Source organism: Thamnophis sirtalis, unplaced genomic scaffold (genome assembly GCF_051295495.1).
Source record: "Thamnophis sirtalis isolate CommonGarterSnake01/CBP01778 unplaced genomic scaffold, rThaSir2_p1.2 scaffold_2, whole genome shotgun sequence".
NCBI classification, from domain to species: Eukaryota; Metazoa; Chordata; class Lepidosauria; order Squamata; family Natricidae; genus Thamnophis; species Thamnophis sirtalis.
In genome coordinates, this window is record NW_028261382.1 from 149,636,059 (window position 1) to 149,845,954 (window position 209,896).

Sequence of the window (209,896 nt, forward strand, 5' to 3'; positions counted from 1 at the left end):
TCAAGTCAGGCAGGTTGGGATGGAGGGCAGTAGACATAATAGGGGACATAGAGATTACACATTATAGCATCACCTGAAAATTGAACAATCCATGTTTATTAGTTGACTAATAGCAGAAACTACTACAACGTTTATGGTAGGAATAAATATGGGGAGAGTCCATTTATTTCACCTTGAGCTTCCAGAGAAATAATTCAAAGGGTCGTGGGTTTTACTATAGCATCCTTAACAGATAGTCATATAGCCTCTGTTTAAATATCTCCAGTGAAGAGTCTACCACTCTGCCAAAGAAATCTCTTCCATTACTGAATGGCTGTTACTATTAGAACATATTTCTTGATCCAACCAAATTTTATCTCCTTGTAATTTAATTTAGACACATTTTTTTTGCTCTGTCTTCTGTACAGGAATTCTACATCCAATTTGGATGCAGAAAAGAGAGAAGGCCGTTCAGTGTATGTATTCTATATGTATTCACCATACTCCTCACTCTACACTTAAGAGACAATCACATACTCACACAATCCAAAGAATTCCAACAGGAAGAATTAGCCAATCTTAGTCAAAAGAGGTTGCTTGTTGATGCCTTATATGATAGTGATATTCAGACTGCAGCAGAAATGTGAAAAAAGTTTCATAGAAATGTTACATTCTTGAACCAACTCATATTTTGATTGTCCAGAATCTCTCTCTCTATAAAAATAGCTGTGTGCGTGCGCGTGTGTGTGTGCGCGTGCCACTATAACTCTGGAACGCCTCTAGCAGTTTCATCCAAACTTGGCACACAGATGACTTATTCTGGATAAAAATTCTGTGGAGGTAAGACCACCCAAACACCCCTCAGGGTGCGTGTTCTGTTAAGATACAGTCTGTTGTGCCATACTACGTACTGCCTTCTACTGTACAGCACAGTGGAGTGGTAAAGGCTTCACAGTACTCCACAAGGGGGCTCCCTCTGGTAAGGGGGAAAATCCAACATTGGAAATTGTGTTTGATCCAGATATTTCTCCTCTATAAATAAATACCCAGGCAACGCCAGGTTATCATCTTGTAGTTTATAAGCTGGGGAAATAATAATAGGGCTGCAACAGCCTTTCAGAGATAGAATTTTATTTATTTCTCAGAGGAACTAAAACATAGATGGACAATTTTTCCAATGATCACATTGTTATTTTGGAAACTTATAGGAATAGGGCAGGATTTTTCATCCATTTTTCCTCCTTTTGATTTGTTCTGATAACCTTGATATTTATGAATGGTATGAAACCCTGGAATCTGGTATTGTTCATCTTTGCAAGAAATTGTGGTTTATCCTGTTGTACAGTGGCCCACGAGCAGAAGGATGGCATGTAAATAATAAGTTAAAATTAATATTTAGAACATATAAATCTATCATGATATGCAAATAAATGAAATATACCTTTTTTAACAGAGATGCTGGAGGAAGGCTACTTTGTCTCCTCTAACCACAATAGAATCAATAAAGAACATGTCACGGATAGTATGTCTAAAATCAATGAATTCAACAACACATCAATCTTTGTGTTTGTTATCTGTATCACAAGTTATGAAAACCTTTCTCTGAGAGCTTCAAAGATTTTAGAAAAGCAATGGGGGCTATTTGAAATGGATGGTTAGTTTAACTTGATGTGATAAGTTCAACACGATGATCCTCAATTTTGTAGGCTTTAAGAGTTTCATAACTTCAGTATTCATGTAGACTAGAGTTGAAATTTACCAAATTATTACCAATCTATAGTAACTAGGATACTATCTGTAATTTTCTAAAATGACAATGTTCCACTTACTACAGAAGAGTATTTTATATTCAAGCATGTATTCATAAACATGCGTTGCACTGCAGCTTGTAGGTAATCCATATCACTTGATATTTCAGCTCTTTACAATTTACCAGTCAGGCTTGAAATAAGGAATTTTAATACTTGCTATGTTTTAAGTGTACATAAAGAGCCTTGAGTAAATGTATGTGAGGGTCAGCGAAGACTAACTTTGCTTTCTTAATTCCTTGCTGTCCTTGTTACTCTTCTCATGTACAGTGAATCTGTCTATGTGTGGTGTGCATGAGTGAACACAGATGCTCTCAATTGCAGTTTATAATGAACATGAGAAGGTATATGTTGAAAAGTTGATAGTTAATGTCATGCAATTTGATTTAACATGTCTTTTTTTTTTAAGCCCTAAATAGGTCCTTTCTATAGTTGCCATTTAATACATGCAAAAGCTGAAAAGAGAAAACTCTGAAAGAGGTCTGATAGTAAAAGTATTTCTTGGTCTATAGTCTTCTAGGGTTTTAAATGGGTTTTAAATGTGGACACTTTGAATACATTCCCCTCACCTCCAAATTAAACTTCCATATTTTTTGGAGTATAAGATGCACCTTTTTCCCTCCTAAAAGAGCGTGGAATTGTTGGTGCGCCTTATACACCAAATACAGCCATTTTTGGCCTCCCAAAGCCCCGTCCCCGCATCCAATTTTTGTGAAAAATGGGTGAAAAATGGCTGTTTTTCACAAATACGGAGGTGTTTTTGCCTTCCTCCACTCCCAGAAGCACTCTGCAGGCTTCAGCAGGGCTGGGGGAAGGGAAAATGCCCTCGTTTCGGTGAAAAACGGGGACATTTTTGCCTTACCCCAGCCTGCTGAAGCCTGCAGAGTACTCCTGGGGGCCGGGGAGGACAAAAACATTTTTTTCTTACTTATCTCTTCGAAATCTTGGTGTGTCTTATGCACTGGTGCATCTTATAGTCCGAAAAATACAGTAATTGCAGTAACCTCATGGATAGGAAATATGCTGTCCCTGAGCTATCTCTCTGAGCAATTCTCACCATTGGCCATTCTTCTGCTGAGAATAATAATTCAACACCATGTAAAGGACCCCTTGGACCTCATCCTTGAACAAAATATCCTTTGTACATTACCAGTTTTAAGACCACAGGATGATACCTCTATGAATCTACTTTAATCAGTGAAAACAATGTTTGTGCTGCAAGTCACACATTTGCAAATTTAACATGGTAGCCCTATGGTACAAATGTATAACGTATTAATTGATATCCTGTCTTTGATGTGATTGTTTAGCCTTTGACATTTGAATGGAATGTAAACTTACCCTGCTGTACTGTAAGTGACATACATTTTGTGGGCAAAGTGTTTCTTCAAGGTTGGTTCCACCAACACTGATGCTGAATTTATTTTTACTCTTAGCCTTTCACTAACCACACTGATTGTTGTTGATACTATCATTAGAGGCTGTGAACATCAGTTGTGGTACATCCAAAAATAAATAAGTAGGTGTCCTTTGGGGAAAGCTGGAAGGTATTGTTAAAACTCTTACAATAAATACAAAATCTCCGTGTCAAAAAATCTCTGTAATCAGAATCCTATTCTTTTTTAAAGTTTATGGAATTATTTCATCTATTTGATCCATTGTCAAAGATCAAAAGAAATACAGCAATAGAATATAAGCTAATAAAACAAGATGAGAAATGAACATATTGAAACAGCAGAAGTTAATGACAAACATTATATTCTTCTACATGAAGCATAAAATCAATAGCAATTTAAATGGGAGAAAAATACATCAACTTTTGGTATTTTGTGAGGTGCTTAGCTAGCTTGACGCAGTGGCTGAGCTTGTCGATCAGAAAGGTCGGCAGTTCAAATCCCTAGCGCCGCATAACGGAGTGAGCTCCAATTACTTGTCCCAGCTTCTGCCAACCTAGCAGTTCAAACGCATATAAAAATGCAAGTAGAAAAATAGGAACCATCTTTGGTGGGAAGGTAACAGCGTTCCGTGCGCCTTCGGCATTATGCCAGCCACATGACTACAGAGGCATCTCCAGACAGCATTGGCTGTTTGGCTTTGGAAAGGAGATGAGCACTGCCTTCTAGAGTCAGGAATGACTAGCACATATGTGTGAGAGGAACCCTTACATAGCTATCTAGCACATGGTTACTTCCATAAATATATTTTAATTATCTCTCCATAAATTAAGACAAGAGAAGAAAATATGAGAGGGGGGGAATAGGTCCATGTTCTTTCAAGTGAGCAATTGCTTTTGACAAAAGAGTTAAATGCTTCTTCTCCCAACATGTCAAAAGTGGTCACATGTGGCCACTTGAAGTAAAAAAGAAATCAGACATTTTCCATAAGCCACCAAAAATGTTATCTAAAGATTATCTTCTTCTAGACAATAATAAATGGTACCCACATTTGCTTGACTACGGAAAGAATTTTCTAAATTATTTTAATTTATAAATTTTCTTTTTTAATTTTTAAAGATTAAAGAAGTTGGCAAATATGTTTCTTTCTGATGTCTCATATATAATTTGAGGGTACTACCATTCTGCAGATTTTGCTGCATGTACTTGAAATAATAATAAAGCTTAGTCTATAATTTAGGGATGAAACTGATACAAGTGTTCGTTTTATTCAGTAACTTCCCAAAGTGGAAGAATTTTCCTCAGCTAAACACATTAAATGTGCATGTTCAAACATAATAATTTTCATGAACACTTCAACAACAGCATTTTCTGTAGGCAGCAGAGTGTTGATGCTTAGAACAATCCGCTCAAGGCTTCTTGCTTTCATTCTGAAACTCTAAGCTACATCTGACTATATTCTCCTGTTCTGGTATTGAAGGAAAAGCAGGTATAGAAGGCCAAAAGCAGGTGTAAAGCTCAGAAGCAGAGGACGCTGCTTGCAATTTCTCCTCTCCAAATGGATTCACTAGTCAAAATAGGTAAGGTGGCACTCTGTCTTTCATTCTTGGGGAAAATGGACTGAAGTGGGAAAAAGAGGGCATAATGAGAAATTGTTAAGCACTGCATTCTGCTGGTTTTCTATTCCAGCACTGAGTTTTCCTCTCTGAAATGTATATGTAAACATTTCATAATCTCTGTGAGTAGGTGAAAATCCAAGTATTAGCATGATGGATAACAAACTGTAGCAGGAGAACCGGCTAAAGGCACTGGCACAAAAGCGTATTTTCTTCTCCGTTTGAAACTTTTAAGCATCACAAACTGATGGAAAATGTAATTACACTTCTTTCAAATCTTGTATAGTTTGACCTGTAAATTAACAGTGCAGTTGCCATGTTAATTAACTTATTTCTAGAGCACAGGTTTCAAATAAAACTTTCCCCATGTTCTGTTGAAACTGACAGTTTCAGTAGATAAATAGAATCATTAGGATCATTAGGATGGCGGGTAGAGAAAAGCAGTGAGATTTCATCAACAATTTTATGTCACATGGCCTGACTTATGCTTCCTAAACTTTGGATAGACTGGTGCTCTCTAGGTCAGTTTCAACCTTGACAAACTTAAGATGTGTGGACTTCAAATCCCAGATTTCCTGTTATATGTTATTGAACAAGGAGGGGAGGAAGCAGGATTTTATCCTTTTCCCGAAACAACAAAATATGTTGGGCTTATCCTTACTGTCATTCCAAATCAGAAGAAACTGGATGCTGAACTTAATCTGAGGCTACGGCTGACAAATGCTGTAACCCGCTTGAGAGAACATTGCTTCCAAAAAAGACATATCTAGTGTTCAGCAGAAAAAAATAAAGATTGAGAAATACTATACTGTTATACTAAAGCATGATTGAATTCAAATATTTTTAAAGATTATACTTAAACAAGGTATTTTAATACATGAGTATTATAGTCATAATCAAGCCCTAAAGACAATGTTTTGTTCACCAGATTACTGAATGCATGGTTCTTTTCTAGAGTTAATAACTCTAAATAGAAAGACAAATGTACATATTGTATGCAAATGTTGCCAAACCTCTCAGGTTTTTTTCACCTGCTCCAGGTTTTTCACTCAACACCATATTAATTTTGTTACTGTAGAAAGGCACAAATAAATGATAAAAATTTAAGAAAGCAATGAATTGAAGGAAACAGCATTTGTAAATGGAATTATGTCTTTTAATTCTGTTGCAGTGTTTTTAGAAAAGGAAGGTACTTGTTTTAACAATACCACTAATTAACTTCCATCAAGGAGTTTGAACTGTCAGCCTACTATTCTTTAACAGAGTCTAACTGTGATATTCTAGTAAGTGCATTAACAGTTTATGATCTGTATATTGTAACCCATTTTTCAGATTCATAGGTTGCCAATACGTCAGAAGTACATGACGGATATAGTATTCAAGGATTATTATGTTCAGGATTCAATGAATCATTCAGCGGGGCATATGTGTGTAGAAAGAGATTAAGCAAAGATTCCTGCTATGTACGTAATCCCAATAAAAGAGAATATATGTATTTCAGGGTTGAAGCTGTATGAATATAATTGTAACTATATGCATGTCATTATTAGAAAAAAATGTATTTTAAAGAGATCTGTCCATTTCAGCTATTTAAAAGGGAAATCTCGTTCTTTCTTTCTTGTTTCTTCCTTGATAGTTTTTGTTTTCTCAAATTCAGAAATCAAGAAAGCTAAAGCAGGGCCCACATCTTTGTAAGAATTCCAGTAAACCTTCTGCAAAAATGTTTTGAACTGTCTTGGAGAAAATACAGACAGCCAAAACAGAGCCAGTTTTTCAAGTACTCCATTAGAGTATTTACAAGAACAAAATACCCTTTTTTGGTGAACTTTCATTTTTCTCATTTTTAATTACAGGTTTCCTTATAAATGAAGAAACTATGCTTACAGAGTTGATAAAATTGTCACAAAACCTTAGAAAAAGTTGTGATGGCTAGATTTCATTTGCTGAAACAAAAGAATGAGCAATCACAGCAAAAGGGATTTGTTGCAAGATTCTGTTGACTTTCCTTAGCGTGACTTAGCTATTGTAATTTTTCTATGCACATTTGAAGCTTTTCTTGTACAAGAGAAGAACGTTTCAGCAGACTTTCGGAAGCAGGAAACTAGAGAAAAGGAAACATGGGAAAATAGTAGGACAAATAATTGCTAGTTGCAGCTGCAAATAGACACTTGCTTTAATGATACATTAGATGCATATGAATGTGCTTGTCCCCTTTTTTAGGCACCAGATGTTTGCATATTATACAAAGTGGAACAAGAGAAGAGGGCAGGGATGATTAGAAAGCAAAAGAAACTGGTAGGGGCAGCATCAGCATGCCTCTTTTGTCCTGTGGTAACATATAATGTTGAATTTCACTGCTATGGAGTGTATCACTTGAACACATAGATGGTTTACAAAACAGTATGATGAATGATATGAGTAAGCCAAAGCACACACCTAAGATACGTGCTAATTTATCTTGGGTGGTTTCTCCATTTTAATATGTGAAGAGGTTGCCTGCCCTAAATGTGCTTGCAGTTCTGCAGGTAAGATAGTTTAGGGGTGATCTTGGTGTTACATCTCTGACCAAGAATAGAATAGGAATAGGAATTAAAGGAAAAGGAAAAGGAAGAAAAGAGAAGATAATTCTTTATTGGCCAAGTGTGATTGGACACACAAGGAATTTGTCTCTGATGCATAAGCTCTCATATATATAAACAACAAAGTAATATAAGATACTAATAAGAGAAGGTAGTAGAAAAGATGAGAAGGATAATGCTTAGGAGTGCTTTTTGTCACTTTTCATGCCCTTTCCTATATTGCAACAATCCATCTGAATGCTTCGTGCTATATTAACCTATCTTTAGACTATTTTAATGTGGATCCGTCTTTGCATTTGTCTGAAAGTTGCAGTAGGTGCAATGTATGATCTTTTGTTTATTATTCAATGGTGTGACACCACACCCATTTTAGAATTATTCTAATTTAGGACTGGAGACATGCAAAGTAACATTCCAAATGAGCTTCATTTTTAAAATTGAGTTTTCCTGCAAGAATTGCAACAAATGTGGCATAACAGGTCTGCTTTTCAACTTTTATTTAGCATTAGGATGCCAAATATACTTTGCTGATGAAGCAATGGCATAAACGGGCTTTCAAGAATGGAAGCACCACAGGATTACACAGTTATAAACAATCTTAAAAGTAGAATTGGCTGTATGGTGATGGCATGTTTCAGTTGGTTATTCCTAACTAGTATTTCTTAATTTCTTAAGTGGTCAGTGTAATGTATAAGTTAAAGAAAATTTGCAAGAAACCTGCATACAATCATAATTTAGGATATTTATAAATCATTCAGCCAAATCATAAAATTATATCACAGATCTTCCAACTTCAGATTGAGCTTCCCAAAGAATTAAACCACCTTCATTTTCTTAACACAAGCAAAATATGTTCTGTTATTGCTAAAATTTACTCTATACACTCATTGTCTTTATTCAGTCAAACTTTTTGATTAAAGTCAATGGAAGTATGTAAGTGCAATAAGCATACTGATATTTTCCAAAATGAAAATTGCATTTATTTGGTAATAAAACTCTTAAGACTATCACCTCCAGTATGCCATTTTTTTAAAGTGCTTCATACTCAATTTATATTATTTTTTATCAATTATTAAATGCACATTTCAGCATACAAAAAAATAATTCAGCAATTCAACAATGTATTTTATTTTTCCACATTTTATCTGTGAAGTCCGGTTCTATTTGTGTCCAAGGACCTTCTAATTCTTATTTTGGGAGTTCTTTTCATTTCAGGAGCCTTAGGAGTCCGGATTTTTGTCAATGCAATTGCTCTAAGTATACTCAGCTGTTGTTGAAAGCAAAATACCACCATATTACATTAGAAGGTCATTTTATATTTCAAGTGGCTTTATCATAGACAGTTTGCACACAGGACAACAAAAGCTTCAAGAAACCTCAAAGAAAGGCAACACAGACCACAATTATACTGAACATACTGAACTGTGATGGAAACAAGGGCAAAAGACCATAGAAAGAGATCAAACCATATTGTGGCTATCCATACAGCACATTAGATGGTTTTATACTCAGAAGATATATATGGAACAGTTAATAGACAGGACATCCTTCCAGGCTGACAACACCATTAATGTTTGACATTTTGTTCAGTAAGATAGATTTGTAATTAATTTTCATATTCTTTAAACAGCCATGGAACACATCCTGAATTGAAAGCCATGGTGTTTCCAAATTAACTGTAAAGACAAAGCACAAAAATTGATTAAATATACAATGTACGAACAACTGGATATTGTTGAAAATAACATTCTCTGAGAAATTTTAATATTTTTATCAATATACATTTGAATGAAATAGCCTGTTCTTATTTCCATTTAAAGCAAACTAATAGTGATGCATAGCAGTGCTTTTACCATTTTTTCAAATTTGCAATAATATGTATTAGAAATAGTCTGCTATAATATACATATAGGAGCCATTTCTTTGAGCTATTTAGGATAACTTTGTGAAGAATTAAGGAACAGTGATGATGATGATGATAACAGTGAAGTAGCTAGCTGATTTGCTTTCTCCCTCTCTATTAACACATATATTCACAATAGATAAGGTACAATAGTAAACGTTGTATAAAGAATGTGTGATACCAAATGTTTGAACATTTTTTTGCTAAATGGGTGAGAAATTCAGAATAGACCTCACTTTTTGTCATCTATTAGTCAGTTGTAAGGTGACATTCAGGAGCTTCTGGAAAGCCATAAACTCTTCATTTGTTCTTTACCATGCATAGCCACATTATTCATTCTAATAACTAAAATATACTACTTTAGTTGATCTGAATGGGGTTAATACATATTTATGCAGATAAGCAAATGGATGGGTTTCCTATGGGGAAGACAAGCATGATATGCATTTTGCTTCTTCTTTTTGCAAAGAGGACTCCATTAAGCTACATGTTGCACTCAAAGCTGATTTGTGAGTATTTTCCAAATCTTGGCATGCATAATTTCCAGTCTCCTCTGATAACTAATATAGGAAAAAGATCCTCAACAGCAAAATGGTGACTAAAATGAGTTCTACTACAGTATGAACAATTTGGGTGATAATATGGAAAGTCAGAATAAGGGAATAACAGAATACCAGAGTTGGAAGGGACCTTGGAGGTCTTCCTGTCCAACTCTGCTCAAGCAGGATATCCTATTCCATTCCGAACAAATGGCTGTCCAATCTCTTCTTGAAAACATCTAGTGATAGAGCACCCACAATTTCTGGAGGCAATATGTTCCACTGATCGTTATCACTGTCAGCAAATTTCACCTTATCAGGTTCTTCTAGTATTTATTCTCCCAAATAATTGTAAGTCTCATTCAAAAGTAATCAAATATCCTAAGATTCACAGTATAATTTTGAACTAGCACTTTAGGAAATTTATGGTACCTCTGTACATCGTTCTTTTCCCTATGAGTGCATACATGACAATAGTATCATAATTATATACAGTAGTTCTAATTAATATGTCTCATTTAAAAATGTTTGGGAGAGTGACAAGAAATCCTGATCAATATTTAGAATGTATGGTTAGAGGGACTGTAACCATTCTTTTGTTACATCTGTGCCCAAAATATATTGTTCCCTCTGACAAACATCACTACCAGTTGAATCAAATAAAGGAAAATAGAATCAATAAAATCTTCCTTCCTGATGTAAAATAGTTAGTTGAGAACAAAGCCATTTCTCAAAATGACAATAAATCCCCTGCTCTTGAATGATCTGATTATTTTTGACCTCCAACTCCTGCATGTTTATTTAAAAAATGATAATAATATACATTCAGGCAATTAACAATGGAGTTTGTTTTGATCATCAGAGAGAGGAAAGTTCATAATGGATGACACAAAAATATAGCTGTTTTTAAATGAGGATTATTATAGTTACTTAATTCTCTTCCAAAACAAAGAAATCTCATACCTGGAATTCTTCCAAAATAGAGTGGTTGAGTATGACTGGTAGAAAGCTTAGGTGATAGTGCAGCAGTATAATTTCTATTTGTGTCTACATATAAGTTGATAATATTCTGCTTCTGAGCCACTATAAAAATCAGATCAATAAATCAGTTCCATATCCCCCACGAAACAATAGCTGACTAACAAATTAACTAATTAACTAACTAACTAACTAACTAACTAACTAACTAACTAACTATAAATAAATAAATAAATAAATAAATAAATAAATAAATAAATAAATGTTTTTCATTCAATTCTGTTTGTCAATGTATCTGAAAATAATTTGCTTTATAATCTTCTAAGTCAATCCCTTCAGTGATGGGCAGATGCAGTAATCATGAAATATGTCTCATATTTAAATGTTCTGTTATATCTACATCCAAGTTGCTCTTCTACATTTATTTATTTTAAAAATGTATACTGTGAGCCTGCCAGCCTGCCTATCCAACTCTACAACTACTCTTATGGAGTTGGTTATATTTTTATCTTGCAAAACCTGAGTCTTTTGCTGAAAGAAATTAATTAAGAAGAAATAAATCTCAAGGAAATCAGGCTAAAACAGAAAAAAATTGACACTCCCTTCTTTCTCTCTCTTCCCTTCTATATTGCAAAATATTCCTTCTCCAAAAGGTAATTTTCAAAGGAGAAAATAGATTTTAAGCCAATATTATTTTTAGATGACATACAATGTCATTTGGTCTTCAATCAGATACATTTTGTCATAGGAATTTGTTACAACATTCATTTATTTCTCTATTATTCAAAACATCAGAAAATTATCAAGGATACATTATAAGGAAAGAAAAAATAATGGTACCAACTTTCATAAATCTTTGTTATGCATAAATAGTTTTAGGCAAACCTCTAGTTGTCTATAAGGATTCCTTTGAAAGAGTTAAATTTGTCTCTTGGAAAAGAACATATACCTTTATGAAGTTCTTTCATATTGACTTAAACTCCGTAAACTCTCCGTAAACAATTAATGAATAAAACTCCACCATACCTGCTACAGAGTGCCACTGTCCATCGCACAGAGATTGCTGAGGTGTGACAGAGAGAGAAAATTCGCCAGCACCATTATTTCCAGAGGCAGTGAGCTGTGAAAAGGAGAAACATTTTCAATTACTACCAACAATAGGAATACATTTAAATATAAAAATACACACAAGGAACACATCTTTGTCAGATTTTCTGAGCTTTACTACCTAATATTATCAGCATCTTTAGAACAGACTGCCATTCTTCAGATTGCTATGCTTCAAGAAGGTTACCATCTGCTGAGAATCCCCAGAGAAAACTTTTTTAAATGCTGTATTTCACTAACCTAAGGTTTTTCAACTGATTTTCCCTGGGTTGGATTGCTAATTTTACTGGTCTCTGGCAATTACAATAACACACATAGAGGAGAGTAAGCCAACTAGTACTGCCATTGACAGGAAAGGGATAGATTTTATCAATCTCAGAAGCATCCACTCTTACACCATAGAACTCAACAATAAACTTTCAATATAATTGCATCCATAGAGCCGAGGTAGCTGCAGTTTGGCAGTTCAAATCTCACCAGCTCAAAGTTGACTCAGCCTTCCATCTTTCCGAGGTGGGTAAAATGAGGATCAGATTGCTGGGGGCAATATGCTGACTCTGTAAACTGAGTCTAAGTGCTATTGCTATTGATATCCAAATATTGTTTATAGTCTTCCTTTTTGGGGGTCATGCCAGACTTAACACTATTCTATGATTTGTTTTCTGTGGTCTAATATCTCAGTTTGTAAAAGTAAAGAATATGAAAACCACACCTCCATAAAATGTCTATCTTTGAGGATGATGGCTTTATCTGGAATGATGACTGCATGTTGTAGGTATTCAAATAAAGGGACTGCTATGGAAGGCAAAGCTAATTACAAAATACTTGCTTCTCGAGGAGGCAAACTTTGAAATTTTTCTATGTTGTTTTGTCAAAATCCTATGATAGTTTTTAACATTTTTCTCTATTGTTTTCCAATTTCACCCTCTAATAAGGCCTAGGTTGTACCATTCCATTCTTTAAGTATTCTTAAGGCCTATGTAAAGCCAGAGGCATTCTAGTAAATAAAGTGATGGTCGGACTTCCTTTGATGCTAGCTTCCCACTTCAAATCCTTTTAAATAATCAGATGAAGCAAAAGACATAACAGGCAATACATTGGGCAATCACAGCTATAAAAGATCTCCCAAAAGGAGACTCAATAACAAATGGTAGCGCGTTTCAGGAATTCACGGCCAGAATCATTCCCACTCTCCCAGTCTACACCACAACATAACATTTGAGATAAGGAAGAGGAAACAAGACAAAAATCATTCCTACCGTGCCTCCTTCCATGTAAAGAGTGAAATAGTTTTCTTGACTGCTGCCAGCATGGATTAAAATGCCAGTGGAACTTCTTGGACGGATGCTAAATGCAATCCTATAGTCTATGTTTATTAAAAAGGTGTTTTCTGGAATTTAAAAAAGGAAAAGTTCCATTCAAAAGAAAATTAAAAGTATTAATTCAATTTCATACTGCTTCTTACAAGAATTCTTTGAGTAGCTATTTAATAAAAGGGAGAAGCTCTATGGATTTCTTTCTATGTGTCCATGGTGCTGTGCTTCATGTGGTAGGATGACAACATGCATACAGAATTTTAGATCAGCATAAATAACTCATTCTATTACACTCACCAATCACAATATATCCTCCTTCGTTGAAAAATGAAACACCATTCTCCAAAATATTGTCCAAGCAAGGCAGGACACCATTGTTTTGCTGGTAAGTATACATGTGTTTTCTCCCAACTTGAAAGTTTCTCAAGCAGCCCACAAAACTCTTCTCTGGAATATTCTGAAGATACATACACCCAACATAGATTGGAATAATAATATTATTATATATGTTATATTACTATCTTCACCCCATGGAGTAGATGTCTGGCAAAATGAAGGCAGTCCAGTGGCAGTCAAGTGGAAAGATGACATGAGTATTATACTTTAGCTTTCCATTAATAACAAGGAATTGAAAGAGAAAAAGAGACATTTGCTGCCTTGGCAATTATAGATGATCTGGGGTAAAAAAAAACCCCAATTTTAAATTCATATTGAACAACTTCTCCATTATTACCTTAATGTTTAATGATGGAACAGCTCCTAGATATATTGATGCATTTATCTGGGAATAAGAATAAGAAGATGGCAGGTTTCCTTCGTGAGTCTTCAAACCATCGATTACTAGGCGTATTTTGTTTTCACTAATGCTGAATGTCACCTTTTCAGGAGAGAAACATAATCTTAAACCAACGTATCAAATGGTGATTAAGCAATACTTAATTGACCTTAGATTTAAAAAAGCACATTTTAAAAATAAATACAACAAACAAATAAAAAGATACTATACAGCATGCTGTGGAATATTCACAGTATATTGAAAGCAGAAGCTATTTATACATTTAACTATGTATTGAGTTTTGAGACTATCTGAATCCAAAAAAGCTCTGGGAAATTTACAAATTTAAAATACATAATCCCAGAAATATGCCTGCCCACACTGAACCATATCAGGAATATTTAAGAAATACTTTCAGGATACTCCAAATCCTTGAACATCAGGCCTAGAAATCAAGCCAGGTCTTAAGAGACTTCCAGAATCCTTGTAGAGAGGGAGGGCCGGGACTGCAATAGTGAAGCCATGTTTCTTTAGTGCCACATGGTTGCAACATTTAATAAAGGAAGGGGCCAGAGGTGGGTTGCCAATTTCTTTACTACTGGTTCAGGCACGCTCCCGTGTGCGTGATGCTTCTGCACATGCGCAGAAGTGTCCGGCCGGGTGGGTGGAGCGTCCCACCACTGCTACTACCGGTTCGGCTGATCCAGGCCAAACCGTCAGCAAACCACCTCTGCAAGGGGCCTAGAGCATACTGGACAGACAGAAGGAACTGGAGGTAGAATAATGGTTGGCAGCATGGTTCTCACAGACCCGTAAAAGACACTTTTAGAAGAACTTTTGCACCTCAATGAAAGACAATCTCAAAACTTGCAACATAAGCAAATTTCAATTAATCTGCTTTTTAGGAAAAATCCTAATTTTAATCAAACCTTTTTTAAATAAAAAGATACTCACAACTTTACAAGAAGGTATGCAGTTGTGCCCAATAGTGAAATCATTGACTTGAGTGTCTAGACATTGTGATACATTGCTATACTCTAATAAGCAACAAACAGCTGTTTAGAAAAAAAACATAAGTAACCCATCCTCACCATATGCCACTGTCCATCACTGTATTTAGCTTTGCTCTTGATTTTTATCTTTTTTCCATCATAGGCAACTGCAAGGACATACTGTCCTTTTGAAAGGTAAAGAGCAACATATCTGTTCCCCATCTGATCTCCCATGAAGAAGACCATTCCCCTAGACGATGATGTACGAACATCAACAGCAAAATGGGATCTTGAATAAACAAACGTATAAAAAATAAGAATCAGAGAAGGTAGAAAAAGAGAAAGCTAGGTAGAAATAGAATGTGTTTTACTTCTCATTGTGTTACTATTGATGCTCTGCTATAGTTCTTAGCTGGTTTGCGTTCTGATTTTTTCTTTGTAAAAGAGGGTTAGGGTTTGCTAAAAATTATCTACTAAGTTTCTTAGTTAAACAGAGATTTTTAGCTGGCTGCAATCATAAAGTTGAAGGCATATTATAATAGAAATGATTAAATGTCATATCTTTTTATATTACTTCTATTAAATACTGTATATATTTTTCTTTAGGACCTTGTCTATAAAAATTACTTAAGGTAATGAGGAACACAACATATAAGCTTGTATATAGACACATTGTGTATCACAATAAGACTAAACATAGGATGAGAGAGAGGGGGAGGGGGAGCGGGGGAGGGAGGGCTAGGGAGGGAGGGAGGGCGGGGGGGGAGAGAGCGGGGGGAGGATCATACACGTACGATCATGTATACATATATGCATATATTCCAATGGATCAAAAGTTTGGACTTTATCTGAGGCTTAAATTTCAGGTACTGGTTTTCTATTTAGAACAAAATAACAATTAAACACATTACCTGTCTGTTGATGTTTGGGATATTGAAAACAACAAATAAGTTCCTAGATTATTGCCAAAGTGGTAGGCTTCAGAGACAAATTTTAACTCAGGATGCAAAGGACAGCCATTCTTGTTCTGCTGTCTATTTGAATCTGTCAGATGGGCAATATTTTTCCTCTTCTGAAAATGAAAATAAAATATATATCTATATTTAGAATTGATGATTCCAGAAATATGAGATAGTGTTTATTAAGAGGAAAATCATTCAGGGTTATGTTTTTCTTACATTAATCATGAATCTATTTCTCCTTTAGACAGGATGTACAACAAATATTATTATTATTTGGATTATTAAAAATTTCACTTCTTAGTTCCTATCACATATCTTTTTAGAGATATCCTTCAAAATCAATTCATCAGTGCCAGAAATTTGATCCTATTATATTCTAAATTTTCAATTTGAAATTTTTATCTCATTTTATGTCTCATCCAGCTTCTGTTCTGTTCTTTAAAATGCAATATATATATATATTGTAAGACAGCAGTCTATGGGTTTATGAAAATTACTTAGTTTTTAGTTTAAAAAAGAGAGGTCTATGAAGATCATAAACCATTTGCTTCTAATTAAATACTATGAACATGTATTCATATATCTTTCATATGTGGTTATCCTCCACTATCTCCCAGAGTTTGCCCAAATTAATGATCATTGCATCGAAGACACTATCTAACCATCTCATCATCTCCCATCCCATTCTCCTTTTGCCTTCAATCTTTCCCAACATCGGGGTATTTTCCAATGAGTCGTCTCTTTTTGTTAGATGGCCCCCAAAAATGAGCTTCAGTTTCAATTCTAACTTATGACCAGGCTGCCATTTTTTCTTTTATTAATCAATCTGAATTTTCCTCATAAAAAGGGAACATTTCATAGCAGATTTATTTATGATAGCCATCATCTTCACCTCTGAAAGAAAAAGCTGTTACTCTGTGATACAAGTGGTGGAGAACGTTTCCCATCTCATCTAAAACCAGTGCATAGACATGGAATACCTATTATATTGAATTATCTCTACTTACTCTCCCATGAACAGATGCTGCCTTAATGTTGATAATTTGCTATTCATTATGGGACAATGCTGCAGAGACATTCTGAATATATGTGCCCTAATTGTATCCCTATCAATTACAGTTGATATTTAGGCTTATAAACTTTCAGTATCAAGTGAAAATTTATTCCCTCCAAATTTTGATTGAATGTTACTGCTTTTGTTGTATTTTTTGTTACTTATAATTTTACATGGCCTTTTGTTTATTTTCTTTATTATTTTTCATGATAAAAATAGGTAGCAAATTTTATGTGCAGTTGTACATTGTAACAGAACTCACAAAATTAAATAATTTTCTTTAACAAAATTTCATTTCCAACCTTTGAAAACTTTCGATGGTGTGTATCTGGTAATTCTTTCAACAGCATTGGCTTTTGTCGTTCTGGAATCATACAGAATCCTAGAGACACATCTCTTCTAACAGAATCAGTTAAATTTTGAACCTGAGCAGGTAGCTGTGAACTAGTATGGAGACAAAACAATAATGATACTGATTATTACTTTCATAGATTAGTTAAGAAAAAGAACTTGCTGAAAGCAAAGCATGATATGGATAAAGAAGGATCATAGCAATAACAAAAAAGCTAATTTCAATATATTCAGAATAAAAGGAAAAGAATAAATGAACTAGTTGTTCATCTGAATAATACATTAGCTGCAGATTTGGAAAGGAAAAGACTAAAGCTTGACTTTGAGAGATGCATGGGCAAGAGGTGCCTACTTTGAATTTAAATCTCCAGGACCAGATAGGACAAAGTATTTTACTAAAATTAATTACATATTTTTTAAAAAGAAGAAAAAAAACCTATCTGGTCCTGGAGATTTAAATTAAAAGTAAACAGGAACAGACAAAACACTAAGATATACTAAAATGTAGATGAGGTGATACAGTTCTAATCACATATACACTATATTATATACTTTTTCCTGGATCACCTATCATGGCAACAGGAAAACACTAAGGAAAACAGAAGCAATACAATTGATAAAAAATAAGGATGACTAGCACTTTGCATAATATAGCCTTATCTTCTTCTAATATGGCATGCTGTTTTAAATCTGGTCATTAAAAACATCATAAAAATCTATATTCCACTAAAACTCTTGTGATTGTAACTGTAACCTTTAAATGAATGAAACGGTGCATCCTAGGGCAAACCTTTCCAACCAAGGTACTCAAAAGCATTAAGTTACAGAATGCAGGGACCCATTCAGAGGTGGTATTCAGCAGGTTCTGATCAGTTCTGGAGAACTGGTAGCGGAAATTTTGGGTAGTTCAGAGAACCTGTAAATACCACCTCTGACTGGCCCTGCCCCCATCTATTCTCTGCCTTCCAAGTCACAGCTGATCAGGAGGAAATGGGGATTTTGCAGTAACCTTCCCCTGGAGTGGGATGGGAATGGAAGTTTTACAGTATCCTTCCCCTGCCACGCCCACTAAGCCATGCCCACAGAACCGGTAGTACAATTTTTAAATCCCACCACTGGACCCATTACTCCCATAGAAGTGAAATTTTGGAATTCTTTGCTCTTTCAGTGCTACTGCACTGCTGCTGTACAGCATCACTGCCATAGTCATGTGATCTTCATTTACAACATTCACTAACATCTTCCCACAAGTCAATAGGGAAGCAGAACAGAATAACAGAGTTGTTCTGGCAAGCTTGCAGGGAGAAAGGGATCATGTGACTGTGGCTAATGGAGGCCACAGTCACATGATCTAATGGAGCATGTCAGTGGGTTTGGAGTTGCAACTTCTATCCTGGGAACCTTGCATGGAGAAAGTCAATGGGAAACTTTGCAGGGAAGGTCACAAGTTGCTCCCATACCCGTACAATCTCTATCGGTCCCTCTGCAATTGCAAATACTGTGTTTCCCAAAAGGTCTTATTTTCTTTTGATCCCTGAAATAAGCACTTGGCCTTATTTTCAGGGAGGTCTTATTACTTTTGAGGTGCAGGAGGTGGTGGATGTGATCACCTCATGGCTGCTGCTGTTTTGCAATATTTTCAGGGAGGGCTTATTGTCAGGGAGGGCTTATTTTCAGGAGAGGGCTTATTTTAGCATATGCGCTCAAAAGCCTGATTGGGCTTATTATCCAGGGGATAATTATTTTGGGGAAAACAGGGTATATCTGAAAGGATGATCCAATGGATCATAGGTTGTTTAATATTTTTCAAAATCATGTTGAAAATTTTGTGGTTTTTTTTCTATTAAATAGATTACCATATAAACTATGATTATATAATATATTTACCGTTCTATAAAGACATTGGACATACACCCTTCAAAGTCGTCCCCACCCAGTTTTATTGGTTGATTCATTGATTTCCTTTCAGGAGTTACAACTGTTTCTGACTTAGGTATATCGTCAACTAATAACTTCAGCCTAGAAGGACAAAAGTGTATAGAAGAGTGAAATTATCATGGCAAAACTATTATACCTAAATAATACTTAATTATTTAATTAGATCATCCCCTTCTAGGAACTGTTACCAAAGTTCTCATTATATACCATATCACTATGTAATTTGGCTTAGAAGCTAAGTGCCACCCCCCCCCAACACAATAATTTTGTATTTTGTTATTGACAATTCAAAAATACCTGTTAAAAACAAATCATTCTCAGAATCCAAATCCATTGACGTATTACTTCTAATGCAGTTTAAGCATTCACAACTAAGCATCAAATTAAACAATAAAATTATATTTTGACCAAAAAATTACTCAATATAATAATCATCAAACATACATATCATCTTCTTTTATCACTGTTATGTAATGCATTGAACCAATTTCACATTTTTTGCTAGATTCGATTACTTCATCAGCCAGGCTTACAATTACATAGCCATTTCTTAGGAGAATGGTAAAATCGGCAAGCTAAAAGGAGGAAAAAGAAACAGTCATTAAAAAAAATATTGAGATTTTGGATTTTGTAGGAAACCAATTTGATTGTATTTTAAAAGATAGTAAAAGATAATTCATCTTTCTTACCTGTGTATTATAACTTAGTAGCATTCCGTTAACTGCCAATGTGTGAAAACCAAATCCAACTTGGAAATTATCAGGGAATGGAAAATCTTTATCACTTAAGTCAAGAACTCCATTCTTGAAAAAGTTTGCGGTTCTCACCAGCTAAAAAATACAAGTAAATGATAAATACTTCTTTTTAAAAACAAAGTGAGAAATCTTTATTTTGCTTGCTTCTCTGTTATTTATAACAATATTAACAGTTCTCTCATATGGTGAGATTTATACATTTCTGGACCACATAGGGCCATAAATCCCATCGCAAGTCTTCTTTTAGAAATATTTAGTGATATTATGATTAAATAATTAAAAGGAATTATGATTAAAGAATTGTGAATATTATGCCAAGTAATAAAAGAAGTGGTGATTATTTACCTTCCAGTCATCCGGGCATTTTCTGCTGACACCAAAACTTTCAGAGAAGGTTATGGAACGTTCAAATGAGGTTTTAATATTCATCATGCACCCACGAAATGGTGGTGTGGATATATTAAACCTGCTTTCAAAAATAAGTAAATAAGAACAACCAGCAAACCACAGCTTTAAAGTTGATATTATGCTAATCTCTTGTCTTTTGGGATAGATAAGCTACCCTCCACTATCAGAATGAATTCCATAAACTATATTTGCAGTTTTAATCGCCTCTTTGGTCTTGGCACCATATTGGGAAGCAGGAGACCATGAGTTCTAGTCCTGCCTTAGGCATGAAAGCCGACTGGGTGATTTTGGACCAATCACTATCTCTCAGTCCATTTCACAGGGTTGTTGATATTGTGGGGGAAATAGGAAAAGGAAGAAGTTAACCGCCTTAAGATATTTATAAAAATAATAAAGGTGGGGTAAAAAAAATCTAATAAATACTGTAAATAAACTTTTCAATGATATTGTTTGAATTTTAAGTGTCTGTGGTGACTGGACTGTTGAGAATTCACCATACAAGAGAAAACAAACAATTCTTACTCATCTCTAAATTATGTCTGTGTGTTTCTCTTCAAAATACATGTTTATTCAAAGAATACGGTATTTTTAAAATTATACATAGAAAATAAAGAATTTTCTTCTTATCATTATTTATAATTACATATGTTTATACCAAGTGCATTTTGTACCAGAAAAAAAGTATATTATGGGAAATTCTGGAAATAACATATATAATCTAAAACTGCGATCATCCCCCTGAAAAGTGCTTACTTCTTTTGGGAATTTTTTTTATTGTGTGTTGCCCCCAGATCATTTGAATGGCAACCTCTATTTCCTGAAAGAAAAAACTTTAGTTAAAAGTTCTTCATTCCAGCTTAGAAGAAGGAAAGAGTTATTTAGTCATCCAGCTGGAAGTTCTATTCTTTCTGTTACCTTACATTAAGTATGAAGAACTTGTAACCTATCAAGCCAAATGCACTTCAGTCACTATATACTGTAAAGTTGCTTCTAGATGATTGATAATATCATCATATATTGATACTTGGGTTTGGGATTGATACCATACCAGGTATCAATCCCAAACCCAAGAAAGGGAACAGTCTCCAGCTAAACCGCAATCCAGGGGCAAGAATGTATTCAGCACAGCCAAGGCCTTAATATGCATCCTTACTACTCAGCACCAGTCCTTATCTCCCAGATCGTTGTCACTCACCGTTCTCTTAGATAGGTTGGAATTCCTCCCAAGTAATATGAATCAAAATTAAATGTAGTCACGTTGGCAAATAATCTAAGTGTGTCAACCCCAAAAATAAATCTTTGGGGGGAAATGTGTAAAATAACCTGAAACAAATAAAGCAATCAGATTTAAAGCCTTTTGTGTTATTTTATTATGATTTCAACATTTACATTTACGGGTAAAGGTAAAGGTTCCCCTCGCACATATGTGCTAGTCATTCCCAACTCTAGGGGATGATACCCATTTCCATTTCGAAGAGCCAACACTGTCCGAAGACGTCTCTGTGGTCATGTGGCCGGCATGACTAAACGCTGAAGGCACACAGAAAGCTGTTATCTTCCCACCAAAGTGGTTCTTATTTTTCTACTTGCATTTTTTCATGCTTTTGAACTGCTAGGTTGGCAGAAGCTGGAACAAGTAATGGGAGCTCACTCCATTATGCAGCACTAGGGTTTGAACCGCTGCACTGCCGACCTTTCTGATCGACAAGTTCAGCATCTTAGCCACTGAGCTACCGCATCCCTATACATTTACAGGTATTATCTTTATTATTACTAATATTGTGCCTTTTTATATTTTTGAATTAGTTTTTAATAATTAATTCAAACAATGAACTATGAATATTATAGATAAGAAAGAAAAATTAAGACCATACCAAAGTACAGTTAGTCAACAGGAAACATAAAATCAACAAGAGGGAAGAGGAAACCCGAAGTGCTCTTTTAAAATAGAGGGTTTTTAAAAGGCCATAGCACAAACTTTGCAAAAAAGATATATTAGCTTCCAGTTCTTGTCTAAAAGGTAGAAAATGTTGATATGGCCAACAAGCACAAAGCAGTTTCATTCCCCATTACTTTCAAATAATGATTTAAAATCATTTCCCTTGACTGACAGATGAGCCTCTGCATTATGCCATTTTTTTTGCTATTACTTTTATTTTGATACTTTCAAGTCCTAATAAGTATTTTAAATTGTTTAAATCTCTAAGATCATATAACTGAATGTGGGAAAGATATAAGATAGTGCAGAGTCTTGGTTAATATAGTAATAAAAGAATAAATTGACTTTTGCTAAATAATGGCCACAAAATGGAATTTGAAAAGAGACTTACTAATTTCCAGATTATCTCATAAATGCTGCCCCACCCAAGTTCTAAAATGATTCCTGACAAGTATTCCTAGGCTTGGATTCTGAGACTGTTCTTCAAACTTGCCTTTCCATTCTGTGCAGATGGAACTATGGAGAAATAATTCTCAGCTACTACTGAGTAGTTGAGAAGTCTCCTCCTACTAAGAGGAAGGACTCAGCACTGTATCCTTTGACTGGAAGTTCCAGTCCACAATCATCACAGAGAGATCCATGTTCTGACCTAGGCTTCCCAGGAGCATGAAGCAAACTCCTGGTTCCGACAAAAACCCCTTTTATTAATTTACTGTGAATTCTGCTGATTCCCATACAGCAAAGTCTTTCCAGGGAGGATTTACAGTCACAGACCTCATCTGGCATAGAGAGCTACCAAGCTGATATCTGGAAAACTTGGCAAGGAGTCTCGAAGATTCAAAGGCCAATTAAACGAACTAATTGTCTCCTGCAATTCCACTCCCCTTTCACTCCTCTTTTATTTCCTCTGGGAGGGGCCATTCATCATCCACCTGTGGCCTTACTCCCAAGTCGACTCCTGTTCTTTAGCTATTCCCTTTGTCTGGCGACTCTGTGCATGCGCACACTGGGAACAGGCTCCAACTGTTTGTCTGCTTCACTAATATCTGACTCTGAAGGAAGCTGATAACGGGCATACGGCTCTGTCTCCCTCTCTTCCTCCAACACCGAGCCCTCACCAGAGCCTTTCCCAGACTCCAGGACTGGCCCATGTTTTCCCCAATCTTCTCACTGTCCGAATCTGCTGCCAGCTCCGCTGGCTGCTGGCGTGCCACAACAACCCAGGCATTAGGTTTGAATATTATAGGCAGAGGGTACATAAGCAGTAATATTTGCTGGCAGCAACTTAAATATGATGTCTTTGCTCTCAGATCTGCATGAAAACATTTTGCTACCTGAGGCAAACAATAAGACAGGACACCTCACCTTTTTTATATTAAAAAAGGGCATCTTGGTCAAGATCGGCTTAGAACCTTCTGATATTAAGATTCTGATAATATGGAGGCTCCCAAACATGTTAATCCAACTTCTTCATGGGAACCTTTTGTCAGGAGGGGGGGAGGGGGGCAAAGCCAAAGTATGACAAATTTGGTGGTGGGACTGACACACACAGTCCTAATCTCCTACATAATGTTCCCTTATGCTGGCATATACATTTGGGAGCAATACATGTTTGTTTTAAGAGTAAACTTTAAAAATTTCCATACGTGTAGCTAAGATGAATGAAAAAGCTAGTATATTACAAAGGTGTACGTGTGAGGATTTTCATAATAATAACAACAACTCAGATTGTTTTGTGCCGAGAAACTTACCAGTTTTTCTGGTACATTGCTCATGATTCCATTTGATATTTCAATTGGAGGTTGTGAATCAACTTTGTGTGTGAATATTGGGCGGCCATTTTCAATTCGCAAACTAATAAACTTGTCCTATAATGGTTTATGCAAAATAACACATAAATAGGCATTAATTGAAAGGCATATTTTCTTTTATTCTAAATAACAGCTAATGTTTATATATTTTCCTAATAGCCTGATTGTTTCAGCTTTCATATTTTAAAGGAAAAAATACATTGTTCCTTCTTAGGAAGAGAAAGAGTGCTATCCTTTCACACAGATTTGCTGAATTCCAATTCCAATTGTGCAACAACTGGAGAGTATTGGTGGGAATGATTGATTTCAACCAATAAAGACCAACATTTCCATATCCAACATGTTGAATTTGTAGTTGGATTCCACAAATCCAACTACAAATCAGTGGTGGGTTTCAAAAAAATTTGGAATCTCTTCTGTAGGTGTGGCCTGCTTTCCGGGTCCACTGGTGGAACCTCTTCTAACTCGTTTGGTAGATTTACCGAATAGGTGCGAACTGGTAGGAACCCACCTCTGCTACAAATCCAACTACAAATCCAACATCCTAATATTTTTCATTTTTATTCTAGGAGAAAGCCATAATAAAGAAGTAATGCATCTTTCTGCTTTGTAATTTGGACTATTTGTTTCTAATACCAGACAACTAGAAGATCTGAAACCTGAACTAGGAATTTTATATATGCTCATGAACACAGACAACAGGCCGAGATTAGCAAAATATATAAACTAAAAGGGCAGAGATTCTAATAGTTGACATTGCCTTTTGCTTACTGCCATTCAAGCCCAACCACCCTTCCTATATCTTTCCTTTTCAAGTGTGGCAGTAGCTCATAAAGCATCAGGGATTGGATTTGAGTGCTCAGTCTGATCTTTACATCTACATTCAGACAGTACAATGAACAATTTTCCATTTACTTAGCAAAAAAACCAAAAACAAATGACTTAGCATAAAGTTGCGAGCAGGGGTGGGCTGCTACGGGTTCACCCAGGTTTGGGAGAACCTCCAAATCTAACCCCTGGGTGGCCCTGCCCATCCAGCTCTGTCCCTCCCCTCCCAGTAGTCTCCATGCGGCCCGTTTTGGAGGCAAGGTAAGTGCAGGGCCCACATGAGGCTCGAGGTGGGGTGAAAACAGCCCTCCTGGAAGTTCCCAAAGGCTGGAAATAGGCCCATTTCTGGGGGAAGCAGTTTTCACCCTCCCAGAGGCTTGAGGAAAGCCTCCGGAGCCTGGGGAAGGCAAAAATGCTCCCCCCCGTGGTTCAGGAGGCCGACTAGGCCACGTCCACCATGGCCACACCCACCCAGCAACTGGGCAGAGCCCAGCAACTGGGCAGTTGCTGAAATTTTTGAAGCCCACCCCTGGTTGTGAGAAAGTTAAGGTTATGTTCCAAAAAATTCATTGCAGTTGGCTTCATAAGATCTCAGGAGGTATTACTAAGATGATCTGCTTGACACAACGTTAAGATCTGAAAACTGAGATTCGGAAAATACTATGAAATTTAAGTTACATGCACGTAGCCTAAAGGAAAACATAAATTTTACAGCTCCACAGTTTATGGCTGTATAACTCTCCATGCCATATTTGAATATCCCTAGGTTAGCGAGAAAAACAATGAAGACTGTTTGCACTATTGTAAGTTTTATGGCAATTTATACTTCTACAAAGTAAAATATATATTACTAAGTATATCCCTGAATGGATTAATTAAATTTAATTCAGTTAACAAACATGATGCAGCCTACAGCTGAGAAAGTAAATTCGCAACATTTCAATATATGTACATCTATATTTAAAATATTTTACAAATTATCCCCTTTCTTTTGGGATTATGTTAGTTAATAGAACTCTTTATGAGATGCATTTACTATTGTTTAAATCAAATGTTACTGAAGAGAACCTGGAGATGGGTGCAAAATGCAAAGCGACATCTCCATTTTCCCACTCGGATGGCCCCAATTCAGAAGACAACATCACACCCACCAACAAACTCCACATAAGGGAAGGAATGAGGAATCTGGATAAGTGGGGACCACTCATTTGCTAGACATTTTCTATAAGTTTTGATTAAAAATATTTAAGCAGCTATTCTTGTTTATTTAAGTCATAAACTATGAATAAAATAATTGGGTATTTTAAAGCTTCTTCCAGAGGCATTTGGGACAACATCATCAAGAGAAAAGAGAAAAAGAGAAAGACAACATCAAGAGAAAAGTTTTAAATGGATTAAGAATAATCTTCTTTCTATGGATGAAATTTAGGCTCTGGATTGAAGAGTATAATGTACATACATACATACACACACACAAACACACAAACATACTATACAAATTTATATACATACAGTACCTTCTGTACATAAATACATACGTATATAATAGATCTCTGAGATGCACTTCCACCAATTCTGTTTGCTTATATGACAAAACTATTAATACTGTTGGAATCTGAAACAATCAGTTATTTGAATCTGTATTTCAAATTATTTTCAATGATAGGTTAATGGATAGAAATTTGGGGATAGTATCAACCTATTTACATTGTTTCAGTACAATTTATCTGTATGGATCTTCCTTTCCTTGTGCCTAATTTCCTTCCTTCCTCTTCTCCCCCATTTTACAGTTTGCCTGGAAACATTTACATGAATATTAGTTACCTGGTTTTCTGCAAAGAACACCAACCCGACATCTGAAGTAGTTTGAATGGTTTGTTCATATTTTATGACTCCTCTGCCTGGAGAAGCTTTGATATGTGCATAACCGATGCCTTCAAAGTAAAATTCAGCAGATTGTTCTCTGTATCTGAAATAAAGAAATATGCAGATGAAAATGCTACCATCCTACCAAGCATATTTGATATACCAAGAAATGTTTTAAACAAAGAAAATAGTCAAGCTAAGTGAAAATTGTGTGTTTCCGAAGAGAAGGCGTGGGAGGAGTAACAGATGGGTATTAACCCAGCCCTCTTGCCTATAGGAGACTGAGGTAATCTTTTGAAGCCACACCTACGGTCCTCCTCTGACTTCCCCAGATTAACCTCACTCTGCGGCCTGAAAGGAGTGTTACTCTGACTCTCCCTTCTCTTCGAAGACTTAGGAGTTTTTTTCTTACAGGATCCTTAGCAGCGATTACCTTAGCATCAAAGGAATTAATTCACACCTTAGAAGATTTCTCACCTCTCCTCTACTGTGCTCCATGCCACTGGGGAAAGCCTCGTCGCTGCCCAGTGTGTGCGCGCGTGCCCCGTGCGACCGGCTGGTCGCGTAAGAGGGGGAGGAAGCCTCTGCTCAGCAGGGACAATCGGAGCGGCTGCGAGGTCTCTGGAAAGCAGAAGAAGGACCTGCGAGGCCTGGGAATCCCTGGAGATCTGCCCTACGATCCCCAGCAACAGGAGATCGGACCGCAGGTCGGCGGTCGCCATCTTAGGTCCAGTCGCCATTTTGGAGCACGTGAGCTGAGCGCGTGATCAGCGTTCCCTACGGACGCCGAAAGCGCTCAAAAGGGCACCAGTGAAGCCAAAAGAGGCTTTGTTTAGGCTCTACCCCACTGGTGATCCGGGGGGTATTCCCAGGCTGTGCCTGCCGGCAACTGAGGCCGCAGTCCAGCGGCAGAGGAACAGAAGAGCGGACTCGAGCCTCGGGGGAGAGAATCCGCCCTCACAGCCGGCTGCAAGGAGGAGGAGGTTTGGTGAGCACCTAACTGTAAGTAATGGCGGAGGCGACTAGAAGCAGGGATGCCAGGCCCGGAGCCCCAGGGGGTGCGGACCCGGACAAGGGGACCTCCAGGGGCGCTTCACCGGTTCCCAGGGGGAGATCCCCAGTGAGGAGGCACAAGGCTAGGGCCCCGAAGAAGGCGGCCCCCAGGAAGGAGGCCAGGGCGACCAGGGCCTCGGCCAGGGAGTTCAGGGCGGCCATCAGCCCTTCCCCCTCCAGATCACAATCTCCCCGCAGGACTCCAGCCTGGGTTGAGGCCGGCAGCATCTCCAGCTTCACCAAGGGGCTCCCACAGAGGCACAGCTCCCTATCCCCCCCCTTTTGCCTGCTCCCCCAGTGGAGTCGAGAGCGGACCCCTTTGGGCGCAGGGCCAACAGTCCAGCCAGGCCCCGCTTGGCTCCCCTATCCCCTGATCCCAGGGAATACCCCCAGCCTCCTGAGCTCCAGCCTGCCCTGCCTGATCTCTCCAACAGCTTCCAGGACATGCTAGCCAGGGCTCTAGCCCAGGTTATGGCCTCTAGCTTAGGCCAGCAGCCTCAGAGCTCCAGGAGCAGGACCGCACAGGAACCTCCCAGGGGGCCTCAGGAACGCCCCAGTACTTCAGCGGCCAAGGAAGCCAGGTCTCCCTCCCCATCCACGGCTAGCGAGGCTTCCGACCTGGAGGAGGGAGAATTGAAGGATGTGGGGTTCTCAGAGGATGAGGATCCCCAGGTAGAGGATGATTCCACCATAGCGGGCCTCTTTCCCCCGTCCTTATTCAGTTCCTTGCTTCGCAAGGCAGCTGCCACAGCGGATCTGGATCCCCCTCCAGATCCTAAGCCAGTAGCTGAGTCTTCTGGCAAGGGTAAGAGTAAGAAGAAAAAGGGTCCTTTTCATAGGCCCCCCATGACTAAGGAGGAGATCCCCACGCCAGAGATGTTCATGGAGGTGCTCAAGTCGCAGTGGATAAAGCCAGGATCTTTCCCCAACCCAGGGGGAAATGAGAGAAAATGTTACAATCTTAATCAGGCCTTTGCCCAAGCTCTCCAGGTTCCTGAAGTGGACAATCCGGTGGCCATCCTGGCATCAGTTTCAACGGTTGTCGCAGGTGACACTGCCAACTGCCTCAAGCCTGAGGACAAGAAGGCAGACATTGTCCTGCACAAGACATTCCAGGCTATCACCTGGGCCATCAGGGTGGCCGCCTCTGCTTCCTTCTTTAACAGGTCCACGGTCCTATGGTTGGAGCAGCTGAGGGACAGGACTCCAGCCTCAGAGGTTCGTCTGCTGCAGGACATATCCAAGATGCTGGCGGCAACGCAGTTCTCAGCGGACGCCACTCTGGACGCGGTAAAGTATGCGTCCCATGCTATGTCTTCTTTAGTTGCTTCTAGGCAAGGTGGCGCAGTGGTTAAAAGCAGCACTGCAGGCTACTGCTAGATCAGCAGTTCAGCGGTTCAAATCCCACCGGCTCAGGGTTGACTCAGCCTTCCATCCTTCCGAGGTGGGTAAAATGAGGACCCAGATTGTTGGGGGCAATATGCTGACTCTCTGTAAACCGCTTAGAGAGGCCTGAAAGGCCTATGAAGCGGTATATAAGTCTACTGCTATTGCTATTGCTATAGGCGCCTACTCTGGTTAAGCCACTGGCAGGCGGAATCCCAGATGAAGTGGCACCTAACAGGGGCAGACTACACCGGGGAGAAGCTATTTGGGATGGCGCTGGACCCTATCCTCGTGGAGGATAAAAACAAGCGGAAAGTTCTACCAACAACAACCAGACGATCGGACTTCCGCCACGCGCCATACCCCAGGAGGACCCTGTACAGACCACCCAACGGGGACAACCAGAACCAGAGGTACCAGAACCCCAGGTTCCATAGGCAGGGGGATAGACAATTCCACAGAGACAGATTCAGGGGCCAGCAGCAGGGCAAACGGCCCTTTCGAGGAGGAGGCGGTCGCCCCTTCCACAGATTTAAGTGATCCGGCCCTGGATCACCCCATCGGTGGTCACCTCTCTCTGTTCGCAGATGCCTGGGAACGTATCACCTCGGATGAGTGGGTACTCCAGACTGTAAGGCTCGAGCTACACCTGGAGTTTCGTTCTCTCCTCCCCAGTAGGTTCCGCACCTTTGCCTCCTCCACAGACCCGACCAAGCAGGCCCTTAAGGCCAAGGCCATTAAACATCTACTAGACATCAGGGCCATTGAAAGAGTCAAGAGGAGGGCTCCGGGTTCTACTCGAACCTCTTCTTAGTCCCCAAGAACTCAGGGGGATGGAGAGCCATCCTGGATCTTAAACTCCTGAATTCCAGGGTGGTATACCGCAAATTTAAGATGGCCCCCTGAAATCCATCCTGGAGGGCATCCGGCCGGGCGATTTCCTAGCCTCTATCGACCTCACAGAGGCATACCTACACATCAGGATCACCCCGGAACACCGTAAATTCCTCAGGTTCTCACATGAGGGGAACCACTTCCAATACAGGGCCCTTCCCTTTGGGCTGGCCTCAGCCCCCAGTACATTCACCAAGGTGCTAGCAGCAGCTGCAGGTCACTTACGCTCCCTCCCAGTCCGCTTGTTCTGTTATTTGGACGACATCCTCGTCTTAGCCAGGTTGCCTGACTCGGCTGAAAGGAACCTGGGAATCACCATCGACACCCTTAGGGCCCTGGCCTTCTCCATCAACTTGGAGAAGAGTCACCTGGTACCATCCACCAGGCTCCTTCACCTAGGGTCCATCATCGATTCAGTGGCCGGGGAGGTTTTTCTGTCCCAAGATCGCAAGGACAGCATTGTTAAGATGATCCATGAGGTTCGCAAGTTACGCCTGTCCCTGTAGTTCTTCTTTCCAGGCTCCTGGGGAAGTTCATCTCGTGCATAGGGATCGTGCCGTGGGCTCGACTACACGCCAGGGAGCTTCAGTGGTTCCTACTGTCTCACCAGAGAGCCGGGACGAGCAATGCTACCTTCAGGATCAGAGTGTAACCCCAGGTGCTGCTATCCCTCCGTTGGTGGCTGTCCCCAGCCTTGAGCAGGGGATGCCTCTTCAGAGAACCGACGAGAAGGACCCTCATCACAGACGTAAATCTCTTTGGCTGGGGGGCTCACCTGGAGAACCAGATCACCCAGGGCCGCTGGACTCCAATAGATCTACGAAACAACATCAACTGGTTGGAGCTCAGAGCCAACCATCTGGTTCTTTGCCACTTCAACGACACGGTATCCGGACATCACATCCTAGTCCTGACCGACAAAGTAGCGGCAAGGCCCATGTGAACAGACAGGGCAGCACCCACTCCAAGGCCCTTCGCGACGAGGCCCTGCGACTGGGGAACTGGGCAGAGAGACACCTACAGTCCATCAGAGCCGAGCACATATCCGGAACAGAAAATCATCAGGCAGACTGGCTCAGCAGGGAGATGGCCGACAACGGAGAGTGGCAACTCCACCCCTCAATCTTCCGTTAGATCTGCAAGAGGTTTGGACATCCGACAGTGGACCTCTTCGCGATCCCACAGAATGCCCAGCTGCCAGAGTTCGTATTGAGGTTTCCGACCAAGGGAGTAATGGACACGGATGCCCTTCGATGCAGATGGCCACCAGGTCTTCTCTACGCCTTTCCCCCCTTCCCCTCATCCCTGGGGTCCTGAGGAGGGTGGTGGCGGAGGGAGCAGGGATGATAATGGTGGCTCCCTTCTGGCCTCGCCGCCCCTGGCTGGCAGACATCGTGGATCTGTCCACAGCTCCCCACTCGAGGATCCCAGCGGGGGAGGTGGCTCTACACCAGGGGTCTCTGGAGCATCTGGACCCGGAGTGGCTTCATCTGATCATCTGGCAATTGAGAGGGAACAATTAAGGGAGGCACAATTTTCCGAGAGTGTCATCAGGACAGTAGAGGCATCCAGGAGGCAGTCACCACACACATCTACAACGCCTCCTGGGTGGCCTTTGCGGACTGGTGCCAAGCTAAGAGTCTCTGTCCAGCTGCAGCCTCGGTTCCACAGGTCCTGGACTTCCTCCAGGAAGGGCATGAGAAGGGTCTAGCCACTAGTACCCTTAGGCGACAGGTCTCCGCTCTACCCACAATTCTAGGGGGGGGTGAGCGCTCCTCCTTTGTCCCAGCATCCAGTGTTAAAGTGCTTCCTCAAGGGGGCGGCGAATCTGAAACCCTCAGTGGTCCATCGATTCCCCACCTGGGACCTTCCCAAGGTACTTCAGGCCCTCATGGAAGCACCATTTGAGCCTCTGAGGGAGGTTTCCTTTCAGCTTCTAACCCTCAAGGTCATCTTCCTGGTCGCCATCACCTCGGCCAGGAGGGTTTCTGAGATCAACGCCCTCTCCAGCAGGGCGGACCTCTGTACCTTCTTAGGTCATCCTCAGGCTTGACCCCACCTTCATGCCCAAGGTTAACTCCCCTTTTCACAGGGCTCTAGAAATTATTCTCCCGGACTTCTGTCCCCATCCCTCTGGTGAGAGGGAGAAATCCTGGCACAAGCTGGATGTCAGAAGGGCCTTGCGCATATACCTGAAGCGCATGGCCCCCTTTAGGCGTTCGGAGGCCCTCTTCGTGTCTTATCAACCTTCCTCCCGGGGAGCTAAGGTCTCTCCGGCCACCATCAGCAGATGGATTAGAGCGGCCATCTCTCAGGCCTACAGGGCACGAGGACTCCAGGCCCCAGAGGGCATCACAGCACATTCCACCAGAAGTGCAGCCACCTCACCAGCCAGACCCCCATAGAGGAGATCTGCCGGGCGGCCGCCTGGGCCTCCCCTTCTCCCTTTATTAAGCATTACAGACTTGACGCCTCCGCGGAGGCGGCCTTCGGCAGGAGGGTACTGCAGGGAGTCCTGGACTCTCCAGGGGGCTCAGGCCCATCTAATCCCTCCCAGGACATCTAGCTTTGGTATGTTCCATCTGTTACTCCTCCCACACCTTCTCTTCGGAAATTGGCAGTTGGACTTACCTGAACTGCATGTTTAGAAGAAAGGTGTGGGAGGAGTCACTTCCCTCCTGTTCTGGGCGCCCCGCGCCTAGGGGGCCTGAGCGTGTCCAGGTTCAGCTATAGCGGTTAGGAAGGATATGTGTTGGCTGTTTGTCCTTCCTTTCAGATTCTGCTATGATCCATCGGTTAATCTGGGGAAGTCAGAGGAGGACCGTAGGTGTGGCTTCAAAAGATTACCTCAGTCTCCTATAGGCAAGAGGGCTGGGTTAATACCCATCTGTTACTCCTCCCACGCCTTTCTTCTAAACATGCAGTTCAGGTAAGTCAAACTGCCATTCCCTTCATCAGGAAGAAAACTATATGTTAAAGCTACACCATTTCTTCAGAGATATAGGTTTTCTTCCTGTTTTTAACAGTCCCTTACACATTTATGAAGTAGCTTACAATTGGTTTTATGAATTTTAAAATAAAGCTGTGCCTGAAAAGAAATTGCAAGTTAACCAAACTTTTTTTTTATCTTTCTTCAACCTGGATATGAACAGATTTATTTGAATTTCAAAACTTGCTTCACAGGTTGCACTAAGCTATTTTTGTTTCAAACATATTTATTAAATAGGCCACAATTCAAACATCATACTAAGCACCAGTGCTCGTTTCAAAATCACAATCAGTGGGTTCTCATAAGGAAGTGTTAAGAAGCTTAAACATGACGACCTAGCATGGGATAGTGGCTCAAAGACTAAAGTAGGATAGGGAACTCAGGTTCTTCACTTTCAGCCACTAAAGTTCACTGGGTGTCTTGGGACCACTTACAGTGTTTCAATACTCCAGTGCATTGGGAAGCGGGGTAGATTGAAGGAAAAAGTGCCGTGTAATCTTGAAGAAAGGTGGGATATATATCAGCTAAATAAAATACAATTGCAATTCAACTTTGATTTCAAGTGTATGGACCAAGTTGCTTCAATAAGAAACCTTCAGCACCTGCATAAAAGTTAATCAAAGTCTAAATCTATTTGAAGGCATCTACTTAATCTGTCACTTTGAATCAATTCAGCAATTCAGTTCAAAGTTTTGAAAAGATAACTTGATCCAATTGCTTACACAAAGTCCTACCTAACATACTGTAATGGTATGTATGAATGATCTTGGAGAGACAGGAAGAAGAGCTTAGACTAGGTAAGGATCAGATAAGAGGTAGCTCTGTCAGTAAAGGGGATGTATGTATGGCAAACATCTCAGAAGGAGTGCTCCTTAATTTCTTACATTGTAAAGGTGAGGGGGGGGAGATATATATTTTCAGACTTGAAAGATTCACTTAATATAACTTTATAATAAAGTTGGAACAAGAATTTATGGGTGTGTTTCTCATCTGGACTATCTCCGAAGGCTGACCCCATATGAAACCAAAAGGAAACATACCATTGCTTAATGCAATGTGATAGCTCAACCACAGAATAAGGAAAGTATCTGTTGAATACTAGCGCGGGAAAACTAGCGCGCGAACAAAGGACTCCTTCCTGATTGGTTCCCGGGCGGAGCCGGTTCAATCCTCGCCCTGATTGGCCGAGCTACTCGACGCCCCATTGGCTCCTCGTTCAAACCCGGGGGTATAAATGTAGGGCGCGAAACACGCCACGTTGAATCGCAGTTTACTATGAGCTGAATAAAGTCACTTTCCTCTTAACTCTTGTCGCGTCCTTCCCTTCGCTCCAAGATACAAAACTGGCGACGAGGATGGGATCCCGATTCCCGCGACCACGGAGAAGAACAGCCAGCTGCCACCGCGTCTGAACCAGCTAGCACGCTATCCTCGGACCAAGAACGCCGGCAGCGAACGCGAAATTTTCTCCGTCATTCTCTCCCTCTCTCCGGCTCCACATCACGATGGCGTCATCGCTTCCTCCTTTCGCGCCATTCGGCGGAGCCGCCGGAGAATCATGGGACGGGTTCATGGAGCGGTTCGAGTGCTACCTGATCGCCTCGAAAAACCAGGCTCAGACCGACGAGGAGAAGTGCAGTTTCTTCCTGTCCTGCTGTGAGCCGTCCATGTTCGCCTCTGCGAGAGCCCTGGCCGCCCCGAGGCCAGCCTACAAACTTGGGTGGGCCGAGCTGATGTCCAGGCTGAGGAACCACTACGCTCCCTCACCCTCTCTGTTTGCACGCCGTTTCGCTTTCCGCCGCCGAGTACAAAGGGCCAACGAGTCCATTAGCCATTTCCTGGAGGCTTTGCGCACCGTGGCCGCCCAGTGTGATTTCGCAGACCTGGAGGAGAATCTTGCGGAACAGTTTGTGTGCGGGGTCCGCGACGCACATTTACGCGGCCGATTACTCCGGAATCACAAGATTACCCTGATGCAAGCCGTGGAGATAGCGCGAGCAGCCGAACTCTCCGAACAATCCACGGCCGACATGGAACGCCTCCAGCTAAACCCCCCCGCACAACCCGCCGCGGGGCCGTCCACCCAGACGAACCTCGTCGACGATCTCTCCCCTGCCGAAGACGAGGAGGAGGAGGAGGAAATCGTTGGCCAGATGAGGATGCAGCCGAAGCAGAGGCCACCCCAACAACCGCCGGCGCCCGTTCAGCCAGCACCAAACGCACCTTGCCGCGGATGTGGCGGCCGCCACAGCCGCGCAGCCTGCCCGTACCGCTCTGCCGTTTGCCGCCGCTGCCGAGGAGAAGGGCACCTCGCCAGAGTATGCCGGGCTCCCCTGCCAGCCCCGTCGTTCATGCAACCCAGCAACCAGCGCCCGGCGCCGCAACGCCGCCAGCAACCACGTCCCGCGAAGCGCACTGAGGACTGCTACTCAACCTACCAGCCCTCCAGCGCTGACTGCGTGGTCTACCAGGCATCCCACGTTCCTGCCGGCCACCGGAAAATAAGCACCGCCGTCCGGCTCGAAGGTCAGCTTTGCCAAATGGAGGTGGACTCCGGTTCATCCCGTTCTCTCCTATCTTGGGCTTTGTTCTCCCGCCTTTGCCCCGGGGTTCCCCAGAGAAAACTGCGCCCCGCCCGGGTCTCCCTCCTAGACTACCAGGGAAATGGGATTCCCACAGCCGGGATATACCACATCCGGGTGGAATACGGGAATTTTAAAGGGAAACTCCCAGTTTTAGTCGTTAGAAACAACCTGCCCGCTCTCCTGGGGTTGGAATGGTTCTCCGCTTTGGGCCTCACCATAGAAGGGGTACTCGAGCCCGTAGATCACGCCCGTTGGGAAACCCCCATAGTCCTCCCGGTCAAACCCGACGGATCGGTGAGAATATGTGCCGACTACAAGTCGACCATCAATTTGGCCCTGCAGGCAAACCCGTATCCGGTTCCCGTAGTGCAGCACCTACTCCACTCCTTAGGACAGGGCCGCATTTTCGCCAAGCTAGACATGGCACAGGCCTACCAGCAGCTTCCCGTAGACGACGATGCGGCTACAGCCCAGACCATCGTCACCCACCGTGGGGCCTTCCGTTGCCGCCGCCTACAATTCGGCGTCTCGGTTGCCCCTGGGATTTTCCAGAGCCTCATGGAGCGGTTGCTCCATGGGCTCCCAGGCGTCGTTCCCTACTTCGACGACGTCCTGGTCGCAGCCCCCAGCCACTCGGAACTCCTGAAAACACTGCGGGAGGTCCTCACACGTTTTAGGGAGGCAGGACTGAAATTAAAGCGCAGCAAATGCGAAATTGCTGTTCCCAAAGTTGAGTTCTTGGGGTTCCTCATTGATGCCCAAGGCATCCACCCCACTCCTTCCAAAGTTGCCGCCATCAAAAACGCACCCGCACCCACCTCTAGGGCGGAATTACAGGCGTTCCTGGGGCTTCTAAATTTCTACGCCCCTTTTATCCCCCACAAGGCGTCACTAGCTGAGCCGCTACACCGACTACTTGACCGGTCAGCGGCCTGGAAATGGGGTAGCCGTGAAGCGCACGCGTTCGCGGCTATAAAAGATATTTTAACTTCATCGGCAGTCCTAATCCAGTACAGCGATAGGATGCCTCTAATTCTGACTTGCGACGCCTCCCCTATGGCGTTGGGGCGGTCCTGAGCCACGTCCTCCCGAACGGCTCAGAAGCCCCCATAGCTTTCTATTCCCGGACACTCTCCTCCACGGAGCGGAACTACAGCCAAATCGATAAAGAGGCCCTGGCTGCAGTCTCCGGCATTAAGCGGTTCCATGACTACCTCTACGGTAGGAATTTCACCCTGGTCACGGACCACAAGCCCCTCTTGGGGCTACTGGCGGGCGACAAGCCAACTCCCCCCATTTTGTCCCCCCGCATGACTAGATGGACGGAGTTTCTAACAGCGTATTCATATACGCTGTTATACCGTCCGGGCAAACAGCTAGGGCACGCAGACGCTCTAAGCCGTTGCCCTCTGCCAGAGACGGACACAGCCCACGTGCCCGCGCTCTCTGTTCTGTCCATCGCCGAATCCGACCTCCCTGTTTCGGCCGCGGACGTCGCAGCCTACACAAAGGCTGACCCCGTCCTATCTCAGGTTGCTTCATGGGTTTTGAGGGGGTGGCCCACGGAAAAGGTAGCGGAAGAATTCCGTCCATTCAAAATGCGACAAGCCGAACTCGCCCTTCATGGGGGGTGTCTTGTCTGGGGGGATAGGGTAGTGATCCCCACAGCCCTGCGGGCACGAATCCTGCCTGCACTCCATAAAAACCACCCAGGCATAGCACGAATGAAAGCGTTAGCCCGTAGCTATGTGTGGTGGCCCTTGTTAGATTCCGAAATCGCAGATTATGTAGGCCGATGTAGAATATGCCAAAATTCCAGGCCGAATTCCCCCACAGCCGCCCCTCGCGAGTGGGAAATCCCTAGAGGCCCATGGTCCCGCTTACATATTGATTTCGCCGGTCCCTTCCACGGCCGAAACTTTATGATAGTGGTAGATGCTTATTCTAAGTGGGTGGAGCTGGTGATCATGACCTCCACCACAGCGGAGAGTACAGTGAGGGCCCTCCGCAAGATGTTCGCTACCCATGGGTTACCGGATGTGATAGTTTCCGATAATGGGCCCCAGTTTACCTCCACCACGTTCCAAGAATTCCTGGCCGAGCAAGGAATCAGACACGCGGCCACAGCCCCCTATCACCCAGCTAGCAATGGCCGGGCGGAGCGCGCAGTTCGCTCAGCGAAAGAAGCCTTGGGCCGCATGGGCCAGGGCGACTGGCAAGAAAGAGTGGCGGCTTACCTCTTGAGCCAGCACTCCATACCCTGCCCAACGACGAATAAAAGTCCCGCAGAGCTCTTGATGGGTAGGAGATTGCGAACCTCCCTAGACAGGCTCCATCCACTCTACGCAGGGGATCTGCCGAGCAACCTGGGGGCCCTCCCTTCCCACGCGTTTAAGTTAGGGGATCCGGTATGGGCCCGCTCCTTTTCCGGGGATCCACGGTGGGTTCCCGCAACCATCACAGCTCTGACCGGCCCCTGTTCCTTCAGGGTCGGCCTGGCCGACGGAGCACAATGGAGGCGCCACGTGGACCAATTAAGGCGTCGCCTTCCCGCGGAAACAGACGGCCCGAACCTTGCGCACACCCGCTCACACCAGGAGCCAACATCGTTGATTTTTTCCCCATCGGACCGTTTCCACCCGGGGAACGAGAGGCAAGCCGATGCGAACTTTCCGGACAGGCGCGCCTCAACCGGCTACTCTTTTCCTCGAAGCCCTTATCGAGACTCTGAACCTACACCCCAACCAGACTGCACGGGACCGCAACTGGACACTCCGGTTGCCACGGAAACGCCACCCCAGACAGTTGGACATTGGACAGGGGACCCGGGGCCAGCTCTCTCCCGCGGGCCCGAACCACAGGTTCACCGCCCTACCACGAACACGCCTCCGCCAGCGGGTTTCCCCCCGTCATCGACCGCCGGGGAGCCACGAAGGTCAGGGCGAGAACGCCACCGCCCCGCCTACCTACAAGACTATGTTTGCCCTTCCCAAAAGAACTCTTGACTGGGGGGGGAGGGGTGTTGAATACTAGCGCGGGAAAACTAGCGCGCGAACAAAGGACTCCTTCCTGATTGGTTCCCGGGCGGAGCCGGTTCAATCCTCGCCCTGATTGGCCGAGCTACTCGACGCCCCATTGGCTCCTCGTTCAAACCCGGGGGTATAAATGTAGGGCGCGAAACACGCCACGTTGAATCGCAGTTTACTATGAGCTGAATAAAGTCACTTTCCTCTTAACTCTTGTCGCGTCCTTCCCTTCGCTCCAAGATACAAAAGTATCAGAGAATGCACGTAATATTTTAAAGTGAAGCTCAGTGAGAATTGAAATATAAAATCTATAAATGTGAAAGAAGTTTGCCATACAGAAAAGAAGTTGTTAATAAGCTTAATTGTTGTTTGTCTAATGTCTTTCTGAAATGTAATTTCTTCTGCCCCCACTGACTGCATTCTTCAAGTGGTAATAAAATACCTAGCCAATGCTCGCCCATCTACTGGTCTCCTCAGAAATGAACCTAACTCAGGGGCATCCATTGAATTTACCTCTTTTATAAAAAAAAAAAAGTCAAGAGCAGCACTGTGCCATAAACTCCATCTCTTTAATACATGCACATATTGTGTAGAAAAAGGTTAACTGCATTACTTTGGCCCCATGCATTTTTTGTCATTTCTTCCATGTGACTTTACACTAATGCCATGGCCTCCATCTCCAAGGTATGACCATTGGAGTTAGTATGCTCTGAAAGATATTCTGAAACTGTCATCTCAGGATGCCTCAGTCAAGGACTCTAGTGGGCACTTAATTTACCCAAGCTCAAACCCAATAAGAACCCTTCAATATTAATTCTAATCACTTGTCAGAAAATACTTCTTTGCCCTTTTGGGAGGTTTATATAGTTTCATCATGTAGATCCTCAAAAATCATAATAATAACCACCCACTGAAAGCTTCAGCCACCTGTATTTGACCTTACAGATAACTAATAACACCCTAAATAAATGGAGAGGAATACTTTATTGTAGATCAGATGCCAATAGGTAGAAGAACAAGTAGTAGCATAGCTGTGCGCTTGACTAACTTAAAATCTGAATATGATTTCGAAAGATACATAGAAGTTTTTGAAAGCTGATAATAACTATTCATATTTGAATAGGAGAATGTGCTTGACAAAATTCCACATTGATAATTATCTAAAGCACAACTAGAAAAAAAATTACCTCCTGCATGGTTGCACCGCAGTAGTATTAAGATTAAAAGTCTTCTTGAAATTGTACAGACTGAAAACTCTGTCATTTAAGCTATCTAATTCAATGCAGCCTTCATAATGTGGATAGTCCAGTAGACTCGGAGGCTGTAAGAATAAGAACAGTCTTTAAAAAAATATAGCAGCAAATGATAAAATGGGCGCAGAACTTTGGCTATAATATTGAATTAGAAAAATGGGAAAAATTTGGGGGAATAAACTTTAAAATGACACTATCAGTTGCATATAAGGAAAACCAGTACAAAATATTTTACAGATGGCACCTGGCACCAACAAGGTTAGCTAAAATCTTAACAAATACCTCCCCAAAATGTTGGAAATGCGAATCAATACACGGAACATATTACCATTTATGGTGGACCTGTGAGGAGGCTAAAATTTTTTGGAAAAGGATCAAAAATTGGCTGGAGGCAATAACAGGGGTTAAAATAGAATGGAAACCTGAAGTTTTTTTTATTAGGAATAATGTCTGCGAAATACAAAAAAGAAATCCAATATCTAATACTACAGCGGCAAGGATTGCCTTTACCCAGAAATGGAAAAACAAATTAATTCCAAGTGAAGATGAAATAATAAAAAAGCAAATTTCAATAATGCTCAGTACAATATAAATATAGAAATTGCAATTGTCATGAGATTCTGTGACCTTTGATACATTTTCATTATTGCATTATACAGACCCAACCATTACAATTACATTCAGAATTCCATATCCTTAACATTCTAATTCTTAATTAAAAGAACTTTAAAAGAAAGGTTTTGACTTTTAAGATTGCAAAAATAACTTTGAATATTTGGGATTTACTGATTCACTGAATGTTGGCCCTAATAATTAAAAATCTCACTTTCACATAACATTTCTCAATTTCTCCAGTCTATTTTGAAGTCAACCATGCGGTTATACTCATTCTTCAGAATAAAGAAAACAGGCAGAGAAAATCTTGAGACAAGTGGTGTTTACTCTTCAGCTGATTAATAAATATGCAAAATCAATTATCCCATCAGTGTCCCATCTAAAACTACTGCAACAAAACCCTGTCACTCTGTAATGCAAAAAGAAAAGAAAAATAGATTGTGGGCAGAAAGATCTAGAACCGTGATGGTGAACCTTTTATCCACCAAGTGCCCAAACTGCGCATGTGCATGCCCAAACAAAAAGACGTGCGTGTGCACAAACATGCACAAGCGCAAACATGCGCCTGTGCAAACATGTGCACTGCATGCACATATTTGCATGCATAGCAGAGACCCAAAGATCAGCTGGCCGGCAGGAGGTGGGGCATCCCAACACCAGCAGCATGGCAAGAGATGAGATCTTTTTGCTTTGTGAGCTTTTGTTTCGTTGTTTGCAGGGAAAAAGAAGCTCACGAAAGAAGCGCCACAGAGATCTGACCTGGGGTGATGGCACTCATGCCAGCAGAGAGGGCTCTGCATGCCACCTCTAGCACTTGTGCCATAGGTTTGCCATCACAGAAATAGATAATTTTGATCAGATTAAATTTTCTTTGAAAAGATTGAAGTTAAATATTGGTGGAAAACTGGTAATTTATTAGCACATTATTTAAAACAAGAGAAACACAAAATGTAATCTAATTAATTTACACTTTCTCACTTGTATTTTAATATAAAATAAGTAATTTTATGAATTTTATGATACAGTAGATCAACAGCAAATGAATAATATTTTGAGTGAATTTGATATTCAATTGTTACCACAGGATTGTGCAAGGGTTTTGAAAGCAGCTTTGGAACTTCAAAAATATTTGAGACAATTCAGCTGATGAAAAGCAGAAAGCCTCCAGCCTAGATGGTTTCCTTATTAAATGGTATAAATATTTTATCATTCTTTTGAGCCCAGTATTATAAGAGGTTTATACTAAATAATTTACATATGATTAATTGCCTTTATCTTTTTATGAGGCTTATATAAAGTGAATTTAAAATCAGGTAAAGGTTCTAAATTCTATGGAAAGGTATAAACCCATATCATTAATTAAGGTAGACACTATTAACTGTTTTGTTGGCTAGATCATTGCAGTGAGTGTTATCATACATAATTTATCCATCTCAGTCCAGATTTATTAAAACTAGACATCAGACAATTTACATTTATTAATAGATTTTGGACATAGCTCAAGAAGTATTAAATTCTGTTCTATTAAAATCTTTAGAAGCTGAAAAGCTTTTGAATTGTTTCAGATTACTTTTCTAAAGCAAGTTGCATGTGGATGTGGATTTCCACCTTCTTTAATTATATTGATTGCAATTATATTTGAGAGCCAGTTTGGTGTACTGGTTATAGGCTAGAAACAGGAGACCATGAGTTAAAATCCTATTTTAGGCATGAAGCCAGTTTGAAGCCTATCTCTTAACAACCTAGAACCGTGATGGCGAATCTATGGCATGTGTGCCACAGGTGGCACACAGCGCCCACTCTGTGGGCACGCGAGTCATCTCCCTAGTTCAGCTCCACCATACATGCACATGCACCTCCTGCCGACCAGCTGGTCATCAAGTCTCTGCCATACAGGGGCAGGGTGCATGCGGAGGGGCATGCTCGAATGCACAGGGATGGGGGCATGTGCCTCCGTGGGGCCAGAGCGCATGCAGGGTGTGCATGCGCATGGCATTTTGAGGGTTCAGGTGCACACACACATGCATGCTTTGGGACTCAGTCCAGAAAAGGTTAGCCATCACTGACCTACAAGAAGGCAACGATCCCAAGCCACTTCAAAAATGTGGCCCAGAAAACTCTCTGAATTTTTTATGTTCAATTTTACTCCAAAGTTAGATGGCACTATTTTACTTGAAATTATGCAGGATCTGGAATAGTAACTTTAAATCAAATATTTTATAATTATTATTTTAAGGAATTTCAGTGGTTTCAGATAGACTTTTGTTTTGGCCTAATACACCATATTAGGAAAATAATCAGCTGAAGCATGTCTTAAATAGTTTCTTGAGGTGCTTCAAAGAAACTGAAGTGTTTTTGATGAATTCTGCTTCTGAAACCAAATTGGTTTTATATTTATATTAAAAATATTAAATGTCATAGGTTTGACAAATCTATAAATTCTTTTAACCTTTTTCTATAACTCCAAAAGTCAAATAAATCATGGAAGCTGACTAATTTTTTCCATTTTCAGAATTTTGCTTCTTTGTTTCAAAGCTGGATAATGCTTGACACAGAATTCGACCAAAAATAAACTACAACATAACCTCTCAAGGCATATACTGCAGTGGAGATTTTATTTCCAAGTACTTTTTTGTAAGAATACTATGATAAAATTATGAGAAATGTCATCTATTGGATTATAAAAAATAATGATTTATTTTTTCTAATATTTGCATAAGACATAAAGCTATTACCGTAAATTCTGGTGGATATCCTCCCACATAGAAGACCACTTTGTCAGGATCCAAGTTAAGAAGAGTGTTACTATTCCTACTGAGATCTTTGGCTGACAAATCTGAGGGTGCAGCATGCTTGTATGCTAATTCTGCATACTGGTAAATTCTAGAGAAGAAGAAAAATGCATACAATTGAAAGTCTTCCAATATGAGTGCAAAATAATTGGAAAGGATCTATTTTAAGGGTCCATACCTCTTAAATGTGACCTGATCCAAAGCTATATCCTTAGTGGTTTTCTCATTCAATTTTTCCTTCACTCGTATTTCATTTTCGGAGCCTCCTAAGTTATAGGCACAAATAAGATGACCACCACGAATAGCCATACCAATATAGTTGCTGGAACTCTGAACATGAAAACTTAAGTTAATTCTTCAGACAACTGCTATATATTATATAACCTTTTTTTAAAAAAAAATCATCAAATGTAATGCCTGCAAAGGAGGAGTATGCAAACAAGATCATCAGGGCAGGGACATGTTTTTAATTTTTCTGAGTCTGCTGAGATTCCAAAAATAAAAATAAAAAAATTCCCACATAAGCTTGTGTTCACCCCTGGAAACAAAGTTGCCTTAGAGATAAATCTAAATATTCAAGGAAATTGGATGGTACAAATCCTCCAAGGAACTCTGAATGGATGTTTATAATCCTCTAATTATCTGATAGAATATTCTAGTCCTCAAATTCAGGATTCTATAGGCTAAATCATTTCCACTGATATATAGTATAAGTATACATACATACACAAATGCACATATAGTAAACCCTGATTAACAGACTAATAAGTGAAGTGGTGCCTGTTTCAGCCAATGTCATTTAAAAGGTGAATCAGATTTATGTATGTCTAAAAGTTTTATAATGCCTTGGTAAGGCCACACTTGGAATACTGCATTCAGTTCTGGTCGCCACAATATAGAAAAGATGTGGAGACTCTGGAAAGAGTGCAGAGAAGAGCAACAAAGATGATTAGGGGACTGGAGACTAAAACATATGAAGAACGGTTGCAGGAACTGGGTATGTTTAGTTTAAGAGAAAGAAGGACTAGGGGAGACATGATAGCAGTGTTCCAATATCTCAGGGGTTGCCACAAAGAAGAGGGAGTCAAACTATTCTTCAAGGCACCTGAGGGTATAACAAGAAGCAATGGGTGGAAACTAATCAAGGAGAGAAGCAACTTAGTACTAAGGAGAAATTTCCTGACAGTTAGAACAGTTAATCAGTGAAACAGCTTGCCTCGAGAAGTTATGAATGCCCCAACACTGCAAGTCTTTAAGAGGATGTTGGAGAGCCATCTGTCTGAAATGGTATAGGGTTTCCTGCCTAGGCAGGGCGTTGGACTAGAAGACCTCCAAGGTCCCTTCCAACTCTGCTATTGTATTGTATATAGAAAACAGACAATGTTGAAAGCTTCACATGGAACAACAGGCTTAAAATATCTAAATGCTAAGAATCAATTAGAAGAATTATACTAGGATGGGTAATTAACACAAATAATTCATGACAGTACACATTTGATGCTTTTAGAAAGTAATTATGTGGGTCCTTTGACATAATGACAGGAGCTTGGCTCTATTTTTAGCTATAACTCCATTTATTTACTGCATTAAAGATACATTTGGAAGATAATTTTCACCATTATTCAAATAATAAATCCCAAACTGAAAATATCATGTAAATAATTTGTTGGGGTCGAGGAAGTCACAGAAAAATATGGGTATTAGGTAATATTTTAGATTGGTTTATTGTTTAGTGCCCTAAAACTGGTGAGACATAATAATTGATATACAAGCCGAAGAAAACCCTTACATAAACATGGGACTGATGTCTCAAGGCCTAGAATAAGGTAAATTCAAAAGAGTGGAAGGTTTAGGATTTTAAATCTGAGTTTACCAAATAAACATAGAGATTAATTTCTGCATTTTGCTGTAGACTGACATTTTGCTTACATATGATTTATTTCTTGACAGAGTGACTCCTTTTTTAAATTCTGGAACACCGTTATGTTGTTTTCAGTTTATGAACTTTCTATTGAACTAATCAATATTGATTACTATTTTTCATGTGATCTTCAAGGGTGTATTTAAACATTAAGCTTCATTATTTTCCATATGTAATATAATATTATTTATTGCTATTTTCCCTCTGTTTCTGGTTTTTTTTCTTGTTTTTTGCTGATTTTTTCCTTATCTTTTTTGGCATATTAAGGTTATATAATTTTTAAAATGCTATCTCAAATTAAACAGCAGTGAAGAAGGTACCTAGGGCCATGTTCAAAGATACAAATAAACTGTGCTTCCAGCTCATATATAACAGAACAATCCAAAAGAGGGCACTCTTCTTTATATTTCAAAGGGCTCTTAACTATCTCTTTTTGTGACTAATCCAAATATAGACTAGTACTATATATGATCAAGACTCAATTCAGAGCCTTTTGGGAGAATGAAGAGCTTTTAGAGATAACAGAATCCAATAATTTAAAGGTTCTGGATTGGGACCACTGCTGGTGAAAACATCAATGATAGTATTGTTACAGTCATGACGTTTTCCACAGGTGAAGACTTGGCCTCTGCAATAGACAGAACGCCTCCCTTTACCTCAAATTTATTCAGTTACGTTTTTTTTTTAAAAAAAGGTTTAGACTTGAAATTTTAAAAATAAATAAATTACAGTAAAATAAAATATATTTTGGTGATAGATTTATGATTTTTCAATAATGGCTTGGTAAGAAACAGTCAACACTTACATCTTTGTTACCCAGATACATGACAAACATGTTGCGTGTTTGTGTCATGACTTCCTTTTTATTAGGCCTTTGTAGAAGGAAAGAAAGGGAAGTATAACCCTTCAGATCATCCAGGATATCAGGAAGTCGAACTTCAACTCCCGATTTGCCGTTGAATTTCATAGGGATGGCCACCTAAATAAGGTTTGTAAGTAATTACAAACTTAGTTAGGAAGCAAAGCAAAGCTTCAACTTACACACATTTCAACAAGTATATCATTCTTAAACAATTCAACCAACTTGGACTTAAATAGTTTTTTGAATATTACTCTTATCCCCATTGGCTTGACCTATGTAGACATCCAAAATAAAACACTTTTGAGAAAGGATGCATAAAAATATTTTGATAAGTATGTGAGAATAATTTTTTTAAAGGAAGCAAGGAATTTTTTGCCACGCACCTTATTTGCAGCATCCCTGGCTTGCTGGATGAGCTCCCTGATGCGATTTATATTCTCAGTTAGATTGCTTGTTGATATGACTTGTTGATTGATATTTGTAATCTTGTTAAACAGATCTGGGAGCATGCTTGTTAAATTATTTACTGTTGAAAGCATTTTAAAATGAAGGAGAAATGTAGGACATTACATATCAAATTTCAGATTGCCAATTTATAGACATAATTATTACAATTATGACTAAAGCCTAAAGGAACCGGGAAATTAATTTTTAGTTATTAACAATATACTAGTTTAATTACTTGCTAATTATAAGTCCTGAGTGGGTACAGAAATGGAAAATTATAATTGACCAGCTTGCCATGCCCTATTTTGTTTTCAAGAACACAAACTAGAAGAAATAGCTACAACTGTTAAGCTTAAAAATATGAACAGTCTTTTCCAGTCTTTCACATCCTCCAAATGTCTTGAACTACAAAAATTATTCAGCCATACCCAACATTCAAGGTAAAGAATTCGAGATTTGTCTAAACAACCACTGGGAAATATACTTATAAGTTTGGAGAAAACATGACTAGTATTGTACTATAAGCCCAATAATCACTATAGCTCTCTAACAATGTTCTACAACAGAAAGGGGAACTTTCCCTATATCTAAAATGAGGCTGTTGCAGGAAGTGATAGTCCTGTGTAGATTTGCTTCACCATATAAACTTGCTTCAATTTAACAAGTTAAACCTACTTGTGTTCTGTTAAACCTAAACCTATCACTACAATAAGTTAAACTTGATATCTGAAATCATTACAAGTGGTGTTCCCAACTGCTTCAACCCAATGATTATGCCCGTAAAATGGAGCAAGGGGATTCAAGCATTTTTGCTACTGCTTAGATTTGATCAAAGTCTCTAAAATCAGATATACGAGAGCTGCCTTCCATATATCTATGCTATGTAGGTTTTGACAGGTGTTACTATGCAATTTCTTAGGTCATAGACCTAAATTATCTGGTTTTGACTTTTCCAGAAAATTCTCCACAAAGTTTGGTTCCATATGACTCAAAAGACATATCAACAATTGACCTTTTTCAGAAAATATATCATAAGAAAACTCTGACATTAATTTAAAAATATATTAAGGAATCCATGTAAAAGAAAAAAGCTACCTGAATGGCTTGCTTCTCTCAAAGCCTTGTTGAAATCAGTAATCTGTACATTTTCATAAGTGTTTTTTATGTTCTCAACTCCAGCTTTAATTGGCTCCAGTTCACTGAGTACATTTGTAGTAATATTGTTGGCATTCTTAATCATGGTATTTGCAGTTGTGATTAAACTCTCTGTATTATCTAGTAGGCAAATAAAGTGGCATATACATTCAGGATAACATTTATTTGTCTTTTAAGATACAAAATATGTAAAATGCTCTCTACTGAAATATATGAGACTTATATTCTGCACTATTGTAGGTAAATATATAATTTGTATACAATTTTTTGTTTCTTTTCTTCCACTTAATGCTTTTTAAATAAAAAATATAAGGGTACAATAAATTCAATAAAATGTACATTAGTAAAAAGCCACATCATCTTACTTACCTCTCTCTATTCCCTGGAGGTTATTTTGGAACTCACTAAGATCTCCCCGTATTGCAGTTTTTTTCCGTTCGGCTTCCTGAAGCTTGTTCTTCATATCATCAAGTGCTGGACTGAGATCTATAAAATAATCCACTATAAATCATCCTGACAATTATGGATTGCCCTCACTTTATTACTAACTAGCTGATGACCCGGGCATTGCCCAGATATTTATAGATGTTTGTCTGACAGGGAGCCATTGAGAGGGGCCTTTCTTCCCCCTACTCCCATGCCTATCAAGCCTGCCCTCTCCCTTCCCCCTCCCATGTGCTCCTCTTTCCCACCCTGTCTATGATCCTGGCACATTGCCTCAAATCCATCAGGCACTTCCAATTGATTCAATTGGAGGACAAACGTCACCGTTGGCTTTCCAGAGGAATCAGCGGAGGAACTGACATCACAAACAATTGCTGCTCTAGGCCGTTGCACTTGCTCTGCTTAACAGCCCAGGCTCTCCCTATTCCCTCCCATGACATCACAAACAATTGCCCTTTGCTTGATTTGAAGTGGAGACATCAGAAATAACTAAAATACAGCAACTAGCCCATTGTAGCCCCCACCTCATTGTGGAGGAAGAAGAGGTGAGGAGCATTCTGAGGGCTGTGAACCCTAGAAAGGCTGCTGGTCCTGACGGTATCTTTGGCCAAGTGCCTAAAAGATTGTGCTGATCAGTTAGCTGGAGTCTTTACCAGAATCTTCAATCAGTCTTTTTTCCCAGTCCACTATTCAACCTTGTTTAAAGGATTCCACCATTGTTCCGCTGCCAAAGAAGTTCCCTATCAATAACTTCAACGATTAAAGACTAGTGGCACTCACTCCTATCATCATGAAGTGTTTTGACAAATTGATCTGCTGGCACATCATTTCTGGTCTTCTGCATACATTTGCTAAACACTAGTTTGCATACAGAAGAAATAGATCTACAGAGGACGCTATAGCCATTCTTCACACTACTCTGACTCATCTGGAACAGTGGGGGGGGGGATTATGTGAGGATGCTTTTTGTAGATTTTAGCTCTGCATTTAACACAATACTTCCACATAGACTAGTGTCTAAACTTATGGATCTTGGGCTTTCTTATTCAATCTGCCTTTGGATTATGGATTTCCTGTCTGGCCGCTCTCAGAGGGTCAGATTAGGTAATCATATCTCTTCAGCCTTTATTTTTAACACTAGTACACCCTAGGGTGGTGTGTTGAGTCCCTTACTCTATACTCTTTATGTGCATGACTGCATTTCCACTCACACTGGTGGGACTAATATCTGGGGGGGGGGGGATGAGTCTACCTAACAAGATGAGGTGGACTGGTTGCTTTTGTGGTGTAGAGACAATAACTTGGTTCTTAATACCAATAAGACCAAGGAGCTTATAGTAGACTACAGAAGGAATAGATCAGACATCCAGCCCTTGCTTATCAATGGAGACTGAGTGGAGCAAGTGGCCAGTTTTAAGTTTCTGGGTGTTATCATAAAAGAGGAACTGACCTGGGGCACTCACATTGCAGCATTGGTCAAAAGGGCCCAGCAGAGATTATACTACCTGAGACTTCTCAGGAAACAACAACTGAATGAAAAACTGCTGGTGACCTTCTATCACTGCATCATAGAGAGTATTTTAACTTACTGCATCTGTGGTTTGCCAATTGCACAATGGCAGATAGGACAGCACTCCAGAGGGTTAATGTCATTGCCCAGAGGATTATTGGTTGTCCTCTCCCCTCTTTATACCTCCCACTGCCTTAAGAAAGTTCAAATCATTCTTAAAGATCCATCTCATCCTGGACACCCTTTTTTTTAACTATTACCATCTGGCAGATGGTACAGGATAATAAAAACAAGGACAAATAGGCTAAAAAACAGCTTAAATCCCAGGGCAGTAACTATATTGAATTCTATGGTATAGTGCAATGTTGGGTGTTCAATTTCAATTATATAGAAAGTAAAGGATATATGTTTGTGCTTTTATTTTTATAGTTATAATGTACACTGAAGACAGCATTTAATTTTGTTGTACTATGTGCAATGACAATAAAGTACACTAAATGGTATAGGGTCTGCTGCTTGAGCAGGCAGCTGGACTAGAGGACCTTCCAGCTCTATTCTATTCCAAATATGACTTTGGTTTGAGCATTTTAGAAATATCAGAGCACCTTTCCCAGATAATTTACAATTACTGGTAACCAGGGACGTGCAGTCACTAGAGGCAGGGGAGGCGTGGCCTCACCAGTCATGAGGAAAAGGAAAGAATTTTAAAGAATTTTTAAAAAATAATTAAAGCCAAGGTAGTTGCTACCAGATTCACAGTGACTTGGAACAGTGCTTTGTGTTAACCATAGAGGCCTCCTGTGCATAAAGAATTTTTCGCCTTTTAAGAGTTAACCAAGGGTTAAAATGCGAAGAATTCCTTATGCAAATGAGGCACGTATTCTCTCGCCTGCTGTAGAGGGCATTTTTAGAGGCTTTTTAGAGTTCTCTGGGAGCAACTAGCTCAGTCTGACTCAGAGCTCTGGCCTTTCATGAGGGGAGGGCAGGGCAGGCAGAAGCAGAGTTGAAATCGTCTCTGAAACAGCTGGAAAAGGTGCTTGTGTGGGGAGGGGGGAGGAATTCAAAAAGTTTGATCGGAAGGCAGCAGGGGAAGGGGGGTATGGCAGAGGAGCTGCTTTCAAGCCTTTGGAAAATATATCCAATCCAACCTCTGTGTTTGTGTTTGTGTTTGTGTTTTTTTGAGAGTGAGTGAGGGATTCAATTTCTCTGTGTGCGTGTGTCTGTTTGAGAAAGGGGGGAGGGAGGGAGAGGGGGAGGAAGGAGGGGGAGGGAGAAGAAAAAAAATGGGAAAACTTATTTTGCAAGGGGGGAAAAATGCTGTCACTTTAAATCAGAACTGAGCATGCCTGGCTGTGGAATTCTGGGAGTTGAAGTCCACAAGTCTAAAAAGTGCCTCACCAGCCCTAAAGCTGACCGCATGTCACTGCTGGTAATCAATGGAAGGAATCCAGGTCAAACAATTCTGGAAGTTGAAGTCCATACTTCTTAATGTTGCCAAGACTGTGAAACGCTGATACAAGAGGAAGAAACCACTGGATTATATAGCCTCCCTTCTCTCACACACAGCTTTTACTAGGTTGAGTTTTGTAAGGTCTGTTTCTCTAAAACTCATTCTATTGAAAGGCCATCTTAAAACAAAGAAAAACATTTTATGTTTATCAAAACAAAGAAAAGCACTTTCACTACCAACTGCCATACTCGTTATCAAATGTAGTGACTGTGAACTATGATGTGAAAACTTCCGATTTCCGAAAAGGAGCCAGACAGTGATAAATATGTTATAACATAGCTTTTAACAGGGTCAGGTCTGAAGCAATAGTACAGAGTGAAACCCTAAAGTTTTTTATCATGTTTTGTAACACTTGCAATGTATGATGTGCTGATGATACCTTGCAATGTCTTCTGTGTTTCTCGTGCTTTGTTTAACACTTTTCCACTGTTGGTTTTAAGTCTTTCAGCCATTCCAGGTATATCTTTTTCATCCACTGTCTGAAAATGAAGCATTGCCAGGTAAGAGGTTTGTACAGCAAAAGAAGTGCAATTTCATAATCCAAGCCAGCAGTAGCAGAATTGCTGTAACTGTTTTGTGTGACTTCAGAACTAGAGGTTGGTGCAAAATGAAGCAGGTGGCAAAAGGGGGGGGGGCAAAACAGAGCAATATGCTCCAGAAACAGAGCTCTTACGATAAAAATAAATTTATTTTGAAGTTTATTTATCTCAGTAGGCAAAATCTCTCTCTTATCTATCACATTTGAAAGAACTTCCCTAGGAGAGAACACAATGCTTACGTATCTCTACTTCTATCTGACCAGAACCCTGATAAGTCTTTTCAGGCCTCCTGATGTTGTGCTACCATTTGTTCTATTCATCCTACCTATGACTAAAGAGTGCTATAAATTTTGGTGATTGTCTATCTGACCAGAACCCTGATAAGTCTTTTCTCTCTCTCATATTGCTATTTTGTTTTTTAAAAATGTGCATCTCTCATAAATCACCTGGCAATCAAAGATGTTTCTAGTGTTTCCTATAAAAGCTATCATATAGCAATTATTTTTTCTTAAGAATTTGTTTGTAAGAAGGAAAAAAACATGGGAATTACACCTCGGAATTAGAGCCAGGTGGCACAGTGGTTAGAGTGCAGCACCGCAGGCTACTTCAGCTGACTGCTAGCTGCAGTTCGGCAGTTCAAATCTCACTGGCTCAAGGTTGACTCAGCTTTCCATCCTTCCGAGGTGGGTAAAATGAGAACCCAGATTGTTGGGGCAATATGCTGACTCTGTAAACCGCTTAGAGAGGGATGTAAAAGCACTATAAAGCAGTATATAAGTCTAGGTGGTATTGCTATTGCTAATTACAAATGTAAATTAATGCTATCTTTTCCCCCAATAAATTTCATTTGAAGCAGAGTAATTATCTGGAAATCGAGATGGTACGTAGCTGGTAAAGCCAAGACAAAAATTAATTAAACAGCACTCTGATGAGAACAACTACATAAAGCTCATATTTTTGGTCTCTAATCATTTCTCCCAAGAGTCACATTGAAAATTACAATTTAGTCCAACTTTGAGAGATCTCTAGAAACTGCATTCCAGGTTTCTATAAGCTATGTAAGATCTTAAGGCCCGCCTCAATCTGTTACTGTCCTACAAGTGCAATAGATCACATGTTAAGTTTGTTTATTTTTCTACTGGGAAGGAGGAGGGTGGTCTGAAAGTAGTTCTACATCCATTACCTTGTCAAAATCAGACCAGATCTTCCTTGGAGATTTAGATTTACAGTGACTATTCTTTTCTAGACATAAAAGATCAATTAAAATAGCACATTAAGTTGCATTCAGATGAGTTCTAGGGGTCTTCTTATAGTTTGGTTGGTACTCCTTTACAGAATTAGCTTTTGCTAAGATTGCTCTTTAGCATCTTCTCCTGCAGTGTAGAACATGTTCAGCCTCTTTGCATACATCTTACATTAAGGCAGGGAGGTCATTAAAGACAACTAAAATCTTGTCTTCAGAATTTATACAGACAGGCTACGTTTAGCCTTCCCAAACAATGCTGATATCCCAGATCTACTTCTTTTGTTAAATGTATTTGTATTTAAAAAAATAAAGCAATTCTATATGATGTGCATTTAGAATACTCTTACCGATAAAGCTGAATCTGCTGCACTTGATGCTTTGTTGGCTGCTGCTTCTGCTGCTCGAATAATATCAGAAATATTCTCAAAAGCACTAGCAGCTCCCACAGTACAGGTCACTAGCTCATTCTTGCTGGCATTCCTCTTGAGTCTGTGGAGAGGGGGGAAACATAGTGCAGGTATCAAGAAAATTATAATACTTCATCTGATATTTTGGCTTTCAGAAAGAAAGAAGGAAAGGAAGGAAGGAAGAAAGAGGGGGGAAGGAAGAAAAGGGATGGATGGTCTAGCGTTATACAACTGTATTAAACACAGCATATTTTGTATGATAATTTGAAATATTGCCATTTAAAGAAGAGACCATCACCAATAGAAGTGTATATGAAATAAAAATGAATCTATTCAAGAAATAGATTTTAAAAATGGGAATGTGTATAATTTCATCACCAATTATATTTTTGGAGGTTGGATGGGATTAATTCTGAGAAGGCATAGCCTAAACCAGTATTTTTAAAGAGTAGTTCAAGAACCCCTGGGAGGCCCTCAAAAGCTTAGGGATCTGCAGAATCAATATTATTAGCCAAATATTGAAAATATTTGCAGAAAATTAAAACAATCTTACTCATTTCATTATTAATTTGTTTAAAATATTATTTTCTTCATTAAAATATTTTATTTATGTTAATATGCATTGGGCTTTATATTGTTATTTTTACATGATTCAAAGAATAAATATTCTAAGAAGGTGGCAACATCATCACTGAGTATGCAGCATTTGGCACAACTTAATTGTTCCTTCCAGCATCTTAAATGGCATTCATTTCTGCAATACAGTACAGCACTCTCCCCATTCCTCTTAAATCAGTTTCAGCATAACTACATAGTTTGCCTTTCCACCAGAAGGGAACCATTCATGTCCAATGTATAAAACACTTCAAGCAAGGAATAAACCATTCTAAAACAATTAATTTACAAAAGTGAAGACATACTCATCCAACTTTCTTGCCAGGTCTTGTAAAGAGTTGGCATGCATTTCTGCTTTCACTACCAAAGGTTCCTTACTGGACGATAAGAATTGGCTCTTCAGTTTTTCATCCAGATCTTTCTTTGCTCCATCCAAATTGGCAGCTAGGCTTTCATATTCCTGGAATTAGAAGAGAATTTTATGCATGGTGACTAAGATGCATAACATATCTATAAGAAATAAGTGGCAAGCTTTTGTTTGTTTTAATTTCTTACATAAACCCCAATGGCTGCGCTTTTGAACACAACATGAAGATTACATACAGCAAATGAGCTAGAGATTCCCTTTTCATATGGGAGTAGTAACAGTTCCTATATTTTGCAAATAGTTACTACTATCTACAAAACCAAGTCATTATTGGTAGTATATTCTTATTTTATCATAATATGAATGTTATTTTCCTCTTTTCAGCCTTATAGAAACTTTAATTCTTTCAAATTTACCTCTTTACTCTTCTGGAACAATTCAAATATATTGTTTGTTTGAGACACTGATGCTTTAGCAGAATTCAGAAAATCCCTTATAGCACTCTGTTGGGTAGTCATCTCTTCTGTCTGTTTCTGATAGAAAAATAAAACAGTGATTCCTTTTATTAATGCAAAAGAAAGTTCTATAGCATAGTATAATTACAATTTATATCTTAATTTAAATATGATTTTATATACTGCCACAATCATACACAGACTCTTGGTAGCTCAAAACATAAAAAGAAAAAAACAATAACAATAGAAATTTTATTTTAAAAAAGCCAACAGACAAATCTAAACTCCAAACCAGCGGTCGGCAATCTTAAACACTCAAAGAGCCATTGGACCTGTTTCCCACAGAAAATGAAACACTGGGAGTCACAAAACCCTCCCCATTCCTGATTATTTCCTGAATGGCCACAAAACTAGCATACGTAGTTGAATTAAACATTCTGTTTTCTTCTGACACTTTTCTTTTCTTGGATTTATCCATGGTTGGCCTACCAGGGTCGAAAAGCTCAATAAATCGCATGCCAGCGGGTGCAGTTGTGACACATATTTTGAGCATTAGGGAGCCACAGCAGAGGGATGAAAGAACCATATGTGGCCCCAGAGCTGTGGGTTGCTGATTTTTGCTCCAAACGATTTGGTGTCAACTCCTAAATGCTTTCTATTAAAGCTTTGTTTCAAACAGCTTCTACCAGTACCGAGGCCAAACACATTTCTCATAGGAAGCCATTCCAGAGGACTGGGCCAACAATGGAAAAAGAACTTCCTAAAAATAGTGAAGGGCCACCAGCTACTCTTCCAGTAGTTGGGAATGGTTAGAATCAATATGATTGGGATGAAAGTTGCTGGATAGATTCCAGAAGAGAAAAGCATTCAGAAGTACGAAATTCAGCCAATACCTAACTCATTGAGGATATAATATAACATTTTTTTAAAAGGTGGAAAGATAGATCTGGTATAAAATAACAGTGACCATGGGGTGTGAAAGTGAAGGGTTTTTCTTTTGAGCCATTTCCTAAAAAACCTCTTCAGCAAATGAATCATCAAATTAAACAGAGGCATTATTCTGTGAAATATGGGAATTCTCAGAGCCTGGGAAAGAAGAGAAAGGTTTTCAAAATATGGCAGCTTAATAGAAGACAGATATTTCAGCCTTACTACTTAAGTGAGATGTCAATCCATTTGTTAAAGATTCGGTGAGAAAGAAATTCAAACAGTTCATCAACACTCCACCTTAATGTACTTACTAATAAACTAGGATTGGTCTAATAAACTAGGATTGTTTTCTACTTAACTAAAACTTTGTAACTTTTCTTGACATTAAACCCGGTTAATGAGGATCTCCTTGATTTTTTTTTTCTTCCTTGGTCATATGCTGCTGTTAGGTGCTTGAACTACTGATCATCTGGGTCTATATGGCCCTGAAGGACTTGAAGGAAGTCCCTATTCTCCTCTAATGTCCACCTGATTAGTACAATATTTATTTATGCTTTGTCTTTTTCCATGATGACATGAATATCAGGGGTGAAGCTCTGTACCTAATGTCTCCTGCCCTTCAAGGACAACTTTGTGGTTGAATTCTAATTCTGCCTCTAGATAAGTCCAGTGCCTCACCCTTCCTTGTCTGTTTTTAACAGGAAAGACCTCCCACTTGGTATTCTTCTTCTCTGATTAGCAACCAAGATCAAATGCTATTCTGAATGAAATCTACCTTGTATCCACTGCTGAAGAACTATTTCTTTTAATAAACAGTGATGAATATCTTAGGTATTTGGCATGGAAACAGAACATGAACTAACAATTTTTACATGTCCTGGTATGATTGGGTCAGTCATGGTATTTGCAGGACAAAAAGAATGAGCTGGGGCATGCCAGATGACTAAACTTTTGCTTAACCATTTCTTTTAGATAAACTGTGTTATAACATACTAAAAAAATAAAATAGCAAAAAAAAATATCATAGGAGAAATCTAATTCACTGGGTTTTTTACAAAATTGCCTTGAGACAAGTTACAGATGTATTAATATTTGCAATAGTTTTTGCCAATTTTCCCCCAAATTATGAAGCTTTCCCCATTTAATGCAGCATGCATAAAGATCCACAAGCCTAGATAAGTAAGTAGTTAGACAGTTAGATAGATTTACCTTAATCTCTTCCAAAAGACGTTCATTTTCTCCATTTAAGTTTTCAGCTAGCTTGGTTTGTTCCTTTGCCTCTCGCAAAGATTCACGAAGATCATTGAGCTTGGATTCATATTCATTTAGTGAATCTCTCACACTTTTAATGAGCCCTTGGTTGTTTGTGTTACGCTTTTCTAGTTCATTCCTTATTCGATCTAGCACTATACAGAATGAATAAAGCAAAACAGGAATGAATCAAATAACCTGTAAGCATTAGGTCCTTCAAGTCTTTTTGTCTCACATTCTTTCTATAAATCAATTTCTCATCATGAAATTATTTTTAGTTGGGTAGATCAACTGGCCTAGTAAATGTAAATATAGATAGGAATTAGCCTGTATATTTTTATCTTTATGTTTCCAAACTTTCTGTAAAGATTATTTGACAGCAAAAGCTCAACTTAAGTCCTGAACTAGTTTCAAGCAGCAACAAAGTACAACATTATTAAAGTGACTATTGCCAGTTTTCTTCATTGTTATACTACAGCTTCCTTCACATCCATTACAAACTTGGTGAGCATTTCCAGATAAGGAAACAGTCTTTCTCCATCTAGTCCCACCTTAATAAATCCAACTGAGCCATTCTACCCAAACTATGTATAGTTTATAGCTCTTACAGTGTTGGGCTTTTCCTTTTTCCTTTTCTGCTTCTGTTAGCTGTTGGCCAAAATTGCGGTTTCTCATTTCATTGATCATTTGCTGAGCTTTCACCAGCTCTTTTGCAGAGTATTCTGTAGGAAAAGAGGATCCTTCTGTAGAAGTGCCATCTATCTGTCCCAAGAGAACTAAGACAAGAAAAACAGGATTTGAATAAGTAAGAGACTTTTACCATACCCTATTACAAAGATAAGTGCTATATATTTAAAGTAGGAGTACAAACATGCACTCTTCAGGACAGCTGCAAATCACTCCAGAAGTCACATCAATTTGTAGTGATAGAACTGGGAAATTGTTCAATATATGAGAATTAACTATATTAATTATAATTGGGTTTTGTCTTGCTCTAACCACTTCTTGGACTAGACCCCTAGCAAACCAATCAAAAATCAGATGAAATACAGAACTTGTAAGCAGACGCGCAACCCTCTTTTAAATTTAAAAGGTGCACTTTCCATTCAACGTACTATAAGTAAATTATTAATGACATCCTGATTTATCTCAGTGGATAGAAACTGCCAATGTACATGGGGCTTATCAAAACATTGCAGTCTTATCCACAACTTCTCAGAAGTAAAGTTAATTTAATTCAATGAGACTTATTCCTGAATACATGGCTCTAGAATAATAATATATCATCCTTGATAGATGTCCCAAATGGATATTCCCATCTCCTTTTTTTTCTTCTATGAACAAGGTGTGACCTTTTTGCATATTAAGAGGACAACTGAACAAGTCAAACTCAAAACGTCTATGGATGTTATGGCTATCATGAAGGTGACAAATACATTCTTGGGGAAGGGAAATTGCCTCATGTCTTAAAGCAAATGTTTGGGCTGTTTTAGACTACTATTCTCCAATATCCACATTATAGGGAAGTTTGTAGAGAAGGTGATAAGTTTGCAAGTATCTAGACAATTCTGAATAAAATGGATTGTCTAGATCATAACAGCTAGAATTCAGATCTGGGTATCATGGAAACTGCAATGGTCATCCTAGAGGATAATCTTTTAAAGGCCAGGGATGAGGGAATGAAACCCAACATTGATTGGGGTATCCTTCCAGGCCAAATGGAAGGGCTAAGGCAGTGATTGCTAATCTTTTCTGGAGCAGGTGCCCAAAGTGTGTGCATGCACGCATGAAGGCACGTGTGCGTACACAAACCCCCAAAATACAATGCACACATGGCCCCCATAAGCATCCCACTCCACACATATGCATGTGCCCACTTTCACATGCGCCCCCTGCACAGACCTGGCCCCCACACATATGCATACATGAGCCCTGCATGCGTGCTCGCCTACACATGCGCCCTGCGCTTGTGCAGCAGAGACCTGATGACCAGCTGGCCAGTAGGAGGCACGCATGCATGCACTGTGAAGCTGAACTAGGGCTACGCATATTCATAGAGAGGGTGCTGCGTGCCACCTGTGGCATGCGTGCCATAGGTTAGCCATCACGGGGCTAAGGGGCTCTCCTCCTTCCTGAGCAGCTACTTCCAGTTGGTGAGGGATAGAAATTGAGTGCTTGCAGATTGTATTATAGGACATTGTAGAGCTCAGCTATTTCCCCTTATGATTTAACATTTACTTTAAACTGCTAGAAGATATCATTTGTCAACATAGGGTGACCTATCATCATTGGTAAAAAAATCCAGCTTTTCTGTGTGTCTCTACTTTCTACGGGACAGACAGGAGATGAAGATCCTAACCCAGTGCTTGGAAGTGGTTAGGAAATAGATGAGAGGAACAGACCCAGGTTGAATTCATCTGCAAAGGCATAGTTGTAAGTTCTGAAATCAGATATATTCTACCTATACCCTACCTATTTGGGTGGGGGTCATACATATATGTACTGAGCTGGTTTGCAATCTGGAAGTTGTCCTGGATTTTTAGCTCCTTCTTGAACAGCATGTAAAGGACAAAACCATGAGACATTTTACCCTCTGATGCCCCAATTGCATCTTTTCCTCGATCAGGAGGCATTATGCATAAACGGTGGGTTTTTTTTTTGCCTGCGTGAGATTTTAAATAACTTCAATTGTTGTGAATAGAAGCTGTTTTAAAATCTTATTACTGCAGAAACAATTACTGAGAAGAGCAGTAATAAACCTTTTTTAAAAATTAAGATTGACTTAAATCTGTTGCCACTACTACTGCAATAAGGTTTTTAAACAGCTTCCACTGATATAAACAGAAAATGGTTAAAGCTGAAATGAAGTGTAAAGAAAGAAATGAAAGAAAACAAATTGAAAACAGAGGCTATGGTGCTGGATAAATTAGCCAAAAATTAGTTTGATTCACAGGCTGATATAATTTCCCCATCCTTAACGTAAAAGAAAAGACATTGCTCTTACCATTAATATGGATGAGAATAGATTGGATCTTGGAAATTAAAGTTCTTCCTCTTTGATTAGTTTTACTAAAGTTATTTAAAAGATTCTGTGCTTTCTTGTAATTACCTTCAGCCTAAGAGTTAAAAGTTACATAACATTAGTAAAAGTTTAATTTAAAAGTATTGAATATTATTGATTTATTTGGGTGTTTATGTAACACCCTATTTTATTAACACACATCTTCATAGTATAATTTGCTATTATAATAGGACTAATTTAACCAAAGGTTAAATTAGGCATTTTTTAGCTATTCATAAAAGAGGTTTTTTTTTTAATAAAATGCATTTATTGCATAAACTTTATCAGAATGATTAAACAGATATCACACAAGGATAAAGATACAAAAGCAAAGGAACAGATACTACTAATAAAACATAAATAAACATTATGGAAAAATAAGTATTGATGACTTGTGAGAAATCTGATCACTCAAGATAGAAACCAAAGCTTTGGGGGATAGGTGCAACAATGTATACTTTTTTTGGGAACACTGTGATGATCATCAAGTTTCTCGCTAACCGTGACAGAGAGAATGCCCCAAGTCAAACTCTTTTATAAATTTTATATGTCTCGCTGACATTGACAAGCAGAAATATAAAAGAAATGATACAATTACAGGTAGTCCTTGAGTTATAACAATTTATTCAGTGATTATTTGAAATTAAGACTGCACTGAACAAATCTTGCTTATAGCCGGTCTTTGACTTACAACCAAAATTGAGCCTGGAATCTCAATTGCTGAGTGAAGTGGTCATTAAGGAAGATGTCACATGACTGCCCATGTAATTGCTTTGCTCAACGACTGCAGTCCTGGCACTCCTGGTTGTGGTTATTAAATGATCATGAAGGTCATTAAACTGACAGACTACTAGATACAGAATGTGGGATCCCTCAGGGCAGGGAGAGATGCTGGAAGCTCCGCTTAAGAGCTGAAAATCCTCCCTGTTAAAATCCATGCAGGGTTTTCAGCTCCTGAGTGAGAGATGTCACACAGAGATCTTCCCCAACCACCTGAGGCACCTGCACTGCCTATCCTATTGTGTTGCCTCTCCACTCTCTGCTTGAATTTGGGGTCCTTCTCATCTCTAAGAGCTGGCTAAAAAATGCCTGTTAAAAGATGTCATTTCTTTTCCACACATGGAAGGTAATACCTTCGGCAGGATGCAGTAACAGAACTCAGATCTTCTGGATCTGAGCTGCATTTCTCCACCTTGCACAATATGGACACTAGGGTAACATTTTGCCATTTATTAAAGATACCTTGAGACATGTTCTTCAACATTTATTATTATAATTTTATACAAACTCTTCAAATCTCAAATATGATTAGTAAACAAATTTTTTATTTAAAAAAAAGCTGATAGCAATATGTAAAAGTTTTAAACACTTACCTTTTCTTTCAGAGCATTAATATTTTGATTAATGTGAGACAAACCTGTCTCCAGTTCATCTACCTTTGAGCTCTGAGTTTTAATAACAGAATGAGAGTGATTCAACAGACTCTGAAAATAAAGGCAAAACAAAATGGGAATCAGCAAACTGAATACATTCCAAATACAATTTGGAATTAGGAAAATATGGACAGAAAAGCGCTGGAATGAGACTTCATAAATTAGCTCCTACTGCCATTAATAGGTGAAGAGATGACTAAATCATAAGACAGACTTCAACAGAAAAATGTTACCTGGATGTCCTGAGACTGATAGCAAGGAGTAGCAAGGAGGGAACAAGAAATGTTAGAAATTCCATCTACAATAGGGCCAGAATAATGCATGGAAACTTAAGGATGCTAATTTCAATAGATTTAAAAATCTACCAAATTCTGGGTAGGACAATGAATACATACATACATACATACATACATACATACATACATACATACATACATACATACATACATTCTCCTACCCAGAATTTGGTAGAATATATATATTCTATATATAATTTGTGTGTGTGTGTGTGTGTTTGTGTGTGTGTGTATAATTGTATATATATACAATTTTCTGTGAAATGTTGCCTTGTTTATTTAAATTTATAGTATTTCTATTTCGATGGTAACTCAAAGGTTATGATTAACATTGCAATAAAATAAATGTCATAGCAATGTATTTAAAATTATCAGGAAAAACAGAACAATAAGATCTTAGCAAGAGCAGAGCCAAACATTTCTAACTTTCTTATTTAGCTTCAATTATTTAGAAAGGTCCTGCTTTGCTAAATCAAAAGAATAGATCCCTTTACCTGAGGATATTCTAAAAGTGAAGGGCTGCAATCAAAAAGATCCTCTCCTTGTTTCCCCACCCTATCTTCAGAATACATGGCTAACATAAAAGTCCTTTCAAAGATGAAATAATTCAGAAGATGTTCGTATAGGAGAAGAGAGAGAAGATCAAAGACTTGACTCCCAATCATGCAGGGTCATTGGGAATTGTGCATGGAAATGAATTTGCAGCTGGTATGACTATTCCCACAAGATATCACAAATGGTCATTTTAGCAGATGCGTTTCCCCACAACACTTTATTAAACTTGAAAAAAATATAAAATAAGAAGGCAAAAAACAAAAAAAGTTGAAGAGAGAAAAGGCGGACAGGAAAAAAGCAAAACTTCAGCCAAGAAGGGACAAAAACCTGTAGAAAAGAGTAACTTCCAAGTTTCTTTGGTATAGATAAAAGCATGGACTATAATGCTCCTTTGAACTATAGTAAAACATAGCACACAGTACAGTACTTCTATAGACATAAGAACTTCTAGTCATCAAATCCAAGGCTAAAAGTTCATTTATTTCCATTTCAAGCAAAATATTAGCACTATGCTTTTGGCAAACTAACCAGAAGAAGGCAATACTGCTCTACTGCTGCCAAGAATACATATCTGTGGAGTCATCAGAAGTTGTGCAGGAATTGGGCTGAGTTAAATTTTAAAGAAGGCTTCTAAGACAGATCCATGAATAATACATTCAAACAGTCTAATTCGAATTGGCTGCTAGGGTCTTTCTTATGAAGTAGTCTAAGAAAGAGTAATGGAATGGGTTTCATCAAAATTCAGAACCATATTCCAGCCCCAAAAGAACTCTGAATATGACATTTCTCTTATTGAACTGTTTCTAGAGCATATTTCAGAAGTGTACTCAAGCCTCTGGAAAGTGAACCCAATCCCATGGAAAGCCAGTTTTTTTCGAGTTACCTCCAGTTGCTTGCTACGGACTTCCAGGTGCTTCATCTGGCCCAGCAGTTGGGCACTAGTGTTGATACTTTGCATTTGAAATTCAATCACTCGGAGCTCACTTCCCATTGTACTCAAATCTTCCAGCAATGTGATTACACAACTGCCACAAGCTAAACAAAAAAGAGCACACACGGATGAGTTTAAAGTGTTACTTTTTGTATATTCAAAAAAAGAATGGGTCTACTAAAAACAATTATGAGACAGAAATATATTTGTAGAAAATGTTATTTGTTACTAAAACCAATAACAAAACTTTTGAAATGGTGTCATAAAACTATGTTTGTCATACAACTGAACTGTGTGTCTGCACTATTTTACCAGTACAACCAACAATAAAGCCAAATATATGTAATCTTTGAAGCCATTCTTTGTATGTCTCTCGTCTATGTTCAATCTTTCCTAATTTGCTGCCCTCCAGATCTGTTGGATTACAACTTTTAGCATCCTCACCATTAACAGAGAGATTCTCTCTCACTACTGGGGATTTAGATAACTTATTCTGAATAGGCTTATTTCCACAAGAAAATACCAAAATTGCTCTTTCTAATCTCTAAAAACATAGCTCTTTATTAGTGCTATACGTATAAGCAAGCTTTCAGACCAAATAAAGTTTATAACTTACAATTACAATCTTCATTTGGATCTATGTCTTTTGGTTCTTGGCTTATGCACTCTGGAAATTAAAAGAAAAAAAAGAGAAAAAATTAGAATTAGAGGATGCAACAATACAGGATGCAATGTTCTGAAATGTCAGAAAGATGATAGTGTTATTGATGCCCTCTTCACTCCATTGAAAGCTGCACATTGTTATGTAGATAAAAACATTGGAAGCCAGTTCCTAGAATCAATACTGTAAAATATTATTTACCTACTTTCTCTTTTTCTTTATTTAATTTACATGCCTCACATCTTACTCTCCAAAGTTGGAGACTTACAATAAAAATACATTAGAGAGGAAGTTGACAGGATCTTGTAGAGTTCTTTCCAAAGTTAAATTTACACATTGCTTTCTTGTCTTTCCTCAAATAATAGCTTAAGCTAATGCGAACAAATTATACCATAATACTGGATCACACTCCTGGGCCCTTCAGAAATCCAAGGCATTAGTTACTAAATATCTTAGCAGGGAGGAAAACAAGGCAATTCACTTACTCCTGAATTCGTCCACTGATTTAACTCTTTGAGCTCAGAAACAAAAGATGTGGCATTAGAATACAAAAATGGTAAAATGTAATCAAAACATTCAACCAAAATAAACATATTTATGGTTCTTGGGATCACTACATTTAGCAGTATTTTGAGCTACTCCTGTACAACTCCTTCCCTTATTAATCAGGAAAGGGTTTGGATTCATGCAAGTGTTCACACTGTGGCTGCCTCTCCTGCCAGCATAATTCCATTTTCACAAGAGGAGGGATACTGACCTCTAAAGGAACCGCACTGTCAAAAGACTGCTGACTGCCAAGACTCCAAAAGACCTTTTCAAAACAGAGTCCTCTTCCTACACCCCAATTCAGTCCATAGCATACTACAGTGATAAGATACTACAAAATATAATACAGGTAGTCCTCGACTTCTGACTACAATTGACCCCATAATTTATGTTGCTAAGCAAGACATTTGTTAAGTGAGTTTTGCCCTATTTTATGACCATTCTTGCCACAGTTGTTAAGTGAATCAGTGCAGTTGTTGAATGAGTAATGTGGTTGTTAAGTGAATCTGGCTTTCTCGTTGAATTTGCTTGTCAGAAGGTTGCAAAAGGTGATCACAGGACCCCAGGACCCTACAGCCATCATAAATATGAACCAGTTGCCAAGCATCTGAATTTTGGTCATGTGACCATGGGAATGCTGCAATGGTCATAAGTCACTTATTTGGTGCTGTTGTAACTCTGGATGGTCATTGAACAAACTGTTGTAAGTCAAAGACTATCTGTATATGCAGCACAATTCTTATAGCTTATGATTTCTTCTGACTTTGAATATTACCTCATCTCATTAACTTCAACCTCCAAGCTATGGCAATTTGCAAGACAACCAAATACAAAATTCAAGGCAAATATTACTATTGAAGATTAAGTAGACCGGTTTTTCTCAACCTCAGTTACTTTAAGATGTCTGGACTTGAACTACCAGCTACCAAATTTCCCCAGCCAGGCTGAATTCCGAAGTAGCCTATCACTTTTAATCACTTTTATCTCATGACACATAAAGTAGGGTGCCAATTAAATATGACATGTCATTGCCTAATAGGAACCAGAACATCCAAAGGTATGCAATTATAGATTTCAATAAGCTACTGCATGACCACAATTAAACCAAGGCTCAATACACCACAGCAAAACCACAATGACATCAGGATTTGCTCAAGTAACTGCATCGAGACTGAACTTGTTTTAGCAACTGTTAGTTTAAGCAGCAGGGCAGTACTTTAAAATATGTTTGAAAAATATGTGCCCAGTTATATAATTCTAGTAGTTTACATAATGGAATTGGGAAAATAGCATTGCCTTTGAGACAGAAAGCCTCAAAATATATTCAGATAAAACAGGTTTCCTTTCAACTGTGTCAAACATTTCAGAGACTAGAACTGAGAAATATGTGCAAGTCTCAAAACAAAAGTCGAATATGTGTCCTTGGCAAGTAAAAATTGGTTTAGACACAGGCCTGGCTATGTGTCCTTGGGCTCCCCTTTGGCTCTGGATGAGGAAAGATTCTTGTTGGTTTGGAAACAAGTTCTACTACTTCTTGTATATTACTTTTTATGATTCGGATTCTTTGGTTCAGCTCCCTACTTTCTTGATCATCTCTAACAGTTGCCCTTGACTCTGACTTGAAATGTTAAGTGCTCGTGCCTAATTAAAATTGGCCCCCAGTCTGATGTCTCCTCTGAGTAATACAGAGTGCATATAATGCATGCTGGGTAGCAAACCTCTGGCTTTCTAGATGTTGCTGAAATACAACATCCTACATAGAAATAAGAGCACCAACCTGGCAAACTAATTCAAAAATCAAGGTGCAAAGCACCAAACTCTCTAATACCTATATGTGTTAACTAGCAAGCACCAAGTAAGTAAGCCACAAATCTGTAATGGTATATGGGAATAACTTTAGGAGACTGGGCTTAGAGTCACTGCCTAGGTCAATATGTCAATATGCGGACGATACCCAGTTGTATCTGTCCGCCCCGTGCCAACTCAATGACGCGGCGGACGTGATGAACCGAGGCCTTGAGGCCGTTATGGACTGGATGAGGGCTAACAAACTTGTACTCAACCCGGAAAAGACCAAGTGGCTGTTGTGCTTCCCTCCCAACAATTCGACCAGTACTCCATCGCTCAGGCTGGGGGGTCAAATTTTATACCCCTCAGAGAGGGTTCGCAACTTGGGCGTCCTCCTGGATCCACAGCTGTCCTTTGACCACCATCTGACGACTGTGACCAGGGGGGCATTTGCCCAGGTTCGCCTGGTGCGCCACTTGCGACCCTACCTGAATCGGGAGGCTCTCACAACAGTCACTCGGGCCCTTGTGACCTCTAGGCTGGAATACTGCAATGTGCTCTACATGGGGCTGCCCTTGAAGAGCATCCGGCGACTTCAGCTAGTCCAGAACGCGGCCGCGCGAATGATCGTGGGTGCACCTCGGTTCACCCACATAACACCTATCCTCCGCGAGCTGCGCTGGCTACCTGTCGATCTCCGGGTGCGCTTCAAGGTGCTACTAGTCACCCATAAAGCCCTCCATGGTAGTGGATCTGCGTACTTGAGAGACCGCCTTCTGCCAATTACCTCCCTGCGACCAATCAGATCTCACAGATTGGGCCTCCTCCGAGTTCCATCTGCCAGCCAGTGCCGGCTGGCAACTACAAGGAGGAGAGCCTTCTCAGTTGTAGCTCCGACCCTTTGGAACGATCTCCCCGTGGAGATTCGTACTCTCACCACCGTCCAGGCCTTCCGCATAGCCCTCAAGAACTGGCTAGCCCGTCAGGCCTGGGGACAAAGATAATTGCCCCTCCCGAATGATGAATGAATGTTGCTCATTATTTTACTTTATGTTTGTCTACGTTATTGTTTGTATTTCCATCCCCTGATTTTATGTAAGCCGCCCTGAGTCCCCTCAGGGAAAAGGGCGGCCTATAAATGTTAATAAACCTTCAAACCTAGGGAATGGTCATTACCCCATACCAATACAAACAGTAATAAAGGGATTCATTAAAGTGACATTATTATAATGTTGTTGATAGACTAATATTTTCATTTAGACAAAATTACGGTATATCTTTTTAGCCAATGTTTGGTATGCTTAAAATAATGCTTATTTTCTGTTATAATCCATTAATGATTTTTTTTCTTATACCAAACTTTGTTTTTCAGAAATGTCTAAACAAAACTATAGAGTCACATTATTGAAATTAACTGAAATGTTTAGATGAAAGGAATATCATAACTGATGCAATGCATACTCATATAATGCATTTAGAATTCCTTCAATTCTGCAAATAATTGTGTTGTTTGAAAAAAACTACAATAGTTAGGCAATTTTACTTTTGGGAATTCAAATTAAAGCCTTCAGCATCTTTCACTACTGGCCATGTTAGTTGAGGCTGCTAGAAGCTGTAGTTCAGTAATATATGATTATATTTCCCATGCCTATTGTTCAAGTTTATCTTCCTTGAAACTTCAAAACAATTAACATAAAAATTGTATAGAAGAAATTCATAATTCATGTGGATATCTAAATTACCTAAATGCAATCAGCGATGAAAACTGTAGGATGTAGGACACATAAATCAGGATCATGCTGTTTAAACATTAACTAACACATTTAATTACTTCATTAAAAACATAAATGTGTAAAACAGGTTTCTCAGATACAATGGAATTATAGCAGCAGCCAATGGATCTTGGGACTTATACTTCAACAACACCTGAAGAACTAGATTTTTCTCATCTTTATACTGTAGTAAGAATGAAGAGCTATAAACAGAGAATTGAAAATATAACTTTTATTTGCACAGGAATCTTTCTAGTAGATTATATTCAAATATTCTATGGTTTCCTTTTTGATATTCAGAAATATTTATGTCACTTTACATACCCCCAGTCAAGCGGTCACATTTTGTGAGCTGGCCATTCTCCAGACAATTACATTTTTGACAGTATCTGTATTTCAGTGGATTTCCAAAATAACCAGGAGCACAGCTACAAAATAAATTAATGAACAAATAAAACTCATAACTGATATAAATCATCTGACAATGAAACAGTTTTACTGGCTTAAAATATGCATCACATCCATAAATTTAAACAATTTGTGTTACAATTGTCTAACTGACCAAACAAAGCAAAATTTAAGAATACAACTCACAATGTATTTGGCTAAAGTAGAAAACAGATGCATTATGAACTGAATAAGGAAATAATTCTTAAGAAATAGCCTGTGGAAAAATTAGACTACATCCTAATTCTTTCCTAGTTTTTAAGAGATAGAGGAAGATCAGAATTTTACATACAAACAGTGGTAGGTTCAGTCGAATGGGTAGTAGTTTGGCAGTTTGGGTTGCTGGAACCGGCAGCAACCCAGTCCTGCCACGCCCCCGAACTGGTTCTCCAGGCAGTGCCATAGGTGCCTCCATCTTGTTTTTTGCTTATGCGCATGTGCAGAACAATGTTTATTGTATTGAGATGCACGTGCAGCGTGCATCAACCACATGTGCATGTGGCGCACCCATGAGAGAACTGGCAGTAGTGACTGCCAGAACCCACCCCTGCATACAAACCTGAAGTCAATGGCTCTTCATATATTAAATATATAATCCACTTGAGTTCCATTGATTAGTGAATCTATTCAAACCAAAAGTTACTTGGTTACTACTTTTTAAATCTCTGTTCTTACTAATCACCAATTTTCAGTTGGGCTTAGGATCATGTCAATCCAAACATATTGCTGAATATTGACAGATAGGCTAGTGTAAAATATTAGGAAGCCTCAATATTATTGTTTTTTCTATTTTAATTGTATCTCTAATTTGATAAGCCCTATATAAAGACAGTACAGTCCAAAAAGATACTTAGCTTATTTGATATTATAAGAATCTGAACATAGCTTTCTGTGGGCTGCATCTATCCTTCATACAATTCTTCAGGTTGAAAAACATCAGTGGATACAGTATGAATATTTAATGCATAATTGGACACTTGTGCAATTTACTTCAAAAGACATGAAATTAAATAGTCCTAAACAGGGATGAACAGAGTATTCTGAAACTCTGAATCAAGGACAGCAGCTTATGCTTACTAAAGAGAGCATGTGTGTGCATGTACATGTTTAGAACCCTTATGGCACTTTGGACTCCAGCCCAAGCATGAAAATATTGTCTCTGTTTAGAAAATAATCTTTTCCAATATGTTATAGTTTTCAATTGAAAAGGTCTGTCTTAACTTTCTACATAGTAAATCAGTATTGAGGCAAGTTGCATACCTTTCACAATGCTTTCCAGAATAGCCCTCTTTGCAAAAACATTGGATTTCTCCATTATCTTCCAGACAGCCAGAAGCAAAACTACATATTAAAAAAAAGAAAAGAAACATGAAAAACCTGAAAATAGCTTTTATTTCCTTTTAAGGCATATTTATAAAGCTTATGGGGAAATAAAAATAATGTAAGGGTTATGTTACTTTCTGAACATCGACTAAAAGGCTAACATAAATAATTTCAGTCTCTGACAAGTTGCAACTATTTTTGCTTGTACTTCATTGCCTATCACCTTTTTTTTTTTTTTTTGCAAAATCAGAATGCAGTCTTACAATCCTGAGAACATTCTAGAAATCCAAATTGTGCAATAATTAATTAGGGAATTAAAAAAAGACATTGGATTATGTTGTATTACTGAACAAGAACAAACCTCTGCTCTTCTTTCTTCAGGCATATTTACCTGAGAAATCTAAATATCTCCATTTTATAAGTTGAAAGGATAATCTCCATATTCACTAGATCATTGAGCAATAAATAAAAGGCTGTCTGTACATATCTAACAAAGAAAATTATTACAACTTTTCCCAGTCTATAATATTATCAGGTCAACCCGTGGTCTTCCTGAAATGGCTGCATTAGAACTCCCACAATTGTTTCCCATCAGTGATACTTAGCTGGAGGGTTTTGGCAACTAGAGTTCAAATAACATCTGGAGAATCATCATTTAGCCAGCTCTATTATTGCCCCAATTCCCTTCTCTTTTTGAAATAAACAGCAGGGAACCAGGGAGAGCTTCAGCAGCAAAGATGTGGTGCTCTATGCTAGTCAAGCAAATACAAGCCTTCCCTAAAAAAGTGAAGGTATTATTTCATTACACTATGTAGCAAACACAACCAAGTCTTTTAAGTGCAATGAGGCAATTAGCCTTTAAGGCATCATAACATTATTTTGGTTTTATTGATTTTAACTAAACTTTCAGAAAATTACTCCAATATTCACTTTTTTATTTCTATTATTTTTAATGCACTCATATCATATTTAAAGTAGAAGACATACAAGAAATGTCCATTGCATCTGGCAAAATAAATGAATAAAAGCAATGAGTTTGGCTTTAAATACATTTTAAATTAATATACAAGAAATGTCCACTATATTTGCCAAAATAAATGAGTAAAAGCAACGAACTTGCTTTAAATACATTTTAAATTAATATCAACTAAATAAAATATATTTTAGGCCAAACCAGCTGACAAATTGTAGGCCAAGTCTCTTGTACCATAAATTTCTTTTAAAGTGGATTGTAGTTGCGATGATGCAGAAAATGTGTTCTGTCCTGTCTTCTCCTCAAGCTAAATTCCTCCAAAAGTGCAGATTTACATTTCCACAACTCCCAGTTAGGATGTTAGTTAGCAATTATGGTAATTATGAGAATTGATGCCCAGCACATCTAGAGGGTACCAATTTAGTAAAGGCTTTATTAAGGTCATGAGTCACACTGCAATAGTTCTTTTAAAAAATGTAATCCAATAGGAGATCTGATCCAAGGTCATCAATATCTCATTTAAAATGGCTATTTTTTTTGTAGTAAACGCATTTAAAATTGGAATTTGTGGAAATTGCATTATGATTTTTTTCTTCATAGGAAATTTCTTATTTTATTTTATATGAAGATGTTCAAGACGAGTGATCGTTATCATCTTACCCCCCATGCCACCAGCATTGTCCATAACAAGCCACAATGACACCAAAATTCTATCATTTGTGCATTATAGCCTTATTGCACAAATAATAGAATTATCTAATAGCTGTTTTCACTATCATAAAGACACAGTATTTTCACCAGGGCAACCTTAAGCCAAGCACAATAAATACAGCTTCCCACTGTCAATCCAACTGAGTACCTGTTTGTGTAAGGGCAGTGACATTCCTTACAAAGTCCTTGACTGGCATCTCGAAAGTATCCTTCTTTACAACGTTCACACTTTTCTCCAGCAGTATTATGTTGACAGTTCTTTTTTAAAATATACAAAAACCAGAAGGTTAGCAGTGGTCTTATTTTTCATGTTTATTATTAATACCAATGTGAGAAAATGGCCATTGATATGTTCCAAGCCACCACATATTTACCTTATTGCAAGACTGAACAAATAAATTAGACCCAGTTAATGTCTGGTTAAAGGGTGTGTGGACAATTGTTTCCTGCTAAGTTCCAGAAGTAATGGCATAATATAATTACACAGATCGTCACACATTATTAATTTAAAGTAGCAGGTGTTTTACAATTAAGAAACTGTTGGTAGAAGTGATTTTTGCAGTTATAAAAAAGTTTGCTTTCACCTAGCTTGTAGGTTCTTGTAATGAATAAATTCGTCTGATATTTTGATCGTCATCTTCAGCTTTATAGATTCACTGCTTAAAGCAATGGAGATATAGCTCACCAATAGAACATTTGACTGAAGATCAATTTGTCTCATGAGGTTGAAATATTTTTACATTCCTACAGACTGATCTTTGTAACTTGTTGATGCATATTTTTATTTATTTGTAACCCACCTGTATCATTCTGTATCATTTTTACAAATTACTCAAGTGAACATATCTAGCACACCTATTTTCCCCACAACAACAATCCTATGAAGTGAGTTGTGAGAGAGTGACTGGTCAAAGTTACCCAGCTGGCTTTCATGCCTAAGGTGGGACTTGAAGTCACCATCTCCAACTTTCTTGTCCAGTGACTTAACCTCTAGACCAAACTCAAACTGGTTCTCATATTGTAGCTTAGAAGGACTGGAAAAATGAAAAGCTCTCCCACCGGCATGGAAATTAAATCCTACTGCAGTATTAATCATCAATCCTACTCTACTGGGATTAATATCATTCCTCTGTCATAATATGCCATTATTGAACAGAGAGGAACTTCAAGCTACATGGCTCCATATCTTCTGGATCCATATGAACAGTTCTTAAGTCTACCTGATACTAGTTGATTAACTTATTTGTTATTGCTTTTTATGTAAAGGAACATATAGTTACACCTTATAAACTATTTTAAAACCTCATTCAGTGTTGCATTTCTGAATGGAAAGGAAAACTTAACTAACAATACTAACTAGCTATCCAGATAGAATGTATGCTATAAAAATATATTGCAAATATGATATTTATCTAATATACAGTATGAATAATCATAAGGGCTACCAAATTGGGGTTGCAAAACATAAAACAGACAACTACTAGATCATCATTCTATCCTACCATCCAAGAGTCATGTAGATTTGTGCCACCTAATCTGTTAGCAACGATGGGCATTAAAGATACTGAAAAAGTTAATATTTAGAAAATTCTTGTCTTAGGGCAATGTACACTATCTAGCTCTTGCTGGTTGTGTTTGCTTGTTATGGCCTGTTCCTCAATCGAAATGCCTTATGATCCACACCTATTTGGAACAAGCTGATTTGGCGAACAGCTCCTACATTTATACTCAAAAGAATTTATCAAAAACAAAGTAAAAAAAAGTATTGTGTAATGTCAAAGAACTCTGTAAGGCAATGAATAATGATTAAGTATGAACAAAAAAAATGTGGGCAAAGAAAGAGGCTAGGCTGCAAATGTATTTACTTAAGAAAAAAGAACTTAAGAATTTTTTTTCAGTATACTATAGAGAAAAAGGCAACGAAATGTTATGCAAAAACATGCAAGCCTTGTCTCCTAAATTAGAACTTTTATTCAAACAAGTATTGCCAATCACGCTCCTTTATACATATTTGCTTTGATTGACTAATTTCAAAAGGAAATAATACCAAAACCCAACACTGCTGTGTATAGATCACATGTCTGGGTAGGTTAACATTATACCTTCCAATTCCATTCCCCTTGCTTACAAATTAATCCTGCCAATGTTTATTCTTTGGCAAGAACTGCTATTACATTCCATGCTTACATATATATGACCACCGCTTAATAAGCCCCAAAAGTGAAATGAAACCATTTTTAAAGCCATTTTTAACATCTTGGTTTATTTTATTGTTCATTGCTTTGATACACAATGAAATCCATAATTAAAACGAACTCTTCACAGGAAGAAAATAGTGAAGCAATCTAGCATCTGACCATATCTCAGCCTGTAAGCTTAGTTAACTGTGTACAAGTCCAACCTTGGTAACTCTTGTTAAAAGAGAAAAAATATGAAATTCATACAAGCACAGCAAGTGAAGATAATTCATGCTTCAAAGCTGACAAAATTCTGTGGACATATTTCTGTAATAGATATGTCAGTTTTTACTATACCTCAAAGATGTTTTTATTTTTGCAGGCACAAGCAATTTCTCTGAAAGTTATTACTAGCCTGAAGCGAAAGAAATTAATAAGAGCACTTGCAGCAACATTTGTTGTAAATACTTACAATACAAATTCCAGAACCATCCAGGCATCTATCTGAATTTCCATTACAATTACATGGAACACACTTTCCTGTAAATGGACCCACTGTCTCACGATAGAATCCTGGACTGCATTCCTGATGCATAGAGGAGAAAGGAAAAGTTGAATAATGTTTTGAGAAGATTACAAAATCCATTGTTTTAAAGTGATATTGAAAAGTAAAAGAAATTTAATTATGGTTCAGGATCACTGACACATTAGTACATATTACATGATGAATTCAGACAAGACACAATAAATTACATAGTAAGATTTTTTTTGTTATGCATACAAATTCTGTTTTCTTTTTTTTACCCAAGCTGGTGAACAGGTCGGGAAATCTTCTACTTTTTACAATTTTCCTTTTCATCCAGATGTTAACCATAATACTGGACAATTCAGGCTATTAAGCAAATTGTAGAATAAAGAACAGTAGCTAGTGGAAGACTTCTTGGTTAGCTTGATTTCTCCCAGGAAGGGGTTGGTAGGCATAGCCAAGGCTTATTTACACCTCTGCTTAGCCTAAGGTATCACTGAACACAAGCAATGTCCATTTCAAAGTCCATGAACTACTTGAACTCTGAAAGAGTAATTGTACATATTAAATTACAGGTGTCTGCCATGAAATATTTTATGAATTCTATCTATATTTATAATTTGATAGCATACTCTATATTTTATTGGCTATTCAGAGTACTTGTGTGTGTGTGTGTGTGTGTGTGTGTGTGTGTGTGTGTGTGTGTGTACACTATTCATTAATATTTTTCCAAGCAATCAGCAATTAATTTCCAAAGTATTGTTATGATAGAAGTATATTGATTACTATGATGGACTGAAAACCTTTGGGGAAAATTCTAAACTGTGTTTTTGGCTTGTGGAGAAAAGATGATGATGATGATGATGATGATGATGATGATGATGATGATGATGATATTATTAACAACAACAACGACAACAACAACAACAACAATAATAATAATAAACAAGATGAAACAAGAATACAGAAAAGATGTGATAAAATCAAGAATGGAGAGTTGGCAGAAGAAAGCATTGCATGGCCAATTTCTGGAAAAAATAAAAGATAAAGTCGACAGTGGAAAAACTTGTTCACATTTAATATACATGTCCATCTTTACAAAGCCATTATGTAGGAAATCACATAGTGAATTAGTTGAGCAAGGGAATATACTTTCAGATACACCTATTTATGTGTGTGAATTTACGCAAAAACATACCTTTAAAACTACTAGTTTAGGAGATTAGCTTGAATATTAGTGGAATTTTTGGCTAAAAAAATAATTACTCCTTCTAGTATAATGAGACTTCCACTAATAACTGGTTAGAATATACTGTATTAATCTTGGTGCATTAAATTCATGGTGCATTAATTTACTTTTGGTATAATATTTAATTAATGGAATCTATGGGTATAAATATAATAGAGCAGTGGTAAATCTATGGTCAGCCAGATATTTCTTAACTGCAAATCCCAACAGCCTCAGCCAATATGCTCAATGATGCTAGAGGCTGCAATTCAGTAGCATTGAAGATCCACAGATGTTCACTGGTATTTATCAATCAATGCTAAGTTAAATGGAGAGCGAATGTGATTCATTTAATAGTTGCAATTAGGGGTAGATCTCACATTTATCTAAAAACCATTTCTCTCTTGGCGAGATTGACTGGATTCACATATCTCATTAAAACATAATCCACCACTGGATTATGTTAGGTGTTCCATTATACTATGACAAAATCAAACTAAACATGTTCTGACTGAACCCAATGACCATTTAACACTGAACAAAGTTATATGCAACAATCCAAATTTCCAATTAGTAAATATTGGGCTAATGAACTGCCTTACAAGACATAAACAAATCAAGACATTTGCGAATCTTCTGCAAATTAGTAATTCTCTGTGCATGAGTATACTAGGCAATTATGCTGGCAAAGTGAGTAGAATGGACATTTAAGATGGAGATCATTGCAAAGATATTTGCTAAATTAGAATTAGTAATTATTAATAAAGACATAGGAAACTGTTAGGGACAATTATGTAGGAATTAATCATCTTAAACTGAGTGATCAAGTATTTGGTGAGAAATGGTCAAAAAACTGCTTTAAAACCGTTTTAAAACAGCAGCCTTAATAAAAACAATATTTTTCACCTATGTATAAAAGGAAAAAAATGCTCCTCATATAAAATGTCCATATTGGGAGCTTTTTAAAAAACCCTATTTCTTAGGTTTCAAACTTGTTATGTGTAGACAGCACCGCACCCAATTGAATATTAACATATTTGCAGTCCACATTTCAACCCCACAGGGGCAGGGTGTGTGTGTGGCTTTAATCAGTTTTGTTTTTCATATGTTTGATACAAGGATTACAATCTTCAATATAAAAGGAAGCAAACTAACCATTTACTGACCTCCTCCACTGGTAGACTCCAGTGTCGCTTATAGCTATCAAGAAACAAATCAGTTTGGCCCCAAGGCTTTCACATCAGGATATTTTAAAAAGTTCAAAATGAAAGAATAGGTGGGGCGAGAGAAAGAGAAGGGTGGTTACCTGTCTTGGTTTAAAATCCCAGTGACCTTGTTGCTGTTGCCCTTGGCCCAAGAGCTGTGGAAAGGCTATCCTCTGTTGTGAAACATGTCCCAGACACAGCCTCAGGCCTGTGCAGAAGGCCAGCCACCCAAGGTTGCACAGCTTCCATCCTGCAGCCCTCATTTTGCTGAGCCTTAAGCTGAGCTGCTCCCTCGCCCAGCCCTTGTTATTATACAGCACTTTCCCTTATGCTACTTCGTATTGTTCTCCTCTTGGCTATATCCGTATGCCCGGATCTGCTCCTCCTTTAAACTTTGTACGTGAGTCAGGTTGTGCAATACAGAGCAATGCCTGATGTTAATGATCACATTGCAACTTCTGAAAATGAGCATATCACCGAATTAAGGTGTGGCAGGCATCACCTTTTCCCTCCCGAGCATAGCGAGACAGTTCTAGACGATGAAACAGCCCTGTAAATCACAGGCTGAGTAATTCTGAGGAAATATGTTGAGAGGGTGTGTTCCTTCCTGGAGTGTGTCTAAGTCTACCTTTTGGCTATGTATTTTCACTAGGTTAGAGAAAACAAAGCCACAAACCCGACAAGGTATACTTAGGGAATAGGAAAAGCAATGTGGAGAGTTTAAAGGCACTCTTGTCACTTGATCAACTGAACATTTTATATCACAGACCATAAAATCATTTTTTAAAATTAAACTGTAAGTGTCTTCAAAATTACTTTTAACAAGCCCAGATTATAACTTGAGGAGAAAACTGAGACCGGTACAGGCTAATCTTTAAAATATTTGCTTTGCAAAAGGTTACAATGCTGCCAAATCAGTAGTGAAATAATACCAAATAAGCAGGGTAATGGTAGATTGACAAAATAGCACCATAGAAGAAAGGAGTTTAAGTGGTGCAACTTTTTTTCACTCTAACCTGACAAACTGCATCTTAAATGTTAGTTGCCTATAAAAATAAGAAAAGTCTTGTGCATTTGACATCCTTTAAAAACTCACAAAGATTTATAAACCATGATTAAGCAAATTTTAGTTTAGAACCATATATTAACTGGGTTACATTATGATGGCTTTACATTTTATTTTTATTTATCTATTATTTTATGTTTGCTTACCTTGCTTTTTTAATCACAATGTCTATGAATAAATGTACCATAATTTTCGGACTATAAGATGCACCGGTGTATAAGACACACCAAGATTTCAAAGAGGTAAGTAAGAAAAAAAGTTTTTGTCCTCCCCAGCTCCCAGGAGCATTCTATAGGCTTCAGCAGGGCTGGGGGAAGGCAAAAACACCTCTGTTTATGCAAAAAGGGGGGGCATTTTTGTCTTCCCTCAGCCCTGCTAAAGCCTGCAGAGTACTTCTGGGGGCCGGGGGAAGGTAAAAATGCCTCCTTTATTTTGTGCAAAAAATGGCCCATTTTTCAACTGTTTTTTTGAAAAATGGGATGCAAGGGCAGGGATTTGGGAGGCCAAAAATGGCTGTATTCGGTGTATAAGACGCACCAACATTTCCACACTCTTTTAGGGGGGGAGGTGCATCTTATACAACCAGTTTATGTGGATAGATTACAGTTTTTCACTGAACTGCTAATATGGTTCAAAGTAGGTCTCTGCTGCACTTTAAGTCAACGCATTGTGAATAATATTTTCCTGTTGCTAGAGCCAAATTAGTATTGTTATCCTGAGTGATGTCTCATGGATGATGCAGAACAAAAAGAAAAGAAAATTCCTACCTGACATGAATCATCCATATATTCAGGAGGGCAGGAACACACCTCTACAGCATAAGCGATATTACCATTTCCTGTATTGGTGGCTTCTTCCAGACCAACATCGCCCAAGGTTAACCGCTGAGTTTCTGAGAAGTAAAGACCTCGGATTTGTAATTCATCTAGTCTAGACAGGACCATCATCAGTTCGTCTCGAGATACTAAGTTATTGCTGCTGGTGTGCCTGAAGTTCTCCTGCACATTCAAGATACAAATGAAATTTGGGTCTGGAATAGATTGTAATAATCTTCTATAGCACAGATAAAAAGGACATCAATTTTCAAAGAAAGACAGCATGAAAATCAGATGCTGGGAATCTAGTGGAAAAGGTGCTAGAAAAATAACTGTATCAAAAGAGAATTAAAACCAGGCAAGAGATAATTAAAATAATGATATGGAAGGTAGAATCAACAAATAATAACAGAGCATTAGGAGCAAAATATACACAGTATATATATATTTTGGAAATGTTCTTCAAGCAGTTGTCAAGCAGCAATAGCTCTGTGTTTATGGAAACCAATTGGAGAATATATACCGTATTTTCACGACCATAAGGCGCACTGAAAATCCTAAAATTTGATCAAAAACCGGCAGTGCGCCTTATAATCCGGTGCGCCTTATATATGAAAAAAGTTTGAAAATCGAATGACCGCGAGCAGGCACGCACACGTCCCTTGGGTCTGTCCCTCCCGATTTTACACTATTATCGTGACCTTTACCCCCTTTTCCCGCCGTAAGGACAAGCAAGACGGTAGTGTTTCAGTTGAATTCCACCCTTCACCTTCCTAAAAGGTTTCACATTCCCCTTCCATTCGGGAAATTCTTATCTCATTGCTTCCGAGTTTTACTTAGCGTGCGCGCGAATACGCCTTTGTCCGGCTTCTAGAACCCAACCCCAAGTGTTGCACTCGAAAATGGACATCTTTTAACAAAGAGTCTCACCCCGCAGAGCAGGGATTATGCATCGAAGGAATTTCGCGCGGAAAAACGGGGAGGGAGGGGGAGGCAATTTGTTTGCTTTGTGGTCTCCTGATGTCACCCCCTTCCCCTTGAGAAATAGTGCACTGCTGGCGCGCGCACCTTTCCCAAACAAAAATGGGTTGAAGTGGATTCGCCTACATTGTTTAGACTAGGGGATTGTTTGGGCGTTTTTTTTGTTGGCAATTTTGACGATTTGAGCGTTTTTGACTACGATAAACCAATCAGAGAAAAGCTCTTGCCTACCCAGGGATGAAGGCGTTATTGAGGGGGGTGTTGGAATAATTGTTGAAGTGAATCCTAAAGGCTGGATGGATGAAGAGATAATGAAGAATTGGCTATCAGAAGTTTACGTTCGGAGACCGGATGGATTTTTTCGTGCGTCACCAGCATTGTTGGTGTTTGACTCCATGCGTGCCCACGAAACAGAAAATGTGAAAGCCCTGGTGAAAAAGACCAACTCGGAGCTTGCTGTAATACCGGGTGGTCTGACCAAAGAAGTGCAACCACTGGACATAAGTGTCAATCGTTCCTTCAAGGCGAAACTGCAAATCACGTGGGAAAACTGGATGATGGAAGGAGAGCACTCCTTCACGAAGACTGGGAGGCAATGCCGGGCCAGTTATGCCATTGTGTGCCAGTGGATCGTGGATGCCTGGCATAAAGTATCCGCCAGAACTGTCATCCGAGGGTTCGTGAAGGCCGACATCATTCCTGGACTGACCAGCGACGGCATCGAGAGTATCGAAACTGATGACTCTGACGATGAAGATACGGGCCATACGGATTCGGGTTTGCTGGATGCCACCATCGCCCAATTGATGATCTCCGATACGGAGGACGAAGAGTTCAAAGGTTTCATGGAAGATGAATAGAGCCGACTATAAAATAAAGCTGTTTAAAAGTTTAATAAAAGTGACTGATTTTTCTCTGTATTTTTTTAGTGTTTTAATTCTTTTTAGGCTGCGTTTAAAGGCTACGCCGATCCATGAAAAATGTTTGCAAATTGAGCACCTGCCAGTAAACCCCGCGATCGCGCGATTTTGTTAGTAATTTGTTTGTTTGCTAAAGTTGCGCGCGGATGAATGTTGCAAAAAAACCGTGTGCCTTATAATCCGGTGCACCTTATATATGAAAAAAGTTTGAAAATTTACTGTTAACTGATACTGCGCCTTATAATTCGGTGCACCTTATGGTCGTGAAAATACGGTATATACTGCGCGCACACACACACACACACACACACACACACACATTTTAATTTTATTAAGCTCCTGTCCGCGAAGATAATGTTCATTAAAATAAAAGTTTTTCACCCGTTATTAGGTAACTCTCCCATATCAATCAGAGAGAGGTTGGGTATATGAAGGGAAGAATTGTTTGAAAATAAAATTGTATAATCTTCCATTTCCAACATATTAAAACATTAGATCGCATAATACTATGCATATACCTGTATTGTCCACAGGTTCCATTCTTGTTCATTTTGATTAGCAAACAGCATTCAATGCTATTCACTCCCACTTTTACCAAAATCAAAGGCGTTTGTTAGACTGCTTTAGAACAAGATTCAATTCCTATGTTTAGTTCTAATGCTTAACTCAGCCTCATACATCAAAATGTCAGTTTGGAATGGCCTCAATCTTCAAGTACATCTGTAATTGAATGTAGAGTAGGATGCCAAATATCTTTATTTTTCAAGTCTAAACATGAATCAACCAAGAACTGAGTTTGACTATTCAGGCAACTAGTGCAAGTAGTTGCTTAACAGCAATGCAACACATTATTGTACCACATTACAGAATTACTGGATGCCAGAATAATCTGATGCTGCTGTTCTGTGTTTTGAAGGAAGAAATATATCCACATAAGTAACCAAACAAGTTATCTTTACAATCTGGCTTCCATAAATATTCCCCAGAAGTCTTCTGACATGAGAATACCTATGGTAGCAAAACAGGCAATTTTCATAAATAAGAGATTTAGCACTAGGTAAATATGGTGTCTCTAAAACCTTTGATTATTATAACATAGAAACAAAGCAAGTTGGAGGGAAAGGACTCAAGCAAGTATGCAGCACATCTGGTAATCCTCCATGAGATTCCCAAATACCTATTGCACCCAAGGATGCTGTCCCTCTTTCCAAATGCTGATTAAATATGCTGTTCTCCCTTGCTGCATTCAAAGTATAAACTTGCTACCTTCTTCTATAGAACATGAAGACTAGGGATCCACCCTGTAGTTTTATTTCTCACTGAGAAAATATTCTCAATTATTTACTGAATAATACGCCATTCTCAATTAGAACATTAATTATAACAGAAATTATTCTCACTTATAGAGAGATTAATTATGTACCATGTGCAAAAATATTTGTGCACAATTAATACATGATTATAAGCTTTTTTTCTCCAATAGACAATGGAATACTCAGAACTGCAGTCTTGGAAATTATTCTTAGAGCAGGAACGTTTATGTTTGCTTTTTCTGATCTGGATCAAAATAGGCAAAGATTTGATAACATAACTTATCAAAAGTGAGTTAACATTATTCTTACCTCAACTAATTGGACTGATCCATAATACAGCTTGTCTGGCAAAGGATTATTAGGATCTATATAGGATATTTTCATCTCCTGTCCCTGTGGAAAAATAGTTGAAATCCAATGTAAGTACAATATTGTACTTATGTACCAAATTACCATGCTTCATGAGAAACAGAGGGGGAAACAGAAGAGACAACATAGATTGAATCAGTTACAGCAATGATGGGTGCACTGATGGGAGACTTGAAAGACCAGGCTAAGGACCAATTGTCATGGTCATACATAATCAATCAATCCATCCATCAACCAATCAATGCATTTAAATAACCTGGATAATGTCTAAACAGCACTTGGGGAACAACACTAGGCTTATACTGTATGTCCCTCATGGAGGCCATCAGACACTAGCCTTGACCACAGGGCTATCATAAGAAAGCTCATTAATGAGGCATCAAAGAGTATTAATATGCCAAGACCTGTGGTCAAAGAAACCAGAAAAAGTAGGACAAAGAACATAGTTAGACTGCCACTATAGTGGGTTGTTGAGATAACCATATATCATAAGACATGTCCTCTTTAAAAAAAGGCATTTTCCTGATAGTTAGTAGAACTTAAGGTACAAGAGTTATCAAAATGGCATATTCAAATAAAGACTTCTCAGACTTTCATATCTTCACATTGTGGCTGTGCAGTAAGCACCATGTAAGCCCAGAAAATGAGTGGTAAAGGGTAAACACTTTTTAAAACTAAGATGATGCATACATATTTATATACATTATTTGACTTACAATTAGTTGTACATCTGGTCTTTTTTCCAAGAGAGCCATGCCTTCACTAGGTAAACCAAAGGATTTTAACTGATAGTTTAAATATCCTCCATATGAAGAAAGCTAAATAAAAAATTACAGGAAATACAGAAATTGGTTTTTATACTTTAAGATAATATTTATTCTTCACACTATCTTCAGCCGCATTTCCCATATTCGTACAGAGAGGTCAAGAAAATTAAAAAAAACTTTTGTGATTAAAAATCTGTTTATTGATGTACCAGAGTGTCACTTGCTAGAAACGTATTTTGCCTGAATTCACTTTGTTCTAAGTGATACTATAATTTGTTTGGTTTTGGCTTAGCATATTGTATGAATCCAGCTGTTATAATTCATAAATGATGCTTTACAATCTTCCACATTGGAGCCCAGTCTGCATTTGGCTTTTATAAATAAAATAAAAAAGATAAGAGAAAATAGTATTTGGAGCTGATAATGGGACAATTTTAACAGATATTACAGAAAAGATCATATACCTTATTCCCCAAGTAAGATGATGGTGCAACCCAATATAAATTGTACAGAAGGGGAGGTAATTCTTGGACATCAGCAACAACACTGTTGCTAATAGGATTGAAAGTTGTAGGAATACTCATACTCATACCCACTGCTTCCAGATGCCAGTTTCTCATGTCGGTGAGCTAATAGTAAAACAGAGGAGAGACACAAAAAGTTTTTGCTTTTAAACTAAGGTTTTCCCACAACACAAAAGTTAATTTGCAAGATGGAGGCTTTCTGATTCCTACCACAAACAAAAGTTTTTCTTGCCATTATAAAATACTGGCTGTGTAAAATTTACCTATGGTAAATCTGCTTCCAACATCACAGAGGGGAAATTGTCCACTCATCAAGACACAAGTTGTATCATAATGCAGTGGCACAGAGCATACTAATCAGTCACATGGATGCATTTCACTAACTCCTTCTGCAAGTTACCCAGCAACATCGAGTAAATGCTGTAAAGTCGACTGTCCTGATTTACAAGTGAGGTGCTTTTCTGAAGAAGCAGGAAAATTTCCCGAGAGACATTGGTCTCTGAGAAAAGAAATACAATTTGGGCATTGCAACTGTGACAGACATTAACACTTCTGTTCATGGCAAACAAACAAGGCAACCTGTTTTTGCAAAAACCTGCTGAAAGCTAAAGAAAAAAACCCAATAGCTTTAAACTCAGCAGCATGGAAATGACTTTAAAAGGAACAGCAATGACGTAAAGACACAGGAAAGGAGAAAATGCATCTTAAAATTCTCAGAACAAAGACAGAAAACAGAAAAGTAGTAATGACTGTCATTCCTTTTTTTTAAAGGTTAAAAGTAATACTCTTGTAAATTTGTTTCTTAGAATGAACAGTTTTAGCATCTGGAAAGCCACTACTGATTTGTGTGTAGCCAGTTCAGTCCCCTGACTACCCTATATTCAGAGGTCTGGTGCTAATTTCAGCCTCAATCAATCATTGCTTTTAACATGCAAAGCAAAACTCCAATCACAGATATTTGGCTAGCTCATCTATCTGATCTCCAAAGGGGAAAAATATGTGTAGCATTGCATACCTTGACTCTACGTCTATTTGTACTGTGGCAAATATTGGTGGCTCCAAAGCAAAAGCAAGTAGTACAACCTTTGGGATTAGCAGGGTCCAGATAAAACGATCCTGAACGGCACATGTCACATTGCGCCCCTTCAACATTCTCCTGTAAGTCAGTTGGAATAAACCAATGTTTCCACTTAAAAGTTTGCAGTAAAAGAGAGGAAAAATAGCTGTAAATGTTCAAAAGCAGTTTCTCCATGGTCTTTCAATACTCAATAGCACAGATGATACTAAAATTATCTCTTTCGCAAGGAAATTTTTTAAGTCTCTTCACTAGATAATAGCCATTGCCACAACCATTATGCAACTGTCAGTTTAAATAAGGGGCCTTCCATACAGACATCTTTGAAGTCTGCTGACACAAATTTTATTGCTGTGGGACTTAAATGATTCACACTGAATGTACCCAATATTTTTGATCGAACCATAAGAAACCAAAAGTCTATTTCTGATCGGCATGAATGTTTCTATTCTTTTCTGTTTCCATATTATCCTACATATTGTCCTATTATTTTAAAATACACATTTGTATATAAATAAGCCCTTCTACCAGTAATATATTTCTCAAGAGACATATTTATATACACTGTGAAATGCTTTTTGAACTAAGAATTTTGGAAAATTATGAAAGTGGGTAATTACATTCTCCTCCTATCTTTAGTTCAAAAAGGACAGATCAATCAATTAATGAGAAAATTTTAAAAGCCTTCCCGCATTGTTAGTAAAAATGTAGACTATAAAGATTGCTGTGAAGAAGCCTACCCACCTCACATGTTCACAAAACGCAGCACAGCACATTAACAATACCACAGCATTTGTGTCAATGCACACTTCAGCCTTTTGCTTTGATTATGATCATATTGCAACAGTTACAGCAATTTGTTTTCCATTGAGATAGCTGTAACTGTTGCAACTCCTCTACAGGAGGAGGCAAGAGAACCATATGCCTCATTTAGTCTATCTTTATGATCACTCGAGCAGAGTTAAGCAAGTGTTAAAAGCTGAAAAATTCCTTATGTAGATGAGGCACTTGGTTCTCTCGCCTCCTCCTGTAGAGGGCACTTTTTTTAGAGGCTTTTTTTAAACAGTTAAGCAGAGTCATCCATTGGAGGCTCTGGCAGCAGCTAATCCAGTCTGGTTCCACCACAAAACCGCATTCGACTAAAGCGCGCTTGACGAAACCACGTAGCTGATGTCATCACAGCGCGACGAAAAAAGCACGCTGCGAACGCTAAAGCTAAAATTAACCCCTAAACCTAAACCTAACCCCCCTAAACCTAATCCTAAACCTAACCCTAAACCTAACCCTTAACCTAACCCTAAACCTAACCCTAAACCTAACCCTTAACCTAACGCTAAACCTAACGCTAACCCTTAACCTAACCCTAACCCTAACCCTAACGCTTAACCTAACCCTAAACCTAACCCTAACCCTTAACCTAACCCTAAATCTAACCCTAAACCTAACCCTTACCTTAACGTGAATCGGCTTGCTTTCAAAGCGCTATTTAAAGCGCCCTTTTTTCTCCGCGGTCACTGTTGTCGCCCTGCTGATGACGTCAGCGACGTGGTTTAATCTGGCGCGCTTTAGTGGAGCGCGGTTTTGTCGTGCCACGATCCAGCCTGACCTCTTGCCTTTTTCTTTTTACACTTTTACATTTTCATCATGGCAGACAAGAGCAGAGTTGAAATCCTCTGTGACACAGCTGGAAAAGGTATGTGCATCGGAGGGAGGGGGGAGGAATTCAAAATTAATGTAATTTGTAAGTAATTGTATTATTGTAAGTAATTTGTGCATGTGTGTGTGCGTGTGTGTGTGTGTGTGTGTTTTACCCACCTCTGCTGGCGCACAGGCTGGCATTTTATTTTTTATGTGGGACATAGCGGCCGGCAGGGCTTTTGGACATAGCAGCAAGCCAGGGCTTTTGGACATAGCGGCAGGGTGGCTTTTGCCTCTAGCAGCAGGGCGGCTTTGGTTCCATCCAGCATTGATTCTTTGAAGCTTTCCATAGGTCCTCTCTGCTTTTAAAATCTTCTGTTGGTCTAAGGAGGTTAGGAAGCCCTGCCGCTGTGTCCGCCATAGAGCGGGATGCATCCTGCCTGTATGGCAGACACAGCGGCAGGGCTTCAGCGGGGCTTTCGTAAAGCCACGCCAGGGCTTTGGTGGGGCTTTCCGAAAGCCCCGCCGAAGCCCTGGCGCTGTGTCTGCCATAGAGCGGGATGCGTCCCACCTGTATGGCGGACACAGCACCAGGGCTTTGGCAGACATAGGGCGGCAGACATAGGGCAGCTTTTGCCCACTTGCCTCACCAGCCATAAACTTCACCACATGTCACTGTTTGTTTTCAATAACAGATAATTTATAAATAAACCCATTCAACCTTTTCTTAATAGTTCTTCCTATTAAATATTCCTATTAAATGCAGTTGAGGAATTGAGATGCAATCTGTGCTCAAAATCAACCATTTTGTCATGTGTGTCATCACCTAATTAAAGATCTATACAATCCAATGTACTAAAACTTTCATGTCTAGGTAGATTTATTTTTTTAAAGTAATTATGAGAATGAGAATTATTTACAGCTGAATAAGGAAGGACACATAAAATAATCACACAAATTTTGAAATGTCAAAGCACCTGACCTTACAGAGACAAACTCCTGTTTGTGGGTTGCAGATGTCTGGTTCTGTTCCTCCTCTGTTACATTTACAAGGTTTACAGTTGGGAAAACCATAAGATCCAGGAGCACAACGATCACACTGACGCCCTGCTATTCCTGAGCGACATCTTGAACAACAAAACAAAGAATAGTGTACAAAACTGATTTCATGTGATAGAGTATTAGATGCAGGGCTAGAATTAAGGCTATAAAAAAAAACCTGCCCCAGCTGCTGAGTGGATCTTCATTCCTTAAAAACATGACATTTTGCATTTCTTTTCCAGTAGCTAGCAAATTTCCTTTTACTTTTTAGGCCAAAGACCAAAAACAGATATGATGCTAGAGATCTCTGATTTATCTTTTATTTTTTTTTGCATCAAAAGACTTAAATAGAAATATTCTAAATCATTTGAAAGTGAAAAGCATAAAGGCATACTGGATGGTAAATTTCGATGCAACAAAAATAAAATATTATAACTTAGGAACATAAAGATTTCAGGCCTGAGTTAACACTGAATTAGATATTACATAATTAGGTGGGCTGGAAAATGACATTGGAATAGATAAGTACACCACCTCCTTCAGCAAGGCATTTGATAGAGTAGACCAGTGGTCCCCAACCTTTTTATCGCCGCGGACCAGTCAGCCTTTGATAATTTTGCCGTGGCCCGCTGAGTGCGCGCAGGGGTGGGGGGGCGTTGTTCGCGGTTTCGGTGGAATACGTCGATGACCAGCGCTAGTAGCGTAGCCTTGCGCAGGCGCAGTTCAGTATGGCTAGCGTAGATAGCGTAGCACAAACTGCGCCTACGCAAGGCTACGCTACTAGCGCTGTCTACACTAGCCCTATGTAGCTGCGCAGGCGCTCTTAGGTTTTTTTTCAGGAATCGGCCAGCGCTGAAGTGCTGAAAAGGAATGAGAAGGGCGGCGCTGGACACAGGGGGGCGGTGGGCCGCTGGTGACGTCAGAGTGCCACCAGCGGTCCAGTAACACCCCTTGTGCCAGTTAGCCCTAATTTGCATACAGAAAGAAACTATGGCCCCCAGCCGCTGCAGCGATCATGGCCCCCGGCCGCTGCAGCGATCATGGCCCCCGGCCGCTGCGCGGCCCGGTGCCAGGTACTCCACGGCCCGGCACCGGTCCGTGGACCGGGGGTTGGGGATCACTGGAGTAGACCATAACCTACTACTAGATAAAGTAGAAAAATGTGGGTTAGACAGCATCACCACCAGATGGATTTGTAACTGGCTGACCAGCCACACTCAACATGTGGTCTTCAATGGAACTGCATCTACATGGAGGGAAGTATGCAGTAGAGTACCCCAAGGATCTGTTTTAAGCCCAGGACTCTTCAACATCTTCATCAATGATTTGGATGTGGGGATAAATGTGGAACTCATCAAATTTGCAGATGACAACAAGATGGCAGGAATAGTCCACACTCCAGAAGATAGACTTAAGGTACAGAAGGATCTTGACAAACTTGAACATTGGACACTATCTAACAAAATGAAATCCAATAGTGAAAAAAAGTAAGGTTCTACATTTAGGCAAGAAAAACGAAATGCATAGGTACAGTATAGGTGGTACCTTGCTCAACAGTAGTAACTGTGAAAGGGATCTTGGATTCCTAGTGGACAACCATTTAAATATGAGCCAGCAGTGTGCAGCAGCTGCCAAAAAAAGCCCAATACATTTCTAGGCTGCATAACAGAGGGATAGAATCAAGATCACATGACATGTTAATACTACTTTATAATGCCTTGGTAAGGCCACACTTGGAATACTGCATTCAGTTTTGGTCGCCAAGATGTAAAAAAGATGTGGAGACTCTAGAAAGAGTGCAGAGAAGAGCAACAAAGATGATTAGGGGACTAGAGGCTAAAAGATAAGAGAAACGTTTGCAGGAACTGGGTATGTCTAGTTTAATGAAAAGAAGAACTAGGGGAAACATGATAGCAGTGTACCAATATCTCAGGGGTTGCCACAAAGAAGAGGGAATCAAACTATTCTCCAAAGCACCTGAGGGAAGAAGCAGTGGGTGGAAACTAATTAAGGAGAGAAGCAACTTAGAACTGAGGAGAAATTTCCTGACAGTTAGAACAATTAATCATTGCAATGGCCTGCCTCCAGAAGTTGTGAATGCCCCAACACTGGAAGTCTTTAAGAAGATGTTGGATAGCCATTTGTCTGAAGTGGTGTAGGGTTTCCTGCCTAGGCAGGGGGTTGGACTAGAAGACCTCCAAGGTCCCTTCCAACTCTGCTATTGTATTGTATCCTTTCCAAATACATTATCTCAGAGAAAATCAATTGTCAGCTTAACCATAAAACAATCAAAATGATCAAGAATATTGATGGGCTAAAAAAAAATCCTAGAACGGCTCTGGAAATCAAGGATAGTTTAAGATAAACACACAGCAGTAACCCTCAAAACACAATGTTCACAGATTACTCATTACATTCAATAAACAAACAGTTCAGTTTAAAACAGAATCTTGTCCGAGTAAATTTTTCTATAATTATAAATAATTACTAATTAGTACAGAATACTAATTCACTTATCTGAAGTAATTGGGTCATCATGGAGCATCCTATTTTAAAAAGGTCACTGCTTATGGAACACTGTCAGCTTTAGGATAAGAGCCATCCAATTCTTTTTATACAGGATTATAGCAATATGTTAAAGCACATATATTTTGTCAGTAAGTAGAAGAATACAGGTAATGGAGTGTTTCTCAATCTTGGCTAGTTTAAGATATCTGGACATCAACTCCCAGAATTCTCTAGCCTGCATGGTGAAGGATTCCAGGCATTGAAAGTCCAGACATGTTAAGACTGAGAATCACTGAGCTAGGGTGAATGTATGTATAGACAGAAACATACCTAGCTGCATAGATGAAAGATAGAATCAGCTATTAATCATGTCCCTGAGAATAAGGGATTGACTCAGAGTAATTAGTGACTTCTGCAGTCTAAAATTTAGCTACCGCACCCTACTGTGTAAAACAAAACAAACAAACAAATCATTCCATCATAGAAATACTTACATACCTGCACTGTCCATCAATTTTATTACATTCAGAATTCATAGCACTGATAACGCCTTTACTTGAGCAATTGCACTTTTCACAGCCAGTAAGTGGATGGTATCCAAAGTGCAACCTTACACACACTTCACATCTAGGCTTAACAGTTTGTGGGGGACAAATACATTTCCCAGTGATATCATCACAAAGACGCCTTCCACAGTTGCAAGCTGGGAACAAGAATACAAATTATTTCATATTCAAAGAATATTTGAATTACATACATTGCTCTTGTTGGAGGAAAAATCCACTAGAACCTATTTCGTCTTGTTCCAAAATTCTTTGAAAAAATTGATCTGAGCATACGTATGCTCAACCAATAGTAATCATTACATGGCTCCCCCTACAATGTTATGTAAATAACTGCAAAACTGAGCAAGAAATAATACATTAGAGATGAATCTCAAATACTCGATAATATCTGGATGATCACATCTCAGTTTAAGAAGCTGAGATATGAAGGAATATTTTCCACATCCAAACATCCTTCTTGACTAGTTTTTACATCCAAACAAAGCAGGAAGTTTTCAATTAATAACTCTGAGCAAAATCCTTAAATTGAGAAGGAAATCAAAAACAAAATAAAATATTTGGTTCTTGGGCAACATTCCAAAAAGTGGGTAACCTCTCCCATGTGGAATGGCTACTTACGTTTGCAGAATGGAAATCCATAGTAACCTGTCTGACACCTGGTACACTTTTGACCAATGACGTGTGGTCTGCAGTTACACTGTCCCCCATCAGGGTTGCAAGTAGCGCTGGTAGCACCCTTTCTGTGACAATTGCATGGCAATGCCCCGTCATTAAAAGCAGCCACAAGTGATCGAGCTGAATTTTGACAAAATTCTGAGGAATTGCCAGGACTGTTAAACAGAAGGATAGAAGGAAAGCACATTTGAGTTCCACTATTTAAAAGGTTTTGCCCACTTTCATTTATATTTCTATAATATGTGTTTATTTAGTATGCTTTTAGTATAATCCATAATCCATTTTTCTTTTTATATATATTTTGTGACTTACACAATGTGAAAACTGTTTCCACCACACTGGCTGATGAAATCTGTTGAACGAATCACACTGTCTTTATGAAGAAGTGTGTAGCTGTAGCTATGTGCTGGAACAACCAGGATATGCTCCTTTAAAATGATAAAATTAAATTGCATATTTTAGAAAGTTAAAGTATTGATGTCGAGTTTCCAGACAGTTTCCATGCATTTTAAGGTTGTGCACATATGTGTGAAAAGTACTTGCATTGCACCTAAGTATAAAAAGATTTTTTTTTAAATGCAAAATACTTATTTAATATTCATTTATTTAAAACAATTCTATATGTTTACATCATTAGATTAAACAGTTGTATAATTATGAATTGAAGGAATGTCCATTCCTAAATGGGGCTTGCCTTAGTCTCTCTTATTCTTACAGCTCCCTAGACCCCTCCAGTATTAAGAAGTCTCTACCCCAAAGCAAATCTTGAAAGAGGAATGAAATTGCTTCCCTTCTCTTCTGTGAATAGTACATAATTTCTGCACACAGAAAATTGTGTTCCAATCAATAAAGCACACTTTTCAGATGGTCACTTTAGAAACCAAGAATGCAGTGAGTATATATTATCAGGGTGGTATTTTGGGGTGGTACAAAGACAATTAATGATTTCAAGATTTTTGTGAAAGAAATGAAAAAAATCAATGTCAAAGAGTGGGTGAAGAACAGCACAAACGAGAAATGTCTGCCCAGAAGTAGTGTTATTCTGAGCAGGATCTCTGAAAGAGCATATAGCAGTGATGGCAAACCTTCTTCACTTCAGGTGCCAAAAGCATGTGTATGCGCTATTACACATGCTTGCCCACCCCCATAATTTAATGCCTGCCTGTGCCATGCCCCCTGCACATGCACACATTATTCACCCTCCTCAGGCTCCAGAGGCTTTCTAGGAGCCTGGTGAGGATGAAAAACACCACAACATGGAAACCGGAAGTTTTGGAATAGACTTCCAGGTTGCCCACTGGACTGTTTTTCTCCCTCCGCAGGCTTCAGCGGGCTTCCCTGAAGCCTCCAGAAGGCGAAAAACAGCCAAAAATCAATGGCAAAAATCAACTGGCCAATGCTCACATGCAACTGGAGCTGACAGGGCAATGAAAAGACGACCTCTCTGATGTATAAAGGTAAATATAAAGGTTTCTCCTGTCCAGTTATGTCCAATTCTAGGGGGAAGTGCTCATCTCCATTTCTTAGCCAAAGGAGTCAGCATTGTCCAAAGACATTTCCATTGTTAGGTGGCCAGTATGGCCATACACCAAAGGTGCACAGAATGGTGGTTTCCATCCCACTGAAGTGATACCAAATTATCTACTTGCATTTGCATGCTTTCAAACTGAAACTTGTCCCATTTGCAGGACTTGGGTCTCAAACCCAGGCTGTCAGCTGACAAGCTCAGCATCTTTAACCACACTTAATGTCACCACAGTCCCCTCCAATATATATCTAAGTCCAAATACATACCACCATTTTGAATTGTTTTTGAAAACTACTAGAAACAAGTGGTGCTTTTGGCAACTAGCAAAATGTGTTATTAGCAATCTAACCCTGATTAGCAGCTTAATGATAATTAGACACCTATGACATGTATGGTCATTGTTTTCGAAATATTTCTTTACATAAATAGAGAAAAGAATGATCACTGACAAAAAAGCATTGTGGGGGGGAAAGCAACTTCCAATTTCCTTTTCCAACGACTTTCCTTGTGGGAAGCTGGTAGGGAGTTTCAGAAAACCTTCCTTCCTTCCTTCCTTCCTTCCTTCCTTCCTTCCTTCCTTCCTTCCTTCCTTCCTTCCTTCCTTCCTTCCCCAGCAGGCAGGTAAATGATTGCTGCCAGGTGAGGGAGGAAGCAAGAGATGAGCTAGTATCCAGTAAGATGCAAACATTGAGGGACTGGCAAAGAATGCATGGTAGTGAAGACAACCTTCTTTGTCATGTTGTCCTTTGTCTTTCTCTCTGCAAGCCTTCCATAAGCAAAAACTTAGTGGGAAAGTGGCAAGAGAGTGTGAGCAATCACATTAGTTCCTTCTGGCTTCCCCATTGATTTATGGAAAACTTTCAGGGAATGTTGAAAATGAAGATCACATGGCCACAATAATCACAGCAGTACGCTATGATGTTCAAGTGGCAACAACTTCCCCAAATTTCATTCCCATAGGAGTCATGGGTCGCAGTATTCTGTAAGTCAACCCATTTGAGTTACTTTGGTTTAATAATTCTTGCCCTTTACTTTCCAAAATCATCTAATTGAAGGCTACAAACAATCAAACAGACATGAAAGTTTTAGTAGTATATATATGGATTCAGAGGTAGGTTCCTACCGAGTAGGTAGTAACTCGGCTTGCCATGCCCCCGAACCGGTTCTCTTGGCAGCGCCATAGGCCGCCATCTTGTTTTTTGCTTCTGCGCATGCAAAGAAGCAATTTTTTTAGTACTGCACAGCTCATCTCTGAGCAAACTGGCAGTAGCAGCAGCCAGAACCTACCCCTGCATGGATTGAACAAAATATAGTTTTGAGAAATTTTCAAAGGCCATACTTTGTGCAACATAGTGCAATAGCCCAAATCATTTTTCTCTAACTCAGGACCCTCCAGTTATGTGGATTTACAAGTCTCTTGCTGCTATCACCACTACTAGCTATCATGATTAGAGACTCTTAATTGCAGTTTTACACATTTGGCAAAATATGGAAGGCCAGTGGAAGCTTTAGCTTACCATAGCATAAGTAAATGTAATTGGATAGTCTCTATCTCAATTAAAAATTAAGCAGTTTTAAAACTTACCAATACCATTGTTCTTTCATTGGGAATTGTCAAGGTGACCGAGACGTCATGTTTAAGGATATCAAATTCAATATGATTTTCAGACATTACCAGACTTCGACATCCAGAAGTATGTGGACAAAATGAAGCATTGTAAGAACCTAGAACAGGTAGAAGTGGGATGAGCACACATTTAATCTATGAAAACTCAAATGTCTGAAAAAAATCTAAAACACTGTTAAGTCTAGGTTACCTGACCAAAGTTGTCCTCCATCCACTAATACTTGCACTGGAAATGTTGGATTTTCCGGCTGATAAAAATGTATGATAAACACATATTGGCCTATATGTGGGACTCTCCCATTCAGAGTAATTTGGTTCTGTCAACATAAATATGTGGAAATTAATATATTGGTCATCACAAAGTGAACACTGAGCATTATGTTTGCACACTAATGTTTCCCTGATTTAATATTAAAATGAAGTGAAAGATATTTGATAACTTTAATAAAAAATCGACCCACTTTTGTTTGAACTCTCTCTTTCTCAGCAAAATGGAACAGAAATAAAATAAGCTGCTCATCAAGTGTGATATTTCAACTGTATGGTACTTGGGCTATTTTTAGAAACTGTAAATGACTTCAAGCAGTTTCAGCTCATGAAGGAAAAATCCTAATAACAATTCACTAATCTTCTTTTTACAATTCTCTACAAGACTATAGAAGCTCATATTGTAAATAAAAGTAATCTATCAAACACCAATATAGAGCATTTTCAGATTGCTGGTAAAGCTCTATTCTTTGCTCCATGTCAAACTTCTCCCTCTAGCTACTCTAAACATGGTTGACATTTTACAGAAATTTGATACAGTGTGGTTCACAGTAAAATTTTATTATAAACTAAGCAATATTATTGGCAGAAGATTATAGTCTTTTTTTCCACCCCCTGAAATTTCAGCATGGTGCCTTTTTCTCCTGCTCTTCTTATGGCTCAATCAGCATTGATAAAGAGTGAAAGGTCCAGCCTATGGCTGATTTTTTATGACATGCCTCATGGCTCAGTATTCTCACCACTCTTGTTTAACATCTACATGAAGCTAATGTCTGAGATCATTCACCATGAGTGGCTGATGTATCATTTCCACCACAGTGATCCAAGAAATGTTGTTGCTGCCCTATCTCTGTGTCTGGAAGTTGTGGGGGACCTGGATGGGGGAACAACATATTTTGGCTGAACCTTGGCAAGATTGAATGGCTTTGGGTGCATGGAGTTTCAAGATCCAGGAGTTTAACTACCTTAATTCCAGATGGGGTGCACTACCCCAGATAGACCCAGTCTGCAACTTAGGGGTCTCCCGGAGATGTGATTCCTGCTTAAAGAGTTAGTGGCAGTCACGGCTAGGAGAGATTTTGAAGAACTTTGTGTTATGCACTTAGTTGTGGCCTTTCCTGGATTGGGAGTCCCTACATTCAGTCATTCAAACCCTGGTCATTTCACATTTGGATTACTGCAATGCACTTTACATGGGGCTCCCTTTGAAGGGCATTTGGAACCTTCAATTAGCACAGAGCAGTGGCCTGGACAGTTCGTGGGGCCTCTATGGTAGCCCATGCTACCTCACTGCTCCATGAGCTGCATTGATTGCTGGTTTGCTTCCAGGTACAAATCAAGGTGTTGGTTATTAACTTTAAAGCCCTGCATGGCATGGATTCAGGATACTTGAGGAACCATCTCATCCCAATAGGACTAGCATGCCCCAACCATACTGGCAGAAAAGGAGCTTCAGGCCCCTTTCTGAATCAAGTATTTTTAGCTGGCAGGATCCAAGAGAAGACCGTCTCTGCGGTGGCTCCTGCCCTTTGGAACATCTTAGCCCCTGAGGAGAGATCGTCTCTCATCCTTCTAACTTTTTCCATAAGGCCCTGAAGACTTGGCTCTGCCAGATGGGCTTGGGGTCCCAGCAGGAAAGCATCACACTGGAGGTGGTTGATAACTTAAGAGGAAATCCCAGATCCCACACATACATCCTGCTCCTTATCTCCCCATCTTTTAACAATAATTTTTGTCTTTGATTGTAACTATATTTTTATCAATTTTGAAATATTTATCTTATGGTTTTAAGACTTTTAATGCTGTAAGCTGCCCATACACACTTCAAAATGAGATGGGTGGCAAATAATTTTAATAAACAAACAAGCAAACAAAGACTTTCTAATGATATAAGTAGAAATTCACCACAGAATTGGAACAGTTATAGAAAATTATGAGGTATTCATCTCCACCCTCTGGTGACAAAATGAATATCCATATGGAATATGAGTTTCAAGAGTCATCTGAGCTACTACATCTGTCAGTAGCTCAGCTTCTCAAGATGTCAGCTTCTTGCAAATCAACTGAGGGAAGTACTCAAAGAATTTCAGGTCTTCAACTCCATAACAAGTAAGATTAATATTTACAAACCAATGGGCTTAAAGTCCCCTCGCTGCTGCTTGGCTGCCGCCACCTTGGATTTTAGTGACTGTGGGTGCGCAGTTCACTGCAAATTGTTCTACATTGAACTGCGCACAGGTGTGCAGCATGCATCTGGCACGCATGCACGTCTGGTGCATACACATGCACATTGCACGTGGGTTGCGAACAGGCAGTAACACTGGCAGCAACCCACCCTTGCTTTAATGCAAAATGTAAATTACCTGTGAGGAAGACAGAGTCACACCATTAGCTGAGTGAAGAGATGATAAAGGAGAACTCAATGAATCCCAGGAGACCACATATCTTGCCCCTTCTACAACTTCGCTGTTTCTGTGAGCATCCAAAACTACCGCTTCAAGAGGCTTTTCATATTGCAATGGTATACAGGAGGCACTTTAAAGAAAGAAGAATGCCAAATAAATGTCAAATATGGCATATTTCAAAAAAGTTCTTTGAACAGAATAAAATATGTCTCAAAATGTAGACTGTGAAGTCAATAACTGTGTTCCCACAACAATCAAACTGAACAACATTTACCTTAGCATGTTGTGCTAATCCTTTCAACATAGTTAGTTGCCAGTTCAGTGTGTTGTGTGAATCAGGAAAATTGGATTAACTCAAGTTCAACTGTATAGTCTACATTTAGGACACAACCAAAGGGTATACCATATGATGACTCAAATAGCAAAATTATTTTTTGAACATGAATCCTTTGATAGACAAAATGACATAATTTATCTAGAGGAAAGTATCAGTATCCTTGGAAAGTCTTAAGATCAAATAAGTGTGTCTTATCAAGGTTTCTTATATTAGAGTAATGGAGTGATAGCTATGTTGCACGATGTGCAATGTTACGATGCATTGTAAATACTCCCAAAATGCTGAGCAAACTGAGAATATTAACATTACTAAGTCTTAAAGTTCACTTCTGTGGGAAGCAAAAGAGAAGGAAGTATTTTACCTTGAACCATGGATATATGTTGCAATGCAATAAACTTGAGGTTCCACATAGTCCAGAGAAAAATCCTCAATTGGAATAATGCAAATTTTATGCTAGGCAAGAAAGACAATGTATCTGTTAACTTTTTTCCCAATGTGAAAATGGGGATGCATATTATTTAAACTATTTATGCTTCTAGAAAAAGTAACGATAAGAAAGCTTTCTAGCTAAAAGCTAACACAGTGTGAGATTTGTGGGCACAGGACTTGTTGGCATAAAGTTTTGCGCTACAGTATTTTTGTATTTAGAAGGGTGTGTGAGTGTACTATGAATGCAGCATGGTGTATAGAGAAGAGCTCATTACATGGGATTAACTTGGCCAACATTTACTCACTGTATTGTGCGGCTTTTTTGTGCGGCTGTTTATAAAAATAGGATCGTCAACATGATTGCCAATGTCCGATGATGGATATGGTACAAGAATGAGAAGAATTGTCTTAAACAGCTCATTTGCTTTTATTAAGGAGAGAAGGAAGACGCAGAAAGATTAAATCTTCATATACCAAAAGGTGGCAGTAAACGTCTTAAAATTAAAAACTACCATATTTGAACCTTTCAGACAGGAATCTGTAGAGAAGTGATTGTTTTATCTAGTGTACTGTGTGGTTCCAGAAAAACCATGCATTTACAGCTTTCTTCTGAGAAAGATGGTTCATGTGGGGATTTCCTCTAGGTAAACTGAGAGAGAGAACTGGCCCAAAGCTACCCAAATTTCATGATCAAGTGAGGATCTAAAACTAACTAAATGACCTGATGTAATTTCCTTATCACAAGACCCATCACAAGATTCATTGATGACTCACACCTGACCCATCTCAAGACCCTCACTTGACACACTTATGCCTGAGGCCCTTATCAACAGAAGAACACTGACACAGAAGATGTTATCTGGTAACTGCCTGGTAATGAAATGTTCGAAAACCAACCTACAACCTTGGAGGATGAACTTTCACCCTCATCTTACACCTGAGCTACAGATATCCACCACTATTGCAAACTAACTAATTCCTCTTGAGTTGTCTTCTGCATTCATAAAAACACATATACACAATCATATACCTATATTGGAAGTACTCAGCTAATGATAGTGACTAGGACCGGAAACCCCATTGCTAAGCAATGCAGCTGTAAAGTATGATATCTTGTCTCCAGTTTGAGGAGAGGGTTGGACTAGAAGACTTCCAAGGACCCTTTCAGCTTTGTTATTACTGCATTGACTTACAAAAGCAGTTCCAGCAGTTCCATTTGCCATTGTTAGGTGAATCCCACATGATTGTTAAGTGTGACATCATGTGATTATCATTTATGACTCCTGCCAGCTTCCCCATTCACTTGTTGGAAATTGGCAGTGGAGGTTGCAAATGGTGATCACATGACTGTAAGACACTGCCATGGGATAATTGCAAGCTGGTTGCTAAGCACCTGAATTGCAATAATGTGACCACAAAGACAATACAACAGCCGTAACGACAAGGCTTAGTTGCAAGTTCTTATTCAGTATTGTTGTAACTTCAGTCACCAAGGAATTAATTACTAAACAAAGACTATATTCTCTCCTGCACAGACAAAATACAATATTCACACATACAGTCATATACAGGTATTTTTACATGTATATTTTCATTACACTTCTTCTGAATTCAGTCCCCTGTAGTAATGCTAATAAGAAGTAAAAATGGGAGGAAAAGGGAAGGGTCTTGGGCTGGAAGTATAGAAAAACTGGATTTGGGGGTGGGAACAAGACCATTGATGGACAGAAGGATATAAAAGGAGATGGACAGGCAGCAAGGGAGAAGGGAGAAAAGTTAGATAGAATCATGACAACTGCATAAAGCTATGAGGGACACCAAAACACATATATAGAGCAGAAGGATAATTGATTGAGCTGGAATAAGATAGCATCCTATATTTCCTATATAAAATAGTTGCATAATTTCTTGATATTCTGTTCATGAAAATATAAGAAACTCACCAGTAGAAAATCTATAGCTGATGATCTGAGATGTAATGTTGTATCAGCCAAAAGGTCAAAAACTGCAATACGAGCCATATCATCGATCACAACACTGCGACACTGGAAGCTGGAATAGGTTTTAAAAGTAGTTAGTAAATAAGTCCTAATATTCTCTAATTCCAAAGAAGGGTGTGTTTTTTTGTCTTTTTTCTGTCTTGAACTTCTTCTCTATGAATCTATCACCAAATGCATGAATTACATGTCAATTTTAAATTAAATAAAGAAGCCCAGAGTGATTTTTTTTACCACTCAGCTTGTTCTTCTACGGTAGGCCTGTGAAACAGTTGGTATCTAAGACTATTCTACAAATACATGCCTTTCCAAAACATGACAAAAATGTTAACACGAGATTGATTTGAACAAGAGTCACAACCAGGGTGGACAGATTTTAGGACTGTGTGGGATACAATAGGAGTCTAGTAACTAAATCCATGGTATAAAAACGTGCTGAAGATGTGTGTTCAAAACCTAATGAAAAAGATGTGCTGAAGTATGTATTTAGTCCAGGAATATAGGATTTAAAAAAAACCCAATTAATGCTTTCATACAGCTGCCCATAATTCCACTGCTGGTTTCATTTCCCAGTCTTCATGAATGATCATACAAAGAAACGCTTACATTATTGCTATAGTTCAACAATAGAAATAGCAATCAAAATGCCTTTCATTCCTCTGGAATTCATCCCCCTAGGCAGGATGCAAACATAATAATATTAATATCAAGAAGTAGAATCTGAAACATCTTCTGCCCTTTTTTAGCTTAAATTTGCTGAGGATATTTAATATTTTAAAACTATTTCTATATTCTTTTCAGTGTAACAGGAATGATTTTAAGTTTTTACATATCATCCACATTTCAATTATGCAAGGAAAAAAATCCTCTTAATTAACATTATGTGTCTAATTGCATGAGAAAGAAACTACAACTGTTTTCTTGAAAGCAGAGGAAAAGAATTGAGCCTGAAAAATATACATATTATTTAGAGTACTATTTTTATCAGGTAAAATAAAGGAGATAAAGAAAAGGAATGCATTGGAAACTAAGAACCCTAGAAAAGAAGGAAGAAAAGACAAGTATATTTAGATGACAAAAGCCCAAAACATAAACTTATTACACTTTTCTCACCTATATTTGCAGCTGTATATATTAATTTTAGCCTCCATCTCTTGTCCAATGCTCTCAGTCTTTATATTACCAACATACATTAGATCATGATCCGTGACATACTCAAAGATGATTACATAGCGGCCAACTTGGGGAACCTTCAATTTGATCTGTAGATTCACCTAAAGAAGATTCAAATCATGCATGGATGTTATAAGAATAATGGAGGAGTGGCTACTTCATGCACTAAATAACCACTTAGGTTTTTAAAGCAGAGTAACATCATAGGGAAGTAAACCTGTAAATGCTTTTTTGCTAGGAAAATAATACCTATTTTCTTTTCCATTCTCCAAGGTTAATACTTTCCCTATACCAGTGATGGCTACCTTTTTTGTCATCACGTGCCAAAAGCGTGCATGTGCACACGATAACGCACCCACACCCATAATACAATGCATCTGTGTGACCCCCCGCCCATCCTGCCCTGTTCATGTGCATGTGACACTCCCATGTGTGCCCCAACCCTGCGCATGCATGCATGATCCCCATGCATGCACGTGCATGCACATGCAACCCCCTCTGATCTTCCTGCATGCGCTCTTACACCCCCCCTTGCCCATTGTTGGCTTCTAAGTTGGTGCAGGAGGCTTTACAAGCCAAAATAGGGCACAGGGGCCTCACGCGACACGCCCACACCCTGTTTTGAGCCTGGAAGCCCTCCTGCATCAACCTGGAAGCCAAACCGGGACGCAGAAGTGCTGTGCGAGGTCCCAAAATGGAATGCAAGCAAAAACCCATCCCCTGCATGCGCCCCCCCCATGCATGCTTGGCACAGACCCAAAGACCAGCTGGCTGGCGGGAGGCATGCGTGGATACGCGGTGGAGCTGAGTTGGGTTGATAGCTAGCATGCCCGCAGAGAGGGCTCTACATGCCACCTTAGGTTTGCCATCATGGCCCTATACATTTAGCTTCCAAGATGGTGTCTATGTCCTTGCAGTTATTTCTTGTGGCATTAACCAGTCACTCTACCCTACCTGTTGTTTTTTTTAATTAGATTTTTAGTACAGTGCCGTAAAAGAAAATTCTAGCATCCGGTGTCATTTTTATACAGTATTTCAGAAAGCCTCTAGGGCTTACATGAGTCATAAAATCAAAGATGGTGGATGGCTACATCCACTGGTTCACCAACCTGCCCAGAGAAAGAGAGGCAGAGTGGTAGGAGTATCCTGACGCATAAACAGGTAGCGGTAGGGCTACCACATCAGTCTGACTTCTAGTAAAAAAGTATTTCACAATTATTCACATCTACAATGGCAATCATAAAATAAGCTCATTGTTGGCCATAGCTTTGGGAGAGCAGCCACAAAACCCCCTTAAAATGACCAGTGAACACGTGGATCCAGAAAGAAGATGAATAAAACAAAAAATGTATCAATCTGGTACATGCTGTGACAAACATATAGGCAAACAAGTACACTATCAGAATGGTATACAATTGTAATGGAATGTGTGGATGACCTTGGGAAATAAGGGGAAGAGATTTTGCCTAGGAAACAATCAGACAAGAGATGCAGGAGCCTGCGTGGCTTAACAGTCAGGAAAAGAAACATAGGAAGGACCCGCCCTAATTGATCAAGCAGTTATAAGTGGTGGTGGGAAGTTTGTACGTTTAGACTTGCAAGATTCTGCTGATGTAGCCTTACAATAAAATAGAATGAGTTCATCTAATTGTGTTTCCTATCTGATTTACCTTGGAGGGGTAACAACCCTTAAGCATTCAGAGGAAAGAGACACAGATGCTACATTTTATCATGCCCTGTTTTGAGGAGGATGGTTATATAGCAATAGCACTTAGACTTATATACAGCTTCACTGTGCTTTACAGCCCTCTCTAAGTGGTTTACAGTTCCAGCGACCCAGGCTGCCAAACCACTACCGGTTCGGCCAAACTGGTCTGAACCAGTAAGAATCCACCACTGCCTGTCACACACACACACACACACACACACACACGCATACACACACAAACACACACACACACTGGAGGAAGCAAGAACTATCTCTACAGTATTTTTACACAATATACTGTATATCCTCTTTGGTGTGTTCTATTACACAGACTGTCAGGAAATACTGTAGGCACTATGTAACCAATTTCATTCTATAAGGATATCTTACCTCCTGACCACTAATATGAGACATCACTGGATGTTTGATTGTTGGCTGTTGGAAAGTTGTTTTTTGGTATTCTCCCCCATGCAAGAAAAATGTTACCTCTGTACCAAAAACACAGCGATATTTGTTCACTGGCAAGTTTTCATACTGCAAACAACTTGAAAATAAAAATTAAAAAAAACAGAAAGTGTTTAACTGGATCATCATCATAAATTTTAGAGATTCATAATAAAAGATCCATTAATGTTCCTGAGATACTAACTTATCTGTTGTGACATATCCTGAATATGTGCAAGGCTGTACAACAGGAAATTGCAAGATGGATGCTTCATAGTAGTCACGAGGTAAGAGGACGAGGTAATCCTAAAGTAACAGAATAATACCAGCTTAAGCATATTAATAGCCATTAATGTTTACATGAACGTTTCAACAAAATTACTTAATAAACCAGATTTCTCCAGCCTGTGCATTCTGCATAGATGTGAACTTCAATTTCGAGAATTCTCAATAACAGAGATGTTGGCTGGGAAACTGGGAATAAAAAGTCCACATCTCTGAGAATACTCAATTTAGAGACGGTTATAATAAAGATTTGCAAGCAAGGTTCAGGCTAAAGTCCATTCAAGATTAATAATATAATTCACATGTCACATAACAGTTATCAATCTATATGTAGTCTACCCATATTGAAACAAATTTCCAAATAATCCTATGTGCAATTGTGGTTGAAAAGCACAATTCTATATTCAACATATCCATCAGATTCCTACTGCCTTTATAGGGATGAATTTCAAGGATAAGTCAGATTCTACTACTAGTGCTTGAAGCAGGTGTCTGACTCATTCTTTACACCAGTGTGAGATTTAATTTTCTGAATAGACATTTCCCTTTTATTTGTTTGGGAGTACTCTAGCAGAGAATTAGTTTCCGAAAATATAAATATTATTGTGATAGATCTTCTTCTTACCAGAAGGACGCCCTCTACCCTGATTTTAAATATCCAAGTTCCAGGTCCCAATAAAAATGAATCTGCAAAACCTTTCCCTGGAACAGTTACAAAAGTTGGCTCTCTACTGAGTGGGAAGAAGATGTCTTTGCTCTGATGAGTCCCTGATGAAAAACAATCAAATTAATAATTTATTGAGTATTATTCATCCAACAATAACATTAGGTAAAGATAAAGGTTCTCCTAGCACATATGTGCTAGTTGTTCCTGACTTTAGGAGGCAGTGCTCATCTCCGTTTCAAAGTCGAAGAGCCAGCACTGTCCAAAAACGTCTCTGTGGTCATGTGGCCAGTATGAATAAATGCTGAAGGTGCACGGAACACTGTTACCTTCCCACCAAAAGTGGTTCCTATATTTCTACTTGCATTTTTACATGCTTTCGAACAGCTACGTTGCAGAAGCTGGGACAAGTCATGAGAGCTCACTCCATTACGTGGTGCTAGGAATTCGAACCACTGAACTGCCGACCTTTCTGATCAACAACCTTAGTGTCTTAGCCACTGAACCACCGTGTCGTTTACAATAACATTACTTAATTCAAATTAGACAGTCAGCCACAGAAGGGGCTAAGGAAAGGACTCAAGTACATTTTCATACATGATCTGCCAGCATGGACACCATTCCTTGGAGAATTTGCAGGCTGATTCTAATGCAATGATCCTAGATAAATGAAGTGTGATTTAGAACAACAGAACAAACCATGTGTCCATGTTCCCGCTATACCTAGCTTTGGAGCTCATATTTTGCCTTATTAAAGCTGGAGTTTCCTGTGACATCTGAACTCAGCACCTTCAGTTAGTTTCTCCTTACAGATAAAATCTTGGTTTGTTTCTATATGACTGTTGTGTGAAATAAGTAGGCAGTTGGGATGCAAGAAACAGAGTTGGACAATAAAATGAGGAAACCAAATTAGACGAGAACATGGAGACAGTTATTTTATTCTCAGGTAAATAAATTCAAAAATGTTTGCTGCTTATGGTACCTTCATTCAAGCAAAAAGAATCCTAAATTTAGCCATGAAGTTCATCAAATGCAAACTTGATCTACTTCATGGCAACCAACTTAAATCTTCCAGTAAATGAATGCTCAAAAAAGTTATCAGCAGTAAAAAATGTCGGTCAACTGTACCTGTCTCCTAATAGCACTCATAATCTACAGCTTTAAAGATGTATAATTCATCTAGTCTAATGTTTCTCAAACAAGCTGACTAGGGAATTCTGGGAGTTGAAATCCACACATCTTAAAGTTATCAAATTGAGAAATACTCATCCAACCAAAGTTCAGTATATGTACCATTCACATTCTATTAACCTCTCAGACAAAGCACCGGTATTTCAAGTTCTAATCCCTGTCAAATAGCATAGTTTGCTACATAGGAGCTGGAAATGGTAGTTCTTAAAGGCATATGATTAAAGCCAGAAGCAAGTCTGCCAAAACCACTTTTCCTAAAAGCACCTTAAGAAACATCTGTCAGCACTAAAGATCTAATAATGGCAAGCACAGAGAAATATGGATTAATTATGAAGATCGTGAGCATGACATACACATGTCGGCATCCTTTGTGACAACAAAGGATACTAGAAAAATACAGCAACTGAAAATTGTTTAATTTGCTGGGATGTAGGGCTTGTTTTCATAAACACTTGTTCAATGATAAGTAAAAAAAATTTTAAGGAAGAGCACACCACCTGAGTAGCTGGGTTTTTTTATACTTTTATTTAGTTTGACCCTGCTTATATCCAGAGTGATTAAAACAATTTGTTCTGGATTTATGACCAAATAGGATATTTCTGCCACTATGTATTTTATATGTCACTTTTGTAACTATAAATAAGGGCAGACAGATCACCCGTAGCCTAGCAGAAATGCCCACAGAATCTTGAACTGAATCAGGGTGCCAATTCAATCTATTGCCTAAAATTTTGTCTGAATTTGGTTTATGTGAGCTTTCAAATATCTTCAAAGAAAACTGATTTAAATCACTCAGAACACACATACACTATACTGCCAAAAGTATTCACTTACCTGCCTTTACTCGCATATGAACTTACTGTAAGTGACATCCCATTCCTAATCCATAGGGTTCAATATGATGTTGGTCCACCCTTTGCAGCTATAACAGCTTCAACTCTTCTGGGAAGGCTGTCCACAAGCTGTTCATGGGAATTTTTTTACCATTCTTCCAGAAGCGCATTTGTGAGGTCACACACTGATGTTGGACGAGGTTACGTGGCCTACCACTTCGTGGCTGAGCTGCTGTCATTCCCAAAGACTTCCACATTCTTATAATACAGCTGACAGTTGACTGTGGAATATTTAGGAGCGAGGAAATTTCACGACTGGATTTGTTGTACAGGTGGCATCCTATCACAGTTCCATCCTGGAATTCACTGAGCTCCTGAGAGTGACCCATTCTTTCACAAATGTTTGTAAAAACAGTCTGCATGCCTAGGTACTTGATTTCATACACCTGTGGCCATGGAAGTGATTGGAACACCTGATTCTGATTATTTGGATGGGTGAGCGAATACTTTTGGCAATATAGTGTATTTATGATCACATAAAACACTTAACTAATAACTGAATTATCCTATTTTCTGAGGTTAGATTCTATGTTGAACTATGTAAATAGGCTGGCATAATGTATTAAGTCAAATGCACACAGACAGGCTCAGAAAAGGACAATAACCACTAATGAAATATATGGTGTTAAAAGCAAGCAACTCATGGTATTTAAGAAAACTGATTAAATGTGTTACACAAGCACAGTCTCCATGTGGGGGGAAAATAATACAATGTGCATGCAGAAAAGAAAATCCATGGCTGATACAACACCTATCAATATAAATACACTCTGAATTGCACAGAATTTCATTGCATCCGTTCTGCTTACCTACCTTTTAGGGTCCGAGACTGATAAGCTGTTATGTGGCCAGATACTATTGCAGTACCAGGATTTATATACCTCAAGATAACATGAAATAAATAGGGTTTTGGTTTCTTCACACTCAAAGTTATCCTGACTTCATTCTGTAAAATGGAAGTTAATAAAACAAGAAAAAGATAGACAGCCATAAAGTGTCAAAAGGGTAAGCCATGCAAGCAAAATATTCAATGTCTATCAGGGGGGAAAAAAACCTCTTTCTTTCTCTCTCTATAAATAGATACAGACATGCAGCTGAATACATAGAGAAAGAAGCCTTTTCTGAAGTAAGGAAGAAAGAAGACAGGCAAACCTAGCAAGAAATGTAATTCACTTACAAGTGTTATTAGGATCAAAATGCTTTCCCTCAGCAATTGAGATCTTCCCTTTAGAGTGTTTTGAAACCAAGCTGACATAGTGCAGTACTAGATGGAAGAGCTTAGGAGAAGTCACAGTGACAGGAACTATCACCTCTGGCTGGTAAAATAAGAAGCAAAGAAGAGGACAGGAAAGCAAATTACTTAATACTACCACCGAAAGATAAGAAACATCTAGAAACATTAGAAAAGTCAACACTCTGGGTAGACTTTACTCTAGGTCCAAAAAGAATAAAATATTTCCCAATGAAACCCAATCAAGTATATATGATATGTTTAGATATAATGCCTTATTTGCCAATGGTCTGAGGCTCATCTCCAAGGCTACTTTCTTATATTCATCTTCCTGAGATAAACCTGACTGAATTCAGGATTTTCATTTCTAGTATGATTGCCAAGTGAATCAGTGAGGGACTGTTGTATCATGTAGTGTTATCCAATTACCTTTGATACTAATTTGGTGAAATGTTGCATTCGAACAATCAAATATTATATACGTTGTATTATGGCCATTCTCTGGCCAATTTTATATTAGATATTTGAATAATAGGGTGTTTTCCCCTTTAATATATTAATATTGTGTTATAGCTCACTATTATTAACAATGCAAGAAAGTGTTCCATGCATTATGCCTCTTTTTATAATTGTTTGAAGACAATCATTTTCTTCAAAATCATTCTTTTTATTATGTTCATAGAAATGTAACAATTTTATTTCAGGTATATTTGAGATGAAAACACAGCATTACCTCAATTTTTTCTCAGAAGTCTACAAATAAGTTAATCCTACTCTCACTGTTCTTATTTTCAAATATGAGGTTGACCAGTAGAGTGAAAGCAGATGGGCTGTGGTCTCATGTCTCATAAATCAATGCCACAAAAAATAACCAAGAATAATTCCCAGTGTTGTCAACAAGCTGCTTTCAATTTGACCATACTTTTAAATTACATTTTAATTGGTGTTTGGGCAAACAAGGATATCTAATGCTAAATCCCAATGTTAAATAAATAGATACCACTAAAAGGAATTCAATTAACGAATCAAAACCTGCAGGTAATTTAATTTCTGAATATATTTCTCCTTTTTTGTTATTATACTAGCTATATGTTTTTCATATAAAAATGCAGGTTTTGTAACACACAACTACTCTTAGTGGGTTGAATTCTATTAGTTCCCAACACTGCTGCTGAAAAAAGGCACGTTGTCAAATATTTCTATATGGCTGTAGTGTAGAAGAACCAAGGTTTCTTTAAAGCCTGAGCACCTAACTTGTGAAAAAGTGTTATAGGTATATATCAATCTGCCATTCCAGGATGTCTTAATTACTGCTAAGAAAATTAGATGGAATCATCCAGAGGTGGGTTGCTAATTTTTTTACTACCAGTTCAGGTGTGCTCCTGCCCGCGCACAACACTTCTGCGCTTCTGTGTCTGGGAGAGTGAGTGGAGACTCCCACCACCACTACTACTGGTTTGGCCAATCTAGGCCAAACTGGCAGCAACCCACCTCTGGAATCAACATTTAGATCTTTCTGCAAACAGTATAATAAAGAGACCAAATTTTATTGAGGAATGCTGTGTTTTCCATCTCCTCTTTCACCACCTAACAGTTTTTCCTAACCTTGTTCACTTCAAATGTGTTAGATCAAAACTACTGTCTTGCCTGTCTTGATAGATGACATGAACCAACAAATCTAAACAGGGAATAGGCAAAACTAAAGAGATTTAAATCTGTGAAAACAATTCCAGTAGGATTAAAGAGATGGTGCAATCAAACCAGGATTAATTCACACAACATATCTGGACCAAAGTAAAGTACATGCCTGTATTGAAGACATCGGCACATAACCTCTCCAACTGAAACCAGGAAATTCTTGAGGATTATAACCAAACCGGACTTCTCTTCCATTAGGAGACGTACCATCCTCAATTTCAAACTTCATGTGATGTAAATCAGGTAGGTAATAATTCTTTTCAGCCCTTTCATAAATAAGATAATAACAATGTCTTGCTTTCTTTTTAAATATTAATGTGCTATATATTAACATAAGACTCTACTGAGTCAAATGTTTGTTTAACCTACTGTTTTTCACAAGCCATTGGAAAATCTGCATTTAAGACAATAATTTTCCTCCTGTTCATAGGATCCCTAGCAAAGTACACTGCCCCTATACATGATGCTTTAATTTTCTTAACATCGACAATATATTTTATCATTTTTTTCAAGTAGCATATTTCCTGCTTTGTCTTTTAAAAATAACTTCAAAATAATCCAAAATTCAAATCATGCTATAACACATGAATATTTAAGTACATAGTTAATATAAAAAGAGAAATAGCACAGCCCTTACAAGCAAACTATCAGGATTAGCATTAATCTCATCCTTCACCAAAAGCAAAACTAAAAAGAAAGGAGCAAATGGGCAGTTTGTTGGGTGAAATTTACAACTGAGGTGCAGCTCATGAAATCCATCTAGGAACATAGTACAGGCACAGTGGTTAGAATGCAGTACTGCAGGCTACTTCTGCTGACTGCCAACTGCCAACAATTCAGCAGTTCAATTCGCACTGGCTCAAGGTTGACTCAGGTTCCATCTTCCCGAGGATTGTAAAATGAGGACCCAGATTTTTAAGGGCAATGTGCTGACTCTGTAAACCGCTTAGAGAGGGATATAAAACAGTATGAAGAGGTATATAATTCTAAGTGCTATTGCTACTTAAATATTGTATTTTTGTATGTAACCACAGCTCATTTCATACTAAATTATAAATCATGAAGCTTGCTTCTAGAGAGAAAATGTCTAATAATGCCTAGCAAAATACACTTTGTAGTTATTCTGTTTTTCTTTCCTTAAACCTTGTGGGTTTGTTGCAATATGAAGGAAAACAGGTGGCTTGTGATTTTCCTGCTTTGCATAACTGAAGAGGGATGCCACAAAACAAGTCTTCCCATTTTACTTACTCCATACAAGTTTTCCCAATTATGTGCCTTCTGCACTGGCAGTCCCCTGTCAGGTCATTGCAGACATGACTTACAGAGCCTCCCACATCACATTTGCATCCTGCCAGTGAAAAATAGAATCAAATTACCTTTGGATCAGAGAACAAACACAACACACTATTAGAAGTACTATAGGTTTCTATAGAAAGAAAGATAACATGTTTTTCAATCACAGAATGAGAGGGAACATTGAAGACAGGCATGAAATCCTTTTATCTTGGCTACAGTTTCGGAACTGGGAGTGTGCATGCGCAGCGCTTCAGCACATGCATAGAATTTTCTGCGCATATGCAGAGCGTCCATGATAACATCTGTACAGGTGGGCAAAGCCTCCCACCACCGCCACTACTGGTTCGCCCAAACTGGGGCAAACTGGCAGAATATCACCTCTGGTTGAAGACCATCTCATTTATAAGAAGTCTGGATCATCCGGCACTTCCAATACAGGTTGTCTATCTTTTCATGAGGGTCACTACTGAAGAAAGATGCCATTATCTTCTAAATTATTCTCATACTAAAGTTTAAAATATTTTGCAAAACACTGAATATTTATTATCTTGGCCATCTATTTTAAAATATGTCTTACTTAAGCAAAATATTTATCAAAAGCTACAATTATAAATGAGTTTGATTGTATTACACTATAGCCAATCTATGAATGGGAGCTTTGTTTGATGCTTGTTCTGTCTTGCCCTGGCCTCTCTTGAAATGCCTATTCACTACCCTAACTGAAGTTGATTAAGATGGATTAACCTCCTAGATTTTACTTGGAAGGCTCAAAATGGTATAAGTACAAGATACATTCGAAAATGTTTGTGAACAAAGCTGTTATATAGCAATAATACATAAACAATATTTTCATAAATGTATTATTCTGTGTTGCTTTTAAAAAGCCATACTGTACCTTGACATCCAAAATAATTTTTAGTTTCCAGGCCATAATAACCAGCTTCACAAGTATCACAAGGACCTCCACAAACATTAAGTTTGCAGTAACAGTCACCATCCAACTATAAGGGGAGAGTTGGAAAAACAAGGAGAGTTTCAATCTTTCCATTCATATCAACAGTAGCATCGAGGAAAGCTTTGGACATTATGTGGTAGATGGGCATATAGACGCAAATAGAATATTTTATTGGATTGCTTCCTTAGAAATGCACATGTTTGACGTCCTCCTTCAATTCAGAAAACAGGTTCCAAGCAGTAGAACAGACTGAAAACATTATCTTGTGAATTTCCATTAACTTTCAAATGCAGCCACTCTATAAGGTGAAATGTATTGGAAATGGTCCCGAGAACATCAAAACATATGCTATTGAGTTCTATTAAGTTTGTTTCTTCACAAATTCCAAGAGTCACAATCTGAGAGTCCTCCATTAGTGATCCTTCCTAATGAGTTATGGAGGAAGATCTTTCTCTTTATTGATAAGAACGACAGACTATTTATGGAGTGCTGAACTTAACAAATAATCTACAACTTGAAATGTAGTTATTTATATTATTTTTAATACAATAAGTTGTTTTTAGTGTTCTCCAGAAAACTTACAGTATGATAAAGAAATTAAAAAGCAATCGCAAAGAACAAAGCTGTGTCACTAACTGTAAGAGTGTCTGCCTCTATGGATAGATTTTTTAATAGATTGAAGAGCAACAAGTTTTAACTGACAAGATTGAGACTGAGTTGAAAATGAATTTCCAAATTACAGGCTACAAGAATGAGATGGAAAAAAATATTACAATGAACACGGAAAAGAAAAACCCAGCTGATGTCTTAAAAAGGATATACAAATAACAAACTATAGTTTTCATATCTTGGGTTTTACAAAAGAGACCTTTTTTTGAAGTTTTAAAGAATTTTGTGAGAAGGGACAAAGAAGAAATGGAAAGAAATCAAATTCCAAATCATTATTTGAAGGAAGTAAAGATAAAGATTATTAAAAATAAAGGAAGGAATATGATGCTGGTTTATTTTATCAAGATTAAAATGGATATGTTGTTTTATTTGATAACCCTTAATGACTTTTTCTGATCAGGACCAAACAACAAGACTTTAAGGATTTGTTTCTTGATAACAAATAGATTATCTGAAGGAGATATTTATATTTTAAGATAGCAATAGCAATAGCAGTAGACTTATATACCGCTTCATAGGCCTTTCAGGTCTCTCTAAGCGGTTTACAGAGAGTCAGCATATTGCCCCCAACAATCTGGGTCCTCATTTTACCCACCTCGGAAGGATGGAAGGCTGAGTCAACCCTGAGCCGGTGAGATTTGAACCGCTGACCTGCTGATCTAGCAGTAGCCTGCAGTGCTGCATTTAACCACTGCGCCACCTTGGCTCTTAGTCAAGATAAAGTAATAAGTCATTAAAATTGTTTATACTTGTTCTGAAGAAGGGGATAGTCATTTATTTATATATTTCCATTTTTATTTACTCTGTTTTTTCTTTCTTTTTTGGAATTTATATTTTTTCTTTTTATTCTGCTTTTTAAAGTTTGTATTACTTTTTATTGTTGTAATTTCAATCTTAAATGAAAAATATCTATAAAATAAATTTAGAATGTTTAACTTCATAAAAAGACTTGTAATTTTTTTAAATATGAAACAGAATGTAGATAAACTGCTTTTACCTGCTGACATTCTCTAATACCACTTAGTACTCCAGCTACATCACACTGGCAGTCTGCAAAAGGAAACAAAGTTATCTGAATCTCAGCTAATGAGAAATTGATTATAATACTGGGGTCCCCTAATCAAATGACAAATCCTGGACATCTGAGTTTTGGTGGTTTTATACAGCTGATAGGCAGATTTGAGTTTCTCCATAATACTTAGAAAAAAATGACCAACAATGATACACCAGTACAGGGTGTACAAATTTCAAGTTCTCCAAACCCCACTTTCAGGCACAATGTTAAAAATAATGGAGAGAAGGAAACAAGATTGTCTCAAAAGATTAGAACAGAATTTTAAAAATTGAATTAAATTAAAATAGCATTTCCTATTTCAACAATGAACTTCAAGATGGTGGCAGTGGAGTAGTACAAGAAATAAACCTGAGTTTTACCCGGCAACTTCCATGCTTACTGGGATTCTGAGAGATGGCAGCAATTGAATCATAAACTTTCTCTCTTATTTGTTCTTGGGTGTGCTAAATATAAACTCTTTTCTCTAACGAGTCTTCTGCAAACATCTGTTTTCTTTTTCCTAATCAAACTTCTTTGTCCGGCGTTAACCATGACATTAATTAATAATGTCAGTTCAGTACTAATTTCTATTTTGATTGAGGCAAGCACATTACTATATATAGATGATGTGATTATTTGTGGGGGAAGGAATACACTACATATCCATATTGTATACAATACAAAGTATGCATTTTGCAAAATACACTAGAAAGCGTTTTGCAACATAAACAAAAAGCAAAATCTCCATGAATATCTAGTGTTACACACAAACATTCCCATCTTTCAGTAGCATGGAATCCCTCCATGCTACTCTATTCTTTTCAAGGCTGATGAACATAAAATAGATTTGGAAAATCTCGAATGGCCTGAAAATAATAGGAGGAAAATAGATTTGATTTTCATTATAAGCCCAGTTACCTATACATCCATAAGGATTAGCCCTGGCCAGGTTCCAGTAAAGTGGCTTACAGATGCTACAGGTTGGACCTTCTACATTTTGTAGGCATTGGCAATAGCCCTAACAACGAAGAGGAAAATACATTTGTTAATAAAGAAAACTAAAGATCATACTGGCTAATGATGTAGAAAAATGAGATAGAGAACAATTTTACAAGTGCAACGAACAAGCTGTCAATTATATCAACAAGTGAGCCTTAGTCTATAACTATTAGACTATACTGACAGTAATATTTGCTGGACTCAAAAGGAAAGCTGAGGATTTTATATCAAAAAGTAGGAAATCTTACAACAGAGACAATCTTAGAAATTATTTTTTAAACTAACTTATTTAATATAGAACTTTTCCAAAAAGGACAAATTTTCCAAATGGAACGAAAAACACTAGTGTGTGCCACAGAGTGCTACAAGAGTCCTCGTCCTCTTAATCTTTTCATGTTTTACATAGAAAATAAACAAGATTGCAATAGCAGCTCAGTTTTTTTTGTCTGGAAAAAAGCAAGTAAGGTAAAAAGAAGCATTCAGGGCTGATAAAACTATTTTATGTCTCCCATGGCAGCCATTCTGTGAATGGGCAAATAGCCCACTCAGCTATTTTGCCAAAGAATCTATGACATATTGTTGACCTTTCATATGTGATTATTAGCTCAACAAAATTGAGATTCCTAGACATGTCTGAATGTTTAGCCCCTGTTTAAACACTTCTGGTGAAAATGCTTCCTATTATTACAACACAATATTTCATTTCCCACTATCAAGCAGCTCTTATGGTGTAGGTCATGGGTGTCAAACTCAATTGAGTCACATGACATATTGTGACCTATCACGATGGTTTTTGCCTTTGCGGAGCTGGGGTGGGTGTGGCCTATGTGTGATACTTCCGGTCCACAGACCGCCAGTTTGACAGCCCTGATATAGGTAGTCCTTGACGTACAACCACCAAAGTTACAAAGGCACTGAAAAAAGTGGCTAATAATTGGTCTTCACACTTACAAACATTGCAGCGTCCCCATGATCTCATGATCAAAGTTGAAGTGACAACTGACATGCATTTATGATGATTGCAGCGTCCCAGGATCATGTGCTCGCCATTTGTGACTTTTTCAGCAGGCTTCCAACAAGCAAATTCAATGGGCGAGCCAGATTTGCTTAAAACCATGATTCATTTAACAATTGCAGTGATTCACTTAGCAAACCATGGCAAAAAAGTTGTAAAATTGGGCATGGCTCACTTAACAATCGCCTTCTTAGAAATGGAAATTCTAGTCCCAATTGTAATCATAGATCAAGGACTACCTGTAACAACTTTGTTCCCCTAATCTTGAAATTATTTAACTTCCTTATAATTCCACTGGATCTGCTAATATAGTTACTTGAGTTGTTCTAGACACCTGTAGATGGTTCATATTCTCTTTCACAGAATATGAACTTGCCCACTTTTCTGACATTGTTCTTACCTAGGCTTCCTGATACAATAAAAAGCACACAATTAGGTCCAAAAACCCTCTTTTTATTTAAAAGGCTATGAATTATATTCATTCACAGTTGGTAATATAGTCCTAAATAGTTGGAAAGAGTTCTATAGGAGGCTGCCAAAGTCCTTCAGAATAAGGCTGATAAGCACCCACCTTTATCTTCTTTGAAAACATTGCCAAAGATTTAATTAGCAATTAGCTTGGCAAGGCCACATGGCACAGAGAGTCCAAATAGAGTTTCAAAATGTAAATTGACCAGCATGAACCAAATTGCTTCCTGCAAAGGCTTATGTGCCTTTGCTCCTCCTTTATGTCCTATGGGAGGTGCCAATCACTTCCAAACCTTACTCCCGAGTCATCCCTTCTATTTAAACTGTTCTTGCCTTCTGGCAGGTCTGCACATGTGCTCACTGGGAACAGGGGGAGCCTGTTCCTCTGTCTCGCTGCTGTCTGATTCTGGAGACACCGGAGGCAGCACATAACTCATTTCATTTCATTCATTTCATTTATTGGTTTTGTATGCCACCCACTCCCGAAGGACTCCGGGTGGCTTACAATAAAACAGGGAAAGGGGATAAATAAGACAATACAAGACAATACAACAATTTAAAATACGACAACATTCCCAGATGAAGTGGGGCTGGATACTTCAACAGCCCCCAGCCTGCCAGAACAGCCAGGACTTAGTAGCTTTACGGAAGGCCGGGAGGGTAGTAAGGGTCCAGATTTCAACAGGGAGCTCGTTCCAGAGGGCCGGAGCTACAACAGAGAAGGCTCTCCCCCGGGGGGGGGGGGGTCACCAGCCAGCATTGGCTGGCAGATGGAATCCGGAGGAGGCCAAGTCTGTGCGATCGAATCGGTCTTTGGGAGGTAATTGGCAGGAGGCGATCTCTCAGGTACCCAGGTCCGATGCCATGAAGGGCTTTATAAGTAACGACTAGCACCTTGAAGTGTGTCCGGAGCCCAATGGGTAGCCAGTGCAGCTCACGGAGGATAGGTGTAACGTGGGTGTACCTAGGTGCACCCACAATAGCTTGTGCGGCTGCGTTCTGGACTAACTGAAGTCTTTGAACACTCTTCAAGGACAGCCCCATGTAGAGCGCGTTACAGTAATCCAGTCTTGAGGTCACGAGGGTGTGAGTGACTATCTGAAGGGCCTCCCGGTCCAGGTAGGGTCGCAATTGGTGCACCAGGCGAACCTGGGCAAAGGCCCCCCTGGTCACAGCCGACAAATGATGTTCTAGAGTCAGCTGTGGATCAAGGAGGACTCCCAAATTGCGAACCCTCTCTGAGGGGCGTATAATTTCACCCCACAGCCTGAGAGATGGAGTAGTTAGCCAATCTTTGGGAGGGAACATCAATAGCCACTCAGTCTTGTCGGGATTGAGTGCAAGCTTGTTCGTTCCCATCCAGACCCTGACAGCCTCCAGGCACTGGCACATCACTTCTACCGCTTCACTGAGTTGGCACAGGGCAGACAGATACAATTGCGTATCGTCCGCATAACTCCCAGATGGCCCTGGCACCCTCTCTGCCTCTGATGCAGAGCCCTCATCCGAGCCTTCCCCAGACTCCAGGATTGGCCCATGTTCCTCCCCAACCTCCTCGCTGTCCAACTCTGCTGCCATCTCTGCTGCCAACTCCACAGGCTGCCGGTGGACCACAACACTTATCTGATTTCTTTGTCTATATATTCAGTACTACTTTGGTTAATTAGTCTTTTTAACTGCTATTCCTTTATGCTATTTATATAATACCATACTAATTATATAATACTTACAGAATAAGAATCTCTGGTTCCAGCAGGATCACATTCATCGATGATCCCTTTTTAACAATTTTAAAAAAGGTAGTATTATTCTCCAAACTTTACTTTTATCAATTTATACAGGAAGTTCAAGCTCAAAGAATTTCACCTTGTTCAACAGTGACTCACTGTTTATCCCCACAGCAGTTCTCTTTCAGAATATGAAATAATCATTTATAATATGAAAAGCATTTCTCTGTCCTGAGTCAGGGCTGGTTGAAAAGCCCACTCAATTCAAGATGCCAAGCATTTTATCAAAAGCAATCCACTTCTTTGGAAAGCATGTTAGGAGCTGAGTTGATCAAAATCTTCTGATCTCAAACAAATCCATACCAGCTGCTGACTGTGCAATGTTTCTATAAATAAGACTTTCCTTGTAAGTCTTACCTTGGCAATGAGGAAAAGTACTACTTGTTGAGATACATCTGTCACACTGCTGGCCTATGAAACCAGGTCGACAATCACATTGGCCTGTGGTCTGATGACATGTGTCTTGGTAGGAGCCATAAACCGAACATTGACAAGCTGCAAAAAGATGTTAATTTTAGAAAGAATGAAGGAGCCATGTGATGTGTGAGATGCTATCTCCAAATTCTAAGTTCTCATCTTTTGGTTTACAAATCCCATCTTTCCCAGTTGTTGGCATTTCTCTCTAAAAGAAAGAGAGGAGGTCGATTAGGCCACGCCTACCATGGTCACACCCAGCAACAGGGCAGCGAACCCAATTTTTGAAGCCCATTCCTGGTTGGCAGGGCCAACTAAGGTTCTCCTTTTTTTCTATTTGTTTATAATAACACTATACTAGGCTTATTTTAAGATCGCACTACAATTTAAGTGTGCTTTCTGTTCAAAATGGCAGGAAATTACCACCCACTTTTAAAATAATCATTTGAACACAGCTCACCAAAGCAGTTGAACCACAGATGACTCCAAGGAGCTCAGAAAATGTTAGATCTATAACTATAGTGCTTCTTCCTACAGGGTAGCCATTTTTGAATAAGACTAAATTTATCTCAAGTATTGAGGAAGTATTTTTTTCCTAATAGGTATTATTAGTTTTCGGAAAACTAACAATACCTATTAGGAAAAAAATACTTGCCAAAAACTAGTGAGTCAGCTAAATGTTACTTGTAAATCAAAGTGTCTGAGTGAAAAGGCAGAAAAATAAACCTGATTGTTTACTCAGATCCAGCACCTAAGGGATCTTAATAACCATAAATAACTGGCTGTATTTGGACCCAACATAATTTGTATGGAAAAGACAATTGCCCTGGGGGCCACATGTGTTGTCCACAAATCCAACTACAGCACAGTTGGACTCTAGATGAGAAAAATAAGAAATTAATTTACCATGGTATTCTGTTTAAATCTTCAATTTCTTTTGGTCTCTCCAAAGGAAATTTCAAAGAAATCAATGAAACCTAATTTCTGTGGGTGTAGGGATTATTTCCTTCCAGGAAAATATATGCTGAATTTAAAAAAAGGAATAATATTTTTCCTTGTGTTAATGTTTATATTTTTTAAAAAAAACCTATTCTTATCTATCTCTGTCATTTGAGGCAATGAAATAGGTACCAATATATCACACAAAAAGTTTCTTACGCCTTTTCCTCTTTCCCAGGTCCCAGTATATTAATATATGCAGGGTATTTTTTAACTAACTGGAAACTATGAGACCTCCTATATCTTTCTCTCTGGTGTTAGAGAAGCTGCTCTCCATGTGGGAGACATGCAATATGCAGCAAAGAGAATTGATAGCATCAGCATAGCAGTTCTAGCATCTCCGAGTTTTGATTTAGTGGATAGTTGATTTTGTCTGTAGGTAAAATGTAATTATATTGCCTTTTGATCTGAAAGCCTGTTTAAAAGCACAAATATTTCTGTTTATATAAATAAATGTGCCCTAATTTTTTTTAAAAAAAATCTTTTAATCTTCAGAAATTTGAAAACCCTGAATTAGAAGAAAATCCAGTTCTCAATATATTTTATGATACCTCAGTGACTATTTAACTTGCATTCACTTTTAAACTTTCTAACCTGCCTTTTCACCAGATGAATGCAATTTAAAATGCTTAAAATATGAAAACAAATCATAATCTACTTTGATAGAAAGGGTAATGGAAATATCCAACTACTATATCTGTCACAGATAATACCTGAAATCCAGTCTGGCATTGACAATGAACCTGTATTGGATTGCAAATCTCATTATTGAACACCCCTGAGCCATAACATTGTCAGGCTGTATTTAAAGGAAATGAATTTAAAATGTTAACAATAGCCACGGATTTCAATCACAACAGGAGTGAAAAAAAGACCCCCAATGATATTCTTCTGCAGTTAACTTTGGCATTTCCCAGAAGAATAGCAAAACTTACGCTGACAATGTGTTCCAAAATATTCTGGTCTGCAACGACTGCCTAGAGAAAGAGAAAAGTATGACAATGTTACATATTTGTCAGGAATATCTTGATTGATTGAAGTTACAAGGTTGGGAGAGCTTGATGTTGCCTAGACAAAGCTCTAAATAGCTAAGGGAATTGCAGAGTAATAATCCAGGTGCAGAAACAGATGTCAAATAGCTTCCAGTTAAAGATTTCCTGTGCTAAGCTTCCTATGCCAGAGGGCCCTGTGCTGGATAAACTCTTAATAAGCAAAGGTTGACATTCTCTGCAGGTGTCTGGTATAAATGTACAGTACTTACACATGAATTTTTAAATATATGTCTGTATAATATACTTGTAAAATTCACACAAAAAGTCCTGTCTTCTGAGCTACTCATTCTGTCTGAGACCATTCCCACTACTTGCCAAAATAAACTCACTCCTAAGAATATCGAGAATTATATGGGCTAGTTATCCATCAGGCTATGTTTGGGTCTCCAGAATCTCAGGCCAAATATTTAACGTCACTTGCTCCCATGGTACAGTATTTCATGGAGTAACAGAGGTTCAACCTCTGGAAAGCATTGTATTCTATTATTTGATTACAATCTTGAGGAAGAATGGACATAAGAATGTAAGCAATGCCCTGCTGGATCAGGCCCTTATCCCATCTAGCCCAGTAGTCTGTTCTCATGGTTGCCAGCCAACTGCACAAGGAAACCCACTGGTATTCCAGCAAATGGTCTTCAGACACAATCAGACTGCCTTCAAGACTAATAGCCATTGATCTGCATAACTTCCATGAATTGGTTCAACTCTGTTTTGAAATCAGCTAAACTTCAAAATAAGGGGGATTATTTATTTGTTAACACAATTTATTCACCACCCAACTCCCAATGACTATTGCAATACTGTCCAAACTTCATAGCCAACCCATAATCAAAGAAAATCAAATTGACAAGTTTCCAAACAGATTGGGAAACTGACTAGTCTAGATTATGAGAAAGACTATATGAATTTATAAAGCTGTGTAGAACAGAAATTGGGCATTTTGCAGCAAAATCTATGTGGATTTACAGTAAAGTGTGTCCACCATACAGTCACTCACTCCAATCACAAATAAGCTTAGTTAAAAACAAACTCACTCTTTAATTTGCTCTAATCAGCATATGCTTGTTAGTTAATGATAGATAAGGAAAGAATGGAAATAGCACTATTTAAATCTGCTCATCATGCCCCTGTACATTTCTGGACACTGTGTTCCACAGTTTGGGGGCTATTATCTAAAAAAACTGTATCAATGATGCAGCTATAATTGATTCTCTGTTAGTAAATGATAAGTTATAGACAAAAAAGTCAGAAACAACTTGCCATCCATATGACCAGGTGAAGTGACTGCTGGGTTCTGAGTTGTAGCTGGGGAGATAGGAATTCCTTTCAAAAGAAGAATAAAAGAAGCAGCCATTTAGATAAATAACCAGACAACAAAATAATTTACTATATTTTTTTTATACTGTGACTGGTCTACCAAGGTCTGTTTAAACAAACCTGGGGAGAAGGTGTGAGGAAAATAGGAGTTTTTTAAAACCTTTTTTTCTCCTATTACCTAGGATGTTATCACTACACCACTCTTTGTTTCAACATCTTCTCTCTTCTCACCATAATAATTTCCTGGGTCTCACCTTCTCTCCTCAACATCCTCACCATCTCTACTTGGTTCATTTTCTCCACTCTGTCTATTCTACTCCTCTTCCTCTTGCTCCAATCATCCTTTCATGGCAAAAGTTTACCTTCCACGTCTCAGCTGTTTCCCTCAACCATTTTTCTCCCTGAATCTTATCCATCTCTTGCTCAATATTCACCTTCTCTTACCTTGATTTATTCTTTCCTTCCAATAAGAATTTTCTCTCTCACAAGGTGAGAAAGAAAGAGGACTGGCTATTGAAGGATACCCTGCAGTTTTTTTGCAATCAGAAAATTTAGTGGAATATCACTTCCTTCTCCCTATTTTTTCTACCAAGGTAATTATATTTCTAATTTAGACCCTCTCTTGTTCCATCTTCTTCATGTTTCAGCTTCTGCAGTATCTCCATGTTAGCAAATACCTTGATATTTAAAGCAATACTTCAAAGAATTATTCTTCTACTATAATGTGTAGTGATCGCATTAGTGCTATGGTTGCACTAGACTGAAAAACAATTATAGTATTGGAACATCAAGCAGAGGAAAGAAAAAAATAGAAGAGCAAATACATCCAGATGGGAAGCATGTTTAAAAATAGAGTGTCCTGCTTTCCAATCTAGGTAATTAATCTGTCGTAGAGATATAACTCCAGATGCTTGTTGTAGAAGTTCAGTTTTAGCTCATATTTCAGAAAAGACTACTGCATGGCAATAAAATAAAATATTTACCTCCTTGCCTTATTTGGAAGTATGACTTAGGAATAGCTTAGAAATAGCACTAGGATAAAATTGAGTGTAAGAAAATCTTGAATAAAACAATGGATATTAATTTAAAGATTCACTGGACATGCTGTGATACTCACGGTAACAGGAGGGAAAACTATGGTATCCATCAGCACACCGATCACAGGCTTTACCCTGATAGTTCAGCTTACAATAACAGCGACCTGATCCTTCTTCACAGCCATTGGTATGTTCAGGGGTACACCTGCAGGCTACAGGAAACGACATCATCAAAAGCTTTCTTCAAATACATTTGTTTCTTGAAGTTTACTAAGTTTACTCGAATTATAATAACAGGAATTCCTACTATACATCAGATTCAGTGGTGGGTTTCAAATTTTTTTAGAACCTCTTCTGTAGGTGTGGCCTGCTTTGTGGGAGTGGGTTGCTGGCCATGTGAGCGTGTGGGAGTGGCTTGCCAGCCATGTGACTGGGTGGCAGTGGCCAACTTGTAAAATATGGTGAAACTCACTTAACAACGCTCTTGCTTAGCAACCAAAATGTTGGCTCAGAAACTCTGGCATTTGAAGCACGCAAATCTTAAAGCTGTCAAGTTACAAGATCCTTGCACCCCTAACCCTTTAGAAAAAAAACACCCCAGGGGTGTTCAAACTTAACAGCTTTAAGACTTGTGGACTTCAACTCCCAAAATTCCTCCTCTTGCTCTTCATCTTGATGATGTGCGGATGGGCCGGGGGGGGGGGAGCTGGAACCGGTTCTAAATGGCACTGTAGATTTGTGGAACCTCTTCTATAGAAGAGGTTAGAACTGGCAGGAACCCACCCCTGATCAGATTGCTACTTTGCTTTGGCAGCAATAGATTTAATAATTATAATATTACTTTATACCTTGAAATGCTGTGTGAAGCTTATCACATCAATATCCTTTTAAGTAGCTAAGCAATTATTACATCACAATGAAAATGTATTTATTTTGTCTGAAATCATCTACATCTACATTCTAGAACAGGGGTGTCAAACTCGTGGCCCGCAGGCCAGATGCATCACGTGCTGACTCCGGCCCCGCCCAGTTTAGCAAAGTGGGGGTGAAGTCCTGATACATCATCTGATGCTGCCATGACGATGTGAGTTTGACATCCCTGTTCTAGAAGGTTACTGGTAATACAGTGATCTGAATCATTTATCATGGTATCAAACACTGTTTGACTTTATATTGACCCCTCGTAGTTCCCATATTTTAAGGATTCTTGTAATGGAAATGTATGACCATACTTTTATGTCTCTTTCAATGAAGCCCTTGATACAATGTTTCCCTTTATTTTGGCATTTGTATTCTGCTTCCATGGCAACTTACCAAAAACCGTTAAAACAAAGTAAAACATTGTTTCAATTGTACAAGTGCACACACAAAGAATGTACATAGCAGCAGAACCACAGCAGTAGAGTGAGATTTTTTTAAAAGGTCTCAATAAATGAGGAATGGTCTGTAGTTCCAAAAAGAACATGAGATTCGATATTGTACAGGTGAAACTCATTGAACAGGGCACTCTATATACAGAATTGTATACAGAGAATAACCATATACATCGGGGTGGGTTCCTGCCAGTTCTAACCTCTTCTATGGAAGAGGTTCCACAAATCTACAGTGCCATTTAGAACCGGTTCCAGCTCCCTCCCCCCGGCCCATCCACACATCATCAAAATGAAGAGTGAAACGAGGAATTCTGGGAGTTGAAGTCCACAAGTCTTAAAGCTGTCAAGTTTGAACATCCCTTTGGGTATTTTTTTCTAAAGGGTTAGGGGTGCAAGGGTCTTGTAACTTGACAGCTTTAATACTTGTGTGCTTCAAATGCCAGAGTTTCTGAGGCAACATTTTGGTTGCTAAGCAAGAGTGTTGTTAAGTGAGTTTCACCAAATTTTACTAGTTGGCCACGCCGACCCAGTCACATGGCTGGTAAGCCACTCCCACCGTCACATGGCTGGCAAGCCACTCCCACCCAGTTACATGGCTGGCAAGCCACTCCCACAAAGCAGGCCACACCTAAAGAAGAGGTTCTAAACAAATTTGAAATCCACCACTGATATACATTCACTGAAAACACTTTCCTTATGGATACTTCTCTGAGTTTTAAAAATTGGAGGCATCCAGGGAAACATCTCTAAGATGGTCTAAAAGACAGACCCCAAAACAGGTCCCTTAGCTGTTAAGTTCTTCGAAAATACTACACCTCCCCATGAAGTGTCTTTAAGAATAAAATGGCAGACCATTTAATAATGTGACCTCACTTGCAGCACAAATTATCAAATTCCAATTATCCTACTTCATATACATTGTGAGGTACAGGTACTGTATACAGCCTTATAGGAGATATATTAAAAAATCAGAAAGACCGGGAACAGAGAACTTTCCCCATGTAATCTAAAATAAAAAGCATTATATGTAGTATAAACAAACTTCAAATGTTAAAATATATTGAATCATTTTTTTCTTATTAGCATATATTGAGGGGAAGAGGCTAGTAAAAAGAATAGGAAAAATAGACGTACGTATGCATCCATGCACTGCTGTGACTGGAACACCATATGGCCGATAGTATCCCTTTAAACATTTCTCACAATTTATACCAGCTGTGTTGTGCTATATGGGGTAAAATGCAGAAGAAACTGGCATAAGAGAAATGAAATCAGAAGAAGAGATAAAAAAGAAACAATTCAATTTTGGCAACTTTCAATTTGTTTCCACAATGAAGAAAAAGATTGATGGAGCAGAAGTACAATGACTTGGGATTTCTCTCAATGTATCAGGAATGCAGACTGAACCAGGAATGTTACAATAACTTTAGGTTCGACAGAGATTAGCAACATTTTCTGATATAAAATCACATGATTTTATATAATATCACAGGGCAAAATAAAGGCAAAATAAAAAAAATGGTTACATTATCATGAAATATTTGAATTTTCATATGAGATCTCATCAGATTTGGTATTTCAGTATTTTTATTTTTTTAATTTTATTCCAACATGGCATTGATATAAAACAGTACAATTTTAAATATCAACTGTAATAAATGCATCCTTATATGGAAGATGAATTCAATTCTAGGCACCCTATTTCAAAAGGACAGTAACAATTATTCAAGCTCAGAAGACAACCAAGATGGTTAGGAGCAGTGGTGGGATTCAGTCAGTTCGCATCACTTCAGGAGAACCGGTTGTTAACTTTCTGAGCCGCTTGGTGAACTGGTTGTTGGAAGAAATCATTAGGGCAGAGAACCGGTTGTTAAATTATTTGAATCCTACCACTGTTTAGGATTCTGGAAAACAAGCCCCACAAGAAACACAATGATAGAGCCTAATGAAAAGACAACTGAAGAGAAATGTGATAGCACAGAAATGGAAGTAGACATATTTTCTATTTGCCCAAAGGACAGAGCCAGAAGCAGTGGGTTACAACTTCAAGGAAGTAAGCTCAGTTAGGCATCAGGAGGAACTTTCTACCAGTTAAAACTAGTTTACTGATTGAATAGACTCTACGTAGCCTTTAAATTAAGACCGTAATGAAGCCTGCCCATTACAGTATAGTCATATATCCTAATGGCACAGTACATTCATATATCGCAATGGCTAAAATTTTACAACTTTTTTTGCAGGTGTCTTTAAGTGAACACTGCAGTCATTAAGCAAACCAAAAGTTCGTTATGGACAGGTTTTTGTTGAAAACTGAAAGTGCCGGATTTCAGCAAAAAAATCATAAAATGTGATCACATGACCATGGGACAGTTGTAAATGCAGATGTGTTTCTGGGTGCCTGAAGTTCAGTCACGTGACTGCAGAGACAGCCCAATCCAGGGGTGGGTTGCTGCGGATATGGTACGGCAGTAGTGGCCGGGAGCAGCTGAGAGCATACCGGTATGGTGGCTCATTTAGCCCACCCCTCCACCCATGCTCTCTAGGCTGTTTTTATGCCAAAACACACACACTGCACACACACACAGTGTGCGATGCCTGCGCAAGCCCCGACAAGCAGTTAGGTGTTGCAGGGGTGGTGGATTGCGCATGAGTGGGCAGCACACATCACATGCATGCACAGTGTACATCAAGCTTGTGCACGTACTGACTGCAATCAGCATACCAGTAGAGACAGTAAGAGCAACCCACTACTGGCCCAATCACTATCTAAATCATGTAATCTTAGTGATGTATTCCCTGAAGGAATGAGGCAGGAGGCTCCTGAGGTAAGTCAACAGCAGTTTATTAGAACAGATCTATACAGTAGACAGGTTAGCAGTAGACAGGGACCCCCCCACCCCGCTTGACAGCTATTTATATGGAGCTGTCAAGCAGGGAGGCCAATAGGCACGCGTCTGACAGCCCGCGCTCAGCCATGCTGCGCCTTAGCCAATCAGGCGCGGCCTGGCTGTTGTTGGCTGTCAGTCATAGCTATGAGGACTAAACACTTAGAAACAGCCCTACAAGCCTAAAATAGTTAAATTCTACAGAATAGTCCTGCGTAGTTAGTAATCAAAATTGAATAAAGCTTTGAGTGATAGAAAATTACTTTCTTCTGTAGCCCAGAACAATTGAAGTTCAGCATGCCATTTGCAACTTTCATGTACTTATCAAACTACAAAAGGTGTTACGGGAGATTTACCTGACAGTCAATGCAGACTCCTCCCCCTTGATACTGTCCATTAAGATTTAAGCTTTCTTTGCGTCGTTCAACCTCATGGTCATAATAGCAGTCAAAGGCATGGCCATGACAGTTGCAGGCTGAGAAAGATGGTGGGTTAAAATTCTTTTTAACAACAGAAGAAAATGAGCAAAGGAACACTGATTTTTTTAAAAAAATAGCATCACAAATTGCACATGCATCCTGACTTTTTCACAATCAGCAGCAAGGCAGATAATATGTGCTCAGCTTGAATCAAGAAGCATTCCCACCTACCAACTTTAATCAAGTTGGTTTGGCACAAGAGATTTTTAAAAGGCTATTTAATTGCTCTAGAAAATTGCAGAATCACAGGTCAAATCTGAAGAAATACAGAGCAACGGTGGGATTCATTTTTAATTTGTTTTACTTCCCATTTACATGTTATCATTATACAATATAAACCCTTCAAATGTGACCTGTGTTTACAATAAAGCAACACTTGTCTTTCTGCATGACTTACGTTCACAGAGATTTGGGCTGCTGGCTGTTGCAGGTTGCCAACTTTTCTGATTATACCCTGGACAGCAACGATTACAGGTTTCCCCACAAGTATTGTGTTGACATTCACATTGGTACCTATAATTATTAAGTAATTCTCAGTTAAGTTTCCCCTATTGCACTTTTCATGATTTTTGTTGTACTTTTTATATCTTATTTCTTTACGGGATGTTTTTTTAAAAATAATAATAATATATATAGGTTATGTCCTAATCCAGGGGTTTCCAAACTTGTCAACTTTAACACTTGTGGACTCAACTCCCAGAATTTCCCAGCCAGCCATTCAGACTGGGGGATTCTGGGAGCTGAAGTCCACAAGTCTTGAAGTTGACAAGTTTGGAGAACCCTTCCTAATCCAATAATACAAATTCAAATGTTAACATATTTGTTTATGAAATGTATATTCCACATTTGTACTAAAAAGCCCATACGGGAGACTAATAGTTTTTTCAAACAAAACTCATTTTATCATAGTCATGGGGATGGATGAATGAATAACCTTTATTATAATCTTAGATTTTTGGAGCAAGGAGAATCCCCAAATCATCTCCATTATTTTATAAACATAAACAAAAAATCATCTGTAAGAACTGTTGTTTTGATTGTACAGTTGGTTACTTTACCTGTAGGAATCTGGGTCAGTTTTTGCAGCACATACATCAGCATGTCCATGACAAACACATTGTCCACCAATGCTGATGTCTTTTATACTGTAGTAGTACTAGATAACAGAAAAAATAAGATTTGTAGACAAATAGAAGAAGCAATTTATTTTCAAAAAGTCATGTCAAATATTTTTATGGATGTAAATTGGACACTAATTATTTGCTTAAAAATATAGATTTGGCCCAACTACCGTATTTTTCAGAGTATAAGATACACCTTTTCCCCCCAAAAAAGAGGGTGAAAATCTGGGTGCATCTTATATATTGAATACAGCATTTTTGGTCTCTCGAAACACTGCTCCCTTCACAAAAATGGGCTTTGTGCATAGGCTTTGGGAGGCCTGCAAAGTACGCCTGGGGGCTGGGGAGGGAAAAAATGAGCAACAAATGGGCCATTTTTTGCCCCACCCCCAGTCCCCAGGAGTACTCTACAAGCCTCCCAAAGCCTATCCATGCCCTGGTTTTTTGTTTGTTTGTTTTTTGCAAAAAAATGGTCCCGTTTTTGTGAAAAATGGGTCTTTTTTGCTTGTTTGTACCCCATCCAGTCCCCTTTGCAGGCCTTTCAAACTCTCTGCATGCTTTTCACAAAAAACGAGGCATGCAGAGGGTTTGGGAGGCCTGCAGAGTGCAAAAACCTTTTTAAACAATTTATCTCTTCAAAATCTTGGTGCGTCTTATACTCCGGTGCATCTTATAGTACAAAAAATACAGTATATTCTCCAAACATGTATATTACTTAAGGTAAAGCATTAGAAAGAGGTTGGTAGCAACTTCTCCAAAAGTGCAAATGCCTTTTGATAACATTTGTTAATCAGAAAAGATACTACCAGACTTCTGGCTTTTTGTCCCTTGTTTTTTTATAGGTTATAGAGAAAACAAGAAACAGTGGAAGGAAAGGGAGGGAATTGTATTAATTCTTATAATAAACAGGTAAAGAGCTTAAAAAGCTGTATGAGGAGCATATTATAGACTTCCCCCAGAAAAAAGTTGCTACAATACAGCTATGAATGCAGGGCTGAAATCTTTCAGCTCAGCTATGAGACTCATTTGGTGTCTTTTGGCAGTTACATTATAGTTCCCTTATCTTTAAAATTAACATAAAATTTGTCTATTTTAAAGATACTAAAAAGGCTAATGAAGACCCTTCATAGGGTGACCGAGAGTCCTTCCATGAATGTTCCCTCAATTCTGCCACAGTTCTGCAGCTCATCTGCAGCCAAGTCAATTAACTTGTGGTTCATCTGCAATGCAAAAATAAGTGTGCAAGAATATTTCTGCAGAGTACTATATTGGTACCCTGGAGCAGGCAGCTTCCCAATGGCACAAATTTCCATCTCATCTTTTCTCTTCAATTCCCCTTCTCCATATCAGGTACTCGTAGCTTATCATTATTTTATCAACCTTTCATCAACTTTAGTGCCACATGCTGTAAAAACAACTCTATTGAGTTAAGGGCAATGCCTGTTTGTACCCTGCCTTATTAACTCAGTTTGAAAGAATGATTCTGAGATTTTGGACAGTAAACCCAGAAGTAGCTTAAACTAGGATTAAATATAGGATTATTTCAGGATTTGGGGAAAGTATTTGTCTATTTATATTTACAGTAACTCTGGTATTGGACACAATATGCCAAAACTTAGCATTCTTGAGAAAGCTTTAATGTTGAGAAAAGGTGGGGGGTGGAAGAGAAGATGATGACCAATAGTAACTCAGTTGCAGTCGTGAAGGGAATGTTGTTGGAAAATCTAAAATATCAGGCTATGGATAAATCACGGAAGAAAATCTATCAGTGTGGTGAACAACTGATTGATGGCACAACAGTCCTTAGAACAAATTCTATTCTATTATATACATATAATATAGCAGAATACTAAAAAGTAATTTCCCTTCATTATTCTCTCAATGGTCAGTATAATATCCTTTACATTATTAATTCAAATACTTGGTCATTCCTCAATATTATTTATCCAATTCTTTTCCATTACTATTTGTAGAGATGCCCTGAGCCGAATTAAAATCAAGGGTTCAAGCTTATAAAAAAATCACATTGAACAAATTTCCCCGAATTGAGTGGAACTTCTGGATATATTAACAAAGGGTTGTACTGCATTCCTATATGTTACAATTTGAATAAGGCTCATTGGACCAGAGTAATTCCAAGTAAATGAGTATTTACTCATTGGGTTAGAAGTCATTTTCAAGCCTTAATAATCAAAATGGTATTCAAAGAATTAACAGTTCATTGTTTTGCTACCACTCCCTATCACCAAGATATTTGATGATAAAGTTATACTTGTCTGGGATGACTCATTGAAAATGTCAATAAGAATGGTGTATGTGTGTATGTGTAAGAAAGATATGTTATTTACCCTACCAGCAATGTACTGATGAATAGTTTAAGAAGATGAAAATGCTGTTTTATTCACATTGACCAGGAAAAGAAAAATGTTTTATGTTACAAATTCTATTTGTACCTATGTCTATACATCTGGTTTATAGATTTCTAATTATTTAAAAAGCGTTTCATATTTTCTAATACCGTTCTACCATGTTGCAAGCTGAAGCAAGTTTTCTCCTTAGATCACTTGCCTGCATTTTATTCTGTGCCTGCAAAATATTGAAAATACACATCCCAGCTTTGTTAGCAAAAAAAATAGCTTTAAACAATATGTATCCTGCAATTTAAAAAAAAATCTGAGTCATTTATGCCTCCAGAGTTCATGTTTTTTAAGACTGCCCAAAATAAGGACTTTCCAATCTTCAGGAGATCACAGCATTAGTTATAATAACTTTGCAACTAACAGCTGGCTATCTCTACTACCATACCACTTTTGCCAGTATACCTGTACACTTCTGTAGAGAAAAGCAGTTCATTAGATATGAATACTTTTAACAGAGCCATCTTTTTTATGTCTATAAAATATTGTTGGAAGAAAAATCCATCTGGTTCAGTTCCAAGCTGGAAGAAAGAAACTGGAAACAATATGGAAAGTTGGTTTATTGAACAGAATCACAAAGACAATGTGCAGTTCTGGGTCAGCTGAACAAATGGCTGAATGAGTGGATGGATCTTTATAGGTTTCTGTGACTTTGAAGTTTGAACTGTTCTGGGGGTAGTGCAATGAAGGGGCTCGTGTTCTGAAAGGGCAATTCCCATCATGGCTAATGGCTTTCATCCTGTGTTGGATCTTGGGTGAGGGGCTGCTTTCTAATCCTATCATTCTGCCTTTGTTAGTTGTGCTGCAAGGAGTTTCAAAATATCCTATCTTAAATGGATTGCCAAATCTGCATTTCTAAAAACTGCTCTCCTCAATTTCTGCTTGGGGGCAGGGAGACTGGGTTTTTTCCATTTCTCCTTTAGGGGAAATGTTCTTATCCTGCCTTTTTTAATATTTCCCAAAATATTTTATTCTTTTGCAGTAGGGCAGTTAGGGTTCCCGCAATATATTTGCTTTAAGATCCTCTTTCATACTATGCAACCCTAACTGTCACAAAAACGCACTAATGAAATATATTGAGAAGTTTGCCCTCTTTCATCAATGCAAGTCTTTCACATACATTAAAAGTCTGCAGGAATTTAATCTTCATAATACATTCAAGAAGAAAATTGTGGTTTTGGGGATATAAAGTGTTATTGTAAAGAAGCTTTTAGATTGCACAGGTAAATTTATCCATTAACAGGGGATTAGCCATATTTTAGTGACAGATACGAGCCCATTTGAATTGCTATGCTGCGGAAGTGGAGATGTTTTCAGATACAAATATTGTACCTTCCTTTGCCATCTCAAGTTTTTTAGAAGTCTCTGGGGTACAAGAAGCATGCACAATCATTTTGCCTAACACTCTGAAAAGATTATGCCGGTTTACAAAAGCTAAACTCAACGGACAATATTCTTACTCAATAAAAAGTTGCCATATATGAAAACACACAGAAAGGGTTTTGAGTTTGTTGTCCTTGCTCTCTATCTGAATTTCAAGCAATATTCAACACTATAATATGGAAAATTAAATGGAATGTTTATATCCTAACTTATCAATAGTAAGTACAAGCTAATTAAAAAACGATCAAAGGTTTTGCAGAATAATGCCATTATTATCTATGGATTCCCTCTGTCAAAAAGAACAGGAACTCACTCTGCGTGTCACAGTTGGATCCCGCTGAGCTTTAGAGATCAAGTGTCCAAGAAGAGTGTTGGTTCTGAGGAAATGTAAACGAATATTTGTGGCTTTAGTAAAATCTCTAAGTATGGAAGAATGGCTGAAATCATTTGCTCCTGGACGGCCATTTACCAAGGATATCACAATCTGATTCAAAAAAGAGAGATGGATACATCAATAGTAACTGCTTTATTTTCAATATTTTTAAAAATTGTTAAGAATACATCTATAAATGATTTTAGCATTCATCTTATGTTTTAATCTTTCTCTCCACCCATCTTATGTTGACTTTCCCGTTAGTAACCCATTTTTGGGGTTGAACATGTGGAATTTTAAAGGTATGTTGGCTTACATTTGAGAGGGCTTGTCCATTCTCAAATAGTTAATTGGATGAAGTGTAAGTTCTTTAAAAAGTCAGGTGGTACTTGAACAGAGCTTGAAAGAAACCCTTGTAAATTGTCAAGTTACGTCTTTTCATATTTTCAAACTTTGATGAAATATTGGTTAAGTTCACACTTCATGATAAACTAAAGGACGATTAACATCCTTAACATTGATTGCTCATCTGACTAGAACAAAAATTGAGTAAATAATATGTTCAAAAGAATTGACTATGATTATTACAAATATCAGTAATAGGAATCTGTACATTATTAGAGGATTGAATACTGTTAACACTGTGTATTTATTTCCTGCTGTAGCATGAAGAGTCAAGAAATACATAAATAAGCAGAAAAAGTTCTTTTAATCAAAGGCTTTTTATAGCAAAAAGAATATACACAATGTTCTTATGGAACTTCCCCATCAGCAAGAACAGGTTCAGAGTTCTTTTGAACAACAGGTCATTGTAGTATACTAATAAATTCTGCTAACTCAGAATTCAGTTCACGGAACATTTTTATGAGCAAACTGGAAACTTTATTCATACCAGTAAAATGTTATTGGTTTAAGAAAACCGACTGATATGGGAAACAAGTCTATCTTTATATTGATGCTCCTAATTCCAAACTAAGGTATTTGTTTCATCTTGGTTTGGTGGTTATGTAAAAATAACGGTGTATAAAAAAGAAAATAATAGCCTCAAAATGAATAGTCAGTAGTGTAACTTAGAATAGCCTAGAGAAGTGTTTTGCAACCTTGGTGACTTTAAGATTTGTGGACTTCAACTCCCATATTGGGCTGTGGAATTCTGGGAGTTGAAGTCCACACATCTTAAAGTTGTCAAGATTGAGAAACACTGGATTAGAGAAACAAGAAAGGATATCTGGAAGAAGGAGTTATCTTCAAAGTGGGCTTTTCCTTAAATCAAACTATTACTGAATCCAACTCACAGTAAAGTAGGAAAAGTGGATAAAATGAATAAGGCAGCAAATGTAACCCCAGATATGAGAAGGAATATTCACAGATAATGACAAACCAAGTTCCTAGAATTTATTATGCTAGAAGTATTAAAAGAATACATGCAATAACATTTGAACAATGGCAGAATGGCAAGCATTAGAATACTGATGACTTCAGCTTACCTCTCCATTTTCTAAAGGCACTATCCGAGAATATTCTGTTGTGCAAATGACATCATTATCTTTCCTGAGAGGACTGTTAGCTTCCTTTCTGAAACGTTCCCAGCAGCCTGCTTTAGAATCTAATTTTTAAAAAAGAAAGTCGCTTTTAGTTCAGTCTCTGGTATTTTTAATTGTTTCTTCTAGTCTTGATAATAAGATTTATAAGTAAGACACATGATATCACCAAAGCACAAGAGCTCATGCTGGAGCAGCTTTGGCATCTGAAATCCTCCTCCTTGCTCTTAGGTTCTCCAAAGTGTATGGGCATTCTCACAAAGTTGTGTCAAAGTATTATTGACTTACTACAATATTAATGTTTAATGAATTTTAATCAGGGAACAGAATGAAGAAAAAGGAAGGTAAACAGTAACCTATATAGAATCCACACTAGTTCTGAAGAGAATGAAGCCACCTTATGAATTCTTTTAAACAGTAACGAAAACTTTGGGTTATCATAGGCATGAGCCACAATGTATCTTGGTCCCACTACTATTACCTGACTTTATTGTTTACCTTAACTATGAATTAGGGAACAGCATTTTAGACTCATTCTGTGTACAATTCAGCATGGCTAACTCTATAAAATTCAATTCGCTTGAATTCTTTTCTTTTTCTTTTTGAAGAAAAAAGTACTATAAACATTCAAAGAGCTGTGGTTCATACTCACAGGCAAAATATTGCCATGGTGCATATGTTCTTCCGAAGTCTATTGATTTCTCTAATACCCACAAATCTGGACGAGGAGAATTTGCAAATTTGATGAGGACATAGGCCACATGGAACAACTGGTAATAAAATATATAAAAGAACATTAGAATATACCTGACAGCACTATGATACTATATAGTAGAATGAGTAAGCTAAGTTTTTTTATTGATAGTGAGCTGGCATCCATTTCTAGGTGTCCTATGTACTTTTAGGGGAATCATTAACATTTTTGGAGGAATTATTAACATAAGATTAATACTGTCCTGGGCACAGTGATTTGAATGCAGTAGCCGCCCTGAGTCTCTAGGGAGTGGGCGGCATACACATCCTAATAAAGTCAAAGTCAAAATATTGCAGACTAACTCTGCCAACAGTCTAGAGTTTGATCTTGATGGGCTTGTGGTTGACCTAGCCTTTCATCCTTCTGAGGTCAGTAAAATTAGTAGTCAGATTGTTGGGAGCAACATGCTGATATTTTAAACTGTTCGGAGAGTTATGGAAAGTGTATGGAGCAGTATATGTCTACGTGCTATTGCTATTACTATTTGATATTATGTATGAATTAGCTAGTGATCATTTTGACATTTAATAATTTAAGGATTGAAAATAATGACATTAGACATGAGAAGTACCTTTGACAGCAACCCCAAGAGATTTTCAAAAATTATTAGCAAATTAATATCTAGTGTGACAACAGAGAAAAGTTATACATGAGTGGAATATACTGTATATTAACTGAATTAAATTATAAGTACATTTAACTAGAAATTAGATGAATTCAAATTTCATTTCATTTCTGATGTGAACCATCCATTTTTAAAATTACAGTACGTCAATCAAAGGTTAATTGTTGGTCTTTGTTAAAAAAACAAAGCCTTTCTATTTATCAATGTAGATCAAGGTTGATCTAGTCAGACTTCGTTGAACAGACTAAAAAAAACAAAGAATTTCAGAGACAATTATAAAAAGTTACTGTTAGATAAATCAATAAAAAGGAGTGTAGGTGGACTTTGTCAATAGAATAATTGCCCTGTGGAAACACTATCCAAAGTATAGTTTAATATTTGAAAGAATTGATTAATCAAACATACTCATTCAAGACAGAAAAGCTTGTTGTTAAAATATCATCCCAAGACATTTTAAAATATTTTGAATTTCTCAACTTAAAATTCCTTTTACTAGATATAGAATAACAGAGTTAGAAGGGACCTTGGAGGTCTTCTTGTCCACTTCAGACAAGTGGTTATCCAACATTATCTTTAAAGCTTCCAGTGTTGGGGCATTCACAACTTCTGGAAGAAAGTTGTTCCACTGATTAATTGTTCTAACTGTTAGGAAACTTCTCCTCAGTTCTAAGTTGCTTCTCTCCTTGATTAGTTTCCACCCATTGCTTCTTGTCCTATCCTCAAGTACTTTGCAGAATATTTTGACTCCCTCTTCTTTGTGGCAGCCCCTGAGATATTGGAACACTGCTATCATGTCATCCTGAGTCCTTCTTTTCATTAAACTAGACATACCCAGTTCCTGCAACTGTTCTTCATATGTTTTAGCCTCCAGTCCCCTCATCATCTTTGTTGATCTTCTCTGCACTCTTTCTAGAGTCTCCACATCTTTTTACATTGTTGTGACCAAAACTGAATGCAGTATTTCAAGTGTGGCCTTACCAAGGCATTATAAAGTAATATATTCCTTCATGTGATCTTTATCCCTCTGTACTAAATCATTGAGATTCAACTGAGAAAAAAATTACATGGAGAAAGAACTGACAAGAAAGGTGATGTGGACTCATATGAATATTTTATTGCCTGTAATCTCAAAATCTTTAAAAGGAGGAAAAAACTCCAGAAAGCATGTTTTGCATGCCAAAGCTCCCAAATTCAATTCCTGGCAAGAAGGATTAGCTAATAAATGATGTGAAAACTCTTTCTTGGCTTAAGGCCTGGAGAACTACTGCCAGTCAAAACAGGTGATTGTGTGATTTTAATGGATTCATAGTTTAATCTAGTATGGGAAAATACCATAAATGTGTATGATTATCTATGCTAAAGCAGAGCAAAGAACTTTTTAACTTGGCTAAGAGGCTTCTATTCTATGTCCACAGTGGACTACCTCTGCCTATAGGAAATCCATAAGCAAGTCATAAAATGCACTCGTTTCCAAGAGTATGACATGGAAAAGCATACTGGTCTTGATGTGGGAAGTAACTACTGAGAATTGTGTCTTCCATTAACGTTTAAAATCCAGTATGTTTACTTTAGTAACCATGCCTTTGGCTGATTCATAAAAAAGTATTATTGATTTTACATGAATTCATGTAATAGTTTATGCATTTTAGTTTTACTTTATATTTGTTCTTTTTTTTCAGTTATTCTACTTTTATCCAACAATTGTATTTTTAAAGTGATCTTAAACATCACTGGTGAGAAAGTTTGAGACAGCAGTATAAGCAGTCTAAACTATCACCACAGTATGGTTGCTAGCCCTCTCTAACTTTGTTACTTTAAGTATATTGTACTACAACTTTACTGATTGTCAGCTGATCTAAGGGGTGGCCAAACTAGCTGAAATGATGGAGACTGAAATTCACACCTTTGGACATCTGACAGGCACCTATATTAGTGAGTCTGCTCTATATCATTTATTCAATAATGTACCCACTGCTGCTGATGAGTGAAAATTGGATAAATGTTTTTAGAGTCTAAAGCTATGTTTCTAAAGCTGAAGAGCCAAGGTGGCGCAGTGGTTAAATGCAGCACTGCAGGCTACTGCTAGATCAGCAGGTCAGCGGTTCAAATCTCACCGGCTCAGGGTTGACTCAGCCTTCCATCCTTCCGAGGTGGGTAAAATGAGGACCCAGATTGATGGGGGCAATATGCTGACTCTCTGTAAACCGCTTAGAGAGGCCTGAAAGGCCTATGAAGCGGTATATAAGTCTACTGCTATTGCTATTGCTATTGCTAAGTTCACTCAATTATAACTTGCTTAAAGATAGTTTATACCACAGATGTCAAACTTGCCGTGTTACATTGTTGTCACGTGACACATCACGGCAGTTTTTCCCTTTGCGGAGCTAGGGTGAACATGACCTGCGCATGAAGCATCCAGCCCAAAGGTGACCAGTTTAACACCCCTGGATTATCCTATAAAATACCATTGGCTGAGTTTTCATAATATACTAATTATATTAAGATGTAAGATGTTGTACAACATTTTTAAAATGTATCACATCAATTTAGGATGTCTTTTTTCCCCCCAGGACAGAAGTATGCAGGAAGACATCCCATTTCCCACTAGAACCATTAGAGAAACTATGGTTATTACTGTGTTTAAAACATGGTACTACCCAGATGAGGAAATAGGATTCTGTGGGATTTTACAGCTTCCTATTTCAAAATAAGTATAGTAGTATTCTTTTGGATATTGTGCTTCTTGATCTTCATTTGCTGCTGCATTCAGGTATTATAATGTCTTATGCTTGCCCTTTTCCCATCTGGGGTCTTCATTAAGACTGGTGTTCTGGTGTTACAATTAAGAAAAAAATCAGTAGTGAGGATGCCAAATGTCAAAATTGCATGTTTCTCTGAGCAAAACATATACCTCCCAAAAGCAAGATATACTGTTAAAAAGGTGAGAAGGCTTAGAAGAATTGGAACATACATACATACATACATACATACATACATACATACATACATACATACATACATCAGCATGTCTCATGCGGCCTTAGCAGTGATATGTTTTTCAATCATTCTATTTCCCAAAAACGTGTCCAAAATATTGTTGGATATGTCATAGTAAACTAAGGGACATTTTATCAGTGCTATACAATAATCAAACATAAAAATGTTTTAATAAAAAAATATTTTCATTTCCAAGGATAAGGTGGGCTACATGTAACTAGGCTCCTGAATCTAGGATATGTTTCAATTCAGTAAAATTACTCTAGAGTAAGCAATTTTTTATCGCACAAGCCTTCAGTTTCACTTGTCTTAAACCTTCTGTCAATTTTCATGATCTTTTGCTTGGAACACTATCATAATCTTGAACTGTTTACTCTTTAACATTAGCCAAATGTATTAAAGTAGGTAAGCCAACTGTGTATTTGATGGTGATGAACCAGTACATCTAGATAGTTTTTACCTTCTAGTCCTTGTTTATTTACTTATTTCTCAAAGTTGTTTAGTCATCTTTCCATAAAATCTTAACAGAGTCAATGTCAAGCCACAGGGAAATCAGAAAATCCAGGCAGTTCAAGTGAATATAAATATTTATTGCCAACTTAAGCACTCTACAAGAATCTGAACTACTACAAAGCAAATTGGAATTCAAGGTGGGCTGAAGTTAGATCTCTTGTGGGCATGAAGGGATTCATGACTCATGACACATTTGACCCCTTCTTCGGGCTCGGCCTGGTCATCTTGTATAGTCAAAGCTATAAACAGAACAGCAATTCTCCCAATGGAAAGGAAAAATAATAGTTTGGGAGGCTTGGATTGGGATTAGGATGTTGGGATTGCTTGGATTATGTCTCCAAAATAGAAATATTTTTGTTGAGTATTTTACCAGAACAGTATAATAAAGAGAATACATATTTAATTTTACACATGTTAAGGGAAGCAAGAATTGTGTTTGCACAGCAATGGAAAAATGAAGAAATCCCAGCAGAGGAAAGTGTCATTAAAAAAATATTAGAATATGCTGAGATGGATAGATTACACTTAAAAGAAAAGAAAAGGAAGAAACAGAATACTTCTTAACATGAGGCTTGCTTTAGCAATGGCTAATTAGCAGAAACAGAGGTTAGAAAGATTAAAAGGATAATTAATTATATACTGAATTTTTTTAAATTGATAAGATAATCGTACTATTACTGTGTGATTAATATTGATATGTAAATTATGACTATAATTATGATTATTTTGTATCTCTACTCAAGACTAATTGTACCCAGACAACATGTTTAAAAATGTATTAATAAAACATATATTTTTTTAAAAAGAATCTGAACTACTACAAAGCAAATTGGAATTCAAGGTGGGCTGAAGTTAGATATCTTGTGGGATTCATGACTCATTACACATTTGACCCCTTCCTTGGGCTCAGCCTGTCCATCTCTTATAGTTAAAGCTATAAACAGAACAGCAATTCTCTCAATGGACAGGAAAAAGAATAGTTTGGGAGGCTTATCTTGTAATATGTTGGGATTGCTTGGATTATGTCTCTAAAATAGAGATGTTATAAACAAATCTACTAGTTTGCTGAATATAAGTATAAGTAATTTTTTCTGCCATTTTTCTCCATCCAGTGGGCCCACTACATAACTCGAAAAACAGCTTTTGAACATTTTCACTGTAGTTCCATTTATGTACCTAGACATAGCTGGTAAGTTTCCCCTCATTCCTATTTCTACAGACTAAACATCCCATGTTCCTTCAGTCTACATTTGTAGGGTGCACCCTCAAATACTTTTGTTGACCTTATTTAACCCCCACCCCCCTTTTCATTTATAATCCACCAGCGATAAGTGACTTATTTGAACCAGGCCACATTTTTGCGGTACTTGTAATACTTGTTAGGGTAATAACATTTCTTCTATTATTTCTAAAACTTGTCATTTTGGAAGCCTGACTGCACACAGTACTTCCCTGTTTTTGTCTATAATGCAGAGAAAAGTAAGGAAGAAAATGCTTTGGAGAAGTTTCCTCATCAGGCAGGCAAGGCTGGACCTGCATGCAGTAGTTAGCAATCCACATCAAAAACTGGGGATGTTTCTTGACCTCTTTAGCTAGCTGCTTACGGGTGCAATGATAAACAACTCAGAAATAATATATTACAACACAGTAAAAGAAGATAATGTAACTTTTTTCAAAATCTTTGCAGTATGTGCAATTTGGGTAAGACACTGATCTGCAAATAAATATTAAAGAAAAATTAAGCAAGGGAAGAAGTTCTTTGAAAAAAACTGGAAACAAGCAGGAACTTGACTTTTCGGAAAGAAAGAGCACCATGGGGTGTGGTTTGATATTCATGGGACACTTTGTAAACAGGAAGGTGTTTCAACTTTCTTCAGTCAGTTAGTTCTTCTGACAAAGGACTTCATGAGGCCACAAGGTCTATTTGTCTCAGCTTGGATATTGAATCAAAAATAATTCTAGCTAGGGAAAAGGATGGGTTTTAGCATTGTAATGTTATTAAAGTAGTTTGCTGTTCTGTATTATGTTAAGAATAGTTAATTATTTCATACATCTTTCTACATACCAGTTTCAGAACTGAAAAGGGTTCTACTGTACAGGAACTACAGGGCATATTTTTTTTGGTAAAAATAATCATCTTATCTGAAATTCCACAGAAGAAATTGTAGACTGAAAATATTTCCCCTAAAAACAGATCTGACAACTGTGACAGAATTAAGAATTATGCAAAACAAGTGGAATGGCTTCATAATTCCTCTCCAGACAAGAAGAAGACCTGAGATCACCCACAAATGCTCCCTATGGTTGTTTCTCCTAAGGAGACTGAATGACAGAATTCAGGAAGACAAGGGAATAGATGTCTTTTTGCATTAATTGCACTACTGTAGATTTGCAATCCCTTTTGTAATCCCTTTCTGAAATTGCTTGTTAACTAGTTTTCAGCTAGTAGGAACCTTTGGATCAACAGGTTTTACAGCACTGGATAATATTCCTTCAATCCATAGTGAAAGAAGTTTTAAATTCAAATTTAAGGCCATGAAACATTCTTTTGGAATAATCTACAAAAGAGGGGATGGGACTTTGATTACAGACTAATGGCCCAGATGAATTTAAAATAAGATTTTGGAACTAATTATAAGAATCCTTCTCATGGGAAAATGTTATTGTCTTGAATTCTCTTTTTTTTTTAAATGATAGGATGTGACTCTAATGGTTGGAGAGTAGAGGGTACCAGAACAAACTATAGATTACAATTAAAGGAGATGAACACTTACATTAATTAATACAGGCTGGAGCAAAACATTTTAACATTGGACATATTGAATGATATTTTTTGAAAGAAAAGAAAGGAGAGGAGAGGGGAGGGGAGAGATGGAGAGGAAGAGGGAAAGAGGGAGGGGGAGAGAGGGAGGGAGATATTTTCAAATTATTTAACCTACAGTAAATTACAAAACTACTGGCCAAATAGTCTACTTATAAAGCTTCTTTAGAAGATGCTTGTAAATTTTTTACCACTTACTCAAGCAGCAGATCCCATGGATTTTAACAGCACAGTCCTGCTTAATTGCTCTAAAAATCAGGATATTTTCTAAGTATTGTATTTAATATGAATTGACTGTATCTTAAATCAATGGGTGTGGTGGTAATTTTTATATCTTCTCAAAAAAAAATTCAATATTTTAGTGTACTTTTCCAGACATTTTCTGCACTCCACTGATCTTGGTAAAGAGGTGTACCTAAGTGTACATGCCTGTGCACGCATTTATGAATGCGTCTATTACTTTACCTGGGGCAATGGAAATCTAGTATCTTGTACTGTTCCTCAATCATATTGTTTTAAGCTGCTTCACTGCATTTTGAAGAATGTACAAGGCAGTGGTGGGATTCAGCCAGTTCGCACCACTTCAGGAGAACCGGTTGTTAACTTTCTGAGCAATTTGGTGAACTGGTTATTGGAAGAAATCATTAGGGCACAGAACCGGTTGTTAAATTATTTGAATCCTACCACTGGTACAAGGCCTGTATTTGGTGAACCCAGACTTTGTCATCTGGGGAAAACACACCCTATCCACTAAGAACTGGGATAGGCAGAAATACGGATCCACTTCGTGAAGCTGCATAGAATTTAAGAAACTGATAACTTCACCATAGTACTTCATAAAATTTTATGAATGTGCTGCTAAAAATTAGGAGCAACTTAGAGGGAGGAATGGAAGCCATGGATATTCTGAGTCACTACATTTGTGAGTTCAACAGAGAGTATTTTTATTTTTATCCAACAATTTTATATAGTTGCTCAACACACATACAGTATGTTGACTCTGAGAGGCTTACAATTTCACAATGTAAGAACCCATGAATCCTTCACAAGTCTTATTTTACTAACATCACTTACCTCTTATATGCCTGGGTATTTATTTATAGGGGGAAAATGTCTGGACCAGACGTAATTTCTAATGTTGGATTTTCACCCTTACCAGAAGGAGCCTCCTTGCGGAGTACTGTGAAGCCGTTATCATGGCAATGCTACTGTGCTGTAAAGTAGAAGCCATTTTAAGGCATAACAGGCTGTATCTTAACAGAACACCCCCCACAAAGGGTTTTAGGGGTGTCTTACCCCCACAGTGTTTGTTTCCAGAGAGTAAGTCATCTATGTACCAAGTTTGGTTGAAATTGCTCGAGGTGTTCCAGAGTTATGCTGGAACACACACACACACACACACACACACACACACACACACACACACACACACACACCTGTTTTTATATATATAGAAGAAGATATACTCATGTATTGGCCAATCCTTGAATTTTTAAACAGAAATTCCATGAAAAGTGTACCACCTGTGGTTAAATGATCTGCATTTTAATGGCATTTTAGTTTTAAAAAATTCAAAGATTGGTTTATCTGTTTGGATTGGATTATCTGTGAATATATACACGAAATATAGATCTTTTAAAAGTTTGCTTATATTTACGGATAAACTCATCCGCAGAAACACCTAACCTGATTTGGGTGTGTGTATTTTGAACACTTAAAATCTTTGGCTTGTATGTGAGTCCATATGGTTCCTAGAAACTAAGCAGAGTATTTGAAAACCAAGGATATATTTCCAAGATTCAGCACACATCTGGAAGGAGCTATACTTACTGAAGGGAAGAGGAGAAGGATGTAGCTAAGATAAGAATACAAGTAAAGCAACAAATAGCAATAGAAGAACTGGAAGGGGAGAAAGCAGGACAAAAAGAATCAGAAATGGTAGCCAGGTTGATGATTGTATTGTTACCTGCAGGTTTTTATTGTGGGCAAAGTATATTACATAACACCTTGGAATTCTAATAAGCTGTTATTCACTTGCAGTGCTAACATTGCTTAATATGAACCAGCCTATCACTATGCTGCAGTAGAGCAGAACAATATGTATGTCTTTATTCCTTCCTTTCTTCCTTCCTTCCTTCCTTCCTTCCTTCCTTCCTTCCTTCCTTCCTTCCTTCATTCCTTCCTTCGTTTGTTCCTTCCTCCCTCCCTCCCTCCCTCCCTTACCTAGGAAATGTCTTCATGGCTGGAAATTTCCCTCTACTATCATTTTTGTGATGGGCCATTAATTTATATAGAATGAAGATTTCATTTGGTCATTTTCTATGAACTTTGGAAAATGTATTGATTTTGACACAGACAAAAGGAACTAGGAATTTAAAAACTGCATGTAGAAGAAAACAAAAATGCTTTGAGCACTTTGTCCTAAAAATCTGGGTTCAAAGGCTAAGCAAATGGAGAATTTTGTTTGATTCACTTTTTTTTTAGAAAGGGCACATTAAAAATATAAGATTAAAAGAACTGAATGTGAGGTTCAATTGTATTTCTATTCTGATCAAATTACTGGAGAAAGAATAAAACTCTTTGTAACTAGCTTGGATCTAGCCACACAAGAAGCTTTGTTTAGTTTGCTTTGTTCTGACTTAAGTTGAGAAATGAACCCAGCCAAGTCAACAAGCCATGGTTTAAAAGTCATAGCTTGGTGTGACGTATGAATTTAGCCACTGAGAAAAGGAACTAGCTGTGGCTATATTTCCTTTGGTTTAATTACTATGAATCTCATTTTAAATAGTACTATTGAATTTTATATGCATCTATTTTTTTCATGCTTTCTGGATAGACTTTATGAACAAAACCAGCTTCAACAATTATCACAGCCCAGGAAGAATGTTAAACAATACCCTTTATGAATATGGGCAGCTAGAATCTCTCCTTTGCATGCAATCCAAAAACACATTTAGGTTTTTTTACATTGCAGGAGAGAAAACATGAGAATATTTTGTTCCACAACACTTCCCCCACCTTAATGAAATCTGAAATCCTATATTTATCATATAGGAAGGGGAATTAATCAGAGAGAATAAGAGAAACATGGCATTTTTCAAAAAGTATTTAGATCTGTTTGCAACACTTTTCCTCTAATTGTGCATATTTTAATGAGTGGCTTACCATATAGTACAACTAAAGTTTCCTAACAATGCAATGCATGTTTCCCTAGGAAGAAAAAAGAACAAACAAGCTAACTGGATTAAATCCCAGCATGGGCTCCATCAGCACAATAGAAACAGGAACAGGAACAGCTGAAAAAGGGTTTAAGGACTTTGATGTCTAACCCTATGCACCCTTGTTAGAAATCCTGTTGATTTTAATTTATTAGCCTATGGTTCTTCTGAATTAGTTAGTTTTATTGTTATATTATACTAATCTATTAAATGTGATAACCTATTATTATTATGAATTGGTTTCTTTAGCAAAATACAGATATAAATGTATTTATATTGCTTAGTATTTTAATATTCTGATGGAATTTAGAAATCAATTATGGCTTAATATGAGATGTTAACCTAGCCAATTGCAGTTTATTCAATAAGCCATGATTAAGAAGGTCGTGACTTGCATGATAAGTGAACTTGAAATGGGACCATGTTGACTCACCGTCTCACCTCAGTGGGACTGGCCTGCCCACTCATGCTTACAGAAAGACTTTCTTCTTATCCTGCCAGCCAAGGAATTTTGGCTGGGGAGGGATCTATAGAAGACCTTCTCTGCTGTGGCATCCACACTCTGGAACATCTTGCCTTCTAAAGTGAGATCTAAGTTTAGTCTTCTAGAAGAGCCTTAAAACCTGGTTCTGCCAATTGACTTGGGACCCTGATGGGAGCATGCTATTCTGGAAGTGGTGGGTTGAATGAATTTTGCATTTTGTATTTGTATTTGTGTTTATTTGTATGCCGCCCTTTTCCCTGGGGGGACTCAGGGCGGCTCACAATCCAAAGGAAGGGGGGAAAACAGACTTTTACATATAAGACAGTACATGATTAAAACGCAACATTCATACCATTCGGGCGGGTTACAATCTTTAGCCCCAGGCCTGACGGGATAGCCAGATTCTAAGGGCTGTGCGGAAGGTCTGGAGGGTGGTGAGGGTACGAAGCTCCACGGGGAGATCGTTCCATTGGGTCGGGGCTACCACCGAGAAGGCTCTCCTTCGCGTGGTGGCCAGTCGGCATTGGCCAGCGGATGGAACTCGGAGGAGGCCTAAACGATGAGATCTAATGGGTCGTGTGGAGGTGATCGGCAGTAGGCGGTCTCTCAAGTACCCAGATCCACTACCATGAAGGGCTTTATAGGTGGCAAGTAGCACCTTGAAGCGTATCCGGAGATCGACAGGTAGCCAGCGCAGCTCACGGAGGATAGGTGTTACGTGGGTGAAGCGAGGTGCACCCACAATCGCTCGCGCGGCTGCATTCTGGACTAGCTGAAGTCGCCGAATACACCTCAAGGGCAGCCCCATGTAGAGCACATTGCAGTACTCCAGCCTAGAGGTCACAAGGGCACGAGTGACTGTTGTGAGAGCCTCCCGGTTCAGGTAGGGGCGCAACTGGTGCACCAGGCGAACCTGGGCAAATGCCCCCCTGGTCACAGCTGACAAATGGTGTTCGAAAGTCAGCTGTGGGTCCAGGAGGACTCCTAAGTTGTGGACCCTGTCTGAGAGACATAAGTCCACCCCTGTACTGTACATGCTCACGTTTTAACCTTTTCTTTAATTCCTTAATTGCCCCTAATATTAATGTTAATGTTTTATAGTTATGTTTTTGTTCTATTGTAAACCACCAAAGTTATCGTTATACGCATCATCTTTATATGGGCAGCATATAAATTTAATAAATAAATAAAACCTGGACATAGTTTCTCAACCTGATTGACCTCTCAAAGGCTGCAAAATTGAAGGGCAATTTTTTTTATCATATCAATGAATTTTGATCCTATGTCAAAGCTGCAAGAGGCTGGTAGTTTATGCGTACCACCTTACAACAAAATGTTTCCATGTTCCATGTTGAACCACATACACAGAACTTCAGCCAATCCAAATTAAGTCAGCAATAAGGTAAGCAGAACCGTACTTACCTGTCCTAGATCCAAAGTAACATTCACTTCATCATACTTCAAACCTAAGGAGAGAGAAGGACTTTGCCACCAACGTTCTGTTCCATCTATAGCATAATCTATTGGATGAGCCTTATTAGGATCAGCAGCATTGCAATAGTCACAAAACTGGCCCTGAAACAAACAGGCAAACAAAAAGATATAACAATTTCCACTCAAATTTTGGTGCATTGACAGATTCAGAAGTTATACAGACATTTCCGCATAAATGCCTAAAACAGCCTAATTCAGAAACAGAGATAAAAATAGATTCCTCCACAGCAAAAATCTTGCTTTACTGCAGTTACCTGAAGCAGAATTAAGGTGTGATTCAAAATGGCATCATATTCTAAATAGTCAGCAATGTTCTTCTCCATGGTCAAAATTCACTAACTTGAATTAGTGACAAATAAGAAAATTAAAATACTTAGAAAACTTTTAGATATTTGCTAATTGAGTCTTGAACAATGTCTTCTCTGCTCCTAGCATTATCTCAGAAAGGTGTTCCTTATGGCAGGCTATCTGCAGCACACACATGTGTTTGTTTCCATGAGAGAACATTCTTCAGATTTCTGCTGGAATTCATGGAAGCAGCCTAAGGGTCTTCCTAGACTTTTGATATGGATTCCTAAGTGGTCCATTAATGCATAGTAATATATACAGGTAGTCCTTGACTTACAACCATTCATTTAGCAGCTATTCAAAGTTATGATGGCACTGAAAAAAAAGGGACTTATAAACCAGTCCTGGCACTTAGGGTTAGTCATGTGATCAAAATTTAAGTGCTTGGCCAACAATATGTCTTTACAATGACAGCAGGGTGCCAGGGATTTATGATCACCACTTGTGACCTTCCCAGCTGGCTTCCAACAAGCAAAGTCAATGGGGGAAGCCAGATTCACTTAATGACCATGGTGATTCACTTAATGAACACAGCAAAAGGTTGTAAAATTGGGAGTGACTCATTTAAGTAATGGACATTCTGGTCCCAATTGTGGTCATAAGTCAAGGATTACCTGCATCCTCTGTATTAGATTGACATTATGTAGGGCTGTGATGGCAAACCTATGGCACATGTGCCACAGGTAGCACATAGAGCCATATTTTCTGGAACACCAGCCGTCAACTGCGCACATGCGCACGCTAGCCAGCTGATTTTTTGCCCTTCCGGAGGTCTGGTGGGGGCATTTTTCATTCAGGAAAGCCTCCATTTTCACCCTCCCCACACTTCAGGAAAGCCTCCGGAGACTGGGGAGGGCAAAAACGGAGGCTTTCCTGAAGCCTGGGGAGGCCCTCCAGAAGCCAGAAACAAATCATTTCTGAACTTCCAGTTGGACTGTTGGGGCCATTTTTCGCCCTCCCCAGCCTCCGGAGACTATCCTGGGTTATCCTGATCATTGTTGAATCATGATCTTCATTATTAACTCAGAGAAAAAAATGCCTACTGTAAAGTGTACTATATGAATTCATTTAAACATCATCTTAAATTGCCTCGCTGCTTTATCCAATGAAATTCATTAGAAACTGAGGAGAGGCCAAACTTCTACAGTGGAGATTTGCAAGTAAAATGTTATAGGGATACTGGAAAGCTAATTAAAAATTGCTTATTCTAGCCAGGAATGGTTCTCTCGCCTTAGGCAGGGTAAAGTTTTTTCATTAATTTTATCAGAATGGAATGGAATGGAATGGAATGGAATAGAATAGAATTCTTTATTCGCCAAATGTGATTGGACACACAAGGAATTTGTCTCCAGTGCATAAGCTCTCAGTGTACATACAAATAACGTGATAAATCATTATCATAAAGATATTGATGGCATCTAGGAATTACATTTTTACTTGCAATATGCAAATTTTGTATATTTAGTTCTCCCTTTTTGCTCCCATGTATGTTGCTTTGTTGGAACATGATAAAACCACTCACTATAGTTGCCTCATCCTAGAAAAATTTCACAACTAGACACATATTTAGTCTGATTTAAATCCTGTGGAGTCCCATAAATTATGCATTATTCCCAGAAAGCATGTATACATGAAAGTTTTAAAATGCATAATTAAATATCAATGCATCATATCTGCAATGGCTAAAGTTGAATTAAGAGAACAATTATATATTACCCAGGATCCTGGGTGTTTATGCAGTGTTAGCCTGTAGACATATAGCATTGTCAGCAATCAATTTGGAAAAAATCTCAAAACAAACACATCTTATCTGTAAACTGCATAGAGCCTATGCCAGTGATGGTGAACCTTTTCAGCACCGAGTGCCCAAACCAGAATGCACATTCATGCACCGGAGCGTAAAAAAACCGAAGACTTAGCTGGTCTTCAGGTTTCTGGAACGTGTATGTTCACCGGCCAGCTGGTTTTTGCATGCACCGGAAACCCAAAGACCAGCTGGCTGGTGCATGCACACGCACCGGCCAGCCGATCTTCAGGGTTCCAGCACTCTGGTGCACACGAACAGCAGCTGGCAACAGCGCACATGCCCACAGAGAGGGACTCTGCGTGCCACCTCTGGCACATGTGCCATGGGTTCGCTATCACGGGCTTATGTAGATTGAGGTGTAACAGATTGAACAAATAAGTAACAAAATAAACAAATCTGAGGTAAATCTCCAATTCTGTATGCTGTCTATCTTAACTTTCTGATTACCTGGAATATGCTATTTTCCTTATCTATTTCTTTCACCTGGATATATCTGTGTTGTGGCCTGGCAGGAGCCGTTGGAGCTGCCACCAGACTCCAACAGCGAGGGGCCCTATGAGTTGGCCCTGGAGGATGTTGAGGACCCTGGACAGGGTTCCGACTCTGAGCAGGGCACAGAGAGACTGGTTGGCCAACAGGTGGCACCTGAGCCTTGGATCAGTGGGGAGGAGACAAGAGAGAGAGATCCAGAAACCAACTGTGAGTTGTTCCGGGATGCACGCCGAAGGGCTGCTTGTGTCAAGAACAACTATGTAATTACAGGAGGTAATTACACTCAGCTGATGGTCATTAAGCTCCTCTCCCAGACTATAAAAGAAACTGCTTGTGCCACGCCCTTCTTACAGAAGTCAACGTTTGGGATTAAAGAGAAACGAACCTGGCAGGCTGGATTGCTGCCAGAGTTTGTTTGCATTGCTGCCAAGGTTTGTCGGACTTGCTGCCAAAGTCCTTATCTATTTGTTTATTTGGCTTTCAGCCACTGAGAGTCTGGACTTGGTAATTAAAGGACATTCCATTTTACGCTTCTCTCGGCTTTCGTTACTGAACGGAGGAGGGGGTCAGAACATATCTGTATATGTGTGGACATGTTCACTTAAATCTTTAGTTTAAGCTATTTAATGCATGGTACCTATTTTTATGTTAAAATAATTGTAATTCAAGTTGAAACAGTATGACAATATATGCATTGCTATCTTTTGAAAGAATGTAGAAGCCCTCTTGAACCACAGTAAGAGGTAAACTACAGAAGTATTCTTGCTATGTGTCTCAATGAGGCGTTGTTAAAACTGCAGAGAAGGACTTTGATGGCTTCCCAGTCAATCAAATATGCAAGCAGAATGCCATGCTTTCTTGTGCCAGGATAGATCTCCCAAAAGCCCTACTAAGACCTGGCACAAATCGTTATCTGACCTCCTATCCAAAATCTCCAAGGCAAATGTTAAATAAGGAAAGCTCTATTCTTTTTTATTCTAATGTATGTCAAGTCTATATCTACATTAATTATTAAACTCCAGAGCTTTCATTTTATAAATTGACAAAGAAGCACTTCTGTATTTTTTCCTATGGTTAGATCACTCTTGACCAATCTGATGCCATCCAAATGTTCTGGATAACTTTTAGGATAATTGGCCAAGGTGGGTAAGAATTCTGGGAGATGTAGTCTTAGTGAAGTTCCCCAGATTGGGAAGGTCTAACATGGATTTATGAAACTTCTCAGTCATCCAGGTCATGGTTGTCACAAAGGTGCTTTTACAAAAACCAACTGGACTTTCTTTCGTTTTTCCTTGAAGATGTTTCACTTCTCATCCAAGAAGCTTCTTCAGTTCTCAATTCTAGAATCGAAGAAGCTTCTTAGTTAAGAAGCAAAATGTGTTCAAGGAAAAACAAAGAAAGTTCAGTTACCTTTTGAAAAATCCAACATGGATCATTTTAATGTGATTAAATTTGCAAATGTTTTTAAAACATTTTTTCCAAAACCAGGCTACTATTCACAGAGCAGGGGTAGAAAACTGCATTTGTATGCTCTGAGAGTATTTTCAAGAAGCCATAAAACATTATACTTAGGCTACTCTGCTGCTCATGGGCCTATATACAAGTCCTTGGTCAATATTACTATCAGGCTGCCTATTCATAAGTAAATTTCCTTGAATATAATGATGCTTACTCCAGGACACTGAGTATAAAAACATAGCTGTACTATTATATATCTGTAACTCTAAATGTATTGTTCATGATATTATTACTTTTTTTGAACATCTTATTGTTCATACAATTATTTTCTGGCATATCATATCCAATAGATATTATAAACTTCCCTTTTTTGTGTGTGTCTTCATGCAGAGAGACACATGTATATTCATATAAATTTATCAGAACTCAGCTAAAATGCATGTGGCTCAAATACATACATGACAAACAATTGGTTGATTTAGAAGTGGACTAGTAGCTAATTTCAGGTCAAATATCTTAAGCTATTCTTAGTGCATATGCAGAATGGATGTTATGCAAAAGTGGATCACCTGTGTTAGATTTTATTCTTCTTCTGACTTCTAACAGACAAGATCCTACAAGTTGCTGCCAAAACACCTGAAGGGAATTTATTTTCTTTAACCCAACCCTGAAAAGATGTCTGTGGATTTTCCTTTTCACTATAGCAAAAAGAGGCTAGTAATATCACAATGTTGTTGCCCAGGTACACTGCTTTTGTTATCACATTGACTTAGGAGCTTTAAGCAAGAAACTTCTTGAGTAGTACTTTATGTTGGCTAACATAGGTTTCTGGGTTGATTAAAAGAAGGCCCATATGTTTAAACCTCTCTTGGTGTGTCAGTTGAATAGATTGTGATGTAGCATTGCTTTATCATATACAAAAAGCAAGGAATTAAGATTGAAAGAATGCACGCTTCCTTTAATAAGGAAGACAATAATGCAGTCCAGGACAATCTTTCTCAGCCAAATGCTTTCTAAAACTATTGGATTTCATCTCCTCTATGTTAACCATAACAACAAGATGACATGCTAGGAATAATGAGAAATGTAGCTAAACACATCATCAAGACATCTGGTCTGGGAACACTGGTTTGCCTTCTTTATACCAGTATTATGCAGCACTTGATGAACAAAGTAGTTGGACATGAAAAAAAATCTAAGCATCAAAGAAAAACATACGCTGGTTTTAATTATTTTTACTAGTAACAGCCATAGTGATGTTTATTAGAACAGGGAGGCAGAGATGAAACAGAGCGAGAATTTGAAGGTAAAGGTTCCCCTCGCATATATGTGCTAGTCATTCTTGACTCTAGGGGGCAGTGCTCATCTCCGTTTCAAAGCCGAAGAGCCAGCACTGTCCAAAGACGTCTCCGTGGTCATGTGGCCGGCATGACTAAGCACCGAAGGATCATGGAATGCTGTTACCTTCCCACCACAAGTGGTTCCTATTTTTCTACTTGCATTTTTGCATGCTTTCAAACTGCTAAGTTGGCAGAAGCTGGGACAGCTCACTCTATTATGCAGTACTAGGGATTAGAACTGCCAAACTTTCTGATCGACAAGTTCCGCATCTTAGCCACCACGCCACTGGGTATAGAGTATAAACAGTTTAATCACAAATTTATTCACAGACAAATGGAATCTTCTTCCATGGAAGGTAAACTCCAAGGGAAGGCAGACTAGATTTTAAAACTCTCCCCATAATTCTGATGCAGTTCCATAACAATGCTCAGTTATTTTCTTTTTTGAATAATGTAGTTTACCATCTTTTCTATATAGTAGACTTGTTAATCGGAACAATTATGGTATCCTAGCTCTGCATTCATAATCCATAATCCATAAACCTGCACTGGAGAGACTTTGGGGATTTATTTTAATTTTTCTTGGCCATGTTTATGGGCAAAAATCTATGAAAAGTTCAAAAGATAACTTCACAATAGAAGTACAGCAGTAAACAAAGGATGACGTGCATGTAACATGTTTTTTCTGTTGCTGCCCCAGTTTAGGCAATGGTTTGTTTTCCAAGTTAAAGATGCTACCCTCCTTGTTGACAGTTAGAAGGTAACTGAAAAAGATCCATTTCTGCTGGACCCTGGATCTTACTTGGGGGGTTGAGGCTAATGTATGAAACTGACTGGGGTTAGTACTATACGTGATTTGGTTAGAGTATCAAAATATTCTTAAATTGGCAAATACCACTAATTAAAATGTTACAACATCTAAGTATTAAAATAGGATATAATTACAGCTAACAAACCAGAGCAATAAAACCTTTTATGCCTTAAGCATGTATAAAACATATGTTTTGCATGAATAAAAGACAGGCAAGTTGGATGGTAACTCTGGAAGACAGACAGAGAAGTAAAACCACACTGCTGCCTTTTCCATGGTGGGAAAGGACTTAGTTTATGGGCACTATAAATGCCATGTCTTATGATAGGAGGGTTAGCATCAGGGGTGGGTTCCTGCCAGTTCTAACCTCTTCTATAGAAGAGTTTCCACAAATCTACAGTGCCATTTAGAACCGGTTCCAGCTCCCTCCCCTCACCCGTCCACACATCATCAAGATGAAGAGCAAGAGGAGGAATTCTGGGAGTTGAAGTCCACAAGTCTTAAAGCTGTTAGGTTTGAACACCACTGGTGTTTTTATCTAAAGGGTTAGGGGTGCAAGGGTCTTGTAACTTGACAGCTTAAAGACTTGCACACTTCAATGCCAGAGTTTCTGAGCCAACATTTTGGTTGCTAAGGAAAAGCGTTAAGTGAGTTTCACCACATTTTACAAGATGGCCATGCCCAGCCAGTCACATGGCAGGGAAGCCACTCCCACCCAGTCACATGGCCAGCAAGCCACTCCCACAAAGCAGGCCACACCTACAGAAGATGTTCTAAAAAAAATTGAAACCCACCACTGGTTAGCATCCAAGTCAGTCCCTTTAGTTTAGAGCAGGGGTCTCCAACTTTGGCAACTTTAAGCCTGGAGGACTTAAGTTGAAGTTGAAGTCCACCAGGCTTAAAGTTGCCAAGGTTGGAGACCTCTGGTTTAGAGGAATGTTAATGGTATCTCAGTAAAGTCATCTCCTAAGCATTATCAGACACATACCAGCTATATAAGTCACAATATGATTGACAATGTTTTTTTTTAACATTTGTAAACAGTATAAACAGTTTAAACACATATTTATTCACTGACAAATGGAACCTTCTTCCATGGAAGGTAAGCTCCAATGAGAACCACACCACCAACTATTACAGATTTTAAAACTCTCCCAATAATTCTGCTGCAGTTCCATAATAATGCACAGTTATTTTGAAATCAATGGTATATATCTAACTGACAGATGTTTGTTGTTTGGGGTATATTTGTGTTCCTTTTATCAAGGAGACCATGATCACTGTTATTGTACATGCCAATAAACTTTGTTTCAACTACCTCCAATCACTTTCGTTTCTAATTTAACTGAATATTTTTCTTACAGCAGCTTGACATAGTCAGCAAAGCTGGAAGAGCAAGAATTAGGGACATCCCTTGTCCCTTTCTCAGGATCATGGCTTCTGCCTATGCCATCCCCAATACAGAACCTGTTTGGAGATACATAATTGGGTTGCAGTACTAAATTGTGTGTCAGGGACTGCAGGAATTAGTCTGGGTAAACTGTGACTCTAAATGCAAATCTGTGAGTCTTGCCAACGGGTTCTACAAAAGAGAGTAAGTGGGAATTTTCTCAAAACAATTCTTTTAAAGTCAAAGCTCTGAGGTAAATTCAAACAACCTTTATTGCAGAACGAACAGTCAACAGTACAAAACACGAACAGGGAACGGAGCCCGCCTGACAGCTATTTATACTTGACAGCTGTCAGGCGGTAGCCAATCAGTGGCCAGTTTTTGTCCTGCCGGCCAGCTGGCGCGCCAGAGCCAACCAGAAGCCTGTGGCTCTGGCTGCGGTTGCGTCGGGAGAACTCAACACCCCTTCCCCCCAGACACCGCATGTGTAGTCCTTTAAATAGGCCAGTCTTCTGCGCATGCGCTGCGAACGCCGAGGAGTAGGAGTGTCCGTCGTCGCTGGAGGAGGAGGTCTGTTGCTGTGACGCAGCAGATCGGAAGGCCCGGCCCCCGGACAAGCGGGAATGTTTGAAGGCAAGTGTCCTCCGCTTGCAGCAATGGGTTGTGCGCGGTGGCGCGGAGCGGGGAAGGCGGCTGGAGAAGGTTGAGCCGCGGTTGGTCGTGGTTGGGCAGGTCGGGCGGCCGACGGGCAAGCAGGCTCCGGCTGCGATGCTTGTGAAAACGGTGTGGTTGGTTGGGGCGGCCCCGCAGTTGTACGGCAGCACAGCTGGTTTAGATGGCACCGCCATAGTCATCCATCGTCAAGCTGGACCCTATAAGAGCAGGGTCCAGTTAGATCTAGTATGACTCCAGGTAACCACTTTGAGTCTCCAGCATAATTTTGCGCGAAGACCCCCTCACCCACCAGAAAAACCCTACGGGGAGCGGGTAGGGGGCCTGTGGTGGGGGCAAAGGAAGAGTGCAAATGGTCAAGGGTGGTCCGCAGGCGGCGACCCATAAGGAGCTCCGCAGGGCTTTTGCCGGTGGCCTGGCAGGGGGTGGAATGCTGCGTCAGAAGGTAGGTGCGGAGGCGGGAAGGCCATGGCAGGTGGGTGAGCCAGGTAAGGCCCTCCTTGGCCGAATGCACGGTGCGCTCAGCCATGCCGTTGCTGGCCAGGTGATAGGGAGCAACAGGGGCATGCCGGATGCTAGCCAGATAGGAGAGAAAGGGGGCAGAGGATAATTGGGGTCCATTATCAGAGACGATGACATCGGGGATGCCGTGGGTAGTAAAAAGGGCATCCAGAATTTGGATGGTGGTGCCTGCCGTGGTGGACTGCATGGGGAAGATGTCCACCCATTTGGACAGGGCATCCACTACGAGGAGGAATGTACGGCCATCAAGGGGCCCAAAGAAGTCAATGTGGAGGTGACTCCATGGAGAGGAGGGAATCTCCCAGGAGTGGGCCAGGGCGGAGGGCGGAGGAGGGCGAACAGCCTGGCAGGGAGGACACTGCTGGACCCAGGCAGCAATGTCGGTGTCCATGGAGGGCCACCAGACATAGCTGCGACCGAGAGCCTTCATTCGCACTATGCCTGGGTGGCCCTCATGGAGGCGGCGGAGCACCTGCTGGCGGAGGGCAGCAGGAACCACGACCCTGGAACCCCAGAGCAAACAGTCCTGGATGATGGAAAGCTCATTCCGACGGCGGAAGAACGGAAGGAACTCGGCCGAGCGAGTGTCCACCGTCCAGCCCTGGTGAACAGCATCCAGGACTCTCTGGAGGAGGGGGTGAGACCAGGAGGCTTGGGAGACGTCGGAGGCCGAGAGGGGACAAGCGAGGTCATCCGTCAAGGCACCAACCGAGATCGTGGGGGCTGGGTCAGAGACAGGGATGGGCAGCAGACAGCGGCTAAGGGCGTCGGCGTGGCCCATGTGTTTGCCAGGGTGGTAGAGGAGGGAGTACGAGTAGGAAGAGAGGAACTCAGACCAGTGGCCCATGAGGGGAGAGAGAATAGGGGGGGGGCAATCACCAGAAAGGATGCCCAAAGGGGCTTGTGGTCAGTCTGGAGGGTGAACTTGCGACCGTACAGGTAGGGGTGGAAGCGTTTTACCCCCGCAACGGCCGCGAGGGCCTCCTTGTCCAGCTGGCTGTAATTGCGCTCAGCCTTGGACAAGGTGCGGGAGTAAAAGGCAATCGGGGCTTCCGAGCCATCGGGGAAGGCGTGGCTCAGGACGGCCCCGACACCGAAGGGGGAGGCATCACAAGCAAGGATGAGTGGAAGGTGCTCGTCATATTGGACGAGCACGGGGGCAGAAGTCAAAAGGGCTTTGACAGCCGTGAGCGCATGCGCCTCGCGGTCTGTCCAAAGCCAAGGGGCGGAGGCATCTAGGAGGCAGTGGAGAGGCTCCGCAACGGATGCCTTATGGGGGATGAAGGAAGCATAGAAATTGAGGAGCCCCAGGAATGCCTGGAGCTCCACCTTGGAGGAGGGAGTAGGAGTGGAGGTAATGGCCCCAACTTTGGAAGGGGTGGGGTGGATTCCTCTGGAATCCACAAGAAACCCCAGGAATTCAACAGAGGGGACGCCCAGCTGGCACTTTAAGCATTTCAAGTGCAAGCCGTCATCCTGGAAACGAGAGAGCACCACCCTAAGGGTCTTGACGAGTCCTGATTGGTCGGGGGCGGCAATCAGGACATCATCAAAATAGGGCACTATGCCCAGGATGCCATGGAGCACCTGCTCCATGAGTCCCTGAAATATGCCAGGGGCTTTGCTGACCCTGAACTGTAAGCGGCAGCACTTGAAGGCCCCGCGGTGGGTCACGATGGTCTGGGCTGTAGCGGAGGCCTGGTCGACAGGCAACTGGTGGTAAGCTTGGGCCAGGTCCAACTTAGCGAAAATCTTGCCCTGGCCCAAGGAGTGCAGCACGTGTTGTACGACCGGCACGGGATAGGGATGCCCCTGCAGGGCCTTGTTGACGGTTGCCTTATACTCCGTGCAGATCCTCAGGGATCCATCGGACTTCAAAGGCAACACTATGGGGGTCTTCCACGGGGCATAGTCCACGGGTTCCAAGATGCCCTGAGAGATCAGTTTATCGATCTCCGCATCAACGCGAGCCCGAAAAGCAAACGGGACCTGGCGCGCTTTAAGGCGGATGGGCACCACCATAGGGTCCAGATTAAGGGAGATGGGATTGCCTTTGTAGCAACCCAGGGCATCGGAGAAGACGTCATTGAACTCTGACAGGAGGGAGTCGAGAGAGGAGGCCAGGCATAAGGAATTAATGCCGGCAATGCTAAGGCCGAAAGCCTTGAACCAATCAAGCCCCAAGAGGGAAGCCAGGGGGCTGTGGACTACGACAAGGGGCAAGAAACCCTGAAACCTCCCATACTGGACAGGGAATCTCCTGCAACCCAGGATGGGAATGGGGTTGCCCTGGTAGTCCTGGCAGGGGACAGCTGGCTCGGCGTAAGAGATGGCAACAAGGAATGAAGAGTGTCCAAGGACATGATTGTGCGGGCCGAGCCGGTGTCCAGTTCCATCTGGCAGGGGCGGCCAGTGAGTAAGACGCGGAGGTGCATCTTACCCCGGCCCCCGAAAAAGGAGGCAGCGGAGTCAGGCAGCCAGTCGGGCATGGGAGCCTCAGGATTGGAGACAGCGTAGCACCCCAGGCGGGTGGCGGAAGACCCTGGAGCAGGACGTCGAAAGGTGGCAGAGGGAGCAGAAACAGCAGACAGCGGAGGCCTCGGGCTGCGAGCGTCACCTGGAGCAGAGCGGCAGATGGCCGCAATATGGCCCTTCTTCCCGCACTTGCGACAGAGGGCATTGCGGAACCGGCAAGAGGCCCTGGAATGGCAGCCGCCACAGCTGAGGCACATGCCACCATCCCGAGTGGGCAGAGAATGGAGGCGGTCAACAGAGCAGCAGGAATCAGCATGGAGTTCGTTGGCCATCATTTGACAGTGGACTGACGAGTGAGGCAAGGCAGTCATCACGGAAGAAGGGAATCGATGGAGATCAGGGGTGGACTGGCCAGCCATTTCATATGCATGGGCTTCGTCCACCGCAATCTTCATAGAGAGCTCAGCACGGGACAAGATGCAGTGATGGAGGTTGATATCGAGCAGTCCATAAATGAACTGCTCCAAGAGAGCATCCTCCAGATCAACGAACTCGCAATTTATTGCAGCCATCCTCAGCGCAGCCACGTACTGGCTGATAGACTGTCCCTCACATTGAATGCAGCACCTGAAATACTGCCAGGGAGAGTACTTGGACGGCGTCGGCTCGTAATGCAGTTTGAGCCTAGCCATGAGGAGGTCGAGAGGTATGGTGTGCACCGGGATTGGTGCGGAAAGTGCCCTGGCGGTGGCAAACATTTCAGGGCCACAATAATGGAAGAAGGTGTCCCTTCTCCTTCCCTCAGGCAATTCGGACAGGTCATGAGCCTGAAGAAAAATCTCGAACCGCTTGAGGAAAGAGTCCCAGGATTCAGCCTCAGGCCGGAAAGCGGCGAAAACCGCAGAAGGAGCCAATGCTGGGACGAGAACGGGGTCCGTGTCGCTCATCCTCGTCACCAGTTTTAAAGACGAAGCTCTGAGGTAAATTCAAACAACCTTTATTGCAGAACGAACAGTCAACAGTACAAAACACGAACAGGGAACGGAGCCCGCCTGACAGCTATTTATACTTGACAGCTGTCAGGCGGGTAGCCAATCGGTGGCCAGTATTTCTCCCACCGGCCGGATGGCGCGCCAGAGCCAATCAGAAGCCTGTGGCTCTGGCTGCGGCTGCCGGCTTTGTCGGGAGGACGCAACAAATTCTCTATTGGAGAATAAAATGAAACTTTGTAGCACTACATAGACAATACGCATGAAGTAAAATTCTCCAAGTATACACAATTCAGTGCCTTCTAAATGTAAATCAGCTAGGAGGATAATTGGAAGGATGGCACCAAAAGCTATTGAAAAGTATACAAGCATTAGCAGGCATATATTTTTCTCATCCATTCCTGGTATCTATCTGGGCGGCCAAGGCTGTTTCAACCCCAGGCTGGGTTTGAAGCCTTTTTGGAATTATTTTGAATAATCTATGTTATCCATTGTTGCCTGGACTGCAGGATCTATGCTGCTTTTAAGTATTGTTGTCATCTGAAAATTAACCAGCTAGAACTAAAGAGAGGAACCAATTAGCCTATGAGTTCAATGGACTGGGATAACTTCTATCTACAAATACCAACATATCTCTAAATATTGACAGAACGGCGATTGTAGTACTTTGAAGCAAGTCTAAAAATGTATCTTCTTAAAACAACTAGAGTTGAAGACCCTCATTATAACACATTGCAAATATGCCAGAATAGATATTATTGTCTTTTTGCTCACTCCTATCTTCTTTGCTCTCTGTACTATGTAATCAGAAGTATTGATTATTAGAATGTAATACCTGATTATTTAACCCATGAAACACCAATCTATGCTTCAACAATGAGATTACCAGTAGATTATGTGATTTAGACATGAGTAGCTAAATTAGATTAAATATATTTCACTATGTGGTTGTCTAGATTTTTCTTCCCAGACCCTTAGAAGTAGAAACTGAACTGGCACAGTTTTGACCTACACTTCTAATGAGGAAACTCCCTAATTCACTATATAAATTAGAAATTAAAGGTAGTACAAACTCAATCACATTACATAGAGCTTCCTGCTGATGTACATTTGAACTATATATATACACACACACGTATTAGATCAGTGCCACTGGTATTAGGGGAAGAAAGGGAGGTTTTACTCTTCTATATATTACGTTGTCTTGATGAAGACAGCTATTACAATCCTCACATAAGCAATTTCATGGGTGCCCATCCAGAAAAAGTCTGAGATTAATGGATCTCACCCCCCAAGAGTGCGACCTTAATAGTTGCTACTACAAGAAAAAGCAACTAATCCAATTTTAACTTCGAAGTTTTCTGTGCTGCTTCTCTTTGGTTCTTCCTCCCAATCTCTCAACCCCCCAACTCGCCCCCCCCCCACATCCCCGAGGTCATTTCTCTCACCTGGATGGTTTGCCCGGCGGGGGAAGCAGCGGGTCCCCCCACCAGTTTGCAGAAGAGCTCTAGGCGGGGCCTCCCGCTCTCATCCTGCCCGCAGGTGGCAGTTGCCCAAATGCGGGTTGTCTCCGCCAGGTTGAAGTAAGGCGGGTGGAGACTAAGCGCCCTCTCCCCGGCGTCCAGGGAAGAAGCCGAGAGGGAGCCCACGGGGTGGCAGCAGGACCAGAGCGCCAAGACGACCCTTGCCAACGCTGCGCCTGGCGCCGTTCGCGAAGCCAAGAGAGCTGCCGCCACCCGGGTCCTCCTCGCCATCTTCGCGCCCCCTTTGCTGGATTTGTTTACGCCGTCCGCGGGATTAGCGATCCGAGAGGGACGGCCTGCCTCGGCCCCTCCTGTGCCCCTTTGTGCTCCGATTAGCTCGGAGGGCACCGAAAAGAAAGCAAAGGGGAGGAGGCGGAGGAGGCAGAGACACCTCCTGCTGCTCGGCTGCCACTTTCGCGGGATCACGAGGGAAAACGCCGCCCAGGGAGAGGAGATCGGACTACGTGGGTCCTAAGGAGGCGAGGGCGGCGTGGGGATTCCCGGAACGATCTCGGCGGAGAAAAACACCTGCAGCTCTAACGCGATCCCGGCGTTTGCTTCGTTAGCAGGGAGCACCGGTCCGTCGTAAGTGAGGCGAGGACTGAGGAAACGCGTCACTCATTGCTGGCGGCAGCTCAAATCGGATTAAAGCTTCGTCCAAGGCTGCGATCCTGTACTGTCCGCGTTTCTCTCAGTTCAACTGAACTTCGTGGAATTTGCCTTTGATTAAATGTCCATCGGATCCGGTTACAGGGTGCTTGAGACCTAGTGGGTTTAGTGGGGCCGAATGGCATTAAAAAAAAACAAGAAAATTTCTTCAGACAACCCATTCTTTCCACAACTTGATGCCTTGCAGAGACTTTGAGTATGTTCAGGATTCCCAGGTAGCTATTTACAATAGCAGAGTTGGAAGGGACCTTGGAGGTCTTCTAGTCCAACCCCCTGCCTAGGCAGGAAACCCTATACCGTTTCAGACAGATGGCTATCCAACATCTTCTTAAAGACTTGCAGTGTTGGAGCCTTCACAACTTCTGGAGGCAAGTTGTTCCACTGATTAGTTGTTCTAACTGTTAGGAAATTTCTCCTCAGTTCTAAGTTGCTTCTCTCCTTGATTAGTTTCCACCCATTGCTTCTTGTTCTACCCTCAGGTGCTTTGCAGAATAGATTGACTCCCTCTTCTTTGTGGCAACCCCTGAGATACACTAGGTCTCCCCTAGTCCTTATTTTCATTAAACTAGACATACCCAGTTCCTGCAACCGTTCTTCATATGTTTTAGCCTCCAGTCTCTGCATTCTTTCTAGAGTCTCAACATCTTTTTTACATTATGGTGACCAAAACTGAAAGCAGTATTCCAAGTGTGGCCTTACCAAGGCATTATAAAGTAGTATATTCCTTCAGGTGACCTCTATCCCTAATTCAGGGGCAATTGTGAAGTAATTCACAATTGCCCCTGAGTTATTTCACTTACAAAGCCCCCTGAAAAAGCTTCATCTTGGATTTCAACTCAGTTCCATCTTATTTTTCTTCTTTAAGCAAAGCTGATTTCTACAAGTCACTAAACTGTTTTTTGGGGGGAGGGTGTCAAGTTCATTTTTCACCCACTAAGTGGAAATTAAGAGGCTTCCTCTGGGGCAGCTACTTCAGCATTCAAGGTTACAGCAGCGTAAGTAAAGTGGCGGTGGTTTAGTATAAGTAATTTTCAACATTTCTGGAAGATTGTGATACGCAAAGTGGAGAACTTGTAATAAAAGAGAGCCCAGATAAGGAATAAAACATACACATTAGAAATTTAAATAAAGTTACAACATTTTCCCCATTTTATATATTTACAGTATCTTGGCATTTTTTTTGTTCTGTTATGAACCCATGACATTGCTTTTACAGCCTTGCAAATGATCATCTGAGCCCTCCTTCCCAAGGAGAGACCAGGTGACCTTGATCACAGCCATCAAGCGATACTCTACAGATGCAATAAGCCCAGAGAGACATGTTGTCATGATGTAAGCCACACTCTGACCTGTGGCCAATCAGATGTGTTCTTACGTTTTCTTCCAGCAGTGCTCTAGGCATCTTTGGACCTTTTCAGCACCTTCAGCTCCTCCATAAACCACAAAAAAGTTTTGGGAGTGATGGGCCATAAGAGAACACATGGGTCTGATCCTGTGGGAAAAAAATTTCCCTTCCAGTTCAGTGGGCGTGGCTTGGTGGTCATGTGACCGGATGGGCATAGCCAACTTGTAAAATGTGGTGACACTCACTTAACAACACTTTTACTTAGCAACCAAAATTTTGGCCTCAATTGTGGAAAGCTCTCTCTCTCTCTCTTGTCTATCTCCCTTCCACTTTCTTTCTCTTTCTTTCCTGCTTTCTCTTTCCTTCTTTCTTTTTCTCTCTCTCTTTTCCTCTTTCTTTCTCTCTTTCTTGTCTCTCTTTCTTTCCTCTCTCTCTTACTTCCTTTCTTTGTCTCTGTCTTTCTCTCTCTCTCTCCCTTCCCCCGCCCTCTCTCTCTCACACACACACCCCTGGTCTGGGCCCATAGATGGAAGCCTTCCCAGGGAGTTCTCCTGTGCGGACACGCCCAGTAGCAGCATCAGTGGCGGCAGCAGAGATTGCCTGGACTCTTGGCAATCCCGGAACTGCGCTGCGCAGGACCAGCAGGAAGTTCTTTCTTTCTTTCAGCAGTAGGAGAAGAAAGACAGTGCTCCAGGAGAGCGGGCGGCCCTTGGTGAAGATGCAGCTGCTGCTCTGGGGCTGAGAGGAGTGGCGGTGCTCCGAGAGGGCAGGTGGTGCACATGTGCAGCAGGCCCGGGACATCCATCTGGTGCCTGCCCTCCCGGAGCACCACCACCACTGCCACTGCCCCTCTCAGCCCCAGAGCAGTGACTGCATCTCCATCAAGGGCCAGCCACCCACCCACTGGCTAGACCGGACTGGACACCAACCCTGGAAGGCAAACAGGCATGGGGGACTGCCAAGAATGCCGCATGGAAGGCAGGCAAGCATGGCAGGGCTGTAGTCTGCTAGCTCCCTTCCCCACAGCCAGCTGGCCCCCACATGCTTGTCTGTCTTCCACACAGCCTTCCTCTTGCTTGCCTTCACAAGTTAGCCACAGGGAGACTGGGAAGGCCACGTGGAAGGCAGTGAAGTATGGCAGGGCTGCAGGGAAGGGAGTAGGGGAGGCAGGCTGGGACAGTGGAAAGCAGAGACTGGGTGGGATGGGGCGGGGCGAGCAAGCGGAAACTGGGGGACCAGTTCGGGAGTGTGGCCAGCCAGCAGTCGCTACCAGTTTGGCAACCCAGGCCAAATGCCCGCTACCAGTTCTCCCGAACCGGTCCGAACCAGTAGGAGTTCACTCCCGTTCTGATCCTGTTCAGAGCCTTGGCTGCTTTCTGATTCCAGATTGTGGCCAAAGCCTCCACAGGGCAATGCTGCAGAACCCCCATGACATCCTCTAGCTTCTTCTGGAACAAGGATGGGTCTAGTCACTGAGAGTGGACCATTCAAATATGTCTTGTCTTTTTGCAGGAAGAGGCAGCTGTTAGCACTCCTTCATTGGATAATCAGGAAAGAAAACCACAAGACTCCATTGATAGAAATCAAGTGTACTTTTACTAATTATAAATGAACAGAAGCGTAGCAAAGCGAAGACTGATTATTTAGGCGCGAAAGCAAATGATATATAGAATAACCCATTCCCCACCCCTTGGCATCCCAGTCACAGTCCAATCATAATTCTCCCAAGTGTCAGGTGCAAGATAACTTCGAAAGGCATCACCAAAATGGAATGTCGGTGCAGTTGGCCTTGGCGGGAAACCTCCTCCGCATGCGCAGTAAGACAGGCAGCAGAACTCCAGAATCTTCCTCCAGCACAATTAGTAGTCCCCTCCCAAATACCATGCCCCCCCTCCCCGTTTCAATGGCAGCCAAAGCAGCAGCAAAGCAGAGGCTGACATCCGGCCCTCCTCCGGAAAAAGGCGGTCAGATCTGGAAAACAACAAAACACAAACAAACAGACGAACAACAAAAAACAGACAAAGAAAAATAGGGGGGGGGGAGAGAAAAAGTCAGGAAGGAGAGACAACTAGGGCTTGTCAGGATAAGCAGAATAGAACTGGTGGAGCAGATGGGGGGCCCAGAGATGGGACTTGTCCACCCATTCGGCATGAGACTGGGGAAAATGCTTCCAAGCCACCAGGTACTGAATCCGATTCTGTAGTTTTCGAGAGTCCAAAATTTCTCGAACTTCAAAATGCTGTTCACCATCAATCAATAGGGGGGCAGGTGGCGGATCCACTGGCGGACGTAAAGATGAAAAACGAACTGGTTTAATGAGATTAACGTGGAAAACAGGATATACACGGTTGAGGTGCTTGGGTAGCTGCAAGCGAATCGAAACAGGATTGATGACTTTGATTATGGGAAACGGGCCCACATACTTAGGGCCCAACTTCTTTGATTTCTGTGTAGTTTGAAGGAACTTTGTGGATAGATAAACCTGATCACCCACCTTGTACTGATAAGGTTGAGCACGTTTCTTATCAGCCTGTTTCTTATGCGCGCGATGCGCAGCATCCAAAGTACGAAGTGCCAAAGGCCAAATATGCAGCAAACGCTCAGTCCACTCGGAGATGGATGAAACCTGCGGCTGCTCAAGAGAAACTTCGGGAATACGAACAAAGTCCTGGCCAAACACAACTCGGAAAGGGGTGAACCCAGTGCTGCTATGTACAGAATTATTATAAGCCACTTCCGCGTGTGGCAACAAGTCCACCCAATCATCTTGCTGGTAATTGATGAAACAACGTAAATATTGTTCCAGAACGGAATTAGTCCTCTTGCAAGCCCCATTAGTCTGAGGGTGGTGGGCGGAGCTTAAGCCTTGGGCGGAGCCATTGCGCTTAAGAAATTCTTTCCAGAAGACCGAGGTGAATTGCACGCCCCTATCAGAAATGATGCGATCAGGCACGCCGTGCAAACGGTAAACGTGAAAAATGAATAGTTTAGCGAGGGCTTTTGCAGAAGGAACCTTTGGGCAAGGTATAAAATGAACTTGCTCAGAAAAAAAGTCAGTAACCACTCATATGACAGTGTGCCCCTGGCTCTCAGGAAGTTTGACAATGAAGTCCATAGAAATCTCCTTCCAGGGGGCGACAGGGCGAGCTACAGTCTGGAGCAAACCCTGCGGTTTCCCCGGCGGGTGTTTAGCGGCCACACAAACAGGACAGCTGGTGACATAAAGTTCAATGTCCTGCTTCAAAGAGCGCCACCAAAACTGCCGTTTCACCAGATGCAGTGTCTTCACAAATCCAAAGTGCCCCACCAACTTGGAATCATGAGCCCGTTGGAGAACAACGAGACGAAGAAAGGCAGGGACGTAAAGTTTCGCCCCAATCCATGGCAAATCATCCCTCATGGTGCATTCACCTTGATGCTGCTGGAACCAATCATCCTAAGGAAGGGCCTTCTTGAGGTCGGAAAGAAAATCTTGAGACATGTCCACCTTGCCTAGTAACAACAGGAGCAGCGAGGCTTGATGTGGGAACAACGGGCTGGACAACGCTGAGCTTAGAGCAGTTGTATTGAGGGAGTCTGGATAAAGCATCAGCCATGAAGTTCTCCCCCCCCCCCGCCCTGGGATGTACTTAAGCGTGAAATTAAAACGATTGAAATGCTGAGCCCAGCGCATCTGCTTAGGGGAGAGCCGCCTAGGAGTCCTCAAAGCCTCCAAATTCTTGTGGTCAGTCCACACCTCAAATGGGTGCTTAGCGCCCTCCAGGAAGTGGCGCCATGTGGCCAAAGCCCAACGTACAGCAAATGCTTCTTTCTCCCAGATTTCCCAACATCTCTCTGTGTCCGTGAGTTTACAAGAGGTGTAGGCCCAAGGTTGTAAATTACCTTGGTCGTTGGTCTGAAGCAATACGGCCCCCACCGCCACATCGCTGGCATCAGCTTGAACGACAAAGGGCTTGTCCATGTCCGGGTGCTTCAGAACTGGCTCCTCGGCAAAAAGTCATTTCAACTTCTCAAAAGCAGCTTGACACTCCATGGTCCAATTCAATGGCTTGCTAGGCTTGGGTTTCGGCCCAGCTTTGGACTTCAACAAATTAGTGATGGGAAGTGCAATTTTGGCAAAAGAAGGGATGAACTGACGATAGAAATTGGCAAAACCCAAAAACTTCTGCAATTGTCTGTGTGTACGGGGCGCCTCCCACTCAATGACTGCCTTGACTTTAGCGGGGTCCATCTCCACACCTGCGTGAGAGATACGATAGCCAAGGTAGTCTATCTTCTCCTGGTGAAATTCACATTTGGACAACTTGGCATAAAGCTCCGTGGCTCAGAGTTTCTTTAGGACAGTGCGGACCAACTTGACGTGTTCGTCATGTGTTTTGCGTTTAAATAAGGATATCATCCAAATATACGATAACGCCCTTGTAGAGGTGGTCATGCAAAACCTCATTAATTAATTGCATGAAAACTGCAGGCACCCCCTGCAGGCCAAAGGGCATTACATGGAACTGGAAGCAACCCAGGGGGCAGTTGAAAGCAGTCTTCCACTCGTCCCCCTCCTTAATCCGGACCCTATAGTATGCCTCCCGTAAGTCCAGTTTAGTAAAAATGCGGCCTTTCCCCAGTTGGGCCAGCATGTCCTTCATCAGAGGCAAAGGGTAGAGATTGTGGGAAGAGATTGGATTAAGGTTCTTAAAGTTCACGCAGAGACGAAGAGAGCCATCTTTCTTCTCTCTGAATAGTACAGGGGCAGCCACCTTGGGTCTGGCTGGTTCAATGAAACCCCTTTGCAAGTTCTTGTCAATAAACTTCCTCATTTCCTCCATCTCCCTGGGTGACATAGAATATATTTGGGGTTTTGGAAGCGGTACCCCAGGCAAAATCTCGATGGAGCAATCAGTGGGTCTGTGGGGCGGAAGCTTATCGGAAGATTTTTCACTAAAAACTCCTTTCAGGTCCCAATATTCCTTTGGAATCTTCTCTTCCCCCTCAATTCTCTCTTGGCCCCTGGCGGCCAAAGTGGGGCCGGAGCCAGCAGACTCTGAGGCTTCGACCTCCCCGTCGGGGGCTGTGCTGGTCTGAATGCGCAGCCACCCCTCCCTCCAGTTAATGCGAGGGTTCCATTTACGAAGCCAGGGGAGTCCCAAAATAAGGGGTCTGTCCATCCCAGGTGCCACAATAAAAGAGATTAATTCTAAATGGGTGCCCATTTTCATTTCTAGAGGTTCAGTGTAAAAATGGGCTGGGCCCCCACCTGCAATGGACCCATCAATCTGGCAAAAAACAATAGGGGTTTTCAAAGTCCTCAACTTCAAGCCCAATTTTTCAACCATTGCCGGACTAATCATACATCTAGAGCAGCCAGAGTCGAGGAGAGCGGAAAGCTGCTCCGTCGCACCAGCAGGTGGCACCCTTAGCTCAATTGGGATTAACATGGGGCCTTTATTTGAACTCACCCAATGAGGCGAGGCGTCGTCATCGGATTCATCAGAGGAGCTGGTGGTCACGTCCGCTTCCTCCTCCACCTCCGGCTGGAAACGCTGGGGGGTATTTTCAGCAGCATACGCAGCTTCCTTCTTCTTTCCCGGGGCCTTGCTTGCCTTCCCTTCCCTCTTGGCAGGGGGTGGGGTGGTCGGGGGAAGTTTAACGTGGCAATCCACGGCGCAATGGCCTCCCTTCCCACAACGAAAGCACGTGAAAGGCTTGGTCTTGCTGGCGGAGCTTCCCCTCCCTTCACCCCTGATGCGGAATGGGGCTTTTTGAGCTGGGGGGGGCGCAACCTCTCCGCTTTTTCCTCTTTTGCACGTTGAAGTCTAATCAAATCTAGCTCAACGTCTGCTGCATTTTCATACCAAGCAACAACTCGCTTGGGAAGGTGTCTGTTAACGCATTGTTGGTAAATGTCCTCATTTAATCCCAATGCAAACTGATCCAGGAGGGCCTCTTCAGACCACCCCCTCATATACGATGAAAGCTGTTGAAACTCCTGAACATATTCAGCCACTAGTCTATTTCCCTGCTTTAGGGCCATAAAATTCACCTTCCCGCATTTCTCAATCAGCGGATCATCAAACCTCCTCTTTAATGCAGCCATAAAGTCATCAAAATTCCTCAGGAGAGGGGAATTACATTGGTGTAAGCTCACCATCCAATCGGCCGCCTTTTCTTCCAAAGAAAGTAAAACCATTCTCACCTTCATCTCATTGGTTTCTAAATCTGGACCATATATTTCCATGTAATTCCAAATTTGAATGACGAAAAGGCCCAACCTCTTGGCATCACTGTTATATTTTACTGTTAAGGGAGGGACTTTTGCCATTCTGCGTCTTCTGGGGGGACCCCCTACTCTGGCAGCAGCCCTGGCTGGGGGGGGGAGGCTGTTTCTGGGTTTGCTTGCTCCCATCCTCCCTCGGCCTCTTCACTCTCCCTAAATTTATGCATGGAGTACCTTTGTTCAAATTCTTCCATTTGCTCCCTTTCCATCGCTCTCCCTCGGGTCTTCCGCTGGGTCATAGCTTCTTCCCAGTCCGCTGGTTTTTTTTTTAGTCTCCTTCTGGTAACTCCTGCATCCAATTCCTTAGAATCCTCTTTTTGCCCCACTCCCAAAGTCCATCGGGGGTGAACCGCAGGCTCCTCTACTCTTAGGCCAGCCAGCCTTTCAGGTAAAGATGGCTCTACAGTTTCCCTTTCAGTCTCCTCTTCATCGCTCACTCGCAATGACATTTTCTTCGTTCCTTCTTGTGAGTACACCCCCCACGGTAGGTTGAAAACTCCTGGTGGGGTGTGAGTGAGTCTTCGCTTATTGTCAGCACTCCTTCATTGGATAATCAGGAAAGAAAACCACAAGACTCCATTGATAGAAATCAAGTGTACTTTTACTAATTATAAATGAACAGAAGCGTAGCAAAGCGAAGACTGATTATTTAGGCGCGAAAGCAAATGATATATAGAATAACCCATTCCCCACCCCTTGACATCCCAGTCACAGTCCAATCATAATTCTCCCAAGTGTCAGGTGCAAGATAACTTCGAAAGGCATCACCAAGATGGAATGTCGGTGCAGTTGGCCTTGGCGGGAAACCTCCTCCGCATGCGCAGTAAGACAGGCAGCAGAACTCCAGAATCTTCCTCCAGCACAATTAGTAGTCCCCTCCCAAAAAGCATGCCCCCCCCTCCCTGTTTCAATGGCAGCCGAAGCAGCAGCAAAGCAGAGGCTGACAGCAGCACTGGAGATTCTCACAGCCACCAGGGCATGGTCTGACCATGCTAGAGGGGATAATGGCAGATCCTACAGCAGGACAGGTTGCTATTGCTCCAACAATCATATCTGGAGTGTGACCACTGTCCTGATTTGGACCTTGGATGGCCTGGGATAGATCCATGGCCACCATGGTGGCCATAAACTTTGAGCTACCTCCAAGGCCAAACCAGATTGAAGTCTGGGGAGCCAGGGAGACTCCCCTGCCAACCCTGAGATAGTCTTCAGCAGCTGAGGCAGGGAGGTTACTATGCAGCACAGAAGCTGATATAGCGGCAGCATTCCTAAGCATGATCCTGTGTGAGACCAACAGGGTCTCACACCCAGAAACTTGTGAACCTGGAAAAAAAGATTTCTGGATGACAGCTGGTAGGCCCCCTCCTCTGCCCTGAGGCCCTGGCTGGTTGCAGACCCTAAACCCAGCTGGACACATTTCCAAGAGGAAACTCCCCTTCTGGTGTCAGTCAGGATTCAGTAATGCATGCCAGGTCGGCTTGTTGAAATTACCTTACCTAATGAGTTGAAATTACCTTGTAATAAAACTGTGTGACACATGACCTCCAAAACACCAATTACAAAGTAAATACTGATAGTTCTATGAGTTTTATATTTAATCTTCTGCTTTGGAGAAAACTAGCTGATTTCACCTAACACTTTTAGCAGCACTTCACAGGAATAAAATATAGAACCTTCATTCATTGCTGAATTACAATATCCCTCGCCATTGCTGGAATTGCTGCTAGGAATTAAAATTCTCTCTCTCTTCTTAATTAAATATGGATGAAACTCCAAATCCATTTTTCCAAACTCTTCTTAATCTTTAAAAGTGTAAATGTATAACTTACTGTATTGTCCTGATATTAAATGATATATCAAGGAAAGAATTTATAGAATATTATTATGGGAGCCACTCATTCTCTCCCAGCCCTAGGAAGAAGAAAGCCCTGGCAAGCCACTTTTGAAACCATTGCCAAGAAAAGTGCAGGGAGTTGTCCCTCTAGCCACCAGGAGACAGGATTGACTTGATGGGCCACAACAAGAAGACTATCACACTCACAGTGCAGTCCTGTTCAAGGTTGTTCTAAACACAATGAGACTATTCTTATGAAAGTTGATTGTGACCATGCACTTCTCTTTTTTTTTGCAAGGTGAACACATCAAAAGCCAAAAATAACTCATGCTCTTATTACAAACAGCTTGCAACCTGAATAGACATCCCTAAAACAGGACACTTTAGCTAGATAAAAAACTTGGTTAACCTTTTCAATTATTCTGTTTTTGCTAAACAATAGTCTCCGTTTCTGATCTGTAGTTATTCATAATCAAAGATAACACAATGACTTTTAGTAGCATAAACACTTCAGCATATTTCTATTTGATCTATGATTTTGATTTCTGGATTTTTCCAACAAGCTTGTGCTAAATTTCCTGACTTTCCTCCCCAAGGTTGTTTTTTAAATAGCTGCAGATGTTTTGGAATTGCCAACAAGCACAGATTAGAGGTTCTGAGGTTTTATTTTTGCTTTCAGCCAAATTCCTGGTGGAACACCTTTATATGGGGAAGCTGCATGTAGTTGGGTTTCCCCTGCCCCTGGTTTAATCTGGGACAGAATTCAATCAGAAGGCTAGAAGCCAGAATCCTGCTATCCAGCTTCTCATCTTCACACAATGTTCCATTAGGGCCCTAAAATTAAGTTATGAAGAAGTATTTTGTGAATGTGGCAAAGAGAAGCTTTTAGCTGATTGTCCTGACAAAGCTTTAAGAGTTGGTTTCTAATCTAAAGCATACAGGAAAGTTATACATGTTATTCTAATCCAGGAAAGCAAAATAGGCAAGATGAAGTAACCAAGCATTTAAAAAAATTGGCTATTTATTATTTGGAAAAAAATAAGCACAAAGTACATTATATTTTTCCCTACGATGTAATTGGAGTTTTACCCAGACCACCATAAAGAAAATAAATCCTTGTCATTCACAAAAGCATAATCAAAATAGCTTGAAAATCTTGCACAGAACAGAAGGTGACTTCAGAACTAAAAGAATAAGTCTCTTGCTATAGAAAGTCCAGAACTGGCCTGTATTATCTACTGATCTTCTGAAATCTACATATTATATTTTATGCCAACAAATATTGATAGAGAATAATGGACATCAGCAACTCCAGTCTGTTTGCTTTAAGTGACACTGATTGCCAGCTTCTATCTTGTCAAGTATACATATAATAGGAAAGTGAAGTTAAATCGTTTGTGTTTCATATCCTGTTTTTTTTTTTTAATAAAGTACAATACTGCCAGTGTTCCTCCTAACCTTTTAGCTGACAAAAGTGATGACAAATGTTTTTTGCAACTGATCGACTTAAAACATCTGATGCTGAGTTGTGCATGTTTCTATTCAAGGAAACTAGATATGTCAAAGTGCACCAATAGGGAAATAGATGTTTATATATGCCAATGGCTCACCCTAAGTCAAAGAATAGTTGAGGAATTGCTTATGGATATTATTTAATAGATTTATGCACAGATAATGTCTTTTATATTCTCCAGATAGAGAGCGAGATCTAGGTACTATGCAAGCATCGATATGTTTTCTTCATTGCATTAATTTAGATATGTTTAACAGTGTTAATCAAACAGCATAGTGAACCTTGTCAACCCAAGTTCCAGCTATAAATTCCTTTCCTGAACATAGACATGCTTCAGTCCTGCATTCTTTTAAAGAAAACTCTATGTCAGCAATGGGAAGTGTCTGAGATATCATACTTACCACTTTCTATAAAGTGCACATGCATATTTTCATTCTGCCTCTCTCTTCCTCCCTTTGTAATCAGTCTGCATCTCTCCACCACCTTGCTTTTGCTCCCTACTCTGAGATCTGCCTTGTTACCTGCACTTAGTCCGCAAGACTCCATAATTACTACAAGTGGAGTAAGAGAGGAAACAGGAAAAATATGTGATTTTGGTCCTATAGCTTAATTATGGAATATACAGTCATTACAATATGAAGAGACAACATGATATCTATGGAAATATTCCTTGATACTTGTTATTAGATAATTTTGTTCTGTTAAAAAAAAGTATTAATTGATCATAACCATACGAAAAGGAAGCTATACACCTAAATGAACTTGTAAAGAGGGAGGATGAGAACAGAAAGACAACTGAAACTTGGCTAGAGCAGCAATTGCACAGCACTGAGACTTATATACCACTTCACAGCCCTCTCTAAATTGTTTAGTCAGTATATTGCCCCCAACAATCTGGGTTCTCATTTTACTGACCTCGGAAGGATGGAAGGATGGAAGGCTGAGTCAATCTTGAGCCTGGTGAGTCTTGAACTGCCGAAATGCTAGTAGTCAGCAGTCAGCAGAATTAGCCTGCAGTACTGCATTCTAACCACTGGGCCACTACAAGTCATTTTATAATTACGTTTGGAAAATTATTTTGGTTGATTATTTCCCTTTAAATAGAATCTATACTATCTATTCATACATTGTTTAAAATTATGTTTTAATTCATCATAATATTTTATCTTCTTTAAATAACTGGGAGATAGAATATAATAAAATTCAGTCTGTTATTACAATGTCTGGTAAAGGACACTGAGAGGTAAGGATGTCTATGTAAGTTTAAACTTCAGCAAAAATATTTTACATGGATTACTTTTGAGGGTGTGGGTGGCAGCAAGATTTTAAAGGATAGCTATGCTTCCACAAAATAAATGTGAAACAAGTGATGGTGCTTCTATCCAAATCAATATTGGTTTCAGCAAAGCTCATCAAATTCTCTGTTCATTTAGAATCTTTCAAGATTGTTTTAACTCAAACGTACATGGGAAACTGGCACACTACAAGGCTTTCATCTTTATGAAAAAGTCATTTTGACTCCAAACACATTCTTAGAAAATTAAAAAAAAAAAGATGGCTGAACCGAGTGCTTTGTTTGCTGGTTTGTCTATCTGCCCAGAGAAAAAAAGGGGTAGTAGAGAAGGCTAAAGGGAACAAGTTCAATTCTTTGCTCTCTGGTAAATGGCTAGGTATAATTGGCTGCTTCTCCCAGGGGGACCATTTTATTATAATGTATTTTATTTGTGCCCAGAGATAATTCATTTCTGCCAAGAGAGCATTCTCTATGAGAGTGCCAGAAATAGGATCTGAAAAATGCCTATGTGCATGCCTGTCCAAAAAGTTTGCTTACCTTTAAATTAGAGAATGTTTCTGAAGAAAGGTTCTCCATTCTCACTGTGATACCTCAGGACTGGGCTTCAACTCATGCACAATGCAATTTTATTTCTTACATTCTTGGTTGCTGTAAAAGTTAGGAGTTCCTGAGAGTTGTGAAAATATAGAAAATGTTCCATATGATCTACAGGCTGTTATAAATTAGTATTTCAATGTAAGCTTTCAATTGAAATCTTCTTTATTGTTTTGCTGCTGTTCTGAAGCAAGCACCTAATTTCATTTAGGTAGCCACAATTTCTAAGAAAAACTTTTCAAAATAGATGTCTGTTCTCATATACTTCAAGTGAAAATAAATCCACTACTTTGCAAGACAGACAAGATAGAAAAGGAAGAAAAACTTTTCTAACTAAAATGGAAAAGCAAAATCAGTATCGGTATATTGTATAGTTCATTTTTTCCCATAGACTTAATTTTTTGATTTAAGACTTAATATTGCTTTGTTAAAATAATACAAAAGAGATGGTCTAGGAACAAAAATAAAATGTGGTTATGGAATAATTCAAGTACATCATTTTATAATAACCTTATTGTACATCTTGATATTTTATTTTACTCAGAAATTCAGATACAAAGTCATAATGTGATATTTATTTAATTCTGCACAATTGGTATTGTTTTGTGACATACCATGCAATCCAATTCTGTCTATATATACTAGAAGTTAAACCCCAAAGTGTTTTATGAAACCTGTTCCTTTCTGAACTGTAAAATGAATGCACAATGTTCTTCCAATATTATCATTTATTATTATAATATGAGCTTTCAGATAAGACTGTACCACATGTCCTGTTTTCTGCTCATTTTAGGAACAAATTGGTACCTCTGCACTTGAAACTCATGGGCCTAAAATAATGAAAAACAGTTTATTGAGCACTTTCCCCCCTCCCATCTATTTATTACTATTGTAAACTAGGATTTTTAGCTTTTCAAATGCAGTACATATGTAGAACTGTTTTAGAAGCAAGGTGGGGGAACTCTTGCAACTTTTTCACATGCTGATCTTTTCTTGCTTAGTACCATTTAAATGCTTTTCATTACCCATCTGAAATATTTTATCACGTCTTTTTAAAAGACTCTTAGCTGTGTTAACATCCAAAAGGTGGCATCTAAATAGCTTAAACGAAATAGAGATAGTCCTTGACTTATGGCACTTACGATTTAGTGACCATTCAAACGGCACTGAAAAAAGTGGCTTATGGCCATTTTTCACACTTTAATGACCATTGCAGTGTCCCCATGGTCACATGATCAAAATTTATATGCTTGGCAAGAAACTCATGACAGTTGCAATGTCTTGGGATCATGTGATCACCTTTTGTGACCTTCTGACAAGCAAAGTCAATGGGGAAACCAGATTCACTTAACAACTGTTACTAATTTAACAACTGTAGTCATTCACTTAACAAATGTGGTAATAAGTCATAAAATGGGGCAAAACTCACTTAACAAATATCTCGCTTAGCAACAGAAATTTTGGGGTCAACTATGGCCATAAGCTGAGGACTATGGGTCCTCAACTTATGACAATTGAGCCCAAAATTTATGTTGTTGAGTGAGAAATTTGTTGAGTGACTTTTGTCCCATTTTGCAACTTTTCCTGCCACATTTGTTCAGTGAATCACTGAAGCTGTTAAATAAATAACACGGTTGTTAAGTAAATCTGGATTCCCCATTGTCTTTGCTTGTCAGAAGGCCGCAAAAGGTGGTCAAGTGATCCTGGGACACTGCAACGGTCATAAATATGAACCAATGGTCAAGCATCCAAATGTAGGGATGCTGCCATGGTCATAAGTGTGAAAAATGATCGTAAGTCACTTTTATCAGTGCCGTTGTAATTTCGAACAGCCACAAGGTGAAGTATTGTAAGTCGAGGACTACCTGTACTTGTACCCCTTTAAATCACAAGTCCACCAGCAGCCCAACACGGTTCACCCCTTTTCTGTCTTCTCTGTAGCTGCTTTTATCACCTCAGGCAGGCAGCGAGAAGGTGGCCAGGACCTGCAGCGCGAAGCCGGCAGCTAAATCCTCGTCTCCCGACCTATTCACGGGAGTTTGCTAATTCAGCAACTCCCGCTTCCTCTGCGTGACAGAACAAAGTGCGGGAACCCTCGGAGGACACCGCGATGAGCCAGCAGAGCCTGCGGCTCGTGAGGAAAAGAGGGCCTCGTGCAGCTGGTTGGCTGGCAGACAGCCGCCGCTGTTACTCAGACGCCGGTTCGGGCGTGGGGCTGCCGCTCTCTGCAGCCAGACGCTGCCCTGCTCGCCTGCCAGCCCCAGAGGGAAGCTGGGAGGAAGCGCTGCAGGGCGGCCAGACGATGCAGCTCCGCTTTTGGCGGTAGGCATGATCCCCTTAGAGAGCTCAAGATGTCTTTCAAGGTAAGTCCGCAGTCGAGCTGTGCCGGGCGATGCTGCTGCTGATCTGCCGCTAACGTTGCAGTCATCCGCCGGGGCAGGCCTAGTTACAGCGGCTGCCTCTTGCCGTTAGCCCGGGTTGCAGAAGAGCAAGAGGAAACCGGCCGGGGCACAAACCGACTGCTCCAGAAAAGCGATCTTTGGCATGTCACCGCTCGCCGCCGGCGGTGGAGCCAAGCGCTGAAAGGCGAAGCGTGGTGCGACTGGGGCGAGTCCTTCGTGTCTGCATTCATCTTAGGCGCGTGGGGTTGTCCGTAGCTGGAAAATGAGCCCGGTCAAAAAGTCATCGTGTCTCCCCCACCTCCCCGTCTCATGCCAGTTATAAGGGAGACGGGTTCGCGTTCAAAGGACACGGGGAAAGACTTATATCTCCCAAATTGATACTAAAAGCCGCCAGCTATTGAGAATTATCAGAGCAGCATTCTGGGAGGGGTCTTACGTAAATTGTTGTTCATTTAAATTGATTGGTCGCCCAATGGAGTTTAAGGGGTAGGTCTGAGGGGGCTGTAAAGGGGAAACCCTGGTAGGCCTGAATTTTATATTGTCATCAACAACAAGAACGACGATATTTCCATAGGCAGCTTTGGGACCCCAAAAGCAACTCATTAATTTTTTTTAAAAAAAGTTATCATATTGGTTATTAAAATACATATTAAACCAAATTAACTAGATGCCATTTTTTTTGCTGAAACAAATTGGCTATAACTCAATTTGGCAAAAAAAAAAAAAAAAAAAAAACAAGTCACACAGGGCAGGATTGCTCTGCCTCTTAAGGTTTTTTTCCCCAGTAGGTTGCAAGTCACCATCAGAAAGGCTTTTTCCACATCTTTCTGATCCATTTCTCCACATGGCAACTTTACCATAACAAGCTACTTTAAACTAGACTGGTTTCCTATACTGAAAGTTAAATAAAGATGTATAAAGCTATTCATAAATACCCCCCCCCATGTCAGGAAGAGACCTACACCGGTATCTCAAAATAAAGCTCTTTCCTGTTAATATAAGTAGACCCACTACATAATGGGACAGAGATTGTCCTGGGATAGGTTGAGGTGGGTGAGAGAATTTAATGAGGGATTTATATGTTGGAAGTTTAACGTTGGGGCCAGGTTTTTCATTTTTACTGTTTTAATAGCCTTAATATGGTTTTCCATTGCTTTATAATTGATACTGTTTTAATTGTTGATTGGAAGCTGTCCAGAGTTCAATGTAAGATGGGCAGCTGTATACATATTTTTTTTAAAAAACAATACATTTTTATAGCATCAGGAGGTTCAAGTTGCATAAGGAAATCATTTATTTTTATCCCACCTTGTTGTTTTTATAAAATAATTCAAATTCATACCCCTTCTTCCTGTTTTTCTCACAACTCTGTGAGGGCTGAGAGAAAGTGACTGGCCCAAAGTCACCCAGTTAACTTTCATGCCTAACATGCTACCGTGTTTTCCCGAAAATAAGACAGGGTGTTATTTTCTTTTGACCCCTGAAATAAGCGCTTGGCCTATTTTCCGAGAGGTCTTATTATTTTTGAGGTGCAGGAGGTGGCGAGCGAAGTCACCTCATGGCTGCTGCTATGTTGCAATATTTTCAGGGAGGGCTTATTTTCAGGGATACAGGGTAGAATTCACAGTCTTCTGGCTTCTAGCCTGGTGCATTAACTCCTAAATTCAAATTAATCCCTGTGCTCTCCCAAAGAATTAGTTCCTGTTGCTCCATCTTTCCTACCAGTCTTCTGCCACCTGGATTATAAAGTTATTTTCTTTAGACAGCATGGATTTCTCAGTGTTTGGGGAAAGTATTAAGATAATATTGTATTCTGGTTTTGGAATATGTTTTTAAGCAGTCATGCAGGCTGTCTCATGCAGCATCAGTTTATGGTATGGTATTGTTTCCTTGGTAATGATCTCCAGAGAGACCTCTATGAGCACCTTCCTTACGTGGGAAAGACTTAATGGAAAAATCATTCTCCTGTGGTAGGTATGTAGCCAACATTTTGTATCTATCTCATAGAAAAATCTTCCTACTAACCAGATTCTATGCTCTGGCCTTTTTGTTCATGGAAGATGATTTAATAACCACTGTATAAGAGCATTACCTGAGAGACCTGAATGAATGAGAACTCCATGGCCATTATCTGACAGAGAAAATAGATACTGATTCACAGTGGATTTCCTCATCTGCACTGCTCTTTTTATTTGGCCTAGTTAACAGATCTTTCTAATAACCATGATAATTTGAAAAGGAAGAATGACTATATTTTTTTCTGGATAATCAAATGTGCCAGATACTTAGTTTTATGTATGTATGTATGTATGTATGTATGTATGTATGTATGTATGTATGTCAGGTGCTTTGACATAACACTTAATCATTTCCTTGGCTCAGCTGATAAGGGAGGAGAACGTGGCTTAGTGGCTAATACAACTGCCTAACATGTAAAAACAGCCCAGGTTCGAATCCGAGTAAGGGTATGGCTAGCTGATGAGAGCTAAATAGCTGAATACATACAATAATACAATAGCAGAGTTGGAAGGGAACTTGCAGGTCTTCTAGTCCAATCCCCTGCCGAGGCAGGAAACCCTATACCATTCCAGACAAATGGCTATCCAACATCTTCTTAAAGACTTCCAGTGTTGGAGCCTTCACAACTTCTGGAGACAAGTTGTTCCACTGATTAATTGTTCTAACTGTCAGGAAATTTCTCCTTCGTTCTAAATTGCTTCTCTCCTTGATTAGTTTCCACCCATTGCTTCTTGTTCTACCCTCAGATGCCTTGGAGAATAGTTTGACTCCCTCTTCTTTGTGGCAAGCCCTGAACTATGGTTGTGTGCCAGCTGCCTGCAGAGTGTACAACCATAGAGTGTGCACCCAGAGCGGCCACTGCCGAAAGACTCGGGTTGGAAGCAGCGGAAAAAGCAAGGGTGGGATGGCGGCAGTGGTGGAGGTGCCCTGGCTCCATAATGAGTGTTGGGCCATGCATCGTGACATTGGGAGGTGTGTGAGCAAAAGTGGAACAACCGCTCGCGCAACCCCCCCTCCTCCAGCCATGCAGAGCACCATTCACTGGCATTTGGAAGATGCCAAGCCGTGGGAGCCAGGTGGCGGCGAACAGGCGCTCCCGCAGCTTGCCGATACCCCTAGGTCAGTGAATGGCGCTGTGCCCAGCTGCAAAGGGGGTTTGCCGGGTGGCTGCTCATAAGCGTGGTTGCTTCATGGCTGTTGTGTTGTGCTGCTGTGACAGCACAACACAGCCATTTGCCCATGAGGCTGTGCCCGGCTCTTTGGGAGCCCGCTCGCAAGAGAGCAGCCGCCCGGCAACCTCCCTCTTCAGCTGGGCACAGCGTTGCTCACCAAACTAGCGGTACCCCAAAGGCGCCAAGCAACGCGATCACCTTTTCCTCCCCCCAGGTTCCTGCAGCTTGGCATCTTCGGGATACTGCTAGGTTGGTGAGCGGCGCTCTGCCTGGCCGGAGGTGGGTTGTCCAGGGGGCTTATATGCCGGGGGGGGGCTTATATTTTTGCCTACCAGAATAATGTGACATGGCTGTATTATGAGGACATGTTGTATTTTTGGTGAAACACGGTAGCACCTGGAAGCATGACTCTACTTGTAGGATAGGGTTTTCTGTTCTCACTCTATAATAAAAGAGATGTCCTTTTGAAAAGTATTTATTCATTGCATAGAGCACCTTTTTCTAAGGTGTGCCAAAATTGTGTGTGCGCGTCCACCCACCTGTCCTGAAGCCTGGGGAGGGCGAAAATGGCCTCCCCCCGGCCCTCTGGAAGGCCAAAAATCAGCTGGCCGGCATGAGCATGCATGTCGGAACTGGCAAATATGCCATAGGTTCACCATCATGGGCATAGAGGTTACTAAGCAGGATCTCTTCTTTGTCTTTTTTTTTGTAGTGTCATTGAATCCTGCCTGAAAAAATGCTGCTGTTCCAATAAACAGATATTTCTGATAAATGTCAACTACCCATATTTCCCCCAAAATAAGGCCCCATTTTATATTTTTTTGCCATCAAAAAAGGCACCAGGTCATTTTGGGGGGGGGGGTATCATCCACTGACTCACCTCACTTGCACACATCGCCCCCAGCCTCCTTTTCGCTGTCCGAGGCCTTCAGGAACTTCTTCTGCAGCCGACAAGGCTTTCTTGAAGGTCTCTTCAGCTGATAACAGAGCTCCTGATCGATCGCTCCTGATGTTATCGGTTGCAGAGGCTTTCAGGAAAGCCTTGCCAGCTGCAGAAGAAATGGGCCAGCAAACCAGGTGTTGGAGTGTGCGAGGCCTGGCTGCAACTGTCCTAAGGTAAATAAGTAAGTAGGGCAGCTCCATTCCCCCCCCCCCCATCCACCTCCTAGCTTAATTTTTACCAATGCACTCTGGAATGGGTGGGGTTTTATTTAGGGCTTATTTTGGGAGGTAGGGCTTATTTTGGGTACATGTGTAAAAATCAAGCTACGATTTGCTTTCGGGGTAGATCGTATTTTCAGGGAAACATGGTATATATTTTTATATTATGTTACAAGGTAGAATTCTAACTACATAATAAAATGCTGGATTTCTCATACTGTTCCCATAAATTTACACAAATGTTTTATGATAATCTCTCAACAAATACTGTTCCCTGGAGATTTGAAGGTAACAAATATCTCAACACTCAATTATAACACACTATACCAAACCTGCAGGAGAGACAGGCAAATCCTCAGGGAATACTGAAGTCAGCAAATAAATTGTGTGCATTTGTGTATCACACCTAGTTCTGGTGTAAAATTAGTCTGCCAGTGGAGATTCACCACAGTCTGCAGGCAGGTAGGATATAATGCAGTTATGCTTCTAATCTCTTTATCCCATGGACAACTCCAGCCCTCATTAACTTCTGGTTGCATGGCAATGTGTTCTTTTGGACTAATAGTCTCCCATTACTTATTGTGCATATGATAACTATGTATGTGTTCTTTGGGGTGCTTATTTAATAATGATCCCTTAAAGTTCCAATGCATTTATTGAACTATTGAACAACTACTTTACACTTTTAAAGATAAAGAACACTGACAACAAAAAAAGAATGTACAATGTGCCTCAGACGGACAAGATTCTCCTTCCATAGATTAAAAGAAAAAATAATGTTGCTAGATTGCTGTAGTGTCTTGATGTAATATCTTTGATTTGGGGTAAATGTTTATCAGTAAAATATTCAAGATACCCACCTGCTTGTATGCAATATAATGAAACAGATTTTAATTATTTTTGTTATATTTGGATTTATTAACAGAAGGAGACGCCACTTGCAAATGCTGCATTCTGGGCTGCAAGGAAAGGAAACTTGGCACTTCTTCAGTTGTTGTTGAATAGTGGGCGTGTCGACGTGGACTGCAAAGATAGTGTAAGGGCTTTCTCCATGGAAAAAAATATGATTTGCATCTGTTTTCATAATATACTGTGATAGGAAAGACACAATACTGAGGAATGTATTAATTTTAGTTTCTAACTTTTGCTTAAAAGGAATTGCCAAAGAATTTTAACTGCAGTTCCATGCTTGGAACTTTCCATATTTTTCTCTTCCTTAAAGAGAATATCACTCTTCCCCCACATCACTGACTTACTGTTAACAATTGGGGTGGGGTGGGATTGAGGGGGAATTCCAGAATCAAGGAGTGCTATTTGAATGGAGACTGTGACACAGGGAACAGGATTCAAACGTGCTAATGGGTGCTAATTAATGGCCCATAGCCTTAATTTGTATGTTCTTGCATGATTGCTTCTCCGAAAAGTTTGAACATTTTCTACCAGATGATTTGAAATATCATGCCTCTGATAGGTAGTTCTTGATATAACCATTTGTTTAGCAACTGTTTGAAGATACAGCAGTGGTGAAAAAAAATCCAGGATTCAGAGATGCATTTGGAGCAATATAAAGTAATTCTTGACTTATAGTGGCAATTGGGACTAGAATTCCCATTGCTATGCAATGTGATCATAAACTGTGATAGCATTGTTTAGTAATGGCAGTCTGGCTGCCATCAGTAACTGAATCACCTGGACATTAAGCAACTACTGCTGACTTTTCACAACCAAAGTCAATGGAGAAGCTGGTAGGAAGTTGCAAGGCTGAAAGGCAGATACGTGATTGTGTGGGGGGAGGTGGAGGAAGGAAGGGAGAAGGTGTGTGAAGCTGCAGTGGGATGTGCTAGAGGTGCTGCATGGATTGGGAGAATGCAAGGGAGAGTGCGAGAGATGCTGCATGGGTTGGGGAGGAGGCATAGACATGTGTAACTGATCAGGATGACACAAACACAGAGGAGCTGGAGGAGGGTGCACAGATGGGGAAGACTTAGCTCAGCAACTTGCAGCTTTCCTACTGGCTTCCCCATTGACTTTCTGAGGAAGGTCAAATTTTCTGGGGAAAATGGAAGGTCCAAGAGCATCACAAATGTGGAAGCATATAGGCAATAAATAAAAAAAATAAATTATATAGAATGTAGAGTCTTTGGTGTTCTCTGTTTTCTTGCAGATGTGTCATTACCCATAGTAGTTAACAATGCTAGTAAGGAATGGGGTTGGCTTTCAATTTATGTTGTAGTGGCTTGCCCTGTCAGTATTGATGGGAATGTAGCATATTAATCAAGTAAAGTCCTCAAAAACACACTAATTAAACCAAATGACCCAACAGCCCCTGAAGAAAAAAAGGAGTCACCTACAACCTACAGGGTAAAGACTGAAACAGACACTGCTTAGGACAAACAGGCAGAAGACTAGCAGAATGCATCCATGAACACCAACTGGTAGTCAGAAGACATGACAAAAACTCTTTAATTTCACAACATACGTTCACAACAACATAACTACAGTTTCAATTGGAAACATGACAATTTTAGATCAAACCAAGTTCCAAAGTGCTAGAGAACTCCTGGAAGCCTAGCATCTGACAAATTGGCCATCAATAGACACATAAATATAAACAACATCTACATACTGTGCAAAAAGGATAATCTACAAGTCAAAACAGGAACAAAAAGACCAAAACACCTCTCCATCAGCACTCAACACCCGGATGAGCAAAGGTTAACACCAAGATTAACATCAATCAAGAAGTAAACCATACTTCAATCAAGGAACTACCAAACAAATTAACAATATACAGTCCAACCAAAGATACAAAAAGTCTGACAGGGCAAGCTACTAGAATATAAGTTGATGCAAATCCCCTTTCTTACTAGCACTGATGATGTTACCTAGTTTGGGTAATGAAACACCTGCAAAAAAACAACCAAGTTCCGAGAACACCAAGGACCCTTCATTTCAACACTGAACTACAAATATTCTCTTTTATTGAAATATTGAATGTTTGTTCTTGTCTATAAGCATATTAGCCTAGACTTCAACAATGTAAAATAGAGTTGCCCAAAATATTTTGTCTTTCATTTGAGCCTTAAGCTGCAGAGAGAATAAAAACAAGCTCCAGTTTATTTACACATTTAAGGTATTTACTATATTGCTTTGTGCCCAGCTTGGTTCAACAGCCCTTATGGTAGCATCATACTATGGCCACAAAGAATGTGTACGAGAACTGGTGCTGCAAGGAGCTGATATTAATCTTCAGAGAGAGGTATGTTAATTTCTGTATTTAAAAAAGAAGTGCACCTAGAGATTGGTTTAATTAAAAAATCAGCACCCTATTGCATATTTCAAACACCTGCTATAGACATTAAGGATAATTTATTATTTTAAAAATATTATTACTTTTGTATACTTTTTATTACTGTAATCTCACAAATGCTATCCCATGATTTCAGTAATCAGAGATTATTTGATGTAGCAAGGTTTCCACTTGTGAAATGAAAGGAAAACCAATTTGTTTGCTCTACAAATACATTTCCACACTCCTCCTGCGTCAGGATATTAGGAGCATCTTCAGGACAGAGGAAAATATGTTCCTCCCCTGTTCCATTCTGCTGATGGAAGTTCTTCCAGATTCAAAAAACCTATTAAAAAGCTGTCAGTTTTCATAAGTTGCAATCTAATTACTGCACAGAAAATTAGCAAATTTCATTATGGTTTGTATAGATAAAAGACAAAAGATCTGAAAAGGAGTTTTACTACTAATGATATTATCTTTGACAAAACATGGTGGATTTGATGGTCTGGATTTTCTTGGATTTCAGGCACTTGCTGTTAGGATTCTATATAGTCAAGGGAGACAACCTGGTACTGAACAAGAGGCACATTTTCCTAAGAGTAGGGTTTCTAATAATCCTCTTTTACTCCTCAATTTTCTATGATCTTTAAGTCCTTAAGTGAGTAGGGTTAAAGGATGTAGTGATAAGAAAATCATTACTGTATTTTAATGAACTTTGTTCAGAGGTGGAGTTTTCACTACATTAGTATACTTCTAACACATTACAAGAAAACTTTTTTATTAATCTGATTGCCTTCTCTTTCTCAGCAATGCTCCTTTGTCCTCTGAAATAACATATCTAAATAGATGATTTATATAGCTGCCCAATTCACAGTAGGTGAACAGTTTCTCATTATTGCCTGGCATTATTGATGATAGGATGCATCAAGCTAACATCTGTCCCAGGGCTTTTAAAGGCAAAGATGCCATATGTGAAGAAATAATGGCATCCTGAATGATTGGCTTAAAGCTCTTGTTACTTTCTGCTGTGACTAAAATCTTATGCCCAGAAAGTTTTTGCCTGCAATGGACATAGCTGATTGGTACAATATGTTTGATGTGATTTACTGCATGGATACATAAATTCACAGAACTGTTTATCATCAATAACTATCACATTTGACAGGAAGTAAGCACAAGGCAGCAATTGTGAGAAATAAGAGGATGTCATTGATTGGCACATAAAACTCATTGGTGGGTAAAATGTTTTGGCAAGCAAAAAAGGAATGAGAGTGTAGATGATCTTCAGTAATAAATTCTGCTTATGCTTACATGTAGTCTGTTAAGACTATTTTCTTGAAAATGTTAAACATGATAATGGTCTTAGCTTACCATGAGCATTTCCCATTATCAATAGAGCTGGTCTACAAATCTAACAGTAGATGTGAGTGTTGGTTACATAGCAATATTAGAATTTCATTAATCCTATATCAATGCACAGATGAGACAAAACAAATTCAGACTAAGCCCTACAGGGAAAAGGGCGGCCTATAAGCATTAATAAATACCTTAAAAAAATACAGCACTGACTTGCTCATTGGCAGTAAATATTGAAGCATTCTTTTAACATTAGTCCTGATAGATTCTCTTGATGGGGTAGTGCTTGTCTTGAAGGAGTTGGTGTATGACAGACCTTCTGATGAAACAGTGGGTCTTTTCTCAGATTTGACTGCTGTGCCAGATTTGGCATTTTGAGTCATTCCCCAAAGCAACCTATATGCAGCACATTGCAGAAGTATCACCATGTGGTTATTTGGGCATGAATTACTGTCCCCAGAACAGTAGGGGACAGTTCTCATTCAGGTGTTCTGAGGACAGTAATTCATGCCCAAATAACCACAGCGATCCTTTTGCAATGTGCTGTATATGGGTAGTTCCAATATGAGGGAAAGGCTCTTGACAAGGCAACCTTATCAGTGTAAAATGACATCTATCCTGATGTTGTTGCACTGGCTGCCACATGGTTTCCAGGTCAAATTCAAAGTACTATTTATTAATTTTAATGCTGTAGTAATATAAAAACCTAGAGAAGCCTGTTCAGAGTTCACTCAACAAGATTTGTGGTACACAGAACCCTTTGAATGAAGTCCAAAAAATGATCATCCTCATACTTGAGGGAAACCCGATAGGTGGACAAAAAGGCCAAATCCAGTCTAAATATCTGGCTAAATGTGCAACCAACCATAACAACAATGTAACCTCTATTTTCAGGAAGTGGGAGTAGAGATGAATATTTCAGCTTTGTCTCTTTTTCACAGTGCCATTCTTGTTCTCCCTGCTGTTTGCAGCAAAGATCTCTGCATGGGATTTAGCAGCCAACTTTTCTAAAGCTTTACCTGGACAGCTTCTATGTATTTTCTGTTTCAGTTTGCCTGATTGGTTCCTTACTTGCGATCCAAATGAAACCTCCTGCTGTAGGGACAAAAGGAGCTCTCAAACTAAGGCTGGACTTTACACTACAGGGTAGAAAAGAGCCATAAAATGATTTTTTTAAAATTAGGAGATTCCAGAATGGTTATGATTGTTGACAAGAAATAATGGGAATGAGAAAAGCCAATGCCATGGAAAAGGGGAATAAAATTAGGGTTACCAGTCTATACCAGTAAAGTTGTAAATAATGAAGAAAAAGTTATCTATATGGAGTTGACAAGGATGGAGGCTGGGGAAATGGCCAAAGTTAAGTAATCCTAACTTTTTGAGTTGCTGGGATATGGATAGCATATAAATGTAATTTATGAACATGATTTTCTGATACATGAAGGAAACTTCCTGGAATCTTCAAAAGAAAAAACTGGTGGGAATGAATGTCTTGACTTAGGAATCATTGCTGGTAAAGACATTTGGCTCAGCACTTCCATCAACATGCTTGTTAAACTTCTTACATATATTTTGTATTTCATCTTTAGTAATCTATGGGATTTCTGATTCTCATTTTAGACTGGAGCCACTGCCCTATTCTTTGCTGCACAACAAGGCCACAATGATATAGTGAAGTTACTCTTTGAATATGGAGCTTCCACAGAATTCAAAACCAAAGTAAGAAGTTATACTTGGCTTCAACATATTGGTGAACTTAGACAGCCAGGCAGGAAGGAAAGGCGGCTGTTTTCTTCTGATCCAAGGCTTGGCATGGAGACCTGACAAGAGGCCCATAGAATAATTTTGCTTCTCCCTGTACAGTTCTCTGGCAGCACGTTAAATTGTGTGTGACTCTTATTGCTCAGTTTTATATAAGTATCACTCAATTTGTTTGTTATTTTTATTATTTCATTTGGAAAGGGCAAAGCCAAAACTGACAATGAAAGCAAACTTTTAAAAAAAGAAATACAAAAGACTTTCCGCTTGATTGACAGATTGGAAATATATGAAAGTCACAGTTATAGAGACTGCATTAGCTCGATTTAGAAAACAAAACAGTACGGCATTTTGTATTTATTAGGGACAAGAATTGTTCCCATGGGGTGCTGTAGATTGTCACAGTATGATAGCTGGAAATGATGGAAGCTGTAATCCCACATATTTGAGTAGTTTGGGGAAAGCTGAAGTATATAAACATCCCACCTGAGATTTTCTTACTTTTGCACTAAATAGAAGGCATCGTGATCTGCAGATATTGTTCCCATTGTAGATTTCTGCAGATCATTTGTTGAACTGCTTTCACTTTGCTGCAAAGGAGCCCATAACTCTGCAAATGGAAGAAATTGTGGAGTGCTAAATAATATACACAGAACTGACATTAGTTCTAGTAGTTAACTCTTGACAAGGTACTGGTCCCCCTCAAGAAGTGGGTGCATAATCGGGGAGGGGGTGTTTCCTGCTGAAACATCAGATAAAAGCTATTCTTTAAAGTAGCAGTATCTTTTTGCACAAAAAACCAAAAAGATTTTGCATTTCTCTGAGATCTAAAATATTTATTTCTAATCATTTTCAAAATGTGCACACCCTTACTACATGCCCTTATATATTCTGAAATTTTTATATCATAATCTTGATTTATCTCACAAAGTTCTAATATGGAACTTTAAAATGAATCTGATCCTCCCAGGCTGTCTTTGTATGTAAAACACAACAGCTTTATGGGGGAAGTAGTAGCACAAGATCCTATGAGAACTTCACCATGTAAGAAGAAACTGGTACAAAGATCTGAATTTAGGCCACAGAACAAATAGTTTAAACCAGGACAACAAAAGAAAACCTGTATTTGGCTTTAAAAAAAATAAAAGATGTGAAAGCAACCAATAACAATAAGAATGCTTTTATAATGAAACCAAATCCATAAAATACTAAATACAGTATGGAAAAAATAATAAAAACTTTCAAGAAATCTTAGATAATCCAAAAAATAATAGAATATATCCACAAAATAAATCCACCAAGAGGGGGGAGAACATCAACCATAACCTGAGAATAGTAGAATCTTTGCATTAGCCACAATCTACAGTAAGTAACCTGGCTGAAGGATCTTTCCCATCAGATTGAAGATCCATCATTCAAATAAAAGTTATCCTCTCTGTTCCCATAGTGCAAGGAGATGGATCAGTTTATACCAGATTTGGCTTCCTCCTTCAGTTATGTGTTTTTGAAGAACAACTTTTTGACTGAAAAGGCCATAACAAAAAAACTGGATCCTGGGGGTGGGTGGGTGGAAGAGAAATGAATTAATTTTAATTAAATGAATTGCACTTAATATGATTACTTTGCATGTATTTCATTTTCTTTTCTATTATTAGTCCAGTGGCACCTTTTTGAAGAAGGATCACTGCATCCAAAAGCTTTGGAGAGACAATCTTGGAATTACAAGTTGTGCACTCCTGACTTGCATTAAGTGTTTTTTTTGTTTCTGACATCCTGTTTCATTAATGTGGAAACTGCCTTTTACAGGAAGTAACCCATTGATTCACTAACCTGTTTTCCAGGGCTGCATGTAAATAGAAAGTTGGTTGAATTCAAATCAGAAACTCTAGCATATGTTTACCTAGAAATTCAGAATATAGAGTTTGTGGGTCTTAATGTAATATAAAAAGTGTTATCAGAAGGAGATTTCAGCACCCTAATACAGTAACACACATTGCTGTTCAGCTTATTAGTTGTTTGTGCCCAAAATTCCTTGGAGGAGTTCAGACTAGTATTGACTAATTAGTTCAATATGCACAGTATCTGTTGTACAACTCATGCATTTGCTTTCTGGTTGAAAAGATCTCTTGTGCTTCTTCATCACAGCAAAGCCATTTTTGGGTAATTGTTCTCTTCATTCTGAGATCTTTGTGTGCAGTTGTTCGAAGACTGATGTAATTTCTCAGAGTTTCCAGCATGTTTGCCAGCAGCAGCAATGCTGCTTCAGTTTCTAATGCACTGCAGATAGGACCAACCTTTTGCCAAATTTAATATGGAAAGAGGAACTCCATTCCAGGCATAATTAGAGAAAGTACATATATTAATATGAAGCACTATATACTCTCTTCCTATTTCATTTTTGCAAAGCCACTTAGCTATCCCAATTAGTCAGTCATATGTGTCTATTATGGAAGAATTGAATTTTGCATTGTTCTCCTAAAAAAACATTGTCTTTCTGCACAAAAATATAGGCCTGCAATTAAACAAACGTGGTATAGAATATAATACAGATTACCTTAATAAATAGAAAAGCATAAGGCATAGCTCTGTGGCCCTCTAAATTCAGATTGAGAAAAAAGTTAGCTATCTGAGCATTAAACTCCTGAGAGCACTTTTACACCAGTGACATAATTCAGGTAATCCGCATTATGCATTCAAACAAAAAATTGAATGTTACTGGTGTGGCGGGTAGCTAGGATATTTTGCGGTTATATAAACATGCAACAGTTTGGAAAGACAAGTATGATGAGGTTATTAATTGCCATGATAACGTAATTATGGGACACTTCATAATCTGCATATGTGATAGAAGTAAAAAATGGAAATTATTTCCTGTCATCTCAAGCTCCTGGAAGATTGTTAAATGATCAGTGCAGAATTTTGTTTGTATTGTAGTTATTGATGCTCCATTTAGTATAAAATGAGGGCAGAACAGTGGTGAAATTCATTTGTTCTGTGGCTTGGAGGGTGTGGCAGGGGAAGGATACTGCAAAATCTCCATTTCCCACCCACCCCCACTCTAGGGAAAAGATATTGCAAAATCTCCATTCTCATCTCACTCTGGGGCCAGCCAGAGGTGGTATTTGCCAGTTCTCCAAACTACTAAAAATTTCCTCTACTGGTTCTCCAGAACCCATCAGAACCTGCTGAATTTCACCCCTGGGGCAGAATATACTTGCAGTTGTCATAAAGGGACAGGTTTGACAAAGGAAAAGAAAAATGGGGAAACAGCTGTAACTTTACCAGATTTCCCAAGTTTCGTGTGCTATGGAAACTGTGCAGCCATTTTATAGAACTGAATGTTATTTGAGGAGCCGTGTTCTGTGATAACCATGGTTTGAAATAAGGGAACAAACAATGATGGGAGATGGCTTTTATCTTAAAATGCAAGTTTGCTTGAAACACAAATTATAGGAGGTGTCCAATAAACTTTCCTCATAGCTTTTTCTTCTATGGATCATGCAGGTCATTGCTTTCTTAGGTTCCAAAATTGAAAGTAAGCCCTACTGATGTGCTTGCAACAGTTCTGGGGAAATGGTTCAGCCCTGCTTTTGCTTTGCAAAGTGAACCTAGCCATAGTTCCATAGGAAGCCTTATTTAAAAGAGTAAGAATTTCCATTGTTTCTTACAGCTTAGCCTTAAATGACTCTTCTTCATGCTGAAAGCCAGGTTTCTGCTTAGAGGAAGGAAAGAGAAAAGCACAGCCAAATTTTCCCCTTTAAAAGAGGCCACTGACTAGAAATCTATATGGGGGTATATTGTAGTAAATGTAAAAGCTGTTTATAAGTTGGAATAAAATGAGCATAATATATTAAGAGGGTCTGTTTCCAATTAAGATTCAAAATGTTTTTAAACATTGGGTTGTATTTTCAGGGAAGCAAATTATAACCACATAAACTGAATGTTTCTACGCTGGAGTTAAGTGCTAAGAAATGTCTAGCAATCATTGTTCTCTGAAACTTTCTCTTTTATCCGTTTGTATTCTTTTCAGGATGGTGGTACTGCTTTGCTAGCTGCTTGTCAATATGGGCACATGAGAGTGGTGGATACCTTACTAAAGCATGGGGCCAACATACATGATGAGCTTTATGTGAGTTTCCTTGAAATGTAAATTCATTATTTCAATCTTGCTGGGGCTAAAAAGAACAAATTTGTTTCATTATTTATGTGACTCTCTCAAATAATTGAAGATCTCTGGAACACCAAATTAATACAACCTCTTCCATAAGTTTGTAGAATAAGTAATTCACCTTTAGCTTGTTCATGAGATTGCCATAGCAGTTAGAATCTTTTAATATTTCCTTAGTTGAAAAATAACTTCTCTTTATTTAGCAAACAAGTAACTCAGTTTTTTTCATATCTCTCTATTATAGTGTTGCTTTAATTTATGCCATGTATAGAGTTTGTTTAAAATGGTACAATCTATAATTCAGTAACCATAGTTTGCATAATGTAAAGCAGAATGGGATTGTTTTAGCAGCTGTGGGTTGCCCTTGATTCATTCTTGGATGAGAGTTACACTCAGGTTGTGGGTCGTGATAAAACAGGGGAGGGGAAAATTCCTTTACTCCAGTCCAGACGTTTTAAAAAAATACAGCCAAACCCAAAATTGCCACCTCCACTCTTAAAGTAGTACTTTCATATCAGATTTTGGTACAATAGAGTGTTGCATCAAATAATTACCCCTTTATTTCAGCTTAAAAGTAGGAGGGATATGTAGGAGCTGCACTAAAGCCTTGGGAGGGCTGCATGCAAACTATGGCTGCAAAGGAAGAGAATAGTTTGCTGGTGTCTATGATTAGAGGTCATTTATTTCTGCCTTCCTAGGTAACTCAAATACAACAAGTATAAGTATCAGATATAATAATTTTTCACCAGAAATATGATTTACATATCAATAAACTGGCATATATATTTATATATGTTAATTTATGTGATGGAATGTAAATTCAAAGGTGGTAAACAATATTATGCATGAATAATGCAGCAGTCCAGCCAGTTTCTTATGCTGTCTCCAGTATGCAAATCTAAATCAAAATTGTTTTTGTATACTACTAACTTGATTTTTTTTAAAAAAATCAATATTTAGGATAATTTATTTAAATAAAAAAATGAGCAACTAACTTTTTTCTGTTCTGCAATGTCTGGAAAGCCCTTTATTGTATACCTGTATATAATACAGAAAGCAAGCAAGGATTTCACTTAACATTGAGACAGCTGTTTGGAGTGAAATAATCATGCAAATTATGTGAGGATTTTTCCCAGTTAGTGTTAGACCCTTAATGAACAAATATGGCAAACAACTATTATGATTATGGTATTCCAAGAAATTTAAACCTTTGGCATTTTGTTGCAATGTTTTTCTCTCAAAAAAGAAGACTTGGATTGCTATTTATTTCTAGTCATCCCAGAATCTGTTGGTGATGGATATTTCTTTCTTTCTGGGCATTCTTGCTCTCCCGCTTAGAGTAGAATATGAAGTTAGGCTGGAACCTTCAAGCCACTAACTGAGCCATGCAGTGGTGGGTTTCAAATTTTTTTAGAACCTCTTCTGTAGGTGTGGCCTACTTTGTGGGAGTGGCTTGCCAGCCATGTGACTGGGTAGGAGTGGCTTGCTGGCCATGTGACTGGGTGGGCGAGACCAACTTGTAAAATGTGGTGAAACTCACTTAACAACGCTCTTGCTTAGCAACCAAAATGTTGGCTCAGAAACTTGCATTTGAAGCACGCAAATCTTAAAGCTGTCAAGTTACAAGATCCTTGCACCCATAACCCTTTAGAAAAAAAACCCCCAGGGGTGTTCAAACTTGACAGCTTTAAGACTTGTGGGCTTCAACTCCCAGAATTCCTCCTCTCGCTCTTCATCTTGTTGATGTGCGGATGGGTTGGGGGGGGAACTGGAACTGGCTCTAAACAGCACTGTAGATTTGGGGAAACTCTTCTATAGAAGAGGTTAGAACTGGCAGGAACCCACCCCTGGAGCCATGACACATATCTCTCCACAGTATGAACATATCTTAGGAACCTCTTCATTTTGTTGTGTCTTCATGAGCTTGCCATCAGCTTGTCTGTAATTTGTGAGTAGGATTAGGCTAAGGCTAAACTGTCCTTTGCTATTACAGTTTGAAAGTATTGTTTTCTCTATGAAGCAGACTAGGTGCATAAAATCGGGTGCACTAGACCAGTAAGTGCAGTCACTTGGGCAGTTGTTATGTAGGGAATATGGACCATCTGGTGTCTATGGATCACTTAGTGCTGATGGAGTAACCCTATCCCTTGGGTCTGAGGCACTTTCCTCTGCCACCATTCTTTTTTTACTTTTTTAAAATCCAAGTTGTTGCAACTTGCTAGAGACTAGACAACTGTTATATGGTTGGGAAAATAGGGTGCTGAATATTGTTAAATTCCTTAGCTTACTTTATCCCTCTCAATTCTCAATTTTGACTGGTTTTGGTCTTTTGCTTTGTTGCATATGTACTGTAATGCAGTAAAGGTTACCTGTTAAAATTCATTCTCTCTCCAAGCAATTCCTACCAATTCCTACATTAATATCCTGAACTGCAGGTGGCTTTTTGCTGGCAGGACACATTTGAAGCTGAGGATTTTGCCCCTTGCTTTGCTGAACATCACCTGCATATCTAAAATCAGCAACAAATGAGAACATAGGCCATAATTACTGTAGGGAGCTTGCTTGACAGCATATGATGATGTTTTTTGCTCAACTACTCTAGGAGGAAATGTACTGTACTGACCATAATGTGTTACCAGGAATTTCCTAATCTTTTTACAATCTCTCCTTCCCATTTCCTCCTCTTTTTAGCTTTTCTTGCAACTGGCTAAAACATTCTTCTCTAATTATTCTCTTTACATTTTCAGGAAGGATAAGTTAAATGAACTACTTGATTTATACGCATCCAGTAAAATATTTTAAAATAAATTATTTAAAAATCAACCCAGAAGGCAATGAATAAAGCTATGAATAAAAATAACTTCATTACATTATATGGTTTGTTAAATCAAAGTTATAAAAGAAAGGTAATAATAATACACACGAGCAGTGTATAATAATCCAAATAATAATCCAAATATCCAATAATCCAAAAAGGGCGTGCATAAGCACAAAGGGGCGTGCATAAACACACCAGCGTACCTACCGTCCCTGTCCTACTGTTTCCATTTATTTGTATTCATTTCCTTTGTTCATGTCCATGTTTATATTTATACCTGTTATCTTGTACATGTTTGATAAACTAAATAAATAAAAAAATATTTTGGTGCATACTGTTTTTTTGTATTAGATCATTTCAAAACTCAATAAAAAAATTATCAAAATCCTTAGTCAAGTTGTGCTTGATAGTTTGTAATGGTTTAACATACTTCAAGGCAATGAATAAACAGAAGAATTGCCATTTGTCATATTTGTTATTCAGTTGAGCTGATAAAAGGTTTATGATTGGCAAAGTTCCTCTACAGGCAGACCTCAAATATACCCTGCTGGAACAATTACTCACAAAACAGCTCTAATCTTTACATTGACTACATCTCAAGCTAGAAGCAGAGTAATTAAAGAGCATCTTTATATTTTACTTTTATCAGTGTTGCAGACAGACTTACATTAAGTGATAGGAAGTGTTTAATGGATGTGGGGGAAAAATCTTAAGTACAAGTGGCATTTTTCTATGCTTGAGGATTAATGGAAAAAGGGAACCATTCAATGATTTTATTATGGACATTTTTAGTAGTAAAAAATCAAATTAATTTTGTATTTCCAATTAAGGATGGAGCTACTTCACTTTTCCTGGCTGCTCAGGGAGGTTATCTGGATTTAATTCGGTTATTACTATCTTCCGGAGCAAAGGTCAACCAGCCAAGGCAGGTAATATTCAGCATTGTTAAGATAATAGATTTAGTTCTGTTACTGTCCCTTTATCTATTACATGCTAAAATTAATCAACTACATCTTAACATTCAGTAATTTCTAATAGTTGTTCTGACTTTAATATGGAAGTAAATGCTTGATAGATCTTGGGTTTCTGTGATAAAAGACTTTCTGCCCACTGCTAAATTTGTTCTGATATTTGGCAATATGTAATGGTATGTGAGAGTGATCTTGGGAGACAGGAAGGACAGTTACAGATCCTGCACCAGTGGTGAGTAAAAAATATCTCATTTCACCCAGAAGCAGGGCACGGGAAATGTTTCAGAAGAGACCCACCCTTGTTTTTTGGAGAATTAAATGTGCATTTCATTATCAAAGTATGTAACATCATTAGTGCTAGAAGGGATAGAGTTTGCTCTAATTTTATGTACTAGTAGCTTGCCCTGTCAATATTGATGGAAGTGGTGTTGGTGGTCCCTTGATTAGCCTGTTGTTTGTTAGCTTGTTTGTCTGAGTTGGTAGTTTCTTGATTGGTATATTGCATACCTCTTGATTGTTGGTCTAATGTTAATCTTGATATTAATCTCTGCTCAACTGGGTGTTGATTGTTAAGCTATGAGGTGTTTCAATCTTATGTTTCCTTTTTAGCTTTTTGATTGTCTCTGCTTGTTGATGGCAGATTTGTCTAAAGTGCTGAGCTTCCAGGAATTCATTAGCGTTTTTAGACTTGGTTTGGTCCAGGTCTCTAGGATGTTTACAGATTCCCAGTTGAACTATGGTTGAGTCAGTTGATCTGTTATGAAATTAAGGAGTTTCCATCATGTCTTTGAATTACTAGTAGTGTTCATGGATGTGCTCTACTATTCTTCTGTTTTCCTACATGGTGGCTATTACATTACACTGTATGTTGTTGTATGTTGCATGAGTCAGTGTATGACTGCTGCTTTTCCTTCTGGGTCTTTTGGCTTACTTAGGAAGTTTTGGAGGGCTTTAGTTGGTTTGTGTGCTATGGTGATGCCATACGGTTGTAATAGTCTGTTAATAGTTTCTAAGATGTTTTTGATGTATGGCAGTGTTATTGTTTTCAGAGTTTGTGTTAGTTGGAGACATTGGCAGTGATAAAGTTGCATGAGTATCCATTTTGTTGCAAGATGTTTTATAGATGATTTGTTTCCTTTTTCTGATTTTCAGGGTTGCTGTAGTGTGTTTGTGCTCATCTAAATTTCTCTTGTGGGAGGTTGGGTGTTAGTTTGGGAGTGGAGCCCTTGGGTACGATAGACTTGTGTTTTAATTTGTCATCACTGCCTCTGCTGCTGAGGATTTCCAGGAAGGGTACCAGAGGTGGTATGTTGCCGATTCGCACGAACCATTAGTGGCAGCAGCACAAGATTCCGCCCACTCACCCTGATGTCATCATGAACCTTCTGTGCATGTGCAGGTTCTGCACATGCCAGACATGTACGCTCCTGCTACCGAACCAGTAGTGAAGAGAATAGATTATTGAAGGGTACCATATTGTTTTCTATGTTTCTTGTGAATTTTATTCCTTTGAAGATGTTATTGATGGTTTGTGTTTTCTCTAGATAGCCCTCTTTTAGTATAACAAATCTATGTACCAGATCCATACTTTGGATTCTCTGCGTGGGACTACTAGAGACTCTAGATATTATCATTTCTGCTATCCTGAAAGCAGTAGTCCCATGGGTATTCCTTTCATGTGTTGTTATATTTGTCCCTCAGATTGAAAATATGTCGCCAGGCAAAGGTTGAATGATGTCCATGATTATAGATATTTCAATCTTGATGTATTTGGTTAGGTCAGGTTTGCTGGATAGTAGTGCTGTCATGGATTCTTTTTTTTTTAATTCTGGGTTTATGTACGCAGAGTGCTATCATATCAAATGAGAAAATGATTTCAGCTTCAACTATTTCCAGGTCTTTGATTCTTTGGAGGCACTGCATTGGGGAGTTGATGGAATATTTATTTCCCTTTCTGGGGTGTCCAAACTTTCTTGTCAGTTCTTCAGCGATGTTGTAAATTGGGGTCCCTAGTAATGATACAATCGGACAGAGTTTAAAGGAAAGGAGAGGAGAAATACTTCAATGTAAGATAGAAATTATTAACTAGAATCCATTTTTTTCCAAACAGTGAAGGAGACATGTGTCACTGAAAGATTAGAGAATGCATACAATCCAAGGAATCTAAATAATGTTGCTATTTCATTTTATCAAAACAGAATACAGCAATTTTTTGATATATTTACATACATATAAATATAATATAGTATAGTGCCATCTGTTGAATAAAATATGTAATCACACATTATATAATTGCTTTTGCAGCTTTTATTTCATTACTGATAAATATCAAATATAATATAGCATAAGCAAAGTAGTAGCTTCAGGACATTTCTCAGTGTAAATAAATAATGCATTCATATGACTAATTGCACTTTCTAGTCTTAAATGCTTCCTTTCCAAGTATATGAATCCATTAAATGTAGTTCTCATTTAACACTGCTAATTGGGACTGGAAACTGTTCTTAAACAATGTTGTCATAAGCTATAGAACCATGTAACCATGCCATTTAGTGATGGCAGTTCCCCCGATTGCCATCATTAAACAGGGACTGTGTAGGTTGTTTAAATGAGGATGTCACATGACCATGACTTCCAACTTCCTGCCAGCAGGTCTTTGCTTGTAGGTGGCCAGCAGAAAGATTGCAAATCATGATCATATGGCTACACTGCAATGGCTAAAAGTACAGTGACTCTAACTATCATTCATTCAGCCCATTGTAACTTCAAGCACTCACTAAACATGCCATTAAAGAAGGAGCCATAAGGTACATGTGTATAAACCTTGATTGCATCTTTTATTTATTTGTTCCCATTATGATTTGGGTGTATTGTCTTTGTTTACATCTCTGTGCACCCAGATATCTTATATAGGAATCTGATATCTTTCTTTCCTTAATATCTTGGTAAGTAAACCTCAAAATAATATTTGCCAATTATTGGAAGTAATTAAAGATTGTCTTTTTAATTATATGCCTACTTTTATCTGCCAACATGTGATACATCATAACTGACTTGAAGGTTTCCCATTTCTTTTTATGTGTGGAAATACTTGTTGACATTAGATATCATATAACAATTAATTCCTGTAATAATATATTTCTATTCATTTCACATAGTTATTCCTTATTATCTTTGAAACAAATCACAATATATCTTTTTTGGCTGTGTGACCTGTCGGCTAGACAGAAAAGTACTAGATCGATGTTTAGAAAGTTTGAGAAGTTACAGACATAGAAGATAATTGCAGGAAAACTGAGCTGCTTAATGGATTAATACATTTGCTGTTTCAAGTGTCTAGCTGCAATAAACCAATCCTGCTCTATCGTGCGTTAAGAATAATAATTTGTGGATGGTTTTCCAGGAGAGAATAGAGGGGATGGAAAACAGAGCAAGAGGAATTCACTAATTGCTCTTCTGAAATTAGCCTGATAAGCATAGCACCTTTATTGGCCTATTTAGGGAGCCAGACTAGGAATCATCAGTGATAGTAGCAGTTTATGCTGGCTTAGTTTGTTATTGGCTCAAGAATTGGTAGGTAGCACTTTCATGCGGCTATCTAAATAAGATCCATAGTCAAAAGTACTGTACTGTTGTTAATTCCATTGCCTCTTCTCTTAACATGACTAAGTCTGGATATATCTTTTGAGTAGTTTTTAAATAAAAAAATACAATAACAGAATGATGCCATTATTTCATATAGGCAACAAATATTTTGTCTATATTTTTTTTCAGTTAGAAGACACCCATATTTGCATTTCATCTTGACCTGACTACTGTTTCTTTCCAAAGAAAGGATTTCGTTTGGATATGCAAGTTCATTTGTCCTTGAACTTCAGCCAGAATCTCATTGTAAACTGCCAGAAATTTTTAGTAATGCTTGAATCAACTTGATTAATCCTATTCCATTTCTGAATTTTTCTTAAGGATGGAACAGCTCCGTTGTGGATAGCTTCTCAGATGGGACACAGTGATGTAGTGCGAGTGATGCTGCTCCGAGGAGCAGATCGAGATGCTGCAAGGCTTGTAAGCAAGTACTTTAGTTTTCTAGACTTTATGTTGGAAGAAAGAATGATTCTATAGTAAGATTTATTTATGGTAATTCGGGTGTCTATTCTGGCTAGAATACTTTCTCAAGTATCTCAGTGTTGCTTGGCACAATAGAAGCTGTCCTTACAGTAGTCAAAAGTCCAATTGTGGCTGCACGATCAGAATGAAAGGAACCATATTCTGAAAAAAATTACTCCCATAGCTAGCATTCATTTACATTTTAAGTATGCATGTAAATATATTTATTAGCTTATCTTATAAATATGTATCTTACAAATGGCCCATGGGGCTCAGTTATTGAATTTTTCATAACCCATGTTTCAAAAATCACCTTTTAACTCTTCCCTCATATTGTATTTAACATAAATAAAAAAGGAAGGAATCACGTATTTGATTATAGTTATTTATGACTTTTGCTTATTGGGAAAAAAGTGAAAGATTATAATGAAAGTTAATTTAAAAAATTATGAAAGAATATAAGGGAGGTTATGGTAACTGCAGTACTGTACATTACAAGTGGTATATACTGTTGCCCAGTAATTTTTATTAAAACTAGCCAAAAGTTACAATTATATGTTTGTTTTAAAGTTAGCTAGAATGCTTCGTTAGGTTATAAAAAGCAGCATATGCTTACGGTATATTTGTTAACATTGTAGATGTCAGATTTACATCCTTCTTTTTTGATGTCATCGTTGAATCATGTGGTAGATCAAAAAGGTTACATAAACTGTTTATATTTTATATAAATTAAGAATTTTTATTAATTATGAAGAAACAGTACCTAAAGAACCTAAACACCTAAAGAATGGGAGAAATCTTTCTGCAGAAATTCAAAAGACAGAAATGAAAAAATGAAAAATGTAAATGAACCTGTGTGCAATAATCTCCAGATCCTTCTTTTCCTCTGTTTCTGTTGAAGGATGGTACAACTGCTTTACTTAAAGCTGCAACCAAAGGTTATAATGAAGTTATAGAGGAATTACTTAAATTCTCCCCTGCACTTGGTATCCTAAAGGCAAGTTTTGATGGACAAAAACTTTGGAACGTTCAGCACTGTAATTTGTGACTTATTGTAGAATCCAATTATAATTTCTTACATATATGTGTGGGTGTGAGTGTATAAAATTTTTATAATTTTTTTTAAAAAAACAGTACAATTTTAGGCTGAAAATAAGAAGAGTAAAGAAAAATAAGTGAGGAAGAAATAGAAAATTAAAAAGTTACAAAAAAGTGGCTTCCAATCTTAACAGTAGTTATAAATGTGTTTATATTTTTCCTCCCCTTAGTTTTATAGCTTTTTTCCTTCCATAATCTACCCTTTCTATTCACCAAATCCCAAAATCACAATTTTTCAGGAAAAAGTCCATAAGGCGTTTCCAGTCACTAATAAATGCAGTAGTTGGTCTTTCTGTAAGCAAACAAGTTAATTTTGCCATCTCAACTTGTTCCATTATGTTCACCAATCCTACATTTTGGATATTTCGAAGTATTTCTATTTTCATGCATATAATACCCCCCAACCAGTAATAATACCAACAAAAAAAGTTTTGGTTTCAGTTGAATATTAATTTTTAAAATCCTTTGTTTTATTGTATTAGAAACCAAAACTTTTTTTACAAGTTCATCAGCCATGGAAAAATGACCCTTTGTGTTGTCTACAATCTAATATAATTATACATTCTAGATAATTTTTGTTGGAATCCTATATCATCAATTTTTATGAAATTCTCTTTTAATTTATAATAATGTAAAATTCAGTTCTTTTAATCAGATATTTTTCTGCTGTTGCGTTAATATGTTATGGCCAAAGTTCTTACACATGTTGTCATATACTCTTTCACTTGTTCTTCTCTTTCAAATTTCAACAAAGGTTTATACATTCTAGTAATCAGGTGTACATCATTTGTACGTAATTCAACTGCAAACTCCATCTTCTACTGTTCAATTCCAAATGTCCTTATCTACATTAAATCTTTCTCTTAACTATGCATACAAAATCCACTGAAAACTATACTCATTTATTCTTTAGATTTTATCTTATATTTTCCATGCTCTTGTAATAACTCTTGATTAGTTAACTATTTCTCTTTACTTGCTGTTTCTTTCTTATAAAATGTTTCTTGTGTTGAGTCCCATAAAGGCAAATTTAAAATTATTTTCTTTTACATAATTCATTTTTACTTCTACTTTCTTACCATCAACAAAGGTAACTGCCATCGTAAAGACTTAATTTCTTGTGAAATAATTTTTTTATCGGGGGGGGGGAGTTTAAAATAATTTAATTTTTATCTGAACTAAAATTGTTTTTCTCTAGTGTTTTTTTAGTTTGCTATTATGCTACATAAAATATCCTCTCATAAATGCTTTACTTGCATCCCAAATCATATTTATTAAGTGTCAAAAAAATATTTCAACTTCTTTTTGCAATCTTCCATTACTGTTTCTCTGCAATGTTTCATTTAACCTCTATCTGAAAGAACTGATTTTCCTTTTAAATTCTAAAATCATTGGGTTGATTGGAAAAAGTCTTTGGCAGTATCTCCCCATTTTGAACATCAGTGGCTAAATTCTTAAATATCCAAACATATAAATTCTTGAAAAAAAATCTGTGTCTTTCAGAAAAACAAGTACATTATTTGGCATCACCAGTTTTGTATCTTCATGCATCTATAAACTCTAAATGATCCATCATATATATAAAAAAGCATTTACATTGTATTGTTTTAATATCTTTCTCAGAGGTTCTGTCTTTTTATGAATAAATTATTCCAATCCAGTTTCCCATTAAATTTTTATATGTTAAGTCTATCACTTATCCTTAAGTCCTTTGTAAAATGTTACTTCATCATAATGTGCAAATGAATTACCATTAAGAAAGTTTAAGTCCCATGCAACGTAATTTCCACACCCACCTTTCTGCCACAATCATAGTCAATATCAGTTCTGGTTGAAGGTGGGGGCTTTATATACAAAATAACCAAGTTCTCTTTTGGGTTCCTGCTGAAATAATTTAAAATCTATATTTATTCCAAAAACTTAGAAAAATCAATATATGTAGTGCCTAACATGGTGGCTTCCTCAGTTTTCTGTAGTGGCTATTGTTTAGGGCCCTCTGCCATTTTTATTTGTATTTTTTCCAATTCCCCTCTATTTCCCCCCCTAAAATATCTCTTGTTTTGTGAACTGAATTCAGTCTGAACCTTTATCATCTTAATGTGAAGATGACTCCTTCCAATTTGTCCCATGAAAATGGTATCTTTTTGTTTAAGCTTGTCAATAAAAGAAAAAAAACTTTTTGGCTTGTGGAGTATTTCAATTGGGAAGTATTTAAGTAAAATCACATCTACATTATTAATCTTGAATCTGGTAGTAAAATGCTGCTGCAAAACCTGATGTCTAATCTTCTTCCCAAAGAAGTGCACAAGAATATTCCTTGGTACATTTTTTAAATTTTGCAAACCTATATTGATTCTATACACTTCTTCAGTTTCTGCTTCTATATCATCTTTATCCCTTCCAAAACATTTGTTAAAGATTGATCTTTTCTAGGATCTTCTGGAAGTGTTCTGTCTCAAGAGAAATATTTTTCTCTCAATTCTAGTAACACCAGATTGTCTAAATTTTGTTTTGTCTCTCAGTTTATTATTTATATTTTACATTTTAAAATGTCCACTTTGTCAGTTGTTTTATCCCTGTGTTGTCTATTGACTCTTCAATTTTTTTAAAAAAAAATCATCTTTCATCTTTATAAACCTTCCTTTCCGTCTCTCTTAAAAGTATCCAGATTACTTTTGACAGAATTGACAGATTCAGTTAATTGCTCCCCCATCTCCTCAAACATTTTTTGCAATATTTCTGGAGTAATCATATTTTCTGTTGGTTGCTCCGATGATCCTCTTCTCCTTTACCAAAGTGTTGCCAATTTTCTCGTAGTCACCGTTTTTAAAATTTATAATACAAAAGTAAAAGTAAGTCAATGATTAAGATGAAAGTAAAAGGTAGGCTTCTCCTCCTCCTACCCCTTTTATCTTTTCTATATCCTTAAGTCCAATCTGTCTTTCCATAGTTTTAATGAAATAGTCGATCTCATATTACACCTATCTTCTTGTTTGGTCCATTTCCTATTACACTTATTTCCGGGGTGGAGGTGGGCAATCTCTTGGTCTCTTCTTTACCTGGAAAGACTTCCCTGGCCAGAAATCTCTGATGGCCACTGTCATAGTGACATCATCCCTCCTTCTGAGATGTACCATAGAACCTCACTTGAAAACATCAAAAGCTTACTATAATTTCAATGGTCCAAATACAGAAGATTATTCATGTTCACTGTATTCATATTGCTATTATAGAGTGGGGAACAACTAGCACATATGTGCGAGGGGAACCTTTACCTTTAGTATAGTGTAGTCTTGTGCTAGAATTTTAATGTGTTTATGATATGTCGTAAAATGTTGTAAAATCAATTCATGATATAGGTTTTTTAGCAATAGCAATAGCAGTAGACTTATATACCGCTTCATAGGCCTTTCAGGCCTCTCTAAGCGGTTTACAGAGAGTCAGCATATTGCCCCCAACAATCTGGGTCCTCATTTTACCCACCTCGGAAGGATGGAAGGCTGAGTCAACCCTGAGCCGGTCAGATTTGAACCGCTGAACTGCTGATCTAGCAGTAGCCTGCAGTGCTGCATTTAACCACTGCGCCACCTTGGCTCTTGAAAGCTTGGATTTAAAGTTTTGTTGCACTTTGTTCCTTTTCTGGAGGAGCTGTTCTTATTCTGACTATAAAAAACTGAGCTATTACTCAGCAGTTGTAATACATGGATGTATTTATACTTTTTCTGTATTTTCTAGAATGGGACATCTGCCCTTCATGAAGCAGTTCTTGGTGGCAATATTAGAGCAGTAGCATTACTCTTAGAAGCAGGAGCAGATCCAATACTTAAAAACAAGGTACATACTTTACTTTACACTTACTACACATTTTCAGCTATAAAGTAATTGAAAACAGTATTTTAAGTTTTTAAGGAAAACATTCTGAAAATTCTTATATGGATTTAAAGCATTTTATGTAAGATAGATAAATATAATGTTGAGACTATAGATAGAGTGCCGAGACGCACTCTTTCTAGAAATGATTAGGGAATTGGAAGATGATTAGGAGACTGGAAGCTAGAACATAAACGTTGCAGGTTATGTCTAATTTAATGAAAAGAAGGATAAGGGGTGATATAGCAGCAGTGTTCCAATATCTCAGGGGCTGCCACAAAGATGAAGGTGTCAAGCTATTCTCCAAAGCACCTGAAGGCTGGACAAAAAGCAATGGGTGGAAACTAATCAAGTAGAGATCCAATCTAGAAACAAGGAGAAATGTCCTGACAGAACAATCAGTGGAATGGCTTGCCTTCAGAAGTTGGGGTTGCTTCATCATTGGAGGTTTTTAAGAAGAGATTGGACAACCATTTGTCAGAAATGATATAGGGTCTCTTGCTTGAGCAGGCAGTTGGACTAGGTGATTTCCACAGACCCTTCCAACCCTTATTTTGTTCTGTTTAATTAAGTTCAGTGGGAGAACAAAACAGAGATGTCCATTAGAGGGCAACATAACTTTTGGGAATAATTATTTGCATTCATTATAGTATTTCTATCAGTATAATTTTCAGAGACTTTCATATCTTAAAGACCACCAAATGTAGGACAATTTTTCAATCACTGTTTCAACATTTTGTATTACTTAGGGGAGGGGAGAAGGTACTGTTTATAGATAAAATTATAATGCAATAGACATGTTAAATGGGGAGAGATCTTACTTATCCAAAATTAATCATATACCTTCATGTAAGCAACTTTTCCTACCTTTAGTATATTTTTCTTATCTGGGATATAGCAGCTATCCTCATGCATGCCAAAATCAAATTTCCCTTCTGTTCCCAACTTCAGCCTCCCTGGATTAATTCAGGAAGCATGAAACAGATCTACATGCTATTTTGCTGAAATTTATTCCAGATTATAATTGCCTTCATACAGAAGTTTATGTAAATTCTAAAAAGCTTGATAAACATGGGAAGCACTTTAGAGACTTAATTGCCATTGAAGACAAAAATTGTTTTAATATATGTTCTGGATTATTTCTTCTGGAAAAAGTTGAAGTCATTTTAACTTCATACCCATTACTACAATTCCAGCTAGGTGGTTATGGCCATTTTTACCAAAGGGTAATGAAAGGTCCAGGGAATTAAAACATAATCTGTCCATTCCTATGTATGTCATCTAACCTCGATCCCCTTTAATCACCTCATTTGCTAAATTTCCTGATGTTAGCAAGAGAATGACAAAATCTGTAAGTGACTTACCTTGATGAGTGAGTGCCAGGCTGAAGAGTAAAGGAAGCAATCAAGCAAAAGAAATATTTCTGCAGCTTTTGTGCATTGAGCAGCTGAAGAAAAGGTTTAGCTTAAAAAAAAAATTGGCTAAAGCTCAGATGTGCAGCCATGGCTGAAGCTGGATCCTAAAGGGAATCATACAGGTAGCAAAAAGCTTTCCAAAGGTTTAGAGAGCAGAAAAGAAGGTTTGGTTTCAACATCTGAAAGGGGGGGGGGGGGGAGGAAAGAAAGATCAACAAGTCTGTTTCTCCCAGCTTTTTTTGTTTGCTTTATTGAAGAAATGTGGGTTTCTAGGGAAGGGAGAGGGTTAAGCAAGAAAAGGTTTGAAGAAGCTTGTCCTGAAGCTACCACCTTTGTATGCAGGTTGTTGGCTTCCCCAAAGCCTAGCAAGGTCAAGGAGAGGTTTGCAGTCTCCTGACAGCCAGCTGATCAGTTTCAGTTTCAGTTTTGGTTTATTTGTATGCCGCCCTTCTCCAGGAGGAACTCAGGGCGGCGTTCAGGTCAGAGGTCCAGCCCACAATCGTGGCTTCACCAATCAGGCACACAGGCTTCCTGTTTTTGACTTTGCAACACATTTTGCTGCTGCTTTGCTTCCTTTACAGAACCAGCTGGGTGGCAAGGCTCCCAGGACCCCATTTTGGCTTAAGGACCTGTGTGTTCATTTAATGGTGGCATCGGGAGAGGAGGAGGTAGTAGTAATTAAGCCAGGCTGTTTCACTTAACGGTTGTCACTACTTGCAGCCGTAATGGGCAAGCTCCATTATTCATAGGTCGAGGATTACCTGTGATCTATAATTGAATGCAAATAATCCTGTTGATGTGTGTCTTGGATATCAAAGCTAAGCAGTGACCATCCTTTTTCTGATTTTTCATTGATTTGTTTCTTGTTTCAGAAAAATGAATTGCCTTCAGATCTGACAAAAAATGATCGCATTCTACGTCTCCTGCAATCTAGAGCAAAACACAGGAAGAGTTAATATCCCTTGACATCTTGAAACAGCTGATGAATCCTGTCCATATTAGGTCTCAAAGTTTAGAAGTGAAACAATGTTGAGATTCAAGTATTTCCTGTCTCCTACTCTGAATGAAGTCAGGTTCTTCATGGAATGGTAGATTTAAGATCTGTTAATTTGCTATGGTCACCAGCTTTTAGTTGCTGGCTTTGGAGTAGAGAAGACTGGTTCCATGTTATAGTTTCCCTGAAAAGCAGGTCTTATTCTACTGGAAAAAGACTCTTTCCTTTAGTATACTGTATCTTTGAAGTAATTCTCCTAATTAGTCTCCAATGTTGTAATAAGTAGTAATGTAGGTATGCAAAATATACCTCTCCAACTGTTGCTGAACTACAACAATCAGATGGAAATTATAAGAGGTGCTGGGAGTCACACTTAATTAATAACTTGCAGGTCACATATTATCCTAATTCTAACCATTTTTTAAAAAAATGTTGCATAGGCTTATTTTCTGTAGGCTATTTTAGATGTTGAGATACGTAAGTGCCTCTCAATAGATTAGCAGCCTATGACGTGTCTGGCTTCTTTGCAGTGATTAGACTACTTTCATTTTACACAGAGAGAGAGAGAGAAAGAGAGAGATAGAGATACAAACACATAAGACTAAATTTCCTTTTGTATAATTTATTACTGTTAACCGCAGACTTCTATGCAGATTTCCTATTATGTATGTAATTTTGTGTTTTGCGTATTTTTTCTATTAGGCATGTGTAAAATCATATTTTTCTTTTATGTATTACAATATAATTTCATGTTTTTTACATCTAGGAAAAGCAAAATTTACTGATTGCATTTTGTCACACACTTTATGCATTACAACAGATTTAATGGATGTCAAATAAGTTTTTGAAAATCTGCAGAATGTACATTGGTAGCAGGCCAATAAAGACATGAAATAAGAATTAAATAGAATTACTTTCATTTAGACTAAGGTGACCAGATTTTCAGATTGGTAAAGAGGGACACCTTTGACCGGGGGGGGGGGGGACGGACTTTTTCAGTGAATCTGACAGACCTATACATTATGCATCAGTAATAACGAGCAAAACAATTTTGCAACTACCATTTCTTTGCAGGGTGAGGCTGTTCCTTCTTTGCCTTTCCTTTGTCTCTCAGACTTTTTTTATTATTACAATATAACTTTAGATTGCCAATGATTGTAGTTGTAATAATTCAAGTGAAAAAGCAAATAAGGAATTTAATTTTCACAATGAGAAATAACTACATTGAAGTAATTTTGAGTTATTTTAAATTCCATTTATTCAATGGGTCTATTCATAAGTACAAATCCTATCAGACATAAGCCATTTCCATACATATTATTTTTATTGTCTGCTCCTAAAATAAACCAAACTAACAGTTCCTAATACATAACAATTTTACATCCACCTGTATATTAAATAGTAATTTTTTAAAATAATGTATTTGTTTTAATTTTCCAAAAGCATTTGGCTCAACTTAGTATATTATTCATACATTATAATATACTGTGTTCTCATCTACTAAATCACTGTGCTAGATAAACACGGTAATGTTCAAGAGTAGATTTTTGGGGCAGATATCTAGGGCCTTGCTCAGCATAATGAGGATATTTTCCAAATGATCCTTATGCTATGTGGAACACTGCTTTTTCTGAGTAAATACATAGATGACTGTGTTGTGGATAGATACTGCTATCTAAAGAACTCTTTTCCCTGTAAGATCATTAAGCTCCAGTAAAATTATTAGTGCCAAAGACTAATTTCTGAAGTTCTGCATCACTGAGCATAATAGTGAACAAATAAATAAGTACTGATCTTCCATGATGTCTTCATCCCTGCAACATACATCAGCCGTGAAATATATATATTATAAACAATGCATTTATTTTTAGTATTTATGAGTCTTTGTGTATTGGTGGTACGCCATTGACTGAAGATCAGTTTATAGGTCATATACAATACCAATTAGGATAACTGAGGTGAATAAATTGTGCTTTATAAAATCTTTTTGTGTTTGATAATTGCAAAAGCAAACAAAAAACAACTGTATAGTATGCAGTCTTTCTTTTATGTTTACAGCTACCAAAAATGTAATGCAACTGCAAAGAATGAAATAATTAAAACAAACAAAATAAATGCAATCCTGGGCTACACCCAGGAAACATAGCATCAAGATCAAGAAAAGTCATAATTCTCTAGTTTGTATTGATTAAGCAAGACCTGGAATATTGTCTTCTGTTCTGAGCACTGCACATGAAGTAATACATTGACAGAGTATATCCGAAAAAGAGCAACCAAGATAATAAACATGTAAGGGGAACAGTTGGAGATTTTGATTATGTTTAACCCAGAGGGGGAAAAAAGGTAATGATGAATCTTCCTGGAATTGAAAGCTTTTGAATCAATATTTTCCCTATCTTTCCATAACTGAACTTATTTCTCTCTATTAAACCCCTCATGATTGCAGATACTACATCAAGACTTCCACTATATTTCCTACTTGGCCTGCTGATACTCATCCCATACCAATATTTTATTATTTATTTAGATTTGTCAAGCATGTAAGAGAAAAGTATAAGAATGAATATAATAGGTAAACATATAAGTATAAGTAGGTATATGTATATACATCCCAGTGAAACAAAGATCCCAAAGACATTATTATAATAATGATGCTGGTGGTATGTTTTTAAATTGGACAAAAAATATATGAGGGCATACTGGTAGTCCTCAATTTACGACCACAGTTGAACCCAAAAGTTATGTTAAGTGAGAAATTTGTTAAGTGAGTTTTGCCCCATTTTACGACTTTTCTTGCCACATTTGTTAAGTGGATCACTGCAGTAGTTAAATTAGTTGTTAAGCAAAACTGATTTCCCCATTTACTTTGTCAGAAGATTGCAAAAGCTGATCACATGACCTCAGGACACTGCAGCAGCCATAAATATGAGTCAGTTACTAAGCATCTGATAGTAAATCATGTGACCTTGGGGATGCCACAATGGTAGTAAATATGAAAACTGGTCATAGGTTTTTAGGCACACTGTAACTTTGAATGGTCAATAAACGAACTGTTATAAGTCAAGGACTACTTGTATCAATATTTTCCAATTTGAGATAGATTCCTTTTTCCTAAAGGGTTTAAGCCAGCTATACACTTTACTATGAAAATATCATTAAAACGTGTGTCATCTAACAGAGCCTAGGTGTCTAGAATAACCTAGATTCCACAGGGTTTTTCTCAGTAGCCTTTTCATTAGGAATGTCTAATACAAGCATACAAAAAATAAATGTGTCTGGGTTTCTTTGTACCATATTTTACTTAAGTAAAATTCTACCTCAGGATCTCTGTTTGCAAAAGACTGTAAAAGGATTAGTGTAGTGGTCAAGAGGTAATTATTGTATGTTTGCTGCCCAGTGAGAAACACTTCAGGTTGCCTTTTTAAACAGCAAATGCTTAACTACAATATCCTGGTTGTTAGCCCAGTGTCCCAGCATAACTAATTATAAACAG

General features: G+C 39.2%; 2 protein-coding genes across 4 annotated transcripts; one reads left to right on the plus strand and one right to left on the minus strand.

Moving 5' to 3' along the window:
* Positions 1-3,399: 3,399 nt before the first annotated feature.
* LAMA3 (laminin subunit alpha 3) lies at positions 3,400-161,230 on the minus strand. 2 transcript variants are annotated; one of them, XM_087707173.1, is made up of 75 exons: positions 160,211-161,230; positions 146,387-146,539; positions 134,205-134,322; positions 133,499-133,617; positions 131,952-132,122; positions 127,776-127,873; positions 127,115-127,230; positions 126,595-126,713; positions 124,488-124,578; positions 122,061-122,192; positions 120,883-120,949; positions 119,510-119,547; positions 117,519-117,656; positions 117,105-117,151; positions 113,811-113,910; positions 112,836-112,888; positions 111,110-111,215; positions 110,167-110,266; positions 109,028-109,184; positions 106,803-106,935; positions 103,867-104,009; positions 103,162-103,262; positions 102,903-103,056; positions 100,745-100,905; positions 99,578-99,686; positions 97,567-97,658; positions 96,827-96,998; positions 94,387-94,513; positions 94,155-94,294; positions 91,354-91,469; positions 90,985-91,196; positions 90,299-90,503; positions 87,234-87,378; positions 84,554-84,694; positions 83,479-83,643; positions 82,964-83,065; positions 82,188-82,271; positions 78,617-78,847; positions 74,297-74,410; positions 71,796-71,905; positions 69,901-69,981; positions 68,518-68,621; positions 64,043-64,093; positions 63,379-63,530; positions 61,585-61,695; positions 60,155-60,266; positions 57,759-57,926; positions 57,109-57,305; positions 54,931-55,047; positions 54,453-54,607; positions 53,473-53,614; positions 51,720-51,819; positions 48,246-48,362; positions 47,817-47,996; positions 46,658-46,800; positions 46,218-46,391; positions 43,670-43,821; positions 43,435-43,582; positions 40,019-40,152; positions 26,857-27,001; positions 24,145-24,261; positions 21,650-21,777; positions 20,392-20,512; positions 19,981-20,121; positions 19,736-19,866; positions 19,241-19,372; positions 17,305-17,446; positions 15,898-16,058; positions 15,086-15,275; positions 13,953-14,096; positions 13,517-13,676; positions 13,163-13,293; positions 11,823-11,916; positions 10,782-10,901; positions 3,400-9,052 (listed from the first exon to the last, which is right to left on the minus strand). In XM_087707173.1, the coding sequence occupies exons 1-75, from the start codon at positions 160,514-160,516 to the stop codon at positions 8,907-8,909; spliced, it is 9,927 nt and encodes a 3,308-aa protein (XP_087563299.1). In that variant the 5' UTR covers positions 160,517-161,230; the 3' UTR covers positions 3,400-8,906. The 2 variants fall into 2 exon arrangements, with proteins under 2 accessions (XP_087563299.1, XP_087563300.1); XM_087707174.1 differs by lacking the exon at positions 106,803-106,935 and adding an exon at positions 107,167-107,305.
* A 14,728-nt stretch (positions 161,231-175,958) lies between these two features.
* Positions 175,959-207,378, plus strand: ANKRD29 (ankyrin repeat domain 29). 2 transcript variants are annotated; one of them, XM_014054588.2, is made up of 10 exons: positions 175,959-176,168; positions 181,485-181,595; positions 183,720-183,818; positions 186,825-186,923; positions 190,993-191,091; positions 194,779-194,877; positions 198,886-198,984; positions 199,928-200,023; positions 203,860-203,958; positions 206,282-207,376. In XM_014054588.2, exons 1-10 carry the CDS (start codon positions 176,157-176,159, stop codon positions 206,363-206,365), a joined length of 897 nt encoding a protein of 298 aa, XP_013910063.1. In that variant the 5' UTR covers positions 175,959-176,156; the 3' UTR covers positions 206,366-207,376. The 2 variants fall into 2 exon arrangements, with proteins under 2 accessions (XP_013910063.1, XP_087563301.1); XM_087707175.1 differs by lacking the exon at positions 186,825-186,923 and having other exon boundaries at positions 176,025-176,168; positions 206,282-207,378.
* Positions 207,379-209,896: the final 2,518 nt, after the last annotated feature.

Bases quoted from the DNA above. Each gene is read 5' to 3' on its own strand.
- LAMA3 (XM_087707174.1), bottom strand. From the start codon at position 160,516: ATGGCGAGGAGGACCCGGGTGGCGGCAGCTCTCTTGGCTTCGCGAACG. The intron at 127,874-131,951 runs GTGAGTTCCTGT...TCTGTTATCTAG, and splicing joins ATCCAACTGTGACACGCAGA to TACTACTACAGTATAAAAGA. The intron at 47,997-48,245 runs GTAAGTAAGATG...TTTGCCTACTAG, and splicing joins CCTCCAGGGAATAGAGAGAG to ATAATACAGAGAGTTTAATC.
- ANKRD29 (XM_014054588.2), top strand. The intron at 183,819-186,824 runs GTATGTTAATTT...TTCTCATTTTAG, and splicing joins ATATTAATCTTCAGAGAGAG to ACTGGAGCCACTGCCCTATT. The intron at 198,985-199,927 runs GTAAGCAAGTAC...TTTCTGTTGAAG, and splicing joins ATCGAGATGCTGCAAGGCTT to GATGGTACAACTGCTTTACT.